Genomic DNA, 288,358 nt, shown 5'->3' with positions numbered 1-288,358 from the left:
AAGGGAGAACACCCAAGTGAAAGACACGGACTTCATCCAAGTCCTGCTGGAGCCAGGGGAGCAGCGCTGCCTGTCACTGCACAGGCTCGTCTGTTCTAAACCTGTCTCAGGCCATCCCAAGAGCCCTGGGGGAGACAAATGGATTATTTTTTTTTTTGGTGGGCAAGAACAAAACAGAAACCACTGGCAAAAACATCCTGTCTTCTGTAACATGCCTGAGGCTCGCTGTACAAAGAAGATTTCCGTTTTCATCTTCCTAATGCTATTTTTAGAACATATTGGCAGTGCCAGATGTGTCTTTCGAAGGGTGGACTCTCTAGAGCTGGAGTTAGATTTATAACCATGTTCTTGCTGGCCACAGATACTGAAGACAACAGGCCTGTGAAAAAAGCCCCCCGTTGTTAAGATGACATTGTTGGGAAAAGCCGTTTAAAATAATTACTCACAGCATCTTGAGTATTTCAACATAACAGCCGAGGATCCTGTCTGCCTGGGCGCTCAGCTCAATGCTCATGGTGCTGCAGGTAGGACTGACCATCAAGCAGTCAATCAGGTTGGGCTCGCTGTCATTGCCAACGTTGGCCGTCATCTTCTGATTAGCTGTGTTGTTGCGCTCCACTTCCACGTGGATCTCATTGGAAGTGACAATAACTGGTTTGAGACGGGATTCAGTCAAAGTGGCCTCTTGAGAGACCAGGTCAGGACTTGTGTGAAGAAGGCGGAGGGGGAGATTAGGCTTTCGGTCACACTGCTGCTGGCAGCCATTCCGAATTTCCTTCAGGCTTGGCGAATTGTCTCGACTGAATTTTAAAAATAAACAAATAATTTCAATAGCCAGACATGAGAGGAGGAGAGATAGTGCAACACTGAGAGGCCAAGATCTTTTGCAATTTCCCACTGCATTTCACCCCAGCCCACCAGATTGCTTTCCCCTGTGGAATCGGATTACTGAAATCAATTAAAAAACATTAAAAGGCTCCAACAGGACTGTTCTGTAGCCCCTACTCTACAAAGACTCAAGCTTTTAATGACTCTAATTGACATGCCAGTTTAGTATAAAGGTGAACTTTCCCATCCAAGTTGTGCAAAGCTGTAACAGAATCCATGCCCAAGTTTGTATCTGGCTACAGTACATGCCCAGACATTTGTCTGCAGCCCTCGCGTCTGGAATTTTTGTTGGACACCAAGCAAGCCCTGTCCATGTTCTACCATGAGTAAAGTCAGACAAGCATAAACAAACAGGAAACATAGCAGAGGAGAACCCTCAGTGTCTACTGGAAACTGGTTTGTGTGTCAAAAACTGCAGCATCTATTTTGCAATAAGTCAGGAATTGAATTCTGCACCATAATGGAGACAGCATTGTGAAACCAGCTCATGTTCAAAGCTGTAGATACACAGACATGTACACATAACCCCATCTTCAAGATCTCACCATTCCCTTTGCTTTGGGTGTAACACACCCTTCATGTGTATCTTTCGGGTTTCCAAGCACAGAGTGTAACAAATACAGTCACATATATACGAAAACATAACGTGTGATTGACCTGAAGTCCCACATGTAACACTAGCAATGAGCAGAGTGAGAACAAAGACCAGCTCCCACATACCCACACCCATGCTCACACCGATCTTGTTTAGAGATCCACGGGTTTGGAAGTGAGTAACGCGGTCAGCTGGGAATTCATACTGACCTGTTGATAAATTCCTCATAACACGAATAAATGGCTGCTAAGCAAACAGCTACAAGGTTTGGCAGGACCCTGGGATGGGGGCACTGCCCAGTGGGACCGTGCATGCTGAAAAACAAAAACCAAGATGACATCGTTGGCAGGAAGATTTCTGTGGTCAAATACAGTCAGACACAACGGGGTGCCAGAACAGGACAGACAATCTTGGGGAATCTTCAGAAGGGCCATAAAAGAGAGTTTAACCCTGTAAATCCCTACCCAATAGGCTTATTTATGAATAAGGCTAAGCCGTACCCTCAGTATATTTGATGTGGTATCTCTACAGTCCCCCCGAAATCTCACATGTGATGGAGCATTACATGGTCTAAACTTAATGAGAATCTCTCTGCAAAGGCTCTGGGTCTAAATGTAAAAAAAGAATGAACACACAGCAAAGTCTATTGGCTTCCAGTATGTAACTAGGCAGAAAACCCCAGCCACACTTGAGAATTAGTTAAAAAAAACAAAAGAGGCTTCAGAAACATTGCCTCATGGACTCTTCTAATTCATTTGCTGTTTGCCAGTACCAAAAAGCAGCAGCTACTCTTAACAGTCAGCAAATTGGTGAGCAAGGCTGGGAGAAGTAACACAGAGAAGCATGTACACAGGCCTGGAAATACGCCATAAATTAAATATAACTAACCTGTGAATAAACTTCTTCACCACCTCCATTCCAGCATTCAGCTCATTCAAAGCCAGAATATACTCCTGAGTAAACAGCCGCAACCGAGGGCACTTCCCAAAATCCTGTCCAAAAAGGAGAGATTCAGTGAAGACGGTGAAACATGCCTGCAATGTACATTGAAACCGTGGGTTTTCAAAAGAAATCAACTCAAACACAACTGATTTCACTTGCTGGCAGGTTCAAGATCACAGGATCGCTGCATGCTGAAGTAATGTGCTTCCCACTGGTGACACGCTTTCCAATTCTCCTCTTTCCCCCATACACACCCCAAGTGTTTAATTAAAAAAAAAAAAAAAAATCCCACCTGCATTTACATTTCTTTTGTACACTTCACTTTATACCTTTATTTTCAAATGCTTTTTTTTGGTTGGTTTCCATTTTTGCTTCCACTCATAGCTGCAGAAATGCAACTCAAAACCAATTTTTTACTTCCACATTTGCCATCATTATCTCTTCTGGTTTTAGAGAAAATATTTTTGACATGCAATCAATAAGTGATAAAGTATAAAACCAGACATCAGTTCTTTCTCCAGGGATTTCACTCCAGCTACAATGTGAATTTTACAAGTGAGCTCGACAGTTACTTTCTTCCAATCCTGCAGTCGGAAAGGCACCTGCTAACGAAATCCTGCATCTCCTCACATCACCTGCTATTTTTAGATGCGAAAGGAGTAAAATCTGCTCTGGTGAGTTTTACTCCACAGCACATTTCTTCACATTTACACAGGTGTAACCTTATTACACAGGTGTTACAGAACTACACAGCTACATTTCCAAGTGAACAAGGGCCCCTGAGGACGAACCAGCCCTCCCAGCTATTCCTCAAGCAGCTGGCTGCAGGACAAAAATAATCCTGGAAAAAAAAAAAAAATCAATAGCAACTGAAATGTAAAAGAAATGCCACCAGTGGTAACGAACTGGTGGTCTTTAAAAAGGAAGATACACTCCCAAAGCACCAAAACCTTCCGTTACTTATTTTGGCTTCAGGCACTTCTATAGCACAACCTATATTAACATCTCATAGGTTTTACAGCTAGAGAAAATTAGCAAAAATGTGAATACGAGCCTAGGCATAAAAATGTCTCGTCCATGTCTAAGTGCTGAGTTGCTACCTGGTAACTTCACCCAGCAAAGGGACTGTGGGCAATTCCACAGTTGGTTTTACAATAAAAATCATTAAACTTATCACAACTCCTTCTGGCAGGTGTAAATACACTTGGTTCAATGGCATGAGACTGTGTGCGCTTCGTGTATCATTTGGTGCCATTGAATTGCATGGACACTCCTTGCAAGATAGCTTTTGCAGTTGCACTTTATGAAAATTTTTTAACCCATGTAGGTGTCCTAACAGAAGTTAGAACAAAAGTGCAAGAGATCATAAAGAGGATGTCGTTGCTGACTGCCCTAAAATAAAATCTCTCTCTAAACATAACACAATGCCCTGACACAGGGCACACAACAATACACATTATCAATATTTGCTTCAAAAAAAAAAAACAACGATAGTGCTTATATTCAAACGTTTGGGCTGAGCCTACAAGCAGCTGCAATCCAAAGGTGCAGAGAGGTTGCTGAGCACTCCCCAAACAACTCCGCACACAACAGTCTCCAGTCCTGCATGGAACCCATAGCATCAGCAAGACAAAATCTACCCTTGTTCTTTTGAGATTTCAAACTGATACACAAATGAAGAGCTCTTTCCCCATTTCACAGGTGGGAAACTGTGGAACAAAACTTGTCATAAACTTAGCAAAGAGCAAATTAGTGGCAAAGGTGGGAACACACAGCTCAGTCTGAGCACCCTGAATTGCATGGGGCCTCCTAAGGTTGGGCAGTTTACTGCCAACAACCCTGCCCTCCTAAAGGGTAACTTTATTTACATGCACACACGCACACATTCTCTAAAAGACTATTCAGTACAGAAGTCCCTGGAGAGCAGTAAAGTGCCCAAATCCACTCCAATTAATATATGACACCGTAAATTCTCTGACTACACACTGCGGTGCAGACATGTTGATTTTCAATCTGCAAATGTTAAGTATGGTAAATATACCCAATTCTCTGAAGCTAACCAAATACAAGCATTACACTATGCATTTAGATTTTATTTGAGACCCCTCTAGAGCTCTGGATGCTTTAAAAAAATCAGTCCAGAATCCAAGAATAACATTTACAGAATATTTAATTGAACACTGCAGAATATTCAGAAATGTTTACATGTCTGCACAGTGCAGGCACAGAGCCAGGAATACGACCTTTTTGCCATCTTGGGCTTTCTACATAGCTCTGTAAACTCAAGGAGTTAAATAATAATACTGTTGTAAAAATACGAAATACAAACTGTTTTCTACTGGGTTCATGCTACAGATAGGACAGTGGATGGTCTCTAAAATTATATCAGTTAATGAAAAGAAGTTGATTGTGTAGCTACAGAGGTATAAGAACCATCCTTGTGATCACAGCCAATTAAATTGCTTTTAATATTTTATTTTATTTATTTATAACTCTTTGCCACAGCATTGTGAAGTAGCTTTTTCATGTAGCTTAAAACCATGGCAGGAAACTTAATATGCCACAGATAGAGGGCTGGTAAACACCTAGACCTCTCTCAGGAAAGGAATATGGATCATGTAAGAATATCTTCAGAGTTAGGGGTTGAAAATCTGGTGTATGGGTGGGGAGAGCAAAGCTGGCAGGGAAGTCTCCTATTTCAATCACTAGCAAGGAGCTGATCAGTGAGGAGAAGAGAGACAGCCTGGTAGAGAACTATTATACAATCAGAGAGAACACAATTCCTAGAAAGAGAAGGAAAAAAGAATAGCAGAAAAGCATAAGTAAATTCAGGAAAACTAGGTAAGAACTCATTGGATGTGAGTCTAAGGAAAAACAGAAATCCAGAGAGTTGGGGGGGCTCAGCTCTAAATCCTAAACCCCTAAACACCGACTTTGTTATTTAATTGAGTGTAAACCATTAAAACTACAAGGATGGCATGCAGGGAGTAAATAAGGAGCCAAGAGCCAGGTGGGAGAGAGGTGGAGCTGCATATGCTGGCACTGCTGCCAAAAGAAACGTTCCTCAAATCATGGCTTTGCTTAGATGCTTCTCAAAGTCCCACTAAATGCTTATTAGTTCTGCATTTATAAAGCAACACACCATTACACACAGCAGTCACAGTTTGGGGGGTTAGATTCAGATATGGCAGTGCTGTGTTCACTGCAGGCAATGGAGCAGCTGCTAATTACGAAAGGTCCCACCGTAGAACTTCTCCAAAGTGACCAAGTTTCCTTCCCAAGTGCACTCACCATGTTGTGTTTGAGAATCCTCTGTACCACCGGCGTGAACACTTCGATCACAACCATGGACCGCGGGCGCTCTCGGCAGTGCTGTAACGAGCAACAAGTCATTTTGTGAGCCGCAGAAAGTATGAAGATGGGTCTCCTCTGGCTTCACACCCCATGCATGGATTATCCCAAGATTAATAAAATCCAAGGGCTAAATTAATTTTTCCTAGGATGAGGGTACTTGTGACACTGCTCTCTCCTATGGACTTGCTGGCATCCAACAGAAGATTAGCATGGGAGCTCAGGAACTACCCAAATTCCTTTCTCTACTCCCTATTCTTCACAAAACTCACTGAAATGTAGTACTTTTGGGACTTCTACCCATTTTGTCAAATTTGTTTGAAACTTGCTAACAGTTTTAGAAGTCAAGGGGTTGAGGACAAAAAGATGTGTAGATACAGGCAGTGTAAGGGCACAAACCTCCTTTCCTTGGGGTCCAAGCTAAAAACCTGTGGTGGATCTTGGAGGGCACCAACAAGCCACTCTCCCATCACAGAATAATACACACAATCATAATCTACCAGTCAGAGTAATTTAGGTTGGGGAGGGCCTTTGAAGGCCATGTGGTCCAAGCCCCCGCTCAAGGCAGGGCCAGTTTTGAGGACACACGAACCTTCTCATCAGTGTTGCCCATTTCAGTTCTGTATCTACAAGGAGGAAAAGTCCATGTCCCATTTCCCTTCCTGCAACCATACACAGCCCATCCCACACATGTAAAGATAATTAGGTGCCCACCTCTGATAGAGACCAAAGGCAAAAAAACCACAGGAACAGAAGCACCTTGAGTCCAAGGCCAGATATGACCCTAAGACTGGCTTATAAAAATGCAACAGTCAGAGGCTTAATTTCTGCAGGAAGAAGCTGCTGATGGGAATTACAGGCAGCATCTACAATGTTTAATAAATGTGTACCCAGTCATTAGTAAGTAAATTTAAGCAGAATTGAAACTGAAACACAAGCAGGCCTAAAGGAAAAGCTGCATTTTCAAATCCAGAAGCTGAAGTACTCAGAAGTTTATGAAAAAGATGCAAAATGCATCGGAAGCACAGATTTACCAAGAAAGAGGATGGGTCCTTATGATCTTCCCACTGACACTACCTGGTGACATAATTTCATTAGAGCTGAGTTATGCATTACCAACACATCTGAACACAGCGACTCCAATTATTTTTTGCATTAGCTAAACAGAACGTGCAGTGGGACATCTCTGGTACCCACACTGGGGTGTGGGAGTCTGAAGATTCGAACTCTCACAGAGTATCAGGACTGTGCAGTCTGATTTACTAAGGACATGGATCTATCTTTCATAATGGTGCTGTTAACTATTCCAATATCATTGGTTGTTGATCAAAAACAGAAATCAATTTGGGCATGAGGTAAGGAGTCCAAGAAAAGAACAACCACCTCTGCAAAGAACTACACTCATTTACAACTATGAGATTTCAGAAAGCAAAACTGTTCTGATACCTTGCAGAAGAATTCACAGAGGTCAGGAGGAGGATGGTTGTTTTCCAGCAAAGGTGCAATTGCCTTTAAAAAGGAAAAGAGAAAGAGATAGAAAAAATTATTAGAGGACTGCATCTGGAATAAGCATTTTGCAGCAAAATATTTAATTGGAAAAAAAAAAAGCTCACTTTTAAAAAACAAAGACAAAAACATCAATAGAGAAATTAGAGGTGGGCTGTGTGGTTATGTGTAAGCTCAAGCACACCTCTGTTAGGAATCCTCTGGAAAATTTTGCTTTAACTACACCAGTGTAAATACATAAAACACAGCAAAGGAGTACAATTTTTGTAATGGTTTAAATGAAAACAGGAGCAGACCAACTGTTTTAGGTTGTAATACAGCAAGGATTAATCTGGCTCACTGTTTCAATTATAACATCTCCCTGAAAGAAAAATCTGAAACACACACACACATTCTTTATAAAAGAGTTCAGGCTCTTTTTGTGAGAAACAATTCTCTAGAAGTAACAGCAATGTCCTTACCTTGGAGAACCCTATTCATCAAAATCAAGAATCTAACTCCATGAAAGTTGAGATCAACCATTCCTTCTTTGTTGCTATGCAAACCAATGTGTTTATGCTCAGTAAATGCATTAGAGGTCATACCTGCCACTGAGGGTGTAATGAACTTATGCTGTTGTTACTTCCCTTGTAAATTAGAAAATGGTACTAGAACAATTCTCTCTACGTGATGGTGCCTTCAGGCTTTGCCAGTCTTGAGCTAAAGGGATTCCCAGTATCCATTTAAAAGTAAGGCTAAACACAGCAGCTAGGACATTTTGTATTAAGCAACCGAACACCAGATATTTTATCTGGATGGCATCTGGAGTTTTACTAAGGCAGCCTGCTGTGTTTTTTTGCTCTCCCTCTGGTCTCCCTAAGGATTCCAGCCCTGGCAAGCCTGCTTGCAATGACTGTGTTTCACAATAGCCACTTTCACACACAAGCAAGTCAAGATTAATGTTACTTTCGACAATTAAGCCCAAGCGCGTCTGCAAAGATCTGCTTTGGTTACACATAACGTTTGTGGAGTTTCTGTTCATCATCCTGTGCCATCCTGCTGCAACCATTCACTCTCACGCTGGTGACGGTCCAGCAATGGTGGACTGGTGGAGACCGAGACACTATTCAGTGAGACTGAAACACTATTCAGTGAGAATGAAACATCCCCGCACCCCGTCCAACACCTGAGCTAAAGATGTTCCTTGAATCCACCTTTTGGAGTGTTTGATACAGGACCTGTCGAACCACAGGAGCCACGGATTGCAAAATCCCCAGGTGTTTACACCTGTCTGGTACGTGTCAGAGGATCCTTGCACTGGAGATGTAACCGCCTGGCTGTCAGCCTAAGAAAAACGAGCTTTATTGTTTAGGCCCGGTCCTTACCGAGTGTAGGGACAACAGATGTTGTCAGGCAGGTCACGGCTCTGCCTGTATGATCAGCGGGGGAGACTGAGAGCAGCCCGTATTTCCCTATGTGTGCTGTGGTTAAAAGCAGAAACTCGCTGTCTCGCGTTGCCCAGTTACGGCAACACGTGCTTCCCCTTCCTTGCCGGGAAGACATCGGTTGTAACATTGATCTGTTCCAGCACCATCTAGAGAAAGAAAGCTGGTTCCATCTGCATGACAATTCACTGTGTACTTTTAAGATACTACATATATACACAGTATTAGCAATGCTTCCTAAGAATAGCACAGGTTAGCTGCGTAACGGCAGGGAGCTCTGAAAGCCCAGAAAATGCCGTGGCCTTAATGGTTTGGGCACAACCTACAGAACGGCAGGACTTGAACTGAAGAAGCCATCACCCAGAAGTGCTGAATAACATATTAAAAGGCTGAAAGGAACTTTGGAGGCCCCAGGGTCCAACCTCCCTGCTCACAGCAGGGCCACCTTACATCTTGTATTAAAAAATTCTTCCCTCAGAACAACCAGTTGTAACTGGGGGCCTGAATTACCCGCGGCACTAGAGCAAAACGAAAGCTACAGCAGATCTCAAAGAAAAGCAAATGCCACTTCAGAAACTTATCCCAGTGACCGATTCCAGCTAATATGGTAACTTAAGCAGCAGATAAACACAATTCACACCTCCCGGCGGGTACATGCCACCTTGTCATTTTGCAGAAAGTCACGGAGATGTGATACAATCAGGTGGTTGTGATGTTCTAGGTTGGATTATTGGGAAGATCTCCCGGAAAATGCCAGTGACTGAAATTCAATTACAGTCATGAGGAACCAAGTTCCACCTCTCTGATAAATTGTTGAGATTTTACATTTTGTTGCACAGGAAAAGAGCTGCCGTTTGATTCACTTGTTTCAGCGTCTAAACAAATGCAACCTACAGAAAAGTGAAAAGTTGAAGGTGGTATTTTTATAAATCACATAAGCAGGGGGTTAAACTGCAGTGACACGCACACATATCCACACTTACAAAAACAATCACTTGCTCACATACCATCAGCAATGGAGACATTCTCTGTTTGGTAGTATTAGCCCCTCAGGAAACAACAAAGCTTAAGGGTTTTATAGGGCACATCTGGAAATGATGTTTTTTGACTATTTAAAGTACATATATAGATATGAACATTGCACTGTGCAGCCAAGTAAGGAAGCCATTCGGGGAGACGACCAACCCTCAACATGCTGTGCTGTTTCAAATAAGTTGACAAGGAAACTTTATTGTCACTCATCTACGAAACAAGAGAAGAGGAAGGACAAAAGCTCACCAAAAAAGTAGAACAAATGGGTTTGACCCTGCCCATGTTTACCAGCATTGGTGGAAACGCTTTCATATTTGCCCTGCTTCACTGGGGCAGGGGCAAGCATTAACAGAAGCATTATCAAACAATACAGATTTGTCCTCAGATTTTGACAGAAAGGTACTCACCACAATAATGCTCTCATGGTCTTGAGTGGTTAAGTTGTTGTTCTGAAAGAGTGGAATAGAAGAAATGAATGAGCAGAGAGTACTTGGAGTTGGCACGTCAGCACTCACAGTCCTCTTAGCTACCACCAGACACAAGCAGAAAGGCTCAAGACTGCAATTGCTGAGTTTCACAACAAAATTAATCGAATTAAAATAACTCTCTTAACAAAGGTAGTATATTATTCTATCTGCTAGGAAGGGTTCTGCAAGTTTCCATTTCTCCCTCAGCACATTGACTCAAGCCACCCCAACCACGAGCGCTGAGTATGCAAACACCAGGAGTGAGTTTGAGTAGGTCTCCATCAGTTGGAAAATTAAAGGTAGTGATACATTTCTTAAAAATGTTTTCTTAAGACAGGCTGTATGTTTCTACAAAAACTAATAAAACTATTGTTGTAGTGTTGTATATAATTTTTTGGTAGTAAACTAACTGCTGCAGGTTTCCTGAAATCCCTTCTTCAAACACAGAGCCAGGAAAAGCCAATAAATTTACTGGAAGTCACCTATGCTACCACCTATGCTAGAGTTTGCCTTTGGCTTTTTCAGCAGTGTTGATCCATTCAGAGGTTACTAAGTTGTGAGTTGCTAAGATCTTTGCCTACTGCAAGAGAAATAGCCAGCAACTTCTTTGCTTATCACAAATCTTTGCACATCAGAACCCAGACATGAAAAACCTGCTTGGCATTACATTTCCTGTCCGTGAAAAGTTAAATATTTGAAACAGATGCTATAAAAGGAAGATAGATGCCACTGAAGAAGGAAAATATTTTTCTTTGACAGAACTGGTAATAATACAATAGCTGCACAATGAATTTATTGGTATGTACATATTGCTACAAGAATTATTGGTCATGGAAACAAAGCCAATGGAACAGAAGTCAAAGGGAGTTTTACCACCAACTTGAAATAAGACATGAATCAGACTCATAATAAATTTACCATAAATAATCAACAACAAAGCCTCAAGAGAAATGTGTTTTGTTTTGTTTCTAGAAATCTACCTAACATGGGTCAAATTCTCCTTCTCCCCAGCAAGCACAAATTCCATTCAAGTCAGCAGAAGTCACGAACAGACGCAGAGGCAGAATTTTCGCAGGCCAATTTGAAATAAAACCCATCCACAAACTTTTAACTGTTTGTCTCTCGTCTAAATCTGGCAGCGTCTCGCAGGAGCACCGCTGAGCTCATACCTCGGAGAGCAGTTTTGAGACAATCTCCAGTGGTGCTTGGTGAATAGAGTCATCCTGAAGCGGGGACGTCAGCGCCATGTCCACCAGCGTCCGGATCTCCTTCAACACCACGTCCCAGCGGCTGGGGTTACTGAGCACCTTCTTGTACTTGTAAATCTTTTTCTGCAAGAAAAACGAAAGGGTCACACTGACACCACTGTAAATCCCTTGACTGGATATGTGCTTCCTACCTGCAACTGTCAAGTGGGCTGCTTTGTATTTTGAGTTTTGCCTTTTCTGTTTGCTGAAAAGCTGTACTAAAAACATTTAAATAGAAAAAAAAAAAAAACAACAACCTCGTACGTCTAAACCAATTTCTTCTGTGGAAGCAATGAAAAACGGTGACTTCCTTTTTTTGAAGTAAGTTTTAAAACTCCAGATCACCTTTCTTTCCACCATCTCCTCTTGCAAACACCTTATTTCTCAGGCAAGATACCTTGTATTGCGCTGTTTCCAAAGCTGTGGGTCCTTTTAAAGGGATTTAGTCATTAAGAAAGGGTGAGAGAGAGGCCATCAAAACATCGTGCTACAGATACTTTATTCTACATTGCTAATTGGTGAATTCACATTCAGAATTAATTAAAATCAATTTCCAAGTGAAAAATTCCAGCAGACCCACAGGCTGCTTCTTCTGTCTTGAAGGATCCTGAAAAGTTGTGTTGCCACCCTCCAGCTGTGACAGAAACAAACTTGTGAAGTCTCCACGTCCTCCACGCGACAGCATTTCTACTCTCAAGAAAAGCATTCCTGACTCCCTAATCCCATCTGCCCCCATCCCCTGCATGCCCCCCATTCCTTCTGGCCATGCCAAAGCTATTTCACTGATTGCCATGTCCCCAGACCAGCTGGATAGGCAAAAGACAATTCTTACCTCCTCGGCAGCCACGTTGCCACAAATGACGGGAATTGAGGCTGGTTTGTATTATAAATAGTATTTCTTTAGAGAAAAACCCACCCTCCCAAATCCCCAGAGGTGGCTTGATGAAACTCTAGAAGTTCAGGGAAATGATGACGAGCATTAAAATGCCGCTCCTGAAAACACCACGCAGCGAACACTGGAACCGGGAGAAGTTTGCCAAGGAGGGCAGCGGGACGGGCAGCGATGGGGCTGTGCTGTCGGATGGGAACAAGCGCCAGCCCTGCAACATTTGGTTCCGTTCACGTGCCCTCCCGCTCCTCTCTGTGTGTGAACCTGGTTCTCTGGTCCAAGGGATGTCAAGGAGCCTGGGTACATCCTTGGGTTTATTAAACAACGCGTGCTGGGCACTTCTCTGTTTACGTGAAAACATAAGGGTTTTGCACTAAAAATGGGTCTTACGTCCCTCAGCAGTATTTCCAGGGAATGCACAAAAACTGCCCGTGTCGTGCAGCCTGCAGATTCTCAGCTGCACAATTTGGGCTGCACGTCATCAGTGTAACAAAGGCAGAGGACTTCGCAGTGGGTCCGTCTGCTTTGTTTCGCTTTGGAGCTTTGCCGCTACGTGGCATTTCCCCCTGGGCTCGCACAGGGCAGCCCTGCAGGAACCCCCCGAACGGGCTGGCTCTGCTCATCAGCTGCGTCCTTCCCACCGGGGCAGCACGTCTCATGCTCAACAGAAAACACAGCACCTCTGTACCCTGTCTGAAACGCGGGAGAAGAGAATGATGCAGAAAAATACGGATTTCAGATGCCTTGGGTTTGTCAGCGTTGTTAGAGGCGGGGGAAGAGGGTGGCACCGGACTGACATGTAAAGGCTGATAAAGCAATCCAATTATCTTTTTAATTAAATTCATGCAAGTACAAAGGCACACTGGCAGTAGTTCACGCTTTCAGTGCATTTTAAGCCACTGAAAAGCTAAAGGAACATAAAAACACGTTGTGGACACTATCGAATGTGTTTGGGATTTCAGAACTGAGCAAAAATCTTTCTACTTCTGAGCTCCTTGGGGCACAGAGGGTCCACCAGTGTTTTTAAACTACCAGCACTGCTTCTACCATCATCATAGATTTCTTGGACTCTTTAGGAAACCTGAATCATAGAGTTTCATTTCTCTTACTCATGTAGTGCCTTTTTTTTAGGGTCTTTCTGTTACACCCACTCCAGCATTAAATAAAATCTAAACTTCAAAGCCAACCAGGCAGCTTTGTAACTCGAAGCAACCCCTTTCTGACTAATCGAGGACACTAAACAAAGCCAGCTCAACAGATACATTTCCCATGCTGAAGTTTATTCCTTGGTCCTGTAATATGAAGAAATCAAACTCAAAGCTGGATAAAAAGCTGGGGTGAGGGGAGCGCAAGAGTTAGACCAGCAGATTATTGTATTGAGCAGCTCCGGGCTGCCCCTGACTTGGGCGAGTTGTAACGTGATTTCGGGGAGCAGCTTCTCCAGCCTCGGGGCTGCTGAAGAAAACCCTCTTGCCCAACAGGACGCTGCTCAGACAACCCCACCACAAATAACTTTCTTCCGCTGTCAAATCCGCTCTTGCTTGGGGAGGGAGGAGCAAAAGAGGTTCCCTTTCCCTTTTAGAGATGCCCTTTAAAAATTAAAATTCTGATGGTGCTGACGTACGTCAGAGAAAAAGCAGGAGCTGCACTCCCTGCAAAAGCTGCTGCTCAGAGCAGGCAGTGCCAGGGGGAGCATCAGGGGACGGCACCTTTGCAGACAGGCTGAGCCCACCTCAAGCAGAAAACCCCAACTTATCGGTCTCCGCTTTGCGTTTTCAGCGCAAAGGTTTGCGCCACGCCGATATACTGAGCTGCAATCTGCAGGCAACATTACAGTGGTGGTGGGAAAGTAGCAGAAAATAAATAAATAACTAAACAGAGGAGCCATCCCCCAGAGGGCTGAACTCTGCTCTCCTGAACCTTTGCCCGTGGTTACGCTGCTGCTTTTTTTCAGCAGAACGCTTTTCACTGTCGAGCGCCTTCCTGAAAGCCTCAATTAAAGCCTGAAACCTATCGGTCGGTTACAGAAGCGATTTGCTGGGTATCAGCAAGCACTTAGCCAACACCCAGCCATCTGCTCTATTCTACCTGCGCCAACTCCGGAGCAAGGAGAAACAATCACTCATGAGCTTAAAAGCAAAGCTGCCGGGTAAAGACCCGTATCGGAGAACGGGGCTGCCAACACACGCCGGGAGTTCGTTCCCCCTGGATGTAGGTGTAAAAGATGCCTTCAGTTGCTGAAAACACTCACACAACATTTATCACGAATAGCGCGTGCAAGAAAAACACTGGGCTGGGAATCCAGTTTCACTGGGATTTCACTAAAAGCAGTAGCTCCTCCAATTTATGGGAGTGAAAATAATACATGCCAACTTGGAATTTGACCCTCCTCATTACTGACTAGCCAGAACCACATGGCTAGCGTTGTTCCAAAAAGTTGCTATGCTGACTTTAAAAGTAAAACCACCGAATTTAATAAGTACCCAGAAGAAGCAGCACGGGGAACAAGTGACACTGACAGGGCACCCTTCATTCTCAAATCACTCTAATTAATTAAGTCTTGCAGAAACCCAACGGCCTAAGTCTGAATCCTCTTTTAAAGGAGGAGGAGGAATTGAAGTCCATGTGAAAAACTACTTTTCCAGACTTATTAAGCAAGCAATTGCGACAGAAATCTGTAAGCAGTGGTTTTCCCATCAGTGCTCACAAGTTTCTAAACGCTGCTTTGAACAGAAAGTTCAGGAGAGCCTAGGAAACTTTCTGCTTTTTTAAGTAACATCTTAGTATGTTTTTCTAGCCCATAATGGCCTCATCCTGTAGCCCTTGCTCATACACCACTTCCTTGGACAAGAGTGATAACACTGATGTAGCTGACATCTAAGAAAAATGGACTCTAATGCACAAAACGGGAAGGCACGGAACGAGTGCCTCTATCAGCCCTAGCAAGACCTTTCATGTTGGGAACATCTTAAAGCAGCTGGTGCACCTGATCCACACAGGGCAGGATGAAGTCAGCCCTGCTGATAACCAAATTTCATCCCTGCTTTGCTACTGGTGGCCAGGAAACATTCTATACTCTTGAGAAGCTGTCTGCCCATCAGCAAGTACTATCTCTCCATTACATTAAAAAAAAATAAATAAGTAAAATTACCAACCCTAGTCCAGAATAGCCTGTTAAATTCTAGCTCTCTGCCCTTCAGCCTTTCACCGCACAACAGCACGCAACTAATTGCTTCTTTATTGGAGAAGCTACAGCTCCTGCAGGAACGTACGCTGACTCTGAAGGTTGTGTGTGCCAGCAATTGTTTATTTCTTGCTGAGCAACGAGGGCAATTCCAGCAAAAGGGAAAAGGGGAAAGGTCAAGCTCCCGCACAGAGGTCCTCCCCAGCTCATTGCAGACATGGCTGAGCCAAGCTAGAGTTACAGTTTAATGTCGATGGCACTTATGTAAAACGGAGGTGCCTCTTGCTAGATGCAAATGTACAGAGGAAAAAAACCACCGAGAGCAGACACCAGAACGGTTTTCTCCACTGCAGCAGAACATTTTGTTAAAAAGCTGCGTAACAAGAAACAGGAAGAGTTGCTTGGTTTGTCCTACATGGGCCAGGAGCTGTACCATGTATTCTTGAGCACCACCTGCTGGCATTTTGTCTATTAACTTGTTACCATCATCAAAACAAAGGCAGCATGGCATCCCCAGAACTCAGCTAGATCCATATTCTGCTTTTAATTCTAGCAGGCACCACTTAATTCATGGTATTCTGAAAAATGCGTAGCTCGTTGCTAACAGAAGTTTCCCTGATAGCCAGAGATGGCTTTAAATCACCAGGTGGATCCACTGAAAGCCTTCTGAACTAAGTTCCTGCCTGCAACTTTTGACAATTTGAAGAAAAAAAACAACTTACCTGAAAACACTAAATCTATAAGAAGTTCCATTCCAGGCAAAGGACTGGGGCCGGGAGGAGACTATAAGACATTTTCCAAATTCGGGACTTCAGACTGCTCATGCTGCAGTAATCAAACTGCTCACGACCTTCTGAAGATTTTACACACAAAGACTAATGTGCTGCTCTCTAGAATAGCTGCAAAACAGCAGCAGCAACATTTTGCACTCTGCCATGTTTTCAGGTTTGCTGCATTTTTCGCTTTACTCAGTGCTAAATGCTGAAGTGCATCAACTTCTCTGCTTTGGTTGCTCCTCCGAATGCAGTCACCTCGGTTGAGGCTCCTTGCCACAGGCCAGAGAACTAGAGGGAAGTGTTATAAGCTAGACTTCGTCTTTTGCCAATTCATATAAAAAATTACTCTGACAAAATCACCATTAGTTATTGCACTGAGATGGGCACCCAGGAATCTGTTCTGTGAATGAGTTTATCAAGTGACTGTATCTGCCTTGAGCAGCTCACATTCTTGATGATTAAAGGCAAGGAGGAGAAACAGAGCAAGAAAACTGAGGTGATTTCCTTGAGGTCATACGACAAGCCAGGATCAGAGCAGAACTGAGGTCTTCAGATTCTCAGGCCTCCATGCTGATCGTTAGATCGTGGCACCCCTCAGTAACAGCACCACCGACATGCGCTGGGGCCGTAGCAATTGAATGTTGATACCCTGATGCTGTGCTTCCCCATCACAACGTCTTCCCCCATTTTCACTCTACATTCATTCATCTATTTTTTTTCCCACCAGTGTCTACCACCTTGCTCAAGATCTCAGCTAATCCAGGCAAGAACCCCCAAACACTCAGATCGGCACCGTTTCAAAGCCGACAGAGTTCAACGAGTTCAGCAAGTGGTGACGTGGGTTCAGCTGTTACTAATGCACAAGGTGGAACAACCACGCGGACACTTCCTACGGGCACAGAGTTTGTCCTTTGCCCAGATACCACTGGGACAGTACCACTGCAAAGTAAAAGAATGCTGAAATAAACAGAATTTTAAAAGGACAAAACACGGATGAAACACATTTCTGCCTGGACCAAGGGAATTGCAAAGTGGAAGCAGAATGAGGGGGCTCACAGGGCAGCCTCCTCGCCCACCACCCAGCGTGACACTGGGCAGCTGTGATGCTAATGCACTGAAGAACTTGCTCCTGAAGGGTATTATATATCTGTGTATACATATATATATATATATATATATATAAAAAAATATATAATCTCCACCTCCTTTACACACAGCTGTCACCTGACTGACCATCCTTCTGGGCTTCTGCTCTCTGATCAACTCAAGACTCCTGCAAACATATCCTTCAGCAGCCAAGGAGGATGAGAGGATGGGAAAGGAAGGATATTCAATCCAAGAGAAAAAGAAAACCAAAAACACTGGGCAGGCAGATCTTAAATGTTTGGGCTCCACTGAAGACAAACCTGCATGCAAATACTGTCTGTGTGCCTCCAAAAATTGAAGCCAACTCAAAAACTTTGGCTTCCTTCTAGCCCCCTAAGCAGGGAGGGCACACCTTCCCACTACCAAGCAGAGAAACTGGGCTTTGTTTTTGCTGGTATCTTGCGTTCCTCTCAGATCCCTGCACACAGCCCTTTGGTTACTGAGATGCAGAACACAGCTGGCCTATCCACACCCAGCTCTCCCTTGCTCCCGCGTTCGAGACGTCGTTTCCCCAGCTAGAAAACACAAAAAGGCCAACTGTGGCTCCAGCTGCACTTTGCATGGGATAACGCGGTTACTATCGTAATCAGACCTGTCCACAGGGGAGAGGTTTTTTTGGCACAGATGACATTGATGCATTCCCCGAAATGCTCCATCCCTGCTTCCATTTCCTTTTGGCAAACACTCCCATTCTTCAGGCCCCAGTTCCAGCACCAGCTTTACACTTCAGGTTGGCAAAACCTCAGTTTTCATCCTGCACACAGCAACTGCTGTTCCGTATTTTTCGTATCGGAGCCAAGCTGGGGTTTGTTTTTAATGTTGCTTTGGCTATGCGGAATTTCACTGTGACTGCAGATAGGTTTCTAGCAGAAGCACAGGCCACTCCTTACTTGCAAAAAGCGTTGGTAGAAACACAGCTGCAATCTTGGGTTGCAAATCCCATGTAATATCTCCCCAAAAGACGAGATATTTTAAAATATGTTGTCCACAGGCATATGTTGTCCATTTGGGTGGGGGTTTTTTGTTGTCTTGGGTATTTTTAAGCAAAAGTCACACACCTTTTCCTCTTGATCTTGGGCAGGAACAACCCCAGGTTCCAGTATAGGTTGGGGAATGACCTATTAGAGAGCAGTGTAGGGGTAAGGGAGCTGGGGGTGCTGGTGGACAGCAGCATGACCATGAGCCAGCACTGGGCCCTTGTGGCCAAGAAGGCCAATGGCATCCTGGGGTGTATTAGAAGGGAGGTGGTTAGTAGGTCAGAGAGGTTCTCCTTCCCCTCTACTCTGCCCTGGTGAGACCTCATCTGGAATATTGTGTCCAGTTCTGGGCCCCTCAGTTCCAGAAGGACAGGGAACTGCTGGAGAGAGTCCAGCGCAGCCACAAAGATGATTAAGGGAGTGGAGCATCTCCCTTATGAGGAAAGGCTGAGAGAGCTGGGGCTCTTTAGCTTGGAGAAGAGGAGACTGAGGGGTGACCTCATTAATGTTTATAAATATATAAAGGGTGGGTGTCACGAGGATGGAGCCAGGCTCTTCTCGGTGACAACCAACAGTAAGACAAGGGGTAATGGGTTCAAGCTGGAACACAAGAGGTTCCACTTAAATTTGAGAAGAAACTTCTTCTCAGTGAGGGTGACGGAACACTGGAACAGGCTGCCCAGGGAGCTTGTGGATTCTTCTTCTCTGGGGACATTCAAAACCCGCCTGGACACCTTCCTGTGTAACCTCACCTAGGTGTTCCTGCTCCGGCAGGGGGATTGGACTGGATGATCTTTTGAGGTCCCTTCCAATCCCTAACATTCTGTGATTCTGTGAAAAACTTCAACAACTTCAACACAGTTGAACACCACAGTTGTCCTACCTATACAAGAAAGATCTGCCCTAACTGCAGGCTGGTGGGGTTTACAAACGCTCCTGAGTTGCTTTAAACTCTTATGCAGGATGAGTGAAAAAAACCCCTTCACATAGAGGTAGCTGGACTCACACAATTACAGCAGGAGCCACATATTCTGCTTGATCTACAGCACTTTAACAGCCTCGGACTCAGAGCGAAGGTTTCGACCACGTTTGGGCACAACCACCTCCTCCTCTCGCAGGACCTCGCTGCTGCAGCATTTTCAGCCTTTTTCTCTGGAGCAGCAAATGCTCAACACGGACACTGTCTGGACGTCGGGATCTCGGTGTTCTGGCACAACCCACACTTTCCAGAGGGGTGTGAGTCTGACGTGCTCTTGTATTTGAGATTATGCAGCATGAGCTGGAGTCAGCAAAATCACGTTCCATTAAGAAAAAGAGTAGACTACTAGATGAAAAGCAGGAATGTGTACCATATACACTCCACACCTTCCAAAACCTTCAGTGGACTAACTGCATTGCAGTATGTGGGGGTGGGGGAGAGGAGTATTAAATAAATAAACTGTAGCAGACCCTGTATGACTGGGGAGTTTAGCGTGCAAACAGAAAGCAGAAAGCCCTTTAACTGCCACCTAGATGTGGTCCTTGCTGTGTGCTTCTCTGTGCAGAGACCTAACATTACTGACTGCGTTACAGAATGCCTCTGACACCAAGCTGAACCGATCCAGGTTGCTAATACTTTTACATTTCATATTCCACACATGATGGCTGTGTCTGTGGAGCCTGGTCCTTGACATCCACCAGCTCTCAGCCTGCACCGGGAATAAATGACTTTGCCACTGCAGAGAGGAGATAGCGTGTGGGGGAAAAACCACGCGCAATCTTATCGTCATTGCACTTTGACCGGGTCTGCTAAAGAAAAAGCTGCGTGCAAGGCCATGGTGAAGAACAGCCAGGCAGCGTACCTGACACACAGAAATGCCCCCACGCTGACACGACAGCCTCCAGATCCCACCCGGGCACGAGAGGGCTGGTCATCACCGGGAAAACAGGACACTGCCCCATCTGCAAGGCTGCAAAACCCATGCCGGTAATTTCAGGCACGTAGGAACTCTGATCAGAAGAATTTGCCACCAGAGAAAGCACCTCAAATTGGGATTAAGTGGCTACTAATGCTACACATTGCAGTAACTGTCAACAAAATATAATCCCTGAAAAAGAATCCACTCCCCTTCTATTTTCCGGGAAATGCCAGTAAGATTAGGTAGCACTAAGTAGCACACAAAGCAATTATTTCTTCCCAGATATGCAAACCCGATTAGAAAGCCACGTCATCCCTTCTCCTTATTACTCTCCACTGCTAGCAATGAGCACTCTCAGCTTTTCCTGCCCTCCTCCTGTCTCACCAGTCAGCAAAACCTTCCAAGTGGACGTTTACCCACCTGTTTCACTTTCTCCTCCTTGGCAAGTATGTTATTTTGCTGAGTTTCTAGCACTTCAACACCATAAATGGCTTTGAAATTGGCTTCTCTCTCTTGTGCACCTGCATCATCAATGTCGTCAGCAAGAGAGATGTGCACGGCTCGAGGAACATGTTTGTGTCAGAAAGCTGCTGCAGAGCCTTAGGGAAAGCACAGATCCTGGATACTGATGTGATGCTTGCAAGCATCTTAAAAGGGACTTCAGAAAAGCAGGGTATTTCTGTCTTCAGATCACTGGGCTTTGGAGCTCTTAATTTCCCAGTTTCTCACAGGGAGACACGAGATTTCAGAGCAGCATTTGCATCTGGCATAGTCCCATCACTTTGTTCCGTGTTTTCACATCACATCTTATTGCACCACATCGGCAGAAAACCCCACACTTCCTGCAGCTCTTTAGCTCCTCAAAATGCCACTGAATCTCTGCAATTTGCTTGTTTCCCTTCTCCTCTGTACAAATGCTGCGTGACGTGCAGGACCAAATCAAATCTTGCAGCATTCAGTTTTCTGATCCCAAATCTGGCTTCCTCACAGGGGATCGGGGATCACTGGGGTGCTACTGAGACTGCTAATCCAGGCAAGAACCCCTTGACAAATGCAAATAAGTCACTCACAACAGCCCCAGTTGTCCTTGATGGATCTTGCCTCTGGTCACACAGGCTCATCTAGTGTTCCAATCTTAAATACAACAGTAAAGAGAACCAGAGACCAGGTTATGGTAAATAGCTGTGATGCAACAGCTTCTGAATGAAGACAGGGCAATAAAGGGCATACTTTACTAGCATTGTTTCCTGATACTTTTTTTTTCTAATTTTGAAGTAATCACTACTCTGGGGAAAAAAAGACAAGGAGGTGTGACAGACAAACTGAAGACGTGACTTACAGCAAGAGCTAGGGCAGAGAATACAGGCTGTGATACCTGCAACATACTGTTCCAGGTTTCTGTGGGTATTAGCAACAGTTTTATAATTCTCTAATACATCATATATACTACGATGCACTCAACACACCACTTACATTAGGAGAAATGTAAGGATAAAACTGTGCAAGAAGGGAAAGAGAAATTCAAACCAACACTTAGATCCCCTTTGTTCCTTCAGGCTCACGTAGGTCTTCTGACACCCAGCGTCCTCACAACATCCTGAGTGCAGAATTGGGCCCCAAGACAGCAGCTTAACAAGGCACTTAGCACGTGTCAGCTCCCAGAGTCAGGCTTTCACACCCAATGCATCGTGTGAGGAGCGTAATTACACTCCTGGGAAATACTGCCAGTCTTGTTTTGTCTTCATGAGAGATCTCCTAAAACCAGAATTTTCTGCAGCTAGGAAGCTGAACGAGAGACTAATTTTGGTGCAGCTCTATATTATGACAGCTATAAAGGAGAAGTTGTAATTTGGTGAAACTAGTGGTCACTGTGACCTGGAAGTCCTGAATTGCAAAGAATTAGCCATAAGGTCAGCCCTGGAATAATGCAGAGAAGCAATTTGCCAGGACAAAAACCAAGGATCTCTCTTGGCCAGCAGATCAGCATTCCTGAGAAGCAACACACTCCAGCGATTGTATTTACTCCTCTTCAGAGCTGAGACCTAAGTACACAATAACAAGCCGACCTGTTTATTCAGCTGTTTTTGACACCCCTCTATCTTCAGACCTAATATTAGTTTGAACAGGACAGCATCCAAGTCTAGAAGGGGAAATTTAGAGCTGGTCCTGACTTAGCCAAAGCAAGATAGAAAATAACTATCTAGTTTCTACTCAGATTTCATCACTAGGCCATTTAATTGGCTTGAGTTCTACCTCGTAAGAAAAAAAAAAAAAAAGAAAAAAAAAGCCTGTTTTGGCAATGCAGGAGGCAGCTACGGGTATAGAAACCATCGTGCGTATGGGTGGGCGAGGGCAGAGCAGCAGCTCGGATCCAGGCTGGCATCTCAGCGTGCTGCCGAGAGACTCTTCCAGCTGGACAAAGTGCTGTGCTGACAGGGTACACAGCTCCCAGATTTAAACTGATTCGTGTTAAGCCAGCACAGAGCACAGACACAGCTCAGCTGCCGCTGCTGCAGACGGGCCTTACGGGAGGAACCTGCTCCAGTGCTCCTCTGAAAGAGTGAGGTATTTTCCTAATGCAAAGGCAGTAAAAGCTTAAAAAAAACCCTAACCACTCTGCCCGTACCAAGTTCTTAAAACATCATGAGCGATTAATTTAAAAAATGAAAGAAAAAAACTTCTGTCTCGATCCAGTTCTGTCAACATCTTGTCTGTTTTTCATCTATTCTTTTCCACTTCCCAAAGCAAGATCAATGCCTTTCTGCTGCGACAGCACCATCACCACTTGCAAACTGAGATTTCAGAAACGGAAAACAAGGCCAAAAATTTTCAAGTGGCTTCTGATAACAGATGGCCCGAGATTGATCAAACTCATGCAGGAAAATGGACTTCATGTGCTCATGGAGACATCTTAAGAAAAAAAAAAAAAAGTTGTAGGAGAGAATACTTAACTACAAAAAATAAACATGGAAATAAAAGGCTCTAAGTATGACAAGATTTCTGTGATGTACTCCTGAATTTGCAGTGAGGTTGTTCAGACTATAGACCGGGCGGTATCATCAAGCACCACATGAAGAGCAGCGGGATGTCACTGGAGAGCCCCATGCAGGCAGACACAGCTGCATTTCTCATTACCTTTCAAATACCAAAGAACAAATCTTGGCAGTAAACATCACCACGAGGTGCGTCAGGAACTGAAAAATGCCAATATATGGATTTTTAGTCTCACTGCATTCTCTAGAAAGCTCTAGCTGGTACCAGCTTCTCTTCTTGGCAACACAGATCCATCAACACACCACTTGGAACCCGAATATGTTCCCTACGAAGTATGAAGTCCAGTCTGAAACTCCATCAGGATGCTCAAAGTCCTGCAGAGAAGAGACTCTGGCTACCTGAAAAACCTGCTCATGGTCTTCCACAACCGGTACCTGTGTATTCCATGGGAAGAGTAAAACCACAAGCCAAAATCTTGTGGTCTGCCTTTTATCCATCAAAGCAAGAAACCTGCTCCTCCGAAAGTCGTGTGCTGTCAAAGCCCACAATGCTTTCAAGGCCCTGAGGATTCAAAACGCAAAACTTAATTCCACAGTTTAGACTCCCATCAACATATTATTGACTCATATACAGACACAAAAGGAAAAACAAAAAATACACAGAAAAGAAAAAAACCCTGTTGCTGGCCTAATTGTGTGATAATTATTTCTTGTTTCACCTCAAAATCGCACAAAATGTGAACTTCTGTGTTCTGTGAAAATATCTCAGGTTTTCAGCTAGAAAAAAAGCAAAGAAACAGCCAAGACAATTACAGTCACCTGTGCTGTGTAACCACCAAAGAGAGGGTCTGAAGTCCAGAAGTACCACTCCAAAGAACCACTGAGCTCTTTGAATACTATTTTCACTATGTGGAACAGCACATGGCTGTTCCATCTCTCAAATCATAAATTAGGTGATTAAATACAAATGGCAGACATGGGCCTTTTTAACCATAACCGTTATGATTTTTTCCTGATCTCATAGTTTTAAGGCATGACTTACCGAGATTTTAAGGCTATAAATTTCTTTAATGTCATCATTTAAATTCTATATAAGCCCCACTCCTGTATCAGCACTATTTTTAATCATTACCATGGTGACAAAACTGTAAAGGTGCTTTACACAAGGAAGGCTTTACCACACTTTCGAGAACAGTTTCTCTCAACTTAATTCTTTGCAGTTTTAAAGCCCAGAAAAATAACTCCCTCTGAACTTTCACGGTTAGATACAAAAACTGATATTCACCCACAGCTATTGTATAAAAAAGTATTCGGTACTAAGGGGCAAGGAATTCACAATCTAGACACAGTAAAGACCAGAGAGCGTATCATCATTCAGGTCAAGTATGACTATATATATAATATGTATATATACCTCCCTTTGCAATCAATAGGACTGCTTGTGCATGGAAGTATCTGTCTCTTGAAGACACAGATACAACAATCTCTATGAGAAACAGGGACATATTAATTCAAAATTAAAGTTTTTGAATGAAGGCCGACATTACTTGGTTTAGCATTCAACTGAAAATGTTTGCAAATCCCAAACGACAGCATTGTTCCAGTTTCCCAATTCGTAGGAATCAAAACACGGCATCTGTGTAGAAAATGAATTTTAAACCAAAGGTAATGTATTGTCGACTGCAAGTCAGGGGTGCATACGTGTGCTGGGCTTCATGAGCACGGACAGCGGGACGGGGGAGCCGAATGCTCCCCTCTGCTCAGCACTGTGACACCACACATGAATATTGTGCCTGGCTTGGGGGTCCCCAGCTTGGCTGTACGGACTCTCAGCAACCTTGTACAACTTCAAAATTTACCCTGCATTGAGTGAGGAGAAGGGCAGCGTGGGTGGGGAGAGGAGCAGATGATGTTCAAAGGTCCTTTCCAGTCTAAACAATTCTACAATTAACACATTTGCACTGTCCACAGATGGGTAAAACCTCTCATGAGGCAGCACTACTCATTAGGGGACAGCTGAGGACTGGTTAATAGCATCAGTAGGAAAGCCAAGGTATAAACAAGCCTGCCTAGAAGATCCAGGTCAGAGGCACACAAAACTCAGCTTGAATCACGCTTCACGCTTTACTGCAGACTTAGGTCTTTCTGTATTTTGTCAATTCAGGACATTCCCCCAAAGGCCATCAACTGACATGTTTCATTGCTGCATCATTCAGCTAACTAGAAAACACAAGCAACCCACATCCCACGATGAGGGCGATGTTCAGAGTTGACTATCAAGCATGCTAAGAAATGCCGCATGCTCTGCATAACCTTCAGGGGCACCCCCCAAAAAACCATATACCTGTACTCTGGATCACAAGAGAAGATCTAAAGACCCTAGGAGAAGACCTCACCACTTCTGTCCTTTTTAATTCAAGTGCAACATGATACTAAATTAGTCAAGCAGGTCTTTTAATGACTAATACGGCGTAGTACGACTCAGTGTTGACTACAGCGGATGGTACCTCTATGTGCTAGGCACTATACAAATACACAGAAAGTCCTTAGCCTAAAGACGGCAACATATAAGCAAGCAACAACGACGACGGATACTGTCTGGGAAAATGCCAAGGGTACATATTTGCTTATTTGTGCGTGTCCCAAAAACACCAGTCCCAAGCCAAGCTGAGCTGTATCCATCCCCTACAGAAGTGGTTGGTCACCCCTGTATCCAGCCTAGACCTAGAAAGGGCAACAAACTGCATGTGTTACTCTCTTTTGTATATTCACAGAAAGTGTTGTTAGCTTTACTGATACACTGTTATGACTTAGCAGCTTCCAAAGACCAAAGATTACATATCGTGGTTTCAATCCAACCTCCCTGGTTGAAAGGAACATTTCTTACACTATGGATTAATTATTTGCTTACGTTTGAGGATCTTGACAGTTGTTAACGTGTTATGTTGATTCTCTGGACAAAGATAGTTTGGCTTAGCTATAACCTGAAGGAAATCAGGATTCCTAAAAAATAGGCTGAGGTGGCCAAAAATCCTTCAGGAGTTGTGATACACACTGATATGCAGATTAATTGTAGAATTATGAGTAACCCTTAGTGAGAGGGTTTGAAATGGAAAACCCAAAGAGAGAATGACTATGTAAGGAACGGTCTGTCCCTATATCCATGCTCTCTTTTATGAGCATGGTATTCAGGCAGAAAGTCACATCTAAAGAGTTGTGTAAGCATCTTGACAGCTAGTTAGTTGGATGACACATAAAACCTCTTGGAGTTGGATGTAAAACATGGATAATTATGTGTTTGGTTTTCTTTTATTTCTCTTTATCTGTAGCATCTCTTTTATTATTCTCTGGGCTGCAGAAAGAAATTATGCTTGATTTTTATTTCAATGTTTGCCTCTAGAGCAAAAATTATTTGTAGGGTGCTGGCTGGCAAATTGAATTCCCACATCATGCTGATCCTCAAAACTGCACCACATAAAAGCTCTCTCACAGACCTTAGCACCTTCATACAAGACCAAAGGATAACCAGTACATGCCTGAACCTTAAGAGCATCCCCAAACATTTAACAACACAGCTATTCACTGGACCTATCCAGGTAGCTCAGATTATATGCAGCATATGACTCCCAAGGCTTGAAGCACAGGAAAGGAGCCAGAAGGACACTGACAGAATATGAATCTGCTCCCACAATTATAATTAAAGTATTCCTGTTTTAAGATCAAGGAGGGCAATCCCCACTGCTGGCACCTCTCAGAATATCTGTTTGCCATCTGTAAAATGTGTTCCTCCAGCCCTGTTTGGGCAGGGCGAGGGCAGGTCTCCCACTCCACCTACATCTTGTCCCTGGTACAGTGGGGCTCTGGGTTCAGCTGGAACCCCTAAATGCTTCCACCACACTGGAACAATAACAAGCTCATCTCTGTGGAATGTTTTCCCCCAAATAACCACTTTGGCTATCTGCACCAGTTTGCATCTGTGTTCTACATGCCCGCAGAAGTGTTTTGACCTATTATTTGTAAGACCACTGGACAAATATATAATTCATCAGCACAACCACCCAATTACAATACAGCTGCGGCAATCTCTGTGCCAGCTGGTGCTTTGTGTAAATGGCCCATTCCAGAAGAATAGGCTTCCTGGTTTTTTGGGGGGTTCCCTCGCTACCTGCTTCATCATCAAACCATACAAATTATGGAGTGAGATGAACCTTGGCACCTGGCCCTTCAAGTCATAGGCTGTGGTGCTCGTAAAGCGATAAACCTCACTGAGGTAGACCACATAACTGCGCTCCTCCATTCTCCTTCTGCCTGTCTTGCCTCTTAGTTCTGCTGTGATCTCACTTAAACCTGCCAAATACCAACCAAAGTAAGAGCAGAAAGCTACCAGGTGCTCTTCCTCTGAACTATTAAGCAACAAACCCCATAAAAACTGTCTCCATCTTAGCAAAGAAGAATTTATTAGTGTAAAGTACCTGTGCAGTGACTAAACCCTGTCACTGTTCTTATGGGAAACAGCTACTTGCTATTCTTGGTAAAGGGAAGGACTTTCAAATCAAGATAGTATTTCATTTGTTTTTCAGAAACTGACTTAATGGGGGTGGGGAGGGAAGCAAGGAAGCAAAAATAAATTCTACTTTGCAACAAGTTAAATTACTCAGAGTTTCCCAAAATGAGAGGCTTGGTCAGAAGCACTGGAAAGTTTAAGAAATACTCCTTTAAAAACAACTCCCACAGAGCAAAGCTCCCTCTCCATGACTGAAAGGCATGTGAGCAAGCCAGGTCATTCTGTCTAGGCCTTTTTTTGGTATATAATTTAATTGATGGGGTGGGTGGTGGTGGGGCCAGGCTGTATCTTTACCACTCCTTACTGGTTTTTTTTCCAGAGCTGCACCTCCGACCCCGATTTCCCCCTTGCTGCAGGGGCAAAGTGGGCACATGCCTCCAGCATATTAATACCGAAGCCATCCTGGTTGGGGGAGAGGCAGACAAGGAAATTCCATCATTATTTCTGTCCAGGCTTTCTCTGATCATCCTTGACTGCTGAAGCAGGAGAGAAAGTAACAGCCACACAGAGATACTGTCTCTGCATGCTTTTAGCTCTTTGTTATCCTCAGGAGTTGTAAAGAAAGCAAGGCTGGCTAGGCATTGTGTTAATGATACTGCCAAGAGGCCAAAATAAAGTGCCGCACCACAGCCCAGCCTTCTGCTATCAGCACCACTGTCCCACGCTCATTTAGGCAATCCCAGGAACAGGCTGGAAAACATGCCAGTGGTCTGGGAAAGGAGATCTCGACACTTGGCTCTTGCTGATAAGAACCTCGGTCCGCTCAGAATGTGATTCTGCCAGATGCCGATCGCTACACAAAGCACACCAGTAGTGTAATTTTGCCACACAACTATTTGGTAACTATCAAACACACCTACAACAAAACCAGTTTGGTGGGAGGGACTTCCTTGTATTTTCCCATGTGGTTGCTGTCAGCAGGCTGAAATCTTGATAAGCTACACAGCCAACCTGGCTGACTGCACTGAAACCCGGCCGAAGACAAGTCCTGAGCTGAAAAGCTACTGCTTGTGTTTCCCACCGCAAGACAGGAGAGGACAACCAGATTCAGCATCTGGCCAAAACTTGTTTCCACCTGCAAAGATCCATACGGGTTCCATCCAAAGGTCAGTAGCTACAGTTTTCGATGAGGAATTTGCTGCTTTCGAGAGACGACATTGTCACTGTCATCCACTTCCACAATCAGTGCATTGTTTCCACTGAAAATGAAAAGGGCTTGAGACCTCCGAAATGGAAACTGCCTTTAAATCCAAATCATCCTAAAGCATAAACACAGACTGATGCATAACAGGTTGATGTTACTTACAAAAAGCAACTCTAAAAGATACCCTTTCTCCCTAGTTTCTCATAAAAAACAAACAAGCAAAACCCCCAAGTATCCCAAGACTCCAGAGCATGTGATTAGGGTGTAGTCATTCTGTAACATACTACACTTCACAGCACAAAACCAAAACCATCCAATCTCTATACTCTTTAAATATTAATTTACTGGCTATCTACTTTTTGAAGCCAATCACATGTTGATAAAGCTGGGCTGCGTAACAAGTTTATTTACCCACTTCATGATACAAACAAGCTGGAACTGCACACACATTCTGATTTAGGGTTTCTGTAAGAAAAATATCCATAGAGGAATAGGGAACGCTAGAAAGTATTCTTAGAGGCAGATAAAGAAGATAGTGAAGTACAGAACTTACCTTCCACTGCAACGAATGGAACCACTGATCCCTCAGGTAACTGTTGGCAGCCTGCAATAAACCACAGTTACAAACAGCATCATTAGTTTCTACCAGTGTTTCAGATCACCCAGCCAAAACCAAGCAAATCACCCATGTGTGCCCTAAACCCAGTAAGGCTGCACTCACCGTGTTCTTCTGAACTTGCTGACCCTGGCTGACTTCACCCCAGCCTCACCAGAGCAAGGGGAGCTCTTTGCTCAAAGCTACAACTTTACAGTATAACCAGTTTATTTTCACAGAAAGCAGTGACACGAAGACCCTGCTGCAAATGTAAAACGCTGAACCAAAACCTTACAAAACATTAACCTCCTACAAAACGGTGTCCAACTCAAAGGCTGCAAAAAATCCTCCCTGATTACAATCAGGTTTTGGTCACATCTTTGATGTCTGTAGGACATTGCCTTTGCTATTAATCTCCGGGAGCAGAGCAAGATGACGGGTTGACATTTTACGAGGAGGGGTGGGTTTTTTCCATACTCCACTTTCCCCTCTTGTCCTGCTCCTCGGCTGGCCCCAAAGCAATTCAAATCAGCTCTTTCAGCGATATTAAAACAAGTGAAAAGCACAACACACACAGACATGCAGATACATGCACAGACTGTTTGCAGCAACAGCATAAATGTTGCAATAATCACTCCCAGCGATCGCCCAGTTTTGTCCGTATTAAGCAGAGCTGCCAGAAATTCTCAGTGTGAAGCCAGGTTTGTAGCCAACGGAGGAATAGTTCAACACTCACAAAGGTCAAAAGGCTCGGTATCGAAAAATATAAAAGCATCCACAGTGACGTAAATATGCATGCCTTAACAAGGTGACATGTTTGAAATATTTGAGTGGGTAGAGATGCCCTTTGGCTTTTGCAGCTCTATCTCATCGCTGCCAGTGGGCCATTTCTACTTACGATTCAAAATGTTTTACACAATCAGTGAAAATTACAGGATAGCCTATATATCCATGATTTTAAAAAAAAAAAAAAAGTGAGGTTCTTCACCTAAGCCCATGTGCTTCTTGCAAACTAAAGCATCGTTCGACACATTTCATCCCCCAACACCTCTTCAGGTAAGTATTCAAAAAAAATCCACACCACAGTGTGAATCTAATTTCCTGACACTGGTTCAATTCACTGATAATGGCAAGAACATTAGAAGTAAAAATGTTGCACTGTTACCAAAACCACGTTTAATCTCAAGGTCAGATACTGGTGTCTCGGTGGCATAAATTTGGACTGATTTCTCTGAATTAAATGGAGTACTGCTCTTTTACATACATATTGCTAATTATTTATTTCTATATTAATGAGAATCAATTGCTCCTCCAGTAGACCTCTAGTCAATAAAGCAGCACAAATCTATCATAATCCTGGCTGTTCATAGTGGTTATCAAAACCAAACTTTCATGAAGAATGCTGACACATCACAATATGAATTTGCTATAAATGGAAACAAAAAGCATAATTTTTTTTTTTCTTTCTTTGCATGCAATGAAAAGTTGTAAAAACATTTAGAGTGCAGATCTTCAGGATATTTTGGGTTGCCAATATTTAATAATTTTCTTTCTGTTATTTACACAGTATTTTATGTGTGCGCACCATATGGTAAGATAGACCTTTTACCTATATATTATAGAATTGAATTTCAATTCACTATGCTTTATACTATATTTTAATAATAAAAAGGTCAAAAATAACTTGCCGCAAAAAGCCTGAAGAACATTTTAAACATAATTAAAAAGGCATGAAAAACATGTGCTTTGATATTTCTTATCTATGTCCAGATAAAATGCTTTAAAAAGCCATCAGATTTCTTTGAAAGATTCAATTTCAAACTGATTGATTTATTTTTTTTTTACAGAAGAAGAAACTGTTCCATGTAAGGGAAGAAAAAACCTTCATTTCAAATGCTATCATCAAAACCCTTTAGAGAATGAGCAAAGCAGGAACTTATTGTAGGTTTGAGCATGTATACTACGCAATGGCACCAATAATATTGCAGGTGACGCACCCATTACTTCCTTAAAAAAATATGCAGATTGAGTATATAGGAGGTATGCAAATTAAGATAGTTATTTAAATCTGATAAAATCCATAATATTGCAGGGAGATTAAGTACTTTCCTCAAACAGGCAAAACGTCAACCTGATTTAGTCCCTGGTCTGACCATTACATGACTCAAACCAAAAAAGCACTGAGGTCTAAAATTAGAGCAAATGCTAAAGCCCTAAATGGGACCTGTTGAGAACTGTTAATTGTTCTCCTACTTTTGGGATGTCAGTAGCTACAGATTGTAAGACCACTAAAAATAATTAGAAAATATAATGTGTAGATAGATTGTGCAACCAACTGAAGCCTTAAGTAAACTGGATGACAGAAACCACTAGTGAGGACAACAGCATCAGGTAGAGGTAGTGACAGAAGTGGAATGCAAATATTGGAGAAGAAAACATTTCAGTTGGAAGAAACCCTCAGGATCGAGTCCAACCATAACCTAACTCCAGCACTAAACCATGTCCCTAAGAACCTCGTCTAAACACCTTTTAAACCCCTCCACGGATGGTGACTCCACCACTGCCCTGGGCAGCCTGTTCCAATCAAGGAAACTTGCACCTGGATGTAGGTTGGGAGTTTGAACCACCCTAAAACTAGAAGCCCTCAGAGCTCAGGCTGTCGTTCAAGACCACTTCCAAGGAAAATCAAGACAAAGAAGAGAAAGTGAACACAAAAGTGGAAAACCAAACCTTTAGGGAATCCCCACACTTCTATTAATGATCAGGACTCCACAGTAAGAGGAACTTGGAAAGTCATTGGTCACTTCACCAGCGCTCTGTTCACAGTGTTCACCACAGATAGACTGAAAGCATTTAGCCCAACCACGGTTATCTGGTGGAGCTGTCTGACACCCGCATTCCCCGCTCTCCCCATGAGACTAATCCTCCCAGTGCACCCTTCCTTCCGCCTGCCCGGCTCCAGCCAGCACCAAAACCACAGCCAAGCGCAGGAAACGCTGCATCTTCTGCAGAGGACAACCAAGAGCTCGCTCTTGCACAGCATCCCGTGGTCCTCCCTCCTCTTTTTTCAGGCTTACACTGAGAAAGGGACTACAGGGAATATTTCTTTCTTACTGAAAGAACCAGGAGCTTCACAGCCTGCTGGGGTGACCGAAGAGCCATCAGGCTCTTGTCAAGACTCAGCCAAACAGCTGTCCAGCCGATGGCCACCTCTGCAATCAGTGGACTTACTGCAGCGTACTGGTTCTTGTGCATAAAAAGTTTGGGGCAAAAAACACCAAAGATTAAAGCGGTGAAGGGAACAACAATTCCTTTTTAGAGGCTGCACACACACTTTTCCAGTTTTATCTTCTGCACTTAAGTCATCACTTCCCAGGAATTGACAGCTACATTTTTTTACTCCAGCTGAGGGTATGTCCTCCTATATTTATTCAGCTCTAGGGTACAATAAAGAGGAGAAAATGAGACACAAAAGACTTTAAGACAGGCTTTCCTTAGGCATTCTGACCACACAGGGAAAGTTTTTCTTACTCTCAGCCTTGCCCACACACTGGGTCCGGTTCTACACCACTGACCTTACAGCTACCTTTCCAACTCAAAAAAAGATTCAACCTGGAAATGTTTTGCCTGCTGTTGCTACAAATAGTCAATGAGACGGGAATTAAGTACAATGGTGATTTTATAAACTATCTACGTAAAATAATAGTTTGGGCACGCTGTGCGTTTGGTATGTTTAGGCCCCAATTCTGCTAAGACTTTTGTTCTCAAGTGCAATGGCTTTAGCAGGGTCACGGCTGGTGCACGGTCCAACTGATTGGAGCTTCTTGCACAATCAAGGCCTCCTGTCGCTTTTGCACAACCACAACATAATACTTTAGAAAACAGGAAAATGCGGCAGTAGAACTCTCAGAAGGTGCAAGAGGATTCAAACTACTGGCAGCTTGTTTATTATTATTCCATTGAGAAGCACAAATATCTACATTAAGAATGCCTACTGCAGGTAGTATTTTTTTTTTTTTTAAGATGAGTTGATATTGGAACTGTGTTCTGAAGGATTTAATATTCTAACTTTTGGGGTGTAAGTGTTCAGTCAGAGAGGAAACAACACCTGTGATCAGCTGCAGTACCAGTTTTACTCATAGGATTCATTCAATCCGCTTCAAAAAAACCTGTTTACAGGAGAAAAACTGTGCAAAAGATCAACTGCCTGCATTGACAGAGCTTGGGTCAACATGAGTAAATTTACATCTCTGCTCAAAAAGGGAAGTATTTTTCTCTGCACCCAAACTACTTCATTTCTTAGTCAATAAGTAGGAATACACTTTTTCATTAAAAAGCAGTGAACTTTTCAAAAGCAGATTTTCTTTTTGCTCACAAACAGAGGAAACTGCAGCCCCTGCAGTACTTTCCACCAGGCGAGGAGGAGACAAAATAGGAACCCGTGTGGTGCTGAGAAACAGAACACCTGAAACTCTGCAAGAAACCCACCACTCCAGAAATGATGGGGAAGACCTTTAGCTCATATAAATACCCACAGCTTCACCAGTATGTCTACAGCCACAAGCATCAGCAGAAAAGTTGTCATTTCTACCACACCACTCATGCCACGCTACCAAGTCCCTTTAATGGTAAGATAGCACTACAGCATCCCTTTTTACTGGCACGTGTGTTACTCAGAATACAAGAACGGGCTTGTCCGCGTAGCAAAAAGTTCCCAGGTTTTTCCTTACAACAGCATCCTTCACACATACCCTCTTAAAGGATTGTGCTGTTTGAAAAGGTGTGACAATCAGTGGGATTTGATGATCCAGATTCTGATTTTAACTCTTCCTGGTTTTATTCCACGTTTTTCTTTCCCTTGCTGTCTGGTCAGCAGGATGGCGGGTTTTTTACACTTTCCTCCAGCTGATATTCATTACTGGGACTCATAAAATATTGCAGGCTTCTCTGCACCAATTTATTATCAGCCACAGGAAGAGCGGAGCAGAGTGGCTCAGGGCTGCAGGAATTTGAACTCCCATGGCACAGACATTGCTGCCTCATGTAGACTTTACGAAACCTTTATCCGGTGATGCAAATCCCAGTGTCACACCTCCACAACACAGCCAGGCCTGCAAGTGAAATCTGCCACTCTTCTGGCTTAACGTGAGGTACAGACAGAGCTGCTGGTAATTGAGAAATGCTGTTTTCCTCCTGAAAATATTCCCTGTCTGTGCTGGATTCTGGTCCCTGCATGACCCTCTCCACACCAGCAACACTGGCTGGACTCACACTTAAAACAAAAGCCAGGTTCTCTGAGGAAACCAAAATAAAATGTTACTAAAAAATCCAGTGGAAATATTTACCGTGGGGACTCCCTGGCAAAGAAAACATGCTGAAGGTGTGACTGTTGTGCTTGTCAAGGCTTCCTGGTCTGTTTGTTTTTCTTTCTGACTACACTTGATTGCCAAGAAATGAATAAAACAATGCTAGTGATAGGGATGGACGTGGCAGCTTTAAGGCATGCAGGACTCATCTGAAAGAAAGGACACCACGGGAAAGCGGGCAGTACTGTCATGACTGAAATACCAAACCCTTTTTCCTGACACTCTTCCTACATTTGGTGCTAAGCAGCCTGTGAAATTGTACTCTTTTTTTCAGTCTCTTTCAAAAGGTTCTTCCAGGTATTTTGCTATCAATAGCAGCATCGCCTTCACAATCATCCACACGCCATAATCACACATTGTGCTTTACAAACAGAAAGCAGAAAAGCAGAAGTTCAGCCCAGCTCAAGGAGGCCCAGCTATTACTGATACTAACGAGCTCACACTTCTGCAAAGGTTAAATTTACCTCCTGTTTCCCAGCCTAGAGCGCCTGTGGCCTACGAGCCAGCTTCATGACACTGTCTTTCACACCTGCTATCCCCATTGTAAGAATAGAAAAATATCTGCAAGAGTTGATTGCTGCTCATCAGAAGGACCAGGGACAACATCATTTGGCAGGAGGAAAGAAAACACAAGCCCCCGGCCCATTTAGAAAACTGACTGTCCATGACTCCCAGAAAACTGATTGTCCATAATTCCGACAAGGGATGATGAGAATCCCCAAAGCCGGGCGGTGAAACCCGCCTGTGCTCGGTGCTTATACAACAAACACCGAGTGGGAAGCACAGGCACCAAGACAAATTCCCAATGCAATCCCAGCCCAGATTAAGCTGTTTGCTGCCTGAAAACCAAATCTTCCTCTGAAACCCAGGTAGACACGTCCTGTTATCACGACCCAATTTCCCAAGAGGAGCTGCATCACCTCCGGCGCTGCTTGTCAGATTTCATGTGTTAAAATAGCTTGGGATGGGTCAGTATTGCTATGGGAGGACATCGGGATGATGTAAGGAAAGGTAATGGCACTCTTCCTTCTCTGACTCATTACTGTGCAGTAATTAGCCAGAAATAGACCTTGGTGACAGCAGACGGGGGGGTGAGAACCTGAACACGACTTGACTCGGACTCTCTTGTGGAATTTGTCATGCCTACCACAGACAAAAACACGAAGGATGCTCTACCACCACATGCTGACATCCTCCCACAAGGATTGCTGGAAATTAATTTCCACCTGAGGGAAATGCTCCTCGTCTGAAATTTGCTTTTGCTTCAAATCAGTGAAGCAGAAGCTGGAATTTTAAATGTTTCTGCAAAATGAAAAATCAGGAAAGCCTGTGATTCGGAACTACTAAAATGCTTCATTTTATGACAAATCATGTCAACAGCATCCCATAGTATTTAAGAATTTACAATACAGCGTGTGTAAAAATATATATCAAAATATAAAATTTAAATTAATTGGAAATATTAAATAAATCCGGGGGGTAGTCAAAACAGTTCATTTAAACAGTTTTGTATATATAAACCTCACTTAGATTGAGTCTTTGGGAAAAAATTAAATAAATAAAAAGAAGAATACTGGGAACACAGTAGGACTAGATTTACTTGTTCTACTATCATAAACTTCCTGATACCAGAGTTGGACACTACACCAGAGCAAGACGCTGCCCAGACCAGCCATGTAGAAGACTGGAAGCCCCAATTTCCCATAAATGTGTTGAAGTCTCTCGGAAACCTGGAAATAACTGAAGTATGCAAGAGCTAATTTCCCAGCATCTGTGTTTCCCAGCACCTCAGCGAACATGTCATTTGGGTACTTAAGACTCCTTGTGCACATACATCAGAGAATTTCTGCTGAAGTTGACTACTAGATAAATCCAGTCTTTGTATCTTGATTTATTAAGTACACTAAACATAACTTTTCGTAGTGTTTTGGATCAGTTAATACACATTACAACTGTATAAGGGAAATCTATTTTTATACTCCCTCCGATCTGGCCACATTTGATGAATCAGACCACTACTAAGGACCGAGTCATACTAAAAACATTTTTAAAGTTTGTATTTTCAATTATGTTGAAATTCCCAGAGAGTTATACTGTAATCTGATCCAGTCTGCTCAGCCAGTCAGCAATAAACACAACAGAAGCCCAGCTCACTCCGCTTCTTTATCAGTTCCTATGAGGTTACATAAAGACACCAATCTTTTCAAAGAAAATTCTAAAGCATCCGTGCTAAGATGTTACTTTCTCACAAATACAATTATTTGTGTGTTTGATTTGCTGTTTTTTTGTTTGGTTTGGGTTTGGTTGGTTGGTTTGTGTGGGGGGGTTTTTTGGTGTTTTTGTTTGTTTGTTTTGCTTGGGTTTGGTTTGGGTTTTGTTTGTTTGGTTTGTTTGTTGGTTTTGTTTGAGTTTAGGGGTTTTGGTTGGTTTTGTTTGTTTGTTTGTGGTTTTCTGTGTTTTTTGTTTGTTTGGGGGTTTGGGGGGTGGGGGGTATGGTTTTTTGTTTGTTCGTTTTTAACAAATACCAGGCAGTTCCAGATTAAAGTCTGCACCTTCAAATTCAGCACGGAGCTGTGGGTTCAAACTTCATCTTGTTTCCTACTAAGCAGGGCAATAAAGGCATCTACCACAAACTATAGAAAAAATACTTAGAAACAGAATTTGAAAAGGCAGATGTACACCACTAAGGAAATTTACTGAGAAAAACAGAGGCAAAATTATCGCAAGAAAAAAAAAATCAAAATCATCCAACTTGACAAATGGGTTTCTTTCTAATTAATTCGATTAACGGATTAGGCAAGGAAGATTCCATCAACAATGAGGACCCTAATCTAGCCATTGGGAAACCACGGCTCATGTTCCTGCCCTCCCCAATGTCACGCACAGCAGAGGCTTTTCAAACCATAGGATCAGGACTCCGGTGGACTTGCAGCAGCCTGTCTGAAATTCAGACTCCCTACACTCCCTGGTAACGCCTCAAATGGGTACGTCATTTTGAGCCACAGACATTTGCTCGGCACCCAGCAGAGGCACGTGCTCATGGTCTCTGTGCAGACGGGACACATGCCTGTGCTTCAAAAGACACGTGAAAGACAAAGAAAATGTCAACTGTGCACCAGAAAAGTCCACAAAGATGTTCTCAGGTCATCCCAAACTTACTTACTTAGTTACTGCGCCATTTCCAGATTAAAATGGGGCAATGGCTACAGCCCCTTTTACAAGGCTGCAAAACTCCAGGGTTACACCAGTGAAGTGAATGAAAAGAAGCTCCAGAAATACACTCCACAAAGGACATCCCCATGAATGTTTCCATGTGCACCTCTAACCATTTTGTAGTGGAAGTGTATTTGCTATGCTGAAATTCATCAAAATCTCATGATATTTTTGTGACATTCCAAAGCCATCCCAAACCCCAAGCACAGGAACCATGTGAAGGGCTGAAGTCGGGTATTGTGTTCTCTACGTGCCTGGTAAACAGCTCTGCGTATGGACAGACCCATCGGACTGTCTGAAAAAAAGGCAGAAGAGAGCTGGACCTAATATTTGCATGACCTCGTCTAGTCACGTTGGCTTCCCAACTCAGAGAGTCAACTCAGCTGTTCCATGTCTCTACAGAACTCTATAGTATGGAAAACACGGACCAGCTTGGCACCTAGCCTTGGGTTACCGGATGATACCCACTTGGGTTATTTTTCTCATGATCTGCAGGTAGAGCCACTTCAGAAGAGCTTTGACTAAATCCTCCCTGAATGCAGATGGTGCCACATACTGTGTGGCCCTACAAGGGCTTCAGCAAACAATTCACCACCAAGAAATAATGAAATTCCTTCCGGAAGGAATGTCCTGTGAAGAGCAGCAAAGGACTTTGGGTTTGTCTGGTTTGGAGAAGAGGAGGCTGCGGGGCAACCTCATTGATATCTGCAGCTTCCTGAGGAGAGACGTGGCAAGGGAGGTGCTGAGCTCTTCTCCCTCGTATCCAGTGATGGACATGTGGGAATGGCTCAAAGCTGCACCAGGGCAGGTTTAGACTGGACATTAGGAAGCGTTTCTTTACCGAGAGGGTGGTCAAACATTAGAACAAGCTTCCTAGAGAGGTGGTCGATGCCCCAAGCCTGTCAGTGTTTGCAAGTTATTTGGACAATGTCCCCAACAACATGCTTTAACTTGTGGTCAGGCAGTTTGACTAGGTGATTGTTATAGGTCCCTTCCAACTGAAATTGTCTATTCTATAGTATTCTAAATGCTGGACTGTGCAGCCCAGATCACTGCACTGCGTACCATGATTCTCATGGACAAATGATCCAGGAGACATGCTCATCACAGTCATTAGTCTGTACATTCCCGTCTTTTTATCTATTGGACAACATTTTGTGCTAAAGTGGTACAGTTGAAGTGTGTGTGTGTGTACACACCCAATACGCAAGCTCTATATGATCAATCCTTTGAAGCTGTTCATATTTCTCAAGAAAAAAATATCCTTTCTAATTTTTCGTACATTATCCACAGTTTAAACTGATCTTTTCTCCACATTTTCTGCTGAAATTGCTCACCCAGTCTGTTTACAGTCCTACCTTGCCAGAAATGCATGGACACAATAGTGATGGCTGTATATTCAACTGAAAAAGTAAATTCCCAAAGGGTAACAGGTAACAAATTGTCTTTGAAACAATCCTGAGAACTACAGTAAGAGTTAAGTTAATCACTGTGGCCCAAAATTTCCATTCTGACTGTCAAACAACAAGAAGAGTTTCAGACCTATCACCCTAAGCAAGTTTTCTGGTGGTTAGATCATTTGACAGCTGAGTTCTCTGCCTTTTCTGAATCCATTTAATTAAGATTTCATGCATAGAAAAGGGAAGTTAAAGGAGATTCATAAGCGAGAAAGAAAATGGTACTTCTGTGTTTACTGTACCTGCAGTAAGACAGTACCCCCTGGGATCGTGAGCTGTAAACAGTACTTAGGGGCATTCTCCCAGGAGAGCAGTTGAACGTCTTCAATAGCACTGTAGGAAATTGAGTTTTCCATGTACCCAGTTGGCTGCAAGAAAACAAAGGAGAGGAAAAAAAAATGTTTACTTACTCATCAGAAATTTCACAATTCCTAATTAAGAACAGCACTATCGAAATTACTCTTGGTGTTGAAAATATTGGCAAAATATCTAATTGGAAGGTAAAATCCCTTTACAGGCCATACAACAGAGAGATCCATCCAGCCACCTTCACCCAACTTGTTCAAGTGTTAAGATCACCCACATAAAAACAAGACCAGGCCAGACCTAGGTGCCTGAAACATGAAAATATCAAACTGTATTTGTTCTCGACCCAAAAAAAATCAATGGAATCTAATTTCAAATTGAACTGAGCTATGAAGGGGTCTGGCCATGCACGTGCTATCAATCAACGTCTGAAGAAGCATCTCAGTCACACAGATAGAAGAGCAATGTATTGTATTAAGGCAGTTTTATTCCACACATGCTTGTTCTTCTCCCTGGCTGCAAGGCCAATCAAGCACATCATCAAAATCTAGACTGCTACATCTGACAGAGGTTCTTGGGGCTCCAAAGATTCGGCCCTCAGCTTTTAGACTCAAGGAGAAGCAGAGCAACCCATCTGCTCATCTCAGCCTATACGCAAGTGCTGGTTTCCTGCACAGGCTGCTGATACCCAATTTAAAGTGAAAGTCACAATTAAAACATAAATAACTGTGCTTTGCAATTACACGTACAACATAAATTGATAGTAGCAAGGAAACAAACTTAAACATGAAACTCCTTATTAGTATCCCCATAAGTCTCTGGCATTACAGAAGTACAATTCTCTCTGAGATAAGCTGAAATATAAATGTATATATGCAAGTACACATAAAATTATGTCCTAAACATAAGTAAATATACGGATATATAGGTGTATATCTATCAAGTACGCACACCTAGATCATATTTCATGCAAGTCTTCACATTATATAAATAATTTGAGTATTTAACAGAGGTCCTCAAAGGCATCATTTATTTCACTTTGCTATAGCATGAGGAAACTGATCACTATTTCTATATATATTTCCATGGCAGAGAAACTATTTTCATACAAAAATCCTGATTAATCCCACCACGTGGATAAACCCTTGGGTTAGCCATGTCTTGCAAGAGAATAGAGCTTATTACATTTATTAATTATTTTCTCACTATTCTGGTTTACGTATAACTTAAACTTCTCAAGCTTACTCCCACTGTGCCCAATACATAAGTTATTTTTAAGTGACAATCTTGAAATAAAGAAGGCAAGGGAGAAACCACATCTACTGCAGGGTCAAATGGGGCCAACTCTTAAAATCACAACACAGGATTCCTGGGGGCGAGTGTGAAACAGGCAAATTGCATTTGGAACGTCTCTGCTTCTTACTGGTGCAACTTTCTTCCATAAGTTAAGTAGGTGGTGCATCTGGAAATCCTACTTTGAAGTTATACACTAAATACATGTTCATAAAGCCACAAACATCATCTGCCAAAATGCAATGATGACCTGTCATCCACCTTTGCTACTACACAGTGTCTTTTCAGCAAGAAAAACTCAGCAAGCCAGGGAACTGAACTTTAATAACTTTTTTGATAATGTTTGTTGCGGTAGCGTTCATTTTACACCAGCCCTCGCTGGAAACAATTTTTGCTGTCTCTTTAATGAAAACCTTGTTATGCAGGAAGTATGATAAACTTCTGCTTATTCATTTACCCACAATATTGTTCTACACTAGTGACTGGAATCCCAGTGGCTTAATGCTGATACTGTACGTCATGCGTTGCCTACTGGAGAGTAATTATCTCGTTCTCACAGGAAACCAAAGGCCCAAGATCTCCAGTAATCAGCATTACAACACCCAGGGAAAAACATGGAAACGGCCAGTATAACATCTAGCATGCTCAGGAGGCAAAGTTATCAGAAACAGGCGCTGAAAGCTGGAGAAGGAAGAAATCCAGTACCAGCTGACGCAAATATAAAATGAAATGAATCAAAGCAATTTAAATTTCTCCCTTAAGAAGGTGCTGAGTGCCCTTAATACCCTCCATTAACTTCAAAGGGGATTTGAAGAATTCTCACAGAATCTGTTCCCAAGAGAAGCTTCTTCTATACCTTAAACCATCCATTTCAACAGCATTTAAAGACAAGCGATCCAGTTCAGTCACAGCTCTGCTGCAATACACAAGTGATTTCATCCCAGGTATAACCTTTTCTCATCGGACAGTCCTTTTTGTTAAGGGGGATGGAGGAACACAGAGTTCTGCCGTTTGCAAAGGATGGGAAGACTACCCAGCCCATAACAGGGAATCACACAGATGGTTAATCTCTCCGAACGAAAGCATTATGCCAATGAGGCAGTTTCTACAGCACTCATACGATCCCACTTCCACACCTTCTATTGAGTAATACCACACACAACACTTTACTACAGTTGTTTGCTGTCTTACTCAAAAAATGAATAGCCCGAATCTACCTTAAACCCTATAAGCAACATCATATGCATCGTTTCTGTTTTCATTAAAAACACCATGTTCTAGGAAGTATTTTCAATTCTGAAAACATCGGCTATAGGCAGCTTCACCTCTGTTTTGCAATCGGAAGAGACTAAAGCAAAGTGATTTATCATTGCGTAGAGCTCCTTGAAACCGTGCTTGTAGATGCTGTCAAACACTGAAGACCATGCTCCCGCATGGGGCTGTGCACAAATGCTCTGAAAAAGCACTGAAACAGAACTGTCCTTGGATCTGAGCCTTCCCAGACCTCCCAAGGGTGAGGTGCTGCTCACAGAGAGACCACGGCACCAACGAGGTGTCCTTTCCTAAACCCTGTGCACACCCAGGTGCAAGGACAGAGCAATGTTCCCCACTTGTGTTTTCTCAAGACCAAGCACAGTTCTGCCATTTATCAGGAAATGGCCTGAGGTAAAACCACAGCCTGAGTCACTGGTTCCTCTTAAAGCATTCAGGTATGTGAACGTCGATCGCAGTGAATCATTGTGGCCGATAAATGGGCTGTGCGAGTGTTGCATGTTCTTGTGTTCCAGCTGGTCTTGCTTGTACACACCCCCAGAAGCTGCATCCTCACCCCAAGGTCACTCCATGACAAATTCAAATTGGAGCAACATGCAAAACCAGCAATGTGGCTTCAGAGACCTGAAAAATACCTAAAATGAGACTGATCCTCAGCTGCTCGCCATGAAGCATCTGGCACCAATACTAGTCTTAAGCAGGATTCCCACCTCCATCCACCCACTTTGCCTCTGCCCATACAAATATTTGCCTGGCTGTGGTGTCAGGCGGACCAGGGAACCCCTCCAGCTTTTGCCGGGTTACTTTTTAGCTCCTCTGGCCTCATTTGTAACATCAAACAGAAACCAGTGTGTTAACGTAACTTTGGGGACAGCATATCATGGGGGACCGAACAGCGAGGACCTAAATATTTCAGTGTAATTATTGGTATGAGACAGTCTAAAGCCACACATCTTTGAGCAGTAATACATCAAGTTCAGCTGAAAATGCCCTTATTTAAGAAAATAATAATTCTCACTTTTATAGCTGCCATTTTTGAAAGAAGACTTATATTTCTTGGCAAAGTCTGAAATCTATCAAACGAAGCAAGACAATGCACTTTCTCATTCACTCTACAAAATTAATCTTGACTTAGGAAACTTTGGCCAGAGAATCTACATATGTCAGCTCACAGATGTACAGCCGCAGTTTTAACTTCTGGCTATTTGCTGTTGAATGTGTTCTGAAAAACTGTAAGAGTCTCACAAATGAAAATGAAATTTATTACAACAAAAACCCTAAATCAACGAAACATTTCTCTTCACATTAGCCTTTAGCCTCCTAATGAAACATGCAACTTCTCCTTTGGGAAATCAGGTATGAGAACTTTGTCTTTTTTCAGTTCCATAAAGATTTATTAATCATACTGCTTTGAAACAACTTTGTACGAGAATAGCCATGCACCAAAACCTACAATAAATCATATCCTAGGGGAATCCAGTGCTCCCAAAACTGTGGGTTCACGCATAAGGCTAGTCTTCTTCTAGTGTTTCTGGGAGAATTTGGCAACAGCAGACTACTCAATAATGCAAAAATCTGCCCACTTGTTTCCATGGGAAATTGTAAAAGCGAAAGAATAAACATGACGTCCACTGTTAATACGAGGCTTGTATGCACTTACTCATATAATAATGTACTAAATCTTCAGCTGCGTGTTTTCCAAAGAAAGCATCTAGAAAAGATGAATTCTACAAATAGAGATGGTTATTTGCATTAAAACATATTTAGACTGACAACTCCCACCAACACAACAACAATGAAGAATGATTTTGCCAATTATATACTCCAGATGGTGGGGGGAAACGGGGCTATTCCAGACCCTTGCTCTTCCACCGTCAGCTGCTTATTTCTCTCTTGGCTGCTCTTAAGAACGAGCCATGCTGCTGCAGCTCAGGACGATAAGCATACTGTATTACGTATAAGTTTTCCACATCCAAATAAAATTCAGCCCTGCTGAATAACACGTAGGAAGAGGTGATTGCTCTCAAAACTTTGATGGGGGTGGAGACTATTCAGTCATCACAATGAAGGGCAATGGACTCTGAAACTGCTGAAAACAATGGACGATTTGAAATAAATCTCTATTAAGAGACATCCATGGCTCCAGAGAACGCCCCTGCAAATGTAGCTATTTCAGATAAGAGCAATTAACATCTTTGTTCATTAACTATATAACCTATCAGAAGACATTTATCAAGTTAAACAATTAGTGGTACTACGCCATAATATGCAGCGCAGTCCAATCTGTCTCGCTCTTGATATGGAAGAATTTACTGCCATGCTCATTTGTCACAATGACTTGGAAGAGTTCAAAGTCAACGTTAATCTCACAGAGATTAACATGATAACAAAAAAAAAAAAACCACAGGCAGAAAGACTAACAGGAGGCAGACAACCAACCCTGCCCCAAAGCTGCACAAAGGAAGTTCTGAGCTTCCTTGGAACAACGTTCTCATCAAATCCATCACAGTTCCTGGACCCCAGCCTGCCCATCATCACCATTCCCCTCCCACTCCTCCCAAAAAATACAAAGTTGCATGTGTTGGACCATAAGAAGAGACCTCGCTTGCTCTGTGCGTTGGGAGTGGGACTACACTGGGTGAAAAGGGACCCGTGGGGAAGGGACCTCTCAATGGGCAAATATAAATTATTTCTTTTTGGAGCTGCTTTGTTCCCCAAGCGTCTCCAGGTTTGGTAGTGATGCTTGATGGAGTTTTGGTTGGTTGGGTTTGGAGCTTTTTATGCATGGAAACAAATTTGGACATGGTGGCCCAAATGTTCAGTGAGGCTGGAGCCTCAGGTGTGCTGGTGCATCATTAATGACAGAAAAAAGAGGGAGGGCTATTCCTACCACATTTATCTGTGTGTGGGTGACTGTGCACATAAACATCCATGTGTGTATATAAATGTACACACACACCTGTCTCTCTTTATAGCTACACAGCGATAAAAGACAGCAGAAATATATCCCATATTTCTCTACAGAAAAATGCAGCAGCAACTGTCATACACTCAGCACAAAGCAGCTCAACTTCAGTAAGTGACATGATTTAATTAAGAAAGATCCTGAGTTGAGCTGATCATACAAAGACATTGGTGGAACTTCACTGATTTACACCAGCTGGGAATCTTAAATCAGAAGCTCAACAGAAATTCAACCAAACCTAGCTTTGCAGCAAAAATGTGCATAAATCCCTTTCCTCTAAATATTTAAGACAACTGGGACTGGAGGTTGTTGCATTAATTAACCTTACAAAACTGATAAAAATGTAAGAGCTGCCAGTAAGAAACAGGCTACCCTAGACAGTGCAGAAAAAAACCTTCTGATCTGCAGTGGGGCTGAAGTATCAGTTCTGTGGATCTACAGAAAAATGGACAGGCCAAAACTGTTCACCAAAGAGCTGACGAGAAAACAAAACAAAACAAAAAACCCAAACAAACAAACAACAACAAAACAAACAAACAAACAAACCCAACAAAAACCAGTCTCAACATCAAAAACTATGAGCTACAAAAATCTTTGAAATCAGTGCAGCAGACACCAGCAGGGGGAAGAACTTCAAATTAATTCACCTCTGAGATAAGTTCCAAGCACAGAAGTTCATCATCAAGAAGAAGGGAAAATAAGGTCATATCATGGGATATGTACCATGACAGAAAAGTCAAATAAGCAGGAAAAAGATATTAATTATGTTAGCTGAAATGTATATAGAATTTTTTTTTTTTTAATGAGAGCTTTCTCTTCTACTGTCAAACGCAGCTGAAGGAGCACTTAGAGTGTTCAGTTTATTGTACCAACAGAACTATTTGAATTTCTGGGAATAAAATAAGGCAGGCATCTTAAAGACTTTCTGAAGATGTCCATCACCATGAGGGCCCTGTCTAAACAGCCCATAAGAAATCCAGCCTTTCCCTCTGGCCAGCTTAGCACGACAAAGAGAACTCCACTGGGACTTCCAGGGGAGCTGAACACTGGACTGCTCACAGAGCTGGTGTCCAAGAAGCTCTCTGAGGTCAAGCCTACAGAAGAAACCTCATCTCCTGCTTTCCAACCTCTGCCAACAGGGATGAGAAGCTGCTGCAGATAGCAGCTGTCCCACCGCAGAGCCGGGGGCTGACCACAGCTTGTCACCAAGACAGTGGCCAGATCTGCCACACCAGGGCGGCAGATCGCAGGGCCGTGATGGGGAGCAGGCAGGGGCAGGAGCTGCCAGACACAGCCAGGCTGTCACAGACACCAGCCCGACTTGTCTGCCCAGTGGAATATGCCTCTGACTGGGGCAGCAGCTTTCCAAGCGTCTGCTGCAGCCTTCAACCCCTCCCAATGAACACATGGAACCTGAACAGCTCCCCACTTCCCACCCTGGAAGAAGAAAACCTCAGTTAAGGTTGTAGTTGCATCATGCTCTTGGTCATGCCTGCCGTGGTTCAGGTGATACAGGAAGCCCAAGAGATGTGGGAAAAGAGCTCAGACTTCCTGACTCCAACCATGTGAATCAGCTCCAAACACATCCTCCTCCTCCTCCTCCTCCAGATCTGCAGAACTGATTCACAAGAAGGACCATTCCTTAGCAGGGTTCACGTTCTCCATCCCTTTGCATTTGTCACTGCACTCCATGACACCCTTCCTGGGGAGGATATAGTCGATAACCTGGTCAAGACAGGCAGGTTGTTTATCCACCTTCGTTGAAATGACTTCAGGAAGGAAGGGGCACCACGAGCCGAAGTACAGCAGGTACACATCTGCTCACGGAAGCAGCAATAAGTAACAAGAGTAGCAGGGACTTATTGCAGAAGACTGTACACACGCATACTTCTTTAAAACAACAGTTAGAGGAATATTCGGAAAATCCCTAACTTTTGCCTAGAACATGAAACATTTAATGACTGCTAAACAGATCTTTGCTAAGTCACCATAGCAACGATGATGTGACAGAAAACAAAAAAACGCATCCACAAACTGTTCTTGAGTCAAGGCTGCTCTCTATTTTCAATTCTCTTGCAATAAATCAGCCATGTCACGTGCCATGAAGGGTTTCAAATGCTGATAAACCAGAGAGGAGAAAGGGTTGGGTGTAGGGATTGCAGACCAAGCTGGACACAGCGTATGCTAAACTAAAACGCCACCCTTTAATGACTACTTTAACCAGGGGCACCCCTAAGAGCTGGAAATGCAAGATCGTCAGCTCATTTTAAATAGCAAGTTGGCACCTGGAAAATAATCAGTCTGTTAAGTAACTGGAAATGTGGCTAAACTGACATGTACTATAAACAGGAGATCTCTGTTCAGTTGTGTTTCAGAACTGGTTTAGGTAATGGCAACAGCATGTTTCTATTGCATATTGTGATTGCACTTCCAGTGGTTTTACTTCTGGTTTACAGATCTCCAAAGGCCTGTGGTTCATTATCTCAAGCGGGTCAACAAGAGGTGAAGAAGGAAACCACATTTGTTACCAGTAGGGTCACATCCACTGGGCAAGGATCTGCACCTCCCATGGAATATTTCAGGGTTTTACAAACTGAAAAGGCTGAAGGCAGCTGGGAGGGAATCAACGCATTCACCTCTATCTCCTGTGCATGTGAAGTGTAACCTGAAAGGTGATCCAAGTATAAACTACTGAATTGGTAAGAAGCTGAGCTATTCAGGATCCCGTGTCCCATTGGGAATTTTAAAATTGACTCACGGACTCCAATCCTGACAGTTCTCATAACTTTCTTAGTGCACATCCCAGCTCATTTCTTACTGCATTTTATTAACAAGATCTGGAAATTAAATTGTTGCAAAACTACACGTAGCATAAATATGCTACTATATTAAGTTCCTGTTCTTCATTTAAACAAGCAATCTTGAACACTACTTATGTCCACTGTAGTAGTCAAATGGTTTCCGTTAACATTTTTTCCCATTATTTTTAATGTACTTTTAATGTACTTTTAACCCTATAGTTCCCAGGGTGCCAAATCCATCTCAACCCGATGAACAAGTACAGGACAGGGAGTGCAGTAACCCAGCTACATTTCTGAATTGCCAACAGGGAATGCCCTATTCTGATCTTTTTTTGGAGAAAAAATGATCAGGTCTTGAGTTCTCAGCAAAATATTAATGCAGACCCCTGCTGTACATTACATAAGAGAAAAGACACATAGCAGAGCCTTTAAAAAAAGCTGTAGATATTCTGTTAAGGATAGTCTCACTAAACTCTTAACTACTATTAGGTGAAAAAAACCCCAGGGCCGTCCTGAGGATGAGTCACAGCCACTTAGAATCACCTTCTGCTACAAAAGCAGGTGGGAAAACATGGTTGAAGTGCCAGGGTTTTGTTTCATGTCTTAACTTCAACAACAGCTTGGACGCCTCTACATAATTTTAAGCGAGACCCAGCTCTCATATCTGCAGCAGTGATTTACTCTTGATGTTGCATCTCTCTCAGCACTACAGGATGGCACCCTGATGCTAATGGAGAGTGTCCTTTTCTTCTCTTCAGCAGGAAATTTTCCGCAAAATCGTGCTCGCACACTCCTGGCCTCACCCATCACCTCCTCCACTGTTGGTCTTCCTCATTGTTTAATGACTGACCAACTGTTTGTACTGGAAGGGAGTGCTGCTATTTAAATAGAGGGTAACTGAAATATGTGCGATACCTCCATGGACAGGAGACGGTGAGGGAATGGAGAAGGAGAGGGCAACTGCAGTGAAATATCAGGGTAAATATTTGAGAAAAGTGTCAGTTGACTGGTGAATGCATAATGGGGAGGGAGGATATAGAGCACCAGTTAGAACCTAAATTACCTTCATAAACTCCCTTACTATGCAAAACGATACAGTGCGGCATTTAAAGTGACACTTTCCCTTTGGTTGAAAAAAAAAATTAAATATTTAGCAAAAATCATAAAGGCATTGCACTCACGGTATGAAACTGGCAAACCCAACTAGCAACTTTTTTGTTTCAATACAATATTTACTAGCCTAGCATGCCATTTGTCATTTTTCAGGATAGCTAAATAAGAGCGCCTAAAGTGAAGCACGGGCATCTCCTTATGAAAGGTGTCGTTATCATCATCTCAACAGACACACTTTGAAAAGCAGAACAAAGAGCAGGCCTACAATCAGGCGCTGTGAAACTGCCCAACCCTCTTATCTGGGCGGCTCCTGAAAGGCTGGAGAATTCGGAGGAATTGCAAGAGTCCCCCCAGGGATTGCGATGCATGTGGCTCCAGAGAGATGCATTTCCAGAGAAGCCCTGTTTACCACAAGCTAATGCATCATGCATTGCTCTTCTCTCTCCCAGTTTTTTCTGGACAACTAAACCGCCTTAGTCCTCCAATAGTGTTTTCTGTTCCAACTGGATGATTCAGCTCTCAACAAGACATGTTCACTTATTTCCTCTGTGTCCTCTGCTGCAGGCTCACACACGGGCAAAGAAACGGAGATACGCGGGCAAAAAAACGGAGATACATGCCCTCCCTGTTCCTGCTTCAACAGACCAGGCAGAGATTCACACAACATGCCACGCCATGCAGATGTGTCTCAAGATGACGCAGTTTTGGAAAAAAACCACCCGCTTACTCAGCCAGCAGGTAGTGATGCACACACGAAGGTGAGAAGCAACACAAGTGCTTCCCAGGCTGCAGGAGAAATGAGGCGGCTTTCTGGATTTCATCTGCCTATTTACTTGGCCTTACATTCTCAGGTCATAAAGATGGCAACAATGCTACCGTTTAAAGGGAAAAACTATGTGGCACGCTACCTATCAAATACAGAGATGGCTTATACGATATCACTCGAGAGTCATATGTTCAGTGAAAAAACACCCTCCCAACAAAGCGGCTTTGCATACTAGACTAGGTTGCCTCACACCACCCCTCTTCCAGCTTCATATCAAAACCTGCTTTAAAATAATTCCAGCCTTTTAGACAAGCCAGACCTACAGGTTGTGTCTGTACAGTGGCTGCAGGTTTCACTCCCACCCTTGACAATTATATTTTGGTTTTCAAGTTCAATTACGTTGTAAACTCAGCTTTCCTGTGCACAATTCTGCAGCAACATCCTTGCTCTCTCTCAAAATTCTATTATTAATGTATTTACTGTCTCTAAAGAAATAGCTCATTTTTATAAAATTTTAAGTACTGCAAACACAACTTTGTAGACTGATTTTTCTACGCAGGGATGAAAGGGCCAGAGAAGTGTCCCATTTCAGAGCTTTGACCTCAACAACCACACAGTTATGACTATTAGATCATGAAATTTCTACCAAGGAAATATGAACGATCTTTAGTGAGCTGTTTGCCCAAAGTTAATACGGCCACAGGTTTTCCAACAGAAAGCTAACAGAAAGCCAATACTACCAAAGTACATTAACTTTTGCTGGTAAATCTGAATTCAAACCACCACGGACTTGAAACTGCCGCTGATGAAAACATGACTTGCTTCCCCTCTATGGTATTTCGGTTTTAGCAGAATACAAAAGCTTCCAAATTAGAGGTATGTTTGAACTATATACCTGAACAAACACCATGGGTTTTGCCCACAACTGCTTGCATCAGCTTTACCCAAGGCAGGAATGGAAAAAGTGATAACCATTCCTGCCCTCCTCTCTGAAATTAAGATCCACAAATTCCACCACGTCACCGTAGGACACGGCCGCACAGCACACAACCACAGCCGTGACCGAGCACAAGTCCTGCTCCCCGTAATCCAGAGGTCAGGGCCCTCCAGCTAAGGACAGTTTGTGTTGCACACCTGCCCTGCGTCCAACAGCAGAGGATTAATGACACCGCATTCCAGCCCTAAAGCACAACCAGCCCCTTGCACCGGCCTGTGCACGGATTTAGTTCTCAGCTTTCTCTTTCTTAGCATTTTACTTTACAAACTCAACTTTCACTAAACACAGCTGAACAAAAGGTATTATGTGAACTTACTGTTGCTTTCAGCTTTCTTCTTCTAATTGCTTTGGCTACGTGTTACTACAGCATTAACAGACTCTCACAGCACTATTACGTTTGCAACTATGGAGAAAAAATCTGGCTTATCAGAAAAACAACCAGAGAAGAATTAGCAGGAAGCGTTGAGCATCAAGTATATAACAGCTTCATCTTCCTATCTATGTCTTCCCAGATAACATTTAAAGATGAATGCTTAATATAGAGATTGATTTTCAATCATTTCCCCAGAGACAAAACGGGTTAAAATAAGGCACAGCCACCATGTTAACCTCTGAAAACAGCCCAAGTGATCAGCAAGCTTCAACTAGACTTTATCAAGGCATTTTAGGGAAATATTATTATTGGAAAAGAAATATAAAGCTTGCATAATAAAGGAACCTCTGCCTTCTTCTCTAGCCTGCATCCTGCTGAGAAAGACCTTTTCGCTTTCTGTGTCTGCAAAATATATAATTTGAAAATATATATATTTGAATACCAAATCAGAGTCTGTTCTTCTTTCCTTGCAACAAATTACAAGCTCTTACTGGAAATGAATAAAACAGAAACCAAACCAACATGCAACACTGTAAACACTGTAGCAGATTATTTCCAAATACTCCGACGTTTTGCAAGGCTTTGGAACACTAAATCCAATTCGAAAGTTCAGGGAACAACCAAGGAATATGCTTCTCTGCTTCAGATTTCAGCTCAGAACCTTAACCTCAAGTCCTGTTCTTTGCAAAATAAATTTAAAAAAAAAAAAAAAAATCAGACTCAGATCCAAAGTACCGATATAAAGTTTCAGTTTGACCCACATCCTAACACCTCGGCAGCCAATCCTAATAAGTTTCTGCCAATACCGCTCTCCAAGTACAGATCAAAGGCTTTACTGTACATTCAGAGCCATTCCTGTGATGCAAGGATTAGGCATGAAGAAAGAGCCTCATATTTTCAAAGGTGCAACTGCCTATAAGCGTATCTTGTGCATATCAGAGTTACAAGCCCAGCCACAAACACCAGCGCCAGACAAACCACACCTCTGAAATTCTTGTCTTGTATCCCATTTTCCTTTTTATCTCATCTAAGCGCGCCGTTTCTACGTGCCCAGTTACAAGGAAGATATAACCTAGTCATCAGCCCCTCTATTCTTTTTATCGTTATTAATATTTTCATCAATATTTTCCGTTACTTTCCCGTATATCACTCATTTGGGAGGTTATTACACAGAAACACGATGTTCCAGTCCGCTGCACGAGGCAGTGACGCCGCAGCGATGCCTCCGTGGCAGATGTACTGTAGATGTCACTGAATTCTAACAACACTTCTTAAAACACGGCCCGCACATGTAATCCTGGCAGTAATCTAGCGTTCGATTGAACGTATTCTTTTCAGTCTAGAAGTATTATCTCCGACTCTAAATACACAGCTGCAGATGCACACAAGATTTAACAACACTGCATAGAGAGTGCTGTCCTCGGGATGAATACAAGCCTGACTATTTTCAAGAACAAAGGCTGCATCGAGAAGCACAAGATTAATTATTTCAGTGGCCACATTAGGCTTTACTCATGTGAAGAAAGCGAGACATAACTGTCCTTCAGCAACTAAGAGCAGCTTGAGCAAGTCATTAGGAAAAACTGTTCTTCATTTACAAGTCCAGATCTTGCAGATGCATTTTGGGACAAGCGACCAGTGATTGCAATAACCTTCATCACATGAGTAAAGAACTGAGATTCAGCCCCTAAACTTGTCATCTATTCCCTTGCACTTTCATGAACAGAAAGAAAAGCCAGTGAACTGCAAATGACAACTCAATGCAAAACTCACTGGATGAGGTTTTGAAGACGACAGATTAGACAGTCACGATGTTTCTTCTCAGGCGCTAAAAACTACGGTCCTTGACTAATGCTGCACCCATTCTGTTTTCCTAGCAGGAAAAAAATCATACTGGGACAAAGAAGAATGGCAACTGTATTGTCCTTGCTGAGAATTAAGTCCCAGAGGCTCTCACCACCGCCACGACAAATACACAGAGCTATCGCCAAGGCACGTTATGAGCACTGTCCATCAGCCTTACCAGACACAAAAGCATAAACAGCCATGTCAGACCATTAAAATGCTGGATGAGAAGAGCTAAAGATGACACTTTTACTGCCCGAAAATAAGTGTTTAAGGCGCGCGCACACACACACAAATCACACATTTCGCTAGTCGCTGCAGGACAAACACTACCCTTGACTTTGTTGGGCCTCTTAGCAGCATCCAAACCTCTTCCGAGTATCCTGATCCTGTTCACAGTTGAAGGCCCCGGGGGAAAAAAAAGTCCCAGTGATTGAGCTTTATGGAATTTATTTTTTCCCCTAATAATCTACATTACGCAACTGCTCTCCACAGCACCTAATCGAAATGCCTTTGAAACGACAATCCTACAGGAATCTTGGACGCAAGATATCAAACCTTTCCCAGAGACGACTCCGGCTGCTACCCAAGTCAGACACAGATGATCAGCAGTTTCTACGCCGTCATACTGGAAGTTGGGACTCTTTGAGATCTTAGTGGTCTCATGAACCATTTTAATCAATTAATGACATTCATTAATATACACTGACTTTATTTGGAGACAGAACCCAGCAGCTCAACCATCAGCACAGCTTTAAGACACTGAACCAGGCCAAGGGTGGAGATGACTCAGGTGATGCTCTGTGTGACTAATCAGAGGCCGACACTTCTGTCTTGAGCTGTAACCACGTCCAAAGCATCAAAGATGTGAATTCAGTCTACAGACAGAATTCAAGAGGCTACAAGACGTCCCTCTGAGTTAGGTGAATACAAAAGTAAATTCAGTATAGCCACATGCAACGGCATTATGCAAAAGAAGTACACATTTCTGCATCTTCCTTTTCCTCCTGAACAGCCCAAAAATGCTCTAGGAATATAATTCAAGCATACGTGAAAGCTGAGAATGTAATAAATGACATGAGTCTTTATTTCCCCCATTCCCATGAGCCATCCAGTCAAGCCCAGGAAAACCCGGTCCCCAGTGAATCAGATGTGAAGACCCAAAATCAGGTGCCCTGGTTTCTGTAGCGTTTTCCACCCCAGCATCTCAACCTGTCGCCAGAACCAAGCCCAGCCACATCACTGCCCAAAAAACAGACATTCACCCAGCAAAATTAACTCCATGCTAAAGAAGTCTATGGTTTATAAAATTCTTAGAAATACCCTGTGAAATATTACAGATTTTTCTTGTATTTTTTTTTGTGGTGTTTTGTTTTTAATATTAATTAGTGCTGCATAATGCACTAGAGACTGAAAATTAATGGCAATCATAGCTGAGGACACACAGTCACTCTGCTGGTCTCACCAACGTTCTGCAGTTCACAAAATACAAAACCTTACCAAGTGAACCTGTCAGTTTTTACAAGTCTCTTCTTTCACTACATTTATCTGAAGGAATATTTAAAGATGAGTTCAGCACCACCCATCAGAAATGGCAAAAGCAGAGACTGAGAAAAGCGCAAAAAAACCCAATCAAATAAAAAATTTGCCCTGTTGTTGTATTTCCCTAGCAACATCCATCTCCAGCGAATGCAACAGTAAATTTGCAACTCCAGCGGGACTGATTAGAAATTACGCCTTCTCGGATGCTGGCAAGAATTCATCTAAAACATGCAACGATATCCCTTCCATCAGAAGAAGGTAATCCAGGACAACTTCCTACCGCCACTGTCCAAATATAAGGCTTAAATTCCTGAACAGGGCAAGAGCACTAAAAAACTGAAACGACCGATTTGGCAAATGGAATGGCAGGTCTGCTGTGCTCTCATGCTGCGATGCTGCACTTCACAACTTGTGCATAACTCATCATCACAGAAAACTGAAGAATAAAACCACCATATGGTGACAAGGAGCAGAACTGAAAACAGTCCCTTGCTAGATGTTTAAGTCCTCTCCTCTTAAAACAGTGTGTTTGTACTATGCTAAATAGCAAATTATCTGTCTGCAGAATCACATTCCCTTTTCCATTATAAGCTAATTATTTCAATACTGCAAAACAGAAAACCCAAGTCATCTTTCCTGCCCCACTCAACTTCTTTATAAGTTATTCTCAAAGAGCAAATGAGATTTCTCATTCCAGTTTTATTCCAACATGATGAAGATTTGCACCTTCCAGCTCAGACCTGTAACACCCTTTCATTTTAGGGACTATTAGAAATAAAAGGATGCCAATATTTTATCTGGTAGTCAAGCAAGCCTTTGAAGTTCGATGTCTACAATGGCAAAAGACAAGTAACTACAGAACTCAAATTTGTGCAGATGAACAACTGTTTAAAAATCAGCAAGGAAAATTTCAGCAACACCCAGTCAGGGTCTGGGCTCTCTGAATATATTCCAGTAAACGCTTCCACTTCAAACCAGAATGTGCCCGTACACAAGGGTGTGAGTTTGAGGCAGTGACCTTAAATACACACAAGGGCAGTTTAACATCCACTCTCTACATGCTTAAAAAGAACAGGGGAAAAAAGCACAGCACACTTTTCAGATTTCACTGTACATTTTTGGACAGTCTTTCTCAATGCTCGCCTCTTAAGCTCGGCTTTGCTGTGCTTGGCAGTCTCTTTTGTGTCTTTTGCAATGCTGCGCACACACAAATGGCCTGTGGTTTCATGCTTTGCTTCCCATTTAAAACTAATACTTAAACAGTAGTTTTATTTTTGTTAAATAAAAGCTTTTTTTTCTGAATTCTGGCATCTATTTCTCTTTATCTTTATTCTTAGGAGTAGTATTTTGTCTTTTCCACTTTGATTCGCTAACTCATTCGCGTCATTCCTCAACTTTTTGTGCTGTGTTCCACAAAAGCAATGACAGCAGGTAGGATAATGTTGATTTTCGGATAGTCAGCTCTGATGACACATATATTTTGTTTTTTAGACTCTGAACTGCAAAGAAAAAAGCTTTGGCGAAGAATATGTAACACAAAAAAGAACCACTTTTTCACAAATGCTTATGTTGGAGAGAAAAAAAAAGAAGTCAGATAATTTCTATATATGGCTGCAATCCATCTCCTCCTGGAGACAACGTGGATGTTTTTCACTACCCACTTAATATCAGACGAAGTCCCTACGGTTGGCAATTTGGTTTGGGACAAGAGATCCCTCGTGTCCCCTTTGGGGTGGCTCTGACTCCCTCAGCAAGCCCAGGGGCCAGCGAGCCCTTGGCCACCAGGTACCACCCCAGAACAGCACAAACAGCCTTCACGACACCCAGAACTCGGTCCAGCATCCACCCCCAGGGTCAAGTCCCCATCCGGGGAAGGAAAAGCCCCGTACATTTTACACACCCACCAACCCTCCCCATTCCAGCAATATCGGTTCTTCACATCACCAAACGGCTGAGGGTGGAGGAAGACTTTGTATTTACTGCTCCATATCAGTGGTGTGATGTGCGACTTGTGAAGATGTTTCTTTGCAGTGACGTGGTCTGCCTTCCCACCAAAGATTATGAAACCGCTGTCAACCAAGGAGCTCCCTCCCGCATCCTTCCCGGAGCGGCGAGGCCAGAGCCGAACCCCGCAGCCCGCGCTCCCTAATTGCTTCAGCAGAAGCTAAAAGACATCAGCAAATGGACTTTCTGCTCCTTATTCCCCAAGAAAGCAAAGAAATGTCTGCAGAGAGGAAGCCCCCGGTTACAGGTTTGGCGTTAAAAGCAGCTGATCTTTGGCCAGCCATGCAAATAAGATAAAGCCTGAGCTTGCGTGCAGGGAGCTGCGCTGCCTGAGCGGGGCTCAGCGAGGTCAGTCCAGCAAGCACAACGCCAGTGAACACACTGAGTGTCCTGCTGAAATCTCACAAACACCTGCAACTAAACGCGGCCCTGGGGGGAGCAGACCTTTCAAACCACCCAACCTGAAAAATCAGAAGCTTCTTAATTGTGTGACAAAGGAGAGGCGCCGATCAGCTGCTAAGTTTGACCAGCACGTTACTGCACTTCTGGCAGCTTTGCCCCGGCTTCCAGCAATCTACTCTGCTGATCTTAACAGGTTGCTTTGACCTTTAAGAATCTTGAGGGTTTCTAGGTTTCATACAACTTCCTTTAGGCCAGACCTTTGACGACTTTCTTGCTTAGCTCATTTTGAAACATCTCAGACACAGAATCTGCCTTCCCTTTTCAAAGATTAACTTTTATTCTCAGCCAAAGGAAACCGAGTATGTCAAATACAAAAAATAAATGACCCAAACCCATCTGCTGCCACAGAGAGATAGCTGCTTTGTCTTTATTTTGTATGAAACAGTGAAAAAGGCACAGCTCCAAACTTCAAGAATCTGTCAAAATAAAATCATTTCACACATAAGATGCCTCACCACAAAGTAGCACGCAACAGCTGAGCTGAGTTTGTTTTTTTAAACTATCTAAATTAACTTGGCAAAAGTAAGGACAGCACCACTCGTAATGTGGTATCATACAAGCTTACATTACGTGACATTTTTACAAAGCGACCACCCATCCTGCACGTTCCACATCCTTACAGGAACAGCGAACCATAAGCTTCTCGACCAAAATTGTCCACTTACCAGCAAAAGAGAACGTTTTCTTAAAAAAAATGACACAGGCTGCTGGGATCAGCTCTCCAGAAGAGTGGCACGCTGTCAGATCACAGTATGGGTATTAAAGTGCAGACACCAGCAATATCCTGAATGTAGGGCAGCCAGCTCACCCCCCACTCCAGCACACTGCTACTGCTAGTATTCCCATAGACCGCTTACTACCAGCAAACAGAACCTTGTTTTGACCAAGTAGACTTAAGCGCAAACAAGTTCAAACAGTGTTAATAGTTCGTTTAATTCAACAGCAATCAGTCCATACCTTGTACTGGTGTCAGCTTTTGATGAAGCACAGGCTGCTACATCCTCGCACCACAGAGGATGCACATCCCAACCACCAACAGTACTGACCATGGGTGCTACACACAGCGAGGGCACGAAGGGCGTTTCACTGCGAATTACATAAAGTGGTGGAGAAATAAGGGAGAAACATACCCCCTAGGACAGGGGACATCATTCGCATTCCTGCTCTTAATCTGGAAGCTCTTGTTACGAATGCAATGCAGGGCTGTGCAAAGTGACAGCTGGCTATCAACGAACAGAAGGAAAGCAACGTCATTCAGCCTCGAAATCTCTTTGTCTATCCCACTTCGTGTCTTTGTGCTAAAATCTTGGAACATAGCAAATACAAAGCCATGGCAAATTTGCCTCTGTAGGAAAGAGACTGGGAATAACCACTGTCTAGCACAACTGTGCTTGGCATGGACTGTCAGCAATGAGCAAAGTCAGAACTAAGGCCAAAGGAAAAATTGGGTCAGGAATGTTAAAGCGTCTCTGGCCTTGCACACTGTGCCCTGTGAGCAAGGATGGGATGTGTAGTAGTGAGAGACTGTATTATTGATACTCCGGCTCTGTAGATAAACAGAAAGATTTGATTCTGGAAGCAGATAAACAAACATCTTTCATCAGGACTAAGACACATTTCAGAGCAACGTGCAACTGCCACTGATCCCTATCAGAAAGTCCCCTTTTGATTTTGGTTTCAGAAAAAGATCCGTTTATACACTGTAAAACAGCGTTGCAGCTAAAAACCACTCTCCACTTCGACAAGCAAAGCCTCGGCTAACCATATGTGCGATTATCTACCTATGTCACATATCTGAATGTCAGTGAAACCACTATTTCACCAGCCACTTTTCTGAAAAAAGGAATCAGAAAGAAGCTACTGCTGCAGAAAATTAAATGCAACTCGACTCTCTTTGCTCCCCTACTTTGCTCCTGCTGCCAACTCTAGAGAAAATGGGAGGCATCACAGGCATCAAAGGAAACATAAAACCCAACAGAAAATACACACCTAACTCACATGCAACAGCAATCTCCAAAACCACAAACTGTAACAAAATCTGAGAGGCTTAGAAGGAAATTACACACAACATTCATTCAGTTAGGAGAAGAAATGCAAGACAACTCTAGAAAAAGATGGGCTTGCAGTTATACAACATGGAGTGCAAGGCTGTGGAGGTAGTAACAGTGGGCACTTGTACAAAGAATAATGCCCCTTAATCTGCTGGGACTCCGAAGAACTTGCTTCCCCTTGGGGTTTGGTCACTGTCAGGCTGGATATTTGCTTTGCATCTCTGTGCCCCAGGTTCCCCATCTTCTAATACGAAGGAATTTTCTTTGTAAGGCATTTGGAGACCCACAGATGAAAGGCAGGGTAGCAGAACTAGGTCAGACGGTGCTGATGTATACAATTATCTCTGCAATTTACATGGCTGGAAAGTATAATTAAAACGCTAGGTCACTTTTCTCAAAAGGTTCAAAATAAGACAGGGTGGTTTCGATTCCAAAATGTAAGACATGCATTTGAACTTTGGTTTGTATAGTTGCATAACAACTTTTTAAAGTAAATACTGCAGTTTAGAAGAAAGCAGAGGACAAATCTTGGGATTAGCTCGCAGCTGCGTCATTTCCTATGACCTATCTATTACTTTACCAAAACCTATTTAAAAAAAAAAAACAACACCACCACCACCACACACACACACCAACACAAACTTCCTGGCCTCTGACCACTGAATGAGCAAGCACAGTTACACTTCAAGAGATCCTCTGAGGAGCTGTACTATTGCACAAGCCACTGCATACAACACCCAAAACCCAAATCCCTAGCTGTCGGTTTCTTCCACTGCTACCTCACCATAAATCTAAAAATACGGCTGCGTGTACCAGTCAGACTGGGCCAAATGGTTTCTTTTGAAAGGCGTATGCAAGCTATTGGCTTTACACCGGCACGCAGTGGTAACGCAACATGCGCATTTCTTCTTTTCTCTTCTTATAGAACCAAATCCCACAAGTTCAATTACTGGTAGACACAGCACAAAAACCACCGTCACCGTTGGCAGCAGCTGGCACCTTTTCAAAGAGCGTCTGTGGAGAAGCCCAGCGACGACTGGCACGGGATCTCTTCGAGGTGGTCTCACCACAAGGGCAGAGCACCGCGAGGAAACGTTTTTTGGGTTTGTTTTTTTTTTTTTTCCAGCTCTCTGCCCTCGCTACACGCAGATGACATCACCCTGCAAAGCGCCTTCCCCAGCAGTAATTCCAGCTGGAGGAGCATACCAGCCGCTCATAACCAAAATTATCAGGCTCCATCTCCAAGACGGCAGCCAACACCGCCTTTGAAGTCAAAACCCAAGCCCAGGGCTTTTTCACCATGTGAGGAGGGTGCGGACGACGAGGCAGCCTCAGTTCCTGGAAGAAGGACGCGATGCGTGGCCGGGGAGGCCTGATGTTTCATTCAGCTCACGCTCGGTCTCCTCTCCTTACACACCTTTGCACGGGGCATGTTCACCCAGGGCTCCGGGTGCTTCCTGGAGGTTTGATGGGACCAGCAGCTTCTGCTCGGTGAGTGACCAAGAAATGCAGCCACTTGCAGAAGCAACCGGTGCTTCACCGACGCCTCTGTAGAAGGGATGGTCGCCCCCCCATCTGCTCCTCCTTCCCGGCTCCCCACATCCCAGCAGGACAAGACATAACAAAGGGAGCAGAGACCAGTGTCACTATCTTTCTTTTTTTAAATCTGGTCTTAGCACTGGCAGCATGGTGCAAACTATGTTTCTAGACAACAATTTAAAACACAAAGGGAGGACGGAAATCTCAGTGATCTTCCCAGAAGTTATCTGTTTCAGTGGGCTGAATTTACTGGGTGGGGGCAGAACCACCACAAAACTGTGAAGCAACACTCATCCAGAGTTCTTTTTCTTGTCTGTTATACAGATGAAACCATAGGTAAGGACATTCTTCAGGCTAGCAATATAGTGAAAATGTAGGAAAATGGACACAGATAATCGCATAATCTTTCCTACTACCTAAAGGGTTAATGCCAGTCTGGATGATCTCCAGGCACATCAAGATTATACACACAAAATGAAAAGCCTATGTAGAAGTCTCTGATGGAGCCCTAAATGTTAAGGGTTTTTTTTTTCTCCTGTATCTCAAATATGTCAGTTGTTACTGGAATTTATTGGTTAAATGGCAGCAGAAGACCATTTAAGTAAAAAGAAGCAACATCACCACAAGGGAATTTATTTTATGATTTACAACAAGGTGCAAATCCTGCCAACCACTTTAAACAATTGGAGCAAACCTAATTTCCCCACACTGGAAGGACAGAGAATACAGAAACCCAGAACAAAGAGAAAAAGGTCTCACTTCTGATCCACACAACTTTCCCGGTAGCAACTCTGAGAAGTTTTGGTATCACCTCTGCTTTTTTGACAGGAGAACTGAGGCATAAAACCATTTTTTCTTACACGGCAAATCAATTAGGTGGCTAAGAAAGGACGCCTTGCCCACAGGTGCCCAAAATGCCACAAAAACTTTTCCCGAAGCGTTTTTCCCCAACAGCCCAGACGTCTGGTGCCGTTTGGGACACAGCAAGATCCATTGGCCTCTGCAGAAGGGCCCAGGTCTACTGCAGGTCATCGCATCTGCCAGCCTGCGTGTGTCCTACGCATCTTTAGGTATATAAATGGCCCCGAGCTCTTATGTACAGGTAATTGAATCACATCTTTCGTAACTACTGTTCCACAAAAAGTTCTATAACTGTCTAAGTCTGCACTTCCCTCTTTTCTCCTCCCTGTTTCAACACCATTAAACTCTAAAGAACATTAAACTAAAACGAAGGTGGCACAACAGGGCTTTCCTCAAAGGGCTCACAGCGGGGAAATGAAAAATAACCTGCTAGAGATGCAGTCATATATACCAGCTGCACAAACCACCATTGCAAGTCTCCTTTTGTACATTTGCCATCTATCAGAGAACAAAATAGGGAAAATAAAGAAGCGGAGTCTTTCAAAGACAGAGCACTCTCCCAATGCTGTTTATGGCCTGCCTCTTGTTAAAATGTTTACTTGTGCTGATATATTTAGATGAGTTTTAAACGCAAACGCTCCCTTCCTCATGCTGATCTTTCATAGAGTCCTCTGGTTACATCTGTTAGTATTTATACACGAAACAACAACAAAAAATCTGCAGCTCTTGCAAACATGGGTAACGAGCACATTATGGTGTGTGTGACTGCGGTGCGTTTATACATTCCTCGCGGAGGAGATGAAAAGGCAGCAGGCTGCAGTCCCAGAGCCCAGCTGCTCCAACGAGCTGGAACGTGGAGAAGCCCCCACTGTCCCACGGGAGCCGGGCAGCGTCCCCCTGCACGCCGGAGCCTGCGGCCAGCCCACCGCAACGTGCTCCAGAGCCGGCGGGCAATGACGGTGGCACCGCGCTCCGTGTGCAGCCAAACCAGCGCTCGCCCTTCACGTCTCCTTCTGACTCGGGGCAGGACAAGGTGAGGGACACACCGATCTGCTGCTGTTTATGCCAGCCACTGGCCAACCCAGGCAGTTTGCAGGAATATCGCAGTCACACCTTGATAAGTTACTTAAGAAAGCTACTTGATGCTGTAAACATTGATTTTAATTCAAGGAAAAGGATGCATCAAAAAGGCATTCCTGTATTCATGCAAATCCTCACAGCGGAGCCTACACCCAGGACTCCTGTCTCTGCTAGACCTTTACTTCTGTACCAAAAAGACAAGTCTGAAAAGCTAAACTACAAAACTGGGAAAGGCCATCACTTGAGCCTACAGCTACAGCGAGGAGCCAACTCCGACCACGCACGTCTGAACCACCAGATTCGATGGTGAACACCACAGGGATGGGGTGCTTCCCCACCGCCCAACTCTGATCTACGAAGATCGGCCACCAACCGGCTATCCCAGAGATATCTTTTTTTTTATCTGAGAAAGGAGAGGAGCCAAAAAACAGAGGGCAGAGACTCGTCCTCCTCCACCGGTGGCCGGGAAGGCAGAAGTGGGCTCGCGAGCAGAACTGACACACAGACCTCCCACGCGAGGGCTGGTTGCTGAGGAACACAGGAATCATTCATAAACGCGGCTGTTCCAACAAAGAGCCTCCAAAGTGCGGTCACTGTATATTTACACAGTTGTTTTATCTACTGTAGCTAACACGGCGTGTTTGCCTCAGTTTTTAAAAGTACAAAGTACCCACAGGCAGGAGCACCGCAGCGGAGATAAATTAAATAAATAAATAGAAACCCAAAGGAAGACTCGCCAAGAAGAGGTCTTCACCACCTCACCTAGGAAAACAGGCACCACGGTGTACACGGAGCAGAGGTCCACAGGTCAACTGTTAAATCCCACTGAATCCTGAGAAATTACTCCTTTCTCCCGAAACACACTTTTACGCCTAGCTCTACATTTTTGGGATGCTTGTATCATGAACTGCCGCCATCCTAAGAGGTCAGTGCCAAGAGGAGAGAGATCACCCTGAAGGTCAGCACTGCCCTAAGTAAGTAGAGGAAGAGAGACCCACATCAGGAGGCAGAGCCAGGGATCCCTCTAACAAAAATCAATCGCTGCATGATTGGAAAGGGCTGAGTACCTGGTCTGAGGGTCAGCTGGTAAATGCACAATGTGGGTTTTGCTTCCTGCCCAACTTGTTGTAAAAGTTGTTGATCAGAAATTATTTTTGTTGTTGTCCTTGCTGTCAGCCTCTAGCAAAATGTTAACTAAGTTCTCTGTGCGAGAGATGGACGAGTTCAAATTCCGTGTGTCAAAAATCCCAGCAGGAACCACAAGGCATTGATGAAGAGCAATCAAACGAGCAATGAGTGTGACAGGCACATTAGACATCTCAGGACAACAGATTTCTAGGCCTGCAATTAACCAAAATCCCATCACAACTCCTGAATTAACTTTGGTGAGAAAAACTACCGTTTGCCTGTAAAAGAAGAAAAGTGGGATAAAAGGGAAGTAGAGTGTGTATGCATATGAAGAATAAAGAAAATATCTCAGGGCAAATGGCTGGTTAAATTGATTACCTTGTTCATACAGTCTTCTAAAACAAAGATTAAAAACTCAAACAGAAAGCAGAAAGACTCATTTGTGTCTAATGCACGGAGCTGTGTTCCACTCTCTCATCTATCAAATACTTGAGATATGACCAAGTTTCTTGCAATCAAACATTTTTGGAATTTCCCATTAATTCTTGGTGACTAGACATCTGTGCTCATTTCAGGATCTAGGATACAGACTCCTGAAATCCCCATCACAATGAGGCTTAGAAGAAGGTACGCGGCTCCTCTGAAAATGGCTCATAAGTATCTTAACCCGGTCACTCAAAACTGGAGTCACCCAACCAGCCAGTGGCTTTCGAGCTTATCTTCCAGCATATCTGTTTCCCCTCAATTAAACCAGGCTATTAAAGCTTAACTGTAAAAGGAGCTATTCATTAAAGTTTTGTCACAGCCTTGGATGAAAATGCCCAAAACAGATGTGAAGAGTTACAAGATTTGCACCCGCAACCGAACCAAAAATGAACGTAAACAGTGATGGTACGTTTGCACCCAGCATGGGAGATTCCCCCTCCTCCCGTCTCCCCTCGTGCTCCAGCGCTCCCTTTGCAGAGGACGGCAGCTGGGAGCAAAACAATGAAGGAAGCGAGAGTACAAGAATATTTACACCAAGAATATTAGATTAGATCTCAGCAAGCAATTTTCTTTCCTACTTACACAGCCCAAGTATTCATGCATATATATATATATATATATATGTATGTGTGTATATATATGTATACACACACACATGCATGAAGGATTCTGGAAGAAGATAGGATCTTCAGCACAATTTGCATCCTTACAATCATGAAAGCACAGATCACTCTTAGTCAAATATTGTTCAAAATTACAAGATGTTCAAGTTTGTAATTACTATTTATACGGTAATTAGTAAAATGATGATAGTCTCCACCCAACTGCTGTATCGGCAATGCACATCATAATAAAAGCCGCGTACGCCAGGTGTGTGTGAAATAGTGGATAATTCTTCGCAAATCTATTTGTAATGTACTTCGTTCGGACTCAAAGTTCGGAACCAGATAAAAGTTAGTGAAAATGGTATCAATACGGACATTCTTTTGAATCAGAAGTGTCCTTTACAAAGTATAATTTACAAAAATCATCACTAGACACTTCTGTGAAAATAAAATACTAAATAGATCTAATTTTGTAAAAAACACTGTGTGACAATTCCTTGTACTTCAAAAGACTGAATTCAGTATGTTTGTTCCCAAGTATCATAAAAGTACTTTTTTCTCCCACAGCAAATGTACTTTACCATCACATTTGCTGAAAACATACCTATTTCTAAAACACTAACACTTTGTTTTAATGACTGTGAAAAATTAGAGTAATGAAATTTCCTGACAAACTTAAGCGAATGATGTCTTCAGCAACCGCAGGGAACACCACGCATTTCTCTTCACGCTCTTCAATCTTCTCCACTCTTCACTTGGTATTTTGCAGACTGAATCAGTGTTAGCTGGAGCCGAACATAATCCATACACTAAGACAGAAGGACCACTCCTCCCACAAAAATAAATGTAATTTGTACATGTGCAATCTTTGTGCAAATCCAAGAACGTGCCCTAGGCACAGATAGACCCACAGGGTTTGAATTCACATGCTGGATCCATCTCCAGCTGCCCTGAGCTGGTCGATGGTGTGTGACGAGAAGAGAGCAGAGCAGGAGGAAGGGACGGCATCGAAAACTGTGCCGAGCGGCACTTCCAGTGTAGCTGATGGAGTTTAATAGTCCCGGTACATGAGTTTGCTGGGAGATTTATTATGTAGTTTGTGACCTTCATCAGCCCAAACTTTTATCAAAAGCCATTGTGTGAGAATGTCAGAATGCCACACCACATTGCAGCATTCACCTCAAACCTGTCCTCTTTGCCTCTCTCACTCTCTCAAAAATTGAAAACTTCATACAGTGCTGAAAAGATTGTGAGTCTATAGTCCAGCGGATACTGGAATACGGAGAACAAATTTTCTGCTCATATTTCACGGAAGAGGTTCTATAGAGTTCCCAGGAGATTAACCAGACACATGTCAAAAAAGCATGAAAAGTTTGTTCACACGCCTAGATGGGGTCAAAGACACATCAAAATACTCCCTGCCCAAACATATCTTTACTAGTGTGCTTAGGCCATGGGTGGTCCTTCAGAAGCCCATTTGTCTATCTGCAGTAATTAACAACTCTCCTGTGTTCATTTGGTTTTCCACTCATCAGAGAGCCCTGCCCAGCAAGGCAGCAGTTCCTGGCAGACGATGCTGGCACCAAAAGCAAAAAATACAGATGCCAATTCCTCAGCTCATTGAAAGACGGTGAGAGTAGAGCCAGATAAATTGAGCCGTCTTTCTCCGAACGTTCCCGCGTGAGGTCTCTTCCCACCACAGGTCCACTGTCATCAGGCAAACCATTTCATCCAAGCAAAGCACTTTTAGAAAATAAGTAAAATCAATTCTCTGTGGACTAAACTTTACGACGTTGCTTCATCGCAGACGCTGGACTAGGGAGAGATGCACCATACATTCTCTTTTCACACAACTGCAGAGATTTATACTGGCTGATGAAGAATTTGGGTCAGTTTGAGGCCCAGACTCCATAAATACCTGCAGATCCTTCCCAGCTGGCTCAGAACAGCCACGTGGGGAAAAGCAACAAGAAATATCTCCCTTCTCAATACACTTTTACTGGTCAATTATTTGCATATCTATGGTAAAAACTTCCAAACTTTTGTGTGGTACATGGCACCAGGCTTGGAAAGGCAACACAGCATCCACGTTCACGAGTCAGTGAGCTCAAATATTATACTGGTGTCAGACTTGCATATGAGTGAAACTTCCCTGGTCTCAGTGTAGGTGCTCTCAGTGGAGTTTGCAACAATAAGCCACTAGTTTCCAAATAATGAATGGTGGAGAGAACTCCTCCCAATGAAGTTAGTTCTGTTAACAGTTACCACCACTCCCGAAACTGCAAGTACGCTCCTTTTTGAAAAAGTAATAAACTCGTTAGCAGTGTCTGGCATACCCTTGTCAAGAAAATCTGAGATTTTAAAAACCAAAATTTTAGCTTTTTAGCTACAAGGTTAGCACAACATGCCAGCTGGTCTTGGACACTGCATAGGGTGTTTTATTACAGGATGAATCTACAGCTAGCACTATGATTTGCAGCTACAGAGGCCAGCAGAATCTGCTTCTCTCCTCTGCAATCCAGAGACAAATGCTCAGCCTGACGGGAGCTCAGGGAGATGTTCCCTGGGATACAGGGTCATTGACCCACCTTTACATTTTACTTTCGTAAGTCAAGGCTTGACAAAACAGCAACCCTGAAAGTCAATCTGACATCAACAACTTAATCCTCTCTAATTGCAGTGTTGCCTCCTAAATTTAATATATTACCTGATGAAGATTTAAAAAAAAAAAAAAGAAAAAAAAAAAAAACACCTCACACGCACACAGATTGCACCACACCTTTCCCAGCAGTACAGTGCCAGGAGGAGAGGCGCATTTTAACGTCCCTGGTGTTTCAGCAGGCGATGGGAGAGTCGTGCCTCTCTGGAGCACACTGGCCGGTATTTTGCCAACTCCACGTCTTTGTTATTTGGGCCCCAATGGCAAAAGGCTGAAGAAGTAACAGAGCAAGGAGCAGAATCCTCCTTCTTTCAGTCATCCCTGGTTAGACTTGTCCTTTTTTTCCTCTCCCCTTTTGTTTTTTTAAGGAAGAATTCAAGCAAAGTTTTAGGTCTAAAAACTCCCAATAATAAAACCTTATTTATCATAGAACTCTAGTTAATCTATAATCTTTATAGGAACAGCATGGCAAGAACATATATGTACACCGAAGCTCATAAAGCTGAATTTGTCCTAACACAGCCAGAACTGGATGAACGCTAGGCAGCCTATCCTATCCATGCCGGAAAGCTTAGCACTGAAATTCACTGAGCTGATCACATCGGTTTTATTTTTAAAGAGAATTTGGTGCTTGGAAAATGAATGTGATAGAGCCGCCTCTCTAGCTTACAGGAGCCAGCACAACATAAACTAAACTTATGGCCAAGAGGCCAAGCTTGAAGTTCTTTATTTAACCTACAGTCAGCGAAAATGGACTATTTCTCTTGAGCAGAGCCACGATCTAACCCTTCCCCTCCTCTTGCATCCCATTTCTGCACTACCATTGCCCCCTCAACTGGGCTAGTTCAACCATTTGCAGGCCTGGAAGGTAAATGGGATCAGGGAACTGATCCAAGCCAAAAATAATCCCCTCTCCTTTTTTTTCGGCGCTGATGAATTTCTTGACCTCACTCACCAGGCTGCCTGCAAACAGCTGGACCACCCAGGCAAAGGATGGAGTGGGGGCGGCAGGGACCGGACAGGAGGCCGGGGGAGCTGCAGCCAGCACAGAGACAACTTCGCACTGACAAAATCTGTCAGCTGGAGCGATGGCCCCTTCCACTAGCTCAGAAACACCTCGTTCCCATCACAGCACCCTCCTCTAGAGACCAAGAGACCCCCTAGATTCACACATTGCCTTTCCTAAAACTTGATTCTGCTTTGCTTTTAAACTCGGTCTCTTTCCTTTGCACAGATTTATACTATAGAGGATTTGCTTCTATTTATAGACTTGGTTTTTTGTTGGTTTTTTTTTTTTTTTACAAAGCACTTGATTTTCAAGCATTTGATTTGGCTTCACAAGACACATCCAACTGGTTAGCCAAGATTCGAAGTGCTGTGACCTGCAGCATCCACCTTTGCACTGTGTTAAGAATGACCAGGGGTATTTTTCATTAGAGAAGAATGAACAGACAAATACATATACCCTGGATTTCCATATGTGCAGGACTAGACATTCAAAACTGCTGGACACCACCAGCTCACAGCAGCATTGCAGATCGAACTGAAAAGGCAGCCACCCACTTCAGATAGATGCATGCACTGGTTTCCACTAATTGCTCAGCAACTTTGACAAGACAGAAATTAAAACAAGTACTTTGGGCAACATTTATTACAAGTAACTTCACATTTTACAGCTTCCATGAAAGCTGGTTGGAAGTTAACTAAAATTTTTCACCACCTACCCAAACTGAACAATTCAATGCAGTGAAGTCAACGAGTCATTTCAGCTTCACATTCACACTATCCAATAATGCTGAATAACTCCCCAATTCTACAGTATCTTTTGCCTTTTTTAAAAGGATCCCAATTCAAAGATGGGAAAGAAACGCAAACACAGGAAGCTCAGCTACGTGCAGAAGCACGGGCAGAAATTACCCCACGCCATTCAGTCTTAGGTAAATGATGAAAAGCAAGTCAAAGCTGAAACCAAAGCACGGAGTCCATACAAAATGTGGAAAAGCAGTTGTTTTCCTCTACAGTCAGGCCTGGCTGTGAAAGAATTTCAAGCAGCAATGACCTATTTCTGTGTTTTATCCTTTCCAAGCCCAACAACAGCTGAGAACACAGGACCTGTGCTACTCAAGTGATAAAGATGAGTAAACTCTCTATGCAAGTATCACTGGGTCAGTCAACAGTTCAAACCTCAGCGTGGTGAGATGTAAGAGCCCGCTTTAAGCTGCTGTTGGAGAAGGTTATTGCAAAAGTAAAAATCCTTGTGGAATCCAGGCTCATATTTGCACACTTTTGAGAGCCAGTGCTGCTCTGGCTCCCACCGGTCAGGTCCCTGTGTACAAAACAGACACACTCTCTGGTATTTCGTAAGGACCATTTAGACACTGCTTCAAGTGTAGCAAAGGAAACTGCCCTCCGTATGCTGCCGATGCTTATCTTTGTCCAAACCAAAAACACAGCGTTAAATTTAACTGTAGTTCAAAAGCACATTTTAGCATCCAAATAGGAAACTGGAATAGTTTTAAAACACTTGCCTTACTTCGAACTACTTTAACAGAGAGCAATTCTCAACCTCTAGTAGCACAAGTGACATTTTCAGAAGCAGCTGAGTGTTCTCGCAGATACGTATACGTGCTCCTCTATTCACAACGACACAGCCAGCTTTAAAAAGTGCAAAAGCAAAGCACATCCAGCAATTGTTTCCATTCAAAATGCCTTTTGTAATCCAAACTCGGGGGGCGGTGCACGTGGAGGAGATGGGGTTTCCAAATAAGGGTATTGAACCAGAGGCCAAATTTGAGAAACACAGAGCATTCTGTAGCGTTCTTCATCAGCATCGCCAAGGGGCTCCACTCTATGGAAAAAATGGGCATTTTTGTAAAAGACTAACCTCAGATTTGCGCCATGGAGATTACCAGCTTTAGGTACGCGCACACCACAAGCCAGGACACTTTATCTGCCGTTTTGTATTAGCATATCGAGGCACATTTGGTTTCAAAAGTCTCTGCACTTGTGTATTTGTATGAAAGACTTTGCATTATTTAACAGAGAGCCCTGAATACATATACACAACTGCTGCCTGCCGACCTACAATGAACTTGTAGACATGTTGATTTTATCTGTTTAACAGATTAGGTTTGCACTGACAGATGGACAATGCTACTGTTAAATTAATTAAAAATGAATACCATTAATGTTGGATGAGCATGAAACAAATTACCTTTGAGGTAAGACACTTCCAAATAGGGGGAAAAGAAAAGCAGTTAATGAGGTTAGAAGATAATAGCTCCCAGTACCTTTAAAGACATTTACTTCTAATTTTTCCTTTTTCTTCTGTTTTTCCTTTGGCAATGCTTTTACTAGCCTATACTCCTGTATTATCTATTTTATTTGTGTTAGCTAACCGCCAGTGTACTTACTCAAATTTATAGAACATAACGGCAAGCCAAATCATTTCAAATGTCCCTTTCATAGAATATAATGTACTGGTCAAGATTTAGAGAACTATTAAAAATACATCAAATTATTCCATTTTCTACCATTAGCTTTCTGTTAGCAAAAAAAAAATCAAATTAGTATCTCCTTCAGTTTCTCCTAACTGGCATCCTTACAAAGCCCATAGATCACTTCAGTTCTCATTCCCATTCTCCTTACATTTCTGAGGCAGAAGATTTAGGCTTCTGGATAACATGCAGCTGGTAAATTTTTCTGACATCACTACCCACACGATTCTGTGAGTGCGCCCATTGAACCATTGTTTGCAAGCAAGTCTTCAAAATTACCAACCAGGGTAAAAATTCTGCAGTGCCAAGAAGTCAAGCTGAGCTACTCATTTCTTAGTATCCACAATTCAATTAGCTGCAAATACCACACCAGCAGCAAACCAGTGTTTCAATTTCTGCTGGCAAATAACTCTATAAACTGGTTTTAGTGTTTGGATTTAAAACAAGTAACCTCTCCACTGCATAAATCAAATACTGACACTTCAAAGTAGCCTCCCAAAAGTAAGATAAATGGGAGTGGGGCAGGAGATTAGGAGTATTTTAATATCTGTTATTCTAATTCTGAACTATAAGATCAATTGCTACTACAATTATCAGTTTTGCATTTTTATATCTAACAATAGAAGATTAAATACACAGTAACAGAAGAAAACTGGATCTCCACGAAGACCCCCAAATATTAGAAATCTGATATGCAGTGCAAGCCTACAGTGTAAAGAAACTACATAATTAAACTTTCCAGTGGTCACGCTGGGCAAATCAACCCAAACAAATGAGGACCTAAGTTATTAAAAAGGATGTGCTGCTTCACTTCGGTGGCAGCACTTACATGCGTGAACTTCCGTCATGTGCATTAAGGGCTGTCCGAGGGCACAACTTGCACGCATTTTACTGTTTACGATGATCAAGATAAACTGGCGATGGATACAGAGTTCTGTGTATTCTGGCCACAGCTATAAAATTAGCTCAAATATAATGTTTCAAGTTCAAGGTGATAAAAGAACTTGTAGCCCACAAGCGGCAAGAGTAGGTTACTGGAAGGCAGAGAACAACAAGCAGAATATGGATAACAGCATTGAGTGTAGCAGTTCAGATAGTTCAACCCTCTTAAAACTTTGTCTCAGGATGTTCAGTGAAATTTAAAGGAACTTTTACAATCAATTTCAATGGCAGGCACAAGTGACAGACTGCCACATTTTGGCATCACCTGAATATCTACAACACAACAGGCATTTTATAGATGCCATGATTCTGGTATTCTGTGTTTCTGCTGAAAATTGTTCCATTTCAGCACATTAGTCAGCACAGCATTTAATTGAATAAATTTAAAATTACTGACAGGTTTTTTTAACTGTCTTTTCATGCAACCATTTTGCCCTAGAATTGTATAAAACCTTCTTTTACATTTCTTCTCTGAGGGCAGGGAAGGGGGAGGAAAGGAGAGAGCTCTCAGATCAGTTCCTGGGATGTTTACTTTCCTAATAACTGCTTTCCATTCCCTTCCTTTGGCTTACACTGCTACGTCCCCACCTTTTAGACACAGCCCCAGGGCACCAGCGGCTCTTGGCCCCACTGTTTGCCCATGCAGCCCAAGGCAAAATGTTGGTCCTCTCTCCATGGACAAGCTCCGCTGGTCACACTGGACAGGGAGGGCACCTAAAACACTTGTCACGTAGGCTCTTCCTCTGGCCTCTTCAGCTGCTGAACTACTTATGAACTTTGCTGCGTTTGACTTGCGCCCCACGTTGAAAAAGTAATAGAGAAGATGTTAAACAATTCCTGTAGACATCAAAGAGCCACCCGGCATCTCTGCTGAACACGGATGAACAAAGCCTGTTTGCACTCCAGTTGCCACAACAGAATTTAGACCAGCGACTTGGTTTCAAAGGTGAACTTGAACAACAGATACGAGCAGGTGAAAGGCGTCACGATGAGGTTGCCACCCTGTTTCACCACTGAGCAGCCCCTACATACGTAGCAATACAGCTCATGTCCTTCAGTCACGTCTGGAGTCTTGCATCCAAGAACCAGTGACATTTGAACCTCCATCACTACTTTGCTCTTTGGCCTCTGACCCAAGTCCTCCAACAAGAATATTGATAGTTGCTGTGGAGCCACAGTTATCTGATGTTTTGTTTGTATTTTTAGATGGCAGAAATACTTGGGGACAGATTCATAAAGGGACCGACGTGACACAACCCTGCAGCACCTAACTTCTAGGCACACAGCCTCCCCACGTAATGCACACAGCACCCATCCAGGACTTTCTTGCCTGGTCACAGCACCATCACCTCTCGCCAAAAAGCGCCTGTTGTACAGAGAGAACAAAACCCACATCAGATGCGATCCGGGGTGCACAGATGCAAGAACACGCTGGTAGTTTTCCTGTGAAATCAGTTAATTCACTTACACCCTTGATGCTTTAACGTCTTCTGGGTAGTTACAGGGAGAGAGTATAAACAAAAAGAAAAAAACATTCTAAAATATGTAGTTCAGTTGTCAAAAATAACAACCAGCTTTGCTGGATCCTGAGACACACTAGAAGCCAGACAGGCAGTATCAACGCCAGTAGAGATCAATACTCCCACAAAATAGTGTTATGCTATGCCTAGAAAGCAGAGGGAGCAGTAATAGATATCTAACACAAAACCACCCAACTCTCTTCAAGAATAGCTGCGAGCAGTAGCAATGATTGTACCATACGTACAAGTAATTACTGTAAGGACTCCATCTGGATCAAAAGTTTGGCGACGGTTTTACTAGCAGAAGAATCTCCAAGTTAAAACCAAATTTTGAGTTATGAGCCAGCACCTCCCTGTAATTCTCGTTAATCCTTCCTGTACAGCCACAGCACTTATCTAAGGATATTTTTTGTTTCTTGTTCTTATCCTGCAAGAGAATTTTGATTCACCCAAGAAATTTTAATTCAGAGGCATAAGCAATTTTATTTTAACCGCAAACAATCCCACTATTTATTTTCAAACTATTCTGTGGCAACCTTTTTATGTTCCCAATATAAATAAAAAAGATAAAAAGAAAAGCAAGTAAACATGCAATGTAGTTCCATCTGTCAGACCTCAATGAAAAGAACAGAAGCAAATGCTGCACAGCCAGAGTTTTCAGGCAAAAACATGGAGATTCAAGTTCAAGTTTTGTTCTGTCCAATTTCCTGCCTTTTATAAAGTTCTTATTAGTGTACACATGAGATCACGCAGGAGGAGCTAATTAAGTGTACTTTCTCACCACTGCTTACCTTGCAAAAACTTATCTATATAGCAATGTCCTCAGAGCAGAGACTCAAAACCCAGACTCTCTCAGTCCACAAGAATACCCTGACCAAACTAAATACGCTTTTTTAGATGACATCTTTCCCACCATCCATTGCCAGAATTGCACCCCATTAATCCCTGGCAGAGAGGGAACAGAAGAAAGCCCTACTGATGAGCTCAAACATCTGTCTTGTCCTCTTCCTCCAGCACTGTCCATCAATGCACCTCTAGTGAAGAATCCAAGAATAGGGAAACAGTGATTTACCCTCTAATACTTTTCCAGCCTCCACCAACTCATGGCTCCTCTGGAAGGAAAGAAATATCACATAGATCAGTTCCACTACAAAATCTCTTCAACTACTTTTTTTTTTTTTTAAAAAAAAGCAGGCAATAAAAATTAAAGTCCAAAAAAATGAGTTTTCAGGTTTGAACACACTTTTATCACACTTCAATTGTAATGCCCTTATTCCTCCTTCCACAGTAAAACCATCTCCAAGGCCAGAACTACAATAACCCTGGCACAACCTGGAAATTGTGTGCCACGCAGTCAAAGGAACAGGCCACAGCTATTAAAAGACTTTCGACAGCATGTGGAAAGTGACCATTTTGCTTTTATATTTCTTCTCCCAGCATGAGGCTTCTTATTTGGAGTGGCAGGTTTCAAATTAATATGTCAACATTGACCAATAGAAGCTGGTTTTAATACAAATTATTATTAATTGCTGCTGCTTTTTTTTTTTTAATTGTCTTTTCCTCCTTGAAATTAACTCAGGAACAGCTGACTGCATTATTGTATTTCAGGTTAGGATTCTGGTTTTTTAACACAGGGACAAGCCAAGTTCTGTGGAGTAAAAACAAATAATGCTACAGATCCACCCGTAAAGACTTAAAGATCATACTCGCAAGCTCAAACTGTAACTCAAGTTTCCTCTTCACCCCGTGACACTGGTAACTCATCAACCACGTCTTGCTGAGCCAGTTCCCTCGCACGGCTCCTGACGTCTCACATCACAGTCACTCCTTGCTCCATCCCAGCCCTACGACATGAGTGACATGAGTCCTACTCATCTGAGTGACGACTGCACTCAAGGCCAGCCCAAAAAGGCACTGCAAGAACATTAGATGATTAATACCTTCACAATCTATTGTGCAAAGAGTTAAAGATTAATACTGTTCTACAGGGAAAGAAACTCAGGTTGAAAGAGAAAACAAGTACCATTCTGAAGGCTACGTACAGGGTCGGCTGCAGATCAAAAATTCCTAGAGTATCACTCACCTAAACATGAAGTCATTACACTAAGACACGTGAATATTACTTATGTCCTAAGAGATCAACTGCAAGTGAGCAGTAGTAAACACCCAGTCAAAGGTTTCACGTTCAAGCAGAATTAATGACTGATTAACCTAAAATTGATTAATTAGAAAAGTGAACAGAGTCACTGCCTATTTTTGAGGAACCATGACTAATTCTTGACTTGATACAACATTGTTTTTCCTCATACATCTCAACAACTCTTTCTTCAGCCCTCTGGCACTGTTTTTTATTGAAATCATATCCCATTTCTGGTTCATCTAAAATTAAACAGGAAATACTGAACGTGAGTGTGTGTTACAGACCCTTCCGCACCTGAGGAGTATGAGCTGGAGTTAAAAGCGATGACCAAGGTTGGAGCTTTTCAGGACCCAATTCCACTCTGTGTGAGCATCGCTTGTACAAAAGGCGAATGTAAGAGGACACCACGCTGCTCAGTGAGCACCAGCCCCAGGAACCCGCCTGGGTTTGGATGGCAGAGGGACAACTCTGAGGGGTGGGGGCCCAGGCAATGAGGTTTGTGTGGTTTTCAACCACCTGCCAAGTTCCTGTGCAGATCAATACCTATAAATCATATTCTGAGATGTCAGGTAAAAGCTGGTTAGTAATCAATATTATAGGGGAATATGGTACACCTGAAAAGGATTGAGCAGTCTTGTGTTTACTCCTCATACAAAAAAATTACTCTGTTTTCATTTCACAGGCTGGTTTACTAACTATAACCGTATCCTACAGTGATGTAAATTGGTGCGGCTTTTCCAGTAAGATTAGGAATAACCTGGACTATGTTCTGATCAGGGAATTACCCAGGTTGAAACGCTCGGTTATTTATGCGGCACAAACAACCTTATCCAAGGACACGTATTCTTCTGGAAGGAAACAACCAACCTCAAAACACAAGTGGAAAAATGCAATGTCAGCATCATATTGTTTCCTGAACTGTTCTATATTAGGTAATACGTTATTTTCACATTATTACCACAATACCTCACCTAAAAACGGGAAGACGCCCACCCAAGGTCTATTGCTGTTCCAAGATGAAGGGAAGAAAAGGGCAGAAGCAAAGTGCTTCTAACAGCACTACCATCTTCAAGGTTTTTTCATGTCTTACCATAAATATAACACCTGAAACATTCAGCATTCAGACTAGACCCTGAAAGTGAGTGTGAGCAGCTGAAGAAAAGGTGTACTCAGAGGTGTCAAAGTGCAGTGAGAAAGAGAAGATAGATTAAAATAATAGTGAAAATACTACGAGGCCATTGTACCAGACTGATCCATCACGAGGGATTAGGGAAAAAGCCTCCCTGCAACCCTTGGCCTGAACCCATCAAGGTACCACTCACCCCCGATGATGCTGTCACCACCACAGTCACCAGCACCAGCCTGGGCTCAGACCCACCAGGACACTGCGAATACACAAACCGATGAGCATTCCCTCGTGCACTGCACTAAAGACCCTGTCTCAGAAGCGTATGAAAAACTCAAAGGCTCCAGAGACAACTAAATTAGTTATTTCTAGCATGCAGGTCTGCCTCACGTTAATCTATTATTGTTGCACGAGCTGAACAACGGAAGCACTACTGTGCTGCCAAACCTGAAAACCACACATTAGAGAACGCCAAAGTTTTAGCAAAATAATTTTGTGGGAGGCTGAGGGATTATGAAATGACTCCAGTTTTGAGATCTTCCCAACAGTCCAAAAAAAAAAAAAAAAAGAGATTTCTAACTGTCTGCAAAATAGATTGCTCAACATACAGAACATATATAAGTGGATTATATAGATAATTTATGTAAACAAAAACACGCGTCATTTACAAACAAGGAAAAGCAGCTTTTATTTTAAAAAGCCCTGTGTCCCTGTCATTGCAACTTGTGCTCCAGAAATCCCATTTGCATGGCTTCCATGGTAACTCTGCAGTACTGCTCATTTTTACAAATAATGATCCAGCCACAAAAAGATCAGCCACTCAAGGCTTATTCTAAGGCCCGTCTCAAAAGCCATAAAGGAAAAGAAAGAAAGAAAAAAAGAAAAAAGAAAACCAACCACGTCCAAAATCAGACATTATATTGTTCAGCATCATCAGTGAAAACCATGAAGCTCCTTCAAAACAGAATGACAGACAAGCTTATAGAGTTAATAATCTCTTCCCATGGTCAATACATGCAAATACAGCCTCCTACTAAGGTCCTTGGTCATTTGTCACACATCCGAGAACATCAGCAGCATCACATCACAGGCAGGACCTCATCCTTCAGCTGGTCACATTCAAGCCCTATCTTAACCAAGGCTGGAAACGGGCTAATAAAAGTCTGGGGTTTTGGAACAGGCTTTTAAAAATTGGTAGCAACTGGGAGAACCCCGTGCGAGTTCCATGACGGCTCGTCTATGGCACATGGAAAGGTGGAAAGGCCTTTGGCCACAGGGAAACTACTGGGAAAGTTACGCTTCTGCTGCCTTTTATGTCTCCCCATTTAAAATACGTAATTGTTTTAAATGGCCTCTTGGTTGCATGTTGGGTTCAAACTTTGGTCATTATGCTCAGGTAATGACTCAAATCCCTCAACCATGTTGTTCTTAGCATGTGTTTTTGCATAATTATTTCTTTTGTAAAGACTACCCTACCACAGAGAGCCCTTCTGGCCATAACACCAACACTGCTTGCCTCTTTTTTTTTTTAAAGAGGTGTTTCGTCTTCTCCACTTTTCAATGCAGAATCATCTCAATTAAGAAGTATGTTTTAAAAGCAAGGCCACTTGAATTTACTGAAAGCACCCCATTGCTTAACAACGCAGCACTATTCACTATACTAAATAACTTCCCAGCCTTTTGACTAAGTTTAGCGTAGCACTGGATTTATAATTCTGTTAAAATATAGACAAGGCTCCCAAGACACTGCTCCAGAACAGCGACGTGTAATAATTTATTTTCCCTCAACAGTTAGCCTTCAAGTGTTTGCCTGACAGAAACTCTACAGAATGTTTTAAGTATTATTAATTTGAACTCAGAAAAATAACACTCAAAAGGGAGTCCAACCAGCAGCTATGGGGAGAAACACCTGCCAAAGGACTGTCATAATCTCACAGTGTCCCTGTTCATATTTCTCAGATCTGCCCAGGAGAAAATTAATTCATCAGGCAAGTCACAGGCCTGCTGAGAAGCTCAGTGAAAGGCAATACTTTCGGGGAATCTCTATAATCAAAATATCAAAAACTGGAAAAAAGACTCCCAAACATCAGCGCCAGTAACAGCTGAAGAGTCTTTACATACTGAAAGCTTCTGGTCACTATCAAAGTAGGCCAGACTCAAAACGGGATACAATTTAAAAGCTTTATTAATTAGTAATTTCCTCATCTCTGGATTTTTTCATACAGTTTCAAACTGACTCTTTCAATACCTTAAAGTATACTTGTCTTACAAAGAATGGTCTTGCATAATTTAAAAACCTTAGTTCTGTCAGGTGGTCTCCCCAAGATGTTTGGGATTCAGTGGCACAAAAGTCCCTACTGAGCAAAACAGCTGCAGGTGCATTGACGGACAGTCGAGTGAATCCCAACCTGTAACCACATGTGATGTGCATGCTCTGGGGACAATGAGAACTCAACATACAGGTTAAAAAAGCCCTGTAGTGTCTCAATCTATAGGTTACACACTCAGGACTACCACCAAGACCCTACAAAATAGTTACAGAAAGGGAGACTCAGTGTCACCTGCACTAGAGTACCTGTGCTCCACAAATGCCTGATTTGAGTCCTGACTACCCGACTGCCCTTCCAACACTGAACAGCTAAATGTGCTGAGTATGAATTGCTCTCAGCAGCCACTGAATTCAGCTGACGACAAAAGGATTTTAGCAGACTGCTTTAATTGGACACCTTTACAACAAGCTTTATGCTGTTCAAGTCAAGCTGAATTCTATGCCCAGCCTTTTATCTTTGGTCAGCAGTCTGGCTAGAGTAAACCTGTCCACAGCCCCAGGAAAGAGTGAAGGGAAAGAGAAAAGACGAAATATCCGTCTAGTGGAGACATCAAGAAAACACTCAAGAGATTTTTAATTTTTAAATTAAATTGACATTTACAGTGTAGGCTATTTCCTTGCATTGCTCCACAGCATTCACTAATAAGGCAGTGAAGGCAGCAAATCTCAATTTCCATAGATCTTACTTTTTTTTTTTAATATTGGCAATCCGCACTTGGGAAAAAAATTTTAAAAAACACCACAACACCACCACACAAAACACCACATAGAAGAGCTGCTATCAGGAAAGATAAGCAGAAGTGATTAACCACTCAGAAAACATATGTCCTTGATGAGAGACTTGCTTGGGGCAAAGCAGCAAGTCTTCAAAGGCTAGTGGGTCAACGGGTGGAAGTTTCCAAAGCCTGAACCAAGGGAGCTGCAAGGCTGTAGAGAAGTTTGATTTCTCAGGTGACACCGCTAGAAAACATCGGGTGGTCCAGAAAACCAACCGATTCTGCTGCAAGTTTGTGAACTCACAATTAGTAGAGCTAGTGCTGAAAGTAAAACGAAGCCACATGGGCAGGACCTGCAGGTCTGTACAGCAGCCAGAAAGGGGAGACGGGAGGGAGGGAGGGAAGTGGCTGGGATCACATTTCAGCCCTTAAGCATCTCATCTCTTTGACCCTCTGTGTCTGATTCCAAGCTCAAATACAGTTCTGACGTCCAAGGTGTCACCCTATCTCCAATTAATCAAAGGAGAGTCCTGTTTAAGTAGCCCCTCCTCAGGAATCCCATGGCCTGGCTTGGAATTTGATCTGTCATAGCTGTCAACAGATCCACTTCTTGATTCTCCCTTGCTTTTGTTTTTATCAAAGGCGGCTCAGTGAGCCTGGAATGAAACATGCACGGACAAAGCAGAGTGATACCGGGGCTTTTTAGCAGGAACAAAGCGTTGGTTTTTTGCTACAGTAAGTAGTAACTGGCTCATGCAGCTGCTGAGGACAGAACTGCTAAAGGTCTGTTCAAATGCTCTTAAGTTACCAGTTAAGACCATGCATTATTTGTAAAAACTGAGGGAATACGAAGGTTAATTAAACCTGACAGTCAAAATAAATACCTACCAGGCTCTATTTCACAAAGCCTAGTGTTTTCTGATCTTGGATTTTTTAATTGTTTACCAATCCAACAACAAACCTTCCCGCAGTGCCCCCGCAAGCGTAAAGGATCTGATCTTTAAACAAACTGCCTGGAGAGACCAGTTTGATAAGCAGTGAAGAAATAATTATGCCATTCAGAAATCAATTTATTCTCAGGCAGAAATGTATTGCAGCAATTATCTTAAATATGGGGTGAAGTCCATGCAAAATCACTGAGCCAGACTTTAGCACAACACTTTATTTCATTAAAGTATAAGAAAGCTGATGGTATTATGGTCTCTGCGTAAGAGATTAAGAGCGAGACTGACATATCTTTTTCGGTGACTTTTGATCAAAATATGCCTAATTGTATAGACGGAGGTCTCCACTCCCTGATGGCTACAGCTTTCAAGAGAACATCTTTAGGAAATCAATGCCCAGCCTTTTCAACACACACCTAACCTTTGTCCTGTCGTTCACTGCCGTGCATCTTAGATAAACACCATTTCTTTCCTCACAGGATACGCCCATCACATGGAAACCACTAAAACAAAACCTTCCCAGCCTGAAGAGAAATTATGTGATTTTTTTTTTTCTGTACCAGAAAAGCACCAACAGGAGCCTTAGCTATAAAATGTTCAGCTCAGTACCAGTAACTCTCCTTTTGATGCTTTTGGTTATTTTTGTCTAGTGAATCAGAATCATCACAACAGGACAAAATAAGATAGAAAACGATAAAAAAAGAAGGCAGCACTGATCCTAGAAACAATATATTTGGGCCTGGTTATGATCAACTACTGAAATTAATAAATGAGATAAAATTCCCCCCTCTATTTTCAAGCTCATCATGGCCCCAGTGTCAATCTGGGAGAGGAGTCCTAATTAAAGGCCTGAGCAACAGAGCTTAGTTGAGAGAAAAAGCAAAACAAAATAAGCTGCCTACTGCAGTTCATTATAGCTAACACTAAGGAGATAGGGTTCATTGTTGAGTTTCTTTTTATTTTTTTTTTTTTAAGTCAGTGAAAAAGAAGAGATGGCTGTGAATAAGGTTAGAGTTGGTCTCTCAATTTGAATCTACTTCCTGAATCTTTTGACTAATAAACCTCTCACCTTGCGTATCTCTCACAATAGCTCACAAAGCAGAAAGTCAAGACTCACAAAATGAGAATTATATGAAAGGCTCAGCCCACTTCCCATCTCCTGACATCTCTCACTTGCAAGTACACACTTACCCAAACCTACGTCCAACTGGCAACCAGTCTTGTTTTCTTAGTTGTCCACAAAGGAGAACATAAGCCCACACTGACACACAGATTTTAACTACATTAGAATATTTCACTTCCCTCTTCTAGTGCTGTATTTTTATTTGCAATGTTTTCATTTTCCTAAGGAAACATTTTCTGTTTTGTAAAAGGTAAAGGAAAGGATTGACTGAAGAATTTCTAACCAGTTCATACCTAAGAAAAAGCTTAATAGCTTCTCCGACTTCACTTTGCTCTACTATTTCTTGGGGGGCTGGTTTTGCTTTTGTTTTTCTATTATTAGGTTACTTAGCATGGAGAAATTACCTCCATTTTACAGATGGTAAATCCAAGACATTAAAAATTTATGTTAAGTAATCTTTATAGCCAAGAACTCCTCGGATCTTGCGGCTGCCCCCTCTCCCATTTTTCCCATTCACCTTGCAGAATGATAATGCGCATGTAGTCTCGCTCTTCTCATCTCCAGGAGGGACAACACATATCACACAGGGAGGTTCTGAAGCCAAAAATACCCCTTTATGGTTACTTGTCATGGTGAAACTGTGAACCCCTAATACGTCTGCCTGGATGTATCCCACCAGAAATCAGCCTCTCCCCATTCCCAGTCTCTCAAAGTAGCATCAACCCATCAGGAAATACAGAGTTAAATTTTGTTAAAACAAGGCATTTCCCCTCCGTAAAGCTGATTAACGTGCTGAAAACCCAAAGCCAAGACACTGGGAATGGGGAGCAGAATTACCAAACGTGCGTCACTGATTCTGGGTTCCCCTTTTCTGCTGTTGCCGCGTGTTCTCGGGCAAACACTTGAGTAACAGCAAGAAAGCCATTCCCCAAATCCCCTGAGCTGAAGAACTGCCACCATTTTTGGTGGAATTTCACTAATCTGCTGGTTCAATTAAAAGAAAAAAGGCTACTGTGGCCAGCAAGGAACAACACACTCTGCAGCATTTTAATAAGTTAAGCCATTATAACCTGCTCAGCACAAACGTCAAGAGGTTTTGTTTGCTTAAAAGGAAACAGTTAAAGTAGCTGTTACAGTATTTGCAGTGACTCTTTCCCCAGACTCAGAGCTATTAATGACTGTAATTCTGACTAGAGTGTGATTTAGCAATAGTCACGTTGACCCCGTACAGCGTATCATGGGACCATACAGCTTCAAAGCACTGGGCAAATATTAATCTGGTTATTCCTGAGGACACAGAATTTTTATTTCTATTTTTCAGGTGAGGAAACCAAGGCTGAAAGAGAAATAGTACCACATCAAAGCATCAAAAGATGGAAGGAGAGAACTAGTTCTGGGAAATAGCGGCATTCTCGCTGATGAAGCATCTATTCAGTAATAGAAACGTCATTTTTTGATTGCGGCACAGCAACTTGCTTAAATCAGCCTTGGTATTTCAGTGATACTCGCATTGTGCATGGCTTGTGCAAACCGTTACTAAAGGTCAGTGTATTTAACAGCTACATAAAGTTAACATTGTTTATTGAATGCTACTGGCCTAATGCAGTAAAAAACCACACAAATAAAGACACAAGAATTTTCTCAGGACGACCACAAGTACAGCAAACCCCTGGTTTGGGGTGAAAGAAAATGAATGCCCTCAATTCTTTAAATAATACAGGGCTGTTGAATGTCTGCAATTCTGGTCAGAGCAAATTTGCCACATGCAGTAAAATTCTTCTTGAGGAAAAAATGGCTTCATTTTTGGAAGGTTCCAGTCCCAGTGTTTATCATTCCTCTGCCGCTGTTTGAAAGACCCAGACAAACAGAACAAAAATCTGACTCACTAAAATGGAGAAAACATCATGCCTGACATCATGTCCATCCTGTGAGTTAAGCATTTTTTTTCCAACTAGAATTACTCTCTTCCCTTGCATCTCTTGCAGTAGTCCCTCTAACTGGGTAATTTCAGGTAAATCTGCAACACTTTCTTACTCTCCCTTCAATATTGGGAAGGTATAATATTAACTTCCCCTTAGCTGTTACTAGGGGGTTTTCCAATTCATTCTCCAAGGGACAGAAATACAGACTTACCCATGCAACTCTTCAGTAAACAATCAACAAGGATGCTAAAGAAATGGAAGAAATGCTTGTCTGGTACCATATGGAAATTAATAATAACATATTTGTCAGGGAAGCTGAAAACCTGCTTTCTAAAATTCATCTCTGACCTCCAGAGAGAAAGAAACAATGAACAAGCAGCAACAAGGAAGTTATATAATGTAAAACCCGACAAGTGAGGTGTTTTAGCAGTATTGGAAATAGAGATACTGGCTGGCGCTGACCTATTTTGCTGCCCTTTATTATACATTCATACGTACAACTGGGAAAACAGATTAATAATGCCACGTAAGACACAGATAGAGGATTGGAAAACACCTTCGCCACAGCAGAACAAGTCATCCAGAACTAAGAAATGTCCTTTTATTTGAAATTCTTTTGTCAATGAAACTGCAAAGAGAAAAGACTGAATGAGGCGCTACAGTAGAACACCGAGCCTTATTTTCCAGTAGCACGTAGTTAAATGCTTTATTTGATGTTTGTACAAGGATTTGAACATATAAACCTGTCACCAAGTATTAGAAACATAATTTCTCAAAAAACCTTCATGATGGGGGGGTGTGTTGGAACAATTCAGTAGGATGTCCAGGAGGTAATATTCTTCTAAGAACAGTTAATTGTGTTGGGGGGGGGGGGGTGTTTGTTTTAATCTTTGTACAATTGGAACACGACTTGAAAAACCTTAATCATCAAAGATGTCTGTAATAACAACTGGCTTGCCATATTAAGAAGAGATTATATCTGGGTTAGAAATGCCTGTATACATGACAATTTTTTTTTCTTTTTTCTCCAATATTCATTGCGTTCTGTTGTTTACCTTGGACTTCCAAAGTTGTTCTTCCACTTCTTGCTCTGACACAGACTTTGGATTTGGTTTTGGACAGGAGTATATGGTTCCGCTTCCCCGCCAAAGATACACAGGTGACACTGCCCCAATTATAAAGTGTATGATGAGAAACCACATCATGGTTTATCAGGTTCACTGGGGTAACAGTCTACAACGAGCATCTTGAGAAGTGGCAGAACTACACCAGACAATCTTAATGAGTACTAACAAACACACCTTTATACCACACCACAGCAACGAGCAGTTTGCCACCTGACATGCACTATATACAAAATTTCTGAAATATTTTAGAAATATTCTTCCTTGTAAATTACACTTCCCAGCAGAAAAACAAAGAACTCTCTAATAATAACAACCATTAGAAATCATGCTCTTCAGTGTATACGTTCCTTACACACTAAGTAAAAGTCATCTTCAGAACTGAAGCCTCAAGATTTAATCCAAAGGCCAGTGTAGCCAATTCAAACATTCCCCAATTTAATTAGGCTTTGAATTGGGTTTCTCCACTGCAGTTGTGCGTGGCTGTAGCTCAGGACCAAGGCATAAGGATCCTGTAAGCATTTACCATCACAGATAGCTCTGTCATGATGAAGTGTTTGCCAAATCACTTCCCAGACCATGTCTACCTGGCTTGATGGCTTCTTGGCTCCAATTCTGCACATTGCAGAGCACTCCATTTCCAAAAGGATGTTAGAATATGCAGTATTTTGCAGTATCAAGACCTACAAGTCCTAGCCGTTGATTCCTCAGGATCTTAAATTCATTTTTAGCATGCCTGATGCCTACAGTTTCATTTCCAATTGGGACTGCTGGAAAGCAAAGTCTGAAATTAGCACACAACTCCATCAAGCTGATTTTCTAAATGCATACACCAAATAAAACCGAACAAAATACAAATATCAAAATTCAAATAAAACAAAATCTTTTTCTCATAATTTAAGAAGTCTTTTGTCTCCAGTACAAACTCGTGGCCTTCATATTTTCAGTTTACATTTCTGTAATTCAAAACATTTTGGTTTTGTTTGGCAGACTTTACAAGTTCAATTCAATAAGCCACCAGTGGCATATACAGACTGGGGCTTCCTAATGGGTAGCTATTCTTACTTGTATTATTTAAATTCCCTTCTATTGACCTGAACATCATACAAAATGATACTAAAGCAATTTTCCAAACGTAAAATTGCAAGGGGAAGCCTCCAAAATTCATAAGGGTTTTTTGTATACATATACTGCAAGTCACTCAAATAGTTGTAGCTTTTTAAACACCCAAGCAAACCCTCTTTATATTTTGCGGGCAAACTGGCCACATTAAGTACAGTTAAAATTGATTAATTTGTAAAATTAAAGGAGGCTTTGTGTTTGCGTGTTAACGGTTGCTGCAAAAGTCTCAATGGAGTAAAATAGATTAACGTGCATTAGGTTGACGGTTTAGAACAAACATCTACAGTTTCTCAAAAAAAAAAAAAAAAGCCACACTAATTTCACATCTAGTTTCTCTTTTGCACTCCAAACCTCAAGCAGACTTCTTGTTATCCTGTCGGTGACCCCCCCGTGCCGCTGCAGCGGCTCTGCAGGCAGAGGTAGGCTAACGGGGTATCAGTGTCACAGTTTACTATCACCGAGATGACTACATGTGTAAGAAGCACATTCTTCCCATCGCTGTGCTTACTCCATAAGGAAACCAGAAAGGGCAGCAGGCCAAAGTCTGGGAGTTTAGCAGACACGCTATCAGGTTTCCCACATTCAAAAATCTTGCTGCCAGGGAAGCATGAAAACTGCTTCCTACAGCCTGGGTGGCAGAAGGAAAAATCAAGCAAAACCTGGGCAAGATGTTCTGCTGATCTGCACAGGGCTTTTAAGATCTTTATCTAGCTGAAGTCCAGCTCTCAAAACACAGGAGCTTCCTCTTATCACCCAGCAGCTCTTTCATTTTCAGCCTCAGTTCTTTTATCATTGTCCCCTGACGGAGCTTTATCTCCAACCATCCCTTTTTCGAAGCCCGTAAGATCTCCTGAGCAGTTTTTAATCTCTCCGCAAACACATGTATGAAAGTTGTGTCCACTGCAGCCTCTCTCACAGCATCTCTGCTAAGCTTTTTCCAGCGAGCGAGCAGCACTGAAGGCAACAAAGCCACCCATAATTCTAATATATACCTCCTGCTCTGGCAGGCTGATTCCCAGCTCCTCCAGGGCAGAGCAAAAAATCCACCTTTACGTCCTTACTAATGTGACAAAGAAGGGAACCCAGTTCCACACATCCAGGTAATTTCTGATGTGGGGTTTATCATGCAGATCACAGTGTTTAGGCTGAGGGCGCTACAACAATTTACCAGCAGCAGACGTCTGGACCGAGTCAGGAATCTGCTTCCTGATCCCACGCCAGCGAGTCGGCCCTGACGGAAAGGTCACTCTTCAAAACAACCAGGTCCAGACCCTGCGCAAGCAGCCAAGAGACGGAGCAGGGAGGCTACGACGTGGAGTTCAGATGAGGCCCACACTTTGGGGAAAAAAAGCCCTGCACGGTGCACAAGCAAGGGAAGCTCCGGGTGACCGGTCAGTCCTTGCCTGATGTTCCACGTGGAAAGCAAAACAGCCCCAAACGTCCAAGAGATGAGCACCAAGCATGGCCTCTCACAGGCAACATAGAGCAACTCGTATACAAAAGCTCTGCTAAGTGATGAAAGGCTTACACGGCATACCAGGGCTGCAATCTTTCTTTTTTAAGGCATTTCTCTGTATAAGAACGCACTTACTGCTGCCCCTGGTATTCGCTGTTGCATAACAACTTTGCAATTGCATGTCCAACTGCCACCACGTAGCTTGTGAACGTGCTGGTGAACATTTAGCTCAAGTTAGAGAAGACATCATGAAAATCATTAATTGTTTTTACACACGTGGCTGTCCTGGCCACTTCTTAAAGTTAAATTTTGTGCTCCCTGGCCCCAAGGCAGGATCTGTTAGTTACCCATTTCATGTTTATACCGAATCCAGCCAGAAGGACACATACTGGCTTGAAGACCAGAGGGAACAAAACTGATGAATAAAAATAAAGTAATCCTACTGGCCCAGATAATACGTAATACAGTCAGACAAGTAAAACTTCCTAACCGTGTTTCTATTAAATAGGGTCATTGCTACTCCTTTGTTAAAAAAGAAGCTTTCTTTTACTCTACAGAAAAGCTTTATATTAGTATTTCCCAGGTGGCCAAATATATAATTACAGTGGGAATCCCAAAAACATCAACTGCGGCCAACACACAGCATCCTGGAAACTTTCATTCCCCTCTGCAAAACAGCGCTGTCTGAAATGGCCCCAGACTCCGGCATCCTACCTGTTTTGACCAATGCCTGTACCAAGGACCATCACCCACAACAAAACACCTGGTAGATCACACACGTTTGAGGACTCAGTGCAAAGCCCACTAAGCCAAAGCCACATCCATTTCAGTGGAAGCTGGATCTAACAAAGCACTGGACAACAGATACAGTTTAATTCTGGCCAACCAGGAGATAAAAGCTAAGACTCAAACCAGCAGATCTCAAACCTACTGATGTTCTGCAAAGAATTTGTGTCACATACTGTTGAGTCTCCCTTGGTCCAACAACTAAACTACTAAAAATAACACTACCGCCCCAATACTTTTTCCCTCCATAAGCTGCTGTCACTAGAATGTTAAACAAGAATAGGTGGCCCATCGAGTCACAGTATATTTGCATGCTTGGACAACCTTAACGGAGTGCTTAAATAAAATGGAGAGACGAGCTTGCGTAAGGGAAGATAAACAACAGTGTTTATCCTAGAACTCAGTTCTGCTGTTTTGGGGGTTACCAGGCTTTTCCTATCGATAATTTCTAAGACATCTAGGCAGAAACATCTGCAAAAGAGTACTTCAGGATATTTCCTTTGGTTGCTATCTAATTGTTAACACGATGCACACCTCCAAATAAATCCTTTTCCATCCTGACCCAACAACAGGAATCACGAAGAAGAATCGCAGCGCTGGCAAACATCGCTGGTGTTTTAAGCAGCACTAGGTCCCAAGTAACGCAGTTGCTTCAGCTGCACGGATGTCACACAAGCCTCTGTTTAAATACTGCAAAGTGGTAATCTCCTGCTTTTGCTACTTTGAAACTGAAGAGGCAAAGGAAAATATTTGAATGTGCAGTCCTGAGGTCAGAGCTAAAGTTTGATTTGGGTTGGTTTGGATTAAGAAAAAACGTCCAAGAACAACTCGCTGATTTACTTTATTTCAGGACTTGGCACACAGCTTGGACCAAGTTCAAAATCCAACGACACTGCGCCAGAATATGCTACAGAAAGCACAGAGATAGGAGACATCTGGACTGTGTTAGGAACTTAGAGCCATAAAGTCCTTTAAAAATATTCTGTGTTCATGTTGGGACTTCTCTTGTTTTTGTTTCAAACAATCCAAATGTTAAAACTGTGTTTCAAATTAAAAGTAAAAAAAAACCAAAGCAAAAAAAACAACAAAACCCCCGAATCCATCCCTCACCCAAGAAGGGTGACCTAAGCCAATTACAAAAGTAAAAACAAGAAATTTTAACATCTTAATGATCTCAGATAAAAAGGGAACACTCCTACAGTGAAAATGGTCATTTCCAATAGCAGCCAATCAATGGTCTTACCGTGAAAGTGACAATTTTCAATATTATAGCATCACTGTAAACTTCTCACGCAAGTAAAACTGCAAATGCATCCTATAAAAACGTGGCCTCTCTGATCCTTTAGCATTCCTGCTTTGATGCTGTTTGAACCTAACCAGGGAATACTGAAAACAGTGGCAATAACTAAAAAAACTTCTGTCTGAAATATCGGAGTCCAAGTTCTAGGATACAACTGAAAAAAAAATATTTTAAAATGGTCATTTAATTGTTTCCATCTTAATTCCACACATTTGGCAGGAGTCACGCTGATCGCTTTATAGTTCCTTAAATACAATGTAATCAGTTGTGCATTTCCTTTCCGGAAAGGCCCTTAGGAAAATGAATAAAGGAGACGAATTTTGGGAAAAGAAAAAGCTATTGTCAATTTTTGGTATTTATTACAAAACTAAAAGAAATACAGGATGAATTATTCAGAGAGCTCTAGCAGAAAACCAAGTAGCTTTATAAATGAATTTGTCCCAAAAATTCCAGTTTTCAACACTTTCCTCATCCGCAGTTTTCCTAAGTGGCTGGACTTGCACGCCAGCGGACGCCAGCAAAGCGCTGAGATCCACGGCAGGGGACACGCAACAGCTCATTAAAAGACAAGGCAATTCCAGGCCGACCTGTCTTCCCACACAAGTTCAAGCAAGACACTCAAGAGCGATTAATGGGCAAAAAATAGAGTATCAAGAGAAAAGTCTGCACAAGTGTATTTAATACTACGGCCAAAGTTGAGGCTCAAATATGCTCAAACAGGTCTGAGTGGAAAGTCCTTAAAGTATTTTCCAACAGTGAAAACTTCTGGTAAGGGGGGATTCATTTCATTCAAAAAGATGCTACATTCCACCTTTCCACTTGTTGAGAATACTTAAAAAAAAAAAAAGAAAAAAAAAAGCCAGTATTTCATTTATCCCATATTCTTGCTTATTTATGCCAATTAATAGGACAGAGTATCCCATTCTTCCAAGTACATGCCTTGGCACAGCAAGGACTATTCCGCATTCAGCAACACGCATCGTTTCCGGCAGCCCAGCTCCAGGAATAGAAAACCAAGGAAAGCAAGACAGCCAGATAAACAAATCACTCAGATACCTGAAAACCCTGGAGATACCGTAGCTATTGTTGTTCCACACCTAAGCTCCTTTGAGGCATTCTGGCAGTGCCAAACGGAGATGAAAATAATGATTTAACGGGCTTCTTGGAAGTAAAAATAATTCACAGAATTATGCTCATAAACAAACAATCCAGAGACTAAAACCTGCAAAGGGCATTTTTGCCCAGACTGAACACCAGCCTGTTTTTGTTGACTGCACTGCGTTGGTTCAACACTCAATGACAGACCTCATTGAGGATTATTAGTTGTGTCATCTGCAAATTCTTCAGTATTTCATAAGTTTGATGCTGCTTCTACCATTCAGAGTCATTTGCACCAGCAAAATTTAAGTGTAAACTTCCACCAAACCTATATTACAGCATTTTACATAGGAGATAAGATTTTCAGCTCTCGTTCAAAATATTTTATTTCAAAAAGCAAAGAGTAACAGAGGCACAGAAATGACAGAAAAATACCTGCCAAAGACTGCACATTACAGTAATATCCCTGCAACTAATTAACCTCAGCTGTGATGGTCCTGCAAAGACATCTACGCAGGAAAGTTCTATCAACCCAATGGAGTTGGGCCAAATCTAAAATCATCCTCCGCCCCGAAGCCCAACAACAAACCAACCCTCTTTACTGCAGATAATATTCCTCTCCTGCTTTCCCATAATAAAACTCAGAAAGCCAAATCAAGGAGGACAGATGCAGGCCTGAGCAATAAAATCCAGATTTCATTTCCTATCGCTCCCCTCCCCCAGGAGCTCAGGGGTGTTTAGATTCTGGGCTGTGGTTTAAGTCCATCTGTGTTCTTCAAGTATAAACATCTTCATTGAAACCAGACTCATCCTGCACAGCCATTCATTTAGTGAGCTCATCTGTGAGAGACACAGACTGGCACATTTCTATGACAACCAAAAAAAAAAAAAAAAGTAGCAGCAGCTTGGCACAAATTAAACAGCTTTTTAAAGCCTCCCTATTGTTCCTGAGGCTGCTTTCTCTTCCTCTAGCATCTCCAGTTATCTTGGATATACTGCCCAGAACATCAGCTCTCCCTAAAATGATCCTCTTTCCATAGGGAAACAGGCATTTTGTAAGATTTCTACATGGGCAGGAATACTCAAAAATAAAAGAATCAAAGTAAAGCGAGCACTGTCCTATCTAGTTCTCAAGTGAATTAGACATACACATACATCCTAAAGAGACAGTCCAAAGATGGACTGTAAGAGTCTGCACCACTAAAGTGTTCCCAAAAAAATCCTCTCTTCAGAAATGAGTCTAAATAGCTTGTTTTGTTGAAATACCTTGCTGTGGATCAACTCTTGACAAGAAAAAGTACTGATTTCTCTCCATCAAGAATGACAAAACTGGAAAACAAGTACCACCATTTGAAAAAACATTATTCTTTCACTTGCTGCATCTCAATCTGGCTTATTTTTATACTATTCCACCCTAATTTAAAATAAATAAATAAATGATGCGACAGGGCACAGGAAGGTTACTTCAGTATATATTTCCCACCTAGTAAAACCAGACAGATACAACAGGGAAAACATGACAGCATCTTCACAACTATTTTATGTCGTGATACACATGATGATATAAAATTATGGCATTTTTTCAGCCAAGATATACACTTCAGTTCAAGCGACATTTTCTTAAAGCACCGCTTATTCAAAAGTCCACATGCTAAAGCAACCCAGTACCAGATAAACAAAGCAGCTCTTTTCTCTGACATACATTGCCAGTCAATGTACAATTCACATTGTCCTTATGTTTGTTATTACATCCCCTCAAATCAGTGACTGCCAGCATACACAATTCATTAATTATAAGTAGTTAAGATTGTTTTTACTAGTATGGTACAGATGCCAAATCACTCATAGTGATTCCCAACAAGAGAGAAGGATGCTATGAGTAAAAACAATGGAATGGACTCCCAGGATCTAGATGTGCCAAACCACAAATACAATGCCAGAAGAATAATTTTCTTTTTTTCCACTCCCATTCTCTCCACTTCAATTCTTTGAAATTAGTCTCAAGCCAGGCTTTGCTGAAATAGGCAACCTGTTGGATCTTCTGCTAAGACTCCTTGTGTTTGCAATAGCTTGTGTCGTGTCACCAGAGAAATAAAGAGAATATTTTTCTTAAGTCACAGAAATCTCAAGTGTCACTTTGTCTACTATGGTCAATTTTTTCTTCTGGCATCTTTAAGGGTTTCCTAGTCACATATAGACTGTACCCATCAACTCAATGATTTTAATCTCAACAGTGTTTTGACTTGATCTTTTACTCACAAGTCATTTTAATTTGCTTCGGACATTTTTCCACACGCGATTCAGAGTAGTGATACATTGCCAGGCAAAGTACTGAAATGTTCCCAAAGGCATCAATGAAGGAAAACTCGGTTCTTAGTGGATCTAAAAGGTACTTGTTACTACTTAACCAGCTTGCCACAGACAAAGAGCACAGCTAGCGCCTTACAACTGTGCATGGTAGATGCAAGTTTGTGTCACGAAACCAAAACCGCTGGGACCTCCTGGTGGAATTAGATGTTAGAAGGACAAAAGGTGTTCGAGTCCAGCCCTAAGGTCTCGCTGATTTCTCCCAAAACTCAGTATAGCAGTGGTACATAAAGTCACAGGAAAGGGCATCTCCTCACGCTGACCAGCTCTCCTTGGTCAAGGATCAGATCAAAAGCTGTAAGATACAATCACCTTCATAAACGTTTTACACTTAGAAATGCAATCAAGATGCAGGAATCTTGAATTTGACAATTTCTACTCAAAAAAGTAAGAAAAGTTCACCCTTTTTTTTTTTTAAACAAGTAGCTATTAAAATATTAAACTGTATTATCCTGTGCAACGTTTCCCACGTCATAAAACTAATAAAGAGATAAAAACTCAGGCTGAAGCAGTGTCTTAAGAGGCCATGTGATAAACTACGGCAAATGCCACGGGACTCATTCTGTACCAGCTCTCACCTGGACCTGCACAGGCCAGACAGTCAGAAATACCGGCACTTGGGGAAAACCAGCACTGGGGTACATCTGATTCTAAAGACTGAGATATCACGTGTGGCAAGGCAGATTTCCATAAGTGCAGCATATTCCCTTCTCCTGATTAAATCTGCAAATGGTGGGCTGCACTGTTTACTTTCTGCTGCCTACACAATGCATCAGATCTGCCTACCAGGAACACGCTACTATCCGCAGAAGTACGTTCCCCAGAGATATATGTGCTCCCATCCACTCTGCATCAGACAAAGACCACGCAGCAGCACGTTGTATTTCCAGCTCTCTGCAGGGGTTTCCTACACCAGGCCCTCTCTCTTGGGTATGAAGATACATCACTTCTTCCAAGACCAATGCAATCATTGCAGGTGGCAACCAGTCACAAAGAAGCATCATCCATCCTTCTGCTGCACTTGAATGAAGAAACCAGCAGCAAGCAGATCCCTCCTCATCTCCACCGCTCACTTCTGTGCGCTCAGAAGTGCACATCTTTACACTGCGGTCTCTGTCCTCGCAGCTGACAGGATGGCAAAAAAAAAAAATTCAAGCTACATGGCAACACGTTCAACATAGGGCAATATGTTGGGCGACATATATGACCTCTTTTTACACAGGTTGAGATTTACTCAGAACCAGAAAACCCCTGTTTTTCCCTATACAGATGAGACTTCCAGTTCTCTGATGAGGAAATGAAGTGATGTGACATTAAGCAGCTCATGAATCTCTTCAATTAATGCATTCTGTACAACAGGGACTTCCAGGGAATTATCTGCAACCACAGCACTGCCTCATTCCCACTGCCATGTCCCTGAGAATGAGTCACTTCAATTCCCATATTCTTGCTGCAGGCAGAGAGCTGAGGACTATTCCCCATCTTCGTTAGTCAGGCAAATGGCTGGAATCAAACGCTGAAACTACTTGCACAAACTTTTAATTAGGGTTACCTTATTTTCTGCAACTACTTGAGATCCAGGGCCACCGCTCATTTCTGAACATGCCAGCCCCTTCCCAAAAGTCATGGGGAAATGGGAGGGGGAAGAAGAGAGTTTTGAAATAGGTGATATACATCTTACTCCTCACCATCAGATGAAGGGTCAGGAAGGTCAGCTACCCCTGCAACAGGGCTCTCCTGTTCATTGAAATTTTACTGCAATACTGTGCCAACTTAAAAGATTTTATCATTATTAAACTGGTTTGATGGACATAGGGCTGTGACTGTGGCTGTTTCTACACATTTAGGAATACTGTAACTTTAATTTTAAAAAACTTCCCGTAAGAGACACAAAATCTGTGTTACAAGTGTTTTCGAACTTGAAAAAGCCTTTGCTGAATACAGCTAGTAGTCTGTATGTACTTCATGCGATTTGCAAACTAGAAACACTGGTAGTTTAGGCCAGGAGGGTGTCATTGACTAATGGGGATTCTCCCTTCCCTCTGGAGTGTAGGTTTATAGAGGAATAAGATCATGTTCTCCAGGCAAGTTTATATGAAATGATTCATCTCTAGCCAGCTGCAGTCAAGACATCCGCTCGTTTTCATTTCACTACAGGCAGATTCAACACCCCCCCCGCCTCGGCCCTTACCTCCAAAGGCAGCCAAGATTACATCCAATCGTAAAAAGAAAACTTCAACAATGTCGAAACTAAACCTTAAGAAGTCGGGTAAATTACAGAGGCCACAGATGCTGCTCTGCCCCATCTAAAGCACTCCTAAGAAACCTGAAGTGAACACTAGGCTGAGGAAGTCCTATTTAATCAAGTCTATTGACTTTAGGGCAGAGACATCACCTCTGTATCCTGTGGTTTACATGCAGATCTGCCCAAATACATGAAGGTATTTCTTTGTTTTGAGAATCCCTCACACATTGCACATGGGATCACGCAGGCAGTTCTCCTGTGGTCAAATAAAGTTTGTGAACCCATGCCTTTATAGCTTTTCCATATTAATCTGCACTCTGGGCATATATCCAATTAAAGCCTCATGTATAGATCACTAGGTTACTAACTGGCTTGCATGCTCAGGGGGAGGGGAAATAACAAGCTCATGACTGCACAATTTAACACTGTCTGTGCTTTCACTTTTACATGCACAGATCTTTTTAATCTAGTCTTACCATAAATAAAGGGTAATAATGCTTGCTGAAGAGAAACTCGGGTCCCTGCATGCTGGAACATACAGTAGCTAATGCTGAATGCGTTCACATTAATGCTAACTCCAGTGCAAAGAAGACAAGGTCTTTTCACAAACACGCTACAAAAACAGGAAGCAAAGGGGAAAACTTTGCAGTGTTTGGAAACAGCAGAGCATTGTTTGTACAGGCTTTTCTTACAAATGCAAGAGAAAAAAAAATATCGGGTACTGTGAAATCCGAGTACAGCAAGAGTCTTAGATCAGACACAAGGGTCTCAAGACAGCAGCTTTCAAAAGATCTCCAGGTACAGACTGTACAGGCAAGAAGATTCTCGTATTTCTGCTAAGAAAACCCAACAAGAGACACAACAAACCCTTGACTTTAAAGCCAGATAATGGAACACAGCATTGCACCTTTATCTCAGTTAAAGCAGGTATGATAAATGAAGAGGCATTAGGAAACATAATCCACCACATTTAAACATTTCCATTATTTTTAAACTGCATTCGAAAGGGAAGATACAAGGACATAGGCCTCTCAGGCTGTGGGCGGCCCCAGGCCATCTTCACCTCACATTGAGAAGCTGCACTGTGGACTCCATCCCTTCAAGACGAGTCAAAAAGCTCCCACCATCACAGTCACTAACACAGAGACTTCCCTTTTCAGCCGGAGCACACAGATCTGATTAACTTGAAGCTGCTTTGTTTAAATTTTTCATATCACCACTTCCTTTCTTTCCCTTCCCCCTTCAAGTCCGCTCAGGCCGTGCTGTAGCACCATAAACACGCACAGCCCGTACAATATATAGATAACACGGATAGCTAGTGCTGCCTCAATCCTGACTCGCCCCAGGTTGAAAACCAACCAAACTACACACCAGCCCTAAGGTTTAAAGCCACAGAGGATTTGTCTTATGTTTGGGCAAGCACCACGGAGGGCTCAGTGTTTCCCATGTCTTCTGTCTCCATGAGGGAGCAGCTTTATAAACAGTCAACTCCCACAACAGATTTGATTTCAGCAGATTTAAAGTACATTAGTCAACCCAAGTCACTGGGGACATTTGAAATAACTTCCAATAAATCCGAGATTAATTTCAAGGGAGGTAGTGACATAGCACCAAAAGAACCGTAAGGTAGTGTTAGGAGAGAAACAATTAGCAATATTTCTCAATGCCCATGATTTTTCCACCATAAACATGAAAGCAAGACAATGTTACAGTCTTCAGGCAAATACTGAGCTCTAAAGGCAAAGTGGTTACCTAGAACAGGTATGTCAATATTTAATACCAAAACACGTCTGGTCCTGCACATTTCATTTAATTTCAACCTTTTCCAGCTTTATTTCCCATTCCCTTCACAGCAATCACTAAAGATGAATTACCTAACCTTAGAAAACGTGGTTTTAGCCAGACAAGACATGTCGATTGTGTCCATACTTTCACCTTCAGCAACTAAGTTCTATGCCAGCACAAGTTTTACTTTTCTTCAATGTTCACATTATTTGGATACAAAGTAGATGGGATTTTCAGTACCAGGACTCCACTCAAGCCACTTGCTCCTCAGGGAGAGGAAGAGGAGCCTGTTCTGTGCCTCTGGATGTCAGGCTACTTTTTGGTTAAAAATTGTAAAGCTTTCCTCAAAAGTCACCATAATAGCAGCAACCAAAGGAAAAAAAAAAAAAGAAAAACACACCACCAACCCTGAAGAATTTCAAAGATCCATGAAAAGTTGAAAGAAAAACTAAACACAGTAATGACTAATCATTTGTACTTCCATAATATCTTTCATCAATGCTCTTCACTTCCATATACCAGCAAGAAAATTGGCTGCATTTCATAACAAAAAGCATCACGGATGCTACTTCAAGGCCTTAACTACACAGCTAGTATTGCTATTCCTTTAGTTCTCCTGCACTGAAAAAATAAGCTGAAGTTCCTTTTCCAATCCCATAGCCTTGCTACTATGACCTTTTTATTAAAGGTAGCAGTTTACAGCAAATGCATAGATTTTCTTCTGGTTTAAACAATGACTGAATGATAACTTTAACATGATGTTGGCTTTTCTTTCTCCAGACATCCAAATAAACCTCTCTGTTCTATGTTACTGTTGGTTAAAGAACACGATTGCTTCATTGAACATTATTCATATTCCACAAGGAATCAACAAGTACCCAAACCACAGCCATTTGACTACAAACAAGACAAGGACATGGATGGATCTCACTCAACACAGTCCACCTGAGTAGAAACCTCTCTTGTGCAACTACCTTTTCAAGCTGCCAGGAACAACCCAGATTCCCAGCTAGAATAAATGCATAGCTACCAGAAAAATATCTGCAAATTGCATCAGTTCACTCCAATGGCTCATCCATCCACTACTCCAGAGTCCACATAACTTTCTACTTTCAGTTTCCTATCTTCTTCCAGCTTACTTTGTAACAGAGAGAAATGTAATGTTTTGAGATGCCTCTGCAATCACATTACAAAGTTTGTAAATTAAATCCAAGGTATGAGAAGGGAGAGAGAACTGCTGATCTTTTTTCAAAAATGGATCACTTTTGTAGTAATTTCGCAAGATCACTCTCATCCTGAAAATTTCAGTGTAGTCGAGGTTTCCCTGACTTTCTACTTCTGAAATAAATCTCAGCCTCTAAAGCAAAAGCGAAGTGGTAGGTTGTCAGAAGGGACCATTAGGAGCATATACAAAGCATGCAGGCCGCCGAGAGCAAGAGACTGGAACTGATTGGCACCTGGTTCCCCGACAGATATTTTCTTTGCAGGAAGATTGAAGGGTAGTAAAAAGAGCACAACACCCTAAGGCTTGCTGTCAGTCACTCTCCCACGCTCGGACCGATTTTTTAATGAGATTTACAACCATTATGAAAATGAATAGCCATCAAAATCAGGAGGGAAGATGCAGCCTGGCCACCAAGACAAAGAAACTTCGTTTTTCCTCCAACTCCTACCAGTGATTTATCGTGAACATGAGGGCAAGGCACTCCAGCTGATGCTATCAGGACATGCAGCTGATTCTTGGTGTCCAACCTCAGACGCTCCAGAATGAACCACAGATGCACACACCAACTGAGCAGGGACTGCAAATCAACCATGAACCAACAGTAGCAGACATGTCTGAAAGGTCCAATCTACATTTCTTTGTCTCTTTGTTTTCCCCATGTATAAAACCACTGACCATAAAGCACTTTGAGACAGTTGAAGCACAATGAAGTTGAAACTCAAGGATTTGTAGAATGAAGTCATTATACTGTCATCCAAAAGTCATTTTTTTTTCTGATTGTTTTAAAGGCCAAAAAGAATCCCTCTTTTTTTTTTTTTGTTCACAGAAGGTCAAACAGACATTCATATTTATGGAACACATACACACCCTTAGTATTTTGATTAAAAAGTTCAATTCCACTTGGCAAGTTTCAGAAGCTTCTTTTAAAAAGCAGTTTCTACTTTACTATTAATAATGCCCATCCCTGAAAATGGATAACGAAATCATTCAGTCTTATTTTAGGTGCTTGCACAGACAGAACAAAAACACTGCCTGCTCACAATACGCACTAATTGTATTACAGCAGCAAACAAAAAACTCCGCGGTACAACAGAACCTCATTACAACAGGAACCAGACATGGTAAGAGACACCTGCCAACCCCAAAAGCTTATATTCAAATAGCCAAAACAGACAAAGACTGAGAAGAAAGGACCATGTAAAAAACAGCAATATCACAGCTTTACCACTGAGAAATATCTGCTCCATATCGTTCGAAATCTACTGTTGGGAACACAGCATGGATATCTTCAGGTTTGGGGGGGGCAGGGGGAAAGTTTTCTTTTAAAAATTATCCAAACTGCCTACCTGCACATGCAATTACTTAATTTTGCTCAGTTAGATGTTAATTGTCTACACATAAATAAAGGAGAAGGCAACTTTTTTGTTTACAAAATTCTTGCCTCACCTCTTGGTTAACAACACCAGAAATCTCATCCATAAAATATGCATGGACATCTGTACACTTCAAAACTATGCACAACTTATTTATAAATAAGAGAAAAAAATATTATTTCTCATTATCACTTGCAAGCACGGTTCTTCTTTAGGTCTAAGAAATATATAAAATAATTACATTTGGGAGTACAATTATGTATTCTCAAAAAACCCCTCTGATGTAGCTTAATCTCAGCTTTCTTCAGGCAACGTTTATTGTACCACATGAGGCATCTTTCTAAACAAAATCTCACAAAACCTAAATCAATTTCTGGGTGCTTTAAGATTTGAGTTTTCAAGTTTTCAAAAGGAGAAAAGTATTTTATTTTATTCAGGTTTTCTTTAAGCACTGGAAACCCCAGATGCAAAAGCCCTTTAGTGATAGTTCCAAGCATTCAACATCACCATGCTTAGTATCATAAAATTTGAGATCTGGAGTTTGAGAAGCATTGGACATTCATTTTTTATTCATCTTTTTTTGAAACCCTGGTTATTAGTCTTCTCCTCAATGAGAGTGAAAGCAATTTTTCCTTTTACATTTTCCATCCAGTGAGAAAATCACGCAATCTCTCATGTCACAGGAACAAGAACTCTGGGGAACCTGCAACATACTTTGAAAGTGCAAGAGCTCTTACCGCTGAAACGAGTGGTAATTCTGAGCAGACAAGGCAGAGAGACACTTCAAAGGCCCATGAAAGGCTTATCCCATTTTAAACCTCACACTTTGCCACTGCCTCCAAAGCGAAAATGGCTACAGGTGTTAATATCACGCAAAATAACAGCGGAACCAGCAGCACCGTCTTGCTGTGCCTCCGAGAAATTGCAGGCAGCTGCTCCTGTAGAGGATTCACCCTCATGCAAGCTTCAGCCAGGACCATGTACCACAGCAGGGTGGCAGCAAATTTCAAGACCAAACGGGGGGAAAAAAGAGAACAATTTGCAGTAAACAGCATTTTTTTTTTCCTTAACAAACCTCTGTTGTCCAGGGAGAAGAGACAGGAGGAGCCGGCACTTGCCTCACGGAGTGGCAACCAGCAGGACCTTTCTGGGAATCCGAAGGACGGGCATCCCAGCAAGCCAGACCACATATCCCTCCCTCACTGACATCAGCTCGTTCTCCTCCCATGGTACAATGACTTTTTGGGGACGTGACTTTAAAAAAAAAAAACCCACCACACCAACAACACACCTTGCTTGCCCTGTCAGTAATTGTATTTGCTGATCCACCACAACTCTACTGAACAATTAAACATTAATACACCACAGCAAATCGCATGTGTTTTCCCCGGCTTTCCAGGATATGAAGATGCAGAGGAAGCACTTGGTCCCATGGTCCGTCACATCTTGAAGATGTTCACTGCTGCCCTTGCCAGGGCCAGACTGCTGCAAGCACACGTTGGCATAAAATGGGTGAAATACCAACAGCTTCTGTATCGGTTCTGTCCAACAGGGACATTTCCAGCACACCTCTTGCCCATAAAAGAGCCACTTCCAGTGCAGGTTGCTCAACGCCTCGAGATCTGCCAAGCAAAGACAAAAAGTGGGGCTCTATTTTGCAGAAAGCCGTACAAGCCAACACCTCCGACCAGCAGCCAACCTGAAAGCTGCACCGTGATCTTTCGCTGAACCTTTCTGGGTTTCTGAACAGCACATCCTGCCATTCACGTTACAGGCAATGAATGGTAATCCCCCTCCTCAAATTACCCTACTGATTTCAACAGAGCGAGACCAAGAATGTACGTGACCGACTGTACTTCCAGTTCAGATTTTAGTCGCTGCAACTTGACGAGTTTCTTGAGCTCAATTAGTAACAGGCACACATCCAGCAGACATGCTCAAATCCAGGAAAAAATATGACCTTTTTTTTTATATATATCTCAAAATAAGGAAAAATACTTAAAATTATTTTAAAATATACTCAAAACTCAGATTCAAGTAGAAGGAAATAGCCTTCACTCATGCCCTGGACACCACATTCTGCGATTTGGCACGTTACCTGCTTTTGTATTTCCCACTTTATTGGCCCTGTCCCATCGGTCATGAGACAGCCCAAGAGGCAAAGTCAAGAAATCACTTTAAGTACTGGAAATGCCAGTATTGGTAACATCAAAGGTCCACAATACCCTGAAACAAGACCTCCTCCTCCAAAACCTAGAGAGTATTGTTAAATTCTCCTAATTTTTAAGCCTCTGAAGTGAAGGCCTTTTAATTTGGCATCTGGTTCTGACTTCTTCATGTTTTTCTCTGCAACCACAAGAGCTAAAACTTCACTCGCCATTGACGTGTTCGGTTATAACGTATGCTTTTCAATTGTCTTTCTCTTTTCCTGGTATTGCCCCTGCATTCTTAAATATTGTGCAAAACAGGAAAATTGTACGCAATGATTAAATAATACATTGTTTTTGGCAGCAATTCCAGCCTACAATGTTCCCCTCTCTCTTCTTCCTCAACAGCCTGGCGGACTACAGGCTGAAACAGATCCCTGATCCAGTTAAAAGACAAAAAATCTGCAAAATGTTCATACAGAGAAAGTGTTCCTCAGCCAGTTCACATAGTTTTTCTCAACTTGACCCTGCAAACTGTTAAGTCCATACAAGAGACAGACTGAAGTGTCGTGGCACAGATGCAGAAATGAACGGCACAGGCCAGGACTACCTAAGACAGACTTACTGCAAATGACACTATCAGACTATGCAAAAGAAATTATTTTATTGAGTGTACACACATGCACAAGCACTCTATATGGGTTACACATGCTAAAGTATCAATCATCTTCAGACACATTATTGTATATGGAATTAAGCGCTACATGTCTACAAACATGCGCAGGCGCAGAACAAAACTGCTGCAACTAGCACTGCTCAAAACACTAACAAACAAGCCACAATCTACCCATGCAACCCACAATCTAATTGCTTCTAAAGACTCCAAAAGGCTTGAACTACTTGAGGTAAGTCTCTTCTTTCATCAGTCCTATGTGGAGAGGTGAGACAACCCTGTTAGTCCAGTCAGGATTACTAACACAGAAGGAAATGAGAGAAGCCACTTTACTGTATCACGTTAAAGCCCACCAGTTATCTAGGAACTTCAAAAGCACGAAAAAATTATATGCAATAAATTAAACCATTCCAAAATAATAAATCAATCACTCCTCTCTGTGTTCTAAACCTACTGCCTTTTTCCTCCAAAAACATCCCTCAGTGTCCACAGTTCTGCCAACGATTTGGGTGTAACCAAGACTTCAGCCCCTGTTCTCCCACCCTTGCTAGCACCACAAACCTGAGCTTGCAAACCAGAACGCTGATGCAGACGGGACTCTCGGCCCAGCCTTTCACCACTGAAAAACTAAACATCCTTTCCGTGTTTCACATAATCATAAAATGGCTTGGGTCGGAATGGACCTTTAAGCATCATTTAGACCAACCCCCCTGCCATGGGCAAGGACATCTTCCACTAGATAAAGTCACTCCAAGTCCATCCAACCTGACCTTGAGCACTTCCAATGATGGGGCATCCGCAACTTCTCCGGGCAGCACATCCTTTCCTAGAAGGACTTGAATGATCTAGCAGACTCTTCCCATCACTAATTACCACGTTCCACTACAAAAGAAATGAAGATGATCTCACAGTTCCACGGAGGGATGCTGAGCTCCTCCGGTCCCACTCCAACGCAGGATCAGGTCCCTGTTGAGGACTAGGGGCAATTCACCAGCATCCTCGGGGGACCATTACCACATCTCTAATCCCCAGCCAAAATGAAAAAATGAGGCAGAAGTATTTCTGAGTATCCTTTTTATTTATGGTTCTAAACATGTAAAATTTACTGGGTGGGTGTTAACACTAATAGCCTTAAGAGCTCTCACTCTATCAATGAATATACCTTCTGTTTTCATATTTTATATAAGCTCTGTGACATATAAACACGTACCTTAACACTACTGACTTATAAATATGCTTTTTAACCACTGCAGGAACTACATATTCAAAGGTATGTTTGGTAGGCATTAAACAACTCTAAAGAAATATCATTTTAGGTTTTCTTATGCCAAGCTACAAACGAATATAGCAATAACATAAGCTTGTTACAATGGAGGAATATTCCATTAAATCACTGACTTTTCAGAAAAATGTGGGTTTCATTAATGCAGGCGCACTTCTGAAGTAGAATCTCAATTTCAACAGCATAGATAACCTGGAGCAATTTGTTCTCAAATTGCAGAGAATTCAACATTATCATGGGTTGTATGCAAATTATGAGATTCAGTGCTCGCTCTCATGTGCCTGAAGAAAATATCTGATAGCTAACAACAGAGTAGCCCAGAATAAGCAAAAACATGTACAACAAAACCCCTGGGTACCACTCTTATCAAATGAAAACAATCATTTGCAATAGTAAACAATGAAAAATATTATTTTTAAACAGTAATTTAGCATTCCATTGTTATAACGGCTTTAAAAATGACCTTAAATTGCTTTGTTATTTATGTGTTCATACTCATTTATACACGTAATGACGGTAGGCAGAGCATGGGACTTAAGGACAGCACTGGGTTTACCAAACAGGCTATTTACTTTTTAGTATTATTATTATAGCTAATTCATGATCATTCTGTTTGGAATGTGGATAACACTACAATATTCCTTTTCCAGGAAAGCTTTTAAAAAAAAATTCTTCTTATAAGATTGTTTTGAAACTTCTGAGCTCTGCATAATACTTCCCACTTAAGCTAATTGTTTTTCAAGGGAAATTTAATTTTTAAAAGTGTGTTTTTCTAACTAATGGGAACCTGCGCTAAAGTAAACAATGAGTTCGGCTTGATAGGAATTTTTGCTCTATCTTTACCAAAAGAAGGAAGGAAAGACATGTAATAGCATGCCGAAACACATGCAGTAGCAGAATTGTTGAATTTTAAAAAACAATTCAAAGACAATTTTCTACTCCGCTTCTCCTATTTGAAACAGATCATCTTGCCCTGCCTCATTTAATATTAATTGGGTATGTTCTTGTTGCTAGAAGAAAATATAAATGTAGTTCCCTAATCCACTTATGTTCTTGTTTCAAATATATTTCTGATTAGCTAGCTTGTCAATAAACTATTGTCCTCATACATCACTTTTGTACAGAAAAAAAAGTTTAAAACACACTCAGATCTTTTCAGGATTGTCACCAGCTCTGAATATAACGTTATATTACAGCCGCCTCACCCGCCCAGGCAAAACCAAGAAAGGTGAAACGGGCATGAAAAGCCAAAGTTTCCACCTCCGTGAGGGATATTAATAAGTAACTTCATGGTTTCAATTATGTCTTATCTTCCCAGTTGGGAATTTGAGAGGTCATCCCCAGCCAGTGAAAATGAATCTCTCTTTTATTCTTTCCTTGTCTGCTGCATATACATATGTATCACAAGTCTTTCTTGCAACCCAGTACTTGAAAACTCACTGTCCTGCACATCTACACCCAACCGGTGCAAGAAAAAGAATAAAAGAGAAAAACTGGGCAGAGACGTGAAAGGGACAAGGCAGGAGGATATTAAAGGCACGGAAGTTCAGTTACAAGGTTACTTTTAAACTACCGAAAATGAAATTTTAACATTTCTGCTGAAGATAGCCATAGGGTTATTCTTCATGCACACAGGGGAAAGAAGAAGAAAAAAAAAATCACACAAGAAATATTAAATTGGATTTTATTTCTGCCTTTGTTTTTACTACAACTGCCCTTCAAGCTGTGCAAGGACAGACCTCACTGGAAAAAAAAAATTAGTAAGGGCACTACATTTGAGTTTGGTAGGTGTTTATAAAACAAACATTATTCCTCCCATGGGGAAGAAAGTCAGATCATCCCCAGGCAAGCTGTTGTCTGGCAAACAAAGTTTCTAAGTATCAAAATTTCCTACTGGGACTTTAGCATCCACACTACTTTAAAAAAAAAAAAAAAAATTTACAGATCTGGGTTTACTCTCACCAAAAAAACCTTCACCAGAATGAAACCCTGGACAAGATGTGAGTGAAACTGTAATGGTGAAACTGTACTATATTTAACCCATTCTTTGAGAAATGAGAAACATGAAGCAAACAATGGAAACAACACGTCAATCAGATAAAGTCCCTACACCTACAGTTATGGGACTCTCCACAAGGTAATACCTTTCCATTTGATAACTGAGCGCACGTACCAATTCAGAATACAAGTATTAATATTATTTTATTAACACGGACTTATTTTAAACAGTCACTTGTGATGTCAGAAAAAGCACTTCGTAGATAACATTATTTTTTCCCCCTGAAACTAGGCTAAAATAAGACGGCCTAACACTTGTTCCATTGCATTCTTGCCTAGCGCTTCTGCTACAGAAAGCTGTCTTGTCAGCACTAAATATTTAACTGCCTAATTAAACAATGGAAGTAGTTACTTCTCACAAAAAAACCTGTACGGAGAGTCTTATTATACAGACTTGTGTATGGGCACATACAGTGTCTACATGTGGAAAAAACTACAGATGAATAATCCATACACAAAATAATGCTAACTCCTATACTGCAGCCTGGGCATTGACGAGTAAGAGTTTATGGGGAGAAGACTTCAATTCAAATATGTTTCTCAAATGACAATAAAAAGGCTAGAAAGTGCCTGGAATCAACAAATAACTTACCCACTGTACTCAGGGACGTAATTTGCCAGATCTGGATTTAGCTGTCATTACAACTTTTGCTTTCAAATGCAAAACAAAGTGATGATATTTTCCTGTTCAATTTTATTCATGTTACATAGAATGCAGTAAAACTTGTCGTGCCAGAGGATTTGCAAAGGGATGATGTGAAGATTAATTACTGGCTGCTCATAGAGCACCCTGCCTGTGGAAAGCCCTATGTGTAAAAATGACCTTGTTATCAAAGTTGTTGAGTGCTCCTGATGCTCACTTTCAATGGGCGGTATGGATATTTTTCTACAGCTCTTGAAAACCAAACTAGTTGCATTTAAATATCTACCTACGGTTCCAGGAGGTTTTGGCATTTTGCCTGTACCCTACTTGCATAAGAGGTAGGGGTTAAACTACCACTTAATTTTGCTTAAATCACATATTTTCAGATCAAAATAAAAAAGAGTAAAATCTAGATATCGTAGAACCAATATCTGAAAGATACCTGTTAAATGTACTCATACATTCAGGCAACAAGTGAAAGTGGATCTTATCCTAGTGCCCTAATTACTCCCTGGAAACTAAAGACACTACTTGAAATAATAAAGGACGGATATTTCTGCGAACAACAGTATTTACTTGGTGAGTTAGTGGTGGAAAAAAAATGATAAGGCGCAAGACCCAACAGGAAGAGCACTGCTTAAACAAAATGGAGCCTGCGATGGTACGTACAGTGTTTTAGTATCTTCTCGCTATTTATATACATAAAATAATTAGGAACGAGAACACCTCAACGTTAATTAAAGCATAGCCCCACAGGACTACAGAAATTCTTTCAGAGATGGTTTCTCCGGTGACAGCTTTGCCAGCGAGCAGAGCTTGACGTCGCCTGCACAAACACAACTTCGCGCCTGGCGTTGCCACATCGCAGAGATTCACGTCTGAAGCACGATCGTGCCTCTCTCTGCCGGTATCCTGCTCTGCTCAGAAATACCCAGCGACAGATCCTGCCAGGAAAACGCCTCATCTCCACTGATATTCAACTTCCCCTCTACGCTGACGGTATCTTAATGCAATGAAGAACTGCAAAAACTCCTTCTGTTCGTGTCTTTTGGGGGTTTTCTCCAGCAATGCTTGACCGAGGGCTCCTTCTCCCTTGACACAGTAGTTCTATCAAAGCAAGAAAAATATTCCCTCGGAAATGTCCTCGACGGCCCAGTGGAAACGGTCAGCAGAGCTGACATTGTGGCACAAAACACAGAGCTCCGTGAGAACAGGCAGCTGGCCTACCTGAAGGTTAAAGGAGCTCCCCCTGAAAACCTGCTCTGAATACTCGCTCACGATGCAGGAGAGGCATTTACACACTCCACGTCTCTGCGTACCCGAGTGTGAAAAAATCCAGCCTCTGAGCACAGCCCAGACTGGGTGAAACCCACTGAAATACACCATTAACAGAAATGCACACAAAAGCCAATCCACTCGCTCATATCACCAGTGTCCTATAGGAAGGCCAGGATGAAGCCATTGAGAAAAATGAGACATTTACATATAAATAAAAAAAGGATGCAATTGAAGTATCAAATGATTAAAAATCTGTGTAAAACATGTTTTGTGAGTTACGACAATTGCTATTAGACAAAATTTGAGCGTAGTCACATCACATACTAGTATTCAAATAACACTGTCCACGAAATTCGAACTTGTACATGTAAATATAAATCATATTTTTAAAGACTGTATCTGTCTATTGCACATTATTTGCACTGTTGATATCACCCCCTCACATTTTTTTCTTGCATCATTTTCCATCAGGAAGAAAACCCTGAAAGAATCTCTATATTTTACGACCACATCAGCAGTGTCTGGGCAGGGTATGTGACCACCAAATCAGAGCCCCAAGACCAGGCCTAAAACAAAGCAGAGCGAAGCCTGTGCAAGCCCGGAGCCTTCGCTCTCCCATGAAAAGCATCTTCCACCTCCCTCACCTCCAACTTGGCCAGCTTGCCAGCAGATATATCTGCCGGTTCGGATAGAAATGGATCGGTGTGGCGATTTCATGTCAGTGGCATGTTAGGGAGGGAAGGATTAAAAACAAGAAGGGAAAAACATAATAATAGTAATAATAACAATAATAATAAAGATTAGACTTGCTCAAAAAACCCACTGAAACTACAAAATTAAATATCCCTAGGATTACAAAGAGGGGAAAAAAAAAAAAAATCCCCGCAGGCATTCCGGGATTCTCCCAAGCCGAGCCCCCCCTCGCACACCGACCCCCTCGGGGGGGCCCGCACGGCCCGGCGGCCGCGGCACAAAGGCGCGGGCAGCTCCCCGCAACGCGCCCCCCCGGCCCCGGCCCCGCGGCGCCTCAGTCCCCGCAGATGCCCCGCGGGGCGGGGAAGCCGCCGGGGCCGTGCTGTGTCCGCCCCCCGCGGCGGTACCGGCGGGCCCGGCCGGGCTCTTACCGTGGCCGAGGCGATGCTGTTGTCCGCCAGGGTCAAGTGGTGCGGCTCCCACCGCCGCAGGAACTTGGAGGTGAGGATCTTGCTGAGAAACGTCCGGGGGTGCCGGATGACACACACCTGGATGTCCCCCTCCTGCAGCAGCTTGTACCTCATGCCGTTGCAGTGGAGCAGGGCTCTCCGGCACGGCGCGGCACCCATTTTATTCCCCTCGGGAGCGGACATCTCGCCCAGCAGCGGCTTGCTCTCCTCGGTCTGCCTGCGGTCGCTGCCCCCGCCGGAGCCGCCGGTGCGATCCATGGCAGCCCCGCGGGTCCGGGGTGGCGCTCGGCGGCGGTCGCCCGGGGGAGACCGGTCTCTAAGGGCGGCGGAGACGGGTATACCAAATAAAATTACAAATAATTAAAAAAAAATTTAAAAAAATCCAACCCCACACGGCGGATTAAAAAAAAAAAAAAAGGAAAAATTAAAAAAATGTCCGGGAAGAGGGGGGAAGGGATTGAACCGCACCGGAGCGCGGAGAAAGGGGGGAAAGGGAAGCGATAAAAATCCTTATTCAAACTTCCAAATCCGCCCCCGGCGGGTCCCCGTCGCGGCTCTCAGAGCGCCGCGTCCATGCTCGCGGGCGGGCGCCGGCCGAGCGGAGGGTCGGCTCCCGGCGGGGGCGGCAGACAAAAGCCGGCGGCGGCGGTGGGGGCTCCTGACGGCGGCGGGGGAGGCTGCGGGGCGTCCGGCCGCGGTTCCTTCCTTCCCCCCGGGGCGTGTGCGCGGGAGCGTGCGGCGGGCGCGCGTGTGCATGTAGGTGGGTGCGGGTGAGCGCCCGTGGGTGCGGGCGTGGCGGGGGGGGTGGGGGGAGAAATGTGTGTGTGTGTCCACGCTCGTCGCCGCCGCCGCCGCCGCCGCCGCGGGAGGAGGCGGCGAGAGGAGCGAGCGCTGCCGATCAGCCTCTCTCGCCGGAGCGGCTCCGGGAGCAGCCGATTGGTTCCGAGGGGGTCATGTGCCGCCCTCGCTGACGTCAATGGCCGCCGAAGCCGCTTAGGGCAGCGGCGGCGCGAGGTGCGCGGGAAGAGCCGCGCGGGCGGCCGTTGCGTGTCCTCCGTCCCCTCAGCGTTTTTCTCCTTAGAGGGGCCGCGTCGTCCCCGTCCCCCTTCGGCCGCGTCCCTCGGCGGGGCGGCCGCCCCGCCGAGGGACGCGGCCGAAGGGGGACGGGGACGACGCGGCGGCGCCCGGGTTGGGCGGGCTGGAGATGTGCGGACACACCTGCGCGCCCTCCGCCATGAGGGGAACCCCGAAGGGGGGAAAAACATGAGGAAAAGGAGGGGGTGTTAGTGCGATAAATCTGCTTTTCTTTCAACCCCCGCCCGGGGGGTGGTGGAGGGTGGGTGGGCGCCTCTCCTGTGGGGACTCTTCGGTGTAAGTTATAGCGAAACCGCTGCAGAAAACACTGAGGGAATTCCGCAGCCTGGTCGGATGTCACTTCACCAGTGGCTCCCACTGGTGTTCCTGTCCCTCTGGCTTGATGGGGGAACTGGTGCTGGAGAAGGGATGGCTGGGGAGCCCCGGGGTGATCACAGGATGTTAGAAATTGGAAGGGACCTCGAAAGCTCATCCAGTCCAACCCCCCCGCCGGACCAGGAACACCCAGATGAGGTTACACAGGAAGGTGTCCAGGCGGGGTGGAATGTCTGCAGAGAAGGAGACTCCACAAGCTCCCTGGGCAGCCTGGTCCAGGCTCCGTCACCCACGCTGAGAAGAAGTTTCTTCTCAAATTTAAGTGGAACCTCCTGTGTTCCAGTTTGTATCCGTTGCCCCTTATCCTATCATTGGTTGTCACCAAGAAGAGCCTGGCTCCATCCTCCTGACACTCACCCTTTATATATTTATAAACATTAATGAGTCTCCTCCAAGCTCAAGAGCCCCAGCTCCCTCAGCCTTGCTGGTATGGTGCTGAGCAGAACAATCATTTACAAATTAAAAAAATATTTTTAAAAAAACACCCTCCCTTCTAAGATCTCTAAACCATTTGGTAATGCTGTGTGCAATATGCGTGCCACGTCAAAAGAAATGGTACCATTTACATTTTATTTAAAAGGTAGTGGTAGACCTTGGATCTTGCTTCCAATTTCCTGCTTTGAACAACCAGGTTAGGACCAACAAAAACTTACATTTCATACAATTCATGCACATGCCATTAAACTGTGGAGCTCACCACGGCGGATAGTGCAGCAGTCCAGAATTTAGGAGGAATTTATAGAGCTGTTTCATTTGACGCAAGCGAAACATTTGGAGAAAGTATAAACCTTCATGCTTAAAAGTTTAAGCTCGTCTCTAGTTGAAGGAGGTTGGGAAAGGGAAGATATGCTTTGCGATGAGACAATTGTTTCTCGGCGTTTACCTGTGCTGGGTTTCTGGTGGCATCTCCGAGTGCGATAGTTCTCAAATGAGATGTGATGATGCTGGCTGAGGTGCCAGCAGTTACAAGCTCTTCCATCTGATAAGTTCGCATCACAAGTCACTCAGATTATCTGTTGGAGAGGCGAGCTACAACAGGGAGGGTTTGGGAGCCTTTGCCGTAAAGCCTTTTGTAGTGGCTGCTGTCAAAGACAATACATGAACCCGCCGGACCACAATTACTGTGAGCACGTCCATCACGTGTTATTATAGAGCTGTTGTGTTGAAATAAGCTTGCATTTGACAGGAGAATTGCTGTTTAAACACTTTCAGGAGGGAAGGTTTTTGTAATGTATCAATTACTAGCAAATTCGAGGGATACTTTTGTTGCATGTGAGCATCAAAATTATTTATAAAAAGCTAGGAAGTCTCCGGAGTACTCCTAAGTACCAGTTGATAGAACGATACAGAATTACACAATGACATGAATAATACAACCAACAGGAAGACAAAAATCTCTTTTATAGAGGTTTAAATTGTCAGTATCTCATAGCCTTGGTAATTACTTACCTCCTGAACTTAAACAAACTGACTGGTCATTATGCACTAAACATTACAGGCGGTTCCCACAGAGCTTTGTATACTGTATACTGCTGGGGGTGAATGACGCACATATTTACACTGAAATAAAACCAGATTACTCATACCTGTGAATATACGTGGATCTGCAACAAAAATAACAATAATAAAGTCTTGCAAACCAAATTTTGAAAGGACAGCTTTGTTTAGATGTAAGCTTTTTACTGCAGGAACTGTCTGTTTCTAGGAGTTCCTGGGGTGCTGGATCCAAGGGAGACCTGTTCTTGTATGACCTGCGGTGCTGCTCTGGTACGAACAATAATAGTGTCAATTGTAGGACTATTTGCAGACATCCACCTGCGCCAATGCTTCGACCGGCAAGAACTGCAACCTGCGTGATTATTTTGGTGAAAGTTTGTGCAAACTAGCCACCTGCTCAAACCACTGCTTTAAATCTACCATAATTGTAATCTCTGAGAGCTGCTCACCAGTGGAAGGACGGCGTGTAGAGTCTGGTGTTCTTAAGTGAATTTCCTGGCAAATTAGAGCAGATATTTTCCACTTGTGTTCCACAGAAAGCAGCAAAAAAAGCAACGCTGGTCTATAGCGGTTAACACACACGTTACCTGAAAGGATCCAAGCTTCCACTGGGACTCCACCGTTCCAAAATGTTGAAATCCACTGAGATATTGCAAAAGCACAGTGCGCCAGGCAGCGCCACTGCTAGCAACCCTCGTCAGGGACAGAGGTCCAAATCCTTCACAGTGCTCTGTGCTTGCAGCTCCCGCTGGATCCCCGGCTCGCAGGCTGCAGGTGTTCTCTCTGAGGTAAACTCAGCACAGAACGATAAGATCAAGGTATGAAATCTCATATCGCCCGGCAGAACGCGGCAACCGAAAACCCTGTCTAGACAAGTGAAATTGAAACGCGTAGCTTGCTGAAACGCACGGTAGCCATCCAACCTGCAGCAAGTGGCTGGTGTGTGACCCAGGCCTGAGCACATTAACACCCCTTCTTGTGTCCCTTCTAAATTATACCGAGCAGAATTTGGATGAATGGCATTCCCGGCTTCATGTTTTTCCAGTCTTCCTCTTCTGACTCCACGCAGCCCAATAGACATCTCAGGTATACATGCTTGGAAAAATTCCCAGGTGGCATTTGGGGGTTGCTGTATGGTTTGTTTTTCTCCCCAGAATCTAATCTTTATGAGCAAATCCAACCAGAAGTTTATTGTGAAAGTGGGACATAATCATTCATATGATAAACACTGAGCAAATAATTTGTAATAAATAGGGCATCAGTGAAAATGTACCTCTAGCTACTAACAAGGTGCTTATGGGCATGCTGTCAGTTTTGAATAATTCAAGAATTTGAGAGGCTTTCTATGAAATACTTCTGTGCTAGAACAGAAAGGCAGGCTTCGGAAATGAAAATTGAGTAGTTTCTTTAGTATTGTTGATATTACTACCAGGTAGAAGCTCTTTCATAATAATCAGGGCCTGTAGGTACAGGTCAGATTTGAAGGCAGAGAGTCAGAGAGAGACTTGTCCCATTCTGCGGAAATAACAGTGCAATTGGACCAAAAGGAAAGTGGGGTGGCAGGGAGGTGGGCAGAGGTGAAGATGTTTCCTCCAGGAGAGAGGCCAGTGGCAGGAGGACAGTTCAGATCCACCCGCCAGTCCTGTGCACTGCTCCTGAGCTCTGCCCTTTCATTTGCACTTCTTTGTAACTTGCTCTTACTATTCACTGCCAGTTCATAGTCAGTTTTGTAAACAGAAGCATCACTTGTGGAAAATCACTGTAGCCCAGAAAACTGGGATATCCCCACCATGCAGTTTAAGACAGATAGACTTCCGGGTAAGCAACAGAGGAATAGATTTAGACTTTTTTTCCCCTCCTCAAAACTACTGAATCTGTTGTCATCTGTATTGTTCAGAATATTCATCTGCTCATATGCCTGTGAAACCAGAAAGGCCCATGAGCACAATCATCTGGGAATTCCAGCTGCGATTCCAATCTTGAGAAAAAACACTTTTCGTGCATTTCCAGCCTTTGGTCTCTTGCCTGTCTACACTCACGTCAATCAGGTGTTCTGCAGAGGTCACTCCTGGCTGCCAAAACAGAAGCACTGGCCTGACATACATTCTTAAACTCGGTAACACCCACTGATAACCATGTGTTGAAACAAAACCAATGTGATATTCTGACAAAAAGAAGACAGGGATCTGTGAGTAGTGCTCAGTGCCAATAACACAGGTTGCATAGCAGTAGGGGGCTTGCAAAAACCATGAGAAAACACTTGAGATGCCAAAACCCAAGCAGGAAAAAGAAATATTGCCTAAAGGCGCCTTGTGTGAGAGTAAACCCATGCAGTGGCATTAGGTGACGATGTGTGCGAGGGGAGTGAGGGAGCGGCTGTGGAAAGGGACAGATAGAAGGTTTGAGATGCCTTGACAGGGGATGCACTTTCCCGGGGAAGAGAGCACCGTCCCCAAAGGGGCTTGGCTGGATTTGTAGTACACTTTCAAAGAGAAAACCAGAAAAAGGAATGAAATAAGCCATTACTCCACCTTTGAATTATTCCTAATTCATTTTACAGAATTACAGTATTAACAGATGTTTTGGCAAACTCTTTCTTCAGTCAAAGAGGGAAAAAAAAAAAAAATCTCCTTTTATTGTCTCTCCCTGAAATTTTCTGTTGGAGGCTGTAAAGGCCTACCGCATTCATGCTTTCTGTAAAAAAAACCCACTGCTCTTGTCTGCTCAACATGTCCCTGAGAGTTGCCTGTACAGAGATGTGGGACAGACACAGTTTTTCCAAGCACCAGGAATTCCCAACTTGTATTCAATATCCATTTAGACTCTTACACAGCAGCTGTCCCTCTCATCTTCCAATCCTTGATGCATATTAAAGATAATGGAGCTTTCTTCCCTTATTTGCAGAGGTGCTGTGTGGATTATGGAATTCATTAGTCAATGCTTGCAAATTGCCATTGTTGACTCAGAGCAAATTCCTGCTATCAGACTCACTAGTCAGCTCATTTTCATAACAATGCTGCATTGTTAAAAAATACTTTTAAACCATTCTTTAGTGAAACTGGGGAATACAACACATTCAAGCAAACACATAAAGCATAAAAGAGATGCTGTATCAGTGATGCTGGAAGTCCTGCATTTGAAGTTTGTTTAAATTAAACAGCGTGATAGTGTTAAGAGAATTCAGCAAGTCACAAAGCATTGTTTCCCAAAAGAAGGGATGGGCATTTAAAACCTAACTAGATAAAGATTAAAGAAACCCACCCTCCAAGGAGCAGTTCTGTAGTTGCCCCTAAGGGAAGGAAGGGCTTGATTAGGGCACCACTGATCACAGACACATAAAATCAAGATTGCATTTGTAAGCATCTCTTTCTTTTTTCCCAAATTTCTCACCACCCACTTGTCCCAAGCCCAACATCAGTTTTGGAGGACACCTCACAGGTGGAGTAGTAAGAGAAGAATCAGACTCTGATGCGAACTTGTAATTCTCTGGCATCTCTGACATTCAGATTCCTCCTGCTTTCCAGTTTACTCAGTCTTGTTGGTCTTGTTTTCCCAGCTGATGCACGTTACACTACGGGGCTAACTGCTTGCCACGCAGACTCCAGTGACAAATATATCTTTGATTCCTCACTGACATAATGCACACTTCTGAGTGCATGATGCAGAAATCACACTTTTTTTCTGCCTGTCATCATCAGATGTTCTGATGTAGGGGGATGTAGGATGAAGCTGGTGGCATCAATTGCTAGAAGGAGTCTGCCATCTGCTGATCTGAACAGCACTCCAGTCCAGCTCTTACCTGATCTGATAGGAGCAGGATGGAGCACTAGACAAAGTAAGAAAGATATATCTGAACAGAAGCAGCATTAACAGACTTGCTGTGGTGAAGGAATTTTTTTAAGTAGAAAGAGGAAGTCTCAGGTCTATAATCTCAGGTCTAGGTCTAAATTGGACAAACAGAAACAAAGAGGCAACTAAAATAAACGAAAGAGTAGACAGGAAGGAAATAGGCAGAAGATTAAAAAAAAAAAGAGAGAGGGAAGAGCCTGAAATGTCTTTTCTGCTTTGCTGCACCCGATCAGACACTGTAGTTAAGGTGTCAGTTGTCCTTCCCCTTCCAAGGGACAGCAGCCCAAAGTGGTAAACTTCTTCCCTACGAGCCTCTATCTTCTTCAGGGCCACCCACACACCCAGGAATGGAAAAAGGCCTGGAAACAGAAGAGCTCCGAACAAAAATCATCAGGCCGCCATCTCTTTTTCCTTTAGTGTTTACTGCCATCAAGATGCATGTAAAACACTGTCGGTTGGCAGGACATAGTGAAAAGTCACAGTTTCTGTTAGACACTCTGCATTTACTGTTCCCAGCCCCAGCTAATATTTCCTATTTCATCAATAGGTCACATCCTACCAGTCATTCCAAGTTCTGAGTGCTCATCAATCCGAAATGCTCTGTTAGCTCTTCACATGTATAAAACATCACCATAACACAAATAAGCATTAAAAGTCAAAGGGAAATGGGATATGATGCTGAGCTGTAAGCTTGTCACAGCAAGGCAAAGTTTCCCCAAAACAGAGGAAGGTCAACTAAGAAAGAAAAAGGTAGTCCACAGATTAGGGAAGTATAACTTCACTCACTGAACCAGCACACTGGGGAAGTGAAATTAGAAGTGGATGAAATGCTGAAAGACTTGGATTATTTTTCAAAAGACCAGGGGGAGGAAAAAAACAGAATGGGAAAGAACACCAAGTATTAGCAGGATAAGTACCCATAGATTCTCTGGTGAAGAGGTGTCATAGAGGAAGAAAGAGAAGATAAAATAACATCCTTAATTATTGTTTTTATTATTAAATTCCTGTGTTACAATCGTTTCAAAGCAATGTTACACAAAAGGCAGCTGAAACTCTCCCACTTGTCCTCAGTTCTTTCCTAACATTACCTTAATATGAGCAGAGTTATAAAACAAAGTAGAAACTCCCCGTCAATGACAGCACACATCATCCAGTGGTTGTGGCTTTGTTGTGCTCAGGAAGTCTAAGGGAACAAATAAAAAAGACAGAGAGAAACATCAATTTAAGGTAGTTATCTTTCATGATTTATAGATTCCCAGATACAGCTAAAGAAATCATCTCTTTGGGTATGCTTTGGTAATTATACACCTTTGGTAATTATACACACTTGTCCATCAGCTGAGCATAGCTGATTTCTTGAAAGTATAATATCCTTGGAGGCTGTACAATCCACGGGGAAACAAAAAATAAGAGAATGGCAGTGACTTGTTTAGGATAGTCCCCATGCAAGAGAGCAAAATGATGACAAATCCAAGAGAATTCTCTGAACAGATGGCCAGTGGTGGTAGATTTCACCCACATTGACAGCCTGTACCATATACCTAGAAGGAATGCATCACACATCATAACCAGGAAAAAAAGAAAAAAGGGAAAAGGGAAAAGGACCCATGCATATAGCTTTGATAGTGACCAAGGCTGTGGCTGACCACAGAAATCAGAGTTTCTGAGCTACCACAATATTGAAAATGGAGGCATTTTCTTTGATATATGTTTGGCTTTCAGTATATAAGCCTATTTTACTATAATATGAAAAAGAACTAAAAAGAGTACACCTTGATTGAGCTTTTCTTTGATGTTATGGCTTCAAAGTACAAATGCAAAACAAGACATTGTAGGAAAGAACCACCTGTCTAGCACCAGCTCTTGAAGCCTTTAGTAAAATCTTGAGAGTATCAGGGATGATAAAGCTGTTAGTGACAAACAACTTGTGAATTGGTTAACTCCATCAGCAAACTGGACCAATGCAGATATCCATTTACATTTGTTTACCACATCCACACAGGTGCTGGGAGGAGCTGGTGGATGTGAGGTGGGCTGGGTTATCCTCACCAACAGCAGCAGAATAAAGGCATTCTGTGTGTGCTGGGTCTTGTCTGTGAGTACAGACAGCTGGGGTTTGGCCCCTTGTTTGTCCTGCAGTCAAGAGCAAAGGAGATTATTATAGTGCTAAACACTATCCAAATTTTAGCAGAGAAATAAAGAAAATGTTGAGTGAAGTTAGCAGGACTGGTGCACTGAGTAGAAATGCTTATGTATGGATCATGGGGCTGGTTTAACATGTTTAGATGCCTCATACCATATAACTTCTAACTCACTATACGTATATTGAAGGTCTAGGTGAATCCCATGGCTCAAGGACATCTAAGGACATTACAGTTAGCTTAGCAGTAGTTTTCAATGAGAAAAACCTGTATGTAGGCTAGGAAAGACATCAGCCCGTTTACTTCATGCAGCAGTTTCAGTTAACTCATATCTGTGGGTAAAATGCCTCCTTGAATGTGGGGGTAACCAAGTACCAGCAATTAATGAGCTACAGTATTTCCTAATGCCCTGTACTCTGAGGACAATGGGCATTCAAGAAAAAGTCCATTTGATACAGCAGTGTAGCTAGGTTCTGGGACTAATTCTTCCCATGATTGCATGCAGTGAATTCAGTTGGCTTTCAGATCTTTCAGAAAGAAAAAAGGAAGATGGGGCTGCCCAGAGCAATTAAAAGAGGGAGTTTAGGGGTGCAAGTTCCAGGAATCATTCCTTGCCTGGGAACAAGGGATGATTTCAGGAAAGACTGCAATGCTGTTTTCACACTGATTTCCATTATGAAAGTGCATGGGGGTCACACTTGCTGTGCAGCAGTTGCCATTTCCAACGATAAGCCAATTAGTCTGAAAGAGTGAATAAAAAGATATTTTCACCTTTAATATCTGGTATTGCTACTGCCATGGCTTTTCCAAAATACTCTCCTGTGGGCATTAATGTTTTCATTTATCCGACAGTAAAAATGCAGCCTTAACCCATCTGCCTGCCCCTCTGTGTATATATCTGGGTAATTTAATAAATGCTTCTGGGTGTTGATTTACGTCACTGTATCTCTGTATGAGCATGCCTCTGTGAGTGTGCTGTTGGTTGTCTGTGAGCGTTCATTGTTCGCGTTTTGTGTGTGTATGTCTGTGTGTCTGAATGTGGTTTTGTTTAAAATTATTCCCTAGAAAAACCCGAGAAGTCAGGCATTTCATGAGGTTGTTAGTTAAAAACAAGGAAAGGGAGAAGGAGACAGTGAGAGATAATTTACAGAGAAAAAGGGGTAGATTTGGCTACAGTTAATCATCTGCCTCAGTGTTCACTGGAGAAGATGAGGGAGTTCATTCCAGACATTAAAATGTCTCAGGGGAGGATCGTATAGATCATGCTGGAAGAGAGATGGAAACAGTAAATTATCTAAAGGCTGACAAAGCGATGGAGCCAGATGTCATCTGATGCCAAAGCAAGGATTAAAAACAGGGAGACAGAACCTTCCCAAGGTATGCCCAGGATTCCTCCGGAAACTGTAAGCAGAGAAACTGTAGGTAAAGACAGGGAAAACTATTTCTAACCCCTATCAGTAAGGTAGATCTCTGGGATACTGGATTTATTTTGAACCCATAACCTGGTTGCAGCTGTGATTCCGGCTCAGAGGGAAAGGTATTCTTCTGAGTCAGAATAAAGAACAAGAGAACATTAAAATCAAAATAAGTGCAAAGTTTCCCAACATGCCAGCATCCCTCGAAAAATAAGCCTTAATAATGGCCCAGGAACACTTTTATAACACAAGTCTCCTCAAACCAACAGCAAAAGGGTTCAGACAGATTCTCCAGCTCCGGTGCCCAGATCGCTTTGCACACACAGCTTGTTTTCCTGCACTTGAACAATCACAGGCCTGACTCACCGCCCCTTCACTGCCCTATTCCAACTGCAGCGTAAACAACTGAACCTGGTGGCACCTCACCTGGGCAAACACAGGGAAGCAGCAGAGGCCCTGTGTGCAAGACAGTGACATTCTGCATTGCTAACAAGAGAAAGGTGATTCCTATTTCGGAATTCCTAAGACCACACATACAGTCACTGGACGTGTCTTAATATACCAGAATCCAAATTTTTGGCACTGATCGCCAGGTGTTCAAAGGACAGCAAATCTGCTCACACCAAGCTTGTATTGGCCTTTGTTAAGCCAGACACTGTGAAAACAAAGATGTTTGTACAGGGAAGTGCTGGGTATGTTACCTACGTCCTCCATGACATTTTGGCTGCGATCCAGGAGAGTTCATGAGAAATACCTGGGACGTTTTCTATATATCCTCTGTTTGCAGAGGGACTCCTACACAGCACAACTCTTCCCGATAGCGCTATTAGACATGAAGAACATCAGTGCTGATTGCTGCATGGATTTCCTAGAAAAAATAAAACAAACTGGAGAATCCCCACGTATTATCCTTCAAATTAAAATGACCTAGTGAAAAATATTTTCTGCAACAAAATGGTATCTTCCTTCTTACAGAGAAAAGCATGACTCAGATTTTGAGACAGCCGGACACTTACAAACTAGCTTCCCTATAGAAATTCCCGCTAAATTCCTAAGCCTTTGATGATCCTGTTAGCGCTTGTTCTTTTCAGGAAGTTTTCCCCATGTTCCCAGATATATTTCCCCTAATTAACATCACCCATAAAGCCATTGCTTTCCACAGCCCGCTGTGAGCAGCCCCTACATTTTTCCCCAGCCGCTGCCTGTCTGGGGTGCCGGCGGTGACCCCTCTGCAGGGACCACCAGTGCCCCAGCCATGGGACCCATCTCCCCCCAAAACCCACCTGGCCGTTCCCCGGCACTTTGCTTCGTGCCTTACGAGGTGATGTGTCAGCCAGGGCTATTGTTTTTAGCAGGAAGCAAGTTTGGCCGTCTCTGTAATTTAGACTGTGGGCAATAAGCAGGGGTGTGGTGTTGCAGAGCAAACAAGGCAGGATTAGCAGCTCTTTTCGCTTCTGGACAAGGAATCGGAACGGAAGTGGCCCACAGGATCCTGTCCCATATTGGCTACGGCTTCTCCTCGTGACCACAGCCAGGAGTGAAAAAACAGAGCGTCCTCCAGGTTTTCAACTGGAGAGTGAAGACAAAAGTCCAGGCCCCGTGTTCTGACAGACCTTTACGAGCTAAACATCTTGAAATGAGATTACAAGAGAAAATTAAGAACAGTCTTCTCCTTTCAATAGGTCTTTAAAAACAATAACCAGGCTTTACTGTAAATTCATTTATTTACCCTCAGCGTGCCAATTCCCAAGCTGATATCTCCTCTGTGTACCAGGGATATATATAGATCTAAATGTGGCAAGAAGACAGAAACATTTTATTTTGCGTAAGGAGAGCAATGTGGGGAATTCTTTTTTCCAGGAAGAACTCAGATGAGAGAGCTTGTTAAAGAAATACTATGAGGTAAATAAAATCCAAATTATATTTAGCTCATAGGAAGTGACAAATACTACTCAGGTTGACTCTTGCCTTGCTGGAAGTCAGTCAGAAACCACTGTCAAATAGAGCACAAATCCAGAGAAAATAGAAGTGCGTGTAGTCAGGATGGGCCCTGCATTTGCTAAAGTGAGCAACATTTTGCAGTTTATTGCCAGTGTTTTTTAAAACTAGTTGTGAATGCAAGGAAAGGTACCTAAAGTCAAACCCTGGCCTGCGTTCTCCTGAAATCACCTGAACCGCCTGGTTTGTATCTCCAGAACAGTCCAAAAGCCCCTCACACTACACAAAGGACTGTTAGTGTCAAACACAAGACCCATGTCCCTTGTCTGACTGGATCAGCACCTCGGTGGCACCGCGTGGGTCCTTCTGTACCATACCATGGCCAAGTGTGGACATCGTTCCCCACCACAGCACCTATGGAGAAGGCAGCTTGGGTGGAGCATGGGCAAACGGAGGAAACTCAGAGTTGAGTTTCCTTGCAAAAACCCAAGCCTACAACAAAATTGGCCTACATGTCAGTGTGGTGATGTGTATTAGCCAGGAGCAAACTCAAAGCAAGGATGAGGCAGCCATCGGCAACCAGATTTCTGGATCCAGACATTTAATCCGTAAGATTGCACGGGCAAGGCTGAGCTTTGCGAGGATGCTCTGGATCCATCCCGTGATCAAACACACTTCAATTTGCTCACAAGGCAGAAGTGCCTCCTCTCGCCAAGTGTTCCCCATGCTCTTCACAGCTCCCTTCTGGGTCATCCCTCTCATGAGGATCATCATTCTTTCCTGGCACAGCAGCTAATCCAGCCCGACTGCAGAGATCGCTGGCTGTTTGGGAGGGAGCAGCCACGTGGGGGGAGATGATTTTTTTAACCTATTCTTGCCTTGTTCCTTGTAAGGAAGCCACAAAATCTGTCTCACCGAGGCAGCTGTTAAAATTGCCTCCTTTGTTCAGCAGTAGAGCAGAAAGGACATCTAACCAGAGCGACTAGAATGTAACTTCAGGAGTTACTAAAATTTGCAAGCACTTGCAGTCATTTATGTGCACTCTATCAAATGAACATGTAATTATCAAATGATTCCCCCACCTCTTCTTGGTTGTTGGGGTGATGAAGTGAAAGCAAAGGATTATACTGCTCACCTGAGATAAAAAAGCCTGCAGAAAGCAGCCTGCTTTACGTCAGACTTTGCTAACAGTGCTATCTGCAGTCAGAGCTTCTTCTCCAAGCACTTGAGCTCTGTAAAGCACCTGAGGGGACACCGCCTTTGACTAGAGATAGATTTTGGGTGAGATTTTGGAAGAAAGGTTTGCATACAAGTAGCATGCCATTGCCACTGGAATGCTGGTTTCCTGCTAGACACACACACAGATTTCGTGACCCTCTGTTCTTTTACAAAAGAAAATTGACCTGCAAAACCCCAGCACTTCATATCTCAAAGTGGTGGGGCAACACAACCTGCATAACAATAATGAGTCATTGGGAAACAGAAGGATCAAGCTCCAGGGATCTCCTCCTCAGCACAGACCTGCAAATACACTGGAATAATTTGCATTCCACAGCTTGCCTTGCAGAATCCACAGATAAAAATCAGGCTTGGCATGGCTAGGATAACAGAGCAAGATTTAGCAGCAGAACAATGAACCAGCTGGGAAAGCACGTACTTACCCAAATTCAAGTGGGCAAGTCACTTTGGGCAAGATGGTTACTTAGGGATTGCCTGCACAGGGAGGTTAGTACAAAGTAAACTAAGTTTGAATGCACGGTATGTAAATCCGCTCCGAACAAAGGCGGTGTAAACACTCCAGTTGTTCTCAGAGTCCAGGGTGAGGATTGAGGATTGCCCGTGATTCAGCATGTGGCTTTCCTGGCAGTCCCCAACAGCGGGAGCTGCTGCAGCCACTGCTACCCCTGCCCACGGCCTTGGCTTGAGCTGCAACTGGAGATGTTGCCTGTTCCCTCACCCCTTGCAGAACTTCCTGCCTCCACAACAGGAACTGGAGAAGCAAACCTGCCTTGGCTCTTCAAGCCCTCCAGCCTTTCTTTGCTGGCATGATTACATGAAGCGGCGTGAGAGCTACACCAAATTTGGGATAAAAAAGTAAGACAGAAGTAGCCTGCACAGCACTCTCAGTGTCAGCCACCAGGCTGTGACCTGGCACAAATGAAGCATAGAGTTGGGTCCTGTTATTTAGGGCTCAGGCTATAAATCACAACCAACCACTCTCTATTTCCGAAAGTCACTGTTCTGGGTGACACTGCGATGCCATTTTCCAGCATGGCAACACAAACAGTGATGAGGTTGGGGGAAGCAAAGAGAGGGACAGTCCCAGGGGGTGCTCACTGATGGGGATTTGTAGGTACAACTTCGCTGAGCCCTTCTAAGGGAAAAAAAAAAAATAAAAGAAAGGAAGACAAGACTAGAATAGGGCCCAGGAGGAGTGACAGAAAGAGCAGACCCCAGCCAGACACACGCAAAGCAAAAGGCTCAGATCAGACTTCCCTGTCCCTGCACCCATCAGACACATGACCTGGTGTGCTAATATTGAAAGAACACCAGAGGAAGTGGGATTTGGCACCGTGTGCAGGCGGCAGGAGCCGGATGCACTCGGTCCATAGTACATGACCAAGGCCATGTGTGTTTGCAACACTGTGGCGTCCCCAGGAACCTCTGGCCCTGGTTGTGGTGGCTCTGACATCCACGTTGAGGCTCAGCCAGCACCACCTGCCAATACCAGAGAGAAAGGACCTGGGGCTATCCCGCTCTGCCCACCCAGGCGGCTCTCCATCTCCTGTTTTGGGAACAAGGCCATCTCCACCTATGACAGTGGCCACATGTGGAGTTCTTCCCACTGAGCGGCTGCTGTGGGTCTCCCTGTGGCCTGGCTGAGGGCGGCTCCTTTCTGGACAGAGCCACAACGATGCTGATGTGGTAGAACAACCCCACTGCCATGTGGGAGGGCTGGATGCTGCAGCAGGAGGGCTTTCAGAGTATAAGCCTGAGCCCAGGAAGTTCTGGCAGCCACCAGCACTCCTAAATACTCTGCTCCTTGGGCACACTCCAGGTTTGATGCACATCTCGGGGGACCCCTGGTAGGACATGGCACTCAGCCCCAGGACACTCATCAACAAAAATGGCATTCAGGCATGGCTTATCTCACATGGTGAGAGTAAGTTTACATACAACTTGCATAATGCTTTGGGTGAGAAGTCTCAGAGGAGGTTACGGTGTCACTCGTCACCAACTGGCCTCCTGAAAGCAAGTTGAAATGTGAATCTACTGAAGAGGCTTGTTTAAATTTCTAAGGGAAGAGGCTTGGCCTTCTGGCCTTCCTCTCCCCATCGGAAGCGCAGGGGTACGCACCCGACCCTTGTCCCCCTGCAGAACATTGCACAATGTTTCTGCTGAGCAATAGAAGGGGATTAAGATGACCGGAAAAGCAAAGAGAGTAAGCAAGGAAGGCTGAAGATGCTGGAGCAGTTTCATCTTGTTCATAGTTCCTCCTTCCAGCAGCATCGCTGTGCACTGAAGCATTGAAGGCAAGATCTCTTTGCATCTTGCTGGGCCCTATGGCTAAAGGAGACACCTGTCTGCCCTTACTGCTATGGGAGAGCTTCAGAGCAGGACTACTGCAAAAAATTACACTTATTTCACTGAGGAAGTCAGCTGACAGCAGGCTGTTCTATGTGCCAGAATCTCTAGACAAAGTCCTTCCAACTGTGATGGTACTTGTGTAAGTAGCATTTCCTCCCTTCCCCTAGTCTACACCCCATCACTGTGGCTCTGCTCCCCAAATAATGTCTGGAGCTACTGCAGGTGCTCAAACAGCCCCTTTTAAGGAAGGGTGAGAGTCTCTCGGTCATCTTGAATTAGCACTGCAGACCAGTCGGTTCTGTTTTCTCCTGTCTAGAAGCAGGGAACAAGCCAGGAGCATCTCCCCCAAGGTATGAGCCAACTTTGAAGTCAAGAGATCAGAGGATGATCTTGAACGACTTTCTGGCACCTTCCAAGATCTGCATGTCTCTATCCTGCCAGTCACACAGATGGTGCCAAGAAGGGCAAGGACCAGAACTGAGGCCACCAGGGACCGATTCTCCATCCTCCTTGCTGGACCATTTTTCTTCAACTCTGCTGAGCTTCTCATAATAGTTCACCAGCATTGTCGTTTCTAACTGCTGCCTGCAGTTCACTCACTGATAACCAGCAGGTGGGTTACTTCCAGTTGGACAAAGCAACAATTAATGGAGGGAAGCAGGTAAAATTTTAGATGCTTTTCTGGCTCCAGACAGAACAACTACCTTTGCGACATTTTTTTTGGCATGGAGAAAACTCAAACTAACATAATTTCAACTTTCTAGGAGCTTTTTGTTTATGGGAAAAAATAAATGGTTAAGGTTTGAGGCCCACAGTATAAATAGATCACATTTATGAGATTAGGATTTAATATTTTTAGGTAATATTTGTGGATTGCGTGACATTCATTGTTTACTAGGACTGCAGTGCAGAAACACTAAATCTGCTCTGTGCTTTGGACAAATCACTTAATCATTCTGATTCATGGCATCCAGCACTAATGAGAAGAGTCTCTTGCGCTAAACTTATCACACATGCAAACTTTGTTTTGCAAATCAGGACTGTGCCAGGAAAGTGCAAATACCAAAAGATTATAGGCAATGGTAGCGGGTGTAGCAATAAGGATGATCTTGATAATTATGTATCTTCAAGAGAGAGGAGAAACTTGCTTTGACTTGCAAATGGAATAAACCAGTCATAGCTGTGATAGGAGTCACCCAGGCTGGCAGGAACTAGTATTTTCTTCAGGTCTCTTTAATAAACTGGTACAGCGGTGGAAGAATCTGTGAGAAGCTCTGCTGAAAACGCATTCCCTGGGTCCTCCACATTTTCAGATTTCCCAATCTGTTCTGCTTTCAACCATGTGTCATTCTGGGTCCAAGCAACACTTCCCTGCCCAGCAGTCTGCTGTGCTCATAGGGGCCTGGCAAGGACAGACCAAAGATTTGGCCTCATTTTGCAGTCTTACTGCCACTTATAACTCAGGGTCAACCACAAGAGTGACGCCGACATTGTATGTTGGAAGCCGAGTGTTGATTCAGCCCAAGAAATGTTATGGAAGATTCCTGCCTTCCTTCTCTAAAACCAGTACAGGGGCATAAGGGGCTTGTGGCTGCGACGGTGGCTTTTCCTCTATTAAACTATGTTACCCTAATGTTCCCTGATCCAGATAACTGCCTTTTCCAAATGGTTACATGCAACCATAAAGAAAGAGAGATTTCTCTTTTTACTAAACCACTAAACTGAGGCACTTCCACAGAAGTGAACATCCCAGAGAAATCCTGTAGGAAGATGTTCTCTCACCACACTGCCAAGTGGAAATAGGGAACTTCTAGTTCAAATTCACTTCTATAGATAGGAAAACATTTGGAATAACATTATAGCTTCCTCTTCAAACTCAAGAATAAAGTAAGCAACAGCTGTGCTACCACTAAATTATTCTCTGCATCTATTTAGGCAAGAAGAGGTTCATCTTTAGGACCTTTATAACAATGCATTTGTACAAAGAAGAGCAAATCCAAGGAGCATCTGTCATCTCAATGCATGTTTTGAAGGTGGTGCCATTTTAATTACGTCAGCTCCAAGGAACAGGTTAGGTTAAGGAGAAAAAAAAAAAAAAAAGCGCCCAGAAAGCTGGAGTGGGCATTTAATAACAGGTAGCAGGAAACTATTAGATTTTGGTTTACATCAATCACCAGACTAATATCTGGAGGATATAAAATGGTGTTCAGCATGGAGAAGAAAGTCGGGAAACACTGTAAACACGGAACTGCGCAGTGGTGCACTCGGTTCTGATGCTGACACTACATCTCTGAATGGAGATAAATTGAATGTGCCTGTGCTTAAAGCTGCTCTTCCAACTTAGGAACATATTATGATGGCATAAGGTTATTCCTGTACCAAGTAGTGAGTCCAGCACATTTCTCTGAGCAGGGACTGTTTAACCTCAGCCACTGCCCTGCACCTGAAGGGTTTGTTTCAGAATGTTCTTCCTCAGCCCTTTCCTCGTCTCATCTCTTAATGTGGGTTACACAATCATTCGGCTGTAAACCAGTTTTGTTTTCATTTTAGCTTGCACAACCTTCCTGTTCTCTTTAAACAAGTACGAGGTAGTGGGGGGAGGGGGTATTTTCCAGCTTTCACTGAAATATTCAGAATATGATGGAAGATTCCAAGGAGCGGTTACAAAAATGAGGAGACTAGATTACTGTACATCAAAGGGAAGCAGCATTTGCTAACTCCTTCGTTTTTGTGTGTGTGATTCACAAACCGCTTTATGAAAATGGAAAAGTGACTGAGGAATCGCTCAGGTCCTTACAAAAAATAAACTAATAGTAACAACCTAATTCCCATGAAGACGGGCTGGTCTCCAAAGCATCTGCCAAGACCAGACAATGTGGTGCTTGCAGTTTTCCTTTGCTCTTCAAAGCAGGTAGAGCCAGGAATGTTCCTGTGCCTCATGCAAGCTCTAAGATGTGGTTTGTGACTTTCAGATGAGGGAATCTCACATTTCTCCCTGAATATTTCACACTACGACAGCAAGGAGAACAGCACAGATGCAGCTGAGACAAGGAAGAGATGAACTGAAGGGCCAAAAATGGATTCTTCAGCATTATTATGTAGTATGGGGAACTGAGAGGGCAATTAAAACCAACATGAAAGAAGATTTAATTGCAAATCAGCGAAACTTGCTGAAGCACAGATAGCAAGAAGCGAAGAATCACCCCACCTGATGTCCAAGCCCTTCCGAGAGGAGAGCATTGCCCTTGGCTCCCCGGGCAGCTGATGGCACAGATAAACTCTTCCCAAGGAGAGATTCCAATCTCAGACCCAGCAGTCCCGGGTGCCTCCCTCTCCCCAGCGCCCCGTGACTCACCGCAGACACCAGCATATCAGGGAGCACAAATCTGGGACAAACCCACTCGGCCGCTCCCTCCCCTGTCCCTGCGAGGTCACCGCAACAAGTGATGAAAGAAAAACCAAGCTGAGCTGTAAGCGGGCACTGATGTCAGGCCTAACCCTCTGCCCGGCCGTCCCATCGCACAGAGACAGTGCCACAGCGCAATTATTTCAGCATGTGGGCTACGTCTTTTAAACCTGAAACTGCAAAAAAGAGTGCGAGGAGGAGCATTAAGGACGCGACCATCCTTAGAGAAGGGGGCACTGGGGAAGGGCAGGGGGAGCCTGGACAGGGGGTGAGGAGGGAGGTCTGGCAGCTGATGGGGATGCTGGTGGGAGGATGAGGAAGCTGGTTTTGGGGAGGTGGGCAGCAGCGCTGCTCCACGTGGGAACGGTACGAGGCACCGCGGTAACACCCTCAGCCTGTCTCTTCTGTCAGGCAGCTTTTAGCATTTCAAAGCCTTTCTTTTCTTTGTGACTCCTACCGCTGACTAAAACAGGCAAGCGAGTATTTACCGGATCAGCAAAACCCCTCCTGCCCAGGTGCCCTGGAAGGCATCGTTATTGTCTGTCCTGCAAGCAAATCGCAATGTGTCTCATTTAAAGGCTTTTCTAGTCCAGGGGCAGGATTAGGGAATGGGAGAGGAGCACAGGCCATGCAAAATGTCAGGGCCTCGCTGCTGGGGAGGTGAACCCTGTGCTTGTGTCCCAGGTCACGGGCACAGGTAGGCAGGGAGCCAAGAAGAGCCCAGAAGAGCCCAGCAGCTGCTCTCTGGGCTGGTAGAGTTCAAACAGGGACCACGGCAAGCGAGGGGACATATCCAGCCCCTTTATGAGCAAAGCAGCCAAGCCAAAAAGCAGCCCAAGATCGCAGGCACCTGATGTGCCGCTTGTTCCAGAAGCAGCAGGGTAGAGAACTGTGAAGGGAATCTGCTTTTCTCTTCAAGACAGAAAACATCAAAGAGGCTCTGAAAAAATAAAAGCTTCTGGACAGCCTTGTAGTATATCTAAAAAAGCCAAACAGACTTGTTTCAAAGCACTTTTTCCAAAGGTCTTTCCTGAACGTCCATCACATGCAATGGAAAAACACTCCATGCCTGGTATTTAATATTTTTCACCTGTGACCTGGGATTGATGTCTATTTAACTCTCTATTTTAATCGAACAACATGCCTCAGCAAGAAAAGAAACCTTTCAGACTTTGGAAATGAGTTGGACAAAACTAAAGTCACGCTCAACACTTCCCCTTCCCTGGAGAGATAGGAGTGCTGCTTGCCCTTTCCTGACGATAAGCATATCCTGGTGGTTAAAAATACATTTTGCTCTTACCGTAAATTCTCCACGAGCCAACTCCTTCAGCCCAGCCCACGGTGTTGGGGTTCACGGTTCCTCAGAGGCCACACGTGACAGAGCTTGGCCTGTGCGTGTCCAAACACACTGGAGAAAAAGCAAAAATAACAGGTCTGATCCTGCTGCTGTTGGCTTCACCTGGAGCAGCAAAGTCTGTTGAGCGGCGACAACATTCATGGCAATGACTTGCAGCTTTCCGAGGACCCTGGGAACTCAGCATGAATTTTTGACTTTGACTTTACAGCAGCTTCCAGACAAAAAATAAAGGGTTGTACTCCAAACAGCAATTTCTTCTTCAGTTAATTTTCATGTTTCCAGTGATCATTGTGCCAAAGGGCCAACTTAGCAACACGGAGCTTAGCGAGAAGTGGGGCTTGCTGCTCAGTTTGAGATTCTGGAGGCCAGGAGCCAGTTACCTGCTCTGCAAAGCTTCTTGTCCTTCCCATACCACCTCCTTTCTCTTCTTCACCTGGAAAACTCACCCTGGTCAAATCCTGCTCCGAGGCCTGGGCTCTGCAAAGGACACAGATGCCACCTCTTACCAAGGAGACACCAGCCCTGGGGAGAGCCTGGCTCAGCAAAGCCTGGCTTATACACCCCCGACACCTCCACAGCAAGTCCGACCTTTGCCAGCTGCATCACCTCTCCTGGCACATTCCTGCCAGGAAAAAGCTGGTGGGACACTCCTCCCAGGTTGGGGTAGAAGTTTGTGGACAATTGTGACTCCCTGTGGCACAGACACCACGAGAGTCACAAGTCCTGTGGCCTAAACTCAGTGTGCAGCCACCTTGGCAAGTACCTTGCAATGAAGGAGGCACAGGGAGGCCTTGTCCCAGGTGTTGAGAGCCTCGGCTGAAAATCCTGTTGAAGGAACCATTTCTGGATTTCTCCTGCAATATTTTAGAAAAAAAAAAGAGGAGGTAAAAAGAGGACGAAATGGAAACTTGAAGTTACTGCTCTTCTGTGCACAAAAGGGAAAGGAAACCAGGCAGCAGGCCTCTTCCCTTTCTGTTCGGATTCCAGGCTGTGGAATAAAGACAAATCCAAGTTCTCCCTCCTATCTTTGTTTCCCAGACTCAGTAAGACAGGGGAGATATGGCAGAGCCCATCTACGCAGCCATAACCATGGGAACACCAGCAACAAGGGTAAATCAACACGAGACTCCCTATCTTCAGCCCGTGTTTACACTGGAGGCCTCCGGCTCTCTGCACCAAACTGGCTGTGCTTTGCTTGGTGTGGCTGTTGAACTAAGAAAAGGTTTTTATTGAGCAAATATCCACCTTTTTGTCCTGATACCCACCATCTCTTTTAGAATATATGCTTGCAGCACCCCATTTTGCAGTCTGCTTTGAAGTAGCAGCTCTGCCATCCGCCTTTGCTCCCCTTGCCCGAGCTACCCCAAAACTCAGCTTTGCCTTGACTCCTACCTCACTTTTGGCCTTGCCTCCATGGCCTTTTTTTTCAAGAAAAGGCAGACAGAGCTCTGGATGAAATAATGTTATTTTCCTGAAGATCAAAAGGTATTGGACTACTGCAGTGGCTGAGTTTACTGCTGTCATCGCACTCCCACGATGCAATCCCTCCTGTTAATAGTCCGAAGTCTTTGCTCCGGCTCCTCTGTCTCAAGGGAGGCAGCTCCAGCAGAAGCAATGGCCAGTACACCAGGAAAGGGAGAAGCACAGCACAAAGCAAGCACATTGCTTAATTTGAGTTGCAGCTGCTTGGCATCTTAAAAAAGTCCAGATCTCTGAACTCGCAGAGGTGACGTACGCACGCCATGGCGCAACAAGGGTCGCCAAATCTCTGGCAGCCCTGGAAGGAGCCGTTTGTACCCCACCTTGGGAGCAGTTCTGCTCCACATATTTTTCTCCTCTGCTTGTAAAGGTCACATGAAAGCAGCAGTGTCTGTAGAGAGGACAAGTGAAGGTGACCGCAGGGGAGAACGGAGACCTTCAAAAACCACGAGAGCTTCCTCAAGTGAGCAGAAGCTCCTTTCCACCCCATTTCTCCCGGCGTGGCCATCACCAGCATCCCCAGCAGCGGAGAGGGAAAGCTCCCGCCTCCCCTGTTTCCTCAGCCCTCCCTCCTCCATTTATTTCCTTTGGGTTTTCCCCTTTGATTAAACTTCTGGCATGTAGGAATGTTTAATAATAAAACAGATAACTCATGGGAGATGATATTTATAAAATCTACTACTTTTCTCTCAAGGTCTTACGAAGAATGAGAAAAAAATCTTGAACTGTGTTCTTCCTTTCTTTTAAAAATAGAAAGAAAAAGCATAAGGAGCAGTTAACAAGTTTTCAAACCATCAATGTTTTATTTGGTTAGTTTATTAAACACCTTTAAGACAATTAATTTTGGTCTGTACCCTCCTATAAAATAATTCAAGTTCTGAACAAACCTCCAATACATAAAGCAAAGTTACTTTTACCATACGCAAATTCAGATCAAAATACAACACTCTGTTTTCTTACATTTATAAAACCCGGTCAAATACAAACGACATTAAAAAAGATAAAACACTTTCACTGATCCTTGGTACAATATTACAGCACAATTTGCACAGTGGCAACTAAGTCCCCAAAGCACAAGTCAAATACTTTAAAAAGGGAACCTCCCTTTAGTCACCCAACGTTATACTGAACACGTAAACAAAGTGAGTGCTACTTAATCCAGGAAAATTCTTGTGTCCCTTTTCGTATCGTCACGAGCCACAAAGCAATTCTGCAAGGGAGGTTACTGGTAGGTAACCAAACAGCTTTCCTGCTTTGCTGTTACAATTTCATGTGCAACTACTCCACGAAAATAAACGGATGGAGGTGGACCAGACTCTGCACTGGGCAATTTACGGCAACTAAAGTAAACCAAGAAATGTGTATTTTTCTAATAACAGATCACAAAACTATTTAAAAAAAAAAAATCAATACCAAATTATCTGTGGGTACAACTGGAGTAACTGCCTTTTTCTTCACTTTCAAGACATCTAATGTAGACAGAGTGTGTTCAATTGTTGAGAGGTTGTTCCATTGCAAAACCCAGTGTTTCAGCAATAGGTCAAAGTGCCATTAAAATTGCACATTTTTCTTCAATTATGAGAATAGATGGTAGCATGCAATGTTCATTTGTTACTACACCTAAAAACTTGCACTTACACTAACCTATGAACCATGTGGGATCTCTTACGAAACAGAAACAAGAGAAAAAATTAATACACAAACCTCAAATGATAAAAACCGAAGTATCAAACATTCCCAGGAAGGTTCTACTTAGCAAGCCCTGCAATAACACCTCGAGAAGAGAACGTAAAACAGGAGCAAGAACAGAAGGGTCTGATGGATCCACCTCGGGTTGTACTTTGCACAGGCAGTCACGGCAATCGCACTGCAGAGCAACTCGGGGGTATTTTTGCCTGCAGTTCTGCAAACCCTGTCTTTGTTTCCCCCCCAACCCCCAAACCACTAATTTTACTTACAATTCAATTTTAAGTTCAGTTACTTTCGTCTCTGCTAATGCAAAAATGTGTACATAATGAAATGCACTAATGGATCTACCTTCTCTCCCTCCCCAAACTCCTGTCATATCCATCAGGATACCACATGCTTCCCGAAACTTCCCATATCTCTTAACATTAGTATTACCCCAACAGAATGAAGGAGAATCGCAAACTGCACAAATAGTACATATTTAAATAATGCTCAAGTGTAAACAACATAAAATGGAAACGGTTAAAAACAAAATCCCAGTGAGGTACAGCAAAAACCTAATTTCCTAATTTAGTCTTTTAAGTGCAATTGAAACACTGTGTACTGCCCTTCTCCAAAGAGATCTCTCCGTAATTAAGCTACACTACTAGGCTTATTCCCTTAAAGCTACATACACAGGCTATAACTCATTATATTGACTTAATGCAAATATTTGTGGGGGAAAATTAATTTACAGGGTTAATTAAAATCTTTTTAGTATTCAAAAGGAATGATAGTAAAGGGATCAACCATGGAAAATGTGGTAATACACATTTTAAAAAATATTTCCAATAATTCTAACACAAAACAGCAAGTATATTTTGAAAAATGCATAGAAACCCTGTCAATACAAAAATCCCCACTAAATTTACACAATTAAGCAATTTTAATCTAAATATTTTATGTGCTTTTCCTATAAAGGCCACTTTGACATACAAATACAAAAAAATTTACATTTTTCTCCAAAATAAATTATTTGTTCCTCAATTAAAAATACTGAATATGGAAGCATAACAACCCTCTCGCATGCCAGCTGCTCGTCCGCAGTGGCTACTTCCGAAGAAGAAAATCTCCAAATATTTTCAATTACCGAAAGAAATAAGAAACGCCTTCAGACTTTGTCCTGCCTCGCACTAGGAAAAACCTGGGACCGGGAACGGAATGGGCCGAACCCCTTAGACTGTATGTGCCAGGGAGGGAATGAATATACACAGACACCTGCAGAGATTTTCTGTTTGTTCCCCGAGTTATGCACTGAAATCCTTTTTTGAAAGCAGAGAAATAAATCAAGGTTAACCTGAATTAAAGAAAGGCAAAATAGTAAACGGAGTCAGGAGAGAGCAGCAGTATGAGGTACAAAGGTGGGTTATGTAAATGACAAATACAGACGAATACTCAGAAAAATGCACGTAAAGGTGAGAGGACATGATCAACTGGTACAGAAATGCTACTCTTGGGACACAGAACCAGGGGAAAAGAGTGTACTGGTTTTATAAGTATAAAGAAAGAAGAGGAACACAAGGAACAAACTTCACTGGATAAATGAAGCAACGGGAGAACAAAGAACCTTTACCAGCATTCCTGACCACGCGGGCATTTATCCCTGAATTGCTGTGGAAGCAGTAAAATCAAATATACAGACACAGACGTGCGGTGGAAATGAAAAGTTACCTGGACTGGATTTGAGATGTCGCAGATATTCTTTACTGTAAGCACCAGAGCCACAACCGAACAACACGGGGACGTAAAAGCAAGACCTACATCTACCCCGAGGGGCACGGCAAACCCAAAATGCATGACATGCTCTGGAGCAAAGAGATGCTAACGTGGTGAAGTGGCCCCTAACTTACTCCAGCGAGGAAGCCACACTGGTGGGTTTACAAGACAAGGTCCAATTGACAACAAGACACGACTGACAGGAGGGATACACTTCGACAGCACATCATTCAGAGCCAAAACACCTGATAAACTGATGGGTAAGGCGAGGGGGAAGGAGAAAAACCAGGGAACAGGAGTTGATCTGGATGCAAGATTCTTGGGCGGCCATGGAGTACAAGTTCTCCTAACCTTGGGCCAAGGACTGGATTTGGAAGGACACAAGAGCCGTCAGTCTTCTGTATCACAAGGAATTCAGCTCTCTGGTGTGCTATATTGCATAGTTTGATTGAGGCCAAAGAGCATTTACGTCTTTTTGTCTTTTTTTTTTTTTTAAACCGAAGGAACATGACATACTCAGGTCAGAGCATTCCAAAGCCTGGCCCCAAGTGATTCATAGATCCACTTTTAAAGCAACACAAGAAGATTTTGCAGTGGGCACATAAACAAATAAAAGCAAAACCTCCACTCCCACACAAAGCACAAAGACCCACAGAAAACATACTCGCATAAAAAGCCTGTAACAATAAATACATCTGTAATACAGTTGAAGCGTGACAGCCGGGTGGCGGGAATAAACCTCCCTGTCAAGCTGCATGCCAGCGATGGTAAACAAGGCCAGGTGAGTGTTCTACCACACCACACTGACATATTTTTTCGTAGAAAAAGCGGCAATATATTCTGACAATATCCTAGTAATTATCAAGATCTTAGATCTGAGAGAACGCTGAACCTTGAGGAGAGCAGGAGGGATGTGGCATCACATTCCAACACCCTCCTATTACTTGGCTCATGGAACACAGATATCATAGTTGGATTAATCAATGCAGTTGTTATTTCATTCTCTTATGCTAAAATAGAATATTTGTACAGTGCAAAGTCAGACTACATTAGCCATCATTCATATAATATGTATTTCAATTCTTTAGCCCAACCCTACAAGATTCATAGTACTCAATCAACACGGTTTACAGAGGGAAAACTCTGAAGGTAAAGCACTTAACATGAACAAATTTTGCTTTTTCCTTTTGAAGGCAAAACTAAAACAATGTCAACCTGTCAGGTTCCCATTTCAGATTATTAAACAAGTAAGCATACAAACTGGGAAGCAGTTTTACATTTCTGTGATGTCAAAAAAAAACGGAGGGGAAAACCAGGTGGCCAGGAGCTCCTCAGTTATTTAGGCCAATACATGCTGTTCCAAACTGCCAGGGCCTCCAATATTTTCAGATTTAAATACAACGAATGCAAAATATTAGATCTCCTACAACACTCAGCCCATAAACCTTTCTACCTTACCCTTATGAAAGGGATAGGGTGGACTCATCCTCACCCGTGCAGCCAGGACACAGCTGCGAGGCTCAGACATCGCACACAGGCCTGGGAATGAACAGCGCTGCTCCTCAGCCTTCCCAAAAAGCGGAGGATCAAGGATTTGCAAGTTCCGTGGGGTGCTCGTGGTCCCTCACTTACCGGCCGTTTTTCAGCCAGGGCTGCAGGAAACGCAGACACTGCTCATGAAGACCCACCAGCCCGTGGTTGCTGGACAACAACAGTCTGCACGCGTGAGGATGGTCAGGAGGGCAGCACCCAACGTGTGGAGCAGGAGAAGGACAAGGCAGCCTCGGGGCTCTTCAAAGGGCTAAAGGGCTCTTAGACTGACAGGACCGAGAAATGCTACACCACTGGCACTATGAAGCCTGTGAAAAGGCAGTAATCTGACGTCTGGAGATGGGACAAGTTCAAACATCAACCCCTTGATCCTTCCTGCTGCTTCACACAGGGCAGAAGTATGATTTTTTTTTTTTTTATGTCCTCTTTTATGTTATGTTACCAGATCCCTAAACAGAACTGATGATACAGATTAAACAAAAATAAAACACAGAACAACCAGGATGGCAACGAAGTTCCTACACAGGACTCCCAATTCAGCTCTCTACTCCACGGCTTGCATCTACAAGAGCCTTCTCCGCAGCCCTACCAAGCTGGTGTCCCCTGCCGATGGCCACAGTCAGGAGCTTCCCTCCTCCTGGCCACCCCCTCCAGGGTGGACAGACCTCCCCAGCCTCTGGAACGAGGGACAAAGGGACAAGGTCCAAGAAAAAACCCACACCCAGCCCAACATCTCGATGCTCCAACGGCCACATTGGTCCGTGTCCCAGACACGCAGGTGACAACACACAGCAGGGGACCGAGCCCAGGAGGACGAATATTTACTGAATATCCACCACGATGCCAGTGGAAGGTTCTGGAAGGAGCGGGGACACAAACAGCTCCTTGTTTTATCCCCGTGATGTCTGCATGGCCAGTAAAACATTTGCTACATTTAATTCAAAGTCAATAGGCGCTGCTACTTAAAATTTTAGAGGAAAATGTTCCCCACAAAGTATTTCTTGGTTTTGCCTTTACAAAGACAGAAAAAAGGCAGCATTTTCCCATTGCATTTTGTATTATTAAGGCCTTTGACAGTTTGGAAACTGTCTTTATGAAAAGGGATGGTTTTTTTTAAAAAAGGACCAAATACCCAAAAAAAACCCCAAACCCAGAGAACAGAAAACAAGCACTAGCTGATTATCAGCTTACATTGCTACTCTTAAGAAGTCAAGCACAGTGTAAGAAATTCAAAAAATATGTCAAAATAGCACCTTCAGAAGCAGAAGAAAAACACACTTTTTTTTTTTTAATTCTTCAAGCTAAGCAAAACCCTGCATGCTTGAAGATACCAAAGAAATGGGCAAATACATAACTTCAGGTACAGAAGGTGGGTATTTATTTGGAAAGTTAATTCCCCTGTGAGTAAATGGGGAACTCTATGAAAAAAAAAAATCCAGATTAGACATTACAGAAAAATCAGTGAATCTCTCTATTGAGATAATGGATCAAGTTCACAGGTAAAACAGTGCAGAGCAGAGGCAGAGAGAAAAAACTATCTGATCTGTCTTAAAAGAGCAGACACTTCTATTTTTTAAACAGATTTTTTCCTATTTAAAAATTGTCAGGACAGTCTTTCAATTGTTTCTCTCATTTACAAGTATAATAGTTACTTTCAAGCAATAGAAATTTTTATTTACTTTTTACAGCAGCTGCATGTCAACCTTGGTCTTTCTGTACAGAAACATGCATTTAAAATGAAATTAAAGTAAACTGTCCTTGGACAACGGCATCATTCTGCCCTGCTGCTTTCCTGCTTTTTGTTTTTTATTGAAGGACAAAACGCGATTTAACCCAAAACAACAAAAAATATTTGACAAAGTGCAGAGAAAAAAAAAATGAGGTAGCTGGGAACGCGGGTTTTTCCCTATGGACAAGGCGTCAATGTCCAGCCACAAGCACCACAAGTACATGGGAATGGGCTATGGATGTTCTACCCACAGGTGTCCAGGTGATCCCCAACCTGCTGACGTTAGTTTTACAAGCCTGATGAAAAGGTCATTTCGCTGTGTATTAAGCGCTTTCCATCACGCAAACCGAGTGGAGCTAAAGGGTGCAGAAATGTGCAGAAATCCAGCGCACAGAGCGCCCAGGTCTGCGTGGAGGTTCTCCAGCCCCAGGAGCTCTTCTTAGGGATCACTGGCAAAAGCAATGCATTCAGATGGGAATTTGGGGCAGGAGTGAAAGCAAAATCTTTTTAATAAGAGCAAAAGACAAAACAACTAAGACCAGAAAGCAGCATTGTACATGGGGAATGCCCAGGAATCTTCTTGCTTTACTGATACTTTTCCTCCCCCCTTAACACTGCAATGCCGCCTTCAAGGAGTCCATCAGAATGCAGCTTGCTCGGACCCTTAAATAACAAAAAGTTTCAATTACAAGAAGTAAATCATTAGGTTTTGGAAGCCAGGGAGAAAATAAATGCTTAAAATTGAGTTAGCAGCTGTTTCCCCAAGCAAACAAAAGCGAGAACAGATCCCAGGTTCTGTAAGTGATCCAGAAGAGTCCTTTGGACTGGTTTAAAACTGGTTCTGAAAGAGTTTGACAGTGTTTCTTAAGAGGGTACTCCTTGGCTTCCCTTCAGAAAGAAACTTTAACAAGAGCTTTAAAGAACGTCAGCCCTGTTCAGCTTGACCACTCCGCCAGACACCCCGGTGTACTAGTTTACTTAATCTAATAATTATTCAGACTTCTCTTTTGAAGACCTAAAAATAGCGAAACAAGTGACTAGGATGATAATGCTTTCCTGCTGCCATGTGTAAATTAATAAACCAGATGCTGCCTACCCGAAGTTTTAACGTGTGAGATCATTGAGGTGAGAATCTCAAGAACAGCCAGGGATAAGGTTTTTGTAGCCATGCTACCAGAATGCACAGAAATCATGCTTTCTGACTGGGTTTAAAAGTACGGATGAAAGAAACTTGCCCTTGACATAAACAGATGTCTTAGCATTAACTGAAAAGAAAGCAAGGAGGAAAGGCAAAGGGGAAAAAAAAAAAAAAAAATCAAGGCCATTAGGTGGTGATTCAAAAGCACCTAGTATTTAAAAAGAAAATAATTGCATTTTCATGCTTTACCAATTAAATAATGTTACTTACACTGGGGATTCTTCTTTCTATCCTATTATTGTAATCAGATCCATCAGCTTTTACAAGGGCTCAGTGTAGTTTCATTTCATTATGAAAATTCAAGGGCACAGGTAGGCAATGGCATTGAGCATCTTCATTTACTGATGCACTCTGGCAGGTGTTCGTTACTCACATGAAACCCTGCAAAAATACTGGGCAACAAGATTTAACCTTCTACACGGAAAACTTCCAATTTTCCAGCTCACTTTTCAAGATGTTTCAATAGATTTTTTTCAAATAACCTTCTAATATTATTCTGAACAAATCTTTTATGTATTATAATTATTTTTATAACTAATAAGCTACCTAGAAGCTTATGTATTTAAGACTGTGTATCACCAACGAGCTTACAACATAGTCACCTGTTGGTAGCAGTTCATAGTTTAATTCTCCTATTACCCTTAATCCTTTTTTAGCAGGTGTTTATCTAGTTAGGCACTTTGCATGGTTTTAGTCCATTCTTTCCTAGCTTACCTGTTGTTCAAGAATTTGAGAGAACTGACTGCTGGAGTACAACAGCAGTTGGATTACAGAGTCACGCAGGACATGGCTGATCAGAGCTGTCCCCTCAAAGCCTGGCTGCAATCCTTCCTACAGTAAGGAATTTCCCAGAAAATAAAAACAACAAAACACCAAAAAAACAAAACAACGAACCAAACCAAACCCCACAGGGATGCTGGAAAACAGGTGCCCAACCTGTCAATAAGCCTGAGCCCAGAGCAGCGTGAAACACGGACCCTCCTGACGCAGCTCTTGACTCCGACAACAAACAAGGCAGAGCAACAGCAAATGTCAAAAGGCTACAGCGCCGACGGACACGCAGGTCTGTACCCGTTCCTTAACGGTAAGAGGAAATACTCCAGGATGGAAATAGTAGCTTCTAACTGCAAACCAAACATGTATATAATTAACACTCCTCCCACCCGCCTGAAGAAGCTGGTTCAGTACTCCAAAGGGTTGAGAGAATACAAACTCCAAATCCTTGATGCTAACATTAGCAGCAGAAAGGATCCATATGTCAAAACACACCTTAGCTACAATCTTCTGTATGCCTGTGTCCCTGGGTACGGTCACGCTTCCTGAGACACAGCCTTCCTTCTGCAGATAAGAGTGATGCAAACGAATTCCACTTTCTCTAAACACTTACCATTTTAAATACTAAAACCTGTTGTCAGCTGCCATTTGTTAAATACTTGCATGGCACTAGTGCTCTGATAAAGAGCAAAGTGTCCATATGCATCACATGGAGTGATGTCTCAAGGCAGCTGTGAAGAGTAACACAAACCTGCAGAACAGTATTAAAAAAAAGAGTGAAGTTTTACAGTGTTTTAAATAATATTCATTAAAAAAAAGAAAAAAAGAACCACTGCTCTTTTTCAGAACACAGTGATTTTTAAGCATCTCTGTAATGTAATAGAACAGCTGAATTATTGTTCTATACAGAGGAAACCAAAAGTTTGGCACTTGTAACAACTTGCATTTGTTATTGCATCCTGCACTTTGCATGGCAAATGCGCGTCACCAAAACCCATGCAAACTGAACAGCCACAGCATTTATGGAACCAATGAGAGAAACTGCAGTTAAACCAGGGAAAAATGTTCCCTGAACCCCTCAGTTTGGTATTTGTGCATTTAACAAGTCACGCAGGCACGAGAAGTACTACAAAAAAGAAATTAAGCTGCCTGATGTTTTCGGGAAGCGGAGTTTGTAAAGCAAAAGAGGCGCTTTGGTAACTTCAACGAAATAAAATTCCTATTTTCAGCAAGAAATCCGCTTTGGAAGGCAGGCTCTGTGGTGTGCAAGTTTTGTGCAGTCAAAAGCAAGAGGAATACAGCCCACCCACAGTTATCAGCAAGCTGATTTTGTAAATTCACCTTTGTTTTCAGATTAACCACTATAGTTTTGTGTTATCTCATATTAATTTGCCTTCAATTTAAAGCTGAGGCACCCTCAAAGCTACGGAAAGTCATTTGACCAGGAACGGCTGAGCTGATACAGCGTTTTCACAATAACTAAAACTTGACCTCGCTGCGGTATAACACAACAGAAGACTCTTCAGATGCCTCTTTTTCGGGTTATAAAACCAGAAAGGATGAGAATTTGAAATCCAGCACTGCCTCTTTAGGAACACAAGCATCTCACAATGCAAAGTAAGAAACGGAGACCAGAGCGGGTTCGTGCCTCCCTAAGAAACCCAAGAGATTGATTTTACGGCAGCAACAACACTTTACACCTTTGCTGCATAATCGCTATGCTGTGCAGAGCAGCCACAAGACCACACATGTAGAACAAGCACAGAGGACACTGTTGTGTGCTTATGCTATTACCTCTTCTTTTCCCCACTTGTCCACTCAAACTTTTGATTCTACCCTTAAATTATCAATTCTAGAGTTTTTTCAAGAATAATCTGTGGCACATGGAAAAATGAGGAGGAAACTTTTTCGGGAGGAATTGTGGTAAGAGGTGGAGTGAGGGGAGAAAAAAAAAAAATCGACCGCTATTCCCATCTTCCACAAGCCCCATCCCAAATTTGGTGATTTTCTGATTGCAGTGGCTGGGGTCTGTCCAATTCTACAGCGGGGGAAGGAAAGGACACAGAGGCTGAGTCCTCGTTTGGGGTTGTGCCGGGCTTGACTCAAGATGTGACCACCTGAGACCCAGCCCTGATGGATTTTGTGATGCGTGGTGGGCACCAAGTTGGCGACACTCTTCAGCAACTCTTCTGAGACACTGGTCTCAGAACATCGGCATTTCAACACCATGACAAACTCACAGCCCCAACAAGGCACCCAGTTTGGTAAATAAAGGCAGGTGCCTACAAATCTGGTCCTCGGAAGGCAGCAGGCTGCACAGACACCTGGCTAAGTCATTCAGAAAAGTCACCTGTGGGGGAACTGGCTGGATTTAAGAGTGCCGATTCAGGAGCTTCAAGGAATCGAGAAGGGATGGCCGTCAAGGCTACGGTGCCAAGCAAGGACAAGTTAAATAAGTTTCTGAACTGCCAAGCCACCTAAAACCACTGGACTTCAAACTGAGCACATTCACGAGTTGGTTGCCATGTGGTTCAGCCGTCAGACACACGGGAAGACAGCGGTGTCAGCTGGGGTGGCACGTACCAGTGGAGCCAGTTCAATCGACAGCTGTTTGCATGCTCAACATGCTCAGAAACCGGTGACGTCCCCCCACTCAGCACCTCTGGTATCAAAGCCTCCTCCTCTACCAAAGCCAACCATCTCTTGGGTCCCAAGAGCAGGCAGAGGTCAGCTGTCCCCCTCACGCCATGGCCTGCACCAGCAGGCTCTCCCTGGAGAAAGAGCCGTGGCTTCAAAGCCTTGCTCCAAACTGCGCGGCAATCAAACCTGGTTATTGTACATCCCAAGACACGCACCCGTCACCGGGCCTGCAGATCAGAACCGGACGCACAGACAAGTCAGACCCCAAAAGACGCATCCACTGCCTCCGACACGCACACGGGGCCAGAACATCTCCAGGACTGGCCCCATGGACACCACACACGGGGAACGAGCCCCATCCCCTTGAGGCACGGCCAAAGAAGCCAGTTTTGACATCTCGGGAGTACCTAAACCTTTGGCTTGAGCAACACGCAAAACTCCAGGAGACAACATCTCTAGAGACTTGGCCCCTGACCACCAACTGCACACAAAGCCACCAGAGTACACCTGTGCCAAGAAATTAAGTTTTCAACTGTTTCAGGTGAAGAGGCTTGAATTTCTGGGTCAAATCTCACCAAGTGCATTCACACCATTCTCCGACTACCAGCAGATTTGTTTATTTATGGTCAAAAAAACCCCCAAACAAAACCAAAACTACTGTTAATCCTACTTTAAGTGTAAACATTTGGTTCATAACTTTAACTGCAAAACACTGCTAGGGTATATATGATTTGGATTTATTATGTGCATTTATTACTTAGATTTTCTGGATGCTGAATGCCCGCAAGTGTACTGAGAAGCTACAGGGACTCAAGAAATAGCAGCCTGCGATATCCTGAATAACATTTTTGAAAGTTTTCTAAGCCACTTAGAAAACCAAACTCAAAAGTGGAATAGATACTAAGGAACATTCATCACTTTTGAATGTGGGATCTTGGCACTTTGTCTAAGAAAAACGTTGAACAATTTAAGATCTTCAAAAAAGGGAAGTTTTACAGATAAACTAACAGCACTTGATTTATTTCACAAGACAGCCAAGGATGGAAATAGTGGTTCACATTTCGGTAGTAAAGCATTATATATAAATTTAAAAACTAAAGACATATATATATACACACACACATATCAAGTTTACTGCAATGCATAAATATATAAACTTTTTAATATGCCAACTAATATAGGTCAGAAAATTTATGTATATAGTTCAAGTTTTGCAGTACTTCAGCATTGTAAAAAATAATAAAAAAAATAAATAATGGTCAATGGCTTGGCTGCTGCCCTCTTTTATTCCAACCCCTTTGCTCAGAATCAGAGTAATTCCAACCACACGAGTGCTATGGAAGGACTGAGCAGAATTAAGTTTCAGAATGTCTCTTCAAGGAATATTTAATGAAATATAACTATTTTGTACTAGTTTTGGGGTGTATTTCAGCATATCTAAGACGATTCAATAGATGATGGAGGTTTATGCTAACGCAGGGCAGAGATTGGCTTGTCTGAGGTCCACAAAGTTGCAGAGTGGAAAGTATTGGATGTAGTTATAATACTGGTTATACAAAGCCTCTTTTTCTGAAGGGCAGGTGGTCTTTTTTCTATTTCTCTCTCTCTCATTTTATTCCTTTTAAATAAATACAGGTTACATCCTACCCATCGCAAAAATAATGAAATCAAAAACTGAGGTAAAAGTGTTCTACCAGCTGATCCAGACTATGAACAAAAGTCAATTAAATATCGCTACTGACGTGAACAAAACTTAGTAAGAAATAAAATGCAAGATACTAAATTCTTCACTATAACCGCACCATAAATCCCAGCTTTCAAAGTCAGACAGCAATAAACAAGACTGTACCTTAGCACGGAAATCATAAGTAAACCAATTTTTGATCCCAATTTAAAGTCACTGTACAAATTTTCCCTCACTCTTAGTCCAAGATTATGTTTTCTGCAAAACCAATATAACCTTGTCATATTTCATCTTTCTTGTAACAGAGATAATCCTCAGTCTTAAAAACCATTCTTAGTTTGCAACCAACCTGAAGTAAAAAGGAGAACAACCTATTTTCTTTAATTCATCAAGTTCTGTTGCCTTTCAGCAAAAGCAGCAATCGTCATTAACCGTTCCAAACACCGTTTTGCTTCTTACTTCAAGGAAACAGCCACGAAAGCCCAGGCAGAAATGCACAACACCCATCCATACGCCAGTTCATCAGGCTATTCAAATGACAGCGTAGAAAAAACAGTTTACTTCTCTGTAGTATACTGTATCCATTTCAGATTAGTCCATTTTAAATATATTAAAAATATTTCTAGGAATGAAAACTTAGCAAATGAATGAAAAAACCGTATGTACACACCTCCACCATTTTTAGGCACAGACCTTAACTTTTGAGGAAGGACTAGAAATAAAAGGTGCAACAACCAACATCCCCTACGGCATCACAGCCAAACAACAGTCTTTGCAGTATACCAGGGAGGTTGGTTAGCATATAGTTTCTGTGTATTACAGCTATCCAGTCCAAGATAGCACATTTATTCTTATCAGTTCCCCTCATGGGAAACGCTTCTTAAATATTTTTTTCTGCTTTTCAGTAAACTTCAAAGGAATGCCAATTCCCACCATTTCAGACACAGAAAACCTCCTTCAATAACATGGTTTAAACTCCAAATGGTTATGGCTGAAGGTGTTTCCTTGATTCCCCCTTTATTTTCCCCCCTCTCTTCTTTTTAATGTAGACTTAAGTTATTTGTTCCCAAAAAAAGAACTGAGACTCAAGCTTTTGAAGCATTTAAAACAAAAACAGTTACCATACCAAAGCACAGCATACAGTGTAAGTTTCAGCTGTAATTTCTCAGCTTTTCCTTTATATAGAGCTATATTATGGTGGACTGCGCAGAATTCTTCCAGTCTCCTCCACTGTCAGCATACGGATCACGGAGAAGGGACGCGAATGCGGAATAATCCTTGTTGAAGCTGCAGTCGGAAGAGCTTGCAGTTTGCGATTCGCAAAGCTGCGCAGCCGGTACGGCGGAGGTCCGATGGAAACAGTGGTTTAGTGCGCTGCCAGGTTCCCGTGCTTCTTTTAAATTCTCTAACATAGTCATAATTTGTACCTGAATTCACATGTGCACCAAGAAAAAAAAAAGATAAAATGCTTAAACATACTGTAACTATCACCACATTGAACCTCTAATAAGGTAAATATGTGAACCAGAGCATGCACAGAAACTCAAATCAATTTCTGGATATATGGCTGAAATTCTTGTCGAAAGGAAACTCTCACATTTCTTGTCTACATAAACCCACATTGAGAATTTTGCTCTCTCATATTTTGTAGAAAGCCCTGTTACACACTTGTACATATGGCCACGAAAGCACATAGTCTTCCAGATGTTTTTCAAAGTGTGTGGCCAGATGCTGGAAGCGATGCGGGAGTACTAAATACATTTCTTAGTATGGGATTTAGAGCCAAAGCCACTATGACATCCATGTGAACCACAGGGCCACATCTCCAAAGTGCAGAACCACCTGCTTACCACTGCAGAGATGAGACAACCAACCTCAGGAACTAACATTCTTTTCTTATATTTAGACAGATGCAATAATATACTCTCAGTCTTTATCTCTTCTGATCTTCAAAGTGCTAATCAACCAAATGCTTATAGCACTGCATTTATTTCTGAAGAGCTCCAATGTACAAAAACAGCCTGTGCATTTCTATATGTCCAGCATAATTCCCCTGAAGATAAGAGTAACTTAACAGAACATAGTCCCAGCCTTTTATTCTAAAAAAAATTCACTCTCATTAGTGCCACGTATTTCCAAGACTGGAAAAAGACAAGCAACAGGTTATTAGTTCCAATTCTGACCTGTATCAAGATCTCCGATCACATATATGCTGGCTCCAATGGGCACAGCTCCATACACGAAGGAAGAACTAGTTGGGATACATAGGTTCTGGTCATTGAGATAAATCCACCTGTAAAAACAACAATAATAAAAACTGGGATGCAACCTTTATTGAGCACATCAAAAGAATTCCAGGTTCTTTTTGCAGCTGCCGCCTTTGAATCAAAAGCAAAGTGTACAAGGTAACTTGTTACATAAAAACTGTTGGGAACATTGTCTAGTTCAGGACAGCTCTGGTTTTTCCTAGCCAGAAAAAGCAATTTGTACTGCTGTTTGGGAAGCTCAGGATACTTCATCCTGAAGTTACTTTATTTCAGAATTGCTCCACTCATCTGTGTAATCTATCTGGAATAAATTCTTCTTGCAGCCACCCAGTGTGACCCTGTGGAAAAGAGCAGGCGTGCCAGAGCCTCTGCTGCAACAGCCATGCCGTCAACCTTCCCCACAGGGAAAGGTTTAGGCAGCTTTGTCTTAAAAATCAGCAGAGTCATAAAAGCATTTAAGTCTTAACAGTCCATACTAGTGGAAATGCAAAATTTCTATACAACAAGGCTTTGTTATTAAGCAGTGCCCTCCCCCATATAATTCCCTAACTTCTTGAATTGTATTTTATCGGCAACAAGAAATCCCTTGCCCAGTAAGATGATTGCAGCACTTGGCAATGGCTAACTTGAAACAAGGGACCGAAGACCAGAAATCAAAATAATAAGGGATTTTGGAGAAAGAAATGTCCATTATCTGCAGCTGAAACAGACCTTCCTGATCGCATATCAGGCTCTCTTCAATCACTTTGTGGCTGCTACTATAATCCTACAAGTTACTTATGTTGACTTTAAGCATATTCTCCTTTCGATACTACAGCAGTCTGATCTTTCTACCAAGTGAAAAGCAGTTTTCCACGTTGAAACCCTTGGAAACAAGGTAAGTATGTATTCATCAACCACACGGGGTGTCCTGTTTATCAAGAGTTGCCAGCACCCTCTCTCTGGTTTTGAAACAAATTTCTACACAATGCTGCTGCCCTTTTGCAGATGCTGTCACAGTTAACTATTTATAGACCCTGAAGACATACGAATCACTGCTATTTTAGCTGACTGCTCCTAAATCTTTTATTAAATAATTTACAGAGATCAGAAAAGTCTGAAAAACCTTTGCAAAGCATCCCGTGTATTTTCAATGCCATACCTGGTTAATTTGAGGGAAAAGTTAGGAAATGGATACTGCTGACCTTTGAAAATTCTGCATCATCTCGACCCCTGATTCAGAAACAAGCCTCTCTGCTGGCACTGAAGGAGACGCTGCTACATATCAATTATCTTGGAGACAGAGATCAGTTTTTAAAAGCCAAATGAAAGGACTAGTTGTCCATTATTTTGTCTGTGCTATATGCTGAAAGATTAAGATTCTGCAGAAAGCAAGGGAATGGTTTGTAGCTGTCGCAGAGAATGACCGATGAACCAGGGACACAGAAAAGGACAAGCCCTCTACACTGATTCAGAAGCTGTTACAGAGCAAAACACCATTCACCGTATTTCATCAGTTTCCTTTCTTTACTGTGGGAAGTACATAGTCAGTATTCTCATGGCCTTTTAGCACCAAGTCATTTAGAATTACGAAAACTGAATAAGTGGCAGAGAAACGCAGGAGGAAGCCTGCAACAACTTTTTTTTTTTTTTAATAGTAAATATAGGACCATGATAAGGAAGTGGAAAAAACAAAACTAGATAGGTTTAGTCTACCTACTGATCAAATTTGGGCTTGGAAAACATGAATTTTGGGGGTTCATTTCTACTAAATGCTCAAGGTTTTGAAGTTTAAACAAATAAAACCCAACAGGGTGGGACTCAAACATTTTCCTACTGTGCACCAAGAAAGGACAACGTTAAAATATCAGTAGCTGCTTGTGAAAATTCATTTTCAACCTTTCTCAACCCATACACTCTAAAAACAAGCGCAACTTTTCAGGAACACTTACAGCAGCTTTAGCAGTTAAAACTAGGAAGAAACAAAGACAGGAAGGGTAAGGGGTCACGTTTCATCGGAGTTTGACTAAGCTCCAGCATAAAGTGGGTTGTGCCCGCAGTTTGAACAGTATGGAAAAAACACCACGACAAAAAATCCACAATCTTCAGGAATTTGAAAACACTCCTTGGAACACAACTCTTGCGTACTTCCTTGGGATGGGTATATTCAAACCAAACCCCGAGGTTTGTACCTCTGTGACCACAGATAGAACGACTGCTCTGAAACTGAAACATGCTTCCACTCCAGTTAAAAAAAAAGGGAAGGAATCCGGATTTTTTTTCAGTCTTAAAGTGATATAAACAGGAAAAAAAAAATATTCCATCCACACTGCTATAATTAATAAGCAGGACGGTATATTTCCAAGTGAGAAGGAAAGAGATGCAATATAGAACCAATGTATTCCAGACACGTCACCCCAAGCTCACACGAGCCTACAAACAAATGAAGATCTTCTCTGTGTTCCTCCCATCTGACAGCACCATCAGCCAGCCAGTTAGTTTGCTCATCACGTTTGCATAAGCACCTTCTTTTAATGAAACTCCTGCCCACTGAATGGGAGAATCTTCCTAATTACACATACTATGGTAAAAGATTATTTACTACTTACATACTGCTGGAAGCATGTCCTTATTTTTACGGTGTTCCAATAGCCAAAGGAATACTTGTAAGGAGTTTTTACCAAGTATTGCTTCTGAACTAGTATCTCTCACTTCTAACCCCCTCAATACCTGCAAATTTTGGTAACCAGGAGCTTGTGAAAAGGAGGAGGAAAACCTGCCACACATCCAGACCACCCAGGAGAGGCAGCAGCGGCCACACTCAGGGCCAGAGCTCCACCACCAGCTCCTGCCAAGAATCCTAAAGCAAATTTGCGATCTATTAGAGATTTACAAACGTCCACACTGAATAAAAACAGCACGTACAGACATCATCCGATTCTCCACACACCTACATGATGCAGAAAGGATTATGAATTCTGACCTCCGGTAGAAGGAAAGACTGACACATCAAGGTCTTTAAAACATCGTTAGGTCTATTCCATAGAAAGCAGGAAATCCAACACCGGATCATTGAGCGAAGGATACCCTTACATCTCCATCTCACACTTTCACATTTTTTAAAGTCTATTTTTAGCTTGATCAATTTTAAAAAACAGGATACAACGTACACAGAGCTCTATCTATAGCCTTGGAAAAAAAAAATCTACATCCTGAAAAAAGCTGCAGTCTGACGTACATGTTTTCTATTCCTGGCTCCCTTAAATTCACTCGTGCACATGACTCTAAAGACAGGCTGACAACACATTTATTAATTGAAAAATTATCAGTTACAAAAGTACTTCAAATACGAGGATTATTTTCTACATTATCCTGTCCACATTTCATGTGTAAGCTACCATTCTGTCTCACTTCATTTATTTTATTACTTGTTTATACAGTATAGCTTAACAGGAGTCTCAATGTTTATTTTTTTTGCTAGTGTGAAGATCTCAGCATATTCCTAGTCTTCTGAAGAGTCTGCGTCATGGTTAAGAATAACAATTTTGAAAGACTCTGCACCGCGAGTTATTCTGGAGTAAGTTACTGTCAAAGTAAGCAATACTAAACAAGTTAAGCTTCAGTCCTGTAATCCAATTCAAGCCAGAATTATGACAGTTTATATGAATTAATATGTTTATATACTGATGTAAGTACATACTTAGACATAGTTACACTAAGTAAAACCTGTAATCAGATCCTCGCGGGCTCTCGCTGCCCAGGACGATGCCAGATCCCGTGTTCTCAGGTACTGAGAGCTGAGGTACATACAAAGAACGATGCAGATTGCACACGCGTGCATTGCTGCACATACCTGAAAACCGACAGTATCTGAGGGCTGAACTCACACTACATTCCACTCAAAAAGAAACTGAACGTGTTGGAGTTCTGCACTTACTGAAAAACAGCTGGAAAAGTCTGTAGCTCATTACTGAGTATGCGATACTAGTATGTAACTATTAAAAACCACTATGAACGTTAGTTTGAGACTGCTAGCATTTATACACTGTGCTTTTGACCCGCTGCTGCTAAATGATCTTGCAAATATTCCTCCTCTCCACAAATCTCTCTTAACCCAACACTTCTGGACTTCTATTGGTAATATACACATACACTGTCAATGCGATATTTCAGCTTTGGCAGTTCCAGTATTATTCCTTCACCGTAACTACAACAAGAGTATGTGATGCGGAGTCTGAAGGTGCTTAAATTCTTCATGATGACTTTATGAAGCTGCTGGTTTGAAGCGGACTAATCGCCTTTACTTATTCCAGAAACTTGCTGAGGAAACAAATGCACTTTCCGATTCTAAATTAATCACCTTGTAGCAACTGCATAACGTTTAAGAAGAATCAGTCTTTGTATATCTCACATTAACTATGCACTAATGAACTGGGAGAAAGATATTGTCCACCTGTGGTAAAATCTATAGCATCACTCATGCTTTACTCTTGAGTAACGATGCACAGCAGAGCATGTGATACCCAGTGCAAGTGGAATTGCTTAACTAATCAAACACACACTTCGGTATTTAGCTTAAGGTTCTAACAGAATTAAGAGAAGCCTATTATTTAAGCTTTCATACTTCACTCAAAATAAAGTAATTTATATTTCTATTCTGCTATTTCTGAATCAGCCCAGGAAATAATACTCTCATGTTTTCCAGGGAGTCAACTTGCCTTCATTTGATATTTGTGAAACACTACTATAATGAAATCATGATAATTTTCCAGATTCAGTCTTACTTCAAAGAAGAATACCAGACAACAAAGTATTTTGTCTCAGTATTTGGCAGGCAGAAACATTTCCTAACTGCATTTTGAAGGGAAGCCCCTTTATGGCTCTTTTCTCTCTTCCCCCCCATAGGTACGACCGCTCAGGTCTCACAGTCGCTGCCCCAGTCGCCCTGAACAGTGTCTGTCCCGCACAGCACCCCGAGGGGATGGCGATTTGGGGTAAGTGCTGGACCCCAGGAGCTGGAACATTCCGCAGTGATGCTGCACCCTCTCCTGGCCAGTAACACCCTCCTGCCTGCTGGGGCCGCGACTGGGCCCTTCCAAAACCCCAGAGCGGGGGCACAGCCCCCAGCCAGCAGCGCCAGAAGTGACCATCATCCCGCTCTTCGCCGTCCCCCCATTTCCAAAGGAACACACACAGCCTGTGAACCCTCAGCAGCGCAAGCGCAAATTTACTCTGTGTTAAACTCCTAAGCTCAAATTCTGTGCAGTGGCAGCGCAGAAAGGTAAAGTCTGAATATCTGAGCAGCCCTCAACGTGTCCTCCTCCTGCAACTGGAGACTCGGGTCACCTGCTGCCGCCTCACCTTCCTCCCTGCTGGCACAGCCCCCGCGCCGCGCACACAGCATACGGGGTGCTGGAACAAGAGCTGAAGCAACTGGATTTTTATCGTACCTTTATTTGAATTCTGTGACACCTCCGGATGCCACCAAGCAAAGACACGCGCGTTGGAAACGCTGCTGGGCAGGTGCCGGCGCTGCAGTCAGCAGGTGGCACCAAGGACTCACCTGCAGCACCCAGGCTGCAACCTCCCAGATTTTTTCAAACTCCACTTTAGGAAAGCTCGATCTGTATCAAGCATGAAACGGGCTTGGTGAGGAAACAGGTGAGGAATCGTGAGCTATTATATACCACATTTTGAAGAACAGAAAATATTTCAGGCAGATCAACTAAAAAGATCATGCAGGAGGAGGTGAGCACTCCTTTCCTGAATTCTTTCCCCTTCAAAGACTTCTTGCCAAAGAGTTAAACAGCTTTCAGTATTATCCCACACCCCCATAGGGCTAGAAAACGCTAGAGAGCATCGGCAGCAATAGCCTTTCTTACTCGTCTGCTTCCTATAACCATTTTAAAGAATGTTCTTTGTCCAGCTTCATTTGATTATAGCTAGCTCAGACAACACTTTGAACAAAACAAAAGACCTCTTCATCCAGAAGTTAAAGTCTCTTTCCATCCACATCTTGCAAGAAAATTATATAATAAAAACTCACATCTGCTATTCTATTTTTGTGTGCCTTAATACAGGTCAGAGTCATAAATTAGTCTGGATCTTGTAATACAGACAAGTTAATCTCCTCCACTGTCAACAAGACTTGAAACATCTGACCACAAAGTCATTTTTCAATTTAGTTTACAAAAAAGAGACTCATCCATCTTATAGTTACATGCAAGAAAAAAAACCAAACAACAACACTGGAGGAACCAAAGTTTGTCAGTTATGACTGGAGAATCAGGTGACTATACACAAAATTCTAACACAACATCTTGAATAGTTACCACAGGTAGTAATGTGAGCCAAGAGATAACAAATGAAGTCAGAATCAGACTCAAAACAAATAAAAGGAGATTAGCCATGCACAGTGTGTGGAGGCGGCTGTGGAATATATAGCATCCATAGAGTCTTTCCTATTGCAAAATCCTACATGGGCTCAAAAAGCAATCCGCTATAAATGCTTGGAACAAAAACACGTTACATTTCTTATCTCTAGCTCAAGAGTTCGCTACCTGCAATCCCTGGAAATAAGGCTGGATCAAACTACAGGTACGATCAAGGTGTTCCTCTTGCTTAGGGACACTCAGGACTGACATGGTGGCCCAGAGGGACCAGCCACTGAAGCAGATGGACATTTGCTAACAGCCAGTCTGGACCGTGAAAAGTAGAATGTGCAACAGAGATTCATGGCAAAGATTGAATATGCTTCGAAGTGCTGGAGCAAGGAGGTGAGTGTGTAAGGCACGTATTTTCTATGTTTATAGCTGTAGCTAGTTACCTTTTAAACTCGTCGTGATAAAATTCAGATTTGCACGTCACCATCTCACTGGCTTGACTGTCATCACGACTCCTGACCCCGCCAAATACATAAAGCTCAGAGGCAACTCCACAGGCCACTGCCCCAAATCTGAGAATCCAAATAAGGAAAGAAAAAATGCAATGTATCAAAACTATTTCACTTATCCTTCTGAACTTTCTCAATATTGTACATTTTTTAGATAGTTACATAAACCCCATGCTTATACGTTCAATAAGACGAGATAAATCATGAATACGAATAGTAAGCACCTAATTCAGACCATGTAAAAGAACAAACAGCGAAGTATTTACCTCTGGAAAAAATTCTGAAGTTCCAATTCAACTACAATTTCTAGTTTTTGTTTTGCATCAGGGAAGTATTGCTTGTAACACCAAGACTGTATTGATACACTATCCTTATTTATTACCTGGATGCTTCTCTTTACTCATCCACGTGTTGGCATTATAATTACGGGCCACCATGATTCAGAAAGACATGGTGAAATCCATAGGATCTTGGGGACTCAGCAGAGAAAAGACAACTTCCACTCAGAGTGTTAAAAAGGATTGTACACAGCAATCTAGCTCCCCCTCCCATTTTCGCTCACCTTCTCTCTTTCAGAGGACAGATCGCCGTCCACTGCTGAGTCCTGGGGTCATAACACTCAACAGATTCAAAGAGTTTTCCGTAGGAGCCTCCACCCATTGCATAGATTTTCTTCTTCATAGCTGCATAGCAGCCAATCTTATGGAGAAAAGAAAAAATACGTCTAAAATCGCACACAAATGCACAGTATCGAGAGCTCAAAAATAAATATATATAAATACACACACGTATATATTTGGGTTGCCTGTACTGCATGTCAAACAACGCCATGCATAAAAATTCCCGGTCACAGTTTTGTTTTGATATATAAATAAAGAAGCTGGTCTCCCTCATTTTGAGGCTATTTGTTACAGTTTCTACTTGAAGCAAGAGTTTACAATATGTGTGTGTGTATATACACACACACACACACGTTGGCATAACTAACGATAAGTAATGCGATAACATACGACATAATTCTTACCTTTCTAACCATGGTCAAGTCTGGCTGCTTGGTCCAGGTCCGGCTATAAATATCATAGCTCTCCATAGAGATCAGCTCCCTTTCACCGTCCTCACCTCCCAGAATATACAGAATTCCATCAATCTCTACCACACCAAAATTATGTCGTGCCTAAGGAAGATCAAGAAAGTCAGCGTTGTAAAATATAACTGCCACTGTGAATAAATCAATACAATCTGCTTTTGAGCATATCAGTCTGCAAAGTGATATTGGTATTATGTTTGGGTTTTCGTTTTGTTTTGAAATGGTGAAGTCAAACTCCAGAAGAAGATTCTTAATTTCTTCAACTAAACAAAACAAAGGGCATTAAAAAAAAGACAGAGCAGCGAAAGCAAAAGAGACCCCACAGAAAGCTCAGAACAGAGCTCGGCTGTATTCCACTTTGCACAGGAGTGGTCTCAAGGATGAAGCTTTTGCTTTCAGGTCTTTACAGTAACAAAACGTGGCCTCATTATCTGTGAAAAGGCAGTTCTCCTATTTTGTCTGTAGGAGCACAGCTACCCTCAGTCTCACTCAAGAGTAAGCTGGAAACTTAATGCATTGTAACTACAAATGTGTCCAAAACTACAGGCCTTTGCCAACCAGAGCCTTTAATCCTGTGGCAAACAACAATTTCATAATAAACACCCTATGCTGATTTAAGAAGATAAAACACAGGTGTATTAAGGATATATGTTTACAAATAATAAACTGTTACTTTCTGATGGAATGCAAACATGAAGAAGGAAACATTAACTCAAACCAAATGAATATAATTAAGTCTCTACAAGCCAAGTTCCGTATGTTGCCTGGTCCTCTGCCCGTCTTTTCTGCACAGTCCAACCCCTTTGTCCATATAAAAATTTTCTTGTGTACAATACAAAGGAAACGTATGCATATTTTTAGAGGGCCAGTACATGCAGAGTATTAAATATATTATGTGTCTGATTCCACGTGGAATTGCTGAAATTTTGTAGTTCATCTTTACAGCTAGCTCTTCACGGACAGTTTGGTTTTTTTCCAGCTTCAGAAGTCATTATCAGACCACGAGTACAACAAGAGGATATAAACAGAAGGCAGTCCATAGAATGATTTTGAATGGGTAAGATGCAAGTGACCAGAGATCCAGAATAAAATTTTGCAGAACAAAAGGAATATTTTGCCAAAGTTAAAAAAAAAAAAAATAAAAATAAAAAAAAAAAAATCAAAAAAAATATCAAATCTCAACAGTTAGATAGTGATCTTGCCTCATTCATTGGTGGTAAGGAACTCCACGAATTGGTATCTGGATCATATCTCTCTCCAGAGCTTAGCGTTCCCTTGTTTTCATCCTGACCACCAAGCACAAATAAAAATCCTTCTGTAAAACAAAATGCAATGTGATCTTAAAACCAGGATTCACACCTGTGCACTGAGCAAGACAATGTGGCTGGTGAGCTGTATTCTGGAATTCGCTACGAAATTCAGACCAGTCACAGGTCACACTCCGGACTGGAGAAGGTAAAGCATGTATTTATACCTGGACTCGAGTCTACCACCATAGGTAGTCTTCAACATATTCAGTGATGCAGCAATTAGAATTTACTCAAAACATTAAATACTCCTGGAGAGACAGATGTAGCAGATTCCCACAAAATATTGCAGGAATAGTGATTTTACGACACTCAGATGACAGGGATTTTCACAGAATAAAATAATGTTTTGGGCAGACAAAGGGGAAGCATGAAATAACCCCAGTGCAGTCAATCTTTAAGAAAAAAAAAGTATTACTATAAACCATATCTCAGGTTTTGAGGCACTGGTAAGTTTTTGCAATATTGACTTTATAAATACAAAGTTCCCCTTTACCTGCTGACAATACTCCATGATTGATCCTTGGAATACTCATAGGAGCAAGTTCAATCCAGAGCTGTCTATTGGGATCATAAAGAGGACACATACAGCGCATCACTGAGGTTGGTTTCCGTGATCTGAACACAGGGTGGGAAGGGAACAAACAAAAACAGAAAGACGAGACAGAGTTTTACAAGTTCACCGTTAACAACTTCTGTGCGAAACTTGCTTGTGCATGATTTAATATATATTCATAAAGTGTGGCATTTCCCTGATAAGGAGAAGACCTCTGAACCACATATGTGTAAATTTATTTTTGTATGGACTGGAGGCATAAAAAGCAGATGCACTTCATTTGTACTATATCTGCCTGTAACATTTTTTTTTATGAAGGAACTTTTAACCAACTCAAACTGATAAGAGTATTTGTAATGTCTGAGTAAAGTGATCCACAAAATGATGTGCAAAACTTTGAGTATTTTATTACACTTCTATAAAGAGCAAACATCTAAGCACTAAACTTATTTAAACAGGACAAGACCCTCCCCTCTACTGCAAGAGGAACTTAAGACAAAGAAGGAATTATTGTGTGGGACAGGAATTTTCACCTGGCACCTCAGACGCACCAACTATGACTTTTTTTTGGAACGACAGCTATTAAAAACAGAACAGTTAAAGTACACATTCATTATTTTAAGATTTATATAGGTGCTTTTCAGATCATTAGAAAAGTGCTTCTCCAGCGTTCTGTGCTTATTTTGAGTAAAGTCTATTCAGTTAAAAAAAACAAAAACCAAAAACCAAACAGCCAACACTTACCAGACAAACAACACATCCTGCTCTAAGTCTACTACGTGCTGAATGTCAGAAAACTATCACGAAATAAATATTTGTTGCTGAATCATTCACAAGGGTATTTCAGGTGTGCCTGACCAACTTAAACTCAAATGCCAGAGTCATAAGCCTATTCTGTGCACATATTCTCCCCATGGCAGATGTGCCATGGCTGCCAGACACTTGTGTTTTTACCAGCTGTGATGACCGAGGATGCTACTCCGTACTTACACTCGCTCTTCTCCGCCAACAGTGACGATACACTCGGAGTAGCCGCGGGGCTTGAAGGAGGCGAGCATGGCCTCTCCCTGCTGCGGCGGCGTCAGCGGAATATTGTTGCATTCTTTGACGATCTCCCGGACCAGCGGTTCGCTCATCATCTGCTCACGTAAATACGCCGCATCTAAGCCCGAAACCCACACTGCCGACATGACATCCTTCATGTGAACCTACGGAAAGAGAGAAATGCCAGAAAATCCTCCAAATTTCACAGAAGAGCATTAAGGCACTCATACATACAGGTGCTTCAATATTTATCAAACACTTAAGAATATTTTTTATATTTGGAAGTAATGACATTGTGTTGTGGATTTTGTTATTACAGAAAATGTATCAAGTCTCCAAAGTTTAGCTACAAACATACTACTTGCTTTCTCTCTACAAAAACAAGATTATATCATCAAATGCCAAAAAAGTGCTTTTTTTCTTCATGCCTATTAAATAATAAAGACAGCAGATAACAAACACATCAACACATCTCACCCTTCTACTGCATTTCAGGCAAGATTCAACTAATTTCTATAAGTGCAAGATTAGCCCTGGAAGAAATGTAGCTATTTTAAGATCCCACCAATATGGCCTGCATTCAAAATACAAACATTTGGATGTCCTGACCTTTCTCGATTCCGAATCATGAGAAATCCACCTAATCACCGCTTCAAAGACGTATCTTTCGTTTCCGACATTGAGCTTTTCCATTGACAGCACTTCTTTCAGTTTTTGAGGAGTCAGTTCCAAGAATTCCTCTGTGCTGCTGACATCTCGAAAGTGAGTTTCCAGATACTCTGAGGCAAGGTAGTGAACATGATGCAAACAATAGTGCAGTGCAAAGTCCCGAATACCAATACAGTTCTCAGCAGCTATGCAACCTTCTAAAAACTCACAGCAGAGAGTTTTTAAGTCTGTAAGCAGCAGGAGATCAGCTGCCTGTACCACATCTTGGATAGTTTCTTCATTTAGCCTGATCTGCAAGAATTAATTTAGAAGTTATAGCTACTATCACTCATTTGTTTCATGACATGTCCGCATTCATTACACTCATTCTCAGGGGCTGAAAAATGGAGTAATAATGCCAGTGTAAAATTGACAGGACTACGACACATTTATAAATTAACACAGGGATGGAAAGGCACTTGCTAGACAGAAGGTGTCAAGCAGAATTTTGTGCCTGAAGGAACCACGAAATTGCTCATCTAATCTGAGAACCTAAAACAAATTTTGCTGCAATAAATAAATAATTTTTTAAAATGCATGTTCAGAAGAGAATTTCAAGCCACATCTGCCTTTTCTTTTTCTGCTGAAAGTTAAAAGTCCTTCAGCAACCTCCATCGGGCCTTGGACTCTTTGGGAGTCCCCCCAGTGCAGAAGAGCAGAGACAGCCCCTCCTCACCTGCACAGCCCCACGGGGATATAACCCTTTGCAGAGGTTTTATCACAAAACTTTAAACATCATTAGGTTTATCTTTCAGGGCAGCAGTGTTAAAACCCAGGTTATTTCGCCAAATAATTCAATTCCCGTCTGTTTTTTTTTTTTTTAATCCCATACCTGCCCACTGAAGATGTAATCTAGTATCTCTTTCATGATATCAACAGATATCCCTTCAAGTTCAATCTTGTATGTTGAGCCATCATCCTTTGGAGGATTGTAATTCAATTTTGTCCTAAAAGAAGAAAAAATAAATTTTTAAAAAAAGCTCACGACCTCGGCATTGCTTGCTCTCAGTTTTCTGAAGAAACTAATGCTCGCTATGGATCATCTGAGCTGTAACAGAGATGTTTACAATATGATTTGAAAATTGTCTTTTTGAATCAACATGAAAAGGCTGCATGTATGGTCTCTAATGCTGCTCACCACATTTCCAAACTGAATACATTAGCCTTGCAAACTACCCATGGCATCAAAGAGCCAAAGTACTTTTTTCCCAGCTCATTCATCATGAGCATTCAAAAACTTCACTCAGAAATTCAAACAGCACAGCAGCTCTGCTGACAGACAGAACAAGAATTTCCTTTGATAAAGGTGGGAAAAAAAAAACCCAAAACAAAACAAAAATACTTTTTACCAAAAAGAAAATAATTACAGTGAGCAGATGTGATCAGAATAGACTCTGGCAGCACAAATTTTTGGATTGCGTTACCATTTAGTGTAGTTTATGATGTTATCAGCCCAATGCTATGCCTGGCTGTATCCAAACTGTGCACCCACAGCTGCAGGAAACAGCCCGTGTGCTGCTCAGCCAAGCTTTAAATATTCATCCACATCAGTGGATGCTTCACTGATGAGCAACTTCTTTAAAAGTACCAGGAACAGGTTGATGTGCCTTTGAACGGAACGAACGGGGACTGGAGAAGAAGATGAGAAAATAAAAATAGTGACACAGCAGACAGCTTCGCTTTCCATCATCTGTTAGTACAGCCAGGAAAGACAACTTTAAGTGTTCAAAAGAGAGGAGTGTCCATCAGTCTAGTGAAAACAGCCACAATATGTATTAAAATATCATTTTGAACATCTTTTTCCACGCTTTAGGCAACCCAGAATACATTATCTAAAGACCAGAAAACTTGTTTCACTGCCTCTGTGTGCATATACATATAGATATAGCACAGTATATTTAAATAAAAACATTTAAAAACATTTTTATATTAGTTTGAATATACTCTTAGATAAAATTTTTTCCTTAATGTGAAAAGCTGTGGCTTTGCTAATCTGAAAGTGTCCCATTTGTCCCAGTCTTCTGCTATTCACACTCATACTAGGTAAATACATAAATAGGACTTGGCTAAGGGCAGATTCTGCTTCACTTAGTCATATCAGAATAAATTCCTCACAAAACAAGCTGTTACTCACATCAAATAAAATCTTAGTCTGTAAGGAGCTATTTTTAAGTGTGAGTAAGGACGGTAATTGTAGCCTTGAAGTTAATCACATTTGTGGTCTTGTTTTCACATCGCTTTTCTACACAGAACACTGGGAGATAACTCTGATGCTACGCCCGACTGCGCGAGGTCTGTAAACTGCTTTATTCTGTGCTTGTGCAGCACCCAGCACAAGTTATAACACAAATAATAACAACACAATACAGATTGGGAAATTGTTTATTTCCTAACACTTGGAAGGAGATTGTAAAACGAAGCCTGTTCACGAAGCAGCCTGTGTGACTTCCAGAGAGCACGTGCTGCAATAGCAGCCGTTGATTTGCAACTTGTCACCTGCAAACCTCCAAACCAAACCCACAGCTTAAGCAATGCCGTACAACACGCATCACAGCTCACGCCGTCCTCACCCACAAGGAACGGGCATTTTTCATGCCTACATCTCCAAATGAATGAAAGAGCATACCCACTCATTTCAACTCCAACCCACCATCAAGGCTTCTTTATACACATTTTCAAGCTTATCCGAACTACCTCGATTTTAATTACGCCAACTATGCTGGGTTTGTAACGAAAGCTGGATCTTGTTTCCTGGAATGAAACTGTTTTCTTTTAATTTAATGTTAAATCTACGAAGGTTTGCAGCGTCTGGCTTCCTTCATAAGAAAAGAGAGACAGCCAGATGGCATCTGTGTTCCATACCCATCAGGTACTCATGAGTAGCTGGCACAGCCACATACACAGCAGTATCTACTCAGAACCTGGGTAGTCCAACACATTGTGGGGCTTAGAACAGATGCAAGGCATGTCATAAACATGCTGCACGCCAGCACTAATGGGGAGATTAGGGAAAGGACTAGTGCTGCTTATCACCAAGTTTCATCTTAGCATCACCTGTACACACCCAAGCTAAATCACCTCTTGCATGGACTTTACACTGACGCCTCCTAGTAACAACGAAGTGTTGTTCAGAGGTTTTGGGTCTTATCAGGCTCGGTGTTCTAATTACCGTGTATTTTTTTTTTTTAAGACATCAACAGAAAAGAAACTAATCAACCGCTGATGCAAGTCCAAAACAAAGTCAAAGCAGAAAAATAACCCTGAGAACAAATTGATTGATTTCAAAGTTATAGATACTTATGTTGGCAAATTTTCACCTTATGCAAATGCACCCAAGACTAAGCTTTGTTCCTGTCATCTGTTCTGAGAAGGAGTAGTTACCCATCTGTCACGCAACTTTAATTTCTTAGTTAATAAACTCCTGTGTTATTTGTTTTGGTACAAAGATTTCTGAGCTGTGGTACCAGCACCAGCTGCAGGTTCTCCCTGTCGCTCACACCCAGCACTGCAGGACGGCTACTGCCTGTTGGGAAGAGGGGAGGAAAAAAATCATTCAAGGACATATTATAACCAAGTTTGGGGTTGGAAAAGTCTAAGATAGAAATCCGTGAGTTTAATACGGAAGGAAAGCTGGAGGAGGAGAAAAAAGCAGGAGGTGTGTAAGGGGAGGGCACGGAGCCACGACTCCTCCTGCATCCCCCAGCATCAGCTGGGACCTGAGCCCACACCGCGCTGGCCAGCAGAGCTCCAGGCACCCTTCCCGTAACACTCACACCGGACAGAACGAGAAACTTTCAAGATATTTTTTTTCCCAGTTCAGAAAAACAGAGCGGACAACACGCTGTGAAATCCTTCACCCCGGTCTTCTATCAAATTTCACTTTAGCAAAAATATTTCTAGCTATGCTCACGCAGAAGTTTCCCAATCTGTCAGTATCCCAGGAAGGAGGATCATAGAATCATTTCAGTCGGAAGAGATCACCGAGTCCAACCGTAACCTAACTCTGGCACTAACCCATGTCCCTAAGAACCTCGTCTAAACGCCTTTAAACCCCTCCAGGGATGGTGACTCCACCGCTGCCCTGGGATGTTTTCTTTCCACCAGGCTTTTCCTCACGGTGATTTATTCTACCTGTGACTTGTGCGGCAGAAAGCCGGCAGTGGCGACCACCAGCCAAGGCGCAGAGATGTGCCCAGCTGCAGCGCGGCCGCTTCCAACACGTGTGAGCGCTTCCTACCCCACACAACATCTCTAATTACTTTAAAAGCACTCCAAGTTGCCAAAACACAGCAGAAGAGCCTGCCTCGATCTTCCTTAGTTCAGGTGAAAGACCAGAACATCAAGATTTAGAAGGAAATAAAAACCCCCGCAGCCAACCAGCAAACCCACTAGCTGAGAACAGAGCTCAGCTGAGAAACGGAGCTGGGGAAACAAAACGAGGCAACTTCTTCGTCCTGTTTTCTTAAGTAATTTAATTTTGCGCAGCTTAACTCCATACATGTTTTAAAAGGAAGTTTTTCCTTTTTTAATTAAGAAGATCACCATTGTAAGTCGGGAATTGCTTCCAGCAACATAAATAGTGTTCTACAGATGCGTAACATTCACCCCAACTTCTTGTAGCTGCTCGGGAGAACTGCTTGGCACACACCGCACCTTGAGCAAATGGCATAAGAACTGGGTTGATGTTGCGTTTTGATGCTGTGTCTGTTTGTGACAAATTTAGAATCTGCTCTTCCACATCGCTTAAGGAATACAATCCTAATGAGTCATCTCAGATGACACTACATAAGGTAGAACGAGGAAAAAAATTCCAATACCTCTTCTGTATGTGTAAGCAACAATAGAAGCAAGGGAAATTGTTAAAATGAAAACGAGGGCTTAAGAACAAACCTTGATATTGCTAGGAGTCACAATTCACATCTGTGGCATAAAACAGATCCAAGTAATTGAAAAAAAAAAAAACACAAACAAACAACCTCCAACAGATAAATTTAAGATTGCCCACTGCTGTTGTTAAAATTAAGATGGATCTCCCAACTTACCTCCCATTTTAAAAGAGCAAAAGAAAACCACACAGTCGTACTTCCAACCTTGCAGCCGAGTCCCTGCGAGAGCACTATTGTGGGTCAACCAAGGCGCATGGGAAGTGCATTGAGAAAGGGCCCACGCCTGAAAACTTGTTTTTTCCTATGTTTTACAGTTGACGGTTTACAGGAGAGGGAATAACAAAAGAACACACAACCAAACAAAATGAGAACTAAAACAAAGAATTCAGCTGCCACCGATAAATCTTGCTTTCCTGAGTCAGACATAATTCTGTGGGAATACTTTTTAAAACCTCTGCCTTGTTCGAGAACTCTTATGAAGAGATACCCCATGTATTTCTACAGGGGTGACATAAGTTATAAAGCGAACAACAGTCTAACTCTTGCAATGTTTTAATCCTTAGAGCGCTGGTATATTGGCACCCAAACAGGTACAGAAAACATCTGTCTGCAAAGACTGTGCCTTTGTAAAGGAGAATGCTCTAGACCACATTCACCTCAAGCAGGTTTACGATATTTATAGTGAACAACAACAGAAAAATGTGGGAAGCAAAAGACAGACGCTCTGGTTTTGATGCTTTGCAATACCAAACTTTGACCTGCTCTCAAGTCACCGCGCTGCAAACGACGCAGCTGCGGATCCGCTTAGCGGCCGTACCGCCCTGTCGGGAGCAGAACTGCAGGAGGCGAGAGGGGAACATTTGTCGTTTCAAAAGGAGCTGTTCCAAATTAATGGGTTTGCTCCAGATTAACCATAAGGGCTAGTCTACATAAGCTTCGCCAATATTGCCACACTAGCAAACCTCAGAGTCGCAAAGCCAACCTTCCAAACCCAAGAGTAATAAAATTGCGGTTTGATGATCCATCCTTCACCTGCAGCAGGGTTTTGGTTTTCTCCAGAGAGCATTTGAAAATGAAGTTATACCTCCAACAAAAATTCCCAGCAAAGACATGAACCAAACCTAAAACACACTCACAAGGATGACTCAGTCCTAAAACCGACAGGCAAGTACTTTGAGATTTTGCATCAGTAAGGAGAAAACTTAAAAACTCTGCTTTTGATGCAAACATAAGGTCAATTTAGCCTCCTGATCTGGGCTTCCTTATGTAGGTTTGAGTCTTCCAAGCACAAGCTTTCCATGTTAAATCTAAGTAAGTGCCACTTAGGATTGACCACTTTAATGCTGAAGTTTTTTCATTTGTCTACCTTCATCCCTGCAACATTTTCTCCTGTGAAGGCTGACCTTTCTGCATGCAAAAAACCTTAATAATCACATCATTAAACAGGTCGCACAAAACCATGATGCAGCAGTTCACTCCACCCGCTGCCATCCTCCAAAAAGATGTTTTACAACCAAATCAGTTTTTCTTTGAGGTCGCACCCTGGCCTTTAGCACCACACATAAAAGACAGTCCTCACCACACCCTGCCGAGGGTGCCAGCTCTCTGAGGAGCTCGGCGATGCCTCTCATACGTCTCTCCTCTTCAGATTATCTGTAACTGCAACTTCACGTCTCAAGGTAAATCAGGTCCACCCAACAGCTCAGCACAAAATCCCGCGCAAGTTGCTTTGCTTGGTTTAAGAGAAGCAGCAACTAGGAATGACTTATTTTCTTCCCTCCACCCATGAGAACAAAGCTGTTCCTTCAGCAGCAGCACAAGGGACGTGTCCAGGGCTCACGGCCTTTGCTCAAAGAGCTTGTTTACCCCGAAAATCTGAAGTGACGCTGAGCTCATCCAGAGCGAGACTGCAATCTCAATTGGAAATCTACCCTCAGCCAGCCCGTCTTGCCTAAACATGCGAGTTAGCCCTGAGTAGACAGAACACACACTTGACGAACATAGTCCTCAAGAACTTGGAGCTTCTCAGCAGCACTAAGGACTTGCCATTGCATTCTACTTTGGCCTTTTTTTTCTTTTTTTTAGCCAACTTTCTAAACGACCAACTGACTGTACCAGCTGAGCTGACACGCGAGTCCATCACAAGCCGCGCAGAAGATTTGGCCGCTGCTGCCGATGGCTTGTGCCACATTCCCCGTACACGGCACGGAACAGAAGCTCAGCCTCATCTGTGCACGTTGTCCAGCAGACCCGGTTCAGCCTCTCACACAAAGCACAGATCCATTATGTACCTTCCTATATTAAAAATACCTGCCACGGGATTCAGAGAGGTGGTTTGGGTTGTTTTTTTTTTCCTTTGTTTTTAAAAGGTGGGGAGAAAAGATCTAATCCCTGCTCCTCAACAGGCAGCAGGTCAGCTCGCATGGAACATTGAAAGCATCTCCTTAAGTTACTAAATCTGTACCGTATTTATGCCATTTTTGTGCTACATGTGACAAGTTAACGTGCTAAATGGACAATTCATGAGCTTTCCAGTCTGTATCAGTTGAAAATTTAGCTTTCTACTAAACAGCAATGTTACACCTCCTAGATAGCAAGCTGGAACTAGGACTTCCTTGGAAAAGCAAAGGAAGACATTTCTGGAATATAGTTTTAAACCAAGAAATTAACGGTACTCTACTTGAAAATATGTCTTCTTTCAAATTAACTGTTTTTAAACTTGTTTAAAATGTTGTTTGGTTGGTTTTTTTAGAAGGAACAAGTACAGTACCATAGTCATCCTGTTATACTTAACATTAAATATATTTAAGAAATGTAATGCTGTGTAGTGTCTCTAATAATCCAAACATTCCTGTGACTTACTAAAGTCATATTTTGAAAACAACAACGAATCTGCTGAGAAAACTTGGTTTAATCAGGTTTTTATACCTCATTTATCCTTATAGCACGTGGGAGATCTAAGCAGAGTCAGACTTTCATAATCACTGGTAAATATGAAGTTGAAGGGACAAAAATCACAAGGGCACAAGTGGTATCGTGGGGCAGCTGGAAGACGTGACAGGCACTGGGTTTCTTTGGGAATCCAACAGACGAAGGCACCAGAACTCGGGACACGCCAGAAGCTGGAAAACTGAAATCTGCAAGACACAGCCAAGAGGAAAAGGAACCAGGAGCGTGGATTTCACCAGCACAACAAGGAAGAGCCAAGAGTGCAGCTCAGAGTACAAACTGTGTCCACAAACAATAACAAGAGCTGCACTAGGCAGCTTAAAGTAATTCAGGAGACGTAAACGAACGCGCCTGAGGACCATAAACCAGCTGCTAACTACGTGGTATTAAGAACGTATTTCCTTGGTAGGCAACAAGCAGCTTCGGAGCTGTCCAGAACAGTGATTTTTTTTTTTTCTTTTTGATTTCTTGGAAATATTAAGCATTAGCATAGACAGAATCTGGAAGACGAATACGAGACTGGAGAGTCCCCCACGTAGAGATAACGCTGCACTGGTACTCGGTACCAGGACAGAGACCGAGCTTTGTACAATCTATGAAACAAGAGTCTGCACAGAGGGTGAAGAAACGACTTCTTTAAAACCATTAGTTACTTTTCATGTTTGTCAGTTGCTCCTTTTGGACCTGCAGTTGAGACCAATGCAAACAAACACACACCACAAATCAAGAAGTCCAGACTCGCCAACCCCAGATCTTTCTCCAGACAAACGACAGCCTTCACGACAGCCCTGTTCCAGCCACAAAACACATGTTAAGCGTGCAAGAAAAATTCTTAACAAAAAAAAGGTTGTTTTAATAATAAAAGTTTTGCCAAGCAATGCAATTAAAGCAGGTGTAAAGGCAACCTACAGAGTATTAATTACCCAGCCGTCCCAAGCAGCTCCCTCCCACCGCACCTCCCGCCCCAGCTCGCCTCTCGCGCCAGGCACCAGATCAACCGCGCGCCTTCGGATACAAAGAAAGACCAAGAAATTTCATGTCAAGTTCTCCTGCATCAACGGGATGCTCTGATTTCGGGTTCTCCCTCAGCCTGACGTGTAGGAGCAGCCCAACTGTAGTTTCCTACTATTCGGAGCTGGGTAAGAGCCTCATTGCTTCCTCCCTTCGGGCCATCTTTAGGGGCTTGTTGGGGCAGGAATATAATTAACAACTCCCCATTCAAGCCTGGTACAGTGATTTTTAAAAGCCTTTTTAAACCCTGAGCTTTTAACATACCTTTATCGCTGTTGCCCCTCAACTACTTATCTAAACATAACACACATTTAGGCACTTTTCCTGAATTATGCCAAGTAGAGAGTTTCTGGACAAGGCAACTATTTTGATTTATTGCTTCTCAAAGTTACAGAGACTTTACAACTCAGTTATCACTAAAACGTCACGGATGATATTTTAGTTTCCTAAAACAAAACAAAAAACCCCACACCAAAACCCAACTATGACTCATTTAAAAAAACAGCTTTAAAAGTCTGGAAGCAAATTCTGCCCTGATTTGTTCCTGTCTTCCTACTGCCAGGGCAGCCTGTAAAGCTCCCAGGAGGCTGCCAGAAACAAACTTCTCATAAGAAACCCTGAAGATGAGATGGCTTTACATCCCTCCTTGACAGAGCAGCTGCCACAACGCTGCCCTGCACACCCAGCGAAGAGGGAACAGGACCTGGTACGGCTCAGCTAAACCAGAACTCGAGAGCACGGGGTCCCGGCAATCAAATACCAACCAGACAGCCCATCCACTGCTCACACCAGCCCCCGGGGACGCTCGCACACAGGCTGACATCTCAGCAGACCTCCTTCTCATGGGCTTCATAACAACTCAAAACGTCCCAAGTGCCTCCACGTGGATGAAAGGACAGGAGTTTGGTGACCAGGACACGTCCCAGCACATCTCCACAGACATCTCTTTGGGCACTGGCAGAGAGGTTGTGGTTCTGTGGCTGCGCAAAGGTCCTACGAGGTCTGCAGTGTTTTAGGGATGGCAGAAGGTTGAACAGCACAAGTGAGAAGATGCAAATGCTGTCAGGTTATTTCTGAGCAAAAATAACTTACAAGCAGCACAGCTATTTACAAGTAAATGGAAAATAACATTAACTTAATTTTTACATTTTTGTTTTTGTTTAACTATATTATGCTCGTGGAAAAAGATGAAAATATGGTTACTGGTCCATTACAAAGTTAGAAAAGCCTTGGGGAACAGTATGGAATACATACAGTCATCTGTAACCTGTTCACACAGATGCATAAAAACCAAGGACAAAACCTGCTGAGATAACAAAAACGCCTTAATTTAATTTCTAATACAGCAGCACAATCCCTGCCTAACGACATTAAGTTCATGTAAGAATTTGAGCTTAAATATCCTGTTTGTGAAGGTGGTTCCCACAGGCTCCCTGTGACACAGGCAAGCAGACAGTGAGGTAGCAAAATAAGAGAAGCTGCAAGTTTCAGCCGGCCAGGAACAACTCACGCCAGACAGAGATGGATCTGTTCGGATGAGAACATCTGCTGCTACTGTCGAGGATACCAGGAATACTTGGAACAAGTCTATCCTATATAAGGTTTGCGGATATATGCTTCAACTTAGGCCAAACTTACTAGCGCAAGCATGGTTTATTCTGGTCAAAGCAACATAATTTACACTAGGCTCATAAACTAAATAAATTTAACCAGGGCAATAGAATTGTATCTACATTACGGCAATTGCCAGAACAAAAAGTGCTAAAAAAAACCCCACAACACACAGGTTCCTGGCTGATGTGTTACAGAAGAGAAAATCAAGAGCTAAGCTGACTTGAATTCAAGTTCTCTGGGATGCACAGCAACACCGCTTTGATCCAAACCACGCTCTGTCCTAGGGAAGTCTCTTCCTGGGGAATCCTCCTTTTCTCAGGCTCAGGAACATACCACAAGGTGTCTGAGATATCCAGGAAGACTTCTGTGTTTTGCAAATGACAGGATTTGCTCCAGGGGCACATGGAGGGATTAGATAAACCTGTACATATACAGCAATTCTGTAGGAATTCACGCAACCAGCCCAGACCTCTCTGCCCTCAGAGCGCCACAAGCAACTTGGCATTAAGCAACTGAGGCAAGACCTTCAAGAATCAACCTACCACAAAAATTAAAAGTCTCACTGGTCCCCCAGACTGAAAATTGTTCATGAAACAGGCATTTTTTTCCTTGTACTTGCAGAAGCTAACCAACGGACAAGAAAAGCAGATGGGACCAGCGACACTGGTAAAACTTTTGCGTGTTTGTGCATCCCCTTCACATCTTTAGACTTCTCCCTGTTGAAGCTGCCACTTCTGAGTTGCACGGATAATCCAGTTGCCAAATAACTAGAGGGAAGCCACATCACTATAATTTACAAGCGTCCTACTCATAACCAGGCAGCCAAACAGCTTCCATGCAAAACTCAAAAACAGGTAACGCTCCTCTCTGTAGCTGCACAAATCCTTCAGCACATGCAGGCTCTGCTCACACCCAGCCACCCCCTCAGAGAGTCCGTGCCTGCTTATTTTCCTACTCACACCCTACACTGAGCATTCACGCAAACCCTACACAGCTCCTGAACTCACCCACCAACTTGCCCAAAGCCACAACACATGATGACACAGCCAGGCACAGAGAACACCACGCCAGCTCACACTTCCACTGCTCCGCCGCCGAGTACAAGTTTCACGTATCCTCTCATTCTTCTTCCAAGTTGTACTCCTGAAATCAGTTAATGCATTTTTCTGAGCTTTATACTGGAATTTTTCAAATAAGAATGACCCAACTCAATTGGCGTTTGGAGACTGTAACAGCCTCTGGTACCAGAGCACACTTTGGAATCACCTGCCCTTAAAATACAAGGACATAAAATTCTTGAGTCTTCTGCAATAACTCTTTATATAGAAACTAAACCAATTATTTTATTTGAAAACCAGCACTCAAAATAAGTGGGACTTGCATAGACTAGGCACAGGCTGGAGATTAATTTTATCTCCAAAAAGAGCCACTGAAACATTCCTTTTGGCTGGAAACGTAATGCTCCAACACTGGCAACCTACCTGACCAATTCTACCCACTGTGAAGACCAGTTGGACTAAGAGAGAGATCCTGGAGTGATAAAAAGAGAGATAAGCGGCAGGTAAAAACTGGGCTTTGCAAAAGTGCGTAATACAAATGTTTTCTTAACGTGCCATACAAGGACCAGGTATGTGTATTTTTGGGTCTTTACATCTTGCAAGCCTGAGGAGAAAAGATGAGTAAGCTTAAAAAAACATAACAACCTTGATCGTATTTATATATTAATCCATGTAACCTACTTTCACACATAGTTAATGAGTTCCTTCATGTGATCTGAACCTGAAAAATTTTGAGTTTAAAAACCCCACAACTCTAACGACTACAAGTTTTGTTGCTAATGTAGGTCTGTCTGGTGCTCTTAGTCCTCAAACACACTTATATTTCCCCAGTATGTTTTTCACACATGAACAAAATGCAGTACTCAAAGATGAAATTCTGTGAAAAGGTACTTCTCCATTGCTTAATTAAAAGAAATTGTAAATTATTCTATGTTTTTCACAGTAAAACCAGCACATTTCCTGCAAACTCATCTTGCTGTTACAATAGAACAGCAGTTTTTCCAAGAATATGAACTTTCTACACCTGGAGCAAGCCTTCTGAACCTTAATTTCAGGTATGTCATAAGGTCATATAAAATACGATGGCCAACAACCTGAAAAGCATTCGGGTGCTTTGAAGAGTTTTGGATCAATGGGTCATTTCAATTTCACGTCTTTGATTCGCCTTACACCACTGTCTTTTAAAACTGCTTCTCAAGACAAGCACCAAAAAAATTATTATTATACATAGGCTCCACGGTGTCTTTTATTGCAAGTTCTTGCTGACCTTCCTTCTCTGTGTATTTTATTTCGCTTTATGCCTCAGCCCTGCTAGCTCAACCCACGCAGAGAGCAGTTTCCTTAAGTCTATTCACCATCAACACCTATTTAAAAGTTAATCACTAACTTCGTATTCTATTTATTTCATTTTTGTACTTGAGAATGACAAAGCTGCACTACGACGGTCACCCAAAGCACCCTATTGCCTAAATGCAGATGATAATACAACACTGAAGCAGGCTGCATTTGTTTGGAAAGTAGTGTACAGACCCCCCCACCCCTACCTAGAGCAAATACGCAGATTTCAGGACAACTTCACAGAAAGCTACAACTGCGAGGAATGTCCAAGCATTACAAACAGTCTGCTACAGACTTACGATAATCCTGTGTTTAAGTGACACTGAAGGGTCTGCTCCTGCTTTACAGACCAAGACAAAGTTAAGGTGCATTACCTGCAAATGACAGGACTCTAAAAATCGAAAGTTCTTCAGAATTAACGACTTGTATGTTTCGTTTACCCGCTCTGACATGCGGACACATACTGTAAAAGTCTTATGGCGGGTATACTCTTTTTGCTTGAAGTCACCGGACTCACCACCACTGAGCGCGATGGAGAAGATCGAGCCGCTGTCAGCGGCAGGACCTTTCATGAAATGGGTTTCCCTGCAAACACAGCCCAGATGAACCTCGGAAACCACGGCTGTGCCAGCACAGCTCATCCTCCCAGCGCTCGCTGTCAAACCGCAGAGTTTTGACAGCACACGCCGCCGACACCCCTGCCCAGAGCAGCTCTCCTGGCGCCGCCGGGCTCTGATACCTCTGGCAATTTCTGAGTTATGCTCTTAGATCCTGCACAGGAACAAGAGATGGGGAGACAAACCGATATCCTTTCTTGTTTTTTAATTTAAAAGCTGATGTATTTCAGAACCCGTAACCGCCACCCGGAGACCCGTCTTGCTAGAGTCACGAAGAAGAGCTGCATGGCCGGGCGAGCCCGGGGACAAACCCCGCAGAGGCACCGCCGGGCGAACATCCCCGCCAGTGTATTGTTTCTGGGCCGCACGTTTACACCGGGCACTCGGCAGCAATTAAGTTGTTCAGGGCTTTTTTTTTTTTTTTTTTCCTTCCTCCAGTGGGTTAAACAGCCTTTCAAACCTGCAGAAAGCAGCGGTTCAACGCAGACGCCGCGGCTGGAGGGGCTGCGGCCCGCACTGCCGGGGGGAACCGGCCGAGCCGCCGCTCTCCCCGGGGCGCTCAGGCAACTCCGCGGCCGGGCGGGCCCCCCCGGCAGGGCCTGCGCTCCGCCCCGCCGGCCCCTCCGACTCTTCCGTCCTTAAAAGAAGCCGAGCCCGCTCCTTATGTAACCGCAACGCGTCCCCCCCGAGAGCGCGGCCTCCCCGGGAGCTGCGGGCCCGGCCCCGGCGGCCTCACCTGATGTAGGGGCTGGCGGCCGCCAGGATGTTCTTCTGCACCGGGATCTCCTCCCCCTCCAGCACCAGGTGCGCGTCGCAGAAGCGGCTCTCCTCGCGGAACGAGCTGAGCGCCCGCAGCAGCCGCGCCGGGTGCTGGGGGTCGGACACGGCGCTGGGCCCCGACATGCTGCCGGGCCGGGCCCCGCCGAGCCGAGCGGAGCCGAGCGGAGCCGCGCCGGGCCGGCCGCCTCAATCACTGCCCTGGCTCACACCATGGCTGCCCGCCCGCCGCTGACATCATCTCCCTGCGCCGCCCCGCCCGCCGGCCGGCCCGCCCTGCGGGGCGGGAGCGGGGGCGGCCCCGGCGGCCCCGGGCACCGCGCCTCCCTGCCTCAGCCGGCCCGGCCCTGTGCGGGGCGCCCGGCGGGGCTGGACCGGGCCTGGACCGGGCCTGGGCTGGGCCGGTGCCCGCTATGGCTGCGGACCCTGAACTCAGAAATCACCTTTTTTTAAATTTCCCCCCCTCTTAGCTTTAAAGGTGACTAAACCCAGCCTTTTAGTTATTTCTTTTTTCCCTTACATGAGCTTGTAACAGGCGTTAGCATGAGAAAAAAACAAGAAAATGAGAAGGAAATACAGCGAGACTCATTTCAGCGGCGCCGCTTTCCGCGGCTGCCAGCTGGAAATAGGCCCTTTTCAGGCAAAAACATTTTCTTCAAGACTCTTCACGAGGTTTTAGGCCATGTATTTAACGTGTTTAATTGCACATTAAGAGATGACTTGATTCCATCTGCTGCTGTTTTCTCTAACAGCACCGAGGATTTAAGTAGTGAAACTATTTGCACCGAGCGAAAGTGTTTCAAAAGCTGCGATGTGCTTCACGGCAGCTCAGTCAGCGCTGCCAGGAGGGACAAACCTGGGACCTCGGCGCAGCCCCGGCTCCCACAGCCAAAACCTGGGTGATTTTGGGGCTGTGAAACCCCCCGAAGGACATCACGCTTTCTGTTCCTTCACTGGGAGAATAACATTCTCGGAGGGCCAGATCTAATAAAGCTGCGGTGGGTGAAGCGCTTTTAATATTGGCGGTTAATTCAGTGATGTCAAAAATACCTGTCTTGGAAATGTGGACAACTTAGAATTTTATAATTCATCCAAATGCGGTTTGGTGGTGTCTCCAAATCATTTTACCACTAAGAAAAAAGAATAAAGGTATCTGGAAATGTCCCCATCGGAACGAGAAACGAATGACTTTAGGGGGGGAGCCCTGTCCTTTCGGAGCTGGTCACAAAGCCGCTGTGTTCTCCAGCTGGAGATCTCAGCCGGGACACCTGCACACGCTGACCCCAGCAGCGGGTCCCTCTCGTGCGGGGTGCGAACAGCCCAGTTTAGGCCGGTGTTTCCAGTTCAACCCTTCTTCAAGTGCCTGGAGAGGAGGACCCTGCTCTGGGTTTGGTGCGCAGCTTTGGACAAGAATGTTAGAAGCAGGGGACGTTTCACGTCCTGGTATAATGGAAGGGCTAAAAACATACTAATGCGCATGAAACACGGGCAAGTTTGCATCGCTTCTTGTAGCATACCCATTAATAAATATTAGGCGGCCACTTCTGGCTTGGGCATAATTATTGAGGATGTCAAGTGCAGAATGAGCAAGATCAGAAGGGATCCAGAGGACACGTCCCCAGCGCTCTTTGAAGGTAATGAACGCAGAGCGCACTCTGCATCTTGCACTGCTGGTGAAAGATGTGTTTTGCTTGTTATTAATACTTTGGTAATTGCATTCCCAAGGGAACAGTGGTTTAAATTCTTGCGAAAGCTGTCATTGAGTGGCCTGGTTACTTAAAAAGAAAAAAACTGTTTTGTTTCTGTGCCTCCTGCATAGATTGTTATGTAGGAAAACACAGTTGTATTTCTGGTTTTTAACTCGTCCTAGTAAACAGTGTTTCTGCTTCCTCCTGCTGCATATGTGGGGCAATGGGACAAGGTGTAACAGATAATACCCACTTCTAGAGAAGAAATTAATTATTATGCTTTGTCATTTGTTCCATTTAACGAAACCCATTGATTAAAAAACAAAACACAACCAAACCAAACCACTCTACCAACTTGAGGGCGGCTTGTAACATCTTGGAAGTAATTACATGTACACATATCCATGGCCTGATTCTCTTGCTCAACTATGTTTTTTTCCTTTAATGGAGCTATCTATCCTTACTAGTTTTACTTGAATCTAGTTTCTTTTTGTATGCCATTGCAATAACTCCACGAGTTTTACTGGGCTAATTTATGACTTGCAAAAGAAGAATCAAACCTTTGTGTCCCTCAAGATTTCATTCCTGGTGAAGTGTCAGGGAAGCAAACCAAATGACAGGCTCACGGCCGCGTGCCACGTTACCACAACAAAAAAACCCACAAGCCTTGTGGCCACTTGGCAAAGTGTACATGCATTCCCCCTTGCTATTGTCAGCCTAGAAATGATAGAGTATTGCATACTCAGGGGAAATGTTTCATCAGATTACTATTGCAACTACTAAAAATATTCCTGAACAAATTTGTGATTAGCCATACGGTTTTATCCGTGTTGTCTCTGCCACAGGAGATTGGCAAATCCACTGGGATTGGCAAATCCAGATATACATCTCTGTTTTTCTCTTCGGGTTCACTGCAAACTTGATGCTAATCAAATGCTGTGTAATACTGGCCAAGCGAATACAGCACACTTTGTTTAAAAAAATCATACCCAAGACAAGTTCTTATAATTTATTTTTGCAGTATTTCTACATGAACATAAATAACACATTTTGTTACTTAGACTGCAGATTGTTTTTGTGATGAATATTCCCCTATCATGTCATCTCTGCCAGTAGGAATTAGCTCCTCAGAAGTCAAGTAACTCCTGTATTCAAACCCATGATCATCCAAAACCAGAACACAATGAGTTGTACAAAAGAAATTCCGGAGACAAACTGTCAGAAGGAGATCTATAATAACTGTTAAACTCTTGATTCATTACCACCTTATAATTCCAGAAATATTTGTGGAGACTTGTTAAATCCAAACCTTTTCAGATTAAAAGAAACAACCCCACAGCTGGTGTCCTTTGCCAACATCAGAAGTCAGTCTTCCATTCCAGTACTCGTTCCATATTACACACAAATATGGAGTTCAATTTATTCTTTAGGAGATAAAGTTCTTTTAAACAGTAGTGGTAATATGCTTTGAAAACATTTATTACCATTTTATGGAAAATATAACCATTTGAATGCCCACAACTGCATATTTTAACGCTAGATCTGACCATGGTGACTTTTTTACATTAAAAATAGCCTATATATTCTTTATACTTACAAACTGCAAAGACTCTAGCAGGGAAAGGGAGGTATAGCTGTTACAGAGCAAACAAGAACTGTGGATGACGCTGGTTCAATTCCTATTCTGTAAACATCTTACGTAATTGTGAACAAGCCACCAAAGCCCCAGTTCTCGCGTGCTGGGGAGACAGTAAATGACAATGATTTCATTCCTGTAAAACACACTGAGCAGCAGAGACACGGTGAGAGTGCGTATATAAAAGTGAGAGGTACCTGAGTAGTGTGGTGATATGTACAGACCAGATGAACACCTGAAATGGATGGATGTATACCTAGTTTTCTCCATCAGTAAATATGCTTCTAACAGTGAAGGCACCTACAATCGGAAAATACAATTCAAAGAAAAAAAGCTCTCATTCAAAGAAATATCAATGCCCCAAATCAGAAAACAGAAATACTCAGGGCATTAGGAAATGCCATTCCTATAACCAAAAAACCAGTCATGGTATCCTTGGCATTTGAATTCTGTGTCGAATTGTGAGTATGAGTGAGAGTTATGTGCTTTTATTAGTAAGCATCTGTTACAGGCAATGATAAACCCATGTCAGAACATGGATGCTCCTAAGCAGAAAATACAGCAACTGCTTAGCTATAGCAACAGCGGCTTGTAGTTTCAGCTGCCGTGTAGTTCAGATGAAATCAAATTAGGTCTTTCACTCTTTCACCTAAACAATTTGTTGCACATTCTGCTAGGAATATTCTGCTCTGTTAACAGAGACTATTAGCAATATTAATAAATCCTACACATCTGTTTATCTTTTACACAATGTACTCATCTAATTACATGAAATGGCATGTCAGATATCCTCCTCAAAGAAAACTGATTTAAATACAAAGTGGTTAAGATTGAATAGCACTAAAGTATAATTGAATGCTACATAAAGTCATATATTCTATTGAAAAGTCACTTGTTTTTGTCAACATAAAAGGGAAAAATACACCATGAAATTATTAGCAAAGCAGGTTTTTTTTTGGTTCTAAATTCGAAAGGCGTAGCACCTCAATGTAATACTTTGGTTACAGTGGAATTTAAGAAATCAGCACCAAGGGAATGCATTGCCATGAATTATTAGTATCATAGCAGGTAGTTTAACGTGAGGTTTTCTGGCCGGAGACAACTTCTATAGTGAGCTGCATTCTTCCAACAGCCCATGAAAGTTCCGTGAGCTGCAGATACCTGTGACTCATGCCATAAATCACCCTATAAATACAACACCTTATTTGCTCAGAAAGCTATATTCTACTCAAATAAAACATTCCTTGTTACCTTTGTCTCCTATTCCCTGCCCCACGAGTTATATACATCATTAGCACTTAATACTGATCATTCTTCTGTTGGAATAGTTATATACCAGTTACACATATAATTATTTGTAATAAAAGTTATTGATATCTCTTATAAGAGATTACATGTAGTTATTGAAAAGATTATATTTAGTCATTTCTTGTCACAAGGTTGTTCCTGAATGATATTAACCCACATTCAGTAGAAGGTTGTCTCAGTCTGTGCAACGGGATAAATAGCATTTTACTCCGTCCCAGTCTTCAAGTCTTTCTCTGGTATAAAGATTCCGTGCAAGTCCAGGTGCATGTCTACATCTACTCTGGCTCGGCCCAATTCTTTGAATGTTTTAGCATCCAAGATGAGTAGGAAGGGTGCTTGCTTTGGATCAGACATCACAACACAGGTCAGAACAATGCCTGTGACACACAAATGAAGAATGAGAAGCACATACTAGTTACACCAAGCTGAAAAGACAACACTAACGGGAAACAATTCTTGTTTCCTAAGAATTTTAGGGCACAAACTGAAAGTGCTTACTAGATCAAGAAGTCTGACTGAGAGTGCTAAAGAACTAACAAATGCTTCTCTTCTGTGCTTTTTTCTGGTCTGCTTGCAGTTCATAGGGAAGGAGAAAAGCAAACCAACACTGAATGGTGTGCTGGGCAGTCTTGGAGCTCGTCCTTTCAGCTACTTGCCTTTACCTTTGCACGGAGCCACCTGAGAGCAGAACTGGATCGAGATGACAGGGATACTTGCAGTGCTGCCTCAAGTTCTCATCTGTAACAACACTGAGTTCCTACAGCTTCAGCTGCTCCAACTATTGATAAATCCAGCTCTCAGCGGCTTGGAAAGTCCTAAGTGTGGGGTTTATTGTTTATGACTACCTGGGGACATAACACAAGCTGATTTTTGTTTATTGTTGCTTTGGGCTTTTTGTCTGCAGGAGTAAAATGGCTGGTGCTAATTTTAATCTCACAGTGGAAGCATCAACCTAACTTTCTTGTCATGACTAAGAACAATGAAACTTGTAAGATTTAATGCAAAACGCGTGTAACTTTCAGAATGTTGCCATTATTTTACCATCATCCTCTTCTTTTGCATCAGGGCTGGGAACGAACACAGGCTCAGATGGCCAGCAGTGGTCTTCTCCCCAGTGGAGCATTTCCTTTGTCTGGGTATTAAATTTTACAATCTAAATTGTTGTGACCAGAAAAGAGAAATGTCAGTGACCCACACAGTGGTTTATTCCGAAGGTACAACATGAACAGGCTGCTGGCACAGGGAGCAATGCTATGAGTCAAGGAGCAACAAGGCATGTGTCATCACAAGAAGGCTACACTTGGAAACTGTTAAACATTTCATGGCTGCATAATCACACAATGTTATTTTAATTTAATTTCATTAGATTACAAATGTGTCTTTCATTTATGGGCTTTTTGTATTTTACAAATACTTAGAGATCAGGAAAGAACCCCCACTGTAAATAAAGCACTCACGATATAGAGGAAGAGACCAAGGCCCACAACATTTAAGTGACTTGCACCAAATTGCTGCAATTCTGTAGTAAAGCAGGAAACAGGATTTAAACCTTCTGTTTTCTAATCCCGTGAATTATTTTTCTTTTATTGTGACCTCAATATTTCTCAAGGCCTTCTATTGTTAAGTAGGGTATATATGCCAGAACAAAGGCGGTGATATGTACGGTGATATGTAAAGATTAAACCAATGGGGCAAGAATTCCATGCAGATACTGGTATTAACTGAAGGAACAGGGTCCAGATTTTCATTCATTAATGGGTCAAGTGCCTGACCCAACCAGTTGCTAGTGGGGATGTGTGGCATTTTCAGTTCATTTCTCTTAAGGCCTTTTCTCTACACATACAGATGCACTTATATTTTTGTCACTTTTTTTTTTAATTAAAAAATATGTTTACACAAAAATAAAAGTGTTCAGATTACTGGAACAAGAATTCAGAAGAATCTTCCTTTCTAAGCAAGATGACAGCAATTTCACTGACAGACTTTACCTGAGGATTATATGTGGTTGTCGTTGCGCCTGCATTCATTTAAGAGCAACTGATGTGAAAAAAAAAATCTTCTAACAGCATTTTTTATTATGTTTAAGTCAAGCAGGGATTATCTACACTGGAAATCACAAACTTGCTGATTCGTTTGAGCTACTGTTGGATGTGCTGCAATAAATTTTCTTGCATCATGCAGAAATCCAGTTTTATTTTGTAATCAGTTGTGGCAATTACATAAAAGAACCAAGAGTGAACTCAGTTTGCGCTGCCTTATAGACAAGAACAAGAATTATCAAGAGTGAGTTTCTCTGTACAATACTCTTACCTTTAATTATTAATGCTTTTCATCTTAATCTGTTTGTACTCTAGGCCATGTCCTGAAAAGTTGGTATCATATATACACAAACGAAGCATTTGCCACCCTCTAATACACAACTAGCTAGCAAAAGATAAAGCTTTCTGAAAAATTAGATATTGGTTTAATATTTTAATGTATTAGATACTGTTGCAATAACTTATTTTTTTACTTAGGTTTCCTAAGGGGAAAAAATATTACAGATGTATGTCTATCTAGAACTTCTTTTTCCCACTCTTTCCTTTGTAGCTCTTGGCACATTAAGAATTATTATTATAAGAATTTAGGCATTTCATTTTTCTTTGTGAATGACCCACCCATGGGAAAAGTTTTGACAGAAGCACGTAGACTATCGAATACTCAAGAATCAAATCTCAAGTCACCTCTGTAAGAAAGCATTTGTTCTGCTGCTTATGGAACTACGTGATTTTAAAAGCTGACAATAATGTTTCAGATTTCCCACTTGTAAAATGAAGATATATTGTTTCCATAGTTTGGCCCAGTGAGGCTGTTTTAATCATACCAGGAAGCAAACAATATATGTCCAACTTTTCTCTCCCCGCTTTGAAGTGCTGATGTTTATGAACATATTACCTAAGTGCAGTGTCTTCATTTAGAAGCTTTAACTTGATGTTGAAAAAAAAAAGAGATCAGTGTCCGTCCTCAGAACCACACACTTTGAATTTGCATGTGTGGATGCAGATTAGGCTGTATTTTGGGCCAAACTAGAAAAACATGGTCTGTCTACTTATAACTGCTTAGATTTGATTTATGTTCTATAAATACAGTTCCTGACTCTGTAAATGTTGATCGTACCTTTGTAGGAACTGGACTCCACTGGACTCCCGTTGCAAAAACGTACTTGTATTTTTTGCCATTATAGTCGTAGTTGATGCGAGGCAGTTCTATCCCTGGGAAAATAAAGTTCAAGACTTAGAAACAAGAGGAGAAAAACAGCTAGAATGTGCATTTACATTTGCCAGTCTTCAAGAAGTTTTGCTCTGTAATAAACCTTGACAGTATAACAGGTATTGCATAGATTTTGTATGTCAGAATTTCTAAAAAGCTGAAGATGGACATTAACATAATTAAGTGAGCATTCTTAGTCCAAAAATGACAATTTTTCATTCTTAGGTATTCATTATACTGGAACTTATGAGGGTTTGGGGGTTTGTTGTTGTTGTTCTTGTTTTTTCATAAATACATGAGATGTGAACATCCGAGAAATAATTGGAAGCTACCATTCTAATAAATTACTTTCACTTTAGGTAAATGTATACTCTTTATATATTCCTGCTATTACACCCCCCAACATTTTTTAAAATCCACTTTTAAAGGCAATCTTTATAAAATACAGCAATAACTGAAGTTCTATTTATAACAGACCTATTTAACTAAAATTACTCTTGTAACAGGTAGATTTGCAAGCCATATTAATAGTTGCAAGATCAGACTTGGGATCCTGTATTAATATAAAACTGATGTAACTGGAGACATTGAAAGGATTTCACTCTTGATAAATAAATGAGAGGTTCACGGTCATATATTACTGGATAGACCCAGACAAGGGAAGTAAAGAAGACAAATATTTTGTCAATATCTAAAGTAACATATTAATAAAAAGTTTTGTTTCGCTTCATAAAGATCTTACATGTATGAACAGCTATTAGGCATTATTAGAATGCCCCTATGTGTGTGTAAGAGAAGATATCTGAGATGTGCATGATGGACACGTCTCACCTTCACATAGTATTTCAGGTTGGCAATAGATGCTGCCGTCTTTCTCTTTCACAGCAGTTGCGGTAGATGGAAGTCTGACTAAATTAGAACCTACTTCGACATCCTGAAAGAGAAATATGCTGAAAAAGTAACATGGCTCTAAGAATATGCTTCTAATTTAGATCTCTCATCAGGTTTGATATTAATATAAACGATTTGGGGATTAAACAATTCAGCTTCAAAAAGTTCCTTCTTATAGCGTTTATCTTGTGACATTAGATTCTGACCTTTTCATGAGAAATCTCGTTATACTCAGAGGATTTTAATATATCATAATCATTTGAATCATGCTGAGCCTTTAGAAAGGTTTGGATAGACCTGGCTATGTTCCAAAAGCACAATAAATGGATTACATAGCTTGTGAATGTAATTAATGGAGATGGGTTTCAGGGAATTAGGCAAGAAATTCTCACTAAAAGTCACAAAGGTTAGGGGTTTTTTGCACATGCTGTAAATCAAGTGCAAAAATAGATGTAATGCACTATTGTTTTTAATACGCTATTAGTGAATTCTTAAGATTACAGGGTAGTTTGGACAGCTGGTGTGATCCAACACGTCCTTTGTCATTGCTGCATAACTGCTTTTGAGATGCGAACAAAGCAGCAAGGTTCTAGGATGTAGAAAGAAAAAGTATTATCCATTCTAAACGTATCAGGCAGAAACTTGCCCAAGTTGCTGGGCAGTATAAAATCCCTGCAAAAAATGATGCAAAATGACTTTTTAAATTAAACTGAAAGATAAAATCTTTCATCTTCATGGTAAATCTCCCACTTAAATGAAATCTTCTGATTTTAATAAAACCATTGCAACAGTTGAGAGTGTGCACATATTATATATAGGCTTCCAGTAAAGTGGAAGAGAAAGATTGCGCAAAACCTCATGCATGCCCTTCCAGTCAACAGCCAAGTTGATATATCTGCTTGTATTTGAAAGCATTTTCCAAACAATCCCACTGGCAAGGAAACTACGTGTGCTCGGTATCCCTGTTCTCCATACTGATGGTATCAGCACCTAGATCATGTAACTGTGTCCAGCTGCTCAGTGCCATTTCTCACAATACATACATGAAACAAAACTCCTGCATGCTTGCTGTATATGTTATTATTAAAGAATCAGAAATTTGCACATCAGGGCTGGCAACTAATAAGTCCCCCATCATTCAGAATTATGTATTTTAAATTACTGATCAAAGAACAGATTAAAAAGCCATTTTCTTTCTACCTTGTCATACTGCAGAGGAACAACAAATCGTTTGCAGGTTGGTCTGGATGTAAGCTTGTTTTTCTCTTCAAAGTCTTTAACCAGGTTTTTTAAATAGAACATATCATATAAGCTATTGTCTTTATAGGCAATAATATCAAAAACAATGTGGCCATCCTCTTCATAAGCATTTATATGGTGAAAAAGCACCAAAGCATCAGCATAAAACTTGGTGGATACTTCCTTTTTAGTCTTCTTGTCTACGAAGTGAAACCAAGTCTGAAAGATAGAAAACATTATTTAAAACCATTAATGATCAGCAAATGGTTTATTTAGGAACTTGTTTTCTGATGGTAGCCATCAACATTCTAATGTATTGTCTGTTTCTACTGAAGCATATTAAGAACTCAGGATTTGCTCCTAGGAGACAAGAGGTTCCAACCTGAAGACCAAAAAACGCAGGAGCAAAATGAGTGTGAAAGTGTTTTAAACTCATCTCACTGTTGCAAATTACTATTTGGGCTAGGCTGAGGATTGAAGTTTTCTGGTAAAACCTTGAAAATCACCTGCTTTATTTTGAAGTTAAATAAATGTTCTTTAGTGCAGAGGCTCTGCAGTGCTCTGTGCTGGTCCCTCTGCCCCCGCATGCCCCACTTACTGATGGCCAGAGCGTGTGGAAGGTCGGTCCTCAGAAAATGGGTTTTATCCTCAGTTACCACAATGAAAGGCTCTCCTTGTGTTGGATGGAGGCTTTTCCACCAGTGTGGCTCTCCTGTCTGATGCAATGGATCTAGAGCAGATCTCATCCACAATATACACTATTTTGTTTGGACCAGGAGCAACTGTATGTGTCTGAGATACTAGTGCCGTTTCGAATTTCTCTGCTAGCCTGCAATATTTCTAATAATGCCAAACTATCCTCTTTCTCAAGCACTTCAGCATCAGGTATTTATTTGTGAAATTTCTGGAGGTGGGAGATAGAGTATTAAAAAAAATACAACTTCTAAAAAAAGCCGTGCAACGTGAAAGTCAAGGGTAGAAAAAAATGAGAGACTTCTGAAATGAATGAACCAGATGAAAACCAGAACAGTGTGGAAGAGGTCAGTGGCCTGGCTGACTCCATTGCTCAGCATTAGGAAAAATACCTTATCATCCTTGTGAAAGGAAAGGCAGGAAGCCCAGTTCACACCGCGGAAATAAGCAGTTGCCAGTTTGACAATATCCAGTTTGAATGGCTGCTCTACGAAGACAATGTAATTTTCTGTCATTCCGAAGCTATGGTAGTAGCTTGGGTGGAGCAAAGAGCGAGAAGGGATGGAGCATACCACTTCCAGATGTTTAAAACAAGATTTCTTCTTTTCTTTTTCTGAGCATAAATGATAAAAAATAAAATTATATTTATAATGAATTCCAATCCAATCTTGTGCTTGGATTTCTCTCATTATGAAGTAGGAAAGAACAGGTTCCTCTCAGGTTTATTTGCACTGTTAAGAAACTGGTTTCTTTCCTCCTGCAGAATTAACATAGAAGTTTGCATCTGAGTGAAGCAACACGGTAATACCACAATGGCAGATCCATTTAGACAGAGCCCTCTTGACTTTGCTCTGTGAACAAAGGATCGTACTTCACCAAGGCCTAGTGTGGACAGGTTAGAGAGCAATTAACTCTGTATTAGGTATTATTTGGTATTATGCTTCCCTATGAATACCGTATCAGCATTTTAAGAGCATTTTCACTTTTGAAGAAAATTAAAATTTACAACTTCAAATTATATATACTGACTTATGGACAAAATTGTTTCTGTTCATCCTCCCTCTACATATCACAATACAGGGAACGGAAATTCTTCTAAAAGACTTAGTTCACTCTAGTAATATTCAAAGCAGAATTCTTCTAAAAGCAAGGTTCTTCATACTGAAATACCCTGTTTACACAGTATTTGAGATGAACCTTTGTAATAGCACATGCCTAGACAGGCTAAGCAGTTAAGTTCACAATGAGTTAAAACTAAGAAAATGAATGACACTGTTTTGTAGAAGAGCTGTATCACCACCCCTTAACCTCAGCAGGAAAGAAATTGCTAGCAAGTTTCTAGGAAATACTGATAAAAGACATATCTTACCCGGCACAGAGGGAGGAATCTTAAATATAACGTATTTTGTCCTCCCTTTCTCAACTATTGAAGTACCCATGTTGAGAATATTTCCAGCACTGTCATAGTGCGGGTGAGAAGTTGCCAAATTTACGGCCAAGTATTTGCTGTAGTCAACCTGGTAAATGATGCGATAGGAGATTTTACAGATATGTAAGAGAATTAAAATTGATCTCAGCTAACATCACATATCCACCAGCTTTTTAGGACTGGCAGCCTTTTATTGGTATCCCATTTTCAAAAGGCCTTGAAATTTGTTTAAATTAAGCCAAATGACTTATGTAGGCACTCAAATGATTTCCTATTTCAAGTCTAAAACAAGTTACAGAATCTGAATTACATTCACCTCTCTCTTGCAGCAGTGTAACACAACAGGAGGATCAGCTAAGGAAGTTATTCTGCAAATGCCCATTTCGTCCTGAAAGCAGTTTATTTAATAGGGCTATGAGTCTAGCAATCTTCTGGAGCAAAAGGTTTCTATTTGATTTACAGCTTGGAAATTCTACTCAAACTGTACTGCATGCCAGAAAAAACTCACTGTATATTTCAAAATGTCAAGATTTCATTTTAATAATTAAGTAATATCTTGCATAAGGTAGTCATATAACTGACCTACTGAATTAATTATGTAAATCTCTTGATAACTACGGATGCATAATAATGGAAATCATCCAAAATAATCACGTCATAAGCACGATACGTGATATTATTGTTGCAACCTTGCTAGATTACGTACAAGTGAAATTGCTTAAAGCCCAGCTTTTCCCAAACTGCCTGGGATTTAATTTTGAACTCAGGAGTTCTGAAAAGGTTTATTCACTATTCACTTTAGCATCATGTCAAAAGTAAGGCAATAGAAGAAGAAAAGTATCTTTCCAGTTTTGTGTCCTGCATGTGTTAACGGATCCCTCTGAGTCAGCCTGAAACTGTATTCATCAGCAGAAAAGGAACCAGGATGACAGACAGTCGTTTATACCTTTTCTAGCGTCTCCAGCGTCTGCGGATTAATTTTCCTGATGAAGTTAGTCTCACTGGTAACATAAAAATCATCCCCAGTTTTCATAATGTTGATCAGGCAGTTGTCTGTGAACTCAGGAATGGTGTGAGACAAATAGGTGAACGCCCTGTACAGAGGGAAATGCGTGTGGGTTCATTAGAGCGGCAGGAGCTGTGCTGCGTTCACCCCTGCACCGGCAGCACGGACTGTGCACAGCAGCAGAGTCACGGAACCAGGTCCGTCTCTCTGCCGCTGGGCCCTTTTCTGGCTGCTTCTACCTCGGTGGAAAGGGTGGAAAAGCAGAGGAGACGGACTCCTTCAATGCCCCTGGCCTGGGCAAGGGTTAAGGACATGCACACAACTGGTTTTCCAGACACAAACGGGCATCCAGGGCCAGTCCTGCTGTCAGCTGGAACACTTGCATGGGTTTATCAGGATGGGCTCATGACCCGCTCTCCTGTGCACAACTGGTGACGATCTGGCCTCACAGTTTTTACCTAAAAGCTGGCAGGTTTTTCACGGTTTGCTTTGATAAAATAGGTGGATTCGTGTACTCCTCGATGGAATATTTTTGTTCCCGGTGTTATCTCGTATCACAATTATGATTTCAAAGAAGATCCAACTTCACATGTGAGCCTGAAAGTTTGTGGGTTGTGTTTTTATTGTTGTGGGGGGATTTTTTTTCTTTTTTTTTTTTTTCAAAATTACAACGAAATCTACTTGCAATAGTGAATAAAACAGCCAATATTGCTGATAAAATGAATTTAAAATATTTGCCTTAGAATAACCTGTAGTGCGTAGGGTGCTGGATATATCTCTTGGCTTTGTCAGCATTTGGAAACTGTAAATTTACAGAACAAATTTCCTATTTGCAAATATCTGTCAAGGGTAAACAGAAAACATCTGTGCTGGAGAGAGAAGTAGATAGAAGGACCTTATTGGAAAAAGCATTGCTTACTTGGAAAAGATGTTTTTGCAGGGATCTGGATAAGCCATAGTCCCAAACTCAGACACCACGATTCGATTTGCTTCTATATTGCAGTTGTATGTGTCGCTTCGGAGATACTTACTTCTGTAGTAAACTTCACCTGGCAAAGGCCAAACAGGTTGCAATCACATTTTGTACTGCGTGCTTTAGAAAATTAGCGTAGGTAAAGTCAGAGAAAGAGTTTCCCAAGCAGCTGTCCTTTAGCTAAGAAAAACTTGCAATGAAACCAAGCCCCAGCCCCCTGTTTTGGAAGGCTTTTGCAGCTCTCTGAGGAGCCCAGGACCATTCTTGTGGCTGCTGAGATTAGTAACGATTTGTCCAGCTTCCTTGACTCCCAACACATTTGGACAATACTGGGGGCCTGGGGAGAGGATGGAGGCATTTGGATAAACTATTCAGGTAAACCAAAGCAATCTGTGTAGAAATGGTTAATTATACGTCAATCTGTGGGTGGTAGTAAATCTCACGTATTGGCAAAATTCAGTTATGAGAGAGTAACAAATTGCTTGAAAGAATCAACCTCTATCCTAAACAATTTAATGGACCGCTATGCCTGGTCTAACTGAGCTCTGTTTGTTTTAGGTAAGTAAAATACACTGATAATTTAAAAAACACTGTTCATTTCTTTATAGGTTATTTTGTTCAGGATGTAGAGCTGGACAGGCAAGGGGATCCTGCAGTTGCATTAAATGCCACCAGTTACAGAAATGGAAACTAAAAAGTGAACACTAGCAGTGGAGGATGGCAGGGGTAAAACCCAGTTCTTTTACAGACACACACTTTTTGCAGCAAGAATCTAGGTGTACATAAGTGAGGGCTGAATGGGAAGTCACACAGTTGCCCAATTTCTCCCCTGACAGCTGTTCTAGCTGCAACCAAATCCCAAAAGAGGAATGTTAGTCTTCCCTGAAACAAGATTGTTCATCCACAACAGGAAAACCTCCTGGTACTACAGCACTTTTGGTTGATCCAGTTTGAAACAATGGAGGTTTTCTTGCTCTGGGTGGACAGCGAAGGCTGTGCTGCAGTGACCTGCTCAGAGCTGTTGCAGGCCGTCCTGCAGCCCAGAGAAAATGGAACTTGGGCACTCCAGAGGAAAGGACAACAGGATCTGTCTCTGCTAACAGCCCTGCAGTGCTACTCCTGCTGCTGTGGAGGGTGAGGGGTCAGTGGATGTTTGGTGAGACTTTCCCCAAAGCAGTTACCACGTCACCACACATGCTGCTCTGCAGAAGAAACCTGCAACATTCGAACGCTAATCAAACTCAAAACAGAATTAGCAACACAAGGCACCAAGATTTGGGTTGCTGAGCTTTTTTTCATCTGATGTGCAACAACTTACCATTTTTAAATGTAAAGCTATGCAGCAGCGCCAAGCCATCAAACCAGTGGTTGTACTTAGTGTCCCCTATCGTGTGCATCCCTGGGCCATTTCGGAGAAGTGTCCCTTGCAACCAAGCGGGGAACTGACCTACAAACAGAAAAGAGATATCAGTATCCATTCATTTAGGTGAGGGGCACAGTACAGCACAAATTTCCTTTGGGCATAGGCTTCATATAGGCAGACAGACTATGGCTGTAAGTCAAGATTTGTAACAGCATATAATTCTGTTGGAGTTTTGGCTAATGTCAATATGACCTGCTCAAAAATGGAGCACTAGTGATATTTTGCATTAATATTGCTATATGACTGTATTACTATAAAATTACGATTGCTGTATTACTATAAAATGATGAGATTGCTGGAATGTAATTTGCTAAATATCAGGGATGAAATAAAGTTGGACCTTTCTTTCCTGCACTTAGATTTTAAAGTGATACATTTACATCCTTTTACTCATTCCAGGAAAAGCTAGAGCTTATCAGAAATAAACATATTTTATAGGTTATATGACTTTCAGTGGCCTTCAGTACATCAATTTAAATTTCAGGCTAAATGAATTCCAGTAAAAAATTCATTAATTAAAGTACACAACATAATGTAGTGTCATTTTGGGAGTGCTTTTGTGCCACTAGCCAGAATGTTGGTGTTTTGAACACAAATTAAGGGTAGGAGTATTATACAGAAAATATATAATTACTGTTGAGGTTTGAATATGAAATATTCCTCATTAAATCCCTGAAAGAAACACATCATCTACCATTTGACACACAGAAAAACAACAATTAAAGAATGTCATTAGGGTTAAAGAGCTGAACAAAAGCTTATCAGATATTAAATTAAAAGCTTCACTTGCTTCTCCGTGTGTATGTATCCTGAGGGAATATTTAAGATCACATACCACTTTTCCACACAATTTCTGCACTGAACACTGTCTCTGAAAAAAAAAGCTATTCAGAACTTTTAATTCTCCTTATCATTTAGTTTGTGCCCTCACATTGAATATGTTGACACATTTTCTTATCAATACTTCCTTTACAACAGATGGAAATGTTCTCCCATGGAAATATCAAATTTTGTCAAAGCTGATGCCATGCAGAGAGGTAACAATTGTTTTGCCGTAAGATCTTCTGAGATCCTAAAGGGACTTTGGTCACTTTCTATGAGAATATTTCCTGAGTTTTGACCTTCTTAGGTAAGAGAGACCAGGATGTTTGCCATTTCTTCAAACAAATAACATTAAGGAAACACGGACAAACCATTCAAATGCGAATGAAAGATATGGAGTAAATGTCAGTTTTACCAAAAAAATACATTCTCAGTCAGGCCAACCAACTAATTTTGGATGCCACAATACTTACACAACTTCATTAGGGTTACAGTTCTGGAAGACGTGAGGAAGACAAAAATTACTGACACAATGGATGGACTTGCATTATTATTAGTATTATTAGTAGTAGTATTACTACTACAGCCTTGGAAACCAAACCTTACTTGCCTTTCTAATACAAGGAGTACCAATGCAATCATTATAGTACTTTTTTGGGTAAGATGAACAAGGTTTAACCTTTATTACAGATAATTGCACAAAACTTTAACTAAAAACAGTTGATGAGAAGACAGTGAAGAAATCACAAGTTAGCAGAAGAAAAGAATCCTTCGGAGAGAACAGGATTACGATCTTAAGAAAGTATATATTTAAAATAGATGCATAATTTTTGTTTGGCTGCATACTGAACATTAACTGTTGAGCAAGCTTAGTCTGTTTATATGCCTAAAATACAGGCATTTCTCTTATGACACTTCCCTTTCTACAGTTTTCTGCTATTTGGCAATAGAAGATTGTAGGCTCTGCTATTTCTCCAGCACAATGGGCAACTGTGACACACAGCATGGTAAGTGTAGTCTTTTGTACTGCTACCTATTGTTTTATTTAGAGATTATTCCTCTATACCAGATTAATGATGCTCAAAAGTTACAGCAGAGGCCACTAAAATAATTTCACTGGAAGAGATAAACAGGCAAAAAAAGTTATCTTCTTTTTAAGGCACTGTGGACTTGATGCAGCTTCTGAAACTTCTGGTGTAAATCAGTGTAATTTCTCATTCCAGTATGAAAACCATGGAGCAAGGGGTCATCTAGTGAGGTTTTCAGATTAAAATTCATCTTAGTGGGAATTAAGAGCTTCTGTAAATAACAATCAGCATCCTAAAGTGCTTACATAGCTTTAAAAACCCGGACCTTGTGTCTTTTTTTGCCTCGGACTTTTACCTGAAGTGGAAATATTAATAATGATACTTTTCTGTACCATGTGAAGACACAATAGTGATACATAAAATTTCCAAATACTTGGAAGTTTATTAACTATCATAGCAACAGATTTTCATAAAATGACATGGCTGTACGGTGTTTAGGAGAGCATGGGTTAAATTGCAGCTGATGTTAGAAGTATGAGGTTGTAGTGCCAGTGTACACATGGAGTAACAAGGAGCCAAAATACTGGCAGAGCTCCGGACTAGGAAAATATTTAAAGACGTCAAAGTCTCTTTAGTTTTCGTAGTCGGTAAATACTGAGTCATTATTACCAATGAAGGAATATGATAAATGGTTTGTCTGCAAACAACTTCTGCTGCTGTAGCAAACCAACTCTTCTGTAAAGTAAAAAAGCAGTAAAAACCATAGATGGATCAAGCGTTCAACCCTAGAAAGAAACTTCAAACTCTCTGTCAGAAGGATACTCCACAGTTTTTACTGGGTTGACTTCTGAACCCTCTTTTTCAGTATACGCAGTGGCAGCCATTACTGCCGTGTTTCTATTTGCAACACCAGCGCAGATGAGTCCCTGTCCAGGAGGCAGGGAAGGGTGTGAGCAGACAGGGGAGGGCACGGAAGGGTTACAGAGAGGAAAAGCCGAAACCCTGAGCAGAGCCATGGGGGAGGAAGTGTCACAAGATAAAATCCGGACACTTTGTCCCTCACCACCAGCTTCAGTGAACGCTGTTCAAACTGACTTCTGCAAAAGTACACAGAAATGCTCATAAAGTGAGAAAAATCCCACAGGCGGGATGCAAATGTTATCTGAGCTCAGTCCTTTAAACAAAATCCACTTACGTTTCTCGCTCTCTCAGTTTCCCTTTTCAATGCTGTTCTGGGTGAACAAGCTTTTCGATGTTTACATATTTGAAAACAACAAAGTAACTGCCCATATTAGAACAGATTTTCTTTCGCTTACCTTGCACCTCAGCTTTTATGGGCTCTGGATGTTCTTCTTTATTTCTACCAAATATGATATCCATGTCTCATGTGATAACAAGCAGTTTCCACGTTCTCTCCCCAGCTGCTCCGGCAGCTGCGGTGGTTCCCTCGTGTCTGGGCTCAGAACAGCTCTTTCCTGTTACATATAAAGATAAGGTCAAAGTGCAATGCGAGCCAGTGGCTGGTGGCTTTTAGATATCCAATTTATAATAGCCGATCTTTAATCTCCAGCACATACACTACAATTCTTGCATACTCTCATGAAAATTAACTCTTTTGCTGATGTAAAGGAGAAGAAAGAAAAACATAACTCACCTTTTTGGGCCTAAAGAACCTCTCTGAAGCAGCCAGGCACACCCAGGCATCAGGTAGAATGAAACTGAAACATCACCTTCAGCATTTGAGATAAAATTTTAAACACTGTAGGGGTGCTTGCCCCATTTGGCAGGAAGGGAAAGAAAAAGATAAGAAAACTCTACCCACTGTTCCAAATTTGGCTCTTTGGGAGTGACAAACATTCCAGAGCAGGGTGACATCCTTTTCTTTCTATTCTGTGAAATTTAAACTGGGCTATTCTATTAATTAACAAAATATCATCACTGAACAGTCATGTGCTGCATTTCTTCATATACAGCTTGTTCCAGAATGAACTGAGTGGTACATTTTGGAATGAAATATCTTTTCACAAATAATCACTCTAACATATTTTCCCATATGTGACCTGAATCCACTCCATGAAAGTATGGCAGGAATCATTAAAAATAAAGTGGATTTTTAACTTTACACTTTTGTTTCTAGATAAGGTACTTAACTGAGTTCAATGTTGTTAATTTTAAAATCCTCTGGGAAAAGAATTATTTCAATATAAAGCATGTGATCGCAGAGCAAATCATAGCCTCCACTAAACGTGAAGGATAAAGAGATTCTTTGCACAATTATATATTATGCAATTTCATATGAGGTTACCCTAAAATCCGATTTTTTCAGCTAAATCACCATTGTTCCCAGAATGTTTTAACATCATTTCTTAAGGCAGACTGATCTTTTATAAATATATGTATTTATTTTATTTTATTTAAAACACAATCTGCGCTACACTTGACTGCTCTGACACACTTGTTAAACGCAGACATTGCTCCTCTCCTCCTAACCTCCGGTCTGTTCGCTGGCCTGTCTTCACCTCGGGAGTTCAACAAGCCCGGATGCCTTTGTCTCTGTTCAGAAAGCCAACAAAATAAAAAGTCATATTAAAAAATAAAATACATGGGCTTTGTTGGAGCCTGTAGTATTAATAAAGAAGCAGCAGGACTGAACCAGAAGGAGATGAAGGGTATCAAAGTCCACATACATACACATAGGCATGTATATATATACATTAACATACAGACACTATATGTGTGTATATGTATATATGCATATATGTGAGAGTGTGTGCGATTTAGTTGTATACACAAAGCTAAGTAAGGGATTTTCAGCAATGTTAGAGACTGAAAAGCATCTGGCAAAAAAGCAAAGCCATCCATCTCTACTTCCACTGCGCCATAGGGGTGTTTTCACTGTCCACGATCATAGAATCATAGGATCATAGAATCGTTTAGTTGGAAGAGACCCTCAGGATCATCGAGTCCAATCTCTCTTTGTTCTGCTTTGCTTTAATTTCTGCATCCATTACATGCTCTTAATGCTGCTGTTTCAATTATCTGACCTGTGAGTGGTCTAATCCATAGCAGTGCTAAGCAGATTTCTATAGAGCAAGCAAGCAATAAAGACAACAACTAATTTGAACTACTTTTGTCCTTCTTCACCATGACTGTTCATCTCATTTAAGATTCAGCCAAGATAATTGGAAACCTTGTTAGAAGTTGTTTGAATGGAAGAACAAGGAGCTGCAGACATCCAGCAGCTTTTGAAATCAACCCAGGTGTGGTTTGGTAGCTAATTTCAGGTGTCTGTGCCTGACAATTTTGTCCCATATTTTGTACAACTTAAATAAGGAGGCCTTGCAAAGTCTGTTTTTCCTGCTTGTCAGTGAAAAATAGTTAATTTACCAGTAAAACACTTATTTTGTTGTTGTTTCCATCTTGCTAAGGACAGACAAGCATTTTAGTAAGGAGATTTATTTTCTTGCTGTGTAATTTCCTCCTTTTTACATTGAAATGGAGAAATATTGAAGTATAGCTTTACAATTATAATGTGTAATTATTGGAGGAAGTAGATGTGGATTAGGACACTTTTCTATTTTTTTTATTTCACAATGTTTTTTCTCCCTTTGTAGAAACACGTGTTTGATGGGAGAGAATGGAGAAGGTTATAGAACTTCATGTTCTGGACAACACTGAGGAGATACAGCCCTCTCTGAGAGATTACCAGGGCTCTTTGATCTTGGGCTTACCAGACACATTGTGTAATAACTCATGTATATCTAATGTTTACCAAATAATTACAAACTGGGGGAGACTGCTGTCGTGCTCTTCCCAGTAAGGAACACTTAAGCCTTAACGCACATGGCCCAATCCCACGGTTTGAACAGCCTCTCCTGATGCTTGACATTCTTTACAAACACCATCCAGCTGCAGAATCCTTCAAACACAAGTCTTCCCCCAACCAAATTCAGCATTTCTCCCACACTTTCCCCTCTTTATTCACCCCTCATGACAACAGTTTTGAAGTTACCAGCTCCTCACCTCAGGCAGGTTTTATTCACTATTTTTTCCTGCTTTAAACATTTGTGGTGAAGGCTACAAGCTGTTTCCTCTTGGGTTCTTTCTAGATTTCACTTCCCTCCAGTCTCTGAGTGCCTTGAGCTTCTCTCCCAAACATGCAAAGGACCACGCAGATGTCTTTGGAGCCGAGCATTCCCCTCGCCAGCACTGGTCGGGTTGTACCCTGTGGCCATGCAAGGCTGGAGATGACATTTAAGGTGTGATCTCTGTGGTCAATGGAAATTAAAAAAAAAATTGAAACAAACTTTCTCAAGGCAGAGAAGCTGGTTATCCAAGCCTCTAGTATAACCACAAGGTCATTGCCATCTGTCTACCCTTGTACTTTTCGTTTACTTACACACGAAGCAGATAATTGCTTTATAAATCAGAGTGAGACCAATATTATTCCTTATCTCTATATTGAAACATAAGTATTTACTTAATTTATTTTAATCTCAACATTTATCTTATAATATTCAAGTTTTAATTAAAGTCCATTAACAAAGGTCGAATTACCTGACTATGACTTCAAGCTGTGCTAAGAACTTTCAACTATCAACTGTTATCTATTATTACCTAATAAAGACTCTGGTAGTAAAACTGATATGAACTTAAGAGTCGTTCTTGCTGAAATCACACTGATCTGTCTCACTGGCCAGGAAATGTGAGCTCTAATCTTTGTTAAACATTGTCCTATTGACATGATGTCATTTCAGAAGAAATACCAGCAGCCCTATCTAGGAATACTTCTTTTGCACTGCCCAAGTATAATTGCAAACACAAACTACTAATGTACTTTGTTCAAAGTTAAATAACAATAGTTTCCATGTATTATTCTGCCCAGGTTTTGTTTGGATCAAAACAGTTTTGATCAAATACTGTTTTGATCAGTATTGTTTGGATCAGAATAATTATTTTTGTGAGATTTTAGTTTTCTTGGTGAGATTTTTTTTTGAGATCTTTGTGAGATTTCAATTTTTTGTGATAAATAAAAATATTTTTTTCTTTTACTAGTCATATTTTTAATAAACATCACCAGAAATACTGATTCATTCAGCTAAATGGAAACATAAAATAACTGTTCAAGTGCTGAGGCACGGACTGCTGGCCCCCCTGCACTAGTATCCAACCAGGCTGAGCTCGCCCTCCCACCATAATGCCCAATACATTTAAGAACTAGACACTCGAACAAGTGAAGAGCCACAGTACCTACATAAACTTCCTCACCATAAGACTTTTATAGCCTTATCTGCACCTTTCAACATCCCCAGACTATCTACATGTTTTAATATTTAATATGTGATACAGTTTGGTAATGTGTTTTTGAGTGGGCAGAATGACAACATGAAGGTCAACACTCACTTCCATGACCGAAGGTGCAGAAAAGGCGTTACAGATATTTACAGTGACAGAAATTAATGCTGCCACACAATGTCCCACCTTTTAGCCTACTGTACATCTTTGGGACAATGTAACGGAAAAACTAAAAAGAACTATTTGCTGGTTTTATTCACGGGGGATCTGAGTATAGATAGTTTAACTCAAAAGCCGTGCTCCTGAACAGAGAGCCTGCTGGACTTCTCATTATGGGGACTGTGAAGCCAGTTTCTTTTGTAAGGTGTTGGATATCTATTGACGAGGGACATTGTTATTGAAAACAACTTGTAACGCAGCTTCTTTCTTTCTTTCTGTTTTCATGTCCTGTAAGCTCAGAAATAGCTCATAACAAGCAGAAGAAAGATGTGTAACAATGTTAAATAAAACAAGAGGTGGAATATGGACTGCCTTAGAAATCTGGCCAGTCTTAGGCTTATGGAAATGTGGGGTGACTGCAGAGACACCAGCAGAGTTGTGATGGCTGCACATTCAGGTCCGAGCAATTTTTTTTTTTGCCTCTGTGTATGTGCTAGGAAAATTTCAGTACATTTGTATCTACCAGTTAATGTTTTATCCAAAGAGGGTACCTTTAATCTTTAGAACAGCTCTCTTATTAAGATATTAAGGTAATGGCACATCTAAATTGTGCCACGTAGCCAGTCATGATCATAAAAATACATGAGGTGTCAGCAGATGCTTCATATCGCTCTGCTGTAGTCTATGTGAGTTCAAGGCTAACTTTGGCCACCAATAACCCCAGCTCGATTAATGTTCTTACAGGGCACACTTGTCTCCTTCTTCCCAATAGTCGCAGTTGTGCTGTGAAGGCAATACAACATCGGAACTACCTGGGAAAGGGGGATATTGAGGCATCAACAGCGTGGCAGGTGAGGAAAGTCAGGCTACAAGCCCAAAGGCAACACTAGATGCTTCCCAACGGGCATTTCCTAAGAGAAGATCCCCAGGGACTTATCCAGGCAACGCTTGTGCCAGAAGGTAACCATACACATCTATAAACAGAAATTATGTCCAACCCAGCGACTCCTGAATGTAGTCCTACTTATCTTTATCCTGACCACATCATGCCAGGCACGAATGTCTAATTTAACTATTGCACCCTGTAAAGATAAGAATTGTTTTCCCTGTTTTTCTAAACAAGATAACATCAAAATTGCAATTTGGCAGGGCTCACTGGTAAGTTCACTGTGTTGCCAAATGGAAAATTAGACAGTAGAGCGACAACAATAACAAACCCTTTTGAGTCAGCAAAGAACTGGGTCTCACTACCCGGACAAGCAGCTCAGGAGAGCAGCAAAGAAGGAAGCGTGACTGTGACCCACGTTCTTAAACTAGTTGGCAGATGGGTTTTTCTAAAGATGTAGGTGTACATAGGGGCTTTTCTCCATCCCTTTCCGGACGGTCTGCTCAGTACTCGCTATTTCCTACCTAGTTGGGTAATAACGAAACGGCTCTTTTCAAGAGGCAGTCCTGCACACTGTGGAAGTGCATGTGACACACTAAAATGGACCGCTCATGATCTTGTCTCAGGTTAATGATACCCAAAATAATTTTTTTTCTACCTCAAAGCCAAAGTAATATAAATCAATTTTCCATTTAAATGATTATTCAATTCATAGAACAGAGATATACTTCTATTCCTGATAAAATCTATACATTACATTTCATAATATTCAGGAATGTAAAAATGGTAATATCCTCCTATAGAGAGTAAATTCATTTGCTCTTCCTCAAAGCAAATGAACAAAAGCCAAAATGAACAGGGGTGTGATTTATTCCTTTCCACTGGCAGCTCTTCACTTCCGTAACTTCGAATCTGGTACTTTCTGGCCTCTAATAAGGATCGTCAAGCTATTCTGCTGTGTTGCAATGGCCTTTTCCATCAGACGACGTTTTTAGGCTGTCGTGATGCAGTTGTAATGTGCACTAAGGTACAAATCAGGACAACCCTGAAGTCAGTGGTGGCACCAACCACACCTCTCCTCCTTGTCTGTGCACCAGGCTGCCCAACGGCCCAGTGAAACCCTGGAACTGATTTTCCTCAGGTCCGGGAGGCCAAAGTACAGAAACAGAAAAGCCTCATGAATGAGCCGTGCTCTTCTAATAGCAGCAGTTGGAAACGGAAAAAAAATTGCACTTGGATTCAGGGTGACATGATCTATAGAGCTATTGGTTATGCTGAACAAGAATTCAGGCTTGGATTTTTCCAAAATTGCAATTCATTGTTTGGTGCCTACTTTAGGGCATGAAAGGTTGATTTGCCAAGGTGTTGAGGCAAACCTACCACACCTACATATATTAGATAAGCATTGTGTGTGCTCATCTCCTCATCTGTAAGAATTTAGGCATAAAAAGCTAAATTTTCCAAATGGTATATAACATATATATAAGCGCGCTTAAATTTAAAAAAAATTAACTAGTGATTATGAGTACTTCGAGATTTGGCTATGAAAACTGAACTGGTTTTAATGGGTTTAATTTTTAGGAGTGGCAAACACCACCTAGAAGATTCTCTTACAGAATCTCAGTGTAGGCCACCATTATTTTTCTTAACATCTATTAATATTTTCAGCATTATAAACAAAATATACTTCAGATTTCTTTCACCTCAACAGCTTCTACTTCCAACAACAACAACAAATTAATAAACCTTGAAAGATCCCTTTGAAAACCAGGAATAAATCATTCATCATTGTCTTTTGCGATGTTCTATATAGCACAATGCTTTTCTGAAGAAACGTTCTCTTGATGGCTACCATCTGGTGTAACTCATGAGGGCAAGTTAGGACTCTGTAAGAGATCTGCAGGGCCCCCTAAAACATTTCTGAGAAAAAAATGAAAGACTTATTCCAACAGACGTAAGAGAGTTCACAAACAAAGGAGTTATTCACAGCTTTATCGCAGCTTGGAGTGAGGGTGTGAAAATATTGAGAAAGCTTTGTCACTAATTTCTAGTCAAAGCTTGCAAAACACAATTGCTTTGCAAGCCTTATTTTATAATAACTGGTGAATATGTTTTAGTTTAAGTCACTGGTACATAACACGTGCTGTAAGGGTGGTTGCTATATCAGCCTTTCAGGCAGACAGCTATAACTAAACCAGGATTAACAAGTCTTGGCTTCATGTGAAGGGCTCATCGTTCCTTAAAAACAATGCTTATAGACAGACTTTTCTCTTGTGAATCTGCCCCAGTTCCTCAGAACTATTCAAAAGCCAAAGAAAAAACAGCAAGTGAATGGTTTTGGTGTATCCAAAATCGATATATCTGACATTATGCTTGAGACGACCCTGAAGATACTGGAGGGGCTTTACAATACCTTTTAGGGGTCGGTGCAGTCCCATGGGCAGCCAGAAGAGCAGAACTTATTGTCATCACCAGCCACCCTCTTGCGACAACGAGAGAGGCTTTATTATGTGCTTCCATGACTCGCTATTGAAACATGCAAAATGAGGTTACGCAGCAAGGTGCATCTTTTTGTTTCTTCCACACTAGCATATGTGACTACTTTAGTAGATTCTTAAACTATTTAAATGATTTCCATTCAGCCAGCTACATAAAGGCAAAAAGCAAAAAAAAAAAAAAAAATCAACAAACCATTATACTGTGAAGCTTCCGTGTGGACTTCTGGCATAAGAAAACTTAAAAAAATATTTTTCTGTTGGCGAAAAATGCAAAAAGCATGTTTCCTACAAAATGGTAATGTTTATTTGAAATCAAGCCATTTTTCAGTTACGAGTGAAAAGGGCTTTCAGGAATTTTGTCTCTTCCTGAAAACCCTAGTTGCTAATTTGAATGCTTTTAAAGCAGTATTTTCTTTTCTGTAACTGCTTTTCTCTTCTTGTGGTAAACAGAATTAACTGACAGACTGCTTTATTGACACTAAAATATATGAAGTCAACAAACTGCAAAGAGGGAAACTGTCTTTCTTCCACTCCCCATCTGCTGCAGGCACTTGAAGAGTTACTTATAGCAACCATAGATTAGGAAAAAAATCCACAGTGCTGTAGAAATTGCCAACAGTAGCCTCATTTGGAGAGCTTGGCTTTATTTGTAGGCATTTCCAAACATTATTTGTTCTTTTTTTGGGGCCTGTTTCAAAATCCGTCAAAGCCAGAGACAAGACTTCCATTAATTTCAATGGCTTTGGAGCAGATTCACAGCGGCTAGGCTGTGGCATCTCCAGCTCCGGCATTTTTAGCAGTATGTTCATGTATCAAATTTCCAGTTGCAGAGAGAGAACTGGACAATGCTACAGAATCCATTCGTCACAAATATGAGTCAATGGCACCTACTGAAAGTGCATATTCTGTATCACTGAGCCACATACATTTAAGTACAGTCTCCTTCCTCACACCTCTGTTTTCAGAAACAGGCTGCGTTTCTCATATCTAAAAGGACAAAATCGGAGGGCTGGCTGCCAGCTTTTCCAAAGCCTGGCAAGTCAGCACGGCCCAAGAAGAAGAACGGACTCTAAAGGAAATGTCATGAAAATATACAGTGGCCAACTCACTGAACAGCAGCTGCCCTCGGCTCTGACTTTTGCAATAGCTTGAATATAAAACAGTTGGATTGGGGGGTTCCAAACTGAGGCCTATGAAGTTTTGTACACAGCCCAAAAGGGACTCCTGAACTGCAGACATCCTCAACAGGACCAGCTGATAATCACAGTTATGTGGTCTATTCCAGGAAGGGGATGGGAGTCTGGGCACTGACTGGGCCAGATCCATCAGCTAATGAGAATATGGATTGGCCTTCCCCAGGGCTGGGAAACCCGGTCTGAATATTCACATCTCATCTGCTCCGTTACCACTCCCTATTAATCAGTCAGAACTTCATGTGGGATCTGCTCCAAGGGCTCCATAGCTGAAGTAACTCCTGATTTTCAAATGCGGTGGGAAACGGGATATCCAACATAGTGTCTATCACGCCATCACAGTGCATTTTCTTCCCCTTTCCTCTCCTCCCCTACAATTGTCCTACCTATTAAACACTTTATCATGACCTGTCTTGAAAACCCCAATCTGAGTCTTGCTTTATCCAGCTGAGCAAGGTGACTATGAACTGGCAGTCCAAAAAGGTCTTGGGATCGAAGATCACTCTTAAATGCTCACTGGATGCAGTACACATACTTTATTTTGCCAGAAAACTTTAGAATTAGAGCTGGGCCAGCGTACTGTGCGGTATGTGTGTTCCCTTCCGCTCACTAGTGCAATGCAGGAATTCAACCAAACATCACTGCTGCTTGCTTCTCTGTGATGCAGTAGCTGGCTCACCGATCCATGTCTAAATATAAGTGCATGTTCTTTCAGTGTCAGGTTATGGTGGTATAAATTAATAATAATTGCATCAAAATCAGTGGAGTTAATGCCAAGGAGGGAAGGACTGCAATAGCTAAAGATCTTTATTTGTACTGTATTTCTGCTAATCCAGTGGCCTTGTAAACCTGATGGGTATTTTTTGTGAGGAAGTTCAGAAGCACTTGGGGATTTCAGCTCCTAAATGTCCCTGGGCTGGCTTCCCAAAGTCCATCAGCAGACTTTGGCATGGACACACAGGGCTCCTGAGTAGTTTTGATGATAAAGGCAATACTTCCATCTTTTCTAAATCACTGTTTGAACTTGGGGCCTTCCTTTCCACCTCCTAGCAGGTATGAATCCTGTAGCTCCATATAGCTAAGCAGCTTAGCTTTTAAAGGATGATGGGAGCGTTTCACTTGGGGTGTGGAGTTCTAAACAGACAGAACGCTTCAAAATGAAGCTTATTTGGGACAGCTGAGATTAACCTGCGTGTGTGTAAACAGGTGGCTATGATGAATATGAGACAATAATTACAGACATCGCATTAGCATCCAAAAGAAGCACCTCAAATAATAAGTACTAAAAATAAAGAAATACAAAGCAATTAAACGTATCTGGAGGAGCACTGTGTGTTTTCCCGTCTCATAACTCCTTGTGTTTCTCATTTTCCTCATTCTCCTCTCATTCTTACTATTGTATCTCTTCATTGCTGTTGTAAAGACCTCCAGCTTGCCTTTGATGTAGGAGCTTTATCTCACTTTCCCATGTGTCCAATAGCAGCATATATCAACTTTATCTCCTCTGCTCATGAGGAAAGCAATGCTCTCATGTCTTCTCTCCAAACTGACTTCACGTGGAATGAGACATTTATACAATAGGCCTCACAATGGCCTTTGCAGTGACTTAGCATCACTCGTTGTGTGTATCCTCAGACCAATCATCACGATATATTAGAAGCAATCTGTTCCATGTTCTATTGCTGCTGTTGTTGCAAGCAACAAAGAGGAAAGAGAAATGCTGATGACATGACAGGGATGACACCTCAAGCTTTTGAAGGGGGCAGTAAAAGGAGCGGTGATGTGATCAGCAAGCCCAGTGCCACACAGGGCACTGAGCTGAGAATGTGGCTTGGGATTGCAGTTCTAATTTCTCTTGCTGTATGTTCAGCTGTGGAGGTGGCAGCTGCTGACGAAGGAAGCCCTTGCTCAAAGTACCAGCTGGCTTTCAACCATTCATGCTATGAGTTCGTTAGACTCCAGCGTAGCTTCACAAGTGCCCAGAGCTGGTGTGAGAGAGGCGGAGGGCACCTTGTCTTTATTGAAAATGAGGAAACTCAGCAGTTCTTGCAAAAACATATTGCTGAGGATCAGGAATGGTGGATAGGACTGATCTCAAACTCCTTGCTGAATGAAACTACTGACGGTAGGTGATTTTGAAATAATTTCTTCTTTAAAACTGTATCTGTAGACATCTGCTGAAAAGCCACTGTCTTTTGTTGCTGTAACTTCAGATTCATATTAAGATGTTTTAATTGCCTGCTTCACTTCCCAGTTGCACGTTGTCACCCTTTTCTTCAGATCTGGTGGTCGTGTGAACACACGGTGAATTAGATCAGCTTGGTGGCCCAGTGAAAAAATGTGCTGGGTTAGGTCTCCGGTGGAAGAGCAAACTGAGCCAAATCATCACACTGGGAAGTGCTGCAAGATCTGATACAAGAAAAATGGTGGAATTTCAAGGCTAGGAGCACAGGGGGAAGTGGCAATGTCTCTTTCAGTGGTTATATCAGCTTAAATGTAAAATGCAATTGAAGATCCTCGTGCAGAGAAAAACACCTCTGCTTCAGTAGGAGTAGGGCTACAGTCCTGCTCTGCAGGCTTTGACTCTGTAACTGTATTACTGTGGAAAATAAACACTCAGGACACAATTACTTTCTTCACAGGGGCAATGATTTGGCTGGACACTTCCAATATAAGCTACAGTAACTGGTACAAGGATCACCCATCTCCTTTCTCATCCACATGCGGGTACATCCTGAAGAATGCCAAGTATCAGTGGGGCGTGACCGAAAATTGCAGCCAGGAATTTGACTTCATTTGCGAGTTTGGTAAGACACACACCAGCTGGAACTGAGAACGGAGCATGCTGTGTTCACAACTGTGCATAACTTGCCTTGTTCTTTTCAAAGTGGCTGCTCATTAACTTTAAAAAAGCGTATTAAAAGTGAATGGGTGGCCAGCGTGCTGATGTAAGATCTGATCCAAAGAAAAGAAGAACCCTGAAGTCACTGGGAGAGGTAGGTGCTCAGCACCTAGCCATTAAAGTCCAGGTTTCCAGTAGAGGGCTAGTAAAATAGAAATGGATCTGAGAGTGAGTCTCAATGTGTAGCAGTCCATGTGTACAGTGGACATAAGCTAGCTGGTTTAAAACCAGTTTGAGTAGTGCATAATAGCATAGTTGCAAGAATAAACTCCCACAACACCATAGTACCTGAGCCAGGAGGGACCTGTATGACTACCCTATAAAAATATTCTTAATCATAAATATGCGCCAAAATAATTTCCATTCGTAACTGAAGCAAAAATACAGCCAGGCTTCCAGATACAGCACTCCTAGTAAGCGAAAGTGAGAGCAAGTTTTTCTTGTTTCTTCACAGACCCTTCCATCAGGTGAAGTTCAAGGGCTTCCCCAGGAACCTGTACTTCCTGGCAGCATTTTAGTGCTCAGACAGAAAACCTATAGACATTGTATCCCTTGAATTGTGACATGGAACATGTGACATGGTCCTGGAAAGGAATGCCAGCAATATCATCCCATTCAACATATAGGTATAAGGCAATTTGTGTTACTCACGCTTTGCACATAAGCCAAGCATCTAAAACTGTAACTATTATAGTAGTAAGGTCACAAGTACTAGAAGGACTCTGGCTGTAGGCTCAGTAATATAAAAAAAAAAGTTTTCAAATCCAGTATGCAAGTGCAGATCGCCACAAGCCCTAGAATTGCTACTGCCCTTGTCCAGTACTGTACCCCTTCTGACATAATTAACAAGTCGTTCCACAGTCAGCAAAAATAATCAAGTTTTGTTTCCCATCCTGATTTTCCGTTCACCCCCTCCATCCCCTCCTCTCCTCCCCAGCACTCCCAGTTCACTCCCATATCCCCAGCACATCCCACCTCTGTAAATCCTCTTCCCTCCCTCAGCTCGTTCTCCTGCAGTTCTGCAGCAGCTCCAGAGCTCCAGCTGTACGTGCTCGCCAGGTGAATCCCCCATAGTGGAACAGATAAACATGGGGTTATAATCCCTGCTCGTAATAGAGGCACTGATGTAGCTCTTTCTCTTCTACCTAGCTATTGATTTTCATGAGATTTTAGGGCATTTTGAGGTTTACATCCATACATCAACTTTGGCTGAGGATGACTAACATTAAAATGATTGGAGGAGAGGAAACTGGCAGACGGCACAATCCCTTAAGCTTATTTTCCTTGCAAAAACAGACTAAAATTATTTTCCATTACCACCACATTAGACAACTGTCTGTTTGTAAGGAAGCTATCATCTGTTACCATAGGACCTGACTTAAAGCCCATTAAATTCAAAGAATATTTGCATTATTGAGCAACAATGTCCTACACTACATCCATCATCCACTACCCAGGAAACCAAGATCAGATTGAGGCAATTACAGCCTTGTTTTCAGTACCTACAGCCCATGCCCATTATACGCATACATATTTCAGTAACAGAATAGACTCCTCTTTTACCAGCTTTGCATGCAAGGAATTAGATCCAATATCTCAAACAGGAGCGAGGTTTTCATTAGTTTCCCTGAGTGTTGAATGTTTGGACATTCCCACAACCTGGCAGCGTTTAAGTTTGTCTCTCTGTAAAACGGGAATAGTGATACTTCAGACCTTCACGTACAACTGCTGTGAGGCTTGGTTCACATTAACATTGAGATTGAAACTTCAAATGAAACTGATAACTTACCCACTTGATCATCTGAGATAGATATATGTGTACAAACAACTAACCAGACAGTGTTCTGCCCTCATCCTTTCCTCAGCCATCTGTCCTAGCATTATTTGTTTCTCAATGCAACTAAAAGCTTTCTGTATTATGATTTCTATTCTACCATTTGATGCTCTGTAGGTTAGCAATTTGTTGTAGTGAAAATATACTTATTGAACGAGGGTTTGCACAGAGGAACACAAAACAGCTTCTGTACGTTTTTCCACATAAAAGTTGCTGAGACAGCAAATACTATTGGAACCCTCTGTACAAAGCACCAAAAAATGCATGGGATAATAGTCTGCATTAGAATGTAACAGCAAGTTATTTTGCAAGCTTATGTAGAGAACTCTAATCTGTAAACTGATCATGTTGCCATAGTTACGGCCAGGCTTAGATTTAGCCTTTAAATAACAATGGCACACAATTACTGCAGTGTGCACACGCTGGCACTGTTCAGCAAGGTACTTATGGGGAATGATCCAAACAGCAACTGGAGGACAATGTGTTTAAACCTGAGACAGCTGAAACAAAAACATTCTTTTGCAACACTCCGAAATGAGAGCACTCTTGCGCATCCTTCAGGGTATTAAGTATCCTGATTACTACAGGATACTGAGAATTCTGAAAGATAATTAACTGTCCCAGATTAATCAAAGAATGAGGTGTGTGTATTTAGAGATACGACCTTACTCACTTGAGCAGTCCTGCTGAATGAAGTCAGTCGAATATCACACAGGAACAAAGGTGTTTCTGTAGCAGAAATGAGATCAGGTCCCATACTTAATATGCAAACTATTCTCCAGAGCAATTACCTGAATATCATGCAAATCACACACAGCCACAAGGCTCTCTCAGAAGTAAGGAGTAACTTTAAACTTTCCAGTACTGCAGATCAAAAAAATGTGAAGTGTTTTCCACAATAATATGCTTATTTTTTAAATGTAAATATTTTGGTTTATTAAAAATGTTCTCAAATTTTTCTTTAAGGAGGTAAAAAACCATATTCTTGTGGGTTTTAAAAGAGGAAAACTTTTAATTCTTTGTTCTTTTTTTCCCCATTTTCTTACTTGTTTAACTTAAAAGAGAGAAAAGAGAAGAAAGAGTAACAACAAAAAGAATGGATATGCAGGAAAATTATTGCAGGATTTTTCAGAAATTCAAAAAGTTAATTTTTTTTTTCTCCTATTAGAATCTAGCCAAAGCATTGCTTGTGATAATTACAATGCCACTGTACAGTGTGGATCAGGAGAAGTTATTCAAATTGGAGAGAGCTTCTATGGACGGAAGACCCCCCATTACTGTGTATCGGAGACTCCTCTCCGGTACGATCCCGATGGAGACTGCAGCTGGGTCAGCGTCCAGGATGAAGTAGCAGGTAGGAGCTTATGCCATTGTTTGGCAGAAGCACAGAGTACACGACAAAGTTCCCAGTCCCTAAAATATTTTATCTTGAATTTCAGTAGCATTAGATAATCAGAAAGTGGATTATTCCTAAAATGAAGGGAATCACAGAGAACTTCTGATGTAGAGGAGGTTTGTACAGGAGGCTGGATGGAAATGAGGGACTTTGTGAGGAGCAAAGATTCAGAGAAGGCAAGGGGGAGCAAATGGAGAACGAGGGTTCTTCTCACTCTGTGAAGAAACTACATGGGAGACTCTAGGTTTGACGGAGTTGGAAGAGAACACATCCACATAAACCTAACTCCAAACCAGGGGGTGACAAGGCTGGAACCCGTGGGGACAGGAGGGCAGGCGGGACCTGCTGCTGGTTCCAGCACCCAGCCTGCACAGAGACTATGGCCTGTCCCTATGGCGATTCTTCAGGTTTTCAGCCAAAATTAAACAAAACGCATAACTTCTGGGATTTTGCCCTCTCTAATTCAGCTTTATTCCAATAAAGTGGAATGGTGCTAAGAAATACCAGGCCATAAGCAACACACTAAAGTCAAAATGATGCGGGGGTTTGTCTAGAAATCAGTGGCATGATATTGCCCCCCCTCCCCGTTTTGTTTCTGCAATGATCTCTCATTTCAGCTGTTATGATGGTCAAAGACAAACCCCACTAGTTCATATAAAATGCTCTTTTTTCCCAGGCCAGTGTCATGGTCTCCAGGCCTGCCAGGTGACAGCGGACCGCACTTTCTTTGGAGACCCTTGTCCAGCTTATGGCAGCTATTTGGCTGTTCAATACCACTGCAGGGAAGGTAAGCGGGAGTGGGCTGTCAGCACCAAAGCTCTATTCTGCTCTTCGCTCTAATGCCGTGCACATTGATATTTCTCTTAAAAATCACCGCTCCATTCTCAGGGAAGTACCTGGAATAGCACTGACCACTGAAAATAGGCACAAAAATGGAGCTTCCCAGTCCTAACTGAGGGGTTTTGATAGGATACAAAGCCAGGAAATTCAGACACATAAAACACACTTAAATGAAATTATGTTCCAACAAGAATCTTGATCAGTAGGTATGGAAAAGAATCAGCTCCCTGTCACACCACTAATGCACCCAAAGTAGCAGCAGTATCAACTCAGTTGGAGAAGACCTGCTCTCATTAAGTAAAAATTAAGTGAATTATGTAGGAAATGTAGACAAACAATGGCATTGAATTCTGTCATCATGTTTTACAGGTCTGCAGCTGCTTGTAACAGACACATGCTTTGTCTTTGAAAATATCACGGTCGGTTTGAACTGGCTGCTCTCTCCATACTCCGGCAACCTTTCCTGTATCATTAGCACTGGAGACGGCCACACTATTGATCCCTACTACCCTCTAACGTAAGATATATCCTTCATGTATCATCAGACAACCAGTAAATTTCACTGCTTGCATTTTATTGAATGCTCCAAGTCTCTTAAATGAGGTGTTAAAAATTAAGTAATTAGTAATAGACTATACAAAAAAACACCTGGATTCTGCAGAAACTTGTTTCAAAGTTAATATAAAATCCTATGTCAAGGTGCCGACCACAATCTTTCTCCTGCTTATTATGACAAGTGATTCCTATTTCTTACTATGAGTATTTATTCTGGACCCTAAGACACAAAATTACTGAAAACACATCAGTGATTGCCAAGAAAACATTTAAAATAATACAATGGCATTCTGGAGTTTTTCTTTTGCTTTAATTGCGTTAAAAATGTGTCTTTAAAAGATCAAACATTTTTCTGTTGGATTTAAAAATCAGATTTTGTTGTAGTGCTAAGAATGACAGAGAATGGCTCTTGAAATTTATTTATCTACTACTCGAGTCAACTAGAAAGTTAAGAGTAGAAGAACTAAATGTTTTTGAAGTCCAGTTAGAATGAAATCTTTTTCTTCATTAAAACAGCTAATGATAAATATGCATTATTAAGGATGATATAACCTGATCTTTGTTTGCAAAACAAAGAGAGAATAGTTTCAGGAATATTATTTATTTGCCTTCCATGGTGTATGTCATTCAAGAAGGATATCCTTAGATTCTTTTCACCATCTCACTGTGCTTGTTAGTAACAACAGCAACTACCACATCCATTCGTCTCCTATTGCTATCATGACCAGAACTGCACCAGACTCAGGAGTGAAGAGGCATTTTTGCTAGCATGGGCAAGTATAGATGCAGGTGCACATTAAAAAAAAAAAAGGCAAGGGAGTGCTCTGACAAAATGCTGAGCATCCTCAGCTTTCACTGATATATCTAAGAGATGGTAAATTGGGAATAAAATAAAGAATAGAGAATTAAGGGCACCGTTACATGTTCTAATGTGCATAATCACAGATCTGTGCTCAGAGCCAACAAGTCAGAAACCAGATCTAATGGCCCATGTTATTGAGCTGTAATCTACCTACTTCACAGCGAAATGTACCTACCCTTATACATACACTTTGAGAACAACCACCCCTGAGATACATCCTGAATTACACCGTAGCTGGAAAAAAGGAACAATCTTCAACCCTAAAAATTCTGTGTAAATAAATGAGGGATTACAGTGATTGCAGGAGAGCTGAGTGAGGTCAGAAATTTGGGACCTGTGAGCACAGTTACCACGTACGGCTGGGGGCTTCCCAGCACACTCTTCCACACCAAGCAGCTGTTCTCTTTCTGTTCTAGACTGGTCAGCAATGTCACATATAGATATTCATCTCCTGGAGAGTTCACTGTTTTTGTGGAATGCACAACCAGTGAATGGCACGTGACGGCACAGAAGCGGGTGACTGTTCAAGATAAGATGGATCAACTGAGCATTACCAGGTGCTACAGCCAGTACGAATCTGGGAACAGCTCTCACTGCCGTACACTGTATGGGGAGCTGTTGTGGATTCAAGTTGAACTCAATGGAGGTGAGGGAAACTACACTGTGTGATTTAAACGGCAGGCTAAATATTATGCTACCCATGGGATAGAGCAGGATTTTCATTATGCAAAACAATACATCTTTTCAGTGAATGCTTTCTCTCTAATTGTTGTGTTCCTGCAACTGAATGTTCTCATTGGAGGGGTTCTTTCTCAGAGCTTTTACACCACCTCAAACATCAGTATAAACCCTTTTTCCTTCTACACAAAGCTGACAAAGCATGAGCATAACTTTAGTCACATGAATCTACACGAAGGCAGTAGGAATATTTGCATATTTGAAGTTAGGAATCCACAGAAATGCTTCTCTGATTGAGGGCAAGATGACTCCACAGTGAACGGGTCCCGGTTGCTGATCTATGTTTTGTTCTCACTTTAAGTTCCTGGAATCCACATATATGCTTAAAAAATAACATTCAGTAGAATAGGTTTGAATTCTCTTGACTGCTCTAATGCTCCCAGTAGAAAACACATGTGATAGATGTCCACAGGGAGCCTAGATTGGCAAAAAAGCATCTGGAATTACTTTATTAAAAATGACTGCATTGCTGCAGTGTTCTTATGACTCTTTTTATAAATATCTGAATGCTGCACAAAGCAGCTGAATTGGATGGCCTGTTACATGAGCTGTGAGAAATGTTGAACTGGTTTTTTTCAGGCAACGGAGTGACCTACGTTATGCTAGCAGACAATATGACTCTCACTGAATCCAGTGCCAAGGAAGGAATTGTCCCTCACAATCTGACGCTTGACAGTGCCTCTCAACAGCTGCTAGGCCCAGGGACACATCAACTGGAAATCCGGGCATCCAGCAACACGACCGCATCGGAGATCTCTGAAAGTATTGCTGTTCACTTAGTTGAGCCGGTATCTGGTCTTCAGGCTGCATTAGCTTCTCACACTCTGCAGCTGGGGGAGAATTTGGAGATAAATGTCTCTGTGTCTCACGGTGCCCCAGATAAACTGAAGTTTGAGGTGATTGGACCTAACGAAACTCAGTCTCACAAAGAAGACGGTCCTCACGGGGAACCTCGAACGTACACCGTTCCTGTGTGCTCTGAAGGTACAGCACGCTGATTGACATCTTCTGTGCTTCCGAGACTCTCAGAGCTGAGTAGAGGGCAAATGGGTCTCCAATCAGAGATGGGAAGCAAGGCTCCACTTGATTTTTGCAATAAAAAGACACAGTGAACCAAGGTTTATTTTTTCATGACACGATCCGATTCAAGTACAAATGATGACATTTTCTTGAATCACCAAGTGTTTTCCTCATTTTTGTTCATATGCATAACTTTTCAAGTTTACACTCCTCTGCATTTTACATGGCAGTAATTAATAATCTGAGGAGTTCTCAGTAGAGATGACAAAGAAAGGGGGAGCTTTTCTATGCATTGGTCTTCAACATGTAGTTTTTTACTTCCTTATGAATAAGCTTTTTAGTATTTTTTTCTTTCCATTATTAAAAAATCAAAGCCTTTAAAATGTGGGATTAGGGAGACTGTCCTTAAGAATTAATTCAGTGGCAGAAGATAAAAAAGTTTCTTCCTCTAATGAACTATTCAAATCCCATGTCAAAGCCTCAACTCCAGAAGCTAATTATGATTTCATTTTATGTTTTAAAATTATTCAATATTAAAAGTTTTTTTCAGGTCTCCCTATACCCATTTGAACATCCCTTCCCTTCAGGCAGAATTTTCAAACAAGACAGCTGTTGTCTCAAAGTGTCTAAACTCACTTGGGCTCCAGTATGAGCGCACCTCTAGTTCGCTGTGTGGTAATATCATAGCCAGCTGACAAAGAAAAGCATTGCAAGTGCTAGGACAAAGGCAGCTGAGTTATTAAAAAGCTGAGATAAAGGGGAAGAACATTCCTTGAAAAGCCTTTCAGCAGTGGAAACTCATCAGAAAATCCCCAAAGCTCTTAACAGAAAAGAATAGGATTTTCTTTATGAATTGGATTTTATATCCCAAACACGATGGACGGGTTCCACTGCCATTTATAACTGGCCTTTTGTCTTCTCCAGGTTCTTTCCTAGTGAAAGTGGTGGCCATGAATGCCTTTTCTAACGTGAGTCTGGATCTTGGGTCCATCACTGTGTTGGCGAACAGTTCTCACCAAGAAGGTAATTGCATTAATCTGACACTGCTGGGTTTGACCACGTGTCTTTTTGCAATCAGAGCATTTCATGGCGTGTTTCTGGTTTGCATCTAGTAATTGTGTTCCTTCCATCAACAGTGCAGAAAACTTTTGTGGAGGCTTTCTCCTGATGAAGGCAGATTCCCTGGCTTTGAAGTAGTCATAAATTAGCATCACTCTGTATATGTTACACATTGCACATTTGCTATTTGTCCGAGAAATAATTAGTGAAGTTTATGGCTCGGGACATAGCTCTGAAACCAGAAAATATTTGCATCACAGCAGTCTCATAAATTGTCGCCAGTAAAAGCTTCTTGATGGCTCATCCTTCCATTTACAAAAGCAGATTATATCAGGAATAAAGTGACTGTAGTACTAATCCTATTAAGACTTTTCAAGTGCTTTCCCTCAATTTTTCTTTGTACATCAATGAAATTCCACCACCTTCTGTGAATTTATTTTCATTTCCACAACATCTTCTTTATAGTATGTGACTAGCTTTACCTATCACAGTTGCAAAGTCTGACTCTTATGGCCCTATCTTTCAGACTGTTGGTTGTCAAATCCTGCGTATTTAAGTCATATTAACTAGAGGATGACTGAAGGCTTTGCAGGTGGCACTAAAATATTCCGCTCTTTTTTGTATTAAACAGATTCTGCTAAGGAAGAACGCAGCTCCAAAACAAATGCCCGAAAGACAAATGTAAGTATTATTTAAGGATCTTCCTTTAAAATTGAATTACTTAGACATTTTTCTTACCAGTAAAAGTACTGCATAAGACATTGAAAAGAAGTATTTGTAGCATAGATTATGGACTAGATTTTCTCTGCCCCATATGATTTAACATAAAATCCAGTCCAAAAGTCTCTGAGACAAAGATGTTTACAGGCATCCAATCTATATTTCATAAAAGCCTGCAAGTAACAATTAAAATATTAGAGAAAATGAACTTTTCACAATGACTCCGTTTGGGAAGTTGAAATGAGCTTACATGAATTTTTAAATTATCTACTTGACAAATGGAAACATCTCTTTAAGGGGCTATCCTCCAAGCAGAGTTTAATATATATTTATATTGTTTCTAAGTGTTTCCTGCTTCTCTGTTGGAATGTTTAAGTCAGTCACTTTGCAAAGACAAAATTTCCAGTTTGCAGCAAACTAAGAAACTAATGATACAGCAATTGCTAGCAGCTGCACAAATGTAAATAATAAAATTGCCAGATATAATGTTTTATTATCATCTTAAAGATGTAGTTTTCAACTACAACACTAGCAGGCAGATGTCTGCTACAGGAAACGTGGTGCTGCACAAGAAGGCATTGTGCTTTACACATTGCCTGTAAGAATATATTGCATCAGGGGAATATAAAACTAATTCCAAACTAAGGCTATCACAGTTTATTGCACAGAAAGACAAATTCAGCTATAATACCTCCTTCTTCTCTTCATCTATAGCTGTATTGTATCCAATTCAGACAGAAAAGGAATGTACTAGAAGACAAATAATTGTCGAAGGGTTAAAAGTCTTGGTTCGGAAGTGGAAAATTAATGGGAATTAGTTTCCTAAATACCTGCATTAGTTTTGAAAATGAGAGCTGGGCTTCTAAGCCACTTATGAGTTTGGGAGTATTTTTCCAGAGAGTTTCCCTGTGCCATCTGCTTTTATTCCCATCGCTTCTCCTTCCACACTACCACTGATCAGGGAAAGATCATTTAAACTACAGATCTGCATAGAGCAATTTGGGGTCTAAACTTTCCAACCTTTTTCATTATAAAGAAGCAAGATATGGATGCATTTATACATGCTACTGTCCTAACCGATACATTTATTTATTATTTAGGGTCACAGAAGAAAAAACAAAATACATATTAAACCGAGTCGCCATGTGGATCCTTTCACAACTGTTACACTTGGCTGGCCAGACAAAAGCAGCAATTTTAGTTTTCTCTGGTCCTGTGGTATGTGCATTTCCTGAACTTTTACATCAACTTCCATTTGATGAGTAACAAACGCACTGTCATGCCAGATCAAGTGGTGAAAATCTGACTAAAGGATGGTTTACTCTCTGGCTTTAAAGTTTGCCACTCACTGTACCTGAAGAATGTCCTTCTACCTTACCATGATTTTAATACCATATATACTAGCATATACTATGGCATAGCACTCAGTTTTGTATTTTTCCAAAGGTGGCTACTCCTAGGTTTCAATTTTTCACGATCTGCCCATCCTAAACCATCACCGTCACAGCTAAGAAGTAATCCCAAGTGACTTACATAGTTAGGCATTTGCACGGTACGCGTGCCTCAATAAACCAGCAATAACTAGCATCAAACATGATGCAAAAACATTTATGGCTGAAAACTGGATTGAGACTCAGGACATCTGTGTTGTTTCCATGTTTATCCCTGGCCTCATACATTACTTTGAAGAAGTTAGTCTGTACTCTGACCTCTGATTACCCGCTCTTTAAATTGGGTTCAGGAAACTTGTTTGCTCTACAAAACTCTTTCAAACCCACGTCAGGAAAGTTCTTTACAAGAGACATGGGATGTTAAGACTATTCTGATTATGAAGGAAATGTTTATGCAGGAGCTTGCTGGCCTGAGTGGAACGAGTGTGTGCAGCAACAGATAATCCTAACCAACCAAACTGAGGTGCAAATCCCACCTTCCTGCCTTCCTCCTCCAAAGTCAGCAGTGACCGTCAGGGTTCTGGTCCGAAATGATGGCAATGAAGAGAGGCAGGACGAGCAATGTCTTTACGTGACTGCAAGACAAGAACTGCAACTGGAAATCAGGTCTGGTTTTAAACCCTAATATTCACTGGTTAATATTATTACTGCACAAACATAGTGCAAGGCCACGGTTACCAAATAACAATAACGTGATAACATACTTATTGTTGTAAATCTGTTGATACCTTACCATCATAGGAATTACAGACAAAATGGGTCTTGCTGCATTTTCCAGTCCACATTTCTGAACATAATCATTTTATAAACGGAATAATATTCTTCCTAAAGCCATTTAGAGCTTTTGACCCCGCTATATCCTTTCAATGCTGGAGATTTCCATACGCAAACCTCATCGAAACAATGAGAATAAATGCCATAAGATATGTCTGAAGTTTCCATGCGACACCCAGATACACATTACTGCCACAAAGAATCCTGTGCTTCATTCAAGGGCAGTGGCATTTAAATGATCTATTAATGTAATCATTTCAGGAGCTTAAATAGACGCAGGCTTCATTTGAGAGCCTGAATCAGTTTTGCAACATAAATAGTTTGCAGGTTATGGGCCTCAGTCACGTCGAAAATGGAGATGAACATGCCTAAATCTCATCCATTAAAATTATTTCACTATTTGTGAGTCATGTCTCACCTGTACCATATTGCAGGGCTTTTGCAGATTTTCATCAAATGAGGGTAAACCAATCAACATCAAGGACAACTCATATGGTTACTACCTCTAATTACCGTTGTCCTTCCTTACAGGTGTGAGGCAAACTGCAGGCCAGTGAATGCCAGTGAAGAGGTGGTTTTGCGTGTCTCTGGACAGAAGGACTCTCAGGCCATATATTATAACTGGTATTTAGATAACGCATTCCAAAGCAAGGTGAGAGCATCAGATTCATCAGAAATTCTTCACACACAAAAATAAACATCCATCCGGAGGGAAAGCCACAGGGCCTCAGAGCGATACTTTGTCAAATGGGCGCTTTGGGAATAATAGTGAACAATGAAACAAGGGGGTGCTTAGTTTGGGAGGAGTTATGATAAAGGGCACCAAACTGCCCCCCTGATCCTGATAAATCACAACAGAAACCACAGCAAAGAGCCTCTACTGTCATGTTTTCTTTTCTGTCTGATTTTCCAGCCTATGACCCTCCCTCCAGCCTGTGGCCTGATTGGTTTCCGGCAGAACTCTTTGAATTTGCTTCAAAGCAACACATCTGTGTTGAAAATGAACAGCTCCTTCTTGCAGACACAGGGAGAAGCTTTTCAGATTAAAGTAACAGGTAGGGGCAAGCAGGGCTTTTCAGACTCCTTTGAGAAAGCCTCTGCCATCGTGACATCACAGTGGCATTACACACACACAGCTTCATTGACAAATATGAAGTTAAATTAGTCTACAAGTTGAGAGCTGTTATTTTATATGTGGGTTCTTTAAAATAATTAAGAGCTAAATTTGTTTTGGGCTGTTGCACAGCAGGACAAATTCAGTTATCTTACTCCAAGCTGTTAATAACTTTGTCAAGGCTCATCTGGAAATGAAGTTACGCTAAATGCTTCATCAATTAATAATACAGCTTTGCTTTATAATGCAAACACTACCATGTTTTTAATAGTTCTTTTCCTCTTATGGCTTATTCAGTAGTGGGATTTCACTTCTGATTAGGCCCATCCTGATGTTTCTGGTGCCTGAACAAACAGCATCATTGCTAAGTAGGCAGGATTCACGTGTGAAGATCAGTGCTGCTGGGGCACGATTATTGCTGACGTTCTGCTCCCTTCACCCTCAGCAATGACTCAGGGCGGCTACGGGGAGGAGACGTTCCTCGTCAGCACCATGCCTCCGCCCGAGAGCCCCGCTTGTGCCGTGTCTCCCAAGCAGGGATCAGTGCTCACCGCGTTCACAGTTTCCTGCAGCGCTCCTTGCTCGGCAAATTCATGCCAATCCAGTCGTGACAGGCAGCTCACGTACTGCTTCTATCTGAAACCAAGTAAGTCCTGAGGTGAACTGTTTGGCTGACTGCTGCTCTGTGTCTCTAGCAAGCACTGGCACTGTTGCTAACAAGAGCAAAGGCACAACCTGCTCAGCTTCCCAGGGAGATTAATAACGAGTGAATCGGACCTGCACAGAGCAAGCCCAGGGTTCCCAGTTCGTAGAGAACAGAGGCTGGCTGTGCGGTGTCTGATAGGTCACCCCTTCTTTCTTGTTTCAGGTTCTCTCCTGCACTGTGGCCCGGATCCTGAACTCTTCCCAGTTTATCTTCCACTTGGAGAAGAGGAAAATAATTTCATTTTACATATGACAATTACTGTTAGCAACGACTTCGGTGATACAGTTCAAACTAATGCTTCAGTGAAGGTACACAGTAGAATTACTATATTTCAAGATCTCTCAAGTTGATACCTAACCTGCAATTCACTTTCGGACCTTCTTCCCATTTTATACTATTACTTTCCTCTGAATGTGCCATAATCACCGTTTTCCTATCTAACTGAAACTATTCTCTGTGGACTCAAGGTAGTCAAAAGAATCTGCCACTGTCCTTTTTTTCAAGGATAGAAGTTTAAAAGATGATCTATTTGGACACTGGGCAGCATAAGCTGTATCTAGTGAGTCTGGAGTTACTCTTGTGTAGGCCCCAGAAAACTCTTGCTTCTGCCCCAGTAAGGAGATCCTTAACAGACCACTAAAAATAAAACATTAAAAACTGGGAACACAAAGTCTTCTGTGCCACTCTAGCCAGGCTGTCAATAAGATGACTGTGGAAGCTGTTCAAAGATAATTATAACTGCGTTGGCAATGTTAAGAGCATATCTGATTTCTTCATCAGGTTGGACATGCAGCTATGACTGACGGGAACCTGACCCTGCAGGCTATTGTATCCGAGAAGGCAAACTCCATCCTCAAAGACAGGAACAACAGCATGAGTCTCTTCCAGCTGTACCAGTCGGTGACTTCAGTCCTGAACCAGGAGGCTCAAGAGGAAAGCTTGAACATGTCTTTACAGACGGACACACGAAAAGAGGTCAGCCAGACACTTGTTTTCTTGCAGTATACTGCAATATAATGGACTCTTCATATCCTTTAACAGCTCTTAAGTAATAAAAAGCTCAAATATCACCACCTGAAATCAACGGCGGTTTCAGGTTTCTAGCATCTGCCGCAGTGTTTGGCACAGGTTTCAGCTATTTTTCACTGTTTGTCCACATAAATAATTTGTTTTATCATCCATCAGTAAAATAATTCATTCTCAGTTGTTATTGAATTAACTTAAACTGATTTGGACGATGTTTTAAAACTTAAAATCAACCTGATTTTCTACAAACAATTTGAATATTAATAAGATGGCCTCTCCTGTGGGAAAAATATCCTATCTCATTTTCCCATAAAATACTAGATGGCAGGTAATTTTAGTTTGTTCATTTCGGCTACCAGCTTATGTTGCAGTTATAAGCTTATATTTGTACAGTGCTTTGAGTGCCTCAGATGAAAAGATCTAGAGAAATGCAACTTATCCTTCAATTATGATTCATTCTTTGAGTCACATCAATCATACATGGCTCTGCTTTCTCTGGAAGTGGCACTTATACAGTAATTCACATACATTAGTACAAATTTTCACAAGTAACTCTCCTTGCTAATAATGGATGTTAAGCGTATAAATTTTTTGTGTTGGAAGGTAACATAAAACTTGTGATTATAGTTACTAAGGCAAGTGGCATCTTATCAGTAGACCTATTATAATATCAGTTCAAATGATCCTTGTTGTGGAGTCTCACTCTACCGCACAATTTACAGCAAGCCTGACTGTCAATATACAGCACTACTTGCACAGTCCTAATTAGCATCTTATTCCTTTGCCTAATTATCCCTTTTCATCTCAAGCTCCGAGGGCTGATGCTGACGACTCTCTCTGCTGTTAACATCACATCAATGCAGACTGCTCTGAAGATGTCAGAAGTATTGAAAGAAATCACTTACAGGAGTGAAGAGCTGTCTGTCTCAGCACAGGTAAGAGGCAATTCATCCTACATCTCCTCACGCTAACAGTGTAGCCCCTATTGCACCCTACTGACCTTGGAAGAGTTTTGGTGCCTTACAGTTATCTGTTCTTTACCCATTTTTTCAACTGTACCATCATGTGTATTTTGACCAGAAGGGAACATATTTTGCTGTTTAGAGTAAGCGAATTTGGACTCACAGACATTGTCTCAGCAACCACTACAATCCAGGCTATGACTGTCTCGCCAGCTACGTTTTATGATACATCTTGAAGATGGAAACCTTAACTTTTAGTCAGAGGCATGTCAGGATGTATATTTGATCTTCTAAAGCATTCTTAGAATCCTGAAGAAAAAGCCCAGGAGGGTTTTTCTAGACTTGTCCAGATCCATTGGTCCTTGATCCGTGCACTGTCACAAAATGCATGTAAGAGGCAGGAACATGACAGAACCCTGAGGAACTGGGCACAAATGTTCAGACTGGCCTCACAAAAGTATTTTGTGAATCTTATCTGGCAACGTGGCATTATTAGTAGGTGATGCTATTTATGCGCAACAAGCGAGCACATGGGAGGACAGAACAAACTGTCACTGGGGAAGTTTCCCAAATACACTGGCAATAAAAAGAGCTGTCCTGATTTCTGATGTATTATACAGTTGCAGCCAGACAATGGCTTGGGAGCGGTTCAGCAGCGTGTGGTTAACTTTGGCAAGACAAGAACACAGCTTGGATTGAGCGCTCACCCTGCAGAAAGGCTGCTCAGCGTTGGCAGACGGTGGGAATGGATATGCCTAAGCTTGCAAAGAATTTGTTTGGCTCCCTCACCACCTTGTGCTCCAACCTGGCCCATGCTTTCACAATCACAAAGCAATCACTAGCTGCATTCAGGCACAAAATAAAAACTGTAAAACACATTCTGCTTTGGCATTTAGCACAGAACATGTGCAAAGGGATTAACTGCTGGTAAGTTTAGGGAAACTAAGATGGAAATCCACATGCACTTGACAATGTGATGGCGGTTTTTGGACACACCACCCAAAGTATAACCTAATTTACTATGTTACTGTACACCTAAACTGTATCCTTGCCCACTGTTTGACAGACAAGCTTCCTTCGGAAGTTATTAATCTTTTCTACAGATTAAATCTGTAGAAGCAGGCTGCATTTTTCAGGTCTGTATTACATGGCAATATACCATCTAGTATATCGTCTCTATTGGCATTTGAGGTATTACCTCAGCATAAATAATTATAGTAAAAACAACGTTAGCCACAAATAGTCCCATGAGATTACTTATGTTGCAATATTCAGTAAATGACACAAGTGTCACTTCTGTCATTTGTAGTACCAACAGATACAACCTTTTCCCCTTGTTTCCCACCAGGTGGAAGCTAGCAACACTCTAAAAGATGTCAGTGCTTCGTTGCTCACTGTAAACACGGAGGACAGCAGAGATGATCAGAAGTTAAAAGATGCAGCCAACTATCTATTTAATGCAGTGAGCAATGTCCTTAAAGCTTCTGCAGAAATCGGAGCTGCCAACACTTCGGTGCTAGAGGCAGAACAGGTAATTTTGGTTGGATCCGGTTTGCAGTGTGTGAACATTTGCTTGCTTTGGAAGGTTTTTAAGAGTTCTGCTGCCTCTCATATTTTTAAATTGGCATTGGGTAGGGTTCATTGTGACACCATGATGGACTTGAATATCAAAGGAAACTTCTCCCCGGTTAGACATGTTAGACTAAATGGCCTGCTAACGAAGATGATAGAAGCCTCTTAAGTTTTGTTACATTTAAAGTTGAACAGGACAGACCACTGGAGAGCACAGCATCAGTGTACAGCCTCTAATGGATGACAAGCGCACAGAGATTTTTTTCAGATTTGATTCTATTCTTTTGCCCCACAATTCAAGGAAGAAACAGATATTCAATATTCATTATTAACTCCACTACTTTAAAGCTGCAATTAGCTCTGGTTGCTGCTAACACTTTTTTTTTTTCAGAAAGCTCACTCTGATTTTTTATTCAGAATTATGCAGCATATTTATTTTGTCCTATCTTGTTCCTATCCATACATGAATTGTCACAGTTGCCTCTTTGTGCTTCCTGGGCTGAACATATTACACTTTAACTTTCATCACTGCAAGGGAGTAGGGCATGAAATAAATCTAACCTGAGAGAAAAGGTTGTGAGATGTGCGAACTCCCCCAGGATAACACACTAATAACAGACAATTAATACATACTTTGGTCTTGCTTTTGCAAGTAACTAAACACTAAAGTGTGTGCCTAAGGGGCATTAACGTACAGAAGTGCAGTATATTGCATTAAATTGATGTCATGTTTGTAGTGTTTCGAATTTCAATATGTAGAAGTTATAAATAATAGAATATAAAAGTAAAAGCTGCAAGATATATATATTTGCTGTCTGCAGTGTTTTTATAAGAATTACAGAAATTGAATTGCTGATTAGAATAACTTTCTCTGAGATTAAGAAGCACATAATCAAATTTGCCAGATTCATAAAACACTGAAAATTAGCAATTGTTCCTAAAAGGAAGTAAAGGCAAATAATGTGCAACTTGATGATTCTGAGGAGCTTTGTTGCAAGTTTCCTCCTGTAATCCTTTTCCAGAGTTCAGTGTCACACCAGCTCCTGAATACAGTTGAAAACCTACAGAGTGCTCTTCTGTTTGGGAAAGAACCGGATGATGAACCAACAGTCCTTAGCGCTCCTTCTGCCACAATGTACATACACAGGTAACAGTAACAGCATCTCCCACCTCAGCTCCTGATAATTAATCAAATGTGCCCCAAATAGTCATTACGTTGTCCCTAACTGGAGCCACTGAACTAAATATTGTAGCACAATGACAATTTCAACAGTGCAATGAGGCTGCCATTACTAAGTGATAGTACAGCTGGGACTCCAAGAACAGCTTGGACTCCAATTATCTTCAGTAAAGCCACCTTAGAAATGTTCACGCTGTGTTTTCTTTGACCAATGGAGAATTTACTGCTATTTCCTGGATGAGGCAGTAGCTGCCTACCTTCAAAATTATGGGGAAAACCAGTTAAGGGTTTTTTTCTTTTCCAAGTTTCCAGTGATGACGTTATTTAGATTTGTAACCTGCTTGGCAGAAGCAAATATAATCATGAGGACCCTGATGAGCATTCTCCATTCCCTATGATCATCCTTAAATTGTTCCCCGAGAGCCTGGTTTTCATCCACATTTAATTGTGCATTCACATCAAGAGCATGTTCACACAGAAACCTGGTACATCTTTCACATAAGTACACGTAGTTGGGTACAACTTCCTATCCAGAGACACCAATTCCTCCCCCTTTTTCATTATTTTATGGTGGTGTTTTGTGGACTACTACATCAGGATCAGATAATGTACAAAGTATTTGCTGTCAGAGTTAGAAATAGTTTTCCAGCTAAGTTATACTCATGAAGTGAGAAATCTTTTTCTCTAGATATGAAGTCCATGCTATTGATGTTTGGTTTTGTGGGGCTTTTTCCGTTTTTGTTTGTTCATTTGTTTGGTTTTCTATTTCTTTTTTTACTCTGTTTCACTTGTGTCCAACCCTAACTGGACAGATTGCAAGCAGAAAACATGGATGGCACATCCATCAATATCTCCAATTCCAGCTCTGCCAGCTTTACTCTCCCACCTGCTTCCTCTCTCAGTGTTTCAGGAGTTGATGGTGAAACAGTGGATATAAGGGCAAGTAAACAGCTTTTATCTGACTTAGTCTGATATACAACTTACATTCTTGGTCTAGCAGTTTTAGAATATTTTCTCCTTTTACAATGAATACACAAGCACACAAGTTATCCCCTCCTGTCATGCCAAGAAAAGAATTTAAAATGTTTTTGGTCAAATAAACCTTTGCTTATCTTAACTGCATGAGGTTGGTTCAGCAAGCTAAGAAGGACTGAAAACTTAAAGTCCATCAAACCCTCACATATGCTCCTGATTCACACTTTTATGGCTACAGAAGGCAATGGAATGAATCAATGCCTATAAATCTATTTGCTGTTTGTTTACATCTAATGCCCCGAGGAGGATGCAACAGCTCAGAGTCCAGATCACCATTAAAGCTAACCTGCAGCAGTCCTGTTTCATCCCAGCAAGAAATAAATGAGTTTGAGGCACTCAGATCCTGCAGGAGTCAAAAGGCCTGCGAATGTCCTGATGGAAACACATCCCTCTTCTGAATTAGGATATGGCGGTTTGTCCCCCAGAAGAACAGATTGTGTATTATTGTCATATTTTTATAATAAATTTTCCGAGGGCCTCTCTGGTTGATTTGACACTCTCAGGAAACCCCTACAATACTTGCAAAATATACAGGTTTTTTCATTGCGTCTTTTCCAGTGTTGCTAAAATGTCCAGAGCACACTGAAACCAGTGGAAACGCACCCATTGTCTTACCCGAGCGTTGGGAGAGGCTCCCGAATCCTCTCCTTGGACTGACGACTCTGACATACTTTTGTCTGCATTGCTGTCGTAGCACAAAGAGACTTCTGTTCCTAACTCCAACAGGGGTGCCGCAGCCCAGCTTTGGTGGAGTTAACTTTGAAAGAGGCTTATGCAATTGCATTTTGGTATCTGGTAGCTAAAAGGCAAAAGGGTTACAATTAATGGAAAGCAATAGACAACAATGTCAAAATCACTTTCAAGGGTTGTTTTTGGCCTGCCTTAGAGATGAGATAGCTTCTATTTATATCTGGATGCAAGCTTCATTAAAGTAAAGTACTGCTTGGATCTGAGTTCAAGCTTTATCTATTCAGCGATTTAGGGTGTGAATAGAATGGAATATTAACAATAGCTCAAAGCTGTTTGTTAATGTCTTGCTAACAGATGGTGAGCTTTGCCGTGAATCCCTTTTTCTCCAGTGAGACCAGTTTTGACATCAGCGGAACAGTGGGAGGTCTAAGTCTTACTGGTCTGGATGGCTTGATCATACCAGTCAGCAATCTCAAAGAAAACATTGAAGTAAACCCACTATTTCCTATCCCTCTCCCCCTTTTCCTTTTTTTTTTTTGTCTTTCTCTGTTTACATACTTTGCTGTCTTCTGTATTGTGCTTATAAATAATAGAAGCAAGATGTTTTGCTGTATTTAAAGCTATGTCTTTCTATCTAAAACCAGATAATGTTACCAAGGCTTTCAGCAGCTCAGGAAGATAGGATTCTGCTGAATCTGGGCAATTTTAGCACTTTCCAAGTCAATGTTACCTCAGAAAACACATCTATAGTGATCCACCTGGAATGCGAACATGATATTCCACTAATACTCTACTTAGGGTATGGTTATCGTCCAAATGAAACTAACTATGATATGAAAAATCATCTGTTCTATAAGAAAACTGCTGGAGGTAAGACAGCTTGTTAGTGACCTATGAGTTTGTGCATGTTGGACTTATGTAACCGAAAGACTTTCACCACCCATAGTAAGTTAAGAGCAGTCAGTATGGGGAGTGCTCATCCACAGCTTTACAGGACGTATACATTTACAGAATGAGCCTTGACCATAGGTTCAGATGTCTAACTGGAAGGGGGGTTCAATCTGTCATGCTTTGGGGTTCCAATCTCTGGTATACGGTGTTCACTAACGGAAGCAAAGAGTGGGATGCTTTGAACAACAAGTTGCTAAGAATTATTTCATACCTGTTTTTTCAGTTTGTTTATTTGATCATATGCAATACAGCTGCATACTTATGAATAGGTATTTCTATACAGACATTGAAAGGAAAATATTTATGTTCAAGGTGAGACAAACACTTGGGTTCTCGGGCCAGAAGAACTTGTTTTTGGAGAGGGAACCTACTATTTCATGGTTTTACAAGATATGGGAATGGATTCCACAGTCTATGACAGGCTAACTGTAGCTGTCACTTGCTTCGCATCCCGCTGTGTATTTTGGGATGAGCACCAGGGGAACTGGAACAGCTATGGATGTCATGTAAGTAGAGTAAAACAAAACACTGTTTATATGATATACTTCAAAGTCAGTCCTTATAACCATCATCTTGTAGTAAAATGATAGCACTGAACTCACACCATAAAACAAGATCATTCTGAGATAAATTGAAGAAGTTTAGTCAGACTGGACTAAGCTTCAAATGACATTTCCATTTCAGTTTCTTGGGATGCACTTCTGTATAAGAAATGAAAGCATTCTTACAAGGCTCTATTAGCTGACAGTGCCTGCTTCTTGCTAGACATTAGAATTTATGTTCCTTATGAGAACATCAACAGTTATTTTGTTTATAGCAGCTCTCCACACTAACTTCGCAATCTCAGCACCACCATTTGCTTGGTAAGTTGTCTCATACTTTGAAGCCAGATGTTTTATCAGGATTTTTTTCTGGTTTTCAGGTAGGACCAAAAACAAATCCTAGAAGCACACAGTGCCTCTGCAATCATCTGACCTTCTTTGGGAGCTCCGTCTTTGTCATACCCAATACTGTAGATGTTACCAAAACTGTAGAGCTATTTGGCACATTTGTGGACAACCCTGTGGTGGTGACAACTGTAGGATGCATCTTTCTGATATATGTACTTGTAGTTATTTGGGCTCGAAGGAAAGACATCCAGGATGATGCCAAAGTAAGTCTTCAGCTAAGAAAGACTGAATGTATTTAGGCCAATTCCCACTTTGTCTAGCCTGTTTTAATAGGAAGTCTTCCACCAATGCTACTCCCTTCCCTGTAATTCTCTGTTCACTGGTAAGTATATGCATTGTTCACAAGATGACAAATTCCAGAGCTTTAAGGAATCCATACTTACAGAAGAGCTAACACACTATACTAATTTTGTCACTCTGCAGGTGAAAATCACAGTACTGGAAGACAATGACCCTTTTGCTCAGTATCGTTATCTTGTGACAGTTTTTACAGGACACCGCCGCAGGGCAGCCACAACCTCCAAGGTATCAATGGCACTGCGCGGTAAGACAGTTTATGCACTCATGCAGAGAACTGGACAAATAATGGAGCACCTGAGGCTATTAAGAGGATGGCTCAAATGCAACATCTGAGCCAGAAAGTCCTCAGATTTGATGAAAGCAGGAAGAATATGCCAGAGGAATAATCATATATAGGATCAAGATATGCAAGTTTTTATTTTGCCATCTTATTCTCCAGGTGACTCTCACCCTCTATGGGCTGGAAGGAGAGAGTGAGCCACACCATCTAACTGATCCTGAGAGTCCAGTCTTTGAACGGGGAGGAGTGGATGTTTTCCTGCTCTGTACCTTCTTCCCTCTTGGTGAACTGCAGAGTATTAGATTGTGGCATGATAATTCAGGGGACAGTCCCTCCTGGTAAGTGAAGATCCAATATTTTTTATAATGATAACATTTTCCTTTTCTAGCACTTGAAAATTATCCTTTCTACAGTTCTAGAAAAGAAGTGTTAGTTTCTCACTTTTGCATATGAATAAATCAAATCATAATCTAAACTGCAGGACCAGGAGTGCTTCCCACATGCTGTGTCCAATACAGGATGGGATGTGTTCTGTGCCTTACAGTTTAGACACAACCCAAGAAGGCAAAGGCCAGACTCTGTCATCCATAGTCCTGTTGAGTCTTGAATTTCGTACCACGCAGTTATGTGTGAATGTGCCCTGTATGTTTTTCCACCAGGTACGTGAATCGTGTATTGGTCCATGATCTGGCAGGGGATCAGAAATGGTACTTCCTCTGTAACTCTTGGCTGGCCATTGACATTGGAGAATGTGTCCTTGATAAAGTGTTCCCAGTAGCTACAGAACAGGACATGAAGCAGTTCAGGTACCTTCTGTTTTATGGACTTTTTCACTCTTGGTAGAAATCAGCCTAGAAAAGCAAGTATGCATAAAAGATCAAATCCCTAGAGAAAAATTAAAACAAGGGAGGTGTCTCCATTGCCCTAGAAGGGCTCTGAACAAGGAAAAGAGGAAGGATGGTTAAGTAAGTCTAATTGTTACCCTAGCAGTCATACCAGACTGGAAATACTGGTGTTAAAGGAGGATAGCCTGACAAGACCTACAGAAACCCAAGCATCTTATCTCCTCCTATGTGTAATTTCCCTAACAATTTATATTAGAAACTGCTCATGATTAGCTTTCCCTCCATAGTGTGACCAGAAAGAAAGGACATAGGTAGCTATGACCACTCCATGCAAATCAAGCCATGATATTTGGTTATTTCTCATTAATTCTTCACATAGTGCCTAGAAGCATGAATAGGTCAGGATCCTGAACTACAGCTTTATTCTTACCTCTCTTTTCTGAGTATCCATCTGATTTTGCTTTCCTCCTTCCCAGCAATCTGTTTTTCATTAAGACTTCCAAGGGTTTCCAGGACGGGCACATCTGGTACTCAGTTTTCAGCCGCTCCCCACGAAGCTCCTTCACACGAGCCCAGCGCGTGTCATGTTGCTTCTCACTGCTTCTCTGCACTATGCTGACCAGCCTCATGTTCTGGGGAGTGCCAAAGGATCCAGCTGAGCAGAAAATGGATTTGGGTAACAATCCTCATCATTGCTTAGGCAGGGGAATAGAGAGACAGCAGAATCTAGAAGCAGGACAGTTGAACAAATGAGCTTTTTCACAAGAAAGAGATGTGATGGTTCCTGGGGTTATTTTTATTCCTCCCCTCTGTTTGATCTTGACAGGTAAGATCGAGTTCACATGGCAGGAAGTGATGATTGGCTTTGAGAGCTCCCTCCTCATGTTCCCCATCAACCTGCTCATTGTGCAGATCTTCAGGAACGTACGATCCCAGCCAGCCATGCAGGGGAGAGAGAAGAAGCCAGGAAAGAGTGGTCGAGTGTCCCCAAGCCTGCCTCCCACCCCACAGGTCACCCAGGCTGTCTCACTCACTCCAGAGGCTGTGACAAAGGCAAGTCCCCAGTGAGTCCTGCAGTGCCCTCTGCTGCCCTGCACTACCCAACATCCCCAGTTTAGCAGCAGAAATTTCCGCCAGCTGCCCTTCAGCTGGTCTGAGGCAAAACACCAATTACACACTGGGGCAAAGCACTCAATTACCCGACTGCATTAAGATCTGCCCATGTACATCTCAGCCCTCGCACAATTATTATATGTGACCAAAATCACTGTGTTCAGGGGTTAAAAACAAATGTTAAGCAATACAGCGAAGATAAAAGGTATCATAGACCTCATATTTCTCAGCCTAGGTCCTCAGGCAGGTAAGCTGTATTTTTGAGTCCCGAAAGCTGTCTTGCTGAACTCACTGAACTCTGCCTGTCACAGCCAGCACTGTAAGATGTGTTACCCTTACCCATTCTGGAGATTTTAGCAATTGGTGCAGCTCCCAACCGGTGGTGCCTTCAGATCACATCAGCTTAGATCACCGAAGCCAGAGTCACTGCTGGGTTGCTGGGTCTTTTCTAGGATATAAGAAGAATTGCCAACTCACTCTTTAAGGCCCTGAAGACTCCATCTCTCACTTCAGTATCAGATCTTGGAAAATCAACTAACATCAACACACTTTTGGCATTGGTTGAGGACATCATCTGCCAACAGAACAGAGCTGGGCAAGGGTTTTATGATGACAGCAAGAAGAAGGACGACCCTATAATTGTCACGTTAGGTGCTGTGGATATACAAGGTAAACACCACAATGCGACATGCCGACTGAAACCTTTGCGGTGACAATGATGGTAATGCTGGATGTGATGACCCAAGTTTTTTTTACGTTCTGACTCAAAGGCAATTACAGAATCACAAAATAGTTGAGGCTGGAAGGGATCTATGGAGATTTAGGCCACCACCTTGCTCAGAACACAGCCAGCTGGAGCAGGTTGCCCAGGATCACATCCAGTTGGATGGTGAATATCTCCAAGGATGGAGACTCCACAAATCCTCTGAGCAACCTGTTCCAGTGTCCAACTGCCCTCGCAACACACAAGCTTTTCCTTATGCTCAGATAGAATTTCCCATGTTTTAGTTTGTGCCCATTGCCTCTTGTCATTTCACTGTGCACCACTGAGTGCCCAACTGAGTAAAGGCACTGCGAAATTTCTATTTCTTATGCTATAAAATTAAATGTCAGCTTCCAGCCTGGCTCAGGAGCAGGATCGGTATCTAACAGCATAGAGGTTCACAAATATCAGTTGTTTCACAGCCTTTTTGTCCTTTCCTTTTTTCTTTTTGGTCTTGTGCTGTTGTTCCTTTCAGTCTGATTCTTAACTTAGGCATTCATTTATTTTAAATTAAACAATAATATATGGGTAAACAATCCCACTGATTTCATTAAGACTTGCATTTTGCTTTTCTAATGAGCGTACCAAGCTACTAATCGCACAAGTAAACTATGAACGAATAAGCACTTGATCTTATCTGACTTCTCTATTAAGGTTTTAGGACCTCTATCTTACTAAGTTGCTTCCTGGCAACAATTCCAGCCCATATTAGAAGCATTACAGCTCTAGTATTAAGCTGCTTTTACATGTCCCTCCAAATGTTACTCTTCACCTTGGCACATTCTTAAGCTTGAGCTCCAGTTCTGCTGATCTTTGTGCTGAACAGTATTTTAATCTAGCGATAGCTATGCTGATTTTCTTTTAAAAAAAAAAAAAATTCTTTACCTGCAGAAAAAACAAGAAGCCCAATTCCAGAGAAGGGAACGTGTGAGCGACTGAAACACAGTGATTACAACCGCTGCTTGTACATGCAACTCCAGCATGTAGAGATGGAGCTGGAATTACTCGGGCCCAATAAATTTCAGATGCCTCAGAGTTACACACAAGCTGTTCGACAGGTTCAACACATGAAGAACCTCCTGGAGAACCAGATCTGCTCATCAGCGTCTGTCAGTGAGGGGTAACCAAGTTCTCATCTCATTTTCAGTACACATTTTCTTTTATATCTTTTTTTATATATATTTGTACTACACTTTTATTATTTATTATTCTATTTATATTTTCGTTTATATTTCATTTTCAGTATATTCAGGTTCTGAATTCAAAACTGCTCAAGATGACAGAGCCCAAATAACTACTGCTTAATATGTGCTAGATAACCACTATTACAGCTGTAGAAACATGTTTTATTATTATGCTATTGTAGGAACAACAAAATAGTTTCAATGCACTGTGAACTGCACACAAAAGCAATAATAACAGATCGTCACTCTTCATCATTTTTGCCTCCAAAATGGAATGTTACAATACAATGCCACGATAGCAAACGGCTGGGATAATCACTGAGCTCCAAAATCTCAGGTGTCTCTTAAAATGTATGAATAAGGAAAAATTAAGAAGCACATAAGAATACTTCAGTGAAATCTGTTAATTAAGTTAGAAGCATTGAAAACAATACCACTAATTATCTCTCTGACCTATATGGTGATCACAAGAGATGTATCCAGTAGCTAAAATGCACTCATGGTTTTGTTAGTCAACATTTCTGCTGGAGGTTCAATTATGCATGAACTGAGGAGTAAATAAGCCCATTAAATTTGTTTTCATTTCAGCTGATCTCTGCATACTTCCTCACTGTACTTTTTGCTATCCATGTATCCTATTTAACTGCATTAGTGAAAAGAATTCAGGGTATTTTGATTCATATTTTAAATCACAAGATGTTGCCTATCCCAACTGAACCTGAAGATTGTGATTTTGGCTTCTGTTCCACTGCAGACTGATTTTTTCTCTCCTGGTTCACTCTCAAGGTGGTCCCTTACTCCAAGCTTCTCCGGTGATGGCAAGAAAAGTTCCTCTTCCAAAGGGCTGCCCTGGTGGTTTGTGTTCATTGCTTGGTTCCTTGTTGCAGCCACCAGTGGTGTATCTGGGTTCTTCACCATGCTCTACGGGCTGCATTATGGCAAGGAGAACTCCATCAAGTGGCTGATCTCCATGGCCATCTCCTTCTTGGAAAGTCTTTTTATCACACAGCCCTTAAAGGTGAGATCCTCAGAAATACAACCACTGGCCAATATGAACTCATTCTACCATCATTTCAGAAAGACAGTCTAATGTGTTCTAAAGATCTACAGGATTTACCACATAAAATGAGAAGTCTTTGCCCCTAAAACCAGAGCTAGCAGGTTTATGGAGTTCTGTTATCTTTTGCTGACATTAACTCATTAGTTTCCTCTCCCCTGTTTTGTTGGAGTTTAACCAATGAGGGGGTTTCTGACCAGGGAAGATGTGTTATATGGCAACATCAGTTTAACTGGATGGACTCCAGCACTGTGCGCTGTTCTCTTGTTCATAAGCTTCAGCTGCATGAGTTCAACACGGCCAAAGCACAGTTGTTCTGCAGTGCCTGGGTCCAAAGGGATCCAGGTCAAAGCCTGAGCTTCTTTATACGAAACGTGCATATGGCGAGTCTAAAGGTAACTCTTTCCAGGTGCTGGGATTTGCTGCTTTTTTTGCTCTGGTTCTGAAGAAGGTGGAACATGAGGATGAAGAAAACACAGCTATTGATGGGCCTTTATCTGCACCAGGTACCTGTCTGTAAAGTGAGAAATGATTAAAGAAAGTGTTCTCCAAGCTTTTGGAGTGTTTTATGCACAAATATGTGACTCAGTTCAACTGAGAACTTCACTGATTGTCTTTATATACCTGAATCTTAGCTGACAAGGTTAGCAGGAATCAGTAAATCCACAGGTGTTGTGACTATGTGCCTATCCATTACTATTCCCAAGATCAAGGTGGAAGTGGAAACACACCTAAATAACTGATTTTGTGCCAGTTGGAAAAAATATAAAGACCACTGTATGCTTAGGTTGGATAAAACTTGCAGAACCCTTAATGAAAGAGACCACAAGATCAAAAAGATTAAAAGTTCTGGATCAAAAGAATTAGACTTCCTTGTTTATCTTTTTCCGTATGTCATTACCTCTGCAAATATATATACACACACTATCTCCTCCAGCCCTGTTGTAAGATTGCCCCAGGATACTGATATTTGACTGACATTTGATATCTTCTTTCCCTCCATCCCTGGCTTGCTTATGTCAGGAAAAAAGAAGTATTCTCCCGTGTTGATTCATACTGGATCAAGAATTGTACAAGTGGGTAGTCAACCACTTTTCAGTCCATCGACATTCAAGGAGCATCTAGAAAAGAAAATAATAAAATGTGGCAAACTGACTGAAGCCATTATAACAAAAATTAATGAATCAGTGTTATTAGTGCATAGTAACCATGCTTAAATATTTAACCCTCACATCAGACATAAGAAAAATCAGTTATATAAGGAGGCTTGTTTTAGCTCTGTGTTTCAGTTCTCATGGCATGGCTTGCAACAAAACCTGTAACTATTCCACAACCAAGCAAAAATAAACACATGACCCAGTGCAAAATGCACATTTAATCTAGACTGGTAGATCTTTACCTGACAAGCCATCTAAAACCCAAGTTCTCTCTCAAAGAAATTTCCCACCTCCTTTAAGTCTTGTGGTATGAAAGTCCTCAGTATACATAGTTTTCCACAACCATAATTATCTGTATTACTCCCATAAACCAAACAGCTTTTTCCCTGATCAGACTCAGGCTCTGAATACGTCACCTTCTGAGATGCTCAGCCTAGAGAGAGACATCTGAACTACATCTGTGCCTAAACCTAACACACGGTGTTTGTGAGCTCCTTCCCTCCCCACTGTTTGCCTTACTGTACTAATTGTTTCAATTACATCCCCTGTCTTCCTAAGGGAAAGCATTAAATGCAAGTATTTCCTTATAATGTCCAAAGAAAGGAAAAGCAGGACAGAGACAATCCGTTGACTGATTCCAGGGTTTACTGTTCTCACCCACAGGTGATTCAAATCCTCTCTTTGGAGCCCGAAGGGACAGTAGAAGCAACATTTACCGGCCACCTCCTGCAGCTGATGTGGAGAAAATGAAAATCAGCTGCCTGAAGGAGCAAAAAGCATTTGCCCTGATCAGAGAAATCCTGGGTATTATCCATATGTTGATTATCTTGTTTTATTCAGTTGTACTCATCAATATTTTTACATCACACTGTTCTCTTGGGTGAAAAAGTTTTAGCTTATCTTTAGCTTCCTGCGCGCCATTCCGCTGCAGAACCAGGCTGTTCGGGGGCAGCTGGAGCTGAACGGAGGTGGGAAATGTCAGTTGGCTGAAGTGTGGTTAGGGCTTGATTTTGTGGTAAAGAAACACATTAGAGACCCATGAGAGGTTGAAGAAAAGTTAGGAAGGGTAGGAGGAGGTCAACAGTTAAATGAAGTTGATACCAAAAGAGCAGCTGGAGGCCATCTTTGGATGCCATCTTTCTAAAAGCAGATAGTATTTATAGGTAATTATTTATACCCTAGTTTTATTTCTTCCAAAAACTATGGAAAAAATTACCTCAACTTCAATTGGAATAAAATTACCTCAACTTCAATTGGAACAAAGTTGGACTCCTCATTTTATTTAGAGCTGTCATTACTACTGGTGTTCTGCCAGCCTTCCCACTTATTGCTCGACCATCTCGTACTCCAAATGTGACAGGCTTAAACTGCAGCTCGTTGAAGTAGCTCGTGTAAATTCATTAGCACTGGTCAGTCAGAGTCTAGCAAAGCATCTCCTTAACCTAATAAGTGACAACAGCAGTAAGCATTCATGCAGTCTATTTTGAACAGCAGCGTTAATTCTGAGCTCACACGTGCTGTCTCTTCTTGGTTTTTTTCCAGCCTATCTGGGGTTTTTATGGATGCTGTTACTGGTTGCCTATGGGCAGAGAGATCCCAATTCCTACTACTTAAACAAACACATTGAAAACAGCTTTACAGATGGATTCCACGATGTCTACAGTTATCAGGACTTTTTCACATGGGCAAACACTACCTTAGTCAAAAATCTTTATGGATCCTATAAAGGTGCAGAGTCATGTTGTTTCACTTCAGCTTGCCAGATTCTGAAACATTATCTTTTCTACATCTCCCTAACTTGCACATGCATATCTGACTGGAGAAAGAGACCGTGAGTGCATAAGGCTAGTGGGGATTCTTATAATGTGAATACTAGTGGATAATTAAAACCCCACGGCCTGACCCCAAGTTTTATGTATACTAATATATTCCTTCTCTTTAATATAAACCCGAAGTTCTGCACTGTAATTTTACATTTTTCACATTTTACATTACTTATTCCAGATATTCAGATAAATGCCTCAGTTTTACACGAGTTTCTTTCCATAATTCAAAAAAGGAATGGCAGATAGGTGGCACTATTAAGTTTTTCCTCAGCAGAGCTCTATTTGCACCACAACTTGGGTCAATGTGAAGCTATTTGCAACACCACCATGTTTCTATCTAGCCATATCCAGTAATTAATAGGACCCATTTTCCAGCTCACATTTAAGAGTAAATATTGAAATAAATTAGCAGAGCTGTTCACTGGACATGACAGGCACTCACCAACTGTGGCCAAGTGAACACAATATACAGCTACTGTGCTGTGTGACTCTCAGCAAGTCCCTTTTCTCCTCCAGGTCTCAGTTTCCTTCTGTATAAAATACAGATAGATAATGATACTGAACTCTATTATCTATGCATGTTATCTAACAACTCAGTTCAAATCAACACTAGGGCTTAATTTTCAGTACTATTTTGCCTACACTGTTTTTAGAAAAGAATTTATAGCAAAATATTAATGCATCAGCGAATCATAAATTAGATGAAGAAATATTATTAGTAGATCTGTCATATCGCCAGTGCTGCTCTTTTCCATCTCCCGTTTAGGATTCATCACAGATGGCAATTCCAAGCTGGTGGGTAGTGCTCGGATTCGCCAAGTACGAGTGAAAGGAGACACTTGCCCTATTTCTCCCAAACTGCAGCGTGTGATGCAGGAATGCCATGCTCCATATTCCCTACAAACAGAGGACACAGCAGATTATGGAGAGCACTGGAATTCTTCAGTCTCTGATAACTCCTCTGACTTGAGCTCAGCGTGGCAGTATCAGAGTCAGTCCCAACTGAGAGGGCAGCCCAGTTGGGGCAAACTTGCGATCTACGGAGGTGGGGGATACGTCATTCACCTGGGAACTGATCCGAAGAATGCCTCCAGGTACCACCTGTATGCTTGTAAATCATTAGTGTGTCTGCTGTAGCATCAGTCATGCTCTTTCCTCTACTCTGTTTCAGATTCATTTCAGACGGCATCCCGAGTTTTCCTGCTGTGCATTGTGCTGAATATTGTAGATATTACTGTCCCGCCATCATTGTAGTTTATGTCCCTATCATCTTGCTCTGTGTTAGGTAACAACCAGTATCCAAAATTAGAACCTTTTGCTCCTAACTTACATGCATGGATTCCAGATTTACACAGCTGCAGAAACACATGTTGAAAAACTAGTAAAACAATCCTCTCAAAGTAGTATTAATCCAGTCCTGGATCTAGTCCAGCCTTTAACTTCTAAAATACTGAATATTTCTAAGGGGACGTCAACAGTTGTGACAAAATAATTTAGCCTAAATCTTGTTATGTTAATCTTATATTATCTTGTTACTATGCCTGAACAATGATATGTTTGCCTCTTTTCGTATCATAGTAAGATCTATGAAGCTTCTTTATCTCTCTTTAGTGTTTATACTCCCCAGATCCTTGCAGACAATTTTGTATCTACCTTAAAAGAGAATTAGTGAAATTGTACTGGAAGTAATCTGTGTGTGAACATGAACAGTAACAGGGAATACTTTTTAAAGTGAAATAACAGAAAATGAAGCCTTGAAAACACAGGGCAGATAAGGGACCTGAGATAAATAAGCAGGAAACAGCATCCCACTGGCGTGGAGATCCAAACTTACAGATAACTTCTATGTTGCTAGAGACACCCGTATTTGAGGTAAATGATCAGATACCTGAGGCATCTCAGGTTTAGCACTGACCCATATCTGGTACCTGCTTCTCCAGAGGAGCCAAAAATAAATTAACCACCTAGACTAATAGTACAAATATCCCCTATCTCCAGACTTGACAGACCAGATGCCCTCTTGAACATCTTACCTTTGGTTTACACCTTCTCTATGATCATGTCCAAATGTTCCTACCCTCCATGTGATGCTGTCTCTCTCCCGTATGAGTTAGATCACTGGCTATACGTTTTTTGGCAGAATTCTCCAGTACCTTTTCAACAACGTCTGGCTGGACTCCTTCACAAGAGCGGTGTTTGTTGAATTTACCGTCTACAATGCCAATGTGAATCTGTTCTGCCTTATAAGCCTGATGTTTGAAACCAATGCTCTAGGTAAGAACCTTTTTTAAGTTACACATTTCCGGAGACAGCAAGCAATGCACATACAGAGTGCAGATTTACATGCTGTCAATATTTATCTAGTTCTTTATTCAGTAAACAGCAGTGTTTTAATAAATCTAATAATGATGGAATCGATACAAAATTTATAAACCATTTAGGAAAAATGTAGCATCACAGTAATATAGACTATAATGGAATATCTTATGTTTGTTTATGCTGTGGTCATCTGCTGATAAAGAAAACGTAGTACTGAAACTTAATCTCCAGAATTTACACAACAGGAACAAGAGAAATTGTTTCCTAATAATTTCAGCTAATCAATACAATATTAAGACAAAAAGTACAAAAAACAGTCTGTCTTTTTTGTTCCAGAAGACTTCTAATATATAGTCATGTAATCATACAATACATAACCTGGATACAGCAAAGAAAAGTGAACCTCGATTCTGGTTTGAAGGCCAGCACTCTAAAAGCCATCGACTGCCTGAAATTCCTATTTGAGGAAAATTTCCAAGAGCACTTATAAGGCTACTCACATCATAAAGTCTAAATCTTAGTTTGATAGTTGGATTCAGTCTCACATTGATGTGAATGCAAGTACGAAAGTCTAACTGGTGAATTAAATTGTTTGAATGAACACGGAAAGATGTCATTAATAGAGCACTGAGGCGAACACTGTTTGCTTTTTAGGGGCCTTCTTCACAAGCGCAGAGCTGCAAAGTATCCGGCTTTACCCATACACCAACAGTCTCCACATCTTTGTCATTGCAGCAGAAGTGATTTATTTCCTCTTTATTGTGTACTACATGATAGTACAGGTGAGACCCAATGGCAGGTTTGGCTGACAGCATCACCTTGTGTCTGGTTTTGATTTAATTCACAAAAAGTTTAGGACTGTACTTGATTTCAGTAGTGCTGCTGCTGACTCACACCAATGGCAGATTGAATTAGGTACATATGGGTATTAAATAATACAGATACAGCCAGATTTTATTTGGCTGGAATGCTTCTTTTGAGAATGATAATGAGAAATTAGTGAAAGATGTAGTTTTATTGATGTGCTTTATTGTGGAGGGCATAGCCCTACTCTTTAGAGGGGTATTGTATGATACAGAGTCACAAGACTGAAACAGGAAAACTCTTTTCCCAGGGAAAACAGATGAAGACTCTGAGATGGAGATACTTCCACAGCAAGTGGAATCTCCTGGAGATGGCCATTATACTGATTAGCTGGAGTGCTCTGTCAGTGTTTGTGAAGCGGACAATCCTTGGGACCCGAGACATCAGCTACTACCAGGAACACAAAGAGGAGTAAGTACTAACGCTGGTTGGTGCATCCTTTGTCGGTGCTATTTATGCAGATATTAATCTATTTTTCTTTTCTCCAGACTGAAAAAACACAGTTCCCACATCCTTCTCTTGTATGTCCTGTACCCTGACCCCCAACCACCTCAGTGCCCCTCCACTGGACTCAATGTCCTCCTTGCACTGGGGAGCCCAAAACTGGACTCAGTATTCCAGGTGCAGCCTCGCATCTGCTGAATGAGGGAAGAACAGACACTCCCTTTAACCCGACAGCTACATTCTTGCTAATGCAGCATGCGTATATCATATAGGTATATGTCATGTGCTATATTAGCATCCACAATTTATAAAAGCTTTTGTGGTCACCTCTGTTGTAAACAAAATTGTAAGTGCAAGAAGTGTGCTCCCTTTATAAAGGGTAAATGTAAGTATGACCGCGCTTTTTTTCAGCTAACATTGACTTGACTTGTCTCAGTCACAGATCACAGCTCTCGCCTCCAATCTTTCACTGCATGCCTTACAGCACCTTCTCACACAACCTGTTGGAAAACAGCTAATCCTGGCATTGGGTTAGTGCATCCCACTGGCAGCACAGCACCAGTAACCCATTCTCTCAACTACACATGCAGAGAAGAACCTGTCTTACTTTCTAAGGGTCAGAATTTGATAGTAAGTTTGCATTAGCTGCATTTAAACTGTGACTTGCTAAAAATAAGCAGCATTTGGGCTACGGCCTAGACCCTCTCTCGGCTCTAGCTAACACTGATAAAAAAACTCTGCCATGGACAACGGAGGTTTTTGTGTGCATACGGCAGGAAGAACAGGCAGGAACGTTCAAGCCAGAACTCAAGTTAGCTGTCCACTGAAAACAAGGACAGAGTGACTGGCTTTTCCAACATACTCATTTATGCACTTCAAAGCCTTCTGTGTGCACGCTCTACTACATCTTTTCTTTTTTTCCAACAGCTGTGTAAGCTTTAATGAAACAGCAAGAGCTGATGCGGTTCTTGGCTACCTGATTGCGTTCCTAGTGCTTCTCTCCACCGTGAAACTGTGGCACCTCCTGAGGCTCAACCCTAAACTAAACATGATCACTTCAACCCTAAGGAGGGCATGGGGTGATATCTCTGGATTCATCACTGTGATTGCCATCATGTTCCTCGCCTATTCCATTGCGGTGAGTACTACTGTGGTTTCTGTTGTCTTCAGTCTGCATCCAGGTATTGTCAGGTTAAATGAATTATTTCTGAAATGTCAAACTGAATAAAGCTCTTTATCTAAATCTTAGGTTAGCAGCTTGGAGCCCAGTGCTTCAGTATAAGTGAAAGAATAGTTAAAATATCCACTTGTCTGTTCTTGGCAAACTGAAATTTAGTTCAAAAGTCAAACACTGAGATGAAATAATGGATTGTCTGTGTGTAATAGGTGTGACAAAGAACAAAGTACAGGAAAAATCATCTTCTGGATAAAGCATAAATTGGAGAAAGTGCAGCAAGTGCCATTTTCTGTTTGGCTAGATTTAAGTAAGAAATAATTATTTTTCTGCCTATTATAGGAATATTTATTATGCAAATTTAACCATTTTCATTCTAATGGAATTAAAGAATTATTAGACTGCAGCTATTTATGTATATTTACCGTTTTAGCTGAAATGTTTTGTGCAAGTCTTCTGGCAGAGTGATGTGGGAAATTCATCACATCTCAATTGCAAAATCACCGAAAAAGTGGAAACCGTCTCAGCCAAATCCAAACTGTCCTCTGCAGTGCAGTCCTGTGGCAAATGGGACCTGCTGCAGTCTCACATTGATTTCACGTTCCTCACCTCTCCCTCTAGCACTGGCACTCTAGCAACCAAGTGGCTTTAGGCACTGGCTGGCGTGGCCACAAACTTAACAGGTAAAATCAGTGATCAGATCAGTTCCGTGACCCAGCCTGTTGTCACATCATGCGAGTGACAGAGCCATGAAAGAAAGAGGCAGAGGGATAGAGAAAAAGGTGAGACTGCACCAGACCCCGTTTCAATCAGACACATTAGGCCCACAAGACCTAAACGGAGAAAACAGCATCTTGGTTACTGAGGGTAAACAAGGAGGTTGCCTGTTTGGAAGGATCTGTGCACCAAAAGGCAAGTGTTTGTGACTATGATTAACTCGGTCAATTCTGTAAGGATAAATCTGCTACTTAGAGGTGGGCTAAATTACTTTCCCGATTTTGTCATGTTTTTGCAGACTTTTTACATTATCTAGTGGCAAGCTGAGCAAGTATAAGACTTTCTCATACCTAGGATAAAAGGTCTTACAGATAAACACATTCACAAAGTGTGAATCCAGTTCTTAGCTCTAGCTTAGTTTTATTTTATGACCTTGCCTGGTGATTCCTCTGCTTGTAAACCAAAAAACCTCAAACCACCAAAAAAGCTTCATGGCTCTGATGACAAGCTAGCAGGGCTTTCTCAGAATACAGCAGTCATCAGCTGACTTTGCGGCAAGGGCTCTGATCCTGACACAAGATATCCCTTCTTTCCTCTGCAGACAAACCTGATATTTGGCTGGAAGCTCTACTCGTACAAAACTCTCTTTGATTCAGCAGAGACCATGGTCAGTCTTCAGCTGGGAATCTTCAACTATGAGGAGGTACCATCTCTGATTTTGAGAAGTTTATCACTGTGTAATTCGCATCTCAGCTATCAAATATGCTTTGAATCAGCAAATAGAAAGACTTCTAATTTCTGCTAGACAATCTGATTTTGCAAGCTCCACAGTGCTTCCTAAAGCAGACACCTTTTGTCATCAAGACAAGAAAGACACCAAGTGAAATATATCTCACATCCCATTTTGACCATCAGTAGGATTACAATGAAACTTTCATTGAGAAAGATGCTCACATTTTAACTAGATGTTACTCACTGATTACAGAGTTTTGAGCAATTTCCTTAGAAAGCTACAGACAGAAATGTGGTGCCCCACATTTGTTCTGAACACACATGCATGTATAATATATGTAGCTATATTTATTAGCCATAGGTATTTTCCAAGGCAAACTCCTTATTGTGTCTTAACTGCTTGTATGTATGTTGTTTTTTCTTTTTTTCAATCAAAATATGATGTCTTACCTTATTAATACTACAGGTCTTGGACTACAATCCAATTTTAGGCTCCTTCTTAATTGGATCCTGCATAATTCTCATGACATTCGTGGTACTGAATCTGTTCATTTCGGTGATTCTAGTTGCTTTTAGCGAGGAGCAGAAGCACTACCAGGTGTGTTCATCTAAGCTCTCCTGCCTCTTTCAACATTTATTGTGCAGTGTTTACTCATGATTTTGGTATTCCACCACTGGATGAAACCCATATAAGCTCAGTCCAACTCTTAAGAAGTTAACATCTACTCATAAAGCACACTTCAGATTTTCCAGATTTATGCTGTCCATTCCTGTTCAGACAAGTCCTTGTTGAGATTTAGCACAAGATCTGATTTGTAGCCTTCTGTTCACATACTAAATCCAGCAATAAAAGTCTTAGACTTGTGTCCCAGCTCCATTGAAATCAGTGCCAAAACTGCTACTAAAGCCCACAAGGACTTTACAGCTCCTTTTAAAAAAGTCACTGCGAGTGCCTGACCCATTCGAGCTATTGATAGCATAGTGCAAAATCCAGCTTAGTATTCTGGTACTGTCCAAAATTCCTCTATGTTTTAAATACAGTCATGGGAGATGAAAACAAAGGATATGGTCAATAGCAAACAAGATATATTTAGTTTTTCTCATTGACTCGATCTAGAAATGGGGGAGGTGGCTCATAGTATAGACCACTGGTTGTGGCAAGGGGACTCCAGGCTCCTGTAGCAAGATTTCCATGGGCTTTGACAGAGTCAAAACTTCTGTAACATCCATGCTCATCTGGGACTTTTGTCTTGATAAATACCTTGGCATGATGTTTTGCTTTGGTAGTTACTTGTGCTTTGCTTAAAGTTGGCTTATTTCACCTCAAGAAGAGATTTTCTCTTGTGACTTTCTCTGGCTTCGGCAGAGCCTGTACCCACTTCTGGTCGGTGCATCCGTAACTTCTTGTTGTTATTTCAGGCTTCAGAAGAAGAGGAGATCGTTGATCTAATGCTAACGAAAATTTTCAGTTTCTTGGGGATTAAATGCAAGAAGGAAGAGAAGCCAGTCACTAACGATCAACTGAAACAGCCTGTCAGCAATTAAATGACAACCACCATGAAAAGTCGCTTTGTTTGCAGATGAAATATTTACTTTTTAACGATCGGCTGCAGCATCTAGACTTAGGTTTCCATGGCTTCTTGCTTAAAAGCTGTGGCATTCGACGAATTGTTGCTGCCTGATGTTATTATGGAGTATTAGCAAACAAATAATGCTAAATCTCAGATAAAGCGTCCCACGTGCACTTCCTGTAGACTTAGCATCTGTATTTAATAAACACTGAGCGTTTGTTGCACCGTTTGGTAATAAAAAAAAAAAAAAAAAGCTGTTTTCTGCTAAGCGACCGCCACGGAAAGATGGCGACCCCCTCGGCCCGCCCTCCCCCGCCCCGGGCACGGCGGCTGCCGGGGGGGGCACGAACCAGCCCCGCTCCCCGCGGCCGGCCGGCTCCTCAGAAGCCGCTAATCCCTGTCAGAGCGCCCGCTGAGGGGACCCCGCCCGCCCCGCGCGCCAACGGCCGCCGCTAACGGCCGCCGCCAACGGCCGCCCCTGACGACGCCCCCGCCAGGCGGGAGGTCCGCACGGCGCCGCCCCCGGGCAAAGATGGCGTGGCGAGCGCTGCGGCGGGTCGGGCCGGCCCTGGCGCCGCGCTGCCCGCGCCTCTCGCCGCCGCTGCGGGTGCCCGCGGCCCGGAGGTTGGTCACCAGCTCGCTGGTGCTGTCCGGTGAGTGGCGGCGGGAGGGAGAGCGGCCCGGTTCTGCGAGGAGCCGCGGCTCCCTCTGCGTCAGGGCTCCCGGGAGGGGGCGGTGGGTGGGTGGGCGGGCTGTGGGGGATGTCGCCGCCGGGGGAGCGGTGGCGGCCGGGCCGCGGAGGGCCGAGGTGACCCGCTCGGGTTGAGCTGCCCGCTCCCGGGGCGCAGCGGTCCCCGCCCGGGTACCTGCCCTGTGTTTCGGCTGCCCGTGCGGCCGGGAAGGGCACGGCCCGGGGGACGGGGATGCTGCGGCCTCCCCGAGCCGGGGCCCCTCCAGCCGCTTTGCGGGGGTTTCCACATGGGGTGGGGGCAAAGCCTCGCAGGATGGCCGAGGCCTCTGCAAGGGCTCAGGGCTGCAGGGGACGGGCAGCGCGGGTTCCACCTGCCCCTTCTGGAGCTGACACTCCCCTGAGGAGCCGGGTCACCTCCCTGCCTTGGCAGAAAACTTTTCAACCTCCCGTCCACGCCGCAGTTTTCCAGCAAAGTGGCCCCTTCCCCTTCTTGGCCCCAGCTGCGGGCGTCGCTGAGCGGGCCAAGCGTGGACAAAACAAACTTGACAAATAAAGAGCGGTTCGCTTTTCCTCGGCTCGTCGCTCTGGAGCAGCTTTTTGGCAGCTCTGAGGAGCATCAGCAGCAGAGCCGGGTGGGCCGGAGGGCAGGTCTGCGGCAGCTCCAGCAGTGAGATGGGGCTGCCGGGAAACCTCAGCCAGCTTTTCAGGGTTTTGGGGCTGTTTGGGCTAAAGGAGCGTGGGTTGGTCTCACCAGCCCCTGCGCAGTGCAGCTGCGGGAGTGTTGAGGCAGGAGGTGGGTTTGCACATCGGTGCTTGGTGTGGTTTTGCACTTAAGGTAGTTAATTCTGCAAGTATCTGCTGCTGTCACAGGTCTCTTTGAATGAAAGTTAGCTACAGAAGTCTGAAAAACAGAATCTGTGGCACTTTACAAGACACAAACGTTGCAAAGGTAGGAGAGAAGAAGAGGAGAATATGCCATAAAAGTAATGACTGTCACTACAAAGAGGTCATAAATTTCCTTCCAGATAATCTTTTAACCTCTCTGTTTAACTGCCTTCTGCTACAAATGAATGAAACAACATTTATTAGTTATTATTTGCAAATTGGGTCAAGATCTAAGCTTTTTTTACTAATTGTTTAATATACCCTTTGTTTTTCTATAGCTATAACTTGAAGGAATAACATAAATTATGCTTTTGTTTTAGGCAGAGAGGAAAAGTTTTGTATGCCTCTTTGTGGGGGTGTGAGTTTTCCTTCACGCTTCAGGTATATATTTATGAAATATTTAATAGAGGCAGGCTAAACTAAATGAAGGGCTGAATTCAGAATGTGCTAGTTAAGCTAAAACCAGTGTCATGGTGAAATGAATGAAGCCAGAGCAAATTTAGCTGCTCTGAAAAAGAATTCTCACAGAAGAGATTTGGTGTGCTTTGACGTTTAAATTCATTAAATTTGATTTATTTAATGGGCTGATGACATAAGCTCAAAGTTCAAATTTTGAGATTACTCATTAACTCTTTTTAATTTGACCTTTCCTTTATTTGCAGTGTTTTTTGTTACAGGGTTAGAATTTTTCATTTTTCACTTTTTAAAGAAATTTTTGCTATGAGAAGCTGATGGGCTCTTCCAGCTGTTGAGAACACTTTACTGCTGTGGTCAAAACTGATCATGGAAGTCTTCTGGTTTTATCTTTTTTTTTTTTTCAGCTTGGGTTTGAGATTTTGTGTCATTCTCTGTTCTTATGGTTCATTACTCATTTCTAATGGAATTCCTATTACCCATGTGTTTAATGTCTTGACCTAAAATGATCTAAGACATTTGATTTATCCTGTTCATTAGAACGTGTCCCGGTAGATTTATGTAGGTATAAATAATACTAGCTACAAGTCTCGGGGAGGGGGGCTGGTTTGAGTGATATTTCATGGAAAAATACTTCATATTTGCATTTTACTCAATTTTTTTTTGGTGCACTGTACTTACAAAAACATATCTTGCTCTCCTGAGGTCTATAAAACTCAGGCCATCTTCAAAGACAAACCATTTTACCTGAGACTTGCTTCTCTTACACGTGTTCAGACATAAATAAGAGGATCACTACAGTTGAAACAGCTTAAAATATGACTGACTTTGGGTGGAAAGATTTTAGAAGGTCTGCAGTGAGAACTTCTGTTTTCCTTCATGTACAAATTTAGAAAATATACACGGATTTGCAGAGGTGTAGTTTCTCCAGCGGGTATAAGGAGTCCAGCCTAAAGGAGAATTTTGAACTCCAAAAGAGGGTCAAGCTGCCCTCCCCTGGCACTAACCACACAGGGAGCTCTCTTTGAATTGTCTTCTCCAGCTGCTGGAACATCCCTTGCCTGACTGGATAGGTGCCTCAAGTGAAAAGTTAAAATTAAAAAAAAAAATAAAAGGAAGAAAGTATCTATGGGGAAACTATGGAAGTGAGAAAACAGACAAAGCAGGCTGAAAATTCGCAGAGTAAGAAAAGTTCCAGGTAAAAAGTTAGCAAGAAAAGTGTCACCTGTTTCAATTACTGCTTTTAAAGTTTCTCCATGTGACTTTATAAAAAGAATTGCTTGTAAGAAAAGCTGGTACAAGCTGCCTTGAATCTTAGAGATCTAAAATATATATACGATTATAGATAGCTGTGAAAAGGCTTAACAGGGTCTCGAGTATGCTTATTTTCAAAGTGTACAGAATAACCGCTGTGTTCTCACAGTAACAGTGTGAATAGGGAGCAAATTCTCTTCAGTAACACTTGCCTATATGAGTTGCATTATTAATTTGCCGTGTATTAATTTGCCTTAATTTTACATAGATCGGTGACAACATTACACAGGGAGAAACAGACTCTATAGGAAACACGGGGGAGGGAAGGGAAGGGAACGGGCCGCTTTTGCTGGCTGGGTTGCAACTTTTTTATTTCAACTGCTGGTTCTATTCAAGTACTTTGAATGAGATGCTGTAATGCTGACGCGGTTTCTAACGAGTCATTAACACTGGCCTTCCCAGGAATAATAAAGTGGTTGTCAGAAACAGTAAATATTCTTGAAAAGCTGCTATGCTGTCATAGAAATGCATAATGATGAGTAAAGTACACATATATGCTTTAGTTTTATATTTTTGTTTGAAGTAGAACTATTCCTTTTGCTCCTGTACTTTATCAATCTCTAGATGATCACACAGAATTAATAATACTCTGAGCAGAACAGCTAGTGAGCTTCTAGCCTGTCCTTAACCATGTCACCAGAATAAAATGCTTCTGTAAATTGTATGTGCTGTTTAAAATATTTTCCAAGAAAAACAAATAAAACTAACCTCAGAAAAAAAGACCCCACAGTTTAAGCCTGCAAATGTGTTACTGTATTTAAGTGAGCAACGTGTCACTTATTTCTGAAATATCAAGTTTGTTTCATTTTAGCCCGCAAATTCACAGACAAGCATGAATGGGTATCAGTTGAAAATGGCATTGGAACAGTAGGAATCAGCAATTTTGCACAGGTATTGATCCCTCCCCTCTTACCCAAGTCTGCAATATTTATTTATGCATACCTGGTCTTGTCCTTGCTCTTTGGACAGTCTCTGTTTTTCATTGTTCTAATTACATATTCTATACACCTAGCATGATTTTAGGACTTGGATCTGTCACGTTATTTGTGAAGTGAGTGCTGCTTCACCATTCGGATAAATTCTTAATCACTTCAGATTGAGCCTAGGGAGAGCTGAACTTGATGAGAAACTGAATGGTTCAGCAGAATTTAAAACCTCCTTTATTAGTTCAGTTCTTACAGGCCCAAGGAGTTTGTGGCTGTGTGGAGAGGAGGACATGCACTTTTTAGGCCAGATTTCCCATGAATGTGAATATGGTGCAATCCCTCTGGCCAAAGAACAATTGTGAATAGAAGTACAATACTGCATGTGTTTCTCACTCTAGAATGGGAATTCCTTTGGATTTTTTCTTTTGTTTTGCTCTTGCGCAAGTACTTGATTTGGAATAGTCACAGGCAAATTCAGGATAGAGATTCACTGTGTGTGAAGCTTAAAAAAATATGATGTGCGAAGCTACCAGTGAACTGGAATTAATGTTTCTTAGGACAGGTGGCATTTCCCATAATCTCAATTTTCTGTAAATAACACTAACACTCTATGAAATCCCTGGTCTTTTGTGAGACATTTGTGGGTGAAGGGGCAAAGCCCATTCTGCTCAAGCCGATTCTTATGGTGATAAGGCTCCTTATTAAGTCCGTTAGGACAAACTGTGTGCCAACAGCTCTCTGGTTGTTGCTGCCTCTGGGGAGGAATCACTGTGTTTTCTTTCAAATTGCACTGGAAGTAAATCCTCTGTGCTTTGTAACAAAAAGAGAATTCCCCCAGATCACTGGGAACTTTGTCTTTTAAACCAGTTGTTACTCTAGCTGCTGCTAAGAAGATCAGCAGATGTTATTTCTCATTCTGCCTGAAGAAATCTGTATATAAACCTTGTACTCAGCCTGAGGGTTATTAACACTGTAATAGATAAACTGTAATTTGGTATTTGGGGCATGATAACAAAATAGCTTTTTCGAGTTAAATGTTTAAAAAGTGAAAAATATGCAGTCCTTAATGAGAACTAAATTTAGAGACAGAGATTACTTATATACAGATTCTAGTGTTACAGATCTCTCCTATGTATAGTTTCTTTAATGTATGCTTTGATGCTTTTTGTTTTTCTTTTAAGGAAGCATTAGGAGATGTTGTTTACTGTAGTCTTCCAGAAATTGGGACAAAATTGAGTAAAAATGGTAAGTTTCAGCTCTGATTTCTAATCAAGCAATTATTCTACTCATCCTATTCTCCATTTGCAAAGATGAATTTTATGAAGTGATCTTTATGTTCCTTAATACCATTTTAAATCATCTGGATGCAAAAGACATGCAGGTATTTCTAGAAGAGACAGCTTTAATTTTGAATTCTCACTGTCAGACCATGCATGGTAGCAGGAAAGAGATGCTTATTAAACTGTGAAGACATTTATTTTAAAAAATGAGATATTTGAAATATCTTTTTGTAATAATTTTATCTATGCTCTGTTTTTACAATATTTATGCTTTGATTTGGACTTGCTAGTGTTTAGGCTGGCTTATTTGTAATTCTGCAGTTACATGTTTCGCAAGTTGCATGATGTGAAACATCTGATATCAAGCTCTCATTTTTCTATGAATATGCAGACTCAGTAATTTTTGGGTGTCAACGCATGGTTTTGCTCATTAATGATGTGCAAATTGTCACATTCTAAATAATTCAGTTATGTAATTCTCCATGTTAAAGAAGAGTGACTATTAACAGGTGAAAGGAAAAGCCTATTCCTGTATTTACATGGAGAGCTGTCTGCTAGTATGTGAAGATTGTCATTAGCTTCAGATATGGCAGAAAAAGAATGTAGATTTACTGAGGTAAACTAGCGGGCCTTTCTTTTGCCATCTTTCTTGTGGAATAGGTCTGGATGCAACTGCTTTGGCCAAATCTATTACATTGCATTGAAGGGTGAATGTTCGACAAAAGGTTTTTCTGTTTAGGGCTTTAATTAACCAACTCGTAGTTTCGTTTTATCTGAAGGAATTTCATTTCCATTTAATTCTTCCCTTTTCTACCCATTCTGGCCTTAGTCTAACTCCAAGCTTTCCCAGAGCATGTTGTTCTTGGATCCCTTGTGCTGATGCTCCTCCAGCCCCTGCCTTTTTTGCTCGGGACCGAGACGTGCTCTGCACCGAGACGTGCCCTGCACTGACGTTGCTCCAGGCACCATTTCCATAACTGCCTAAAAAACAGCAGAAAGGGAAGAGCAGCGGGGTGATTCCAGTGAGGCGCTTCTGAATACTAATGTGTGTTTTCCAGTGAGTGCAAGTGTAACACTCAATAGTGTTTCTGAAGAAAAAACTGGCTGTGTGTATTTTGTAAGCAAATTATGTAGAAAAAGGTTTAATTTGTAGATAAAAGGCATATTTAGGTCTCTTGCAGCAAGAGCTGGATGTTGTTCCTTCTAACCCGGTATCATATTGTAGACTGTAGGGCTTTACTCAAAGGATTAGCCACACGAAAGAAGTTTCCATCTCTTCTGTAGTAGCCAGCTAGCTGGTGTTATGCAAGTTCCACAGAATAATTCAGGAGTCTAAGCATCAAATTTAATACTGCTGATCACTGTCATAAAGTTGGTGACTTCAGTATTTTTGACAGTTTTCGTTGCTCAAGATCAAGACACTTTTTCAATGGCTGGCTCATCACCAGAATGTCTGACTAAAACTAAAGCGCTTTGCATTTTCCTCTTAAAAGCCTTCGATCCTGCTCTGTGTTTCAGATGAGTTTGGAGCCTTGGAAAGTGTGAAAGCTGCTAGTGAACTCTACTCGCCTCTCTCAGGAGAGGTGACTGACGTTAACGCTGCCCTCGCAGATAATCCAGGGCTCGTCAATAAATCTTGTTATCAAGATGGTAAGATGTCATTTTTATCTTTCAATAATGAATACCACCTGAATTCTTGCTATCACACATGGCTCTGCAATTCGTAGTTCTTTTGGTTTAATGGTATAGAGGCATAAATTGAATATCGTTCAAGCTGAATAAAATGTAACATGAAAGTATTATTGTAGTTCTGTCTTTGCTGACAACTGCTTTACAGTGTGTTTGTTTCAGACATAGATCGTATTTGAATTTAAATCTGTTTCTCTTTCTTGCTCTTGTAAAGCTCGTGACACTGAGAGGTCAGGCTCTTTTACTCTTTGTAGACAGCGTCTCCTTAATGTCACTGTCAGAGACAGTACTAAATTATAATAGATAGCTGGTCTGATGCAAAATGCCATTTCTTACAACAGGTTGGTTGGTTGTTCATTTTCTTGAAGTATTGAAACGTTTTGCCTACACAAGAAGTCCTGTTGAATCAACCAGGGCTTTGTGCCTACCGGGAGTACTTTCCTAAGGCAATAACATCAATGAATCTTTCTTGAAAGATATCAGGAACTGTTTTTAATTTCCTAACTACAGGTTGGCTTATCAAGATGACTGTGGAAAACCCTGCTGACCTTGATGAACTGATGAGTGAAGATGCCTATGAGAAATACATAAAATCCATTGAGGACTGAGCTGGAATAATGAAATAAATCCATATAAAATATTTCAGTGTAGTTTGTCATCAATCAGTGGAGAATATCCCGTTTTGGCAACCTGAAAAATACCACTCATGATTGCATATACGGACCATAATAATTGCAGTAATAACAATGTTTAACATCTGCATACCTGCGAGGGTTTTTTATTCTAGATTAACTGATTTATTTAACTTCAGGATGTTATCGATGATATTTAGGAAACTTTTTTTTTTTGCTAAAATATATACTTCCCAAGATTCATTTGACCATCAAATTTAGTAACAGCCTTAGTATGGTAATTCTGTTGTAGGCACATGACTGTTCTTGTAACCTGGACTACGGCTTTCCCTGAAATACTTTTCTGTTGCTCCCAAGATATTGAAAAGCAGTGTCTCCCTAACTTCCTAATAGCTTTCCGAATTATAATTGCAAAGATGATGCCAAAAAAAGAAGCCATATCAACTACCTCTTTGCAGGATTTTTACTTCATTATGGAATTTATTAGTCCTTTATGTTTTTTCTTCATTTTCCCATGTAATCAAATAGTTCTGCTTTCAAGGCAGAAGGGGCGTGGTCCTTGTCTTCTGATTTACGTCCTTTCTTGTATGTGAATTCATGCAATGATAGTTTATCAAGATTCCCAAGTGGATTGTTTAGGCTGTGTTTTTTGTCTGGTAAACACTACCTATGTCACAAGTAATTAAGGAATTCTATATCTTGTGCTTAGCAGCTGCGGTGATTTCAGAAGAGTAGATGCTTTTGAAAATGGTGTAATCAGTAATAGTTTGACATCTAATGTATCTATGTGTGTCTTTCTTTAAGGTCAAGTAGACACACTGCAGTAATGACATCACAGAATGAAAACAAAACTTTTGCTTTGCAAACCAGTAAACTAAAGCAGCTCATTCCATTAGACTTAATATTTAATGAATCCACAAAAGTGCACTCAAAGTTGATGTTGGTTGACTTGTACAGACCTGCACTTTAGGAAAATGTAATAGTAAGCAGAGTTTTGGTCTAAAACTTTTTTTCTGCAATTTAAAAATAGTGATTAGAAGCTAAGCACGAAACGGGAGCGAAAACCAAGTATCTGTAAGTTGATCTAAGAGGAAGCAGGGGAACGTTTAATCCATATAAGATGACAAAGGCAAAATTTGTATTCCTTTGGAAGTTACTTTCAAAAGCACAGCCGTGCTAAAGGGCAGAAATACACCGCAGGTTATAAAAAACCTTTCCTAGTGTATAAAAATGTAGGTCTGTCTTTTAAGATCTGAAGTGATGTCAGAGTAATTGGTGTGGCGCTTTTTTTTTTTCTTTTCCAAATCCTAGGAGCTAATTAAGCCCTGCCAAGAGAGACCCCCACCGTGTTTTTAAGATAAAACTATGATCTCCATAGGAGTTAAACTGCAAAGTGACTGAGAGGGACGAGCGGATTCGACTGCTCCACGGGAGTGCTGATTTGGCAGTGGCTGATAAACAAAAGGCTCCAGTAAACCTAGCGTAAATGCTTTAAAAACTGTCAGTACTGATCCATTATTCACGGTATTGTGCAGTATTTATTGTGACAACATCCATGGCCCAGAGTGCTGGGATGTTAGACCTCCCTGGGCACTTCTCAAAGAGAAAGTTTGTTTCAAATTAGAATGAATGCAGGCAAATAGAGATAGGAATGCATCAAAATGTTTCAATATGATACTGTTTCTTCCACCTTTTTTTTTTTTTTTTTTGGACTTCAAGGGAGAATAATGGGCCCTTCATTCCTTGCCACCTAGTATATGACCCTTTTGGATCTCACTTTAAAGGTTAGTCCAGAACATTGTAATGCATTTTTATAAATGTTTTCCCCTAAAATGTTTATATTCTTTCCTTTTGATCAATGAAACATGAATTAGTCAGTTCTGTAATCCCCTACGGAACAGTAAAAACTGGCAAATCTGACCTCTTCCTGAAGCTTTGTCCTCATCTGTGTATTAGCAGCGTTCGTAAGGTTACACATGAGTTATGGATAAATAACAACTTTCTGGAGAAACCACCTAAAACGAAATTCAACCTTTCGTCCATGGTGTATGGCTGGAAAATGGATGGTCTTTTGCTTAACGAGGAAGACCAGGAACCTCTCTATCCCTAGTTATTTTAGGGTTTTATATGACCTTAAAGTGATTCATTAAATCTCCCAATTCCTCTTAAAATAGCAACAATAATACTTAGGTGCTTTACACCGAGAGCTCTGGTGTTCTGCAGTTATTTAGGCCAAGGGATGTTTATCAGAGCAAATATTTTGATATCTTTCTACAATCCACTCAACTACCTGAATTATGCTGCCAAAATAATGCATTTGTCCTTGTTTGGTGTACGCTCCCAAGCAGAACTTCTAAATAACCCCAGAAGTTCCCTGCGCTGGGCCACAGCAGGAACCGCGGGCAGACACTGTGCGCTGGCCGGAGCCCGACTCTGCGAGAGCATCGACGCCAAACTGGCCAACGTGAACCCGTAATAAATGCCTTTCATTGAAACAAAAAGATGGTGTGAATGTCTATTAGCTCTGATCTATGACACAATTTTAAATGCTTTTGTATAAATCACAGGGGAAAACATCAAAGTAGTTCACCAGTGTGTGCTCCTACAGCAAATTAATAAAGGAGATGATTTTTTACAAAATAACCGCTTTATCTGTGATCTCTCAAGTCTTGCTCCTGAGCTTAAGAACTTGACACTCATAATTACTGGATACTAAACATTACAAACTCAGTAGAGAGATTCGTTTTTTGGCAAATTATGATTTCCCTACTTCTCCCACAATCAATAGCAATGCCTCTGTATCTCTTAGGGGTTAATTATATCATCACCTTTCTTCTTGCCAACACACACCTCCCTTCTGTTCCACAAGTACCAACCTCTTTATCTCTCAAATTATCTACCTGAATAATATAAGCTAATATTGGAACTAGTTTTTTCAATCCATATTTAGTTTTCTAAGTTTTTTATCAACATCAGTCCTGAAAAGATTGCATACATAAAGTTTTGTCTGTTTTTCAACCAATTTAAGTGCTGCCTGTCCCTGATCCATCAGGTATATAAATACAAATCATATAATTGTTACTTCTTACCAGAGGGGAAAAAAAATCACATAATAACGGTGGTGTTTTGGTGAGCATAAAATAAGGGTAATGTCAACTTCACTGTCATTAATTAGCAATAAGCAGCTCTGATGATTAGCAGTGCCGCAGATCTCAGTGTCTAATGCTCCCTGAACTGGTGTCTCCAGACAGTTGATGTCCTGTTTCGTTTTTCTTCCTACTGATATATCAGGAAGTCACAATCTTCCTGTAGTAATGGCTCCCATCAGAGAGCTTTAATACTTCAAACTGACACATAAAGGACATAGCATCTATCTTCATGTCAGCCTGGTCATGTGAATGAACACAACTGCGCCAATAAATCAAGAATGATCCTCAGCTGAGAGCGTGAGGCTTTTCTGTTGTGCTGCTGGGAGACATCACACACAAGAGGCAAAGGAAAGTGCATATTTTGGAGAAGAGAAAGAAAAACCTAAGAACGGTGCATAATTAATTAACAACACGAGTTCACCAGTAGGTGGAATGCTTCAGCTTGTCAAATGGAGACGTGCTTATTTAAATAATTGCAAGTTAAAAAAGAAATGATTGCATGATTTCACCACACGGTGGCACACAAAACGCTGCAGACGGTGACGGGCACAGTAAGGAGGCCCATGCGCCAGGTTTTCCAGTTCAGGTGTTTTAGTGGGGAAATGGGACTGGACTGATGGAAACTGAGCATCCTTGGGCAAGTCACTCCCAGGGAATATGGTCTCATGGGTGTCAGACAATGTTGAAGGACTCTTGAGCAACGTCCGTCCGTGTAAATTACCAGCAAGAGATGCCACAGGCGACACAGACAGATTTTGAGAGCAGTTTAGGAGAGTCCTCACTATAATTTTCTCCACGTTCCCCACACTACTTGAGAGGCTGTTAGAGGAACAGTCCTTGGCAGGAGAATTTAGTCAGCGGTACCCAGATTGGCTCGGGTTTGCCTCACGATATTGATGTCCCTCTCTCCCTGACACAGCACAATTCAGTCACTGCAGACCTGATCTATTTTAATGCAGTGCAAGTGTCCGACGTCCTCTGCTATTAGGCTTCTTTATTTGTCATTTGCTTATAGTGATTAATTATTCATGCTATTGAATGTATTTTGCTTTGAGATGTGTTTTAATGCAGGTACAGCACTTGTACCTTTCTCTAACCATGAAAATCAATCCACAAGACAGGAGGATGAATCTGCACTTCTCAGGACCCAAGAGCACTTGTTTTTCAGCCATCACTGCTCTCCCTTCTTCACTGCATGTGTCTGGATCAAGAGAAAATAACAGAGAATTAAGTATTCTTGGCAATTCGGTGATATAACTGGTGTAAAACCACCATCGCACGGCTCTTTTTCTTCTGCAATGTATCATCCTCATCTACAACTGAAACATTTTTGCAGCTTGGACTAAGGGGCATTTCTACATCAGGTTTGCCTGGTAAACATGTTAGACAACCAAGAAGAAAATTCAGCTGTTCAGAACTTTGATAGGAATTTTTTTTATCTACTTCCCGTACCTTCCACAGGTTTAAAGATAAACTGAAGGACAACATTATGTCCCCTGAGCCAATTCAACCCATCGGTCACACCAAAAATTGCTGATGGATTCAAAGTGCCCAGAGAGGGACGTTAAGAAACAGGGATTGTTATTATTATATGAATACTTCATACATTTTAACATTTGTTATTAATGACTATCTAGTGTATGTAATTCTGATTAATAGTCAGGTGAATTACTGTAGTCATATTTTGTTCCATGTGAGAATGGAAAAAAAAATTAATCCAAGACTAAAGAACAATATAAAACCATACTTCTTTTTTTTCCCCATTTTAAAGCATCATGACTTCATTATAATCTTCACCCAGAACTGTAATCTCATTACTTCAGGATCGCTCAAGCGTAACAGCAGTTTTAAATTCAAAACATATGCCTTACCAAAAAGAAAAGGGAAATTACGCTCTATTATTCTAATTATTACAGTCCAATATTTATATAATGGCACCTTAAGAAAAGAGTTCTTTAATTTATGTGAGCTAAGAGTTCGTTCTTACTTGAACTAAAAGATTAGATGGATGTTAAATCAAAAAACATTTCCTCTGGAAAAAACCTAAGATCTGGGCCTATGTTTTAGTTACTTTGCCCTTCCAAAGAAATCCATGAAAATATTAACGATAATACAGAGACAACTAAGCAGATATTTCTGAAAGAATATAGAAAAAGAAATTGTACTAATTACATGAGAAGAAATGTTTAACATTTTTTCTCCTTGTGGCTATATGGCTTTTATCTATTATAAAGAAGGCTTAAAAAGTGTTGGTTAAAAGAAATCTGAAAACTGTTCTTGACTTCCTAAGATAAGATGCTGTCTACAGTGAAAGACTGTGAAAACTAGTGAGTTATAACAATTCAAGAAATAGATATTTGGAACTCAGCAATTACACTTGGAAGAGTCCTTGCAATTAATTTAGCTAATAGCTAGATAGCCTCAATTTTGCATCACGACTGGAGGAAAACGCACGTGCTGGTTAAAGAAACGGCTCGACTGCAGTTACCGCGGAATATACATGGGGCTTAGAACCCTTCCTCCTAGTCCTTCAGCATCAATTAATTTAAACTGTTATTTTTAAAAAATAAAAGTCACAGTTCTTTTCACACATCTCATCTGTTCCTTCTATGAAAGCCGCGCTCTCCCCTCCTGAGGGCTGGTTTTGCTGTACTTTCCAGCACCGAGCACGGGCTTTTACCGGCTAAACGCTGAATTGCACTTGAGAACATTTCAGCTGCTACCAGTGACCGTAATGATGCAAAGCCAGGACTAAAGTCACAACCAGCTGATGTGGACGTCCCGTTCTGAAGAACAGACAGCTAAACTGTGTCTGAAATGGGGTTAATGATACAAGACTATACAGACAGCTACATATATTTACACCCACCGATAATCTTGTCTTGAAAGACGGTTACACTTCAGAAGACCAGATTTCCAGCATAATTCAATATACTGCAGCTTCCATAGAGAACGTTCTCGATGGAGACTCCCTGAAGACAAGTCGGCTGGAAAATCTGGCCCAAATATTAAATATTTGTCTTCAGATGTGCAGGTACATCACATCAGGTCTTCATATGTACGATCATGGTTTGTCAGTTAAAAACAAACACAACAAAAAAAAGAGCTTCACATTCAACACATGCTCACAATTTGTACCATTAACCTTTAATGACAGCTAGAAGCTACAGGTTTATAAATATATATTTTTCATAACTGTGACAACCAGTGACTAGATGCAGTTTTGGTGGAAAATTGTCTGAAGTACTGTAAGGCTAGGTAAATTACAAGGCATTATTAGAAAACATTGATTTTGAACTTTTGGTGATATTACGGTTATTTTTACAAACGTTAGAAACAAACATTACTTGGTAAAATATAAATATTGTAGAAGAAACCACAACCAAAAGTAATTTCCTAGTTAAGTACATAGTTAAGGAAGAACTTGGTGGGTTTTTTTAGACAATTCAAGGTAATTCAAGGATACAGTAATAAAAACTTGCATGTTACACTGTCCTCACCAGACAGCAGCTCCATTACAGAGAGAAATAATGTGTGTAACACGTAAGGGAGTTCGGTTTGCTTAAACCACGCCAAGAACAGTAATTTTCTGGCACGGCCGTCGATGTCCCTGCACTGCCCCATGGATTCCAGTCCAGACGCAGGCAGGTTTTGCACCCAGGCAATCCTAATTTTATATCAACCTTAAAACCAAGCCAGTTACAGGACGTACACAAACGTTTGTTATACCACAGTTTAGAAACTGGACTTGGCAGCAATCCTGACCAATTACAGTTTTACTACTTGTGATCAGCTTAAAAAACACACACATATATATATATATTAGCTCTTTGAATTTAAAACTATCATACAATTTGGCTTATTTTTTTAAATACAGAAATACAAAAATTTTAAAACTCACAACAGTAACACAACTTTTTGTCCTGGAAGGTGATAAAGAGTATAGTGTAACGCAGGAGACTTCATTACACAGTTTTATGAAACATTGTCTTGTTATTGTTATTCAAAGGAGTATGGTTGTGACTTAGTGAAGCCAGATTGGACAAAAAAGAGCCTAAATATAAAACACTATTTAAGACATTCAGTTTCCTTAATGACATTTTTAACAGAACATTCTATACACAACACACCAGTACAACAACTATACCGATCACGTTAATCCTTAACGAAAAACAAAAAAAACCAAACACGCAAAAAACCCACAAACAGAAAAAACCAGCAACCACCAGGTGCACCATAATATTGCATAGAAAGAAATCCCTGGTATTAATACACTGCAAGGGAGACTAGGTCTTTTTCCCTGCCTTACTAAATCGAAGCACATACGTTTTCAAAAAGCACATCTCACATTTGACATTTTGCTTAGCTATATTCTTTGGAATCACTAGTGCATCTGTTATTTCAAGGACATTTTTACTCTGCGTGCTATCATAAAATATTAAAAAACCTAAAATTGAAAGGAAACCAGCTTTCCAGCCGCCCCTCCCCAAATGTAATGTAAAATAATCTACATTGTATAAAAACAAAACCAGAACTTTCTCAACAACAGAAAGCTCAAACAAGAAGCCAGGACAGCTGGATGAAGAGGATATTCATACAAGATGGGAAAATCCAAGGTCAAAAATCCTCTCTGGAGAATGAATTAAAAGTCGTATTTTAAAGTTGGATAAAGGAAGAGCCCAACCAATAGCCAATGTTTTATAGCTCAGTGTTCCCTCTGCTCAGGGCAGACCAGCACTCAAGCCCACACATGGATTTAAGGGGGTCCCTTGTTCTCCCATCGCTTCACCATCCCAGGGCAACCCTGAGAAAACCTTCCTATTGAAACAGGTACGGTTCCCTGAACAGATTTCGTTTGGAAAAACGTCACCATCTTCCATTTAGAAAAAACACTGAACAGCTCTACATAAGGCTATTTTAGAAAAAAAAAAAAAATTTTACACCAAAAATGACCATACTTACTTCTAACCTTAAACAATTTATGCTTGAAAAACCTTAATTTCAGTGCTCAAAAATAACAGTAAAAGCTGAAAAGACCGTGTCTCCACAAATAGATTTCATAAAAAACTAGAACTTCTTGTTTCAGATAGAATATATACTTAGAATATCTGTGTAAGTGAATATATACAATAAATATATTTTGTTATATTAACTATAGTCACAGTTGGTGGTTTTTGCTTAAGTACATAATTGCACAGGTGTATCAGGAAGACATCTTTCTGACTGTAATTTCTTTCACTGTAATAGGGGAAAATATTATCAAATTCTTCTGGCTGCTACCGATACAGGATCTCTGGCACAAGTGAGAATGTATCAGGAATTAGAACCGACTATTATATTTTTAGTATAAATTTATTTTTAATGACAAAGCCGTTATCGAACTTTTGGTGAGAGAGCTAAGGAACACGTGAGATTTCTTCCTAGGAAATGTCGAAAGGCACATAAAAATTTCAATCTATCTTTAACAATATGTCGAAAAGCAGATTCTGTGTATTTCTGTGGGTGACTTTACATTAAAATACAGAATTAGCAGATGTTTGCCTGTTGGTGCTGCGGAAAAACATTTCATGTGTCTGTAAAGCGATCACGCTTATGCATGAACAGACATTTGTTCATTCAAGTGACACATTTTCCCCTCGCATAGGCTGAAACCAAGAGCGTGCACTTATTCTGTTTTTTACTGAGACACCCAGGCACGCACATCCACATCAAAAAGTGACTTGCAAATGGTAAAAGATGAAAAAAATTAATTACCTGAAATTATGTACATTTATTTAAAATGAGTACGACAGTTGCAGTTAATGATCGTACGCTAATAAATAGTAATATGTTTACCTAGCTGAAATTCCATCTACAGTCACTTAATAGTTCTGATTACTTTTAGGATTTCTAATAATTAGGGTAGGTTTCAAAAATATTGCCACGAAAGGCATAGAATCACATGCAAAAAATCTATCCGTTTAAGCGTGAAGCAGCAAACATCGATGTATATCAGATATACAGTACAATTTGACTCACTGCATCATTATATTGCACATAAAATAACATGGCACATTTCATAAAGCTACAACTGTGCACAATAAATAACAGACACGTTTTTACATCTGCAGAGACATAAGCAATGAATGATTCGCTTTAAAAAGAAGTACAGGACCTCAGGATTATTGCCTTGCCTAAACCATTCTAGTATCACTTGGAAAGGAAGGTGGCGTGGGTTCTATTCATGCAAATAAAAATACAAAAAGCTGGTATTTTTTTCCAGGAAACAGTTGGCTTAAAAATTTTCAAATATTTCACTTTGCCTGCAAAAGATCATTTTGTGGAACTATATTCTTCGGAAATGTAATTTTTAAAAGTTGGTTTGCTCCTGCTCCCATTAAAACAATTGATGTCCCACCAACTTGAAAATCATCCTCTTCACCACAGTTTTTTCTCCTCCAAGTCATCACTTGTATAAATATTATATAAATCACTATTGGGGAATTTTCTCTCATTTCTGTTTATCACAATGCTTCTAGCAAGCATCAGATTGAAATCTAAAGGATTGGAAACCGCACATGAACACGGCCAGTGGAAAAAACACTCCTGATCACTGCAAATGAACACGTTCTTGCAAATCTGAATAAATCTTGCTTGGAAATAAATTAATGTGATACAAGTGGAAATGTGTAACCAAAGTAGCACAGCTTTGGCATATACCACTGATAAATTTCTATTAAAACACCTCAAAATTCTTCCACAGACTTGATCAATAGCGTTCTCTAGTCAAAGCTGACTGGGCACAACCTTACCTTGCCAGGTTTTAAAAAGCAGGTATTTATACAAACTTCTAGAAGATCATGTCTTTTACTGGACTTGCACATACATCATTGATAATCTGTGATCAAGCCCATAAAGCTACTCACAAAATGTTGTGCTGAGGACAGGCTTAACTGCTCAAAGCTCAGGAGTCTCTGCTTTGCAAACCATTCTTCTGGTACACTCCATCCCTAAAAGGTTTAATATTCGGATTTGTGTTTGACAAAGGGGGTCATAAATAAAAGAGCAATAATATCAATAAAGCCACAGCCCAATTCTGCCAACAAAATGTCAACCAAGAGCAACAGCAATTTCACCTAAGTCATGATAAAAAAATGGGTAATACAATAACTTGCTAGTGTACTTGATGCATGTACATCCATTCAGATATTCCAAACCTAAAGAGTTTAAGCCACAGTTGCTATAAGGAGATTTTTTTTTAATTAGAGACCTGCGGATGCTGCAGAAATCAAACCACAATGAAAAGTGCCATTCACTGGAAAATAATTTTGAAATTCTAGAATTAGAGTTATTCACTGTTAAAAACGGTTTTAGCACTGTTCGTGTTTCTAAAGCCATTAAAACAGGAAAACCTGTTAAATCTTTATAAGCAAAATGCCTAGAAACTCTTTTTCCTCCAACCATTTTCCTCAATCTACCTGACAGTTGTTGGTTCACTATTTGGGTAAAAAAGGCCAAGCAAGAAATTCTATGGAAAGCCATAACACATAAATAAGTAGATGTTTGGCTATAGTTCCGCCAGATTGCAAAGTGCTTTCAAACGGAGACAAGTCCTTTTCCTTCTCTCCAGTATTAAGGCTCTTATAAAAACCATAACCTGAACTAAAAGACACTTAATATGCTTTAACCATGTACATTTTAGGATGCTAGTTCTGCAATTCTACCTTTATAAATATGTACTAGCAAGATACCGGATTACTTTATTACACAATCAGGGCCTTAATATTCTAGAATGTTAAATACCCAGTAGATGTTGACGGCATATTTCTTTTATATTCTGTTTCTATTAGAAACAAAGGGATCAGAAAACTTACTGGAAAACTAAAACCAAGTTACCAACACTACCGAAAGCCCACACTTGATATTCTTTCTATTACATCAGAAACAGTAGTCCAGAGAAATTTAATGAAATACTCTTTTCCTGTCAACTTTCCAGAGCCTTTTTTCCCCCCCAGAATTTGTAAGTTTAATTATTCTAACTCAACCAGACCCTTGGGAGACACAAGTGCTCTCAATTTCCACCAAAATCAAAAAGTTCTGTGAGAACTCAACATTGCTTAAACTGTTTGGGACACTTAACTCATTCAATGAACACAAAAACGCAGTTAAAAATCACATTTCATTCCTAAACAATCCACAGAAGATCCAAAACGTTAAAGACCTGATCTTACAGGCCTTCACAATCATATCACGCTGACACTGGTGCAAACACGTCCCTCCCTACATCCTGGAAAATCTGCACCCGATTTGGCACCAGCACGACCTGTATCCAGCGGAACTCTCGAAAAATCAAGTTGAAAAGGGAAAATACTATATTTACTGCTAGTACAATTTATAACATACCTCTGAAGGCAGAAGTCAGCAAGCTCTGCGATTTTTGTTGATATAATTTATATGGCACGATATGACTTTCTTCAATTTGTCTGACTAAATGTAGCCAGCTTTGTGAAATCTGCCACTTACTGAAATTACTATGGAAAATTTGGAGCATTTTGTTTTTCAGAAGGCAGGCTCCTGCACTGACACCCGAGCACAAGAAATTCAATTAAACTGTTAACAGAAATAGAACTGAAAGTATCTTGGGGTGCAGACTGAAATCACGGACTCAGCCCTTGACATCTCTAGTTCCTTTGGTGCAATTCCACGACCTTCCTGCTGACCTGAGCACAAGCCGCTTTTTGGGACCAATCTTACGGAAACAACCATCAGATCCTGACAAACGTTTACAACAAAATACTAGGTGAATTTTAAAACAAAGCATACACTTTATAACATCTCCCAGTGGGGTGCATTTCACTTAGTATGTGATGTCATTTTTCTTTTCTAAATATGCTTAAACGCATCCAGCTGAGTTAAAAATTTAAAAAGAAATATATCTTTGCTTTAAACCGATCAATCATTTGCACAGCATGATGAAACACAATTACACCTGGGGGCATCCATACTCTTGGCTTTTGGGTCAAAACTGTGATCCGCCCCTTAACCCTGCAGGACAATGAACACGAGTGGGCCAGGGCGGCTCTGAACACAGGCCCAGCACCGCGCCAGAGCCGGGCTTTGCTTAAGCAGGATTAGGCAAACCGGACGGTTGGACAGACGCCCTGTGACACCGCTCCCTGTGTTTCCAGAGGCGACAGCAGTCGATCCTGACCCCCAGCACCCGACAGCATTTGTTTGCACCTGTGGATCCTGGTCCTGACCAGTAAATTCTGCAAGTCCCCCGCAGCCCCTCTCTGCAGAGCCTGGCTGGGCAGCAGGGACTGAGGTGTCCCCGGGCTCCCTGCCCGCACCCCCGCCACAGCCTGGAAGGTTCCCCCTCGCCATCGCTAGTGAAATACAAAATATAAATTATCCATCTGTAAACAGAATTCAGGAAAACGTCTTCCGGCGACTTACGGAGAAGCGGCTGGATACGAGGCCAGCGCTGGGCTGCGACCCCCGGGCGGGCAGGGCGGCCGGGGAGGTGCCGAGCGCTCCTGCGAGGGGACCCGCCGGCCCCGGGCGCTCAGCGGGGGCAGGACCGGCCCGCCCGCCCCGCGGGGCTCCGCGCTCCCCCGCGGGCGGCGGCTCCGTCCGGAGGCGGCGGCCCCCGCGCCTCAGATGAAGTGGATCCAGGCGCTGCTGTCGGGGTCCTGCGCGGGGGCGGGCGGGCAGCGCTGCCGGCCCCGCAGCCGGTAGTTCGCGCCCTCGTTATTGTCCCAGTACTCGGCGCCGGCGACGCGGTAGCGGACGGCGAACTCCAGCGCGGGCTCGGCGGCGGCCGCGGCGGCGCCCAGGGGCAGGAGGAAGGCGAAGCGGTCGGTCAGGCCGTCCGCCGGGCCGCCCGGCTGGTAGGCGGCGGGCACCTCGGCGCAGCTGGCCCAGCGGTTGAGCGTGTAGCGCACCGACACGGCCTTCTCGTAGGCCAGGTTGAGGACGCGCACGGCGCCGCGCAGCCCCGCCGGCTCGGCCCGCACCCACTCCAGCCTCACCTTGTGCTGCCGCACCCGCTCCGCGAAGCCGGGGCTGGCGCCGGGCTGCGGCGGGAAGAGCGGCTCCAGCAGCGGCGGCGGCGGCCCGAACAGCACCGGCTCCAGGTCGCCCAGCGCCGGCGGCTTCCTGGTCTTGAAGAGGTCGGCGGTGCGCGGCGGCGGCGGGGCGGGCAGCGGCACCTGCGGCAGGTCGGCCTCGCAGAAGTGGCGCACGGAGGTGAGCTCCAGGCCCAGGGAGTCGGCGAACCGCACCGTCTTGCGGCGAGACGGGCTCTGCTGCAGCGCCGGCCGCAGGCTGCGGTCGCCGGGCGTGGGCAGCGACTTGGCGCGGCGGCGCTGCGTGGGGCTGGGGGGCACGGCGGGCAGCGAGGGCTCCCGGCCGCGGGGCGGCGGCGCCGGCTTCTCCCCCGCCGCTTCCCGCACCACGGGCGTGGGCGCGGTGTCGCCGTCGGGGCTGCAGCCCCCCTTGCACTGCTCGGCCAGGCTGCCATAGAGGCAGGCGCTGCAGCTGAAGTTGCGCGGCAGGTAGAGCCGCGGCGGCGGCGCGGGCACGGAGGTGTGCAGCGAGCCCGCCTTATCCATGTGGGGAGCGGCGGCGGTGCCGGTACCGAGCGCACGGCCCGGGGCCCGCCGCCCGGCTCCCTCCCTCCCGGCTCCCCCTCTCGGGCCGCGGCGTGCGGATGGAGAGCAGCTCTAGCGCCCGGTCCGCGGGCTCAGCCCCTCGCCTGGGCCCCGGGGCAGCGGCTTCACGTCGGCGTTGTCCCCGTCGCGGCCGGCCCGGGGCGATGCCGGCGGGTGCATGTGTCCCGGGCGGCGGGACCGCGGCGCTCCGGCTGCCGCTGCTGACGTGCCGGGGTCAGGCAGCGAAATACGCCCCGAGTCATCCTTCCTCCCCCATCCCTCTGCCCGCCCCGGCGTCGTCCTCGCCACCTTTCCTAATTACACCCCCCCGGCTGCCGGCCCCGCTCCCCCTTCCCGCTTTCCCCAATGCAGCTGCCGCACCGTCCCTCTGCTCCTCCTCGCTGTGTTCTGGGTCTTTCCTGGCGGATCTCATCCAAAAAGAGGAGGCGGGAGGGATTCCCCGGTGGAAACATTAAAATTCATAGCGGCGCGCTCCCTCGTCCGATCCGTTACAGAAATAGCTGCTCGGAGGAAGAGCCAAAGCCGGGCTCTGGAAGATTAAACGGGCCGGTAAGAAACAGCTGGCTTGCAAGTTGGGTTTCGCAGTGTGCGTTTAAAGGAAGAAATCCAGCTAATCTGCTGTAATGCGTTTACAGTACATGTGCTGAACAAAATACACCTGCCGCAGCCCTGCTACAGATTTCCGTCTGTAGTAAAAGCGGCTCCAGTCTGAACCCAGAGGGCTGGTTATAAAACATAAACCGCGTTTGTGCTTTTTGGAAGAGTCTTTAATAATTGCCGAGCAATATTCAAATGAATTATAGTTTAATGAAAACCGAACTCTGGTGCAGCCAGTTCAGGGAGCTAAAACACTATTTTAACACCTCACTTCATTCCAGACTATCCGTAATCTGGTATTCATTTTTAATTAGTAAATTGCATTAAAACCAATGATCCTGCCATCCTGCCAGAGACTGAGCCTGAACTGTGTTGACATGTGATTCTGATTTAGCTTCTGAGCAGGAGGTTTTTACACCTTCATCATTTTATCTGCAACACTTGGCGTTCCTTTGAAAGTCTTGGCAGTGGAAATGCTGATGAGATTAAGAATGGAACAAGTAAACCTGGTAAAGACCAGATTTGTCGCACCATTGTCTTACATTCACAGGGTGATCACAGATATTGAAAAATTAAATAGCAATCACATAAAGGATTATGTCCGATTCAGTAGCCCAGGATCTTAAAATTGTCTCGCTTATCCTTTAACATACACTACGGGAAAGACTTGTCAGGCCTCTTTCCCATGCTTCCCTCCCAGAAATGAGGATTTTAGGAAAATACCATAAACTCATGTTTGGTTTTCATCTACTCATACTGATTTGAGGGAGAAAAAGAACAACTCCAAAGAATTGTTTGAACAAGTTTTAAGACTACATTCTTTTAAATTATTTTTAAAGTAATCTCTAACTGTTATAATCAAAATTTTCTGAGGAATCAACACTTGTTTTTACTGATGTTAATTTCCCTTTAAAACCAGCAAACAGTAAGGTCTTTATTTTTTACATTAATATGCAAAGTCTGCATTTTTAAACTAATGGGAAACTATTGGAACTAATAAACTAAATTGGGTTGAACCTGATGACACATTCAGTCAGTTTTGGATATATCCTTGTGGTACACATGGGGAACATGACTGTTTGGAGTAATTTTGCATCTGCTGTACTTTACACAATAGAGGCGCCTTAGTAGAGTTCAACTTCCCCTGCCTTCTGGTATTTTAGTTGCCTAACTTCTTATCGTAAACTCGTGTAATACTCTTGCTTTTTCAGGCTTCTTCTCCCACAACCTTGGTAATATTTTACAGAACAACAAAAAACCAACCAGCTGCTTTCTTCACTGGTGATTTTAAGCAATGTAGTTCGTGTAACTGAGCTGAAAATACAGATCACCCCAAGCTGGTAAATCAAAGACGGACATAAAAAAAAAAGAGAAAAACCTGTGGTAAGAAAGGAAAAGAAAAAAAAACCAAACACACACACCAAAGCACAATAAGCTTTGGATTAGCCAGGTCAAGGCAGATGAACACCCATATGAACTGCTTGACAGGTTATGAACACAGTTCAGAAATGTTGATTGAGTTCAGCTCTTGCCGTCATCAGGTAAAACCCGATGGTTCTTCAGCCTTGCAAGAGAACGGGCGTCCTGTACAGACATGTGGATAGTGGAGAAAAGGGCAGAGAGACTTGATATGATCGCGTGCCCACTGGAAATGGGCATCCACGAGGATGGAGCCAGGCTTTTCTCGGTGACAACCAACAGTAAGACAAGGGGTAATGGGTTCAAGCTGGAACACAAGAGGTTCCACTTAAATTTGAGAAGAAACTTCTTCTCAGTGAGGGTGACGGAACACTGGCCCAGGCTGCCCAGGGGGGTTGTGGATTCTCCTTCTCTGGAGACATTCAAAACCCGCCTGGACGCCTTCCTGTGTAACCTCACCTAGGTGTTCCTGCCCTGGCAGGGGGATTGGACTAGATGACCTTTTGAGGTCCCTTCCAATCCCTGACATTCTGTGATTCTGTGAAATAATTTCACAGGCCATCCTTGTGGAGTAAAGTGGAAGAAAGCCATTTACAGGCTTTAAAAAAAAAAACAGAATTAAATGGCCCTTAAATCATCAAAACACAACTCACCAGCTAATCCTGGAGGTGCTCCCATTTTCACCTGCAGTTCCTCCAGACACCTCAAGTTCTGGCACACAGCACCTCGGCCTTGTCTCCGCTGAGCTCTGCCACCATGTGAACTCCACCAGGATCCACAACAAAAGTCTTTCTCCCTTTTTTCTCGTGAACCAACGTTCCCCACGCGTCTCACAGAATCTGCCATGGGAAGCATGTTGCTGTTTTCTTTTTACTCTTACTCACTTGCCAAGGGTGAAGCTGTGGGGACTCTTACCCACATCTTTCACTTCTGGGGGTGTCCTTATTTACTAGGCTGGTCTTCCTCGCCTGATGATTGTAAGATAGACATAGTAAATGAAATTTTGGGCACTGAAATTAAACCAGCGTACACACAGACATTCCGTCAAATAGCCTGCAGCCTTGTGCACCCTCCCGTGATTTGGAAACTGTGGTACAAGTTCAAAATAGGAAGCACCAGGCACTATTTGTAAAAGGAAGTTCTTTTGGTTTCGCCTACTGTAAATATTTGTACACAGCAAATGCTTAAATCCTTAGAAGGGAGCAAGCACTACCACACATACAGAAACGATGGCTTAATATATGCAGTGGTAAGCATTCGTACACCACCCCCTCTCTATCTTAATTTAGTTCCCAAAATTTTGAACGTGTAAGTTTGAAAGTCTAATCTGTCCATTCGTTTGTAGTGAAACATTAAGGACATTATCCAAGGCTCTTTTCTAAATAAACTGTCAAGAACAAAGCTGATAAAGAAATTATTAGTACTGACCTAGCTGGCCCCTTTAAAGAAATACGTATTATCTTTTCACTGGAAAACAGTATTTTTATGACATGATAATTTTGAAGGTGTCAGCAGGAATAAAGCAGCCATAATGTAAATTCTAGGGCTATACAGTGTTGCTCTATTATAGGCTAAGAAAAGCAGGTGGTCTTACATTACAATCAGTGTTGACAGACTTAGGAAATGGCACTCAGGCATTGTTTTCGTTCCTACAGATCCCTCTCCCTTTGCAGATTTAAATAGCATGGTCATAGGATAAAAGTTTGTCCTAACAATTTTTTGTCGACCCATCTCTGCATCTTCCAGCTGACAACAAAAATTGTAAAGACGGCCTCTTGTTCTGCCGATGTAGCACGGAGTGACCCTGACATTTCTGCCGGGCCAAATTGCATTTAAAATCCGCCTGATGCCTGAGAACTTCCAACTAACCAAATGGAGATGTTGGGTCCCCTCTTTTGTTGAGATTTAAACGATTGGCAAAGAAAAAGGCAAAACTGGTGCAGGCAATGAACCGGGAGGTTTCTTTTGCTGCATTTATCGGCTGTCTTGGCCCCAGGTAATGTAGGAGAAAGCAGATGCGGGCGCTGGGAGCATTAGGCAGAACTCTGATGGAACCATTAACAGGGAGGAGTGTCTGAGAGCCGGGGCTTATCCAAAGTGGGCACTGTCACATGTGCACTTCAACTTTCCAGAACAGGTTTATTTTTAGTAATGAGAATTGTGGGAAGATAAAAGGGATGTAAAGGCGAAGTGCATTACGATTACATCAGCTTTCGAGATGAAGTGGTGACTCAGTATGTGAATTGGAAAGGTCAGCTTCTGCTCTCGTTTGTGTCCGTGCCGCTCTCCCGAGGCTGATGAACTGTGTAGGTGTTACACTAGAGAGTAATATCACCCGGGAGTAATAATCATATGTGACTACCCGAATCTGACAGTGGTATTTACACTGACAGTTTGTAAGCCTTGCGTGATACGCTTGCTCTGCATGCATGTACTTCAAAAATACCTTCCTACACCATTTCACATTAGTGATTAACTCAGACTTTCTTTATTTCTCCAAGAAAATATCTTAGTCACATCTCAGGGAAGTGCCAGATCAGAATTAGGTAATACGCCTAAGGTGTATATATATTAAAAAAAAAGTATTCTGTGAAAGAACAATGGTATTGATCTTCTGTATCAAATATTATCTTCAGCTAACCAGGATATGCAGTCTATGTCTATTAAGATGCAAGTTGTGTGATTCCCCGAGTTGTATCGAGGACATTTGATGTCAAAGATCAGTGAATAATTTCCAAAGGGCTCCATGTTCTGCTAAACAGATGTGGCACTTGGAAAGGCGGCTTTGCGGTTGGTTTTTGGTTTGTGGTTTTTGTTTTGTTTTTTTTCAATATGAGGATCCAAATGGAGATGCAATATTAACAAGAAAATAGACTTGTAAGAGTTTACCTCAGTTCATGACCTTGTGAATCTGCCTTACTATATGATGAAGCTCACACACAATTTTATTAGTTAAGCATTAACTGTCTCTCTTGACTCTAAGTGATTGGCTTAACACTTCTGGAGAGAGCGACAGCTAAAAAAAGCCCCAGTTAAGACTACAGTGGAAGAGAAAAAACCCAAACAGATATCTCTCATTTTGTGGCGATAACAAAAGAGCATTTAAAGTATTTTTCTTATATAAATAGTTGTGCTGTTTTTGCAAGGATTGAATGTTTTTAACAAGGGTTAAGTAACACCTAGCAGGGCTAGGATGCTTTCAGTCCTAGAACTTTTATCTGAGATTTTCATGCAAGTATTTGAGTAAATCTTCGGGGTGTTCCCAGATCCCATCCTATGGTCAGTGCTTGTGGCTCAGAATTCATGGCATGTTATAATATAACCACAGGGCTGTTGGTAGCAACGGCAAATGGTCTCAGTAGTGCTAGTTAATGATTTTAGATATAAAAATATGCTCATTGTATGCTGGTCATTTTTGTATTTTTTCTTTCAATATTTAAAGATCTATGGGTCAGGCAGTGATTCATTGTAAGAGATTATTTCATTCCTTATATTGTAAGATCAATTTCTCTCCTCATTTTGTATTTACTCTTCACCTTTCTCACAGATTTTCTTGCCTTTTCCTCCTGTTTGCTCATTTCACATCCATTTTTCTCATGCACACTTACTCTTCATGTTTTTCAGCCTCTGTACAGGGTCTCTCTTTCTGTGTGCCCCCCTTTCAGCCCTCTCCTCCTTTTTTCCTTCCAAGCCGCCCGGTTCCATCATTTCTCCCATTTGCCGTTCTCGGGCTGACGGTTCCCGTGAGCTTCCAGAGCCCTTCCCCAGCGCCCGTCTTGAACCGCGGGTACCAGCCCCTGCACATCCACGGAAATCCCAGCACCCAGGGGAGAATTTGAGGTCGGGAAGGGCCTCAGGAGCTCTCCCGAGGCCCACACGGAGTTTTCCCCTCACGGAGGAACCTGCCAGGGCCAGCGCCTGGTTTGGAGGCAGTAAGGGTCAAGCGCCTCAGCTGACGGCTTTGACATCATTTTATAGAGATTTGTTTGGTTTTTTTTTTTCCCCATTATCACTTTTACACCCACAGTGAAGAAAAAATGTGAAGGGTCCTCCCCAGTACTGAAGGAGGGAGCAGGGTTTGGGTTTACCTGTCACAAGTGACCACATCAGAGGTTTGATTAATCTCGGGATAAAACAGAAACCCCCTGTGAGGGACTATGGAGCGCCTCAGGTCCTTCAGTTCACATCTTTCACTGTGCAAAGTGAGGAATTACTTGTTATTTTGTACCCAGAAGAAAACACAAATAGCATGAGTGCTCAGTTCCATCAGCAAAACCTTTTTTTTTTTTTCCCTTTTTTTTCTTCTTAAAATGCTCTGGCTTGTATTAGATTTACCATGCTTCTTTATTAGCAAGTGCGGTTAAACCGATCCACTCGCCTGCTTCCAGCTGCAAAAACAAGCCAAGAAATCAAAGGCAAATTCAATTGCCAACAACTGCCAGTTTTGCTTAGACATGGTGCAATCTCTTGACAACAGCATAGGTCAGGAAGCCCAGACCACAGTAAATCAATCAAAATCAGAAGGAGAGTTAAGTGTAGATGCCGTGGCTGATACAGCTTCAGAAAATGAAGAGATTTCAACCCATTCTAGCAAGTCTAACTGTTGTCCTACAACATACGGCATTAACGTAGAAATAGATAACAAGTTACACTGTTAAAAGAGTCCAAGGTGAAATGAAGAACCCACCAGTAAAGAGAACACCTTATGTGGAACCTGGAAGATGTGAGAAGTCCAGAAGCTGTAACATATAAAGAGATTAATGTACTTGATCCAAATGGCTCTGAATCTTTGGCTTCAAGTTTTCATAAGTACTTCCAGCTGTGAAAGATGTCACTCCCAAGGATACTTCAGACCCTTCTCGGAAGAATACAACAGGCATTATCTCTCAGGAGATGCTCAGTGGTACTTCCGCTGAGATTGTTTTCCATGGTCATGATGCTAAAGCAGCAGAGCAGAAGGGTGAAAAAGGGGCCGACATCAGGAATGATAAAGTGAGGGGAAAAAACTAGAAATTCATGAATCATCATTTATCTCAAGCCATACAAACGTCTCACTCCTGCAAGAAGATCCTGAGCAGTTACACTGGCACTGTGCTTTTATATCAGACAAAAGTATTGCAACCATTTCTGATCCTATTGCTTTTAAAAAGAACAGTCGTCAGACCTGTATGAAGATGCCACGTACAAACCAAAACCAATATACAAAACATGATGACATCCCGGGCTCTTCAGCCAATAATGTCAGGACAGGGATGGTCAGGTCAAGGAAGGAAACAAATAAAAAATGCAGGAGATTCTGGAACCTTCTGAACTACCTCCTGTAACAGCCACGTTGCAGGAGCTGCAGCACAGTCTAGACTGACCTGACATTTCTATATTGCAATTTCATGCTTTTTTAAGCTTGTTAGACTGTGAGAAACAATCAAATTTCCTTGTGAGCAATGTGGATCTTTGTAGTTTTTGAAGATGCTATTAATAGCACTATAAGCTGATGAATGCCAATTACTTTCAGGTAGGTTTAGTTTCTTCCTGACCATAAGATTGATTCATTAGAGCCTTAAATAGCTTATTCTGGGATGAAGCACAACCTCTTCATTTAGATTCACTCTGAATAACTACAGTAGCCCAGCACGGTAATTAGGTATTTGATGCTGCCGAGCACTGAAGCAATGCCTAACTTTAGGAACATTCTTAAATCCATGTGGACTCCATAAGGCATTTCATAATATTCTGTTCTTAAGGAGTGCTAAATCCTATTGAGCTTTGCAAACATTTGCATACAGTCCTTACTAATTGGGCACCTCAAAGAAATGGAAATGACCTGGAAAGCAGACAGTGGTGGGACTGACAGATATTTACAATTATTTTTTCTTACTCGTTGTAAGTAGATTCATTTTTTTTAAATCCTGTTAATGTGTTCTTTGCTTGTTTCTGTTTAATATGGATTCTGTGCATGCTGGTATTCACCTGATGCAAGATAATATTTCTAAGAACCACACTCGCAGATTATCCTTACAAGACCTGTAGCAGAAGACCAGAAAAGCTGCTAATTAAATGCCCAGAAAATAAACAAATATTCAACAAGCCATTGAAAGCTTAATCAAGTTATGCGCCCTGGAATACACTGGGTTCTTCTACCACAGGAAACTGCAGTTTCTTGTTTACGTGTAAATTCTCTCAAGAATAAAACCATTCCCGTTCAAGGAGAGGAAATCAACCTAAGGGCTAGATCAGCTCTAAGTGCTTCCTGGATTCCAGGTGCCAAAACAAAACAAGCGAAAAGAGAACTGTTGACAACAATGTAAAAATACAATGATGGAACATCTGATTGTTAAATCAACATTTTTTCCCTTTTGTTTCAGGTCCAAACTTACAAAGGACTAATTCCAGAGGACTCACTGTCAAATCCGGGAGCCAGAAAATGTGCCTCTGTCTTTAACTCCATTGTTTTGATGGAAAACAGTCAGCTTGCCAGCATGTAATTTCTTCAAGCACAGAAAAACCAGGAACTAAACACAAACTGGGCCGGGATGCTTTCACTGCCAGCACAAGACATAAGTGAATTCTCAGCAATAGCAAACAAGAAAGCAGTTCAAAAATACATGAGGCTTCTCTTCTAAACAGCCATTATCTTCTCAATCTGTTCTCAAGAATTAACATTTGTCCTGCCTTTTAGGCTGCCTCGCCATTTGTGAAAGTTTCATGAGGATCAGTCTGTCAAAGCTTCTGACTTCTGTCCATGGGCCAAATCTGTTCCGAATAATGAAAAGCCTGAAGCAACTCAGCCTAAACAATGCAGAATCATCCCTACAATAGGAATGGGGCTCTTATTCCTAAAAGGATTATCAGCATCTTATACACCTGACTCTTTCATAATTTTAAATGCTCTGAACAGAAATTTAGTTTCTATATACCCGTGATGTGCTCCCCTCTGTAAATAGCCTCTATATTTTGATAGCACTAGGGCTGAACGCTGCCTTGTGCAAACACTTATCTCGGAGTGCGATGGGACTGCGAACAGCAGCCTGCTATACGTCAGCAAACGCTTCGTGCGTAACTAGAGCTGATGTAACGGTACAGACCAGCTTTCCGTCAAGGAGCATCTGCTCGTTCACCTACTCTGAATTCTAGATACAAGATATACAGGTAACAGCAGAAATCAACATTTTATATCCTCCAGCTAAAAGAAAATGGTGGGATCACGACTAAGCATGGGAACTGTAGAGGAAAAAAGGGACAAAGTATGATCTGTACTCCAACCTACTCCAGCTTTAATATTCATAGTTGTAAAAATTATCTTCCCAGTTATATAAAATATTGCAAAATAATATAAGCTGTAAAGAGGACTAATTTTCTAGTGGGATATTTTGAAAACTAATCATCATAACGCAACTGAACTTCTACTTGATGTTACTTATGACTCTAGAGATCCTGAAAATTAGAGGACTGGATGGTGAGGAAGAATGCAAAGTAATCCTTCTGTCCTGAGAGTCTGTTGTGGAAGACAGGCATCTGGTGGTGAGCTGAGACTGCAGAGATATTCCATCGTGCACACAAGGTAATTAAAGATTAAATTGTGCATACGCTGCTGAGAGGTTTGAGATGGAGCATCACTAGTGGGGCCTGGATGCTGCTGGGCAGAGGAATCTGGCCCTGGCTAAACGCAGCAGATTCCATATGAAGCTTGTGCACAGGGGCACAGTGGAGAAGCTCAAATGGATTTGTTCATGTTTATGAAATGTGGCATCTTGACATTCCCATTACATTTGTGTTGCGAGTTTAAACTTCCTAAGGACTCACTGAGAAGCAGGACTACACAGGAAAACTTTTGCAGCCCCTAGAGATCAAGGACTGACATTGCAAGGGAGTTTTAAATTACAAAATCTCTACCAATTCAAAAGACACCCAGTTTTGAAAAGGTAAGACGTTAAGGAGCAATGGGTGGTACTTGCTAATAGGCACTGCCTACCCCACCCATGCTCTGTAGGCAGGAGAGTAGAGTCACTGAAACAAAAGGCAAAACTGATTGAAGTTAACTTTATTCCAAAATATGTATAATTTACAGGACTAAGTGCTTCATTTGTGAACAAAACATTTCAATAGTTGTGAATAACTTACTAATAGCTTTGTAGTAACACTTCAGTTTCCAACAGAGGGAAATATGAAACAGCATTTTGGCACAAGTTTTTCTCTGCATGCATTAATATACTTAAAAGTTTCACAATTACTAGGACAACATTCCTTCTTTGGGATTGTCACTTGTAAAATAGGTCTAAGAAATGAATGCTGCTCATTGCAAGTTTACTGGCTTAAATAGCAAGAATTAAACACGGACATCCTTTGAAAACTAAAGTTGTCCACCTGATCAAGACCCCACCAGCGATGAGAAGAAAAATATTTTAAGGACATTTCTCAGCCTTATTGAGATTAACTCACACATGCTTTGGGAAAGACTCACCCATGAGATTTATTACTCATCCATTCCAAATAGTTACAAGTTTAAATGAGATCACAGTCAGGTGTTGAATTCTGTAAGCTGAAAAATATATGGCTATCTTCCATATCTAGCTTTATCGCAGATGCACTTGCAAGTACCTGTAGGCAGCAGTTCTGTCAATCCAGCTCTGCATGCGGCGCCCGGAGCAGGCACATAAAGCACTAGTTGTACAGTTTACATCATCACGAGTCACCTATTATATGCATTGCGAGTTACGTTGAAGATACTGCTGTAAAGCCAGGACATGAAAGAGAATCAGAAGCAAAAGACTTCTGTTATTTAACTCCAGGAGGTTCCACTGTTTCAGGCTGTCTGATTTCATTTTCAGTGAAGCGGAAGAGTCACGCGCACAAATACAAACATACCCTCAACCTGACTGCAAGGCAACGCAGCGCGGAACGGTGTAGTCCTTGGTTCTGTTCATTGCATAGCAATGGCATTTTAAACAAGAAAATTCAGTCATGCTTTAAGCAGCACACCCTTCTAGCACACAGTTAAGTTCACATCAACAGTTTAAAAACAACAAAAGGAACAGAAAATGGACGTTTGCACCATGCATTGGAGCTTGCTACGGCTAAACGACCATGTCCTCATAGTGTTCATACCAAGTGATGGCGCGAAGTCTGTTCACAGCAGGCCTGTTCTATTAGGAACACAAGCACAGCAGCACCTTAAACCAAACGTGAATGACAAAGCTAACAAGGCCCAGAATGTTAACAACATTTTGGTGTGAGTGTATTTGGAACAGTAAACTGTACATTAAGATCATATTTAAAAAAACCAATACATAAGAAATAGATTAAAGCAAAGGAAGCTGTACAACCTTAATGATAAAGGTAAGTACATTTGGTTCACCTCTGAGTTGTCATTTCAGTAAGAGATACTCTCTTGCGAGTTGAGCACCCTGTGTTGATCCAGGATGTATTGTGTTAGTCCTATCGACTTAGCTGTGAAATGCTACTGAAAAACTCCTAACACTGTAAGATCCCAAGCCTGCCAACACGTACATCTCTACCCAACCTCACAAGAACTCGATTCAGATCTGACTAAGCACATGAGCATGTGTTGGCAGGATAAGGATTTACAGCAGTGGAAGGCAGTCATCTTTCTTTGTTCTGTTGCTCTACACAATCGAGGTACATGTGACTAACAGGGAAATGCAGCCTTTTGTTTTCAACAGAAAAAAAAGACTCTGTGTGTGCCTTGGAATAAGAATTTGTAACAAGTGTTAGTTTCCTACATTAAGTTCCAGACACTGACTGAATTGTTCAAAACTAGACAAGGTCTCCCAAGGCTTGAGTTACAGCTGTTTAATTTACAGCTACAAGTATATATGTATTTTGTAAGATTTTGTATCCTTCGAAAGAAATAATTTTCTAGACACAATCAGCTTTGCATAGCTAAGAATACATAGTGTTAGTAAACTCTGACTTTAAGCTACCTGTTTCTCTAGGCTGGGGGGATGATTCCCTCCATACCCAAACCAGAAAGAAGCATTTACAAGCATAATAGCAGAAGTAGATGCAAATAAAGCCAAAAGTAGCAGAAACATACATCTGTCATACAAACTTTTAGCATTGCAACAAACACGGAAGGCAACAAGACAGACCTCTCATCTTTCAGCTGGTTTGTGGTTATGTTCTCACAGAATGCATGTCCCAGATTTGATACGTTTCATTTGTTTGACTTTTTTTTGTATCAACCTGAAGATGCAACATTACTAGAAAAATACTGTGATAGAATACATTAACCTCATTTTGTCATTTATCTTAATTCTCAGTTTCAAAGTAGGTAGGTAAATAAGATTCAGTCGTATCTTCAGATGAAACAGAATTACAAGTGATGTCTTCCATTTTGAATACATCCCAGCTTTAAGATCAGAACTCTAGACATTGTGAAACCTGGGGGGAGACTCTCCGCAAAGCAAAATTGCTGTATTCCCCAGGAAAACTGCTGGATGCCTTTCTGCAGTTTCTTCAGCCAAAGACTGGAAGTGTCTGAACTCGCACCCAGAAACGCCAAAAACTTAAGCAGGCAACACAGCTGTCATTTCAGGGTCAATCCAAAGAGATTATTTCCAGTAAAAGTAGAGATGCTTACCATATCCGCGTGGTAACTACAGCAATTTAAAGAGTGGTAGGAAGAGACAAAAAAAATTAAAAGTGTTGCTCATTTTCAAGAAAACAAGCTGGCTGCAATGGATGAGTAACTGAACTCCCACGTCTCTGAGCTGAGGACACGAAGCACAAAGCATAGTGAGTCTTCAAAAACTAAGGCTTGAACGTACATTGCTGATGGGCCGTCTAGTAAACACGCGGCCGATACCTCTCACAATGGAGGAGTAAAGCCTGTGACAGGCCCAGGAATTTGACACAAAGAGGTTTCTTTTCATTTAAGGTAACAGAAACTAAAACCTGCCTGGGACAAAAGCAGAGGCCTACATTTTACAGGTATTATAGTAAGAGATAAAAATGAGTTAAGGCCAAATTCCAACATACATTCACAACTGGCTTAATTTTTTTTCTTGCAAATGAAAAATACTGCAAAAAATGGTATAAGGGGTAAGATGAACGGTTTTTCTCTGAAAAATCAGTTTGTTTGAATTTGACTATATTCAGAAAACCTCTCTAAAAGCTGCAGGAACTGAGGGCTGCAGATCAATGTGGAAAAGCAAGTTATAGCTGTTCTGACCGGGTTTCTGGGATTCCAACTGTTTTTGGAAGCACAAAGTCCAAAACCAGGAGTCTAGGTGAGTCTTTTAGAGAATTTAACTTCCCATTTCTAAAGGTTTCTATTAAGGTAATAGAGGTATAAACCACTGCAACATTTCTCAACTTTTATCTTAATAGAGCTAAGAGAACTTCAGCAAAAAGAAATTATTCCAGTCTTTGAGGCACACACATTGTAACATTTGCATCTTACAGTCAGAAATAATTTAAGCAAATCCCTCCTGAAGACTCTAAAAATGGTAGTCCCGTTTACTACACTAGCTAAAAGGATGACATACTAATTTTCCCTCTAATTATGTATTCCAAGTTCTTTTCCTACCCTTCAAAGGGCATCAGTGCCACTCAGGGGAAAAAAAAAGAAGTACTGCTGTCTACATATTTTTAATTATAAATATATTCAACAATTCCAAGAGTCTATATCTAGTGTTGGACAGGTATTTGGAAAATACCCACTTAGGCAGGAGAAAGAGCTGCGAAGGCATAAAGTAAAAGAAGACAATACAGCTTATTATGTTCATGTCGGATTTCAAATACAAGCTACTAAAAAAAGTAAACAGAAGTAGCTTACACTGATAGAATCCTCCCCGATAAGTTCAGGGAAGCATCTGAATTGGACAGGTCAGAGTTTTGGTCCTGCACATCGGAACCTTATACATAAGCCAGGAATAGAGATATACACAGAATCACTTTGTAAGTTCTTCCACTTAAATGAAAGCAGCATCAGCTTTCTAAAGAAGTTTGAGGAAAAAACATAGGCACCACATAATATTTTTCAAGGTTCAAACGTACATTAACGAGTAGCAGTCCTCCCTCCATTTACAGACACGTAGCTTATGTTATGTTACATATGCAACAGGGCCTTCAGCACGAGAAGCCCCTCAGGCCAACTGCTCGTGACAACTACATTCAATGATGCAAAGTGGATATCTTGGTCAATCTGCCTCTCCCACCCCAATAACTTAATTTCAAACCACAGGAAAGAGTTCTGTTCCGTAGTGCTCAATGGCCGGGCTTGGCAGAGCTCTGGAACAAGGAGCACAGCTCTTCACAGGTCTGTGTTTCTACTGAGCTGAACTGGGACTCCATTGTATTCCAGGCCAAGTCAGCCAGAAGAAAGTCATCCATTGCTGTCTGCGTCTCGTTGCTGGTGAGGAACAGACTCCCTAGATTCTCAAAGCAGCTATCCATAGTCTGTGTTTCAGCACTACTGAGCTGGACTTTGCTTTCCATGTTTTGAGTAGGTGTATTTTTAGTAGTCGGATATACTTCTGTCTGGGTTTCCGTATCAGATGAGTCGGTACTCATGGAGAAACTAGACTGCTTCAGAATACTTCCTAAAGGCAGATGGGTATTACTGTCCAAAAAGAAATTCAAGTCTGTCTGTGTCTGTGTATCAAACATCTCCAAACCTAAGAAGTTAGAATTTCCTCGGCAGCTATACGATTGAGTGGCACTGTCTGAAAATAAGAAATCAGTCTGAGTTTCAATGTCCAGTGACTCCAAAACTGGCTCAGAGTTCAGGGTACCAAGCTCACTCTCTTCAGTCTGAGTTTGGATATTGGATGCTGAAAAGAACTCTTCAATGTCAAAGTCTATTCCCGTGCTCTGTGATGGACCAGATGGCAGATGTGTATCAGCATTAGAACTTGCCTGAGACAAAAGGCCACGATTATCCAGTGTCTGGCCAGACATATTTCCTGAAAAGATGTTTTCCAGATCACTTAGTAGGTCCATTGTCTGGGTTTGATTATCGGTTGTATTTTGAGGTGGAAGTATGTTAGTCTGTGTATTGAAGCTGATAAGGGATTCAGACTTCACCGTATCTTGATTCGGGCTCTTGCAATTACTCCTTTGCAGCAAGGTTTGATCTATATTTGCAGGCATTAAGCTGTTTTCTGGAAGTTCAATGTGAGTAGAAACATTATATGATGGATGAACATTGTCAAAGATGTCTGTGCACATCACAGCCTGGTCCATCTGCACTCTGCCATCCATCGAGTCCTGTGTCCTACTGGTTTGAGTCTCTCTAGAAATGCCACACGTTGGAAAACAAACCTGACTAAATGCATCAGTCTGAGCAGCTATGGATGAAGTTAGTTTGGAAGCAGGCAGCAACGTCTGTGTTTGTACACTGATGGGTAAGGAAACCTGTGAACTGAACGACAGATCTGTCTGAGAGCAAGAGGATACAGAAGAATTGGGAGTCCAGGCTGCAGCCGGTACAAAGTTCTGTGAAATATAAGATAGGTCAGTCTGTATATTTATTGAAGAAATTTTATTCTTGGGACAAACGTTCCCCAGCTCTTGCCCCATGTTATTCGATGCGACTTTATCCAAGTCAACTTGTACCCCAGTACTTACTGGTTCATGATCACCAGAATTTGTCACCTTAGAAACAGGCATACTATCTTTAAATACAAGTGTTTCTGCCTCCAGTGCTGGAATCAGAATTCCTATAGATTGAGGCAATAAATGAACAGTACTTACAACTGAACCGTGATTATCAACAGCTACTACAGCAGGTTTGACAGCAGAGTCTGTTGCAGATACATACACAGGCAGGGGAGCCAGCTGCATTACTGGAAGTTTAACCAAAGCCACCTTGGGCTTTGGTAAAAGCATCTTGGGCGTACATTTTGGCTGCGTTTGGTTTGTGAAGTTAGAACTGCGGGAGCCTTCAAGAGAGGCCACTAGTTTCACTTCCGAGGACTCCAGTTCCTGAGCGCCAGGATTATTGTTGTGTGTATTGACGAACGCTTCAGTTGTTTTCTCTGCCAACTGCTGATTATGGACGGAGCTTTCCATTTTTCTTTTCTTACTAGGAGGATCCCTGTGAACATGAGATCAATAATTTATACTCCTTTCAAGCACAAAACATCTGCCTTCCATTCTTTTGAGTCATCGCATTAAAAATAGAAACTGAAGTCACAGATGAGGTTGGATATGAGAAGACAACTAATCCTGATTAAAACATAAAAAGACTCCATGAACTTCAGTTTCATAAAATTTCATTCCTAATTTAAAAAAAAAGGCTACCACTTTTATAGAGACCTATTTCTAAATGGAGGTGGAAGTTTAGATGGCTTCTTCCTTTACTAAGGACTCTGAAGATGTTTAATTTGTTACTTTGCTGCTAACTCAGATTGAGCGTTGAAGGTCAAAATTAGTGTACGGGTAAAGGTCTCTCACAGAAACTGAAGATACAATTAGCACTGCTTCACACAAAACTTAATTTTGCAGCAGTTGAATCTCCAAGACAGGATAGGCCTCAGGAAACAGATCACCATTTATGAAATAGATGTACGCCTTAAGACAACGATAAATCTAAAAATGCATATATAGGCATTTAAAAAAAATCCACTAATACTTGCAAAGATGACTGACCTATAAAAGAAAATACACTGAACTGCATTCCACACCACAGTTATCAGCTGTAAACATTTCCAAGTCATCTCTACTGTCAGAGAACTCTAAAAGCAACAAGAGCCACGAGCATTTATGCCATGCAAGGCAGGGTCACCGGTACTATCACACTGACAGTACTTTCTGTTCTATATGTGGGGAAACCTGATCTTATTGATTAGACAATCATCATTGCCTTCAACAAAACAGAAACTACTAAAAGCAACAGAACAAAGAAACTGCAAACTGCTTTATAGCTAAAACAATGTGAGCCTATTTCCAAGATAATCAACAGAAAGGAGACAAAAAGCCAGTACATGCGAGACAGAGAACTTGGCGATGAATGTAAGTATCATTACTTAACTGTTCACTTTTACCTGTGTTCTGCAGGAATTTCGTGGCCAGTTCTGTAAATATGAGACAGTAATGCTGTCCTGCTGGCATAAGGGCACCCACAAGTACACTGGAAAGTCTTGCCACAGACCTCTATGTGCCGTTTCAAATACCATTCTGTACCATAGGAGTTACTACATTTATCACATTTGTGCTTCTTTTCAGCATGCATTTTCATAAAGTGCTAGAACACACAATGAAAAGTAAATATTAGCCTTTAGCTAAGATAAAAAAAAGAAATCAAGTTTAGGGGAGACATTAATATTTGCATTTTTTTTAGTTGTTAAATAGCACGGAAGAGTAGAATTAAATCTCTTTGAAAAGTCTCATTTGAATAAGTTACAAGCTTAAAGAAGTCAACAGAAAGAATTTTAAGTTTGCAAATCTGTTTGTGCTGCACGCATCTTAAAAGACAGATAAACATTTATGTGTCCTAATGCTATTGGAGGTTTCCTGTGGACATTAATAAATCTATAGATAAACCTTGCCAAAGAGCATAGTAAGTATATGTTGCAACACGTGCACACTCTTCAAGATCTATAACTGAGCAAATGGTCTCAAGTCAAACGGGTCAACTTCAGAGCAAACACCAGAATTTTTCCTTTTCCAAGTGCCGGCCACTCATCTCCCATGGTCTCCCCAGGTTACCACAGGTAACCAACAGCAGAAGAGTGCTTTTTTTGCTCGCTTAGGCAGAAACAAGGCTTACATGTTTTCTTAAACAGGTAAACAAATGCATTTTGATACTAAAGCAGAGAAAAACTCTTAACTCTTGACCACTTCAAAAGCAGTTTAAAAGCATCAGCCACATTTTAAACCTTTGTTAGTTGCTACTGTGATTTTTTTTCCCCCCTCTTTGGTCTTTCTCCATCTTTTTGATTTGTGGAGGGGGCTGTCTTCTAGTTTAGCAGAACATACTGGCATCTGCCTGAGCAAAATGTTTGAGTCCTCTTATATCAACATGCAAATTCATTAGCCATATGCCCATGTGGAGTTTCTGCATACAATTCTCCAACTTCTGGATATATGTTAGGGAGCTTTGCTCGTATCTGAACGTAAAAGTGCACACTCTCTGGAGCAGAGACAGACAGGACCAAATCAGTATGAAAATAATACTCTAGGAAATAAGAATACCTGTTTTACAAGAGAAAATTGAGAAAATGGTCTGTTTGGTCCTCTAGGACAGCCTTCAATAGGACAGCAGTAGAATTTCTGTGAAGTTTTCAAACCTTTCCTTATTGGTGCATTAAGTTTTCCATCCTGAAAAAGAACCAGTTGAGAAGTTGACAATTCTACAGGTTTGCTTATTAAAGACAAAATTGAATACACATCAACTTTGGCTCACTGAGTTTACACACCTCAATGAGTTGAAGACACTTTCCCAAGTGATTTTAAAGTTCAAATGGAGTTTTTCACCTATGTGAATTATATACCATCAAAACTACCAAGTGAAATCACAAGCTCTACAGAGCAGTGGTACCGTAATCTACTTTTACCAAGATAACTCGCTGCCCCAAGTCAATTATAACCACCTTTTGTGTTATTTGAGCCAAAAGCTTTCCCCACAGATACTGCACTACACTGCCAATTCAATGTGGTTTTACTTGTTAGTAGCACAGTCTACTTGAAGCTCCATTAAAATTAGCCACACACGGTGTAACCCAACACTGCCTTGACGCTGGAATTCAGCTGGCATGATTTAGAGTTTACTTGTAATAAAATGAAAAATGCCAAGTACACTCTGCCACTTAATTCAGATCATAAACCACATCTCACTTAAGTCTATGAAGATAACAACTGGTATGCTAACTCTGAGCCTCCAAACATTGACTGCTATACCTGCGCTTTCATGTGATCTGCCTCAGTGACCATCACACATACAGAACAGAAGTAACAGAACTTGCTCAAAAAGGATCTAAAAAATACATATTAAAAAACACACCCTAGTGGGATTTTCTGGATTGTTCAACCAAATAGAACCTATTTCTATTGAGGACACAGCCATGGAAACCAGACAAGACCTGTCCCTCTAGGCACATCCTATCTGAGTCTCAGTGGAAACATCAGGCAACTGTGTCTAAGCAAAAAATTAAAAGTGAACTATTAAAATCTGATGCTCAGAGTAGCCGTGTGTGCCCTTGCAGCTTGAGACTGAGTAGGAGGCCAAGCAAATCCTCAGAGCAAGTGACAGCAGTCCATGATAGCATCCCAAGATAATTATTCAGAGGAGAATCACGGGAGCATGCCCTGTTTGAGCTCTGCGCCTGATTTTCCGTAGCATGACCACAGTGACAGTGAGCACAATAAGTGGCAGAATGTTGATTTTACAGTAGTCACTCCCTAACTACCTTCTCTAGGCAGATCTCCAGCTGCTTCGTTTTATACGAGTTCGACCAAACATAAAGAATCCACAAAGCACAAGTGAAGCAAACAGAAAGTATGTACCGTAACAAAGGGGTTCCCTGCTCACACTCCCAATTCTTACCTACCTACAGTTAGTCACAACCCCACAACTCCGTGTTCTGAGCTTTTGAAGTGCTCATTTCATCTGCCCGTCAGCAATACCATGAAGCAGATGAGTGAGACACTTAAACGATTTGGGTTTTCCTCAGCTCATTTCTCAATCTAAGATACTTTCGTAAAATGTATTCCCTTCAAGCAACGTTTCAGTTATATTTCCACACACTCAACACTGCTATCTGCTGACATGGCCACAAGTTCATTTTCAATCCGACCGCACCATACTCAAAGAAGCAAAATTTAGAGCCTCTTGACCAAACGGATCAGCTGCCATTTCATCACGAAAACCTGGAGTAAATCTCTAAAAAGGGAGTTTTCATGTAATGTTTTAATCTTCTAAGCATCTTTATGTACAGCAGTTTTCCCCATGGACAAATGATTCATAAACAGGCCTGGTTTATCTCTGCTGAATAATTACTGTGATTATTCTTCCGCTTCTGAGAGCCACTGCACCAACGGGAACATGACCCAAAGAAATCCAGTTGTTCCAGCCCCACTACCCCCAGTTACACTTTCTAACCCTGAGTTTACCCAGAAACACTTTGATCAGATGCCAGTCTCCAAGTCTTCAGGAGAAAAAAAGATTTGCCTTTAAGTCAAAACTATATTTGGTCCCTCCCACTGCAGACAAAAATCAACATGCTTAGTAAGCAACAATTTTAGCTACTTTTTTTCTAAGTAAGAAGTTATTCTAAGTGTGTTATATTTACTGTCACAACCCAACAAAAGACAGGGTAATATGGGAAATATATTCAGGCACTTAGGAGGCAAACCACAGTCAGGTTATTTAAAATTACTTAACTACTAAGGGTATAGAATAACACCAAGTGTTTAAATGCTATATAAACATGAGTAAAATGCTTTTTTAAACAGCTGCAACATAGACTTTCAAGGCACAAATCACAACAAATTTGTTGTGACAAGTTGAAAGATACTCTACACATATAAGTAACCCTATCCAGACAGTAATCTTGTTTTGACCCTCTTCAAAGTCCTCCAGGCTCTAAATGATTAATCTGATATCTTAAAAACCCGTCTGGCCAGTCGCATTTCAGATGTTCTCACAAGTTCTTTCCTTGTATGTCTGATTTTACTTCCCATATTTCTGCAGTAGCCACCCACCACGATTATCGGTAGATATTTGTTCAATTAACTTCACACAACGCAGACACTTGTGTTGTAAGGAATCCTGACACTGGACAAGGCTTGTGGCAACAACACAGAAAATGGAAAGTAACAACCCTGGCTACTGATTTAGTCAAGGTGAACTTAGTGACGTCTTGCTTTCCTGAAACAGCAAGGCTTACTCCAAAGGATTAATTTAAAACAATAAGTTACTGTAGACTGTAGCCAACTATTTAAAACACCTTTTTTTTTTTTTCAGCAGAAGATCATGCGTTTCTTAACTAAGCAGCATGGAGAGAAGTGCCTTTATTCTTCTTATGAAAACTATCATTGTAGTGGAATATTTGCATTTGAGTAACCTACCCTTTCCAGCTCAGCACTGACCACAGCCCCCCTGCTATCACAGGAATCCACAGAATCCTCTCCTTTACATGAACTCCTCTAGCTTCATTTTTCAGCTAAACAGAAGTCTTCCCCTTCTCCTCATAAAACAATACAGACAAAAGACCAAAGAATTTTAAAAAACCCCAAGCCTAATATATTCAGTGCTAGTTTGTATCCACTGTTCTCATTTTTTATTGGCTTAGTTAAACTAAGGAGCCAGAAAATAAACATTTGTATATCAACACTTAATCATATCTTCTTTTGTTTGGCCAAACAAGCCAAATTCTTTTAATATCCCTTTGTCAGACACCCTTGCCATTCATCACCCTTAGGAGCCCTTTTCTACACCTCTTCCGCTTTCATTTTAGCTTATTTAAATCAGATTTCTACCCTACAGCAGTGACAGAATATCCTTCTGACATATTTTAGGACTGCTCTTCTCACAGCAGCATTACCCTAAGTGCTCATACACATATGACCAAACAGCTTTTGCAAGTGTTATTTCTGCTACAAACCAGGACTGATCAAATTGTTATCACTTTACAAGACCCCAACCTCGTACTACTGCACTTGACTCTGTTTTCACGGGGAAATCTTGCTTTCCTACATACATGTCCTTTCTCTGCAGCAACAAGTTCTCATAGTTTTTGGTATCAAAGATCCTACTGGTGCAAGTTTTATTAATGAAAATGAACCAAGTCAGCCTCCCTTCTCTTCAGCACTGTGTTCTTGCCCAGTAGCTTCTTACCATCTCATTTACAAAGCTGCCTCTTCACTAATTCCTCATGTTTCACTAACAAATGCAATCTACAAAATTATTTTTGCCTGGACAACCAGTTCTCTCTTAAAAGGAAATACTAGTATGAAAATATTAGTCTGAGTCCATCTCTTTCTGGACAGACAGAGTAACACACACCTAGATATATATCTTTTTACCTTCATATCTTTATCCTTTCATTCAAGATGCTTTCTTGAGCCATGCATAATACTGAAGATATTTTATCTAAGACATAGTACAGAAAAATTAGCCTCCTTAAGCCTCAATAACATTCTTCTTTCAACTACGATGCCCTTGGAATTCATCAGATGTTCCTGAAAACCTGCATCTATCCATGTTTCAGTATTTATCACAAGATTTAGTAATTAAGTGTGAGAAATATGTTAAAATTCTACAAGGCACTAATAGTTAACAGCTATCGAGGCAACTGGTGAGAAAGCAGCATTTCCTCACCCATCACAGCCCAAACACAGGTTACAGAACCCATCAGCCACAGTCCTCGCTGGCTGCTGCATATCCTCAGCGTACAAGCTCACAACCAAAACAACTGTCTGCTGAACCCAAATGAACACTTTTAACTTCTGTTGTACCTCCACTCATATACACAGACAAGATATAACACAACACCCACAGAAGTTCTTAGTGAGTACTAGGAAATGAAATAAAACAATCAGAGATGGGAGATGGCAAGTATGCTTGAGACTATTTGCTTTTGTTCATCACCAATGACCACCTGTAACACACACTTTATTCTGTCATTAGCCATTTCACAAAACAAGCATGGTTATTGTTTGCCCACTGGGGCTGCACTTTCAGAATGCAGCTCTGAATGCTGCACTTGCAGTTCTCCAGGAATAGCACTTGTCCTCACACACTTGGCATTATGATTTTGAGAACAGGGTATCTTTCTGAAAGGCCCACGCTCAAATCCACGCTTGCCGAGCCGTGGCTCTCCTCCTCCCCAGCACACGCTGCGTTTTCTCACAGCGCTACGGTAATGAGCGCTTGTTTCCAAAATGGCATCCACCTAGAGCTTTTTTTGGCTCAGACACTTCTAAAAACCAAACAAAACCCCCAGCATAACAGTACTCAGGGTTCGGATTATGATGGTTTGCGAACTGCTAAGAGTAGGAGATGCAGCGTATTTGCACAGCACATCACAAGCGGGGCTACAGAGTCTTCCTGCTGAGAGACAAGTGATAAGCGAGTGAAATAACAGACACTGAGCCCCAAAGAACTTTAAACTGCTCTAGTTATGTTTAACGCTGGTACAAAATTGGTTATTTTCTGTACGCAATGTTAGTGGGATTCCCAAGAGGACTGCTCGGGCTGTGCGCACTCACTCGTGTATTTACACATACACCCGCACACGCTTTTCGCGTGGGGGAGATTTAAACAGGAGACGAGGAGAAACGCGTCGTTATCCCCACGTGGAACAACCCCCCCCCCGCCCCCCCGCTGCGGTCTCACGACGCTCCCCAAACCAAAGCCCAGCAAAGCCAAACGCCGCCGCCCCCCGGGCCGGCCCGCGGCCCCCGAGCCTTCCCGAGCGGGAGCGGATCCCCTCACCCGCCGCAGCGGGCGGCCCGCGGCTCGGGGCGAAGCCTCGCAGGGCCGGGGGCGAGGCCGGAGCTCCGGCAGGTCCCCGCGGCGGCCCCGGGGGCTTCGGCCCGCAGCTCCCCGTCGCGGAGCCCCCCAGCCCGCGGGGCGCAGCGGGAGGGAGGCGCCCGGCCCGGGCGGACCGCGCGGCGGGCCCGAGGCGGTACCTGGAGCGGGTGGGCCTTGCTGAGGTGCATGTTGAGGGCCGGGCTGTTGGGCAGCACCTTGCCGCAGCCGGGCACCGTGCACAGGATGTTGGTCCGCACTTGGGACAGCTCTGTCACCGAGGGCCGCACCAGCTCGCCGGCGGGCGGCAGGTCCCCCACGGGCACAGGTGCGGGCGCCGGGGGCCGCCCCAACCCCCCGCCACGCCGCCCGGCTGCCGCCGCCGCCATGTTGCTGTCAGCTGCTCGGCCCCCCCACTTCCGGGAGCGGCCGCCAATAGGCAGCGTCGCTGTTGAATATTTAGCAGGCGAGTTGCGCGGCCACGCCCCCCTACGTCGACGTCGCGGGAGGGGAGGGGAGGCGCCGGAGCGGCCGCCACCGCCTCAGCGGGCGGGCTGGGGGGGGTGAACGATTTCCGGGAAAAAATACAGTAACGGTGTAGACAGCACACGGAGCTTATAGACTCATAGAACGTCAGGGATTGGAAGGGACCTCGAAAGATCCTCCAGTCCAACCCCCCCGCCGGAGCAGGAACACCCAGATGAGGTTACACAGGAAGGTGTCCGGGCGGGTTGGAATATCTGCAGAGAAGGAGACTCCACAACCCCCCTGGGCAGCCTGGGCCAGGCTCTGGCACCCTCACCGGGAACAAGTTTCTTCTCATATTTAAGTGGAACCTCCTGTGTTCCAGTTTGTGCCCATTGCCCCTTGTCCTATCATGGTTGTCACTGAGAAGAGCCTGGCTCCATCCTCCTGACACCCACCCTTTATATATTTATAAACATTAATGAGGTTGAGCATGTGAAAACGTGCCGGTGCCAATGGCGGATGGGGCTGCGGTGTCACCTCCACGGCTGGGATATTTAGCACTTATTCACTGGTGGAGACTTGAGTTTTAAAGAACCAGTGACAACACATGGGAGTGTTTTCTCTTGGAGTTTGGCCAGTTAAAGGAAAAAGTGTACCTGGAGCCCACCCTCGACGGGAAGAGCGAGGTGATGTGCAGAGCATCCAGGAGGGGCCGGGGCCTTGGGCTGGTTCTACGGCCCTGTCCTGCGGCAGTTCTGTGCTTGTGAATTATTAAATATTATTCATGCCCGCTTTCCCCAACTGCTGCGCCGTTCCTACAATAGCCTCGGTAGAGATAAAATGTATATCTGAAAATCAGACCAACTTTTGGGTTGTCTGGAGCCTGCCTTTCCCAGAAACAACGGGCAGAAACAAGCAGTGGGCCAGGTACAGTGGCTTACAGTATTTTGGAACCTCATGGTAAATCATTATCATCTCAGGCATTCAAGCTATTTGGGAGAGAGCATTAGGAAGAAAAAGTTGCAGAGTAAAATGCATACTGGAATTTTAATGGGTCTGACTCCTGGGAGGCTCTGTGAGGGGATGAGAGTCAGTAAGAGCCACTTCTGAATGTCCACCACACATTTTGTGTATTGCACAAAACCTGCAATTGTTTCAAAGTCCTAACGTGGCTAAATATTTTGTCAAAGTAACATTGAAACCACACTGGTGGAAGTCCTAAAAATATATCACTAGCAGATAGTCCTAAACTAACATTTTATCTGCGAGTTATACAGAGATGCTGAAAAACAAAACAAACCAGTCTGTGTTAAGCCACATTTCAAAGTCAGGCCAAACAAAGTTCTATGAGAAGACTTAATTTACATGTTTATTTACAGTTTTAAAACCCAAAACATTCCCATACAACCTCTCCAAATATTCACACTGTGCCATGATATTATGAAGAGCATCTCACCACACTGACCTACCTAAAGTGAATCGGAAATTCCACATACACAAAGTAGATGCACAAAGTTTCCAGCTAACAGAATTAAAACAAGAAACACTTGTACGCTATAACTGAATCTTAAGATCAAATCCATCTCAAATTAAAAATGATGCAGCAAGTTACATAAAAATCCCTATATTACCAACTCTAAAGAACTCTGGTGCAAAGCTGCTGTTTGCATCAGTGACTGTTGCCATCTGGATTCTGCATCTTTGTGTTCCCAAGCACAAGCAAGCAGTAATGTGCAAGGATTGCAGAGGGATCAAATCCTAACTGAAATATTCTAAACCAGGAACTTCCTCGAAAGAAAATTGCCTGTTTCATTGTATTCCTTTAAGATAAAATTTCATAAGACATTAAATAACAACAACAACAAAACCAGACTGTTAGTATGAAGTGTTTGTTATTGGCTGTTGAACTTGGTGAGTAAAAACTCTGGATCTGAATTAATACCCATTAAACCTGGACTGAAACTTCTTACTGACATCTATATTCCAAGAGTCCCTTCTTCTTCATGCCCTATAATGGTCTTTGAATATCTTCCTCATCTACTAAGACAAAAACCTGCCTGACCTGCAGACGGGTAGTTCTGCGTATTTGAATGGGGCCGTTCCCATGTTGAAGTGGGGCAGGTGTTCTGTGCCGCTGCCGGACTGGAGCCGAGATACGGCCACCTCCAATATCTTCGCCATCTACAGCCATGATAGTAAACTGGATCGCTACACCTCTCTTCTTGTATCTTTAGCTTTAAGATAGCTTTACCTTCACAAATACTACTAAAAATA

The 288,358-nt window shown here is 42.1% G+C and overlaps 7 protein-coding genes across 9 annotated transcripts in view; 2 read left to right on the top strand and 5 right to left on the bottom strand.

Moving 5' to 3' along the window:
- CMIP (c-Maf inducing protein) overlaps window positions 1-109,992 on the bottom strand; it is a 132,697-nt gene extending 22,705 nt beyond the window's left edge. The window contains exons 1-10 of the mRNA XM_065640783.1: window positions 109,148-109,992; window positions 39,897-40,022; window positions 29,577-29,627; window positions 11,375-11,536; window positions 10,146-10,187; window positions 7,223-7,285; window positions 5,717-5,797; window positions 2,372-2,475; window positions 1,693-1,797; window positions 447-800 (exon numbers count right to left, since the gene is read on the bottom strand). Coding sequence (XP_065496855.1) covers window positions 447-800; window positions 1,693-1,797; window positions 2,372-2,475; window positions 5,717-5,797; window positions 7,223-7,285; window positions 10,146-10,187; window positions 11,375-11,536; window positions 29,577-29,627; window positions 39,897-40,022; window positions 109,148-109,444 — 1,385 coding nt within the window. The 5' untranslated portion in view covers window positions 109,445-109,992. The remainder of the gene's footprint in view (window positions 1-446; window positions 801-1,692; window positions 1,798-2,371; window positions 2,476-5,716; window positions 5,798-7,222; window positions 7,286-10,145; window positions 10,188-11,374; window positions 11,537-29,576; window positions 29,628-39,896; window positions 40,023-109,147) is intronic.
- A 19,818-nt stretch (window positions 109,993-129,810) lies between these two features.
- Window positions 129,811-172,566, bottom strand: GAN (gigaxonin). Of its 2 annotated transcripts, XM_065640969.1 has the most exons (11): window positions 172,396-172,566; window positions 159,019-159,133; window positions 158,088-158,438; window positions 157,425-157,642; window positions 156,375-156,496; window positions 155,774-155,886; window positions 154,509-154,658; window positions 154,047-154,183; window positions 153,419-153,547; window positions 146,530-146,639; window positions 143,838-145,773 (listed from the first exon to the last, which is right to left on the bottom strand). In XM_065640969.1, exons 1-11 carry the CDS (start codon window positions 172,560-172,562, stop codon window positions 145,592-145,594), a joined length of 1,794 nt encoding a protein of 597 aa, XP_065497041.1. In that variant the 5' UTR covers window positions 172,563-172,566; the 3' UTR covers window positions 143,838-145,591. The 2 variants fall into 2 exon arrangements, with proteins under 2 accessions (XP_065497042.1, XP_065497041.1); XM_065640970.1 differs by lacking the exons at window positions 143,838-145,773; window positions 146,530-146,639 and adding an exon at window positions 129,811-129,898.
- A 2,565-nt stretch (window positions 172,567-175,131) lies between these two features.
- BCO1 (beta-carotene oxygenase 1) lies at window positions 175,132-191,301 on the bottom strand. The gene is made up of 11 exons (XM_065641237.1): window positions 191,138-191,301; window positions 187,867-187,995; window positions 186,495-186,624; window positions 185,516-185,663; window positions 184,510-184,657; window positions 183,533-183,753; window positions 182,409-182,666; window positions 181,149-181,251; window positions 180,225-180,319; window positions 178,110-178,221; window positions 175,132-177,445 (listed from the first exon to the last, which is right to left on the bottom strand). The coding sequence occupies exons 1-11, from the start codon at window positions 191,199-191,201 to the stop codon at window positions 177,273-177,275; spliced, it is 1,581 nt and encodes a 526-aa protein (XP_065497309.1). The 5' UTR covers window positions 191,202-191,301; the 3' UTR covers window positions 175,132-177,272.
- A 10,375-nt stretch (window positions 191,302-201,676) lies between these two features.
- LOC135991950 (polycystin-1-like protein 2) lies at window positions 201,677-240,753 on the top strand. Its single transcript, XM_065640825.1, has 43 exons — window positions 201,677-201,977; window positions 202,495-202,659; window positions 205,757-205,942; window positions 206,661-206,771; window positions 207,194-207,341; window positions 208,658-208,887; window positions 209,559-209,963; window positions 210,924-211,022; window positions 211,690-211,739; window positions 212,879-212,996; window positions 213,628-213,835; window positions 214,535-214,655; window positions 214,917-215,058; window positions 215,563-215,763; window positions 215,986-216,131; window positions 216,604-216,798; window positions 217,659-217,784; window positions 219,160-219,342; window positions 220,406-220,530; window positions 221,376-221,502; window positions 222,643-222,777; window positions 222,933-223,158; window positions 223,552-223,745; window positions 224,162-224,392; window positions 224,613-224,714; window positions 224,929-225,107; window positions 225,429-225,575; window positions 226,091-226,290; window positions 226,441-226,667; window positions 227,180-227,396; window positions 228,382-228,610; window positions 229,461-229,692; window positions 230,141-230,237; window positions 231,552-231,692; window positions 232,431-232,616; window positions 233,481-233,808; window positions 234,855-234,988; window positions 235,688-235,815; window positions 236,148-236,308; window positions 237,269-237,479; window positions 238,834-238,935; window positions 239,431-239,562; window positions 240,384-240,753. Exons 1-43 carry the CDS (start codon window positions 201,677-201,679, stop codon window positions 240,507-240,509), a joined length of 7,452 nt encoding a protein of 2,483 aa, XP_065496897.1. The 3' UTR covers window positions 240,510-240,753.
- A 310-nt stretch (window positions 240,754-241,063) lies between these two features.
- On the top strand, window positions 241,064-248,374 carry GCSH (glycine cleavage system protein H). The gene is made up of 5 exons (XM_065641064.1): window positions 241,064-241,188; window positions 244,651-244,730; window positions 245,947-246,010; window positions 247,564-247,695; window positions 248,245-248,374. The coding sequence occupies exons 1-5, from the start codon at window positions 241,068-241,070 to the stop codon at window positions 248,340-248,342; spliced, it is 495 nt and encodes a 164-aa protein (XP_065497136.1). The 5' UTR covers window positions 241,064-241,067; the 3' UTR covers window positions 248,343-248,374.
- Window positions 248,375-254,655: 6,281 nt separating this feature from the next.
- PPP1R3E (protein phosphatase 1 regulatory subunit 3E) lies at window positions 254,656-262,684 on the bottom strand. The gene has a single exon (XM_065641257.1). It carries the CDS (start codon window positions 262,105-262,107, stop codon window positions 261,151-261,153), a length of 957 nt encoding a protein of 318 aa, XP_065497329.1. The 5' UTR covers window positions 262,108-262,684; the 3' UTR covers window positions 254,656-261,150.
- Window positions 262,685-272,233: 9,549 nt separating this feature from the next.
- ATMIN (ATM interactor) lies at window positions 272,234-286,005 on the bottom strand. 2 transcript variants are annotated; one of them, XM_065641256.1, is made up of 5 exons: window positions 285,778-285,897; window positions 280,339-280,464; window positions 279,189-279,388; window positions 277,897-278,239; window positions 272,234-277,638 (listed from the first exon to the last, which is right to left on the bottom strand). In XM_065641256.1, exons 1-5 carry the CDS (start codon window positions 285,805-285,807, stop codon window positions 276,409-276,411), a joined length of 1,929 nt encoding a protein of 642 aa, XP_065497328.1. In that variant the 5' UTR covers window positions 285,808-285,897; the 3' UTR covers window positions 272,234-276,408. The 2 variants fall into 2 exon arrangements, with proteins under 2 accessions (XP_065497328.1, XP_065497327.1); XM_065641255.1 differs by having other exon boundaries at window positions 272,234-278,239; window positions 285,778-286,005.
- Between the last annotated feature and the right edge of the window lie 2,353 nt (window positions 286,006-288,358).

This window comes from Caloenas nicobarica, chromosome 9 (genome assembly GCF_036013445.1).
Source record: "Caloenas nicobarica isolate bCalNic1 chromosome 9, bCalNic1.hap1, whole genome shotgun sequence".
Classification (NCBI taxonomy): Eukaryota; Metazoa; Chordata; class Aves; order Columbiformes; family Columbidae; genus Caloenas; species Caloenas nicobarica.
This window is presented reverse-complemented; position numbering and strand designations above follow the sequence as displayed.

Bases quoted from the DNA above. Each gene is read 5' to 3' on its own strand.
- GAN (XM_065640969.1), bottom strand. From the start codon at position 172,562: ATGTCGGGGCCCAGCGCCGTGTCCGACCCCCAGCACCCGGCGCGGCTG. The intron at 159,134-172,395 runs GTGAGGCCGCCG...TTCTTCTTTTAG, and splicing joins GCCGCCAGCCCCTACATCAG to GACAAAATTGAATTACAATC. The intron at 158,439-159,018 runs GTATGGGATTAA...TAATTCTTGCAG, and splicing joins ATTACATCTTCAGTGGGCAG to ATCAGGCTAAATGAAGAAAC.
- BCO1 (XM_065641237.1), bottom strand. From the start codon at position 191,201: ATGGATATCATATTTGGTAGAAATAAAGAAGAACATCCAGAGCCCATA. The intron at 187,996-191,137 runs GTAAGCGAAAGA...TTCTGTTTGTAG, and splicing joins CATAAAAGCTGAGGTGCAAG to GTCAGTTCCCCGCTTGGTTG. The intron at 181,252-182,408 runs GTAGAAAGAAAA...TTTCTCTTTCAG, and splicing joins TTCCTCTGCAGTATGACAAG to GATGTCGAAGTAGGTTCTAA.
- LOC135991950 (XM_065640825.1), top strand. From the start codon at position 201,677: ATGTGGCTTGGGATTGCAGTTCTAATTTCTCTTGCTGTATGTTCAGCT. The intron at 224,715-224,928 runs GTATCAATGGCA...CTTATTCTCCAG, and splicing joins GGGCAGCCACAACCTCCAAG to GTGACTCTCACCCTCTATGG. The intron at 230,238-231,551 runs GTACCTGTCTGT...TCTCACCCACAG, and splicing joins TGGGCCTTTATCTGCACCAG to GTGATTCAAATCCTCTCTTT.
- GCSH (XM_065641064.1), top strand. From the start codon at position 241,068: ATGGCGTGGCGAGCGCTGCGGCGGGTCGGGCCGGCCCTGGCGCCGCGC. The intron at 241,189-244,650 runs GTGAGTGGCGGC...GTTTCATTTTAG, and splicing joins CAGCTCGCTGGTGCTGTCCG to CCCGCAAATTCACAGACAAG. The intron at 246,011-247,563 runs GTAAGTTTCAGC...TCTGTGTTTCAG, and splicing joins GACAAAATTGAGTAAAAATG to ATGAGTTTGGAGCCTTGGAA.
- PPP1R3E (XM_065641257.1), bottom strand. From the start codon at position 262,107: ATGGATAAGGCGGGCTCGCTGCACACCTCCGTGCCCGCGCCGCCGCCG.
- ATMIN (XM_065641255.1), bottom strand. From the start codon at position 286,005: ATGGCGGCGGCGGCAGCCGGGCGGCGTGGCGGGGGGTTGGGGCGGCCC. The intron at 280,465-285,777 runs GTACCGCCTCGG...GTTCTTTTTCAG, and splicing joins GCAAGGCCCACCCGCTCCAG to GATGGAAAACTTAATGCACC. The intron at 278,240-279,188 runs GTAAAAGTGAAC...TCATGTTCACAG, and splicing joins GAAATTCCTGCAGAACACAG to GGATCCTCCTAGTAAGAAAA.